At 58.2% G+C, this 278,103-nt stretch overlaps 6 protein-coding genes and 1 long non-coding RNA gene across 8 annotated transcripts in view; 2 read left to right on the top strand and 5 right to left on the bottom strand.

Annotated features, from left to right (window-relative positions):
• The first annotated feature begins 10,262 nt into the window (after window positions 1–10,262).
• Window positions 10,263–12,198, top strand: LOC110478062 (uncharacterized). The gene is made up of 2 exons (XR_002466696.2): window positions 10,263–10,864; window positions 11,916–12,198. It is a non-coding gene; the product is annotated as an uncharacterized LOC110478062 (long non-coding RNA).
• SCRIB (scribble planar cell polarity protein) lies at window positions 12,165–113,908 on the bottom strand. Its single transcript, XM_031504127.2, has 46 exons — window positions 113,679–113,908; window positions 95,407–95,524; window positions 95,109–95,187; window positions 93,657–93,746; window positions 92,935–92,991; window positions 89,450–89,513; window positions 87,842–87,916; window positions 87,617–87,761; window positions 87,182–87,300; window positions 85,646–85,845; window positions 84,290–84,456; window positions 83,620–83,744; window positions 81,091–81,216; window positions 80,269–80,490; window positions 79,507–79,824; window positions 76,898–76,960; window positions 64,565–64,654; window positions 63,965–64,042; window positions 62,366–62,680; window positions 61,592–61,672; window positions 56,646–56,894; window positions 55,983–56,093; window positions 54,353–54,529; window positions 53,412–53,528; window positions 51,646–51,834; window positions 49,893–50,012; window positions 49,591–49,647; window positions 46,277–46,333; window positions 45,487–45,570; window positions 41,122–41,508; window positions 39,623–39,691; window positions 37,476–37,526; window positions 36,361–36,402; window positions 35,428–35,556; window positions 33,212–33,325; window positions 31,615–31,662; window positions 31,147–31,312; window positions 29,183–29,345; window positions 27,745–27,834; window positions 27,211–27,384; window positions 23,309–23,473; window positions 22,455–22,594; window positions 21,953–21,990; window positions 20,980–21,054; window positions 19,318–19,369; window positions 12,165–14,329 (listed from the first exon to the last, which is right to left on the bottom strand). The coding sequence occupies exons 1-46, from the start codon at window positions 113,838–113,840 to the stop codon at window positions 14,172–14,174; spliced, it is 5,916 nt and encodes a 1,971-aa protein (XP_031359987.2). The 5' UTR covers window positions 113,841–113,908; the 3' UTR covers window positions 12,165–14,171.
• Window positions 113,909–116,608: 2,700 nt separating this feature from the next.
• CCDC166 (coiled-coil domain containing 166) lies at window positions 116,609–118,309 on the top strand. Its single transcript, XM_077781461.1, has 2 exons — window positions 116,609–116,674; window positions 117,438–118,309. Exon 2 carries the CDS (start codon window positions 117,458–117,460, stop codon window positions 118,307–118,309), a length of 852 nt encoding a protein of 283 aa, XP_077637587.1. The 5' UTR covers window positions 116,609–116,674; window positions 117,438–117,457.
• Window positions 118,310–120,446: 2,137 nt separating this feature from the next.
• Window positions 120,447–141,519, bottom strand: PUF60 (poly(U) binding splicing factor 60). Of its 2 annotated transcripts, XM_021544429.3 has the most exons (11): window positions 141,127–141,518; window positions 134,836–134,931; window positions 133,470–133,559; window positions 132,486–132,536; window positions 128,408–128,569; window positions 127,235–127,327; window positions 126,023–126,236; window positions 125,458–125,648; window positions 123,325–123,460; window positions 122,323–122,558; window positions 120,447–121,445 (listed from the first exon to the last, which is right to left on the bottom strand). In XM_021544429.3, exons 1-11 carry the CDS (start codon window positions 141,481–141,483, stop codon window positions 121,146–121,148), a joined length of 1,926 nt encoding a protein of 641 aa, XP_021400104.1. In that variant the 5' UTR covers window positions 141,484–141,518; the 3' UTR covers window positions 120,447–121,145. The 2 variants fall into 2 exon arrangements, with proteins under 2 accessions (XP_021400104.1, XP_021400105.3); XM_021544430.3 differs by lacking the exon at window positions 132,486–132,536 and having other exon boundaries at window positions 141,127–141,519.
• A 1,044-nt stretch (window positions 141,520–142,563) lies between these two features.
• NRBP2 (nuclear receptor binding protein 2) lies at window positions 142,564–169,118 on the bottom strand. Its single transcript, XM_021544432.3, has 18 exons — window positions 168,702–169,118; window positions 156,365–156,487; window positions 155,548–155,649; window positions 155,356–155,445; window positions 154,094–154,134; window positions 153,905–153,999; window positions 153,077–153,100; window positions 152,603–152,686; window positions 151,595–151,650; window positions 151,179–151,274; window positions 149,802–149,934; window positions 148,749–148,851; window positions 148,596–148,646; window positions 147,998–148,133; window positions 147,758–147,811; window positions 147,344–147,407; window positions 146,579–146,634; window positions 142,564–145,817 (listed from the first exon to the last, which is right to left on the bottom strand). Exons 1-18 carry the CDS (start codon window positions 168,816–168,818, stop codon window positions 145,749–145,751), a joined length of 1,494 nt encoding a protein of 497 aa, XP_021400107.1. The 5' UTR covers window positions 168,819–169,118; the 3' UTR covers window positions 142,564–145,748.
• Window positions 169,119–197,500: 28,382 nt separating this feature from the next.
• Window positions 197,501–210,178, bottom strand: EPPK1 (epiplakin 1). Its single transcript, XM_077781580.1, has one exon. The coding sequence runs from the start codon at window positions 210,155–210,157 to the stop codon at window positions 197,558–197,560; it is 12,600 nt and encodes a 4,199-aa protein (XP_077637706.1). The 5' UTR covers window positions 210,158–210,178; the 3' UTR covers window positions 197,501–197,557.
• A 10,186-nt stretch (window positions 210,179–220,364) lies between these two features.
• Window positions 220,365–278,103, bottom strand: part of PLEC (plectin) — an 83,846-nt gene continuing 26,107 nt past the window's right edge. Inside the window, exons 6-82 of the mRNA XM_077781463.1 lie at window positions 277,814–277,891; window positions 277,629–277,721; window positions 277,275–277,441; window positions 275,414–275,529; window positions 275,217–275,323; window positions 275,013–275,132; window positions 273,455–273,550; window positions 272,957–273,084; window positions 272,359–272,452; window positions 272,120–272,274; window positions 271,384–271,696; window positions 270,837–270,914; window positions 270,301–270,462; window positions 268,499–268,603; window positions 268,096–268,191; window positions 267,896–268,021; window positions 267,160–267,312; window positions 266,652–266,806; window positions 266,456–266,582; window positions 266,193–266,376; window positions 265,209–265,366; window positions 264,598–264,776; window positions 263,881–264,019; window positions 263,444–263,800; window positions 262,760–262,843; window positions 262,533–262,637; window positions 262,247–262,345; window positions 257,417–260,797; window positions 250,563–256,886; window positions 249,917–250,183; window positions 249,253–249,393; window positions 248,820–249,132; window positions 247,375–247,409; window positions 246,326–246,930; window positions 244,424–244,592; window positions 244,130–244,200; window positions 243,731–243,851; window positions 241,025–241,175; window positions 240,192–240,311; window positions 238,915–239,489; window positions 238,296–238,460; window positions 237,997–238,157; window positions 237,447–237,606; window positions 237,288–237,372; window positions 236,621–236,862; window positions 236,404–236,523; window positions 236,193–236,300; window positions 235,881–236,099; window positions 235,449–235,652; window positions 235,144–235,375; window positions 234,797–235,023; window positions 234,561–234,683; window positions 234,154–234,255; window positions 233,933–234,034; window positions 233,464–233,610; window positions 232,998–233,153; window positions 232,096–232,293; window positions 231,593–232,030; window positions 230,900–231,070; window positions 230,638–230,793; window positions 230,160–230,366; window positions 229,558–229,677; window positions 229,012–229,181; window positions 228,148–228,307; window positions 227,400–227,597; window positions 225,631–225,756; window positions 225,175–225,318; window positions 224,073–224,261; window positions 223,358–223,472; window positions 223,121–223,287; window positions 222,584–222,746; window positions 222,354–222,508; window positions 222,199–222,273; window positions 221,835–221,952; window positions 221,514–221,698; window positions 221,315–221,435; window positions 220,365–221,178 (exon numbers count right to left, since the gene is read on the bottom strand). Of these exons, the coding sequence (XP_077637589.1) occupies window positions 221,132–221,178; window positions 221,315–221,435; window positions 221,514–221,698; window positions 221,835–221,952; window positions 222,199–222,273; window positions 222,354–222,508; window positions 222,584–222,746; window positions 223,121–223,287; window positions 223,358–223,472; window positions 224,073–224,261; window positions 225,175–225,318; window positions 225,631–225,756; window positions 227,400–227,597; window positions 228,148–228,307; window positions 229,012–229,181; window positions 229,558–229,677; window positions 230,160–230,366; window positions 230,638–230,793; window positions 230,900–231,070; window positions 231,593–232,030; window positions 232,096–232,293; window positions 232,998–233,153; window positions 233,464–233,610; window positions 233,933–234,034; window positions 234,154–234,255; window positions 234,561–234,683; window positions 234,797–235,023; window positions 235,144–235,375; window positions 235,449–235,652; window positions 235,881–236,099; window positions 236,193–236,300; window positions 236,404–236,523; window positions 236,621–236,862; window positions 237,288–237,372; window positions 237,447–237,606; window positions 237,997–238,157; window positions 238,296–238,460; window positions 238,915–239,489; window positions 240,192–240,311; window positions 241,025–241,175; window positions 243,731–243,851; window positions 244,130–244,200; window positions 244,424–244,592; window positions 246,326–246,930; window positions 247,375–247,409; window positions 248,820–249,132; window positions 249,253–249,393; window positions 249,917–250,183; window positions 250,563–256,886; window positions 257,417–260,797; window positions 262,247–262,345; window positions 262,533–262,637; window positions 262,760–262,843; window positions 263,444–263,800; window positions 263,881–264,019; window positions 264,598–264,776; window positions 265,209–265,366; window positions 266,193–266,376; window positions 266,456–266,582; window positions 266,652–266,806; window positions 267,160–267,312; window positions 267,896–268,021; window positions 268,096–268,191; window positions 268,499–268,603; window positions 270,301–270,462; window positions 270,837–270,914; window positions 271,384–271,696; window positions 272,120–272,274; window positions 272,359–272,452; window positions 272,957–273,084; window positions 273,455–273,550; window positions 275,013–275,132; window positions 275,217–275,323; window positions 275,414–275,529; window positions 277,275–277,441; window positions 277,629–277,721; window positions 277,814–277,891 (22,023 nt within the window). The 3' untranslated portion in view covers window positions 220,365–221,131. The remainder of the gene's footprint in view (window positions 221,179–221,314; window positions 221,436–221,513; window positions 221,699–221,834; window positions 221,953–222,198; window positions 222,274–222,353; window positions 222,509–222,583; window positions 222,747–223,120; window positions 223,288–223,357; window positions 223,473–224,072; window positions 224,262–225,174; window positions 225,319–225,630; window positions 225,757–227,399; window positions 227,598–228,147; window positions 228,308–229,011; window positions 229,182–229,557; window positions 229,678–230,159; window positions 230,367–230,637; window positions 230,794–230,899; window positions 231,071–231,592; window positions 232,031–232,095; window positions 232,294–232,997; window positions 233,154–233,463; window positions 233,611–233,932; window positions 234,035–234,153; window positions 234,256–234,560; window positions 234,684–234,796; window positions 235,024–235,143; window positions 235,376–235,448; window positions 235,653–235,880; window positions 236,100–236,192; window positions 236,301–236,403; window positions 236,524–236,620; window positions 236,863–237,287; window positions 237,373–237,446; window positions 237,607–237,996; window positions 238,158–238,295; window positions 238,461–238,914; window positions 239,490–240,191; window positions 240,312–241,024; window positions 241,176–243,730; window positions 243,852–244,129; window positions 244,201–244,423; window positions 244,593–246,325; window positions 246,931–247,374; window positions 247,410–248,819; window positions 249,133–249,252; window positions 249,394–249,916; window positions 250,184–250,562; window positions 256,887–257,416; window positions 260,798–262,246; window positions 262,346–262,532; window positions 262,638–262,759; window positions 262,844–263,443; window positions 263,801–263,880; window positions 264,020–264,597; window positions 264,777–265,208; window positions 265,367–266,192; window positions 266,377–266,455; window positions 266,583–266,651; window positions 266,807–267,159; window positions 267,313–267,895; window positions 268,022–268,095; window positions 268,192–268,498; window positions 268,604–270,300; window positions 270,463–270,836; window positions 270,915–271,383; window positions 271,697–272,119; window positions 272,275–272,358; window positions 272,453–272,956; window positions 273,085–273,454; window positions 273,551–275,012; window positions 275,133–275,216; window positions 275,324–275,413; window positions 275,530–277,274; window positions 277,442–277,628; window positions 277,722–277,813; window positions 277,892–278,103) is intronic.

Genomic DNA, 278,103 nt, shown 5'->3' on the forward strand with positions numbered 1-278,103 from the left:
GCTGTGCCTGGTACCAGCCCTGCTGATGCCTCAGCACCTGGGGCTGGCTCCATCTGCCTCCTCGTGCTGACTCCAGTGCTTGTTGTTACGTGTTCTGCCTGCACAGCCAGTTCCCAGGCTGCCTCGCTCAGGTGATCCCTTCCCTGGCTGGACCTGCTCCACTGCTTTGGGACACTCCCAGGAGCTGAGGCTGCCTGAAGCACCCAGGAAGGAACTGCCTGTGAGGAAACAGGGCTGTAACCCAGAGTCTGCAAAGGGCTGGGAAGACCCAATCTGCTCCCCAGACCCCTTATGTGCAAGTACAGACAGAAGTTCCTGGGCTCAACCACCTCATCTTCTCACTGCCCTAGACCTAGCACCAAGAAAAGAAAGACAGCACAGACAGACTGTTCTTCAGCCACACTCTGCACAGCCAGCCACAAACTCCTCTGTGCTATCAACACTCCAAGGACTTCCAAACTATGAGTGAGAAATGAATGAAGGCACTTTTGATCCCTGTGATGGGCCTCACCTGGCCTGTACACCATACTCAGTGGCATCCCTGACATCTAGGGTGGGCTGTGAAAAAAATTAATGTTTCCAAAATGGCTCTTATACATGAAGTTTACAAATCAATTATTTAAAAGAAAATATTTGGCCTCAAAAAAAAAAAAGGAAAGTTCCTATGCAAAGAGACTGCTGATGTTCTGGGAGGGTTGAGTTTAGGAGAGGACAACAATGCCTGAGGGAAAATGACTGGAGCAGACATGGTGACAATGAGACATGGAAAGTGTTAGCTTGCTCTCAAGAAAATGCTGTACTTGGAAAATGATCTGGGAAGGGACTTGCCTCCTTGAATATGGTTTAAGGTGTGGGGTTTTTTAATTCTGCACTGTGTGATGGAAGGACAAACCAGTGCCTTCTGATCTCACTGCAGAGGAAGAACCTGTATGAACAGCAGGACATGCTCGTCCTCACCAGAAGCTGCTTCTGCATGCGCTCATTTTCCATCCCAAGGGTTGGACTTCTCCTGAAAAGGATCCTGCTAGTCTTACAGGGCTGCAGGATCCGTAGTTCTGAAGTGCAGCCCAGAATTTCCTACTTTGGTCAGAACAGGTGGCCATGGAATTGTGCAAGAGCTGGGGCAAAGAGGAAGCTGCCCAGAGAAGATGTGGCTGCCCCATCCCCGGAAGTGTCCAAGGCCACAACGGATGGGGCTTGGAGCACCCTGGGCTAGTAGAAGGTGTCCACAGCAGGGGGTAGGAGAAGATGTCTTGAAGGTCTCTTCCAACCCAAACCATTCTGTTGCTGCATGATAATGGATGCTGGACCCCTTCCCATGAACTGCTCTTCTCACCAAGGAGGGCTCAGGCACATTCCTCACAACAGGACATGGAAATACAGCCAATAACCTGGACTAGGCACTGTTTAGCTACAACTGCCTCTGCCAAGTCCTAATTCTTATTTTTTCTCTTTCCATTCTTCTCTCTGTATTTCCTGCTGAACCTTACCATGTTCTCCTTCTCAACGTCCTCTTCAGGCAACAGGTTCAAAGCCTGGGTTACTGTCAGAATTTCTGGCTGGAATTTGTTATTCCTGTCACAATGCCATATAATGCTCCCAGACCTTCTCCTGTGGTCATCTGAACCCTGATTAACTCCATGTTAATCATCTGAGAGAATGTCACCCCATTCTTCAGTCTGGATGGTCTTACGTGGATCTCAGTCATCATTAAAAAACAGACAGTACCTCTGCCTGCTGCTGGGAGTTTCACTGCAGAAGTTTTGGCCATCGGATGAGAAATTGCTTCAATTAATCCATTTTTCACTGAGCTTCCAGAGATGGCAGCTGCACCGTTTGTGTTCATACATGTGGCCACTGACCCTGATAAATGGCTTCAAGAACTCTTTCTGTGTCTCAGATGAGCAGTGAATGCCCTGAATGCTGCAGGCATGTGGCAGAGTAGAACTGGTACCTGGTCTGCACCTCCAAAACCCACTGGACTCTCACTCATCTTTGCTTACTAGGGCAAGGGATCCCACAGAACATTCTTTACTGGCGAATCAGAAAGTGGCCAGACATTTGGAATATTCAGGGGATCTTTCTGCAGGCCAGAGGAAGGGAAAACTGGCAGAAGAATTATATGTTGTAATTTTCTTTGTGAAGTGGTTACTGAGACACCTGTCAACGTGTCCCACAGTGGCAGCATGTGAACCTGTCAACCTTAACTGTCCCATGCAGCAAGGGTACAGAGTGGACAGGGAAATCTGAGCTGTGGGAAGTCACCAGCACAAAATCTGATGTTTACAGCAGCTGGAAATGAAATGTCATCCTGCACGCAGCAGATTATCTGAATAATCACGGAATCCTTTGGACTGAAAGGCCCCTTGAGACCCTCGAGTCCAACTGCTCTCCCAGCAATGCCAAGGCCACCACCAACCCATGTCTCAGACATCTACGACAGCAATGCTCATGTCACCTTCACTATCCTGCAGCCAATCCCTTCCTGTGCATTTTTATTCAAAAGGTTGCAAGTATAAGGAAGGCTAATATGGACAACTTAAAAAAAAGGACAATCCATGTAAGGTCTAATTTGGAGAAGAACTATGTGCTGCCCTTGAATTTTACTTCCCCCACACACAGATTTTAGAAATGCACTCATCAATCTCCTCTTCCTCATTAAGACTACAAAAATCCAGCAAATGGGGCCTGATAAGCAGTCTAGACGTGTCCCATGTAATTGTAAAATGCAAAGAATTCCAATCCTGCAGGGTTTGGAAGTGAATTTCCATTGTCTGGAAAGTTTTGGTTGCCAGAAAAATTGCCTAGAACATGAGTGAATCTGTCCTGAGCCGCAACCCTGCTCTGACACAAGTATACAGACATTTCCACACTTACAGAATCTCAGAATCAGAGACTGGTTAGAGTTGGAAAGGACCTTCAAACCCATCTTGTTTCTGCCATGGGCAGGAACACCTTCCAACAGACCTTCCAGGTTGCTCCCAGCCCCATCCCAGCCTTAAACCTTCCAGGGATGGGGGAACAACAACTTTTTCCTTTGGCATGCAATTTCCCCATAACCATATGAAGAGCAAGACGTTTTCCCTGCCTCAGAATATTCCTATTGCCAGGTCACAGCAAATCCAACTCTCTTTCTACCTCTCAAATGCAACTGTAAAGTCCCTCGGGTAAATAGGAGTGAGACCAAAATGAAAACAACTTTCTCCCCCTAAAATGCAGCTCCCATGTGTCTATCTAATGGGGATGGGACACACCATGCTCTCCTGCCTCCTGATCCAGGGAGAACATCTGCACAGGGAACTGGAAACCGGCACTTAGCACTGCTGCCACTGTCACTGCTCTGGTTGGGGGTAGTTTGCTGTTACTGACCTATTTTTGGCCTCTCTTACAGCTGAGCATATTGCAGCTTCTACAAATCAAATGCTTTCAGCAGCAGAAGGATGTGATCAGTACTTCTGGTCCTTCACAGGGGCCTCTTCCCTTTCTAACTGTTCTAGATGGAGAACCCAATCATCAGGCCACGCAAGATCCACAATTGACCCCTACTGACCCTAACCAATTTAGAGTAAGCAACACGGAACCATCCCCTTCCTGTCCTCACACACGCCCTGAGGTCTGTCAGGCTCACACCTATGGAAAACTCAGCAAGTGCTAGCCTGTGTGCCTGTGCACACCTGTCCACACGCATCTGTCCTTGCTCCTGCCTGTACGTGCATGGCTGTGCCAGGGCTCGTGGGCCGTGTCAGCACTCAGTGCACACCCAATCCCTGTGTGTGGAATGCAGGGGCCTCGGGAGCTCCTTCCCAGCTCCTTGCCCACCGCAGTCCTTGGCCCTCAAACCCACATCCCCTCTGTCCCAATCTCCTGACCATACATCGTTACAGCATTCCTGGTCCAAAGAGAAGCCTGGCTTGGCCTTTGTTATGGGGAGCTCAATCAGGCTGCAAGACTCTTCCCAAAGAATGAGGCTGAGTTTGGGAATACCCACCCCTGAGGGATTTCTCAAAGGGGAATGGACACAATTGTATGAAGTGTTTGATAAGCAATTTTGATCTGAAGACAGAAGGGTCCCTTCCCTTGCCATCCCCGACACAGCTGGGACATTCCAGGTCCCTTCCCTCACCATCTCCAGTCCCTGCTGCCTGCACTGGAACGTTCTGGGTCTATTCTTACCCCATCCCCAGTCTCTGCTGCCAGCACTAGGACATTCTTTCATCCCCCTTGCCTCTCTCATCTCCTTCTGTCTCTCTCCCTTCTCGCCATCATGGCGTGACTGGGAGCTCCTGCCACTGGAGCCTTCCGGCACAGAAGCAGCAACCTCCTGCCCGTGTATTGCCTATGGAATGCCCTGTCCCAGATGCCGGGTGCTCAGTCCTGTGCAGAGGAGCAGGGCAGGCCCTCCCCAGCCCTTGCCCTCCACCTCAGGCAGCCATACAGGTACCCCAGGAGGTACCTGCCCTTCTCCTACCTTACCAGGGAAGCCGGGCAGGTGGTGGGTAGGTAGTGGGTCACTCTCTGGCTCAGGCGGCCATGCAGGTACCCACGAGGTCTCCACCCTTCTCTACCTTCCCAGGTGAGCTGGGGCAGGTGGTGGGTCACTGTCGGCTCACTTGGACGTGCCTGCAACCTGATTCACCTGGGAGCCGGGCGAGCGAGGCTCCACCCAGGGCAGAGCGGGGGTGAGTAAGAGAGAGAGAAAGGCAAACTCCGGAGAGCTATTCCCTCCCCAGGCGCGCAGGGAGCCAGAGATAAGGGCTGCGCATTCCTGAGCCGCCGGAGGCCTCTCCCTTCCGTCTGCCCCGAGCCTGTCAAACCAGCTCGGGACTGGCAGTGGGGCAGTGCCGTGACACAGACCCCAGCCCAGACCTCGGCCCCCAGCCCCGGCCAGGGCCCCTGCACGCTGGCCCCAGCCCGGCCGTGGCCCTGCGGCTCCCAGGAAGGGGGATTTGGGCTCCTCGGGCACTTTTCGTGCTCTGGGCCTGTGGGGGACACACGAGCAGCAGCTCCTGGGCAGTGGCAGCGTGGAACAGGAGGGATCGGTGGCAGCGCCCTCTCCCCTGCGGCGGCACCGCGCCCCGTGTCCCCAGGGGTGCCGTGGAAGGGGCTCTGGGGAGACAGCCGTAGCCTCCTGTCTGCCCCCATCACCGTCCCGCTCCCGCAGCCGGGGCCCCGCGGGCAGGGAAGGGTTAAGCGAGATTCCCCGCAGCCCCGGGCGTGGCAGCGCCTGTTCCACCTTTCAAGTCCCAGCTCGTCCCGCCTGGCCGCCGCCGCCGCGAGGGCCGGGCCGGGCCGGCAGTGACTCAGGCGGGGTGGGGGAGGCGCGGGGCTGAGGGGTCCCGGCCTGAGGGAGGGAGCGAGGGCCGGGCGCGGCTGGGCTGTCCGCAGGGTGGGGACAGGTTCGGGCTCCGCACGGAAAGGGCACTGAGGGGCTGCAGAAGGAACAGAGCTGGGGGAGGGTCTGGAGCACCGATGTGAGGGAGCTGGAGGGCTCAGCATGGAGAAAAGGGGGTCAGGAGGGACCTTCTCGCTCTCTACAACTCCGTAACAGGAGGGTAGAGCCAGGGTCTGCTCCGAGGTAGAGAATGACAGGATAAGAGGTCACGGCCTTAAGCTGCACCAAAAGAGGCTTAGGTGGGATATTTGGAAGATTCCTCCTGGAAAGGGCTGTCCAGCCCTGGCACAGCTGCCCAGTCCCCATCCCTGAGGAGACTGAACAGTGATGCAAATGTGGCACCTGGGGACATGGGCTAGTGCTGGTCCTGGGAGTGCTGGGGGAGCAGTTGGACTCTGTGATCATTGAATCATGGAACGGTTTGGGTTGAAGGGACCTTGCACCTCATCCAGTTCCACCTCCCTGCCATGGACACCTTCCACTGTCCCAGGTTGCTCCAGGCCCTGTCCAGCCTGGCCTTGGACACTGCCAGGGACGGGGCAGCCACAGCTCCTCTGGGCTCCCTGTGCCAGGGCCTCCCCACCCTCACAGGGAAGGATTTCTTCCCAACATCCCACCTAAACTCACCTCTGGCAGTGGGAAGCCATTCCCCTCTGTCCTGTCACTCCAGGCCCTTGTCTGAAGTCCAGATCTCTTGGAGCCCCTTCAGACACTGGGATCGAGGTAACGATTCATCAACTGACTGACTTCTCTTCTGTGAACAGAACACTTCTTCTCTCTGATGGAATGTAGTGTTGTCTTTGTTTACATCTTTGATATAATCCCTCTTCTGTCATCAGGAAACTGCAAAGGATCTGTTTTGAGGCCCCAGAAATGACGGCATTGCTGGTAGTGTTGTGGTTATGATATGGCTGTTTAAGGCAGGACCTATCAGACTGAACACTGGTGGCTGTATCAGCACCAGCCATCCTGCAGACCTTGGAACGGTGCCACTATGTACGTGGGGGCAATTCAGACCTTCGGCCAAAAAGATGAACTGCAGCTGAACCCCACTGGATACAAGGAAGCTACACTATCTATCTGGTATCTCAGATATAAACTCAGATTGGATAAGCAGTGCCCCTGGTTGGAAGCTGTGATTCATAATGAGCTGAACCAATCCTGACTGTAAGGAAAGCCAGTTTCAATATGAGTTTGGAGCTTTTCCCTGTATGACACTGAAATATGAATTGGTGAAACCCCTCAGAAAGTCAAGTTTAAACTCTTTCATTAGTTTTTCTACAAGGTTTCAGTGTGTGGCTTTACAAACCTTTTATCCTTAAATAATGTTGATTTGTAGTAAGAGTCTGGAATGACCTATAAAGGAACTTAACATCTTTGTGAACTTAGGCTTTTAGATTCTATCAGCCAGCAAGGGACCTAAGTTATTCCAAGATGTTATTACATGAGGAAAATCCCAGTGAAAACACACTGGCCTTCCCCAAGCTTGTGGTCAGATCTACCCTCTGCACCTGCACTTTTGTTTCAGCCTTTATCTCATACCAGTTTAATCTACTTCATTAAGTCTCATAACCAGTATTTGAATAAAGTACTTCTCAGTAATGTAAATACAATTATTACCTTTCAGTCGTCTCACTATTAAGAACAGAAAACATTTAAAACCTCTCCTTTTCTCTTTTTCCCACCACTTAAATGGTATTGGTAGACCTTTTCTGTTCCAGCTTTTCAGAACTAGCTTTCAAATCTGAATATCAAACAGGATGCTTTTACTTTTGGTTTCACTACTGTATACACAAATACATCACCAACATTTTATTGGAGTAGATTTGACTTCTCCTGAGCCAATTTCTTTTGTACTCCAGAGTGAATATTACCTGGAATTGCTGATTTTAAAGCTATTCCTAATGGAATAAAATGGCCTGCATCCTTCCACTTGGGAATTAATAATAAAGTTTTGCTGCTTTTCTATTCTGAATGTTGGTTGTATTTATTTTCTTGTATAATTTCCAATGTACTATTGGTTATTTTAGAAAATCTTCTTTCACTGTAAATGCAATGTACGTAAGTGGTGTTTGGTTTTCATGAATTACAATGTGTTTGCATTGTTACACCGGATTAGTGCAGTAATCCTAACTGGGTAATTACTGTTTGTCACCAGTGTCTCACCAGGCTCCCTCTGCCAATGGCCTTCTAACAAAGGACACTCATGTCCCAGATTGATGATGTCTGGATTAACGACATGGGGTAAAACAAAGCGTGTGGAATGAGGTGAGACCTAATTTCAGACTGCGGTAGCTGCTTCCACCAGGACTGCAGCTCTCAGAGCCAGCAGAGCACGGCAGGGAGCACCCTGAGCAGGAGGGAGAACACCCTGAGCAGCTAAGAAAATGCCCTTAGCAGCTGGGAGAACACCCTGAGCAGCAGAGATAGCACCCTAAGGAGGTGGGAGACACCCTGAGCAGGGGGCAGCAGCTGGGAGAGCTCTGCTGCACTGCTCTCCCCAGGAATCAACACAACCCATGTGTGCCAGACAGGACGTGCTGGGGTAGTGCTCCAGCCCTCAGTCTTGGCAACAGCATGAACAGGAGCACTGCAAGGGGTCTCAGCACTGATTAAGAGAGGATTGCACAGGTTTGTGTCCTCAAGTACCACAGAATTCAGAACGTGTGGGGATATGGCACTCCAGCACATGGTTTAGTGGTGAACATGGTGGTGCTGGGCTGGTGCTTGGTCATAGTGCTCTTACAGGTCTATTGTGACCATAATGATTCTGTGATTCCATGATTTTAAAATTGAAATCATGGAAATTTGACCTTATTGGAGCTTGGCTTCTGGCAAGTTTAGATGGGATACTAGGAGGAAGTTCTGCCCTGTGAGGGTGGGCAGGCCCTGGCACAGGGTGCCCAGAGAAGCTGTGGCTGTCCCTGGATCCCTGGCAGTGCCCAAAGCCAGGCTATGGATAGGGGTGGAGCAGCCTGGGACAGTGGAAGGTGTCCCTGCCATGGCAGGGGGTGGGATGAGATGGGCTTTGAGGTCCCTTCCCACCCAAAACATCCCATGATTCTGTGATTACCACTCAGCCCCTGGCTCCATCCACCAGTGAGACAGTGGCCCGCTGTGATCACTGACAGAATGTGAGGAACAGACACATTACCTGCCCCAAAGGCACCACAAGCACAGACAAGGTAATCTGGAGAGCAGGAACTCATTCCAGAGCCGCTTCTCTAGCAGTGCAGATCCATGGCCTCTTTGATAATGGAGAAGGTGGTGAATCTTCCCCTTGACTCCACATGGGTGACTCATCCCAGCTGCCCCTCTGGGTTTGATCTGCTCAGGCTCTGCATGTGTACATATCAGATTATCTGGGTTAAGTGCAGTTTTGCTTTTGCCCTTTATCTGTCTGCTCTGAAGCTGTTTAACATGATCTGTCTGTTTTTATGCCAGCTCAGTTTCAGCAGTCCCAGGTACTGACTGGCACTGAGCTGGTTTTTTCTGCAGTGACCGCAGGCTTGGTCACTCATCTCACATGTCCCTAATGCAATTCCCACCCCTGCTGTGCTGACAGAATTTGAAAAGTCTCTTCAGTGGTTCCACAAGTCATCCCTCTCTAGTTCTTCACAGTGACTTTTTTGATGTGGAGAAATCCCACATTATTCTAACAAGCAGATCCAACATCTGCATGGAACTCTGGGAGTGAAAACAGGAATGTGGTCTTGCAGTTTCACTGTTAGAAGTTGTTTGCTTTTTTAAAAAAAACTGCCTTCAATTAAAGAAGATGATGGGGAATAATCTGGGAAGAATCAGTGTTGCATTTATACAACAGGAAGTCCCAGGTGTTTGGGTACCAGGGCAGGAAGTTGTTGTGAGGGTTTGCTGTTCTGTTCTTTGCCAGTGCTCAGCTCTGATGCCTGTCCTTTTCTTCTGGGGATCATCCAGGAAGAGTTCTTGACCTAAGGACAGCCCCTGGGATCAGGTCACCTGGCCTTAACCACAACCTGCCTGGAGGGTCCCTCATGCAGACAGGGGGATTCAGAACATCAAGTATGACCTGAGTAAGAGAAAAACCAGACCTACGTGGCTGGATCAGTCCCCACTCCCCCTCAGAAACAAAGATATCCAGAGCCAGAGCTCACCCTCTATCTTCAGTGGTCACAGGAGACACATTTTAATTCCTAGTCCAGACTGGTCGCAGCCTGAACCTTCCGAGGGGACGAGGTGCAGACACCGATCTCTGTGCTCACCAGGGACAGGACCCGAGGGAATGGCTATGTTGGGTCAGGGGAGGGTTAGGTCGGATTCTAGAAAAAGAAGTCACCCAGAGGGTGACTGAGCACTGGGAGGGGCTGCCCAGAGCAGCAGTCACAGCACCCAGAGGTGTTTGGAGAGCACTCCTGGGACATGGTGGGACCCTGGGGATAGCCCTGGGCAGGGCCAGGGGCTGGGCTCGATGGTGCCTTGTGGCTCCCTTCAGCTCAGCCTCCTGTGTCTCCGTCATTGACTCACACTGCTGCCGCAGCGGGCACAAACAGCTCGGCAGTGGGCACCGCGTCTGCTCTGCCCTCCCTGAGGAGAACAACCTCACGGCACAGCGGCTCCTGATCAGATGTTGGTTTAAGGTTTTTAAATAAACGCGGATTCACCACAACTGCGGGTCGATGTTTTCTGCAGGCAGAGAACTGCACCTTTTAACAGGCGGTGAGCAGCACGGGCCCTGAGCTGCTCCCGGAGCCGTTTCACTGCCCCGCTCCAGCATACTCTGCCCGGCTCCGCTCGGCCTGGGCCCGGCAGCGCCGCCGCGGCACAAGCGCGTCAGCGGAGAGCGTCAGCGAGGAGTGTCAGCGCGCAGCGTCACGTGATGGCGTCATCGGGAGCGTCAGAGCGCAGCGTCACGTGACGGCGTCACCGGGCAGCGCCGCCGCCGCTGCTCTGGGTCCCGGTCCGGCCAATCCCCGCCGGTGCCGCCGCTGCTCTGGATCCCGGTCCGGCCAATCCCCGCTAGTGCCGCTGCTCTGTGCCCCTCTGCCGGCCCGGCTCGGCGGCAGATACGCGGCCGCCGTTGTTGGGCACAAGCGCCCCGTGTCGCCGGTCCCTCTGTGCCCTCCGGGGGCTGCGGCTCAGCCACCGGCACGGCGGGCGCACACGGGGGAGGGATGCACCGGGACAGGAGGAGCCGAGCAGGGAGGTGGCCGTGCCCAGGGCCCGGAGGTGGCAGCGGGGGCTGTGACGTGGGAGGTCCCACAGGGCTGCGGCTCTGGGCTCTTCTGGTGCTGCATCGCTGATGGTGACTGAAAGCACAGAACCATCAAGAACTCCGCGCAGCAGGACCGAAGTGGCACTGAAGTGCGACCACAGCCCCATCTCCGGCAGCTGTTGGTCTCCAGAAGCAGCTGGAGGCCAGTGGGCAAGGCTGGAGATCAGCATTTCCCAGGCTCCGGTTATCCCGGGTGTTCACGCGCCAGAGCTGACAAACAGGTGAATTTGTTGGGGTTTGCAGCTTCCAGGACAGCCCCTCCTGTCCGTGGGCAGACAGGAGCAGAATCCCACAGTTATTCCAGACACCTGCTTGCTGTTCTGTATGCAGCGAAATGCAGGGAAGGGCCAACAAAGCCATCCCTTAGCTCACAGACCAACAGCAGACAGCACTGATTCCTGGAACCAAGAGAATTTGCATTGGCAGGATTAGAGGGGTAGGCAGTGCAGGTTCACAGCTGGAGTTGTGTCCAGATGTGACATTTCCTGCCCTCCATTTCCCAGAGCCCAGCTGTGAATTGCTGCTGCTGCTCAAGGCCGTCAGCTGCAAGAGTTTCTTGCAAACCTTGCAGCCCAGCCACCTGTGCTCTGCTTTTTGCCTGTGCCACCTTGAAGATCATTCTCCCTATATATTTAACTGGGTTATTTCTGTTCCTCTTTATATAAAAATAATAGAATCATAGCATGGCTGGGCTTGGAAGGGGTCTTAAAAGACCATATAGTTCCAAACCTATATGAATAATGTCCAAGTAAATATCCCTAAATAAACAATTCCCATTGATGATGTTTCTATGTTTCCTTTCGTCTGAAGGGTTAAACTACTTCCCATTACCTATTCAGGGTTCAGTTGTGGGGGACAAATTAAACACACAAAGAGAGGAACCTGGCAGTAAAACTGGCCCATCAAACAGCACAGGGCCGAGGACAGAGCCTGTGTGATGCTGTTCAGTCCTGAACCCTCCCCGACCAAGGGCCAAGCTGCTCCTCAGGTGCCACGGCCACAGCCAAGGCCCCTGTTCAGCTGTACCTGTCACACAGGTGGAGCAATAAGGCTGAGGTCTGGCCTCAGGAAAAGGAAATCCACCCTCTTCTGAGACTGCTGCTCCTTCCCTGGGGGTGGCACAGCATGGTATCCATCCTCTGAACCAGACTCAGGAAAACCTGACTGAGCTGCAGGAAATAGGGCTGGTTTTTACCAATCAAATTACTTTAAAAAGCTTTAATAATATAAATGAAATAGCGTTGAAGCTTTTTTTTTTTTTTTTAAACACAGCCAAATAAAGAAAGCCAAGAGACTGAAGATCTTGCTGGTATCACTGTGTTTCATATTGGGTTTTTCTTCCCATCCCTGACTACGGATATTCTCAGCTGGCAGTAATTGAGGTGTGCATTAATTCGTGCTCCCAAAAGCAGGAACACCAGGAGCATCTTTGCTGGATCATGCAGTGAATAACAACCACCAGCAAAGCGTTGATACTGAAACTGCAGACTTGACACAGGGCAAACCACTGTGACTAAAGGCTCTAAAACGTAAAGTAAACTTTATTATCCTTGAACCACAAAATAGATTTCTTTGGTTGTACAAATTTCACTAGTTACAGTCTTGATGCGCTAATTTTCCCTCAGAGTCTCTTGGGAGAGAACAGGAGAGAATCCAGAGCCTGGCACCAGGTACCGCACAGGGAAAGGAGAGAAGAATCACAAGTTAGTCACCAAAACCCAGCCAGGATTGTTTCCAAAACTGCTTTTGTTAAAAAGCAAATGCTAAAATCAGATTTAAAAAGGAAAAGCTCAAATTGCTGATGATGGAGGCAGCTGCAGCTGCAGCATGAGATTATCAGAGTTCCCCTTCACAAGTCTGTAAAATTGAAACATAGTCAGTTAAAATGATCCGCTGGATTTTGGCATGAAAGGAGAGGCTCAACTAAGAAACTGCACCCAAAAAACTGCATCCAACTCTTTCCTTCAGCAAATGTACAAGCAGATGTGCCTGTCAGTGCCCAGCCACTGTGAGGCTTAAGGTCCAACCCTGATCTTACTGGGAAGTCAGAGAGCACCAATGAACAGGGAATGGGACTGTGTCGAGCTCGGACCTTCCTCACGGTGAGAGGCAGTGATAAAAAAAACCAAAAAGAAAAGGGTTGTTTCCCCTCACTAGTGGCAGCAGAGGCTGATGGCAGAGTTGGGAGCAGCAGCTGTGACTTCCACATCTGCAGAGCTCACAATTCAGAACCTGCTCACAGCCCTTGTTCCACATGTGGAAACCAAGGCTCACACCCCCACTCGATATTTATCATTTTCCTTTTTCCCTCTTGTGTGGGCAAACATGCATTTTCCCTGTCCTCCACGGGAAGGGGCCTGAAGCCAATGAGCTGGCAAAGTGGAACTGTGTGGTTATTGCAAGGCACAGGCCAGCCCCATCCTGCTCCTGGTGCTCCCTGCCAGCCCACACCACACCAGGCACCCCGTGACATCCCACTCAACCCTACAGCCAGCATGGACACTGTGGACTCCCCACCAGCACCTCCATGTGTAGGATCCTCTAACTCCCAATGTGACCCCATCAACTCCACATTCTACCCATCCCCAGTTCCTGAACTCTACCCACTAAGGTACCTACTGTCACACCTCCCACCTCTGCCACCATGTCCTGCTCCTACTGCTGTCACACACCCCTGACACCCCTGCTCTGGCTGTCAGCTCTGTCCCAGTCCTGCCTCAGCTGACCAGTTCAGCCCCAGTGCCACAGAAGACTCCTCCACTTGTGTGCTCTGGAGTGGCTCCTGCCGTGGTGACAAAGGGGGATGTGCCCATCCAGGGTGGGAGCTGTCCCAGGACAGAACAAAGCCCCAGCAGGAGCAGTGTCCCATCAGGACAAAGGCAGATGGCAGAGACCTGGCTCTGTTTTCCTTGAACACAGAGTACCAGTGGCAGAGGGAGGCACTTTGCTGGAATTCTGGTGGGTTTTTTCCTTTTTTTTTTTTTTTCCCCCTTCTTTTTGCCTCCAAGCTTCCCATTCCCAAACACTCCCAAGGGGAAGTGAGGTGACAGTGCAGGAGGTGGGAGAGGATGCTTTTTGGCAAAAGACTGGAAATTAAATAGGAGTAAAGGCAGGCTGGACCTTCCTCCCGATTCCCAACAGAGGAGAAGCTCCTTTTAACTACAAAACTCAAGTTGAGGCAGTAACAGCTGGAGCCCAGTACACTCTCACACTCCTACATTCTCCCTGTCCTACTCTTCCCCACACACAATATTTACAGGCTAAAAAGCTGCCCACTGTCCTGGCCACCCTTCCTCTCCATCTGCCAGCAGTCAGTCCAGTGTTGTCCCAGTTTTGGGATGTGCCCCAGTGCGCTGTTGAGTGAGGAACGAGGGTGGTTCACAGCCCCAGAGGAGTCAGTTGGCCACAGGGCTCATGGGGAGCTCGGTCCCAGCCAGAGTCTGTAGGCAGGGGGGCAGCCTGCTGCTGTCCCCAGAGCTCCCGAAGGGCTGTGCCAGGCCAGTCCATTGCCCAGGTGTGGCGGGTCACCTATGTGGGGACAGCGGTCTCCAGGCTTCGCCGGCTGTGCCGGAGCTTCCGCTTGCTGCTGTACAGGGCCATGTCCTCCAGGGCTGAGGGAGCTGCTGCTGATGGATCCCCTGTTCCCAGTGTGTCCTCCTCTGGCTGCCCGTCCTGCTCCCGGTGAACTGCAACGACAAGAGGTGCTGGATCTGAAGACAAAGCCCTGGGTTAAGTCAGGGAAGACCCTGAGAAGAAATCCTTCCCTGTGAAGGATGAGGCACAGGCTGCCCAGAGGAGCTGTGGCTTGCAGCAACCCGGCCCGATGGAAGGTGTTCCTGCTCAGGGCATGGGTGGGACTGGGTGGTCTGAAAAGACCCTTCCCAACCCAACCATGCCGTGATTCTGGCAGCATGCAGCTGGCACAGTTAATGCAGACATCAAGGCTATCATAGAATGACAGAATGGTTTGTGTAGGAAAGAACCTTAAAGCTCATCCCATACCACACCCTTCCACAGGCAGGGACAACTTCCACTATCCCAGATTGCTCTAAGCCCTGTCTAACCTGGCCTGGAACACTTTCAAGGAGTGTTCCAGGGTATTCCCAGGTGCTGGATTTGGGACAGCACTGGTCTCAATCACTCACAGTAACCTCCTGCCCAGAACCTCCTGGTGGCCTGCAGCTCATGAAGGGATCAGTGGGTACTGAGAAGGAAGAGCCATGTGTGAGAAGATTCCTGCCTGTAACAGCCATCGTTCACTGAATGGGACTGAAGTGCCAAGCTGTATGGAACAGCAAGTGTCCTGAAATGCTTCTGCTCTCCAGAGCAGGGATCCACCCTGACCCGGGTCTGCAGGGGTCCTTTGGTCACAGAGGGGAAGGAGAGTCTTTGGTCACTGGCCCAGCTGGCCAGGAGGGCTTTGAACTTAGGGGCACCACAGAGACATGGTGGGAGAGCTGCTGTGCCTCAGGTGTTGGAATGGGAGGATCCAGACCCTTAATGAAGGATTGGGGCAAGGAGGTGAGGGTCACCCCTGTGTCAGGCCCAGCTGGATGCAGGGAGCTGCACCTGAGAGCTCTGAGGAGCTGACCAGAGCTCACAGGACTGCAGAGACAGGTGACATTCCTGACCAGGGACAGGTGACATCCTGAGGGGATGAGGTCTCCACAGACAGATGGGAGCAGCCTCACATTCACAAGCCTTGGTCCTTGGGGCTGGTGGGGGGGGGAAATTCAACCACCCCAGTATCTGTAGGAAGGCAGTCCATGAGCTTCAAGTGCAAATGGGTTCCTGGGAAGTCCCTCTGAAACCTTTGGATGCAGAAGAGACCCTCAAGCAGAGAAATCCATGAAGGTCTGTCAGCCGAAAGGCTCAGTCTGCTGAGCTGTGCCAGTGTCCCACCCTCTCCTACACTGCAGGCCTCTGGCAGGGGGAAGCCATTCCTCCTTGTCCTGTCACTCCAGGCCCAGGTGAAAAGTTCCTCCCAGCTCTCCTAGAGCCCCTTTAGGCTCCCCAGAGCTTCTCTTCTGTAGGCTGAACACTCCCAGCCTGGGCAGCCCCTTCAGAGAAGGCTGGGGTTTGGCAGCAGGTGGCTGATCCTCAGACAAGACACCCAGGTAAAAAAGCAACACAAGGGCACATGAAGATAAAAACCCAGCCTGGGTGGGTGGGGGAGATCCCCTGGCTCAGAGAGAAGCCAGTCCTTTTAGACCCTCTAGGCCAAAGAACCCCCAAACATGCAGGTTTAGCGAACCCCATGCAGCACACTAGGCTTTAAAAACTTGGGCTTTAAAAACATTTGGGTTGTGCCCTGGGAAAAGCTCTGCTGAAAACAGGAGGGGCAGGAAGGGGCTGTGTCACCCCATAGGAAAAGGGCAGGAAGGGGCTGTGTTACATGAGAAAAGGGCAGGAAGGAGCTGTGTTACCCAGTAGGAAAAGGGCAGGAAGGGGCTGTGTTACCCTGCAAGACAAGGGCAGGAAGGAGCTGTTACCCAGTAGGAAAAGGGCAGGAAAGAACTGTGTTACCCCACAGGAAAGGACAGGAGGTGCTGCCACAGGACCCAGCAGCCAGGACTTGTACCTGGGTCAGTATCTTGCAAATGAGGAAGAGTGAGGAAGGCTGTATCAGAAGAGGCTTCTGATGCCACCAAGCTGTAGCAGGGAGTCAAATGAAGCTCAATTATAACAAAGTGGCTCATGAGCCATACAGCTGAGGGGCAAAATGACATGGAAGGGCAATTTACTGCAGATAGGAATAGATTCAAGAAAGAAAGAACTCTAAAATCAAAGCCTCTGTCTCAGAAAGTGCAAACCCACTGATTGCTGCAGCCTGGAGTAATTCTGGAAGGAACTACTTTGTGCATTTCTTCTTTTGTGTCCTTTTCTGGCACTCTCAGTGGCTCCCATCACACCCCAGCTCAGCCAGAACCTTGTGCTGATTCACTAAGTTCATTTTTACACTACTGGATGACATTTAAGCTCAATAAAAGGAATAGAATCCTGATTGCATAAAATAAATGCCCCATCCTTGAATGAGATGATGGCTCTGTAAGCACTGGCAGAGATCTCTGTGTGCACTGGCAGCTTCCCAGCAATGCCATTTCAATTCGAGGTTTAGGTACTAAAAAAGGTGGGAGGGAGAACAAAATTCAGAATATTCACAATTCACAAACTGCAGGCAGTCCTGGTCCCCTCCTCCACCTTAGACACTGATGAAATAAAAAAGGTCCAGACAAGTGTGGGAATTATTCCCACTAAGAGAAACCAGGATTTGCCAGCCTGGAAAGAAGGGAAGTGCTACTTCGTTGGCTGATGTGGCTGGCACAAACAGACCAGTGAGACAGAGTCACTCACTGCACCCCAGAAGGCCCAAGGGAGTTATCAAGAAACAATCAGAGCAGATAAAATGACTCATTGTGGAACCTGAGATCACAACACTCCATGGAAGATTAAAAAAATCTGGGCAGTTTTACAGAGGCATATTCCATTGCTGATGCAGACACAACACCTGGTTCAAGACATGCCCACACAATAGGTGAGCCCAGAAAATTGTGAGTATTCATCTATACAGGCTCATTTTCCCTGTTTCTTATGGTCTCACCCTAAGAACCAACTTCCAGCCAGACAAGATCCTGGTGTATCATGAAGCAGTACAGCCTCACTCACATCTCCCATTCTGAGAGAAAACAGAACTACAGGAAGAAAGCACAGGCACTGCCACTGGTGTGAACCCAGAGATTCCAGTGGTGTGAGATGCTGGCATTTTGGTGGGAAAGAATCCATGAAATACAAGTCTGGAGAAGAACAGAATGGATCTTCAGAGCAGAGATGTGGCTGAAGAGGCTGAACAGGGATAAATTAAAGCCACAGGAGGGCAGAAAGAACATGTTTGGCTCCAGAGCTGCAGAGTTCATTACCCAACAGCTCATTACCAACCAGGGGAAGGATGGGGAAGCACCCTTCCTGTGGCAGCTGCTGCCAACAGCAGAGCCCAGGTGAGCAAGGGGCACAGGGAAAAAGCAGCTCCTCACATTCCATAAGCAGGTTTCCAGTAACGGGAGCAGCACACGGTCATCAGGGGAGTTTCTGGAACCTGAGGGTTACAGGACTGGGAAGCAAAGTTTCCAGGTGATCTGGAAGAGTCATGCCACAACAAAGGGAAATTTTCTTAGTTCCACCCTGAAAATGCTGCTCTGCAGTTCAGTAACTCCACAGCCTCATGGAAACTTTGGAATAAAGGTTTTTAAATCCATTTAAGAGATGATGACCATGAAGTCAGATCAGAGAATGGAAGAACTGTTTCTGCATGGGCAAAAGGACAAGGGTGTGCTGGGAGGAGTGAGATGCCAACACTTTCCTGCAGTTGGATTTCCTCTGAGTTCCTGATGTAATGGTTTGCTAGCACAAAGTTTCAGAATTGCTATGAGTCAAAAAGCCATAATTCCATGATCCAGGACAATTCTGATTATGCTGGCTGGAATGCTGCACTGCCTGGGAGAGTGAGATGGGATGGGGGGGCTCTGGAAAAGCCAGGAGAGCTTGGTCCCATGCCAGGAGAGCTGACTGCATCCTCACCTCCATCCTTTCCAGATGATCTGGGACAAGCCTGCTTCTTGTTTGTGTGCCTCACACACACCCCAGGTGATTTAAGCATTGCTTAAGGACTGAGGGCCGGGTCTCTCGATGAGCAGCACTCTTTTCTTTCTGGCTTTCATCCCATTTGAGGGCCCAACAGAGCAGAGACAAGCAACAGTGAGCTCTGGATGCCCTAAGCAGCAGCTGCTATTCCCCAGACCTTCCCTGACCTCTCAGGTCCCTGCATTGCCTGAACAAACAACCTCAAGAGAATAACCCAGAGCTTAGAGGATGACTCTGAGGGATGAAGAACAGATCCTGTTTGCAGGAAAGTAAGTTTGTGTAGAGTCCTGCAGCAGAACCTCCTTCTGGAAACAGCTCAGCCCTGGGTCAGCTGTCTGGGACACAGCCTGGACTCAGAGGAATTTGTCAAGCTAAAAGGAACTGGTTTTTTTTTTTTTTAAGTAAAGGGGTGAAACATGCAAAAAGGGTAGAAGCAAACCAGCACCAACTGTTAGAGGCAGCAGGAGGCCGCACAGCAGGCAGGCTCTGCCCAGCTCTGTGGTGCTGCTGCAGCCCCTGGACCCAGCTGGGTGAGTCTCAGCTGTCTGGGACAGGTGGGGACAGGTAGACAGCCCAGCTGACAGCCCACAGAGCCAGCTGCACACCTTTAACTCTTGCTGACTGAGATGGCCATGAGCCACGAGTGTACCTTGCATGAATTTACCTGAATAATTCCCCGTTCCAGGAAAAGGGGCATGGGGCAGCCCCTGCATGATGGACATTGTGCACCTGCAGCAGGTGACAGAGGTCAACACTTCTTTGCCACATCCTACTGCCACTCTATCAGGACACAAAACTGGAGAAAACCAGGCATGCTCGTAACACAGCACACTGGGAAAATTAGTCATCACTGAAAATGATGCAAATATACAAATATCATACCCAAAATGAACGCAGTGAGTGCGGAGCTGTCATTCTAGAACAGACAAAACATGGCATTGCTTCAGGCAACAGAAGGTGAGGGTCTGAGGGTGGTCCCAAGGCAAGAAGAACCCTCCAGAACAGAGCAGGGAGGGAGCAGTCATCCAGGGCTCACCTGAGTTACTCCGGTCATCGATGTGTCTGAGGTCATCAGCTGCATCAGGGGACTGCAAGAGAAATGTGAATGGTTACACCTGTAACACCTGTGCCCAGGGACTCCAACATGCACCTGCCCACAGACCACAGAGGGACACTGCCACAGAGGGGACACTGTCCAGAGGGACACTGCCTAGAGGGGACATGGCCACAGTGGGGACAGGGCCACAGAGACTCCAGCTGGAATCCCTCGTGCCTGGCCCAAGAACCCACTGCCTGGCCTGTGTGCAGGAAGGAGAGGAAGAAACACAAAAGGCACAAAGTGCAGAGAGTGAAGAAAAAAGCTTTAAGCTGAAAGAGGGGAGATTTGTGTTGGATATGTGAGAGAAGTCTTTCCCTGTGGGTGGGCAGGCCATAGCACAAGTGCCCAGAGCAGCTGTGGCTGCCTCTGGATCCCTGTCAGTGCCCAAGGCCAGACTGGATAGGGCTGGGAGTAGCCTGGGATAGGGGAAGGGGTCCTTGCCCATGCCACAGGGTGGAATGGGATGGGATCTAAGGTCCCTCCAAAACTAAACCATCCCAGGGTTCTGTGAACTATTGCACCCAGAGAGGCTCACAGACAGTGCCTGAGGATTTGGAGGTGCAGCCTTCTCAGCTGTCTGCAGACCCAGTGCTGCACCCAGGGAAATGTGGGGGGTCTGGAGCTGCCACAGGGCTCAAGCAGCCAATCCCCCACCTCACCTGGGACAGAACTGGAGAGGGGCACATCCCAAAGAAAGGCACTCCAGGAAAATGAGGAATGACTTCCAGGAGCAGAGCAATACCACAAGGGACAGGTGCCAGTGGAGAACAGACACCAAATAAAGCAAAACTGCCTGAGAATCCTCACAGCCACACTGTCTGGAGTGGCACACCTTTGTGTCCCCACAGTGAAGCCCAGTGTGGCAGTGCTTGCTGGCTCTCCACACACAGAATCTGTTTCATGGTCTGCATAAAAAACTAAAAAACCTACCTCAAACCGTTCAGGCACAGGGTATCTGCTCAATTCAGCTGTCACAAATGCCATCAGGGACTGAGTGACCTGGGCAGTTACAGCTCCCAGCCCTACCAGATTGGTTCCAGGGGCCCCCAGAACAGGGGCCAGGCTCACCTCCAGAGCTGACAATCCATGACTAAAAGAGCTTAAACCAGCCCATTTGAGGAAGGAGAAGCACCTCACCATGGCTGTCACTCTCAGAACCAGGTGTTGACTCCACAGCTCACTGCCAGCAGAACTACAGCTTGAGAACAGGCTCCCAGCAGCTCCTCAGGCAGGACACCCAGCACAGCCCAGCTGGAAGTTCACATCTGCTCCCATTTGGCATTTGCTAGCCATCATGTCTGTAACTTTTTCTTCCATTTTAGTTCTCATCTTTCACTTAAAAATATTTCAGGAACCATTCTAAAGATGCAGATGTTTTCTATCTGCAAATCTTTTGTCATTCATTTTAAAACCATCTGGGCCAACTTTTTCCCAATTCCTCTTGGCTGAAGCCTCCAACAAGCCCTCAGTTTTCAGCAAGACTGGTATCACTGCCCCGCACAGACCTCTGCAGAGGGCTTCCCCAAATCCCTCAGCCTCAGCGCCTCCACCAGACCAAGCCCTGAGCTATCCAGAGGTGGCTCAGCATGCAGTTTATACCTGGATTTCGTAAACAGGTTTGGAGGAAGGAATAGCAGCAAATTCCCGGTAGTCAAACTTCTTTTCAGACATTGACTAGAAGGGACAGCAGAAGGGAAGAAACAGAGAAGAGAGAGTGAGGGAGAAGAAGGGCTGGAGAGGCAGCAGCAAGCTGAGCAATCCAAGCAGAGATCCCAGCAGAAGCAGAGGGACATCCTCAGGAGAGGCAGGAGTGCCTGGACAGAGCCTGGGACGTGGGGCATCCCTGGACACTGCCTTTGGAGCTATCCTGGTGGCAGGACAGGGGTTTGGAGGCACAGAGGAAACACCACATGCTCCAGTGAAATGCTAGTACACACCAAGTCAGCTAGGAAAGCTGGTTTTGGGGGGGAAGTTCATGGCAAGACTTCTGACAGCCAGAGCAGAGTCAGAATTTCAATCCAGGGCTGTGTTGTGGGGTGACCTGGCAGGACAAGGCTCCTTCTCTGCTGCTGCTCCCCCCTGCTTTCCCTGGTTTGTCTCACCAGTCCTTAGAGTGTTGTGCCACAATGGCCCACAGCATTTACTCTGGGCTAGGAAAAGGAAAATGCTGATTGAAGCTGAAGGGCTGCCTTGAGCTCTTGAGGAGACACAGGGCCAAAGTCCCTGAAGTGAAAGGCTTTTAGAACCAGGAAAAGGCCTCCTGAACCTGGGGAAAGGCTTCCTGAACCTGGTGGAAAACTTTCTGAACAAGGAGGTGAAGAACCATGGAAACGATGACATCATAAAATAGGGAACAGAAAGCAGATGTCCCCTGGGAGCTGCAATAAAGGGGGGTACCTCTGGCCAGGAGTTTGGCCAAGTTCCATCCACTGACCCCTCATATTTCTGTGCACCACACAGCCAGGCTGGCTGCAAGGACTGAGTGGGGACCCACAGCTCCCAGCACAGCTGAGAAACCAGGGAATCCCAGGATTTAGGGAAGGTGACAAAAGCAAGCAGGAGAACATCATACCAGTCTTCCAGGGGAAGTGACGTTCCTGGGGCTGCAATCTGTAGGAGGTGACAGAAGAGCAGAGTTAGTGGCAGGCTGGCTGTGTGACAGTCACCCCCAGCCAGCTTCTTCCTCAGCAGCATGTCAGGGTGGTGACACCATGCCGAGGGCAGGCCCTGCCTTCTGCCCTCCCAACAAACACCTCTTCACTGCTTTTTCAGAAAATCAGGATGTGGCTGTGCTCCCACCCTGTTCCCTGGAACCTCAGCGCTGCCCCAGGTGCTGTCAAATGTCCTGCAGCTGAGGCCCATCCCTGTGCTGTCCCCATGTGTCCCCAAGGACCTTCCATCTGGGTGGAAGGAGGGAATTGCTCTCCAGAGCTGTGCTGTGAGCGGGCTGAGCTGCAGGAGCCCTGCCTGTGTCCCTGCAGGCAGCAGCAGCTGCTCAATACCTTCCAGCTGGGTGGAAGGAGGGAATTGCTCCCCACAGCCCTGCCTGTGTTCCTGCAGCAGCTGCCCTGTACCTTCCAGCGGCGTTGGCGACGGCGTCGGTGCAGGTGAGGGGGACTCTGCCAGCTGCTCCAGCGTGCTGCGCTTCTTCCCCTCCTTGGACTTGGCAATGACCATCTGGGCTTTGAGAGCGTCCTGCTCCAGGGATTTCATCCTGCCTCAGGAATGGGGTGGGGAGGAGACGCCATCAGTGCTGGTGAGGGGACGGGTGCCACCTGTGTGTGGCAGGGCAGGGACGGAGCCCGTGGGCTGAGCACGGGGAGGGTGGAACAAAGCCCTGAGGGTCCCCGAGGCAGGCAGGAGGACAGTTGGGCTGGCTGCCATCCCAAAACACATACGGGACCACATGTGTCAAACACACAGAGCCCAAAGCTATGGATCAACACACTGAGAAGCTGCGGGCAGCCCCAGAGTGCCACACAACAGGACGGTGACCCCAACTGGGGACAAAACTGCAAGGATCACACGAGCAGGATAGGTTCTTTGGGGCTTTATTCTTCTCTGTGCTCCGTGTGCTGCACCTGAACCCTCCTCAGCCATCAGGAGATCATGGAAGGCCAGGCTGGATGGGGCCCTGAACACCCTGGTCTGGTGGAAAGTGTCCCTGCCCATGGCAAGGGGTGGAACTGGGGGATCTTTAAGGTACCTTCCAACCCCACTGGGATTCTGTGGCAGAGCTGTGAAAAAGTGGGTCCAGCCCTCAGAGAGGTCTGTTCCTTTCTTCCATCAGACAGCCCCAGCATCCCCCCCTTGTTCTCATGGCAGTGGACACCAGGGACCACTCCCATGTCCTCCTGCCCCAGGAGGCCCTGGTGGGGCACAGGGACCCAGACAGGAGCATGCAGCCATGGGGAGGGGCAGTGCACACCTGGATTGGCCTCCTGACCCAGGGATTCTCGAGGTGTGGCTCTGCACTGGGCTAGCCATGTGAGCTGGCCTGGCCCCGGGAGCAGAAGCCCACTGCCGGGACTGGTACAGCCTCCTGGCCAGGTCCTGCTCGTACTGTTTAACACTGTCTTCAAGAGCTGAGGATCTGAGGAGTAGCAGCAGGAGAAGGAGGACGAGAAGGAGGAGGAGGGAGAGGAAGAGATGATGGTGATGAACATTGCAGCAGACAAGAACAGGAAAAGAAAGAAACAGATACAGGAACATATCCTGGGGAGGGGAAATATGGGTCTGACACAGAGGCAGCCTGGGTTACTCTGGTCCCAGACCTGATCCCACCCAACCCTGGCCACTGCTGAGGCAGCAGGAACCCCTGGGGGCAGGAACCCCTGGGGGCAGGAACCCCTGGGGGCAGTTCCTGTGCCCAGGAACAGCCTCCATCAGTCCCCATATCCAGGGCTGCCTTCCTGTGTGCTGGGGAGGGACCAGGAACAGCTCCAGCCTCAGGGGAAAGGCTGTGGGTGGTCAGAGAGTGTGTGAGTGTGGGTCAGACTGAGGGTGTGGGCACACGTGGGACAGCCTCTCAGGTACACTGACCACATGTTCCACACACCTCAGCTGGACCATGGGAACACAGTGGCCAAGCACAGGACACACATTTTGTTCTGGGACACTGAAGTGAGTGTGTCCCTAAACCAGGGTGTGTGGGGGAGGAAAACTGCCAAAATGCTCATGGGCCCAGCTGGGCACCTGGCCCAGGGTGTAAACCCAGCCTCTGAACCTCCCTCTTCCCCTGGGACACGGGCCTTGAGGGACAGGCCACAGGGAAAGGCCTCTCACTGCCAGAGGGAGGGTTAGATGGGATATCCAGAAAAAATCCTTCCCTGTGAGGGTGATGAGGCCCTGGCACAGGGTGCCCAGGGAAGCTCTGGCTGCCCCTGGATCCCTGGCAGTGTCCAAGGCCAGGCTGCACAGGGCTTGGAGCCAGCCTGGGATAGGGGAAGGTGTCCCTGCCATGGCAGGAGGTGGAACCAGATGAGCCCTAAGGTCCCTTCCACCCCAAACTGCTCCATGATTCCATGACTGTGTGTAACGTGGCTGTCTGTGTCTGCACAGAGCACAGGGTGCTGGGGGAAGGGGGCATCACACATCCTGACAGGGCACTGATGGTACAGGGAGAACAAGGAAAGCCCAAGAAGTTGCAAACTGAGGGGTCACGAGTGAGCACAGAGCAGAGAACTGGAAAGAAGCAGAAGACAGGAGATTAGAAAGGGAGGAACAAACCCAGTGGCACTTGGAGAGAACATGGGTTGGTGGGGCTGAGCCTCCTGAGTGGGGCAGTGCAGAACTTGCCCTGCAGCACCGAGGCCTCTGGGACAGGACCTGACCACATCACTGTGCCCATCCTAGAGCCGGGAAGAGGGGTTCTGAGAGCACTGGATCCTCCTGGAGATCTGCAGCAGCAGGGAATAGTCCCTGCTTGGCTCACAGAAAGGAGCATTGCAGTGACTGATCCCTGCCCAAAGCACCAGCCAGGCCTTTATCCAGGAGCTGCACAGAAAGCTGGGCCTTGGCTCTGGAAGCAAAGTGGAGCTGAAGCCCTGGTCTGCCAAAATCAGAGGGGCTGGATCTGACAGCTCAGGCAGCTTCTCCTTGACAGTCACTACCTCCTCAGGAAGGCTCTTCTTTTGCTAGCCTCATTTTCCATGGACAAAACCCACTTAAAAGAGTGAAGGTTTGAGAGATCTCTCTTCTGCCCACAGTGGACAAACCCCTGGTGCTCCACACTCACTAATCCTCCTGAAGTGTCATGTGAAACTTTTACTGTGCCCTGAGCAGCTCCAGCCAAGTCCCAGCTGCCCCAAGACCATGGGCAGATAAACAGCAACATTACAGGAGCAAATCACATCATCACAGCACCTAAAAGCATCCTGTCCCCTCCCAGCATTTTCAGGTTTATCTGCTGGCAACACCAAGCTCCTGGAAGAGCAGAGTCCCCAGAATGGAGCTGCACACCTGGGAAAGCAGCACAGACTCTGCATGGGCAACATCCTGTTTGTCCTTCTGACACCCACCTTAAACAAAGCTTCTATCACAGCATTCCGTGTTCACATTCAGGTTGGGCACGAACCAGAGCTGACAGATCTCAGAGCCCTCCCCAGCAAGTGAGAATGATGGGGAAGTGGAGGCAGGAGGGAGGGAGACCTGGCATGTCTCACTGGGAAGGGGTGGCAGATGGGGCAGGGATGCGCAAGGATGTGGATTTCCAGGAGAGGCCTGACAGGAGGCCTGAGGACCAAGGGTAAGTATGTGCAGATGTGTGACACTGTGGTGCTTGCACAGTGCCACACTGATGGCTGCTCTTGGCACAATTTCACTGACAGCTTTTCCTCAGACAGAGATGTGATTCCAGCCCTCTCCAAGCACCTGCAGCACAGGGAGCTTGGTGGTCCTCTCCAGCCTCATAAGGAAGGATATGGCAGAGCAAGGCAGTCCCTAAAGAGGCTCCAAGACAGGTGGAAGGAGACTTTGGACAAAGACCTGGAGTGCCAGGACAAGGGTGAATGGCTTCCCAGTACCAGAGGGCAGGGGAATCTCAGAAAATTCTGCCCTGGGAGGCCCTGGCACAGGGTGCCCAGAGAAGCTGTGGCTGCCCCTGGACCCCTGGATGTGTCAAAGGCCAGGTTGGGCAGGGCTTGGAGCAGCCTGGGATAGTGGAAGGTGTCCCTGCCCGTGGAAGGGGTGGGATGGATGGCCTTGATGGTTTCTCTCCCCTGAACCACCCTGGGATTCTGTGAAAACCAATCTCAGAGAAAATTCTCAAAGCCCCAGAACATCCATCTCTCACTGAGGATCTGCTTTGCAGCTCTCCACTCTCAGAGCTTCCCAAGAGCAACAGCCCTATGATCACCCATGTCAAGCACAAACACTGGAACTGCTCCCACTGATCCCTCCAGTCTTTTCCAAAACCCTGTCCTCTCCAGGCCTCATCCAAACCCCAAAAGAGACAGCTCAGACTGTCCTTTGAATGTCTCCTACAGGAATATCAGGAGAAGAAAAACTATCAATAGGAGCAGCCTAATTTTTGGAAGGAATTCTATGATGAAGTAAACATCTGAACTAGCTTCAAGTCTTAAATTCTGAATTAGGAAGTTCTCTTTCTTCCAGAACAACTTTTAGTCACTCTTCCATGGCTGATAGAACAGCTCATGTGGGTAAGAATGGGAATGGCCAGATCCTGCCAGTGTCTTGGCTGCAGCAGGATTTCCAGCCCAGCAATACTGGAACTGTGAAATTCCATTGTTCCTTTTGGACATGTGACCTTGCAGTTTCAGTTACACCATTTCAGAAGGGTTACAAATAGGGTGGGAATGGGGTGCTGAGGGAAGGACACAGCTACCACAACACTCAGTTGGGCTCCTGTTCATGGTGAGCTCCCCGTGTCCAGGGCTGAGCAGGCACTGGGGGAATGTGGAACCCTGCCCCTGCCCTGTGCTGACAGAGGGGACAGGCTCAGGCAGACCAGTGCTTGGCACTGCTTGGACAGATCCTGCACAGCCTCCCTCAACATCTGCCCTTGAGAGGGTCCCCTATTCCCTGGTTTTACTCCCTTTGGGTTCCAGCCATGCAGGAGCTGCCTGGCTGTGTGACAGGATCCTCCATTCCCTGGTTTTGGGTCCCAGCTGTGCAGGAGCTGCCCTGCTCTGTTACAGGATCCCCGTTCCCTGGTTTTACTCCTTTGCTCTGTGACAGGATCCCTGCTCCCTGGTTTTACTCCTTTGCTGTATGACAGGATCCCTGTTCCCTGGTTTTACTCCCTTTGACTCCCAGCCGAGCAGGACCACCCTGCTCTGTCCCACAAGGGGCAGTGCCGCTCTGGCTCACCGTGCTGCCCTCCACATGGCGCGTTTCTCGGCCTCCAGGGCCCGGCGTTCTGCCGGGGACAGCTCCTTGTCCTGCCCGCCCAGCAGCTCGGGGCTCTGCATCCGCAGCCGCTCCTGGTGCCGCCGCTCGGCCTTGGCTGTGCGCACGGGAGCGCCGGGGTCCGCCGGGCTCAGCCTGCCGAGAGAAGGTGACAGGGAGGCTGTGGGGCCTCCAGAGCTCACCTGCCAGGCAGTGGCAACTCTGCTCCCCTGCCCGGTGCTGCTGGCACAGGCTGCTGTGGACAAGGAAGGACACAGGAAAGCTCCTTGTAGGGAGTTTTTGGCTCAACGGGGCTTGGACTATCCTTGGAGCAACCCCCAAAGTGCAGGGGGTTGAAACCAGAGGGTCCTGAAGGTCCCTCCAACCCAACCCATCTGGGTTCTATGAAGTTGGTTCTGGTGAGTTCCCTTTCCCTCCCCCAAATCCTTCCTTTGCAGCCCCTGGCTGCTGAAAAGGGAGGGACTCTCCAGCCCCTGCCCCAGCTGCCCCACTCACCCCGACATGGAGTTGGTTCTGTGCTCAGGCTTGATCCCCTCCTCCAGGGAATTCCTCTGTGAGCTGTTGTTCTCACTGAGCTCCAAGGGCCTGGAGAAAAACCCCTGTGAGCTGCAGCACCACAGGCTGCACACCCAGCAAAGGGTGGCACAGGTCCACCCTCAGAAGGCAACAACTGCCCCAGGGTCAAGTCACAGCCCACCGTGACCACTACTCTGAACACTCCTGAACATCCACACAAATATCAGCTCATTTCCTGCAGCTGGAGGTCAGCCAGCCACTAACATGCACACACACACAAGTTTTTCCTCAGTTTTTCTAATAAAAATATTTGTTGGGCTTTCTTTTACTCTGCATCTTACCCTTCAGTGCCAGGAACCAGGACCTCGCACTTGGCTTTGTTAGATGTGCCACAAAAGGATTTCAAATAGAGGAGCCCAAGAAAGATTCACTTTGGAAACACTTGTCACCTGATTCTTTAACAGATTAATTTGATTATTAAAAGTTCTTCCACAAGATGGGCTATGGAGCTGCTCTGAAGACTGGAACCTTGCTGGGAGAGCTGGGGCTGTTCAGTTTATAGTGACACTCAGCTCTGATTTTTACTGCTGAAGTTTATTTTAATTAAATTTCAGTTTCTCCTACAGCATGAGAAAGATTATTTCAAGACACACAACTTCAGTCTTTTCCACTGCCTCCCCTGAATTCAAGCATAAATAATAAGCAACTGAAAGTCATCTGATGGATCCAGCCCTCCTGCTCTTCAGCATCCCATGTTTCAGGATGAGAAAAGGAGGGACCTGTGGGACTTCCCAGAGAACCAGGGAGCTGGGTATGACTGCTTTCTTCCTTGGAGCTGCCTCAGCTCTGGAGGGGCAGGGGAAGTCTCAGGGCATTGTTATGAGAGAAGCTCCTCCACTGAGACTGGGCAGAAACAACAGAAAGAAATGAGATTGCATGTGCCAGGGTGTGTTTTGCCACTGCGGCTGAAAAGTGTGGAGAGGAGACTGTCCCAAAGACTTCAAAGGCAGGTAAGGACAGCTTCAGCTTTACTCCAGTGCATTCCAGATTTACCTGGAGCCTTTGAGAACCCTTTTCTCATTCCTCTGTTCTATGCCAAAGAATTAGAAAAAAAACATCATGGTAACCTGGAGGCCAAGTCCCAGAGAACTGGGAAACAAAGGCCTAAAAAACCACTAAACCTGTTTTAGCATCACTTTATCATTCAGCTTATCTGGAAGCATCTGTCTCTAAAAATCAACCTCTCTCTAACACCTGGGGCACAACCAAAGGAGCTGCTCCCTGAAAAGAGTGAGGTGCAGAACTTGGCCTTTTCTCTGCTGGGGAAGAAATCTCGCCCAGCCATCTCCCCTGAGAACTCCTGGGACAGCTCTGGCCTGTGGGTGAACAGGGCTGCCTGCCCAGGGTGCTGTCTTACCGAGCTGCTGGAGACAGGCTGCTCCTTCCATTCAGCCTCTCCACCTTGTACTCCACGCCCTCGATGATGACGCTGGACTGCATGGCCTCAGGCACCTGCCTCTCCTCATCCTCCTCAGCTTCCTCCTCCAGCAGAAGGGCTCGCTGCTGCTGCAGCTTGCGGGCTGCCAGGGAGACAGGAGCCAGCTGAGACTACTGGCTGGATCGCAGGTGGGACCTCTGGGCAGGTCCTGACAGTGAAACCCCCAGGATGGGATCTCTGGGCAGGTCCTGACACTGAACCCCCCAGATGGGACCTCTGGGCAGGTCCTTATGCTTCTCATCCCTGCAAGTCTGGGCTAGTTTCAGTCTAGTCCCTCTCCATGAAAACCCCTGTTCCTCCACACTTCCACCAGTGCTTCAGATAAAACCAACTCTGCATCGTTTCCTCAGTCCCTCCTTCCTCATCCATCAGACTTCCATCCCTGGACACCCAGTGTGCAGATTTCCAGTAGATTTCCCAGTGTCCTCATGCCCAAACTGGAAATTGGGCACAGTCTCTCTTGCCCTTTTCCCAGAGGGAAGAACCCTGAGAGTCTATCTCCCCAGTGGGCTCCTGAAGGAGCCAAGGCCTGGGTGCTGCTGTTGTGCCCCACATGTGGTAGTAGCCCTGGGGACAGTTCTGCTGCTGAACACACAGGGACAGAGGAGACAGGAGCAGGCAGCTCTCTGGGCAGGTATCCTGCAGGTTACCAGTGCCCAGGGGTGTTCCTCAGGCCTCAGGAAAATCTAGGCAAGATTTTTATTAATAATTTTATCTGGCTGCAGGAGCTGAATGCTCCCGAGTAACACTCTGCTGCTGATGCCAAACTGGGAGGTGCTGGTGACTCTCTCAAGGGCCATGAAACCTTACAGGAGGGTCCAGACAGGCTGGAACACTGCAACCATTAATGGCATGAAACTGAACCAGAGCAAATGCCAGGTCTAGGTAGGATTTGGAGAGTGGCTGGAGAGCTCAGTAAAAATGCTTTTTTCCACTTCACATTGTTCCTTATCATCTCCTAAAGCAACTGTGGGTTGGACTCGGTGATCTTTAAGGTCTCTTCCAACCTAGTCATTCTGTGAATTCTGTGAACTCTCAAGCAAGAGCAAATTACCACAAAAAGGAGAGCAGCAATATAGCTCCTAGTGCAACCCTAACACAGCACCGTGAGCTCTGAGAGGTCTGAGCTCTGCTGCCAGTCCTGCGTGAGGGTGCCACTCACCTGGCAGCTGGCACTGACCCACTGTCTGCAGTGGCTTTAGGAGGTCACTCAAGTGTTTGCCAGCTGCAGGCACGGAGCTGCTGGAGGGAGCCCAGAGCAGGGACACCGGGATGCTCTGGGGGCTGAACCCCTCTGCTCTGGAGAGAGAGCTCTGTGAGAGCTGAACTGCTCAGCTTGGAGAAGAGGAGGCTGCAGGAAGAACTCACTGCAGCCCTGCAGCACCCAGAGGGGCTCCAAGAGACCTGGAGAGGGGCTGTGGACACCACCTGGAGTGACCACACAGTGGGGATGGCTTCCCCCTGCCAGAGGGCAGGGATGGGTGGGATTTGGGAAGGAACCCTGCCCAAGGAGGGTGGTGGCACGGGTTGCCCAGAGCAGCTGTGGCTGCCCCATCCTTGGAAGTGTTCCAGGCCAGACTGAATGGGGCTTGGAGCCACTGGTCTAAGGTAAGGTGTCCTTGCCCATGGCAGGGGTGGCACTGAGTGGGTTAAAAGTCCCTCCAACCCAAACCATTCTGTGATTCCATAATACAGGACACTTGAAACTACAGCACTTCCACCAACCCAGAAAGTATCACTGCAGCATCCACAGAATTCTTTAGCATTCACTTACTTCAAATTATCCCCAGGCCTTAAAATAACCACCCATGGGCTTCTGGAAGTGCTGCATTTCTGTGGGAAATGAGTCAACAGGACAAAGCTCTGCACGCGTTCCTACATACCCTCCTCCTCTTTCATTTTCTTCAGGTCATCCTCCCCCACCAAGGACACACGCTTGGGAGGCTTGTCCAGGTGCTGCTGCTTCACCTCAATCTCAAAATACTTCTGCCTTTCACGGAAGGACCTTTGCTCAGGGCTGTGCTGTCCCCCAGGGCTGTGTGCGGCCACCTGCAAGAGCCACACCGCTGCCCATGGGCCACCTAGCCACATCACGGGCCACCTAGTCACACTGCCACCCACACAGCCACACCTAACCACACACAGCCACCCACACTGCTGCCCACGGGCCACCTACACGGGCCACCCAGCCACAGCACTGCCCATGGGCCATGGGCACCCTCCCCATGCCACCCCAACCCGTGCTCTGCCAGCTCTGCCCCATGCCCTCCTCCCCAGCCCTCCCACACCAGAACCCCCTCTCCCCATCCACACCTCCTGACTCCCATCTTTCTTCCAGTCCCAGAACTCACCTCCGAGGCCAGTTTGGTGTTTTCTGTGCTGCTCTGCCCAGACAATTCCTAAGAACAGAGAGAAAAAAGCATATTCTAAAAGGAGAGATTCCAGCCATGTGCCCCAAGGCCAGAGGAGCTGACAGAGGTCCCCAGACTGTCTCAGAATTCACACAGATTTAACAAGGTTTACCAATCGTCAGGAATGAGGGTTAAACAGAACCAGGTGTGACAACTTCAGAAAGGGCAGAAACTGAAAGATGTGGGAAACACGCAGCAACCAGGAGCAGGGGCTGAGCCAGGGCTGGAGGGGGTTCACAGGAGCTGGCAGGAGCCCATTCACACTTTGTTTACAGCAAAGACAAAACCACCCAAAATTTACTCTGAAGAAGCAAAGATGCCATCAGAAAGAATGAAATCTGTATTTACTGCAACGCATAACAGAATATTGGATGAAGAGAACTACAGGGGGAGGAAACTGATCCACAAAAATCTGTCTGTTAACCAGGAACCATAGGGGTAAACTGAGAACTGCAAACCAGTTATGGAAAAGAAGGAAGTTTTACAATAAGATAAACTTGAAATGACCCACAAAGAGAGAGCAAGGAGATGATCTCTGGCTTTATCCAAATACACTCCAAAAACAAACTCAGAATTCAGAACTTAAGTGGATCTGCCTGAGCAACCTCCTACTGCTCTGGAGATGGTTGACCAATGCTCTTAGGTCCATGGTGGGATTCTTGGGTGTGTCCTGAGCTGGACCTGATGATCCTTGTGTGTCCCTTCCAACTCAGGATGTTCCAGGATTCTCAGATTCTAACAGCCAAGGCTGCCCTGTTTTGCAGGGGGAACTGAGGCAATGACCTCCAAGGCTTCAGCTAGCCTGGACTGTTCCAGGATTCATCTAGATGGCAGGGGAAATGAGGAGTCACAATGAAGACCAAAATCTATTCAAAAATATGTCAGCACAGGTTTAGCTGGGCCCTGGAGTCTGGAATTTCAGAGTTCCTTTGCATGGTTGTACATCAGTATCCCAATGTCCAGGGAGAACGACAATGTGTGAGACTCCATGAGCTTCCAGGACCTGACACAGACAGGACCCTGCCAGGATGAACATCTGCACCACCAACACACTCCAACAGGACCTGACACACTCAGGACCCTGCCAGGATGAATACCTGCACCATGAACGCTCTCCAAGAGGACCTGACACAGACAGGACCCTGCAGGATGAACATGTACACCATGAACACACTCCAAGAGGACCTGACACACTCAGGATGCTGCCAGGATGAATATCTGCACCACCAACACACTCCAAGAGGACCTGACACAGACAGGACCCTGCCAGGATGAACATCTGCACCACCAACACACTCCAAGGGGACCTGACACAGACAGGACCCTGCCAGGATGAACATGTACACCATGAACACTCCCACAGGACTCACAGGACCTGACACAGACAGGACCCTGCAGGATGAACATCTGCACCACGAACACTCCCACAGGACTCCCAGGATCCCACCGTGTCCCTCCTGTACAGCAGCTGTCTCTGGAGCACACACATCCCTTCTGGCCTGCTCAGCCCCGTGCTGGTGCCACCAGCAGTGGTTACCTGTGTCCCCAGCAGGGGCTGGGACAGGGGCACTGCTGCAAAGGTCTTGTAGGCCTGCTTGACGTTGATGGGCACCTCGTCAGGGGAGGGTGGTGACGGCGGTGATGGCTTTGGCTGCAGGGACACACAGGAGGCAAAGATGAGCACAGGTGGGGTGGAAAAGCACACACAGCCCAACGCTTGGCCTGCAGAGCCTGGTGAGTGGGATGTGAAAGGAATAGGTCAGGGAGCACGTAAGGAAAGGCTGCTGCTGAGCCCTGGGCAGGACCACCAGGAGCAGAGCACTGCACAGACACTGTACACAGCAGCATGAGGGTCACAGCCCATTCTGTTCCATGGGTGCTGAGGGAATGGCACTTTTGGTGGCACAGATCTTCAGTGACCTGATGGGAACATTGTGACAGACCCTCTGGCCAAGGGCACACTGCTGTCCCAGCCCTTGAGGATTTCCACCCAATTCAACCAGCAAGTGCCAACCTGAATCAGGGTTTTTTGGGCTAGAACAGGACAGCTACACATTGACTTCTATTTACGGCTGAACAAGAGTCCCTCTAGTGGAAGGTGTCCCTGTCTTTAAGGTCCCTCTCAACCCAAAGCACCCTGCGATTCCAGGATCTGAGATGTGGAGATCTGCCTTTGATCTCAAATTATCCTTTTGCAGAATTACACTTACTGGGAAACATCTGCTGGGGTCTGAAGGGACCTTTCTACTGCTGGTCACTGTCTTTGCTGGTCCCTTCCTCACCCACCTTCCCTGTGACCCCTCCTGCAGCACTGGGGTGACCTGCTCAAAGCACCACAGAAATGGAAGGGGTGGGGGGCAATGGCACCACAGCCTTCCTTTTCCTGGAAAGTAAATCCCCTTTAGCTGCTCATGCCTCCAACCCTCCGGCTGCACTAAACCAGTGCCTTCTGGTTTTCCTTGGTCCTGGACTGGGGCTAAACAATGCTGTTTGATGATGCTCTGTTTTATCTATTCGAGCTTGGTCTTAGAGGCTCTCATAGACAAACATTATACCCTTGATAGCTCAGCTACCTCGGGTGGCATAAAAGTAGCAGGATGGCTCTTGTGACAGTTTTGGAAACAAAGAAGTTTTATTAAAAGCCAAAATAAAAAAGCTCTTTACAGAGTAAAACCGAGTTAGGGCAAGAGGTTTTTGCCCCCACTAAAACACTTCACAAAAGCCATTACTTCTTTTGTTCTCTTCTTTTTATAGTAAATTACTTATGCAAAACGTTTTAGCTTCTGTCCAATTAACTATCCTTAAGTTTAAAGTGAAGTCTTAAAAGTCCTATAAAGTGTCTTTTAACCAAATTAAAGAGAAAAACTTCTAAGCTTTTTTCCTTTTTAAAGAAACAAAAAGTAACTTATTTACTCCATAAACAAAAGGAACATTCCTTCAATGCTTCTGCATGGGCTAAAGGACAGCACAGTGAGACCAGAAGAGTCTGTGAAATGTGACCTGTGCACAGGTGCCATGGACTCTGTACAGCTGTTTGCTGCAAATCAGGTCTCTGCTTTGGTATCACACTGTACCAGCTCCAGCAGGGAGAGAAGGGCTGGATTCATGGAACCTGAGCCAGCATGGTTTGTGTGGGAAGGGACTGAAAGCCCATCCAGTCCCTCTCCCCTGTCATGGGCAGGGACATCTTCCACTATTCCTTCCACTTTTAATTTGAAGGGACACAGGTCTTCCATCATGACAAAGACCAAAACACCTGAATTTTTCTCTCCTATCAACAAACAGTCCCAGGAAAACAAACCTTTCAAAACAAATCATTTGCAAACCATAAAACCCATCAGCAGGATGGTATCAGCTTCTGCTCCAAGGTGCCAGACATAAACCCAGGTTCTGTAACATTTATGTCTCCACAGAACTCAACATCTCACAAATATGGCTCTAAACCTGTATCTGCTCTGGGGATTTTGGCCACAAAAGCTTCAGCAGTGCTGCCTCCTGGGACAGGGCCATGGAGAAGTGGGGCAGCTGAGGAGGCCCAGAGAAGTAAGAGGGATGCAGTGACCTGGCCATGCTTGTGAGGAGTATGGATCCCTCTTGGGGAGCCCAGACTGGTGCATGCACAGCAGCAGCCTCAGCCCAGGCACGTGGTCCCCAAACCAGAGTGAGCTCTGGGAGGGCTCCTGCCCCACAACATGGCACTGCAGCCACCTGGGGCAGACACAGGGCTTTGGGGAGGGAAACCTGGCCACTTACAGAGCTGTGGGTCCTGAAGCAGGGCTGGGGCTGCTGGAAGGGGTTGGGGCTGTCCCCCTCCTCGGCCCTGTGTGCCACAGCAGCGCTTGGTCGCACGCGGGAGAGAGGCTGAATGACGCCAGGCTTGGTCTGCTCGTGCCAGTGCCCAGGACAGTGAGGAAGGCAGAGCAGGACAAGGGGCAGGGAGAAAGAGAAGAGAAATGAGCAGTTAGGGCAGTGAGGTGTCTGCCATGCAGCTGAATAAACAAATCCATGCAAATCCGTGCACCCCCACTTCTCTCCTCAGCTGTGCTGCCTGCTCCAGCTGCAGGACTGGCAGGGAGAGCTCTTGGAGCCAACACCAGAAGCGACTCAGCCAAGGAAGGGTTACACAGGACCAGTGGACTGCAGATAAGGCCAGGACTAAAGGAAGCACCTGCCGTATCAGCAGCAGCTACAAGGGTTTGCAGGGTATGGTAGGAGTGACCAAGCTCGGAAAATGTGAGCACCAGGGATGGAAGGAGGGAAACATCAGCCTGGAATGGGAATTGGCAGAAACTGTGGATGGAAGTGAACCAGATTGAGTCTGACAAGAAATGCAGTTACTGCAGCAGAGGCAAGAGGCTAAAACTTCTCCTAGATGTCACCATCACTGCTGGATGTTGTGTGAAAGTGAACAAAGCACCTGCAACTAGAGAGAGTGGCAGCAGGAACTGGGTAAGTCAGCAAAACCTGCAGGAGGGGAAGCTGCGAGGGGAAACAGGAATAAAAGCTGCAAAAACAGGCTGGGTTTTCAGATGGACCATATTTAAGACCTGATGCATTTGTACAAACTTGAGGCATATTGGAGGACTGGAGGAGATAGAATAGGAGCCAACAGGGGGAAGAAACAAGCTCCATGTGCTGGGGATGCACAGGGACACCACAGTCAGGTCTCATGGCAGCTGTACTCACTGATTTACTGTCATCCTGCGATGTAATGAAATTAATGGAAGCCTGCAAACAGAAATACAGGGGTAAATCTGGAGTCTGAAAGCCTTTAGTTTCCCCCCTGCCCCACTTCCCACCCTGTGTGGGGAGCTCCAGGTCCCACAGAACCCCTACCCCCCAGGACCTGCCTCTTCAAGGGAGGAGAGGCCAGAGCCCACCTGCATGAGCCTCTCCCAGCCCCTGTGCTGTGTGAGGAGGCCCTCACAACCCTCTGCCCGTCTCCAAACTCTGACCCCAACTCTGGCACAGTCCTGGCCCGTGGGCACAGCCCCTGCTCCTGGTCCCTGGGCACATCTCCAGGTCCTGGCCCACAGTCACAGTCCCTACTCCTGTCTCCTGCTAACATCCCCAGACCCTGGTCCCTGGGCACATTCCCTGGGCGTATTCCCTGCTCTGGCTCGTGGCACATTCCTTGGGCACCTCCCCACCCTCCACATTTGCCCCAGCCCGAGCAAAGCTGTCCCCTGCAGCTCCTCCCCAAGCACTCATGGGTGTCACCACAGCAACAGCTGGCAGGGAGCAGCCCCTCGTGCCTTGGGTGCCACCGGGGTGCTGCTCCCTCGGGAGAGCCCCAGGGGATGCCAGGCCCCCGAGGGGATGCCAGGCACCTGTGTGGATGCCAAGCTCCCGTGAGGATCCCATGGGGATGCCAAGCTCCCGTGAGGATCCCGTGGGGATGCCAAGCTCCCGTGAGGATCCTGTGGGGATGCCAAGCTCCCGTGAGGATGCTGGGCCCCTGTGGGGATGCCAGGTCCCTCGTGTGGATCCTGTGGGGATGCCAGGTCCCCATGGGGATGCCAGGCCCCCATGGGGATGCCATGGGGATGCCAGGCCACCATGGGGATCCCGTGAGGATGCCAGACCCTCCGTGGGGATCCTGAGCTCCCGTGGGGATGCCAGGTCCCCGTGGGGATGCCACGGGGATGCCAGGCCCCCGTGGGGATGCCAGGCACCCGTGGGGATGCCATGGGGATGCCAGGCCCCCGTGGGGATGCCAGGCACCCGTGGGGCCAGCACAGAGCAGCGGGCAGCAGGAGGAGCAGCGGGCAGAGCGCACACCGCACACCAGCAGCACTTACAAAGCGCGTCTCCCTGCCGGCCAGGTGAGGGGCCCGGGGGGCTGCGGGCACCTGTAGGGACGGGCATCAGCAGGGGAGAGAACGGGAGAGAAAATGGAGAGACTGGGTTTTCCACGGGAGAGGAGCAGAGAGGCTGCAGTGGCCGCAGCTGGTGGGTCCCCAGCACGGGGGAGCCCCCTGCCCTGCCTAGCACACACAGACCCACCACAGGCACCTCCTGCCTCCCCCACCCCTGGGCATGGCTCCAGGCCAGGCACAACCCCCACAACGCCCACTCAGGACAAAGGATTCCATTTCCCTCAAGGAAGTCTCTGAAATAAGCCAATCCGTTCTGCCTGGACTACAAGATGTTGAAACAAAAGAACAAACATTAAAAAATAGATGGAGCCAGAGAGTAAGAGACAAAATTCCTCAGAACTTCTGCTCTGGAGCAACAACCTGAAAGTCAAGACTCCTGAATCCCTAGAACAGGAAAAATGTGGGACTGCTCAGCCTGGAGAAGAGAAACCTGCAGGGAGACCTTAGAGCCCATTTTACTGCCTTAAAGGGCTCCAAGAGAGCTGGGGAGGGACCTTGGACAAGAGCCTGGAGGGACAGGACAGGGGGGAATGGCTTCCCATGGCCAGAGGTAGGGTTAGATGAGATTTTGGGAAGAAGTGTTTTCCTTCAAGAGTGGGGAGGCACTGACACAGGTTGCCCAGAGAAGCTGTGGCTGCCCCATCCCTGCAAGTGTCCAAGGCCAGGCTGGACAGGGCTTGGAGCACCCTGGGACAGTGGAAAGTGCCCCTGCCCATGGCAGGGGGCTGGAATAAAATTGTCTTGAAGGTCCCTTCCCACCCAAACCATCCTGGGATTCTGTGAAAACTGATCTCAAAGAAATAAAGAAAATTGGCACTTGTGCTAAAAGGAAAACTTACAAATAACACAGCTGCTGTTAGAAATGTAAATAGGGAAACACAGCTGGAACCAAGTGCATTGGAATAGCTCAGCAATAGACTGTCTTCTAATTGTGCTAGGTTCCTGATGAGCACTCAATTGTAAATGATCCAAAACTGAGGGAGATGTGGGACAGGCTGAGAAGGAACAGAGGCTGGACTGAAGTGCTGCTCCTACTGCTTCCTGCAGGGCCTGACCCTGCTCTTCAGTCTGTCGCAGCAGCCACCTCACCCCCAGTGATTGTTCACCTCCAGAGCTCCTGTCCAGCTCCAAGAGCTGAAATGGGTCACTGAAGAGCAGGGAAGTGCCAGAGCTGTGGGGAGAGCAGCTGGAGAACAGCTGGACTCCAAAAGGAACCAACAGACCCCAAATGACCAAGGACACAGAACAAAGAACAACTGGCAATTCATTCCAGCCCCCAGTATAAAACCCAGTAATGGGCAATGATTGTAAAGGGAAAATTTAAAAATCTCTTTTAAGTTTATTTAACCTCAAAAGGCTCAACTGAGCTGTGACACCTCCTGCCATGGGATGGACAGGGAGATCAAAGGCTCAGATATTGCAAAGTTCAGAGAGAAATAAGGAATATGAATGTCAAGGGATAAGAGGTAATGTTTATAAAGAAAAAAATAATCAGAAATTACAAAAACAAATACACTTCCCAATGCAGAGGGAAAGCCTCTAGCAAGGATCTGCAGCAAATCACTCTCTGAGGGCAGGGTCACCCAGAACTGGCTGCAGCAGGATCCTTCCACCTCCTGCCCAGCAGCTCTGGGTCACCTCCAGGCTCACAAAAAGAACCAGGCACCCTCTGCAAGCCTGGGCAGCCCTGCTTTAGAGACCCAAATCCTGACTCCTCCATTTCTTACCACATATCAGTTGCCAGAATTAAAGAATCTCTGTACAAGGCACTGGTTCAAAAAGACCATTCCAAAAAAAGTCACAACTATACGTTGCAGCCCCTTCTCATCACCCTGCAATTAAGCTGCCCCTCAGAGCTCATTTTTGACCAGCTAATTACCCTTCTGGCTCTCCAGGACATTCTGAAGGAGGGAGCTGTTTGCTTGTTCTCTGGCTGCCTTCTGTGATGGATCCCCTCCACCCTGACAGGGTCACTCCAGGATGGAAATTGCCCTCAGCTCCCTCTGTCCTTTACCCCTGGAAGTGCCTCCCTGCCTTTCCCATATCACCTGTCCTGGGGGCAGTCTCACCTGCAGATTACTGGGAGAATAGGGGGATTCACGCCTGGAATTTCCTGTCCCAGACTCGCCCACAGGAGCCTGAAAGAGAGAAGACAAAGCTGAAGACAAAGCTCGAGTGTTACTCTACAGCTGGAGGAGGTCTGTACAGCCCAGGGGCTGGGACACCCTGCGCATCCAGGGAGCAAGGCTAGCAGGGCCCAACAGCAGCTGACACATGCCAAAAAGCACCAGAAACAACCAGGGAATGACGTTAGACACTTCGATCACATCCCAGCAGATCACATCTCAGTGCCCTGCGAGGCCAGCTGGATCAGGTTACAGCATCTGCACGTTCCAGGAATGCTCTTCCCTGACTCCCACAGCACTCACAGGCAGGGTCAAGCTCCAGGCAACCTCCTGTGCATAGACACTGAGCAAAGAAAACCATTCCTGGCTACAGGGAGCTCCTGGCTCCCAATGCAATCTCTGGCACTGAGCAAAGAAAGCCATTCCTGGCTGCAGGGAGACAGGGCTCTCTTCTGGCTCCCAGAGCAACCTCTGGCACTGGGGCTCAGCTGCCCCAGCAGCTGAACAGAGAGCAGTGTCCAGGAACCACCTGCACTCCTATTGCAGCACGACGAATGCCGTAAGGCAGAGGCAGGTCATTTGGGATTTAGGGAACTATTTAGGCAATCCTACTGCTCCCAGTCACTAATACCACAGCCACACACATGGTCAGTTGAATCAAGTCAGTATTTTGATGCACCAAGCCTGAAATGACTGAAGTTTATACTGGAGCACAGATTCCAGATACCTTGCTCTGAGCTCACCTGGCTAGACACTTGAGATATTCCTAGCAAGGAAGTAAACCACCTCCAAGATCACTACAGCTGAGGATTGGGTCTGTTGACTGGTCAGTTTATCTGCTGTGTATGGGGCTGTTTATGTGGGGCTGCTTTGATTTTCAGACCACCCAAAAGGCCTAAGAAGGAAAAAGGGGAGAGCAACGCGGTGTTCACCTGGAGGGTGGAATCTTTGGGTCTAGTCCCTGCTCCACCACAGGTTCCCTGTGCAAGAGCAGGAATGCCAAATACAGATTTCCCAGAACAGAAAGCAAAGTTCTTCCCTGAAATTCCCAAGTCTTGATCTACTGAATGGTGCCACCTGGGAGGAGCGGCTCCTGGGCTGTGGATCTGCTGCATTTTCCAGATGCCTGAGAAAGGCTGTGCTCAGGCTCAGGGACAGAAGTGTGGCACCAGCACTGATCTCCAGCAGTCCTGCCAGCTGCTTGCTGCCAGACCCTGAGTGACAGCAGGGAGGTCACAGATGCCATCCTGTCCCTCAGCAATGCAGCATCCCCATCACCAGGGTGTGTTAGTGACTGGAGGATGACACGGTGACCCTGAGGACCGTGGCACAGGATGAGGGCACACGGGGCGGGGAACCGGCCCTCGGGCACCGTGCTGCCCGCTGCCGGGGTTTAGTAGGGTGCAGTGGTCAGTGCATGCCATACACTACAAGCTGCTTGCCTTGGAGTACAGGCTGGTCTTCAGCACGCCCCCCCTGCCATAGCCCAGGGGAGGCCCCCCCAGGCTGGCCGTGCCCGCGGCCTTACCCCTGCGGTTGGCCACCACAAAGGGGTTCTCACTGAAGGGGATGGGCTGCGAGTCGATCAAACACTCTGGCGTCTCTGGCAGCTGCTCCTGGGACAAGGGACACCCCTCGGGGTCCTGCTGGTCTCCCCGGGGCTGCTCTGCCCCGCTCGTGTGCTGCTGGGGGGGCACAGGGAGCTGAGGGGGCCCGGCCGTGCCTGCTGCCGGGTCTGGGGACGCTTCCTGGCCGTGCCACGCTGTGGGTGGGGACAGCATGGCGCAGTCACCCTCCATGCCGGATCTGGGCTTAGAGCACTCAACAGGCTGAGAGGAAACAGAAGGATGGGAGAGAAATAAGGAGAACAGAGTAAAGAAGAGGAGGGAGAAAATACAGAGTAGCTGCTGAAGGACAGGGGAGAGAATTCCAGCGCTAAAGCCCACACAGCATCCCGACCCTCTCTCCTGCTCTGCCACCAGTCTGTGACCCTCAGTGTCACTCCTGGGAGAGGACCTTGCTGTGCACACATACCAGGGAACTGCCAGGCTGCACTCCTCCAACTCACACAGCTTCCTGCAGCTGCTCCTCAGCCAAATCCACTTCTGACACCTGTACAAGCACATGCTCCCCCCGCTCACCTCAGCACAAAGAACCACACTGCTGGGGTTGGAAGGCATCTCTGGAGATACTCCAAGTTCACTGAGCCCCACCACCTATGGCCCAGCCTCTGCTGTCACCCCAGTGCTGCCACAGTCACACCCACCCACCCATGCACTCCCATCACACCTGTGCATGTGAACATACTTTAGGGGCCCCGCTGCTCACAACACATCCCAAACAGCAGAGCTCAGTGAGCACAGACCCTTTGGGTGGCTCTTGCTGATGACAGGACTGAGGCAGCCCCAGCTCTGTCCTGGCTCAATGCACACAGCCCCAGCAAAGCCCTGACCCTTCCCCTTAATGCCACAGAAGAGAGTTTGTTACCCCAGCCAGAGCCTTCCTCAGGGGAGCAGTGACAGCCAGAGAGCAAGGACCAAAGCTTCCATCTGAGTGCCTCCAGGGAGAAGAAAGACCTCTCCTGCTCAGACCAAATTCTTCAGTTCTTGTGTCATGGCAGTGGTCACCAAAATAGCTCTCAGGGGTGGGCCGGTGACTACAATGGCAGCTGGGAGGCTCAGGAATTTCAGAGGCCCTCCCCTAACCCCCAGCCCAACCTCTGTGGTTGGCAGAGCCCTGGCTCATATCGTGTTTCCTCACCAGCAAAGCCTGTGCTACCCTGAGACATTCTGCTGTGTGGTTTTTCAGTGTAAGAACCCTACTTTTTTAACCCCTTTTCCCCAGAGTGCCATCATGCTGATGGTTGATGGGCAGCCCCAGTCCCTGTTTTGTTCTTGGGCCTGACTGAACCTGGGCTGGGTCTGTGTCTCCCTGTAAGCTCCAGCTCCTGCTGTAGCATGTCCTAGTGAGGGATTCTTCGCTCCCCGGCCTCACCGGGGCGATTCCTGTCAGACAAGCCACAATTTCTATCTTGGGGAAGCAAAAATTTGGGCAATGCAGTGAGCTTTCCCAGCTTGCAGACAGAACAGACAGGTGCTACCCTGCATCCTTGCTGGCACTGAAAGAAATCCAATCTTAAATCTGTGAACAAGTGAAAAAAAGGAATCAATGGCAAGAAACTGAAGAGAAATAGATTCAGAACAGAAAGTACAGGTTGCTAATTAACTAATCATGGTGACCTGGTATGGAGATGTGCCAAGTCTTCTCCATTTCTCACAGCCCAGAAAGCAAAACTAGACTTAAATGTTTTGCTGTGATCAGTCCCTCTGGGTCTGGCTCACATTCCTGTTCAATGCAGAAGACAGAGACTGTAGCAGCTCTTTGACTTCAGTAAGGGAAATGTCAGAGTCACAGAATCTCAGGATGGTTTGGGTGGGAAGGAGCCCAAAAGTTCATATTGTTCCACCCCCTGCAATGGCAGGGACACCTTCCACTGGACCAGGCTGCTCCAAGTCCCATCCAACCTGGCCTTAGACACTGCCAGGGATGGGGCAGCCACAGCTTCTCTCCAGAGGCTGCAATGCACTGGGTGCACGGCCAGAGAGCATCCCCATGCTGCTTCCAGTGGGAATTTTCAGTTTGGCCTTTAACAGTGGACAAAGACAATGGGCCTCTCGTCAGCCTTTGTTAAATCCTGCTCACAAAGGGTTCCAGATGCAGCAGCACAGATGGGTTCAAGACAGACAACCACTGCTCCCTTCTCTGGCGGCTGTTCTGGGGGAATCCTCCAACCAACTCCATCCACAGCTACAGTGGTCAGTGGAGAGACCTACACCTCCTGTTCCACAGTGGACAGATAGACCTGCACCTCCTCCTGCTCCACAGCAAGAACAGCTCCCTACAGATCCTTGTGTGGCACAGGGAGGACAGAAACAGCTCCCTGCAGTTCTCTCACAGGGAGTAAAAGACAGTAAGGCAGTACAGGCAGTAATGCAGGAGTGAAAGACACCCAGTCACTGTTTAGAGGAGAATGCCTGTGGTGAGAACTGGCCTGGAGACAGGAAGAAGGAGAAAACCATGATGGGAACAGGGCAAGAGCACCAGGCATCTGAGGAGGCTGTCCAGAGACAGACATCTGTCACTGACCCACCTGCTCCTCCACTGGCTGGACTGACCCTGATTGAGTTCATCCAGTGGCCACCTAACGGGCCAGGGCAGCTCCTGAAGGACCACCTGAACCTCCCTGTCCCCAGATCCAGGCAGAAGTACTTTTCAAACCAGAGCAAAGACAGGGCTGGCGACAGCTGGACCAGCACCAGACCCTTGGAGCCCTCCCTGCAATGGGACATTTATAGAAGCACCCACCACCCCAGTGTGCCCAACCCCACATTCCCGTGCCTGGCGTTCCCAGGCTGACACCCCTGCCAGGCACAGCCCCAAAGCTGCTCTGCTCTGGACAACATTGAGCTGTCCTGCATGGAGCCAGCTGCTGCCTGGGGCTGACTCTCCCCCTCTTCCAGCTCCTGAGTTATTCTCAGAGCTGCTAAAAATAAACCTTTTCCTGATACTGCTTTCTTGGGTGACCAGCAAGAGGGAAAAACCCAAAGCTGGGAAGTGTGGGAACAAAAGGAGGCAGAGCTGGAGCCAAAGCAGAGCTGTTACTGAAGAAAGGCCTGGAGCAGCAGAGGAAAGAGAACAGGAGAGGAGACTTGTCTGCATGGAATGAGATGGAGGCAGAAAGGGTAAAAGGATCCTGAAACACCAGAATGGGAATGCAGAATGGGATGATGACAGCAAAGAGAGTTCTTGCTGCAACAGGAGGAAAGGAGGAAGACTAAGGATGTGTGAAGGAGCAAGCAGAAACCCAGTCAAATGGGATGCAGGAAAGATAAAAGAGAGAAAAGATGGAGAGGTGAGATTTTAAACAACACAGGAGAGAGGTAAGTCTGTAATCTGTGAAGTTTGTGAAATCTGGAATTTCTCTTGGCCACTGCAAGTGAGGGACTGCCAGGCAGGGCACAGGACAGAAATGTCCAGGGCAGGAGTCACAACACATAACAGGATACACAAGCTACAGAGCTCAGCCACAACACACAACCACAGCCATGTCACCTCTGCAGGCTTTAACAGAACCTCAGCACAGCTGGGGGTGGAAGGAACCCTGAGACCAGCCAGTCCCACCCCCTGCCATGGTCAGGGACATTTCCACTAGAGCACCAGGGGTAGACACTCCCATTGCACAGATAGCTCCAAGCACTGTCCAACCTGGCCCTAAACTTCTTCAATTTTTAGTAGAAAATTTCAGTTTCAGCACCCTCATCCCTCCCCTTTCCTAAACACCATCCCACAATGTGTTTACAACCGAGCTGTGCACACAACACTGTCATCCCTGTGTCAGGAAGGATCTTTCTCTCCCTCCTTGGCAGCTCTCTGGAGCCTCTTCCTTCCACAACAAATCCCTGCACTCACCCACCACACATCCCCTTCTCTCCCACCAGGCTGCTCTTTCTTGTTCCCAACTCTGCTTTTTGCAGCTTGTCAAACTTTGCCACTTCCCTTCCCAAAAGGCAAAGCTGCCTGGCTCTTGCTCTCTTCATTCTCTTATTCCCATCTTTATTTTGCAGCTATTGGTTCAGTGCCTGAGCCCCCCACAGTTCTGCTGCCCAGTTTTCCTTTGTCATTTCCCACACCATGGCACAGGTGGAGGGCAGGTCATGGAAGGACCATGGCCTCCCCTGTTGGGAATCACATCTCCACAGCCCCTCACCCCCCTCCACGGCCCCCCAGGACCCCCAGCCCCCACTCACAGCACGGTTGCCTCTCTGCAGGCCACTGCTGGGCAGCGCTGCCAGGGTCCGGTAATCCAGGCGCAGGGGTTCGCTGGGGACATTCTGGAGAGGGTGAAAAAGCCACAAACACCAGGAACAGGTCAGGCCCAAAGTCAACTAAATCAATGAGAAAGGGCAGTGAAAAGGGAACCACCCCAGTAATAACCCAGGTCTTATCTCCAAACTCATCAGAGTTCCCACTGCCTGGAAAAAGAGCTGGAATTGTTCAAAACACAGCCACATGAACTTGTGGCAGGAGCCAGGCTTGAGAAACCCCACAGAGAACATGGCAGCGTGCACCCTTGGCCACCCACCACTGCTCAGACCCCTCCACTCACTCCTCCTGCGCCATGCCCACCTCCTGATGGAGCAGAGAATGTGCCACACCTACCTGTTTGCTCCAACAGCACCTGGAATGACTGGACCTGGACACATGTAAGAACGCAAGTCTGCAACTCCTCTAAATTCCTTTTTCCAACCTTAACTCACTCTCACTGTACAACTTTGTTCCATTTTGTTTCCCACATAGTGCCTTTCTAACCCTAAAGAGAAACCAGGGTTTCTAATCCAGCCCGTTTTCCTCAATTCCTTACATAATTAAATCTTCAGTTCTGATCTCTTCTCTAATCCCCAAAGCCACATCCCCTTCACGGAGGGAGTGGAGAACACAAGCTTTGGGAAACAAACTCTTTTTGGGGACTTCTCCAGCCTTCCAGTCTAGCTGCATACCTTTTCTGGGCTTCTCCAGCCCTTCCCCTGCACTGCTCACCTCTGCTTCCTCCTCAAGCTGCTGCGTGGCTGCCTCCCGCTCCCTACGCATCCGCTCCTTCCGTGGGACAGACAGAGCCAGAGCAGAGAGACAAGAGAGAGGCAGAGAGGTCACACACGCTGGGCAGGTCTGCTGAGGGGACACAGGGGCAGTGCTAGCAGCAGGACAGGGGGAGCAGCAACCCAGCAGCAACACTGGGACTGCAAAAGGAAGAGCTGGGATTGGGCACTGCTACTGCCAGAAGAAAGGACAGGGACAGAACAAGATATGAGTGCCACAGGTGAGAGGGAGAGCAAGTGTCCCCAGGACTCAGCAGGGACAATGCTGGGGAAAGTAAGAGAGATACTGTGCCCTCAAGCATAACCACACCAAGGGAGAGGAGGAGTTTGCTCACTGCTGGAAGAGACACCTTGATGGAGCACAGACAGGACAGGCTGGAAGGGAATGGGAAAACAAATCCACAGAGCACAGGCCTTGTGGCTTATAGCACCACATACATACAAAGGGACAGAAAGCACAAGGTCAGCTCAGCACCAGCTGTCAGCCTGGGGTCACTCAGCACTGCAGGGCCATTAGAGAGTGGCCAGTGACTAATCCCAAAATCCCCAGACTGCCAGAGGAAGGGAACAGTGCAGGACTTGTCCTAAGGACTGATTCTGGGCACTGACATTACTGTGACTTGTCACCTGGCAGCTCTGGGCAGAGCACAACAGCATTCTTCCCTTCTCTTATCTATGGAATCCTCCCAGCTGCTCTCCCCAGGCTGGAGCCAGATGGTCCAGAAGTCCTGACCCTGGGAGGATGGGAGGTGGAAGGCAGCTCAGAGGGATCTGGAAATTCTGCTGAGCACCTGGGCCCTTTTCTTTAACAGGCTCCATGCACTGCAGATTCCTACTGCTCCACATCACCCCGTGAGCTCTACGCAAGGATACACAGCCTGAGAAGTCACCAGTACTCTGGAGGATCACAACTCCCCAAAGGATATCAAGGGATATTTAAGGTAAAGTTTATTCTGAATCAGGTTATGCTTGTTTTCACCGAGAGTCCTCTGTGGGGTGAGGGTTCCAGGTGACACTGATCTGGTGTGTGACTCTTCTCTGAGGTCGTATTTCAAGGAGTGACAGGAGCACCAGTCAGCCCAGATGGAGCTGAGGATCCAAATTCCCACAAATTTGTGGCTCCAAATTCTGCTCCAAATCCATCTCTGACAATAGCTGGATTAAGACTAGAAAAATAACTACAGCCACAGAGGCAGGAGAGAACACCAGGAATCAACCCACAGAGACTCAGAGTTACTGACACTTCTACTAGAAACTGAATTGTCAGAGAACTGGAGGCAAGCAGCGTCAGCAGTGAATGGGTTTGAAAACTTCTACCACTAGTAGAGCAAAGGCATAATTCCTCCCAGTTATTCAGTTCACAGCTTGCTGTGGGCTGGAGGCACATTTGGTCTCTATTGCTCTTGTGCAAGAATGAACATGAAACACTGAAGGACAAGAAAAACGTTCCAAAAATGGTGACAGAAATTACCAGGGATCTGGCACTGGGACAGGAACTTCCTTCAGTATTCCAGTAGCCACCACGGAGTGCTGGCTCCATCACTGGGATAAATTTAATCATCAAAACCAGTTTTAGAGACATAATCCCAGAGTCAAGGTTTAGGAGGCCCAGCAGAAAAACATGTCTTTGCTCAGGGGCCTCAGGATCCCAGGAGGTCCAGGGAGCCTGGAGCATCCACTGCTAACTCCTCCTGCCACACCAAGGGAAGGGGCCACCAAAACATATCAGTGTTTTTTAAAATGAGATATGGCCAAGGCTACTTCACCAATCATAAAGGCTTCTTTGGGTTTTTTTTTGACCCAAGTATTTTTAAGTAATTTCAGTATAAATTTTGGCAAAGTCTTTCTCTACCTGAGCCTGGACAAATGGCACTTGCTCAGCTCCAGCAGCATAATTTGGGGCCACACTTGCTATATTCACAGGTGTTGGGAATGCTGATACTGACCCACAGTACCTGAACTCTCCTGGAATGTATTTCAATCCATATATCCATATTCAAATCCATAGACTGCCCACATTAAAACTGGCAGGAACATCCTTTGCTCAGACAGAAACACAATGAAATCAGGTTTGCTGAAACCACATCAGACCACACTGAGTTCCTTCCCAGGCAAGGAATGAGACATTTTAAAGGAAAAACCTAAATCTGATCTGAACTGCCTTTGCTCTGGGCTGAACCAAGAGAATTACTGAGGCCCCCTCCTTCCCAAATTAGTCAGGATAGTTTGAGTAGGAAGAGACCTTCCAGGGTCATCCTGTCTAGCTCCTGCAATGGGATGTCTTCAATTGGATCAGGCTGATGATCATTCTGTAAGATCATTCCACGTCCATCCAGAACCTCACCCTGCTCTTGTGGGACAGCAAATGTGGACAAGCTCAGGAATTGCATCTGCAGAGAGAACCCAGGGAAACTTCAGGTGTATCTGAGCCCAAAACCTGACAGAACACCTGAAAAATGTACTCACACCTCTGCCAGAAGAGCAGATTCCCCACTGACAACACTGAAGAATTCCATTTTCCCTCTTCTTCCAGTGACTCTGACTGGATAAATTACTGTCGTAAGAGAGATGCCTGGAAACTCTTAAGTCCTCAACAGGCTTGAGTCTGCTGATCTATTTCTGTGAAATTGTGTTTCTGTACAAGGCTGAGCCAGTGAGCAGAGACAAAAACTGTCACAGCAAAGCAGAGAAATGACCATGTGAACTGAGGAGCACAAAGCCATAACTGATCAACAGCATCACTTCTCCACTCAGGGCAGCTTGGAGTTGTGTATTCTCATCTTTACTCACAAAACCTCTGTCAGTCACAGGGTGCTGGACAGAAAAAACTGATTAAATTTGGGACTTCCAAGCTCATTGGCCATTTTTCTTGAAGCTGCAGCTCAGCCAGGAGGTACCAGCAAGTAACAAGGGTGAGCTTTGTGAATACGACAGGAACATCACCAGAGAGGTAAACAGGGAGGTACAGCACAGCCTAAGAGCAGCCAGGGCAACAGAGCAGTAACTACAGAGAGGGAATGCCCAGAGCTCCACCCCATGGCACTGACACCAGGACAGAGATCCAGAGCTCCCCATGGCACTGACAGAAGGACAGAGATCCAGAGCTCCCCATGGCACTGACACCAGGGCAGAGCTCTGGAGCTCCCTGTGGCACTACAGTGGAGCAGAGATAACCTGTGACACCTTCCTTGGGAACTCACAGGCTTGGCACAGCCACTGCCACAAACAGATTCTGCTACACAAATGATCTCTCACCACTTTCTCCATTTCTTCTCTCTCCCACTGAGTGGCTTCTGTCACCATTTCCATCTCCTAGGAGAGAGCAGAGTTAGAGGCACCTCACCCAGTGCTCTCTCCACACCTGCAGCATCTAGAACCTCATGAGGGTGTCACAGTCCCATCCTAGCGTGTTCCTGGTCCACGTGCTGAGCCCTGCTGATCTCATGCCAGGCCCAGTGCACAGCACACTGCAGGCTACATGCACCAAGGGAGACACTAAAGACTTCCAGAAACTGCTTCCACTCTGCAAGGTGCTCCCAGCTCAGTCATACACCCACCTTCTGCAGGATCTCCAGCTCCTCGGGGCTCAAGTCGCGGTCAATGGAGGAGATGCTCTCCAGGCTGTTCTTGCGCCCAATGCCAGCAGCGAACGGGTTTGCAATGATTCCTGGGGACATCTGCAAAGCAAATGACACATCACATCTGAGGGAAGCCCATGGAATTCATTCCAGAAACTCCCTATTCCAGCCTCCCACACACAGAGTACCAGGACAATCCCAAGCAAGTCAGAACCAGAACTTTTCCAACAACTTGAAACCTTATTCCATAGAATCCCAGACTGGTTTGGGCTGGAAGGGACCTGAAGAATGTCCAGCTCCATCCCTGCCATTTAGGCTGACAACTGTACGAGAAACCCAAGGTCTAAGTAAGCTGCATTTAACTGATCCAGGTGCAAGAAGGGGATAAGGAGAGCAGAGACTGGCTTCATGTTCTACTGGAGAACACAAAAAATGTGACTAGCTAAGCCTTGGAAACAGAAATCTGAGAGGGCATAGGATTGCTGCAGGGAAGTTCTACCCTGTGGGGAAAGACGAACACCAATAGAGCTAGACCATTCCTTGTAAAAGAAACACTGGCCAAGAAAAAATGTATATAAACAGGCTAGTGAAAATGAGCTTGAAAACTTATTTTTTTCAGTGCAGTGCTATTGTGGAACAGTTCTAGAACTAGCAGGAAAAGACAATCCTGAGGAACCACTGTTTTTCTGGACTGGAGAACCCCTCCAGTTCAATATCGTAGGTCAGACTTTGAAATCTGGGACCTCAAAAAAACCAGACAGATCTACAGCAGAAGGCTGGGAAAATCAGCATTCTGTGAAGTGTGAAATCCTCTGAATCCTTCCCCCATTGGGGAAATCCCCAGGGCATTGCCTGGAGAGACCTGCCATAGAGTTCTCCCCATCTAGGTGGACAGAAAGGACTCCTCCACAGAGCTTTGCACCCACCCCAATTCCTTTCCGCATATGTCCTAAATTCTGGTGGTTTCTCCTCTCCCTGTTTGCTCACTGGCTGTGGTATCCCTGGTGGCCAGCCCTGTCTTCCCTGTAGGCCAATGCCCTTTGCACTGCCCCTGTACCCACCCCTACTTAAACCTGTGGATGCTGACAGCCTGGGCAGAGAGAAATTCAGATAAACTTTCTCAGGCATTGCTCTGGGAAGCTTTGAGAAAGCTCAGAGAAAGAACTAAAACAATCCTTAATCTTTGCAGCTGGTGTTCTGAACATGTTGTTTACTTGTAAGATGCACACAAGAAGGGTGCTGTTCCTAATTAGCCAATGATGTGAGGGGTGTTGATTGAGGACCAATCAGGTCCAGCTTTGTCAGAACTGTCTATAAAATAATGTGTGGTGTCTAACAAATTTGGCATTTGCCTTCTGAGAACAAAGGAGTCTGTGTTGCTTCATTCACCCGTCCCCAATACAACAGCGACACAAAACTTGTGCAGAGCACACAGTCTTGTCTTTTGTCTCTGATTCCCCTTCTGTGTGCTGAAGTAAGCCTTTGCAGGAACTGACCTTACAAAAGGCCCTTCTGCCTCCCTTTGCTAAGCCAGTGGTGAGTGTGGTGGGTGAACTTGACTGCCTTGCCTCAATGTTTACCCAAGCAACTTTTCCACAGGAGATGCTTTCTGGGGAACAGGCAGCAGCATCCTCCATCTAAACCCCACGCTGCTACAGCTGGTGCCCAAACTCGCTGGGATCCACCTGGGGTGACTCTGGTGACTCCAAGGGCAGCTGGCCTGCAGCCTCACCTCGATGGCAGCGGCGGCCTTGGGGTCGAAGCCATCGCAGACCAGCACGAGCAGCGCGTCGCCCACACCCCGCAGCACCTGCACGGCCTCGGTGTGCGTCATGCCCAGCAGGCTCTGGTGGTTCACCTCCAGGATCCGCATCCCCACCTGCAGGCGGCCATCCCGGGCAGCGGCCCCTGAGGAGCTCACCTGGAACACACCAAAGGGTGATGGAGCAGCTCAGAGACACCAGAGCGTGGGGACACACAGCACACACAGGCAATGGCGACAACAGCCTGCAGCTGCAAGGCAGGGGAACAACCTGCAAGAACTATGGAGTGGGCAGGACAGGAAGAACCTGTACAGGCTGGTGGAAGGAACAGGTGTGGAAGGATCTTTTATGCAAGATAAAAGAATGTGAATTTGAAATTTGTTGTCCCAAGGAAAGAAGCAGGTGAGAAGGAAAAGCTGGCACATCATGATGCAGCTCACAGAGAGAGAAATCAATTTGTGGTGGGAGAGAGACACAATGGAAATGCAAATGAAGACAAACTAAGGAGGAAGGAGGCAGGGATCAGACATGCAAAGAGGAAGAAGAGGAAAAGGACCACTTTGTCTCCTGGTTACCACAAATATCCAGGGAAAATCAGAGGCAGGAAAACCCCTCTAGATAGGACAGATAGGAGAGGCTGAGGGGAATAACATAGCTCAAAGGAGAGCAGGGTAATTAATGATTTTGGTTCTCTGCAGGCTAAAACAACAAGTATTGGGAAAAACAGAGAGGAAAGATGGGGTAAACTAACTCTGTGCCATGGCTAAACTGTAAACCTTCTACCCCCAAATCCTGTAACGCTGCAGGAGAGAAAACCAGACCCAGCTACTCAAAACAACTGACAGTTAGAATAATCACAGGTTTTCTTTTCCTGCTGTTAAAAATGTCCAAGGTGAATGTGCAGCTGCCACTCTGAAAGAGGGAATTTATTCTTTTCACTTTAAAACAGTTACAGCCACATAACAACAAATGCTAAATGTTCCCTTGCTGCCTTAGCAGCAACCAATTATCAGGGCTGACTGCCAATTATGTAGTGTCTTCAGCCACGAGGATAACTCACATCAGTTTCTACCCCAAAAAAAAACATCAGCTAAAGAGGGAATCAATGACAATAAGGTGAACACCCAGAGTCCTCCTTGTCAGCAGTAAGTCCAAAATGACACCACTTATTGTGTGCTCTACTGCCAGGGAAGAAGCAATAAAAACTTTTTGGAAAGGGTTGGGAGGAGCATAAACTGATAAGCATAAGTTGAACAAGAAAATATGTAATTTCTGGAGGAAAACTGATGTGAGATTTTTGTGTGCCACAAGCAGTCACCTAAAGAAGGAAGAAAGTCACACAGACGGTGCATGGCACAGGAGAAAAGGTTAGGAATTCCTGATGCTTTCCATGGGATGAGGAAAGAGCTTGCATGTCTAAGTGGGCAGGAAGGGACAGGCACTGGGGGACCAACAGGAATGTGGGTACAAGAAAAGATGTGTGGGTTTGCATAATAGAAAAAAAAAAACCACAAGAGAAGAAACACAAAGCAAAATAAAGGCAAGCAGGAAATAAAATAAGAAACTGTGAAGATGCTGTAGAGGAGGAAATATGAAAAGACAAGGACTTGTCTCCTTTGCCAGGGGGAGAATCTCCAGAACTGATTCACCAGTGAAAGATGAGAGCACATTCCAACAGCTCCCCCAGGGTTCACCCCTCTCCCTGGCAGTGCCTGCAGAGGTGGTGCTCTGGTACCTTGGAGATGAAGATGCCTTCATCAGTGGGATCGAACGGATTGCCAGCATGGCCCTTGGCTCCACCCCGGATGCTGATGCCCAGCTTCTCTCCTGGAGCTTTTTCAATGCATATTTCCTGGAAACACAGAAGAATCTCCTTGTTTCTGGGCCAAGTTCAGCTGAAGGAACACTCCTCAGAGTGACCACAGCTCTAAATGTCCTGAAAAGGGCCTGAATTAGCCCCATGTCTCATTTGGCAGTTTATTCTTGTTGGTGAGGACCTGCCCTTTTCTGTTCCCTGATGAGAGTCACCACAGCCATAGCAAGAGATTCTCACCACGTTCCAGCTGGAGACACACTTACAAGAGACTCGGTTCTGCCAAAGGAGTGATGCCTCAAGTTTTAGCTTTTATATTTTCCATTCTGTGCTGCTTTAGTGTGTGGATCTGGGCTTCACATGAGGGGATGGTGAGCTCTCTGCACAGAGCAGGGAGACAAAACAATTCCTTCTCTAGCTGGGGAACAAGGGCAAATGATCCAAATCTCAGGCCCAAGAGCACAAACAATATGGGCCGAAGAGAGAAAAACAAGAAGGATGGGACTGCATGGGCTAAAGCTGGAATTGGACAATGAACTCCAATATGCAAGTGGACCAAAACCTATAGAAGTGAGACACCCTGTGACTGGTCATCCATTTTTTGTAAGTATTTTGAGTTCATCTTGCGTGTAGCCCTGGCTGGGCTCTTGTGCTGCCCAAGGCGGATCTGTTGAGGCCTCCTAATAAATCCCTCCTTTATTCTTTAGCTCCATCTAGTCTCTGTTCTAGGTCAGCCTTCACAAGACATCAGGAGAAGGAAATTGCACGAGTCTGGCTGTATCCTAGTCCCAGACCTCCACCTGGTAAGAAACTGCCCCAGAAGGCAGGCTGTGGTTCCCCCCACACCCTGCCTCAGAGCCTACCTGCATGCCAGGTGGAGGGGGGTCTCTGCGGACCAGCATGGAGAGCTCCTGGGTGTTGGAGAGCAGAGCGTTCACGGCCTCCTGGTGGGTGGCGTGGCGCAGGTCAATGCCATTCACCTCCAGAATCCTGTCCCCGACGCGGAGCCCGCTGCGTGACGCCAGCCCTCGCGGGATGACCTGTGGAGAGCCACCAACACAACCAGAGAAGGCGAGTCCACTGTGAAGGAGGTTTTACAGCGATTTCTGCAAGCCAGAGAGGTCTGTAACAGGATCCATGTGTATGCCTGAAAGAATTCCCTACCAAGGTCGTTGACACAGAAACCAATAACGAAAGGATAAATAAGAGAAACCTGCAGCTGCCTATTCCAATGAGCACTTTGTCTTTCCTGGCCAATGAGTAAACTTATGAATTTTGTAAGAACGTATAAAAAGCACGCATGCTATAATAAAAACAGTGTGAAGCCTTCTGAAAATGGAGTGTGCTGCTTTGTATTGTCTCTGTCTCAACTACAGCAGTCCATCTCTCCTTAGAGATGTGATTGTGTCCCTGGGCATCCTCCATCCAACACCCTGCAGGCGCGCTCTGACTCCTCTCTCTGCAAACAGAATTCCCTAAGAGGTGACATATTTGCGAACATGGACAAAGAATGAAGTGGGATGTGCTTTGAAGTGCTATTCCATATTTTATTCTTGTATTCCCAATTTCATCTGAACCAATCCTGTGCCAGTGTTGCCATTATTTTGAGTGTGAGTGTACCCAGAACTGACAGCACCAGTAATGCTCCAGTCCTCACCCAGTGCTCTACAGGGGCTCCTGAGAGCTGAACATATAACCAAACCTATGTTCCTGGTGAAACAAAGGAGTCAGCAAGGAAAGGGTGAAATCTGTGAGCACATGGGAAGCAGGGATGGTGGGAAAGAGTCAGGCTTTGAGAAGAGCAAATCCTGCCTCACTGACCTGCTAATGCACTGCAAGAAAAACCATGAAGGAAGAGGCCTAGCAGGCATCACTCCTAGAATTCCAAACAGACCTTAACAAGGTCTGAACCCACCCACAGGTGTCAGAGGAGTCAGGTTCAGCATCTCCAAGTGTCAAGAGAAGTCAGGAAGCAGAAAGGGCTCCACAGAGATGACCTCTCCAGCATCCCTATTCCCATGAGCATGGACATGCAGGACTGTGAGGGAATGGGCTGCAGCCAGTGGCAGCTATGTGCTGTCCCTGAATGGCATGAGCTGATGTCACCACTGGAATGAGAATGTGGGATCAAAGGACACTAGCCCGAGTGTAGCAGAGCAGCTCTGAGTGCCCCAGTGATCACACACTGTCTCACCAGCACCTTCCCAGTAATGGCTGGCTTTCTGCAATGCCAGCATCCTCCCAGGACTCATTAAAGCCAGTGTGAAGCCAGTAATTTCAAAAGCTAACTGGGATAAAGGTTTGGGGCTTTTACACTCCCTCAGATGGCTCCAGCAGCAGCACATCCAGTACAAACAGCCCTCCACATATCTCTGTCCTATGCCCTTATTTCACAAATCCATCGTATACATCAGGACCCACATCAAAATCCTTCACCTTAATCCCAGTAATCAACAGCTCAGAACACCCAGAGCAGCTCTCCTGGGACTCTACCTTGGAGATGAAGACACCTGGCTCATGAATCCCAAAGGGATGGCTGGAATGGTCACTGCCTCCCACGATGCTGAGGCCCAGGGGACCACCTGCTTTCACCAGGTGAATTTCCTTAAGGGAACAAGAAGCAGTGTCAAAGGCAATGAAGGATATTACATACAGACCACAAACACAGACAAACATGGAGTCAGGGGCGTTTTGCATGGGTAAGCACAAAGTGAACACTCATTGGACAAGGGGATTCCCCATGTGGGACTCTGCAACCTGGAGAAGAGCTGGAAGGGGGCTCCAAGAGAGCTGGAGAGGGATTTTGGACAAAGGCCTGGAGGGACACAAGAGGGAACAGGTTCTCCCTGAGAGTGGGCAGGGTTAGATGGGAGAAATTGGGGAGAAATCCTTCCCTTTGAGGGTGGGAAGGCCCTGGCAGTGGTTGCCCAGAGAAACTGCAGCTGCCCTTCCCTGGAAATTTGCAAGGCCAGGTTGGACAGGGCTTGAAGCAAGCTGGGCTAGTGGGAGGGGGTGGGTCTGGATGGGATTTCAGGTCCCTTCCACCCCAAGCCTTTCTAGGATGACACCTCCAGGCCCCAATAACCCAGCAGGCTGGTCCCCATCACAACACCCATCTTTCAGGATTGCAGCATCCCCCAACAAAGCCAAGCTCACCTCGACAGGGTACTGATCCTCCAGCCCTTTGGACAGGTGGTTCCTGGGCGGCACCGGCGTCTCCTCAGGCGGGCTGTCCCCGGGGCCGGGGGGCGGCGGGGGGGAGTGCATGCGCCCGCGGGGCGAGCCTCCCTCGCCGGGCTGCTCGGCGCCCTCTCTCTCTACCAGCAGCACGATGGTGGGGGAGGCCGTGGTAAGCAGCGCTACGGCCTGATCATGCCTGGCTTCTGTCATGTCTACCCCATTGATCTAGAACAACCCGCAAACTCGGCGTCAGAGCGGCCCTGCGGCACTTGGGGAGCCCTGGGCAGCCCTGCCCTGCTGGCACCTCTCAAACGCCTGTGCCCCAATGCATCTCGTGATCTCCCAGGCACCTGTGCATTCCCAATGATCCCAGCTCTCTTCCCACTCGGCTTTCCTGGCCCTTTCCCCATTCCCTGTACGGCTGGTGCCCCACAGCACCACTGACACGGTGCTGCAGGGGACCACGCCAGCCAGGGGCGACATTCCAACTCCCACAGCCAAATGTCTCCACGTGGGAGAAGCAAAAGGACTGATTTCCAGCAGCAATGCCACAGCATGGGCACGTGCAGAAGCTCCTGCTGCCTTGTCACTGAGCCACCTGCCCTCATCAGTCACCCAAAGCCCCAGCCCAGATGCTATGGGCACGGTTTGATGGCTGACAGGACCTGTTGCTGGTCACTGCGCCACTGGCTGCCCATGCTGACCATAGTCATGGTAGCCAGCTCTAAGGCGTTAGAAGCGACCCCAAGTACAGAGATATTTGAAAGAACAGAGAGCCTTTCCTAAAGAATTAAGATTTAAAACTGCCCCGCCTTGAAATTCAAAGGACCAGAAAGGACATGGCTGTTTTCCATGGATGTACAAGAGGCAGAAACCTGAAGAGAGCCATGGAACACAGCTAGAACAACAAAACTAGACAGGAAAAAGCTGAAGCTGAAAATTAAAAGGTTTCTAGTCATCAGGTTCTGGAAAAGCTTTCCAAGATGAACAAAGAGGACATGAAAAAAGGAGCTGCCAAGATGGGCTTTGATCAGCTCATGAAATAACGACGTGACTGTAACAGTCACAGCAACTGGGCTTTGTAGGCCAACTTCCTGCTGCCTAATTCCCAGAAATATTATTGTTACTCCCCAGCTCCTTCCCAGAGAGCAGTTTCTGGATTAAGCTGACATGCAGGGCTTTGTCCTGACCCCCCATGACCCTCCCAGCACCCACCTCACTGCCCTGTCCCACCCATGGCTTTGGGTACTGCTCTCCTTAGGACAGCGAGGGAGAAGCACAGCCCTGTACTGCCCTGGGAACCCCCCAGTGTCACCTCTGCCGAGAGCACTGTCCCCAAAGGACACCCCTGGCACGAACCAGAAGGATGCCACAGCAGCAGCTGGCACGTGCCCGCAGAAAGAGGAAGGATGAAAGGGACCTAGGCAATGGCTGCTGAGCACAGGACAGGGCACCAAGCAGGAAAGGTGACAACCATACAGGTGCACAATCCCTAACAGAGTGCAGGTAGCACACACACAGCTCAGACACTCCTGGGAGGATCCTCAGAATCACCAAAAGCAATCACACAAAGGAATCACCACATTAGAGAAGCGTGACCAAACCTGGCAACCCATCTGCAGAAGAAATGGAGATTGTCAGGGGCTGTCTCAGCACATCTCTGGTAGGAAAGGGCCAAGTGGCTGCAGGAAGCTTGAAGGAGGTGTTGTGGTAATATGCAGCACTCATTATGGGACGTTTAGCAGAACAGAAAGAGGACTGGAGGTGAGGAACAAGCACAGGGGAATACAGGGGAGAACAAGAGGCTGCTGGTCAGTGCTGGTCTGGCCAAGCCCTGGGTCTGAGTGCACATCTGCTCTGCCTTCTCCCCACATGCTGCATTTACTGGGCCAGTTCACTCTGTTCTGGGTACGTGTGGAGAGCTGCTGGTAAAACTCAAGCTGGACTAGCCAGCAAGTAGGAATCCAAAACATGGGAAGACTCAAGAGGTGGCCCAGGAGCTGGATGAGAGGCTTGGGTCTGACCAAATAGCCTGGAATACCTCGCTGCTGGAGCAGAGGCTGGAGAGCTGCAGGCAGGAGCACTGCCTGGGGTGAGTGAGGGAGGATATGTGCCATCCCCCCAGCAAGCTGGAGCCTGATGAGCCAGAGGGCAGCACCAGGAAGAAGCTGGCTGTGCTCCTGCCCTGTGAGCACTACCTGCGCTAGGTGTGCACCTGCAAGAGTACTCCCCCGCTCCTGCCCCTGTGATCTGGGACCAGCTGTGTCTGCAGCTGGAGTTTGCACCTTCCCCCGCTGATGGCTGCAGCTGGGAGCAGGGAAAGCAGCAGCCATGAGTCCAGGGGACTGAGAAGGGAGGATTCCTCGGCTCCTCTGATGGTTAACAAAGGCAACAGGCAGAAGATACTCAGCTCATTGGTTCCATCACCACATCAAGAGTAAACATGCTCACTGAGAAGGAACAAGATGCTCTTTAAGGTCCTCTGAATCTAGAACACTGCAATGACACTGCACATACAGACCTGCTGCAGCACAGCTCACTCTCGTTTCTCACACCCCCTCTGCTGTCTTCCTGCCCCTGAGAGGAGGAGGGTGGTCAGATGGGGTCAGACCAGGAGGGCACAGCGGTGCCTCCCTGGAGCAGGGACCAGGGCACAGGACTCCCTCCAGGAGTCAGAGCTGTCCCAAATGTAACAGCCCTTGGAGCATTTCACCCAATAACTCTCCACTACCTGGCAATCCTGGTGGCTACCCAGCTTTTGGGGCAGCTAACTTTCCATGGCCTTTATCTAGCTAGAGAGCAAGGCCAGCCATGCAGCATGGCTCTCTGGGTACCATGGGGAAGGGACAGTGTCTGTCCTTTCCCTGCTCCACAAGATTCTTTGTGTGCCCGGGAATGATATTATCCTGAAAAATCTCTAAGGGGTCTCCACATGTCACCCACCACTATCCTACATCTCCCCACAGTCAGCTTTCTTCCCAGTCCCATCCCAAAAAAATCAGCTGCCCTTAGCAACTGCTCCCAGTCCTGCACCCTCCCTGCTGGATTCCCATCCCTCAACTCCAGCTCTCCAGCACCCCCTCAGCAGGTCTGTGTCCACTGTCTTCCCCCCACAAAATGACTCCCAAGAGACACAGGAACACAGGGAAGCTGGGGAATGAGTGACAGTCACTGGGGCATGTTGAGGGGTGTTAACTCAGGGGAGACCTAGCTGGGCTCTTCAATCCATGTGCTCAAAGCTCCCCATGGAAAGTCAAAGGAACGATCCCAGTTCTTCTCCCAAGGAGAAGTCCAGGAGGATCTAGAGCACAGGGGAAGAGCAGGAAGCTGTGCTGTAGTTATTTTCTTAAGAAAACAGAATTCTTTGGCAAAGTGAGAGCTGGGCATGACCAGGAGAGCTTTGGAAATGGGCCCTGTACCCAGCAAGGGTCCTCCCCTTCCCCATGCAGATACAAGCAGCCTGCACCCACATCCTAGAAACCATGGCATTGTGGACGCTTTCCAATAAAAATGGGCAATTGCTGCCTCCAAAGAGTATGGTAAGCAGGCTTGGAAGTCCTGGGAGTGTTCTCCTGAAAGGTGACATGTTCCTGCACTCCTCAGAGGGGAGCATGGGATCTGAGCTTCAGCTGGTGCCCAGCACCAAACCTCTATGGTCACACACACCTCAGCACAGGGAACTGAGGGAACCCTACTGGGGGTATCAGGAATATTGACCAAACCTTTATGGTCACACACACCTCAGCACAGGGAACCCTGCTGTTTCAGGAATAATGACAGCAACGCCTCAGCCACATCAAAATCCAGCAGAGGCCCCAACTCTGTAAGCCCTGAACTCACACATCCCATAAGGAATTCACTGCAAGCTATTACTAGGGAATTAGATCTGCTTTTCCTATGAAGCTGCCCATGGATATAAATAGAGCTGCTGAAGCAGGGTGAAAGCAGGCTTGACTTTTGAATCTGTTCTAAGATTTTGTGTCTCCTTTTTCCACAGGTTGAGCAAACCAACCCCAAATGATGGGCCTCAGTACTACCTCTGTACCATGAAGCATCAAAACATGAGCAAATCCAAAATAATCCAGTCTATCTGGCATTAATCAGGCTCAGGGCTTGATTTTGGGCAGTGGGGAGCACTAGAAGAGAGTGAGTAATGCCATACCAGTTCCAGCTTCCTGCCAAGACATCAGTGTCAGACCTGGGCCCAAGCTCCACTAAAATGTTGTGCCTGAGCAAATACAACACAGCCCCAGCACAGGGATAGAGCAGACAGAAGCCAGCACTGACAAGGCTGTATCAGTGTTTACTCACGCCAGCGCTGTGGTAACGCGTGCTCTTACCACAGCAGCTGGGCCAGAAAGCCACCACCAGCACCAGGACCTGCAGCTTTCCCAGAGGCAGCATGCGGGGAGAGGCTCAGAGAGGCTCCCGCAGGAGGGGAGCGAGGACCGGGAGACAGAGACACAAAGTGTGAGAGCAGTGAGATCCGTGGGGACAGGACGGGAGGCTGAGGCCAGAGCTCCATGTGAAGCAGGGAAGCACTGAGGTACCCCTGCCCTGCTCCACAGCACTCCTGGGCAGCTCCTTCTGCTGCAGCCCACCCCACTGTGCCCCAAGGGCTTCCTCTTCCCCCTGGCTGAGCCCCCCAGGCTCCAGAGGGACACCAGGCTGGGCAGTGCTGCCGTGTCACCTCCCTCCATGCCATGCCTGGGGAAAACACTTGGATAAAGCATTTGGGGAAAGGGGAGGTGTAACTGCACCCACCACCGGACAGGGGAGAACCACCCAAATTAAATGCTCTCCCAGAAGGCTCAGGCACTGAAAAAAGGACTCCCAAAATGCAGCTCCAGTAACAGAGAAGCAGCCCCTGCATGAGGAAGGGCATGGAGCCGAGCCAGCCCCTTCCTTGTACCCACACTCACCGAGATGACTCGGTCTCCGACGCGCAGGATCCCATCCCGGTGGGCTGCTCCGCCCTCTGCGATCCGGGAGATGAAGATCCCCTGTAGCACAGTCAGGAAGGTCAGAGCAGCCTGGGCTGTCCCCCACCTGAGCCTGGCTCTCCAAACCCTTTCCCAGACACCAGGCAGGTCTCAGTCCTCTCCCCTCCACAGACCTTTCCCCTGCCCTGACGCTTCCCGTTCGTTCCCCAACTCCACACAAACCCTCTGCTCACAGAGCCCCTGGCAGCAAAGTCCTCCCATGGCCCAGAGCCTGGAATCTGTGACAAGAGGGCAGCAGTAGGATTAGATGTCACTGTCGGGGATTGGCAGCCCCAGCCACCCTCCTCCTATAAAAAAGAGGGAGAGGGACTTTGGACAAGGGCCTGCAGTAACAGCATAGGGGGAATGGCTTCCCACTGCCAGAGGGCAGGGATGGATGGGATCTTGGGAAGGAATTGTTCCCTCTGGGGGTGGTTTGGCCCTGGCACAGGGTGTCCAGAGAAGCTGTGGCTGCCCCATCCCTGCAAGTGTTGAAGGCCATGGTGGACAGGGCTTGGAGCAACTCGGTACAGTGGAACCTGGCTACAACAAGGTGAGGTTCAAGGTCCCTCCATGCTAGAACTCCATGATTCCCTGACTTAAGAGCACCTGGCTCTCAGAGACCACCTGGCCCACCAGCCCAGGGCCAGGCTGCACAGCTGCATGCCCAGGGATGAATGAGGAGGATGCATGGCCCCGGGGGATCAGACTGACCGTGTCCCCAGCCCGGTAGGGAGTAGAGCCCTTGCCGCCAGCGATGCTGAAGCCGAGGCCCTTCTCGTTGCGCATGAGGCAGGTGGAGAACCTCTCGGTGGCCGGGGCTGCCTCGGGGCCCTCGGGGAAGCGCAGCCCCCCACGCCGCTCCCGGGGACTGTAGTCATCCTCGGGCCGCAGCGGGGTGACAGTGATGGCGTTCTCGGGCTCTACCATCCGCTCCCGCAGCACTGTCATAGACACGGAGCTGCCCGAGCCCCGCAGCGCCTCCACGGCCACGTGGTGCTCGGCACAGTGCAGGGACACTCCGTTCACCTGGGCACGGAGAGCGACAGCCTGCCCTGGTACAGAGCCCAGCAAACACCGAGCCCCGACCCCACACCCAGACCGACCTGCACCGAGCCCCGACCCCACACCCAGACCGACCTGCACCGAGCCCCGACCCCACACCCAGACCGACCTGCACCGAGCCCTGACCCCACACCCAGACCGACCTGCACCGAGCCCCGACCCCACACCCAGACCGACCTGCACCGAGCCCCGACCTCACACCCAGCCCATCATCATACAGTGTCCCTTCACACTCAGCCCAACCTCACACCCAGTGTCCCCTCACACTCAGCCCAACCTCACACCCAGTGTCCCCTCACACTCAGCCCAACCTCACACCCAGTGTCCCTTCACACTCAGCCTCCCCTCACACCCAGTGTCCCTTCACACTCAGCCCAGCCACTACTGCCTGAGAGAACTGGCTCAGCCCCTCACACCCCACCTGGGCCCTGCTCCCACAGGTGTATCCAGACCTCTGGGAGGTTTTCCTGCATTCCCTCAGCACCTGCTACCTGTCTCAGGCCAGGGCAACCAAGGAAAGGCCCTTTCAGAGGAATTCCTTCCCCACAGGGAGTCCTGAATTCCCTACACCTCTATCATCCCCACAGGCAACATCCCAGACAGATACCCTCCCCCCCGCCCGCCCACAGATCCATCTCTAACAACAAAATTCAGCAAAATTCAACACAATTCAGGTCGACCCCTGTTCATCTTCCAGAAGGAACATGCACCTGCTCACACCCTTGGAACACCCAGAGCTGTCAGTGTGACAGTCCCTTGGTGTGGAAATGTCCCAGAGCAGATCATCCCAAGTGTGGCATATAAGGGAGAACCAGGGGATCAGGCCCAGGCAGCCTGGGATAGTAGAAGGTGTTCCTGCCCATGGCAGGGGGTGAAATGAAATGAGTGTTAAGGTTCCTTCCCACCCAAACAATTCCCATGGCTGGCTCCCTGGGTAAGAAGTTATTTTACAGGGTTCACTTTTGCTCTGCCCAGGTGTGTATTCTTGTATTGTATTTCTTCCCACCTACATCAAACAACACTTCAGAGCTGGGCCAGAGTAAATGCAGGAGAGCATGTAAAGCAACGAAAGAGTCACGGTAACATTAAACAACTATCTCTGAATCAAAGGGATTTTGTTTAGCTCTTATATATCTCCCAGTGCTTCATTTGGTCTAAAACATGTGAGATGCAAATCTATTCCAAATCATCTCACACCGCCACTCCAAGCTATCAGAAGCATTTGCTTTGTCAGGAGTCAATCCTTACCTCCAGGAGCTTGTCACCAACACGGACCCCTGCCCGAGCTGCAGGACCCTCCTCAGACACACGGGAAATAAAGATGCCCTGGAAACAAAACCCTCTGTTCTATGGAGAGCCCATTCCTTACCCCTCTGGAGTGCAGAGAGCCGCCTCAGCCCCTCAGCTCTAGTCTCCAGCCAGTCCTGAGCCCAGAATGAGGGGACATGGCAGCTCAGGAGCTGGGAAGAGGGAACAGAAACCCCATTGCAGGGGTACCCCAAGGTGACAAGGGGGACAAAAACCCCACGGCAGGGCTGCCCCTGGTGAGACAGGACCACGGAATGACACCTTAACCCTCTTCCAATGGAATTGAAATCACACGATGTAGCTGATACCACCAGGTGGAAAACAACCTCACACCCTGTGCGCCACAGCTGGGGAGGAAGCCCTACTCCCATGGCTGCTCCAGGTCAGCCCATCCTGGCTCAGGGCAAGAGTCTGCTCCACCCCGCCAGCCTCCCCTCCGGGGGGATTCAGGGCTGCTCCCAAGCAAGGACACCCCACCTCCAGCCGGGGAGAGACAGTCCCCAGAGGAGCTGCCCCAGCAGTGCAGGGCCCAGGCCTTACCTCGTCGTCCCCCTTGTAGGGCGTGGAGCCCTTGCCCCCCGCGATGCTGATGCCCAGCCCCCCCGTCTGCCGCACAATGGTCAGGGTCAGCTGCAACAGAAGGGACAGGGGGCACGGTCAGGGCACTGGGAGCAGGGAACGGCTCCTTCCATGGAAAACGGCAACTCCCAGTCATCTCCTGACACTGGGGAGCTGTAGGTGAGCCATGGCACCCGTGGGACACACTGGGGGGGAGCTGTGGCACCTGTGAGTGAACCATGGCACCAGTGGGTGAACCGTGGCACTCATGCCTCAGAGGCAGCATCACCACAACACATGGAACAACAAATCCCTTCCCACGGCTGAGCCCTGACCCAACAGTCACCCTGCCCACAGTGGACACAGCAGAGGGGATTCCACCACAAGGCAAACTGGGCAGCCGCAGACTGGAACTGGATCACAGAACAGGGACAGCACTCACATCACAGCCTGGCTCTGCCATGGGGCTCCCTTTAAGTGCAATTCCAGCAACCACTGGAGGATCCCAGGTCACCCCAGTGTAGTGTGCAGTGACAAGGATGGCACCTTGTTCAGAAGACTCTGGATGGACACTTGGTTTTGTTGTATTGATGGAAAACAACACACAACTCCAAAATTCCCATCTGCTCTGTCCAGATGCTCTGCTTCCCTCTGCCCCAGCTGCTCAGGATCACAGCTGAGCAAGCCACAAGTCTTCTTCTACCTCCCACCTCCTCATACCCAGTCATGCCCACTGCCAACAGCTGATCTGACTCAAGCTGAAGCTGTTTCATTTAAGGACACCAGCAGGAACCATTCCCAATGCCACAGTCATGAGAAGGAAGACAGGGAGCATGTGGTAGGACACAGGGAAAGGAACAGGACAGACAGGACTCTCTCAGGGCCAAGGACCAAGGAGCTGGTGAGCTAAGTGACAGAAATGAGCACAGACTCCTCTAGAGAACTAAACTTGCTGTCCTCCATGTCACCTCTTTGGAAACAAAGCCCAGGATGGAGAGAGGCTGCTGCAGAGATGTCAAGTGCCACTGTCAGCTCCACATGGCCACAGCATGGGCAGCAAAGGAAGCAGGAGACCACCTTAACACTTCCCTTCACCCTCTTTCGTTTCTGTAATGACAGAACCAACAGCTTGTGGAGCTCCATATTCTGCTAAGGTTAAAGCAAAAACCAAACCTAATCCCCCCCTGAAATGTGAAACAAGCTGAGGTGCTCTGCTTTGCCAGTTCCTTTGATGCCCAGCTAACAGCACAGCAGAATGCTCTGGGATGTTCCCAGGGAAATCCCTAATTCTAGACCTACCATCAGTTCACTGTCTCTGGTGCAAGAGCCAGACAGAAACTGAGTAAAATTCCAAGTTTTGGAATACCCAAGTAAGACAGAAGTGGGGTAGTCACAAGACAGCACCAAGACAGCCCAACTGAAACAATCTCCTGACCAGACAATGCTTCTTACATGACTACATCTATTAGGAACTAACTGCAAAACCCATGTTTTTCCACCCAGACTAACTGCACTCCAGAAATGCTCTGAAGACTCATACCTGTCTTGTTCAAGGAGTGTTCAGACCATGCTCTCAGGCACACAGGAGGATTTTTGGGGTTGTTCTGTGCAGGGCCAGAAGCTGGACTTGATGATCCTGGTGATCAGGAAATTGTGTAATTCTACGTTCAACACAAAAGTTTCTAAGAATGACAGCAAACCAGGGCTTCAGGCAAGGATCACAGACTGATCTAACAGCAGGATCCCAGAGTTTCCCACGTCTGCTCAGTGCCCAAATCCATTGGACAGGATCATGATTTTGGACAATGACTGAGGACTGTCTGATGTCACTGGTCACAGAAAGTCACTTCCAGCTGCATGACAAGCTGATGCTGTAAACTAACAGAAAGATATGCCACCAACCCCCTGGATTTCACAAATTCAGCAAACCAGTCTAAAAATATGGGGAAACCTGCCAGAAAAGCCAACTGGCCTGAGGGGGAAGACCCTTCTATCCATCAACGTACACTGAAAAGCAACACACCAAGGAGAGAACAAGCCAGATTAAAAATACTGAGACAACTGCAGCAAAGGGGCTTGAACTAGATATAAATATATGTAGGCTGAAAAGATTTCAAACTCCCAAGCAAATCAGTTCTCCCACAAATGTTTGTTTGAGGTCTATGCAAAGAATAACGGATGTGAACATGAACCTCAAGAAGGACTGGATCCAGCAGCCTGGAATGCCCTTCACGTTGCAGCTCTGGCTCTTTCCGGCTTTAAACCCTTCAGCTGTTTGTTCCCCCAAGATCCTCTTTCCTAAGGCTGCTCTGGGGCTGCCTGGACTGCCACGATGCTGGACTGGCACTGAAACCACAGGACAGAGCTGCCCTCAGCAGGGAGAGCTCACCTCCCTCCTTGCCATTGTTCCTGCCACAGATTTCACTGGGTATTTTACCCCCAAAGGCAGGGATCTACCCACAGCCAATCTCAGATGATCTGATCTCACCAAAACTCACTGCTTGTCCCTCTGCAGAAAGGACAAACCTTCATGAAGAGCTCATCACACTCCCAGTTCCTCAGCAGGGGTCCAGCCCTGCAGGAAAAGTGCTGCAGTGCCAGGGAGAAAGTGGGGAAATTAGAAAATGCTGCCATCCTTTGCCCTGGCTCCCACCAGGAACCTGCTCACCATCAGTGTCAGCCAACAAGAGCCAGGGAAGCAGTTCCACCTCGTGCCCTCAGTCCTGCCTGTGGCCCTGCCTGTGCCTCTTTGGCGACACACCAAACATGAACGGGGCCAACCCAGTTCTCATATGGCTTTTGGTGTCTTTTAACATGGAATCATGGAATGGCTTGGGTGGAAGGGACCTTAAAGTTCATCCACCCACCCTCCTCTGTTAACAGACTCACCTGCTCCTCCAAAAATTCCCAGCTTTCAGAAGTAACTGCACACCTGGACAGGCACACTTTCAGGTAGCAGCCAGGGACATCTGGGTTCTGCCCAACAGATTTGGGGCAGTCCAGATTTGCTGCTGTGCCATGCAACTCATCTTTGAGGACTCCTGCAGCCTGCCAGGGGCACGGCAGCCAGCAGCCATTGTACCCACAGGACTCAAGGGACAAAGCTCAGACCTGCTGTACTTGAGAGCTGCTGAAAGACCAAGTTCTTCCTGGAGACACACCCACAGCAGCAGGGCTCATGGGCTTCACATCCAGAAGACAGAAATTTATGAATGGCTGTACATGTGGATGCATGCAGCTGGGGTCAGTTCGGGGCCTCTCAGAACCAGAGCATCAGCAAGTGCAGACACAGGAACAGAGATGAGGAAAGGTCTGGAGCAGCAGGAGCAGCTGAGGCAGCTTGAGGGGGCTCAGCCTGGAGAAAATGAGGCTCAGGATGGACCTTCTCCTGACAGGAAGGGGGAACAAGGTGGGGGTCAGGCTTTGCTCCCAGGGAACAAGGGACACGACAAGGGCAAACAGTCTCAAGTTGTGCAGGAGTGGTTTAGATGGGATACTGGGAAAATTCCTTCCTGTAAATGGCTGTCCAGCCCTGACATGGATTGCCAAGGACAGGGGTGGAGTCCTCATATCTGAAAGTGTTCAAAACACCTGTGGATATGGCACCTGAAGACATGGTTTAGTGATGAACACAGTGGTGGTGCTGGGTTGATGGCTAAACTTACTAATCTTCAAGATCTTTTCCAACCTTACTGATTCCCTCAGTATCCAATCCTGGCATTTACATGTCCCAAAAGATTTGAGACTGTCATACTGATACAGGAAATGCACACTGCAACAAATAATTTAGACTTATGTTGGGACACACATGTGATGAGGGACAGGTGCCACGTGAAGGTGAGGGATCCCACTTTAAGAGCAGCTGAAGAATCCATTAAATGTCATCAACAGCCTTTTCAAAAATCAAAAGGGCTAGACAACTTGTGTTCAAGAGTCCCAACATTTGACTGAGATCTCTGAGGTGCTTATAGAGCATTTCCAAAATTCTGGGCTTTTTGTAGCCCGAGACCCCTTACCTTGTGTTGATGGACTGGGAGATTATGCAGAAGGATGCCTGTGACCATCAGCTCCTCACCCAGACACCATCTCAGGAGTAACTGAGGAACACATGTGGCTCTTAGCAGGCACACAAATGGCTCTCATGAGAAACAGCTGAATTCTGTGAAAACCAGGTCTCTCAAAACCCAAACTGTTTCATTCTGAGAAGACTCCAGACTTGGCTGATGAAGGTTCAACTAAGCAAATTTGTGCAAAACACAGAACCTGTGCTCCAAGACCTGGCAGTGGCCACAGTCAAGGCTAGTACAGGTGTGTGGTGTACAAGCCAAGAACCAGGTATGAGCCATCGGGAGAGAAACCAGAATTTGGGTTCCCTCAAGATCTGTCAGGCAGGGTTTTACTCTAAAGCAGACGGAACTGAAATAATTCTATATGAGGGGAGGCTGGGAGCCTTCCAATTCAGGAGGGGGAGACAGACCCTTTTTATCTTTTCATGCCATTAATAACTTTATAGAAGATGATAATTCCCTGTTTGTAATCACAAAAGAATTAGGGATATTCAATGGAACTCAGTAAGATACCAAATGAAATATCAGTGTCAGGCTTAAAAAATACTTTTTGATATAAAGCTCAAGTAAATTAATAATTGATTGCCACTAGATTCTGTGGGAAATGTATAAAAGGAATGGGAGAGGATCAGACAAAACCAAGGATAGCATCTCCACAGTGCCTTATACATGGGCATGAACAGCCCTCAGCTGCTGTCACTTGCCTCTGCCACACGTTCAGTCAGTGTAATACAACACAACACATCAGTTTGTAACTATCACACTAGAGCATCAAGGTTTAGGTTGGACATCAGGAAGAATTTCCTCCCAGAAAGGGTCACCAGGCAGTGGCAGGGGCTGCTCAGGGAGGTGGCAGAGTCACCATCCCTGGAGGTGTTCAAGGAATGACTGGATGTGACACTCAGTGCTCTGGGCTGGTAACGAGGTGTGGATCAGTCAGAGGCTCAACTTGGTGGTCTTGGAGGTCTTTTCTAACCTAAATGACTTTGGGATTTTGGTCACCTTGGGTGCACACAGCTGAGACAGGGAAGAGCAGGAGCTGGAGGCACTGATTCACCAGGAAAGATGAGAAGAGCTAAATCTGTCTGGCTTTGGTCAGTGACAGCTCATGGGGACAAGGAGACAGGCTGAAAATAACAGTGAGCAAAAGGGAGATGGGAGATTGCTGTGTGACTGCTGAGAGCTAAATTAACCCCAGACAGTGGGAAAGGAACACAAGGGAAAAGCAGCCCTGTGGCAGGAGAGCAGCCCCTAGGCACGGGCTGGAGGTTTCCTGGCTCTGGTATTATTCCTTCCTCTGTTCCAATGGGTTTAGTTCTCAAAGGAAAAGGTATCAGGAGGGCAGAGATGGTGGGCAAAGAGCAGACGAGTTTAAGCACTTCACTGACTTCTCACTGAACACCTCCACAAAACCAGTACAAAGCACAGAACCCTAAACAGGACCTTTGACAGAAGCACTGCGAACAGAGACAGGGACCTGCCACAGCCCCACTGGGGACAGGCACAGGGACCTGCCACAGCCCCACTGGGGACAGCAGCACTGAGAACAGGGACAGGGACCTGCCACAGCCCCACTGGGGACAGCAGCACTGGGAACAGGCACAGGGACCTGCCACAGCCCCACTGGGGACAGCAGCACTGGGAACAGGCACAGGGACCTGCCACAGCCCTACTGGGAACAGGGACAGGGACCTGCCACAGCCCTACTGAGAACAGGCACAGGGACCTGCCACAGCGCCACTGGGGACAGCAGCACTGAGAACAGGGACAGGGACCTGCCACAGCCCCACTGAGAACAGGCACAGGGACCTGCCACAGCCCCACTGGGGACAGCAGCACTGAGAACAGGCACAGGGACCTGCCACAGCCCCACTGGGGACAGCAGCACTGAGAATAGGCACAGGGACCTGCCACAGCCCTACTGAGAACAGGCACAGGGACCTGCCACAGCCCCACTGGGGACAGCAGCACTGAGAACAGGGACCTGCCACAGCCCTACTGAGAACAGGCACAGGGACCTGCCACAGCCCCACTGGGGACAGCAGCAATGGGAACAGGGACCTACCACAGCCCTACTGGGAACAGGCACAGGGACCTGCCACAGCCCCACTGAGAACAGAGACGGGGACCTGCCACAGCCCCACTGGGGACAGCAGCACTGGGAACAGGGACAGGGACCTGCCACAGCCCCACTGGGAGCAAATGGGACAGGGATCTGCCATGCTCAGGGTGCTGCTCTGCTCCTGCACATCCCTTCCCCAGGAGACTTGAGGACATTGACCACATTTCCCAAAGGGAGAAGGAAGCAAGGATGCCTTTTTAAAACATGGAATATGGTCACACTTGAAGCATCAATAAACCCAAGGTTCCTCCAGCTACGTGAATATTCACAATCACATGAGACCCCTATCTGACAGCTGTGTGCCAGGGCTATAGATACAGATCCAGATTACAGCGCTGCTGTGTGTCTATATAAAGCTCTGATTTCATCCTGGTGCATGGAAGAGATGTTTGCAGTGACAACAATCCTTCATTGGGACAAACTCCACAGGGAGGTGATGAGTCACATCCCTGGATGTGACAGGCTGGGTGTGAAGAGTTTCACCAAGGCTCCTTCCCCTCAAAACCTTGGGCCTTTCAAAGCCCCTTCAGCCTGGGCTGCTTTATGATTCCAGGATTAGTTATTTCATTAATGAACTACACAAAATGGGGTTCCAGGATTAGTTACCTCATTAATGAACCACACAAAGTGGGACTTAGGAAGCTGGCACTTCCCTCTCATCACAGTTGGAAGCCAACTTTGTCAGGGGCACAGGGATAGAAAAAAAAGGGAATCCTGCAAGGCCTGGCCAAACTATGGAATGCAGCAGGACAGGGTCTCTCTGGAAATGAAAACACTCAAATGCTTAAAGAGAAGCAAAAAACATTGTCCAAAGCTACCAGTCCTCAAACCATTATAGAACCAGAAACAGGATGAAAACCTACACCCAAGTTCAGCTGGAACAGGTAACACTAGAGCACATTGCATTTAATCTCTTCAGCAGCACAGCATTTTTATTCCTGTTCTTACTGATCCTTCTTGTGTGGTGAAACCCTTGGAGCAGCCATTTTTCTTCACTATATTTTCCACTATAAAATTCCACTGGAGAATCTTCTTAGCCCAGCAATTTCAGACTGTTCTAAAGGTCCTTTTACCCATCGTTTAACACACAATTGTAAGACTATAAAGACTGGGGAGTTTACAACTCTCTTAAAACCCACTCCAGTGCTGTGCTGCTAAGGGCAGGCCTCGAGGAGGAGAGCATTTATCCACTGAACAGTGGAATACGTGGAAAACTTTTGTTAAACCTGGCATCACCTGCCTCAGAACAAACAGGCAGAGACATCTCTAAGTGTACCTTGTTTGGAGGCCAAACCTCCCTAAGTCCTGAAGGATACAGGAAGAAAAAGCTAAAGGTATAATAAAGGTATGAACAAAGAGAAATTCCCATCCAGGAACAGGAACTGCCATATCTGAAATGGAAAAAGAAGCATGGGATTTAGTGGACTAAGGTCTGATACACTCACTCATGTTGCCTGTAGTCACCAAACCTGAGCTCAGGTAGATCAGCTGAAAGAAAAGGCAGGGAATAACTGGAAATCCCTCTTACCAGAGAACACCAGAAATATTTGATTTCTCTCATCCAGGAAAAGGAAGGCTGGAAGAAATCAGGACTGGTCTCCATAGAATTACACCAAAGACAAGCAGGCAACGGGTCAGCCAGCAGGGAAAACATTGTACAAAATAGAATGAAAACAATGATCTAACGAATGACAGATTAAAAGTAAGTTTTCTAATCCACAAGCAGAAATATGGAAAAGTTTTGGGGTTCTCCCTGAAGGAGGAATCTGTGTGTGTTACACACTGCACAACAGGATGAAACTAGCTGTATTTAATGAAAAGTTTGACCAACTTACTAAGCAGAGCATAGACCTGAGTTCCCAGTCATGGTAGGAGACTTGACTTCAGCACTTCCTCCAAATCATCTGTTATCTTCCTTGCAAACTCAGCTTTGCTGCTCCTGAGTTGAGCACAGCCCTTTTTCAGTACACTTCCAGAAATGCCAACCTGTCCCAGTCTGGCCTTATTCCAGTGCCCAGGTTGGGGACTGTTTCCCACTGCAGTGTCTTGGAACTGGCTGGGAGATCCTGCACTCCTCCAGTGACAGAACACACTGCAGCAAACAGGCACCAGTTTTAAGGCAAGTAATTGCCTCAGCCCCCATAATTTCTATGGGGGTTATGGTAATGCCTGACTCTTGTACATGACTGTGGTCCCAAGCAGCAAAGCCTCACATCTGTTACACACAGGGCACCTGCCTAGAGCAGGAGGGAGAGCTGGATTTGCTGTAGCACTGGGTTTAAACACGCAATTTTCACTCCACCACTCGCTTTCCTTCTGCTTTCTACTCTCCCTGTAAAGGCCAACAAGATGATTGTGTGGCAGAACAGAACCAGAATGATCCTGCTCCACTCTTGGAGCAGGCAAAGGGAACCATGGGTAGGACTACATTGGTGTGAGAACCATTCCACACTTTGCTCCTTGGTCCCAGAGAACTCTGGGTCAGACAAAACTTGCAGCTGAGACAGGGATCAGCGATGAGGAACAAGCAGGAGTCACATAAATCAATCCTCCATCTCTGACACATGGTGGGTGACTTGTGTCCCAGTCCTGCCTCGACACAGGTCCATGGATGAAGGTGTATGTTGTGGCGCGGTACGCGCTCCTCTCGCCACAGGTGTACATTCACAGGAAGAGATCACAAACCCACCTCAAGGTCACAAACCCACCTCCAAACCAGAGGGTCATGGCTTGGAAAGGTGGCAGAATACTGGCCCCAGTTGCCCAGAGAAGCTGTGGCTGCCCCATCGCTGAAAGTGTTTAAAGCCAGGCTGGACAGGGCTTAGAGCAACCTGGGACAATGAAGGTGTCCCTGCCCATGGCAGGGGGTGGCACTGGGTGACATTTAAAAGGTCCCTTCTAATCCAAGCCATTCTGTGATTTCATAAAAAAAACCACTGAGGACCCTTCAACCCAGTAGGAAAAGGTCATAAAAACATTGTCATGGCAGTAAATGAAAAGCCAGACAAATTAAAGGAGAAAATATAGCACATTTTTTCTTTGCTCAACAGGAACTTGGATCATCTTAAAAACTAAACAAGAGAAATGGGAGTGTTTATCTTTTTTTTAACATAAAAAAGACTCCACTCTGTCATATTCCAGTCAAGCCAGGTGAGCAAACACAGGTGACATCATCTCTCCTGCACTACACAAGAGGTTTATTAAACTTTTTCGGGTTTAAAATTTATGGATCACATTGTGAGAAAATCAAATTTGCTACATAAGAATTCTAATTCTGACAATGCCCTGATGAAGCACACACTCACCCCATAAATGCAAAACCAGAGCAAGGGGAAGAGCTCCACGTGTGCAGCAGCGAGGAGCAGCCCCAGGCAGAGAGGCAGGATGGCTCCCAGCACATCCCAGTGCTCCCCAGTCCCTGTGCTGGCCTTTCCACAGCTGAGTCCCTGAGCTCAGGATGGTTCCCAGCACATCCCAGTGCTTCCCAGTCCCTGTGCTGGCCTTTCCACAGCTGAGTCCCTGAGCTCAGGATGGCCCCCAGCACATCCCAGTGCTCCCCAGTACCTGTGGAGCCTTTCCAAAACTGAACCCTTCAAGCAGGGGATGCTCCAGGACCAGGCTGTGCTGCCACATCTGCTGCTGGCAAATACTAACGGGTGCCAGGCTTGAGGCATTCCAACACAAACGGTGACATTCCCAAGCAGCTTTCACAGGCTGAGGCCCCTTCAAGACTCACTCCTGACTGCAGAGTAACAGGATGTGACACCTGAGCAGCAGCAAAGATGACACCCAGCATGTCTGGAAACTTTCTCCCAGGGAGTGGAATAGCAGCTCCTTCTGTCCCTGGGCAGAGTGAGAGACAAAATCCTGTTCATGTGCCCCAGCAGCAGAAGCTTTGGCAGCACAGAGCCCTCTGCAGCTCCTGGATCTGCAGGGGCTCTGCAGGACACGGGTTAAGGCTGGGCATACCCAAAGATATGGGTGGCACCAGTCTGCTACAGCAGAGCAGCCTGGGCACTGAAACACAATTTGGGACCCTCCTTCCACCGTCCTGCAACCTTGGAACCCTCCTTCCACCGTCCTGCAATCTGCCCAGCAGCTTTCCAGGCTACTCCATTGGAACTCCTGAAAGCAGAGCTCAGGTCTAACCTCGTGCCATCACACAGGTGCTCAACACTGCTGTGCTCCTCTCAGAGCCTCTCTAAACCCCAGCGCATCCACTCTGCAAGGCAGATGGGGAGGGAGACCAATCACTGGGACAGAGCCAGGCTAGAGCCAGATACCCAACACTGGGTATCCCGGACTTTAACAAAGCTGTTTTTCTGCTGCTGCAGCAGAGGGCATCCCAGACTTTAACAAAGCTATTCTTCACTGCAGCAGAGCCCCCTTGGCACCAAGAGCAGCTCTGGGTGTGCCCCACACTGGGGCTGGCACAAGCTGGGCCTACCTCTCCAGTTCTGCTCCAACAAGCTCAGTCTCCAGCTCATAGCTATGGTTTAGGGATAAGGAACACCCAGTCAGGAATCAGCAGTCTTTTTCTCCCAGGGATGTACTAAATTATATAAGGATAATATATATCCTTCCTGTGGCAGCAGTTTAATGAACTTCAAACTGTGCTTCTCAAGGGCACCAGGCTCTCTGCTCTGCCCAGCTCCATCATCCCATGACTATTCTCAAGGAATCATCCCTGAAGCAGCAGGCAAATGCCATTTGGAAGTGTTCAAGGACAGGCTGGGCAGGGCTTGGAGCAAATCTGGTCTCGTGCAAGCTCCCTTGCTGAGCACTCCCCAGAGCTGTAGGACAATCAAGCATTCCAAATCAACTTCCCAAAGCTGGTCTGCTTTTGGGTGACTCCAGCTACCACCACCAATCTGGGAGCTCTCTAGCATGCTGCTCCTCGTGAGCTGCACAGCCACATTTTCCTCAGTGCAGGAACAGAGCTGTGCTGAGGGGACACCAGAGCCAGCCTGGAGCCTCACACCAGCCACACCCAGGAATCACAGAATCACTGAGGCTGGAAAAGACCTCCAGGATGAGAAGATTATGCAGAAGAGCAACGCAAGAAATACTGATGTGGTTTTCAGAGACCTAGAGATGGAGAAAGATGGAGAAATCTTCAGGATACATTAACAGGGGACCACACCTGAGCCAACTCATGCTCTGCCTAGGTGGAAAGGATTCATCACCTCCCTCCTGGAAAGCCTTACTCCAAAACCAAGAAAAATTTCTGTTTCACACCTGAGGGAACAGCAGAGCTGAGTTCTCAGAGACACCCCAGCCAGCACTTCCAGGTAACACATGGCTCTGGTGGCCCTGCAGTGCCTGTCCTAGGGGAGACATCTCTGTGCAAGCTGTCAGCAGGGATGCTGTTCCTGCCTCTTGTCAGTGCCAGGAGCACTCTGCTTCCAGCAGCTCCTGGGAAACCTGCCTGCAGAAAGGTACTGACCCCACAGGCCAGGCACTGAAAACCTGGAGACAAATGCAAGAAGCTGGTCAGACTCAGAGGATGAGCCAGGCAGGCAGACACAAGATTTTAACCCTTAGCACACTCACCATCCCCATGCCAGGGGCTTTGTGTTCCCTCAGACACCATCTGCCCTTTCCTGACACCTCAAGTTGCTGCATGTTAAGCCTTGAAGGGGTTTGGGGAAGGCTTCAGGAGATGCACAAATCACTGGCTCCAGTCCACTTTCCCCAGGCAGTGGCACAGTGCCTTGAGATCCTCCTTCTTTATCAAAGGGTCAGTACACAGCACTCGGCTGATTCTTGAGGTCTCTGCTCCTCCAGAGTTACCCACACATCCAGAAATACCCATTTGTTTAATTCCACTTCTCCATCAACACACAGCAAATAGGAACTGAACTTCCCACCTCAGCCCCTTTGGTTTTTACATCATTTCCATCTCACTCCTACTCTGCAGCAGCCACTCTCACCTCAAGGACGGGAAAGGAGGAAAAGGGAAAAGCATGGAGGAAACAATCATCGTGTTTGTGATCAGCCAGGTCCAGAAGCCACTTGACCCAGAGAGATCAAGAGTTCCCCCTACAACAACGGGTGAGGCTGGGAAGCAAATCAAGCAGGCTGGATGATTTTTGGCAGAGAGAGAACAGTAGGAGTGGTACAGACCTCTTCCTCCTCAATGCGAGCAGGTTCAATCAGCAGATTATTGGCTTGATCAAACGACACCCCCTGTTAGGACAGGAACCAGCAAAGAGGCATGCGGATTAGTGGAGCATCAACCAAACCCGCCACCACGACCACCACCACCACCCAACACACGCACGGCACGCCGGAGCTGGTCCGGCTCCCAAGTCACTGCTGAGCTCTGGAGCTCTGCGGCTGGTCCAGCTCCAGGGTCACTGCTAAGCTCCAGAGCTCCCAGAGTCACCGCTGAGCTCCAGAGCTCCCACAGTCACTGCTGAGCTCCGGAGCTGATCCTGCTCCCAGAGTCACTGCTGAGCTCTGGAGCTCTGGGGCTGATCCAGCTCCTGGGGTCACTGCTGAGCTCTGGAGCTCTGGGGCTGATCCAGCTCCTGGGGTCACTGCTGAGCTCTGGGGCTGATCCAGCTCCTGGGGTCACTGCTGAGCTCTGGAGATCCCAGAGTCACCGAGCTCTAGAGCTCTGAGTCTGATCCAGCTCACACAATCACTGCTTAATTCCAGAGCTCCCAGAGTCACCACTGAACTCCAGAGCTCCCGGAGTCACTGCTGGGCTCCAGAGCTCTGGGGCTGATCCAGCTCCCAGGTCATTGCTGAGCTCCAGAGCTCTGGGGCTGGTCCAGCTCCGGGGTCACCACTGAGCTCCACAGCTCTGGGGCTGATCCAGCTCCCAGAGGCGTCACTGCTGAGCTCCAGAGCTCCCAGAGGAGTCACTGCTGAGCTCTGCAGCCAAGCCTACTCACACCACAGCTCCAGAACTGACCCCTCAGCCCCAGAGCAGCCCCCACTCCTGCTCAGCACCTGCTCATGGCTCTCAGAGTGCCAAGTGCCAGCACACTGCTGCCAAGGAGCACCCCTAAGGCCCGGCTTTGTTCATGCTGGCACCCTGAGGCCCTGACCCTGAGCTGACCACCACTAGCTGACCTCATCCCCTCCACACCAGGTCACCCTGGGAAGAAGGAAGAGTTAAACACACGAAAAAGCACCCAGGAGCCTGTGGTGCCACAAGCTGGTGGCACAGGAATGAGCAGTCCCAAAGACAACTGCAGTTCCAAATGCAAATAAGCAGTCCCAAACACAACTGCACCAATCCCTTTCTCTGGTGAAAAATACATTCTCATAGGCACCTGGGATCCTGCTCTCAAGCGCAGGAAACCTCAGGATTTCTTCTGAAGACCAACTGTCCTTGCAACAAAACCCTCTGGTTCTAGGATTCAGCCTCCTGCACAGCCTGTCCTGCCTCCTCCTCCTGCACAGGGACACTGCTCCCTGCATCCATCCAGCTGTGCTGGCACACAGCTCAGGAGACAGCTCACAAATGTCTTCATGGAGCAGGAATCCAACCCAGCCCCACAGAGAGGAGAACCGAGCCCCAGGCAGAAGGCTTTGCTGACAGCAGGGTAATTCCTGACAGGTACCCCACCCCGAGCAGGCATCACATGCCCTGCAATGGGTCAGTGCCTCCTCAGCTCTGCCTCCTTTTCAGATGAGGGCATTCCTAAGGATGATATCTCTTGGATGAAGGGGACTTGGGACAGCTTCAAACATTCCTTCTGAGGAACTTCACCAGCAGTGGGAAAACTGGCCTCACCCCTAGGGAACACAAGGTGAGCTGCACTGGTTCAACGAGAGCAAGGCAAGCACCCACTGAGGGAAAGAACCTTTCCCTGGGCAACCCGAGCTCCAGCAGGGATGGGTACGATCCCAGCAGCCTGGAGCATGTGCAGTTACAGCAGAAGCAGGTTTTTCTCCAGCACCTTCCACAGACCCATATCTCACCTGTGAGATTTGCTGATGTCAGACTGTGAAGGAGACTCAGCCACATCCTGACCTCTGCCCACCAAAGGCAACTCAAAATCCTCAAATCCTAGGGTGAGGACTGGACTGATCTCACGAGGTATCCCTCATCTGTGCATTCCCACTCCACTGTGAGGAACCTCCTCAGGCAGGAACCTCTGTGTTTCCCTAAGCAAACGTGGTGGTTCAGCTGAAGAGAGCCAAGGGCCCCCTGTCTCTTAAGCCCCAGCATAACCAGTAAGGCCAAAACTTCAGAGCACAAGCTGCCCTAAATCCCAACGCAACCTCCATCAGGCTGCGCCTGGGGGGGAAGCACAGGGAAGGGCGCGCTCCTGGCTGCACTTACATGCACCAGGAAGCACTGTGCCAACAAGTGTCAGTGCCCAAATGTCAGTCTAAGATTGAATCCACACAGGGACAAAGCTCATCCTTCTGTGAGCCAGCAGCAACAACCAGCAATTAGGAGGAGGCTGGAAGGACAGCAGAATCCACCAGGGATCAGACAGCACTGTCCCTGCAGCATGGGGAGCAGCACATGGAGTGGGGCTGGTGCAAGGACCTGGATACAGCGAAGGGGTCAGACACAGCAACACAGCACAGCTCCTGGACAGCCCCATGAGCCCCTGTGACCTTCAGCTCTGCCAGCCTCAGCACATCCCCGAGTGCTGGAGCCTCCTGCCAGTGCCTTCCTCAGCAGCACATCACCCTGGCTGCTGGCTCACAGGAGCAGAGGGCAGGTCTGCACGCCTCTGACCTTCCCCCTCCTCACAAGACCTTACCTTCACAGATGGCTGAGCAGACAAAGCTCCATTCTTTCTGTCATCCTCATCCCACGCTTCCTCCTGATCTTTGGGCTCTGTGTTATTATTGCAGCCTCCCAACTCCTCTTCCTCTTTGGGGACCCCATCACTGTTCAGCCCCTGCAGAAGTGCCACCACTGCCTCTGGCTTGGGCAGTTTAGTGATCTTGAAGTGTTTCTTATAATGGGGCGTGTCCTTGCGGATAAGCCTCTGCTTCTCCACTGGAAATGGCCGCTCTTCATCCTCATCCTCATCCTCGCTGCGTATCAGCGTGTCCTCGGCGAAGTGCACCGTGGGCTGTGACAGCAAAGCCCAGACATGTAGTGAGCCTCAGGGAACAGAGGGGTAGCAGCACAGACCCTGATGTCCCTGTGAGCCCTCTCCCACACAGGCAGAGCCAGTGTCACTGCTGGTGTGCCCAGGACAATGCAGGAACACATTTCCATTTCCTCATCCTCGCCTTTTTCCACAACCATGCCTTCCCCAGACACGCTTTTGTCAGCTCCAGGGATGGAGGGCATTTCAACCTCTCCCAGCCACCCCAACTTTCCCACATTCTGCCAGGCTCCCACATCATCCAGCCCAGGCTGCCTCAGCCTCTGCTTGCACTGCCTTCCATGGCCTGGCTCTGCCTCCAGCGATGCCCAAATCCCACATCTATTCACCTGTACCTCTACTTCCCACTTCCTCTGAAACTCCCAGCTCTTTTCCCTTTTTCTGCTGCAGTTGCCAGGCTCCTACCTCATTGTATTCTACTTCCACATCTTCCTCCTCCTGGTCAGCAGCTTCCTTGTGCTCCTCCTCTGCCCTGGGCTTCCCCTCCCTCTGCAGCTCCCGCAGGTCGGGCAGCTGCCCGTTGGGCCAGCCCCGCTCCCTCTCCTCCAGCCTGCAGTCCACAGAGGCCGTGCTGGTGGACAGGTGCGAGTCCTCACTGCGATTCGACGTGGCACTCAGCCTCTTCTCCTGAGAAAATGGTTGTGGAGTTCAGGATGGATCCCAGAGCAGCCGTGCAAGTGTGACTGCTCTGAGGTGGGAATGCAGCACCAAAAGAAGCAGCTTTTCCTCAGGGTGCCCACAGCTTCCCCTCCTGAGCTCCCTCCATGTGACTGGGTGCACCCTGCTACGCCTCCTGGGTAGGGATTTATTCCCAGCTCGCACCAGGGCAGCAAGGTGTCTCCTGCAAGCATTCCATTCTCACCACTCCTTACTGGGAGTATCAGAGCCTTCTCTTGCTCTCCCCTGTGCTATAAAATCGGTACTGACACACACAATTCCCCTTCCACTGTTCTCTGACTCCTGGTTCTCTCTCCTGCTCTATTTCACAGGCTCCTCATGACATGTCAAGGCAGATTCCCATCCCTCCCAGGCAATCCATTCCCAATCTTTCCCAAAAGTCAGTCCTTTCCACCTCATTTCCTAGATATGCTACGTATTCCTAGCGGAAGATGTCTTTGCCACGGCACAGAGGTGGAACTTGATGGTGGGCAAGATTCCTTCCAACCCAAATCACTCCATGACCCCCTGTTCTCCGTGGTTAACCATTCCCCAGTGACCAGCACTCACCTCTGAGTTGGGAGAGCTGGGGTTGGCATCAGCCTTGGCAGCATTCACCTCACTGCGCCGCACTTCAATCACCTTCTTCATCACCTTCAGCTCACTGGGGTGGGGGGTGGCTCGGCGCTGCAGGCCCTGTCAAGGAGAAACCCTCAGGAAGGGCATTCCAGCCCTGGCAGCGCTGCCAGCTGTCCCGGGTTGTAGGATATGTGTGTATTCTATTTGCCACCTGTTAGAGGTGGGGCAGTTTTCTCTATATCTTCCACAAACCAATCCACCCTCCAGGGAGACATCTGCTGTTCATGGGCCATTAATTATTAATTATCTTCTGTTAACAGGCCACTGAGTGTCCCTGCATGGCTGATAAAATTCCATCACCCACTGGGAGAGGCACCACCCAGGGGGAGGAGCCAAGCATTCCTACCTGGATCCAATCTGACCTGGGAACACCACAGCAGCTTTTGCCCACTGCATTCCCAGAGGAGCAGCTTTCTCCTCTGCTGCATTCCCAGAGAAGCAGCTTTCTCCTCCGCTGCATTCCCAGAGGAGCAGCTTTCTCCTCCGCTGCATTCCCAGAGGAGCCCAGGCCCATCTCCCCCAGCCCTGGAGCTCCAGAGGAAAACTCCCCCCAGAAGCACAGCTGGCACTGCAGGAGGGCTGAGCCACCATGGGATGGGACTGCTGCCACCTCCCTGACCCACAGCATGTCAGGGCCTGCTCTGACTCTGGCAGCAGTTTGGGTTTTTACTATCGCATTTGTATTTTTAGTTTTCCTAGTAAAAACCTGCTATTCCTATTCCCATGTCTTTGCCTGAGAACCTTTTAATTTCAAAATCACAATAATTCAGAGGGAGGGGGTTTACATTTTCCATCTCAGGGGAGGCTCCTGCCTTCCTTAGCAGAAACCTGTCTCATCAAACCTGGACACCAGGCCTTGGGCATGATACCTCTGCAGGTGACTAACACCTTTCTCAGAGCCAGAGCCCCACGGGGATGTGACCAACACCTCCTGCTGCAGGACCTGCTCCAGGCCCTCCACAGCCTCAGCTGGGAAGGGCAAAGAACAGAGGCAGAGAACCCTGGCAGCTGTCTCTGGACATCAGCCTGCTCTCCAGCTGATAGGGGGTTTGGGAAGAACGATGGAGCTGGGAAGTTTAAAGTGATGTTTCAGGCTTAGAAAATGAAAACCTATTGACACAGAAACTCCTCCAGAACACAGGTGAGAAAGCTCGGGATGTTTTCCTAACTCCTCTGGACTTAACAGGTCTGCCAAGTCCAAATGCAGCAGAATTGGTGCTGTTTAGTGAGTTCCATCCCAGGGAGAGAGTCAAGAAAACCACCATTTTAAAACTAGTAACAGCGTTAAAAGCAATTCCAAAATCCCCAAACCTCCCAATGCCAGCAGCACACATACACTGTCAGGACAGCTGCCAACACCACTCATTAGAATGATTCAGCTCTCAAGGATGGCTTTCCATAAACTAAAAAAACAATAAAGTCCTGCAGGAGACTGAAAACCTCAGAGCACTTGCTGAGACCTTCTGTCCTGGCCTTTGCATCTGCCCTGGAAGCACAACCATCTCTTGCAGGTTTTGAGGCTACCTAAAATGTCTAGTACTTTACTAATAGGACACTCCACAGCATGGGCTGTTGGAACCCTGGCTGCTGAGAATTTCAGACTCTGACCCTCAGGAGAACACTGCATTTGACCTGAGGCCTCCAAAATTTAATGGTAGAACTGGGATTGTGAGTATGGAGTTTGAATAGAAGTGTGTGATATCACAGGGTGGAAAACTTAGAGTTTAAGGGTTTAGAATATAGTGAGATATATATATATATATAAAGTAAGATGGAGGTTTTAGGGCAGAGGCCAGTCCTTCTTCTCCATGGGTTTGGGTGGTGTTTTGTAACTGGACAGAAAAGTCCACGTTGCAGGCCACAGGTGGTTGGTTATTGGGTTAAAAATAAAAGTAATTTTGGTGTCATTTCTTAATTTGACAGTTTATACTTAGAAGACCTTGTAGAGAGAGAGACAGGGCTCCATTTTTTAGTTTGAGTGAAGTGCTGCAAACTCAGGGTTTGTGAGACTGTAACAGAGATAAGAGCTAATAAACATTGGAGTATGAACAAGAAATTCTGTCTCACACATTTAATCCCAATCCTGGCAAAAAAATAAGACTCAACAATGGGCTCCACTGCCTCCATGCCGAGAGGGATGGGGATGGCTTTCCCCATGGTGGGGGTGAGCTAAAACCCTATCCTGACAGTGCTCTGCTGGGATCTCTGGACATTTAGCGTGCTCCACTTCCATAGAAGAGCCTCAAAATACGACTCTGCACCACAGCTCCCAGGGAATTAATTCCCTTCCACTCCTCCTGCTTGGTTCCTCAGGGCACTAAAGAGCCTTCAGACTGTAGAAATCTTGCCCATGCCTACTGCAGTGTAAAACATGGACACCACAGTGGCCCCCATCTTTGGAAAGCTCAGCTTGTCCCTGTGCTTCCACAGGGAGCCAACAAGCCTCCAGGAATTCCTCACCCGTCTCTCAGCTCCAGACTCCTCATCATCGTCTCCTTTGGGCTCATCCAGGAACTGGATCACACTGACTCTGTTTAAGTTGGTGTCTGTCCAGCTCTCATCCACGCTGTTCTGCAGGAGGTTTTCTGGGGAGGAAGAGAGCACAGTGGGAGCTCCTTTTGGGAAGAGCAGGGCTGCAGATGTGGATGGAAGTCAGTTCTTATCCCATCAGGGTGCTGCTGTTGTACCTGCCCATGGCATTAGAGGCCTCAAGGACAAAGGCTGTGGCCTCAACATCCTGCCACCTTCTGTGCATCTCCCACCAGACCTACAGCAGCTTCTGCAGAAGTGTCTGATGCTTCAGCTCTAGCACTCCTTACCCAAGAAGTGCAGAAAAAGGCAGAATTCAGGCATGAATAACAAGCTGACAGGACAACGAAAATTAACTGCTTGGTCAGTAGATCCAAGCAGAACGCTCAGAGATGAGGCTGCAGGGCCTTGTCACCTGGCAGAAAGCAATTCCTCTGTTTTAACAATCACTGCCTGGGAAAGGTGCCCCAGCCACCCAAGAGCCTGGGTCTGGCACAGGAATCACAGTAAGGGACAGTCCAACCCAGCAGAGAGGTTCAAGGCCTCAGCCCCCCGAAGAGCACAAGGCTCTGCAGCCAGTGCTGGTGCTGCAGATTCTTACCCAGGCTGGGAGATGGCTGCTGGGGAAGCAGGTAGCAAGTGAGAACCTTTTCTCCTGTCTTCTCATCATCCTCAGTCTGGAATTTCAGCATGGGCTGGGACTGGTTTTCTGCCAGCCACAAGGCTTTCAGATTAAGATTTGTCAAAGCAAAGGGCAAGTTCTGCAGCCTGCAAAAGAGAAGAGCAACTGCTTGTTAAACTTACTTGGTCAGGAAGGAGATTCACCTCAGCTCCAGCCTGCCCTGGCTGAGCAGAGAGGGACAGAACCAAGCTGCTGTGGCTCCCCCTGGTCCTGCTCACTGGAACAGTTGGTTCTGTCCCTGGCTGTGGACTGGGCTCCAGTACCCCATCCTTACCAGCCTTCAGCAGAGGACATCTCCCTCCAACAGTGTGGAGGGATTTAGAAACAGAACAACGCTCTCACAGACCATAGAATGCTCCCTACACAACCTCTGGGCAGCACCTAGCTGCTCCCAAAAACACCAACCCCATGAACAGAGCACAGGACCTTTCAGAACAGCTCCAGGCACCCACACAGCATGGATGGGGCTTTGGCACTGGCCAGCTGAGCACTAATGACACAAACCCACAAAATCTGTAGGGAGGAAAGGAAGCCAGAAACCAGGGATCTCCCCTGGTCTCTGTTTCACACAGGATACAATGCCCTCACGCTTGTGCCTCACCTCTACCCTGTGTTTAGGTGACTCAGAGAAGGGATTTGAGCCCTCAGCAACCAGCCTGGGCTTGTCCACACTGTGGACTCCGAGATAAACACAGGTCCAGCACCTCCCTCTCAGCAGCTGTTAGGCTAAGAGCTTTAAACTTTCTCTGTAACTCCCAAGAGAACACTACATTTGACTTGAGGCCATAGAAAAGACTTCCAAAATGAATTGATTACACCAAGATTAAAAGTATATAGTTGATTAAAAATAGATAATATCATAAAGTAGAAAATTTAGAATTTAAATTTTTAGAATATAGTGATATATATACAAGGCTAAAATAGAAGTTTTAAAACACTAAGTAGTCCTTCACTTTCTTCTTCATGAGTTTAAGCAATATTTTATAATTAAACAAAAAACCCACATTACAAAATTTAAGTAATTAGTAATTAAATTAAAAGTAAAAATAATTTAAATATAATTTCTTAATTAGATAATGTAACCTTAAAAAAACTTAAACAAAAAAATAATTAACCACTTTTTAACTTGTTAGTAAAATACTACAGAACTCACAACTTATAATATAAATAAAAATTAATAACCACAAAATACCATCTCTAACACTTCACACCCAGTTTTAACAAAAATAAAAAAGCCCCAAAATGCAGCAAGCAGCCTGTTAGCCCTCCTCTCACCTGTTGCCAGCCACATCCAGCACGTGGAGTTCGGTGGTATTGGCCAGCTCGGGGGGCAGCAGGGCCAGGCGGTTGTCGCGCAGGGACAGGACGCTGAGGTTGGCACAGCCTCCGATCTCTGCTGGCAGCGCCGTCAGCCGGTTCCGGTCCACGTTCAGGTTCGTCAGCTTGGCCAGCTTGCCCAGGGACTTGGGCAAGGCCTGGGAAGGAGCCAAGTCAGTGGTTGTAAGAGGAAAGGGCAGCACAGAGGTAAAAAGGTAAAAGGCACAGAGCCCTCAGTCTGGGGGACAAGCTGCCCTCTCCCTGTCCCAACAGACACATTTGGGAAAACATTCTTGGGACATATTCAGGACAAGTTTTCCCTCAGGCTCATAGACTGATCCATGTCAACTCTTCCCCTCAACACAACACATTCCAAGCACCACTGGTCAAGACTTCCCTTCTGTTTATCTGCCCATTCCCAATTCTTATGTTTTACCCATCAAATCACAGGCTGTGACATTCCCATTCTCTGGACAGAGAGACATAATTCTGTCTCTCAAGATTTCTTAGAGAAGCACAGAGCAAAGAAAAGAAAACAATCTTTATCTCTGCTCCTCTGCTTTCCCCATGTGGAATGTAATATGGAGCTTGTTTACCTGAAGTGATTGCTTAATTAGATTTTAGTGCAAGTTGTTTGGGTTCAATGACCAATTGAATCCAGCTGCGCCTTGGACTCTAAGCAGAGAGTCACGAGTTTGCTAGATAGGTAAGTACGAAATAAGTACGTAGAATAGTACAGAGTACTCTTTAAATAGTATATTAATGTAATATAGCATAGTTTTAATAACGCTATCCTTCAGCCTTCTGATCTGAAGCCAGACATCATCATTTCTTCCTGGATCCAGGGTTTGCTGCAGTTTGGAGCAGGGCCACCTTCAATCACACCATCCCAAAGCCCTCAGCAACGCAGCCTGGGATGCGCTCTTGCACCTGTCAGCCAGGATGGTCTCTGGGATGGGCAATGCCAGCATCCCTACCATCCCAGAGAATATCTTAGGGGAAGAGAGTCCATGAGTGAAAGCAGCTCCCAAACTTGTATGAATTTGGTGAAACTGTGAAATGTGAGGCAGCTGGAGCACGCTTAGGAATTCAGAGGGCAGAGGATGGGAAGGGACCCCTGCAGCTGGCTGCAGTGAACAGCATGGGAGAGGCTCATCACTCTCTACAGCTCCCTGAAAGGTGGCTATGGCCAGGTGGGGTTGGGCTCTTTCTCCAGGAACTGACAGAACCAGAGCACACAGTCTCAAGCTGCACAAAGGGAAATTTAGGCTGGATATTAGGAAAAAGTTTTTCACAGAAAGGGTGATAAAGTTCTGGCATGACCTGCCCGGGGAGGTGGTGAAGTCGCCATCCTTGGATGTGTTTAAAACAAGCCTGGATGTAGCACTGATGGTTTCGTTGAAGTGTTGGGGCTGGGTTTGACTAGATTCTGAAGGTCTTTTCCAACCCAGGAATTCTGTGAGTTCTGTGAGGCAGGTGCTGCTGTGTACTCACCGTCAGCATGTTCTCAGTCAGGATGAGCTCAGACAGATTCTCACAGTCCCCAATCGACTCTGTCATGTCTGTCAGCCGGTTCTGGTCCACCTTGAGGATGGAGAGCTGCTTCAGCTGACCTGGTCAGGGTGACAAGTTAGGTGTGAGCTGTGCCCGAGAGAAGGTTGCTGTTCTACACTCACCTGGCTGTGATCCCATCAAGGATCACACAACCCAACCACCCAGGCTCTGCTTTTCCTCCCACCAGGCCTGGTCACAGGCCTCACACATGCCTGATGCAGATGAAGCACCTGAACTGTCCTGCAGAGCTCTGCTCACCTGTCCCACCCACTGCTCCTGCTCTCGATGGCTGTGCCCACATCCACAAATCCCTGATTCCCTGCCACAGACACTCTTGCCAAGGAAGTCCTGCAGTCCCCACCCGACCACACTCACCAATCCCATCGGGAATGCACTCCAGCAGGTTCTGTGACAGCAGCAGGTCCGTCAGTGCCACCAGCCCGCTGACCTCGTTGGGCAGCTGCTCCAGCTTGTTCTCAGACACATCCAGACAGACCAGGCGGCGCAGGTTGCCCAGCTCCTGGATCAGAGAGGAGATCCATGGCTCAGGGAGCAGGGCAGGGCAGGCAGGGGGTGGCTGTGTGCTGAGCAGACACTCACCGGCGGCAGGGCCGAGAGCTGGTTCCGGTCCAGCCACAGCTCACGCAGGTTCGGGAGCGCGCCCAGAGTGTCCGGCTGCAGAGACAGGACAGTGAGGACATCAGCCCGTGCAGGGACAGGGACAGGCTGCTCCAGGGTGCTGCAATATACCACTCTGCAAAGCCAGGCACCACTCTGCCTCTCACCCCTCTCAGCAGCACCCATGGATCATTACATGGATCAGTCCCAGCACACTGGGAATGTCTGGGATGGCTGCAGGAGCTCCAGTGGCAAACACAGACAGCAACAGCAGGACTGTGTCAGCAGGCAAGGCAGAGCTGAACCTGCAGCACAGCTCTGATGGACAGCAGCTGAGGAGCTGGGGCATAAGGGGGCTCAGGGGAGATCTTGCTTTCTGCAGCTCCCTGGCAGGAGGATGGAGCCAGCTGGGGGTCAGGCTCTGCTCTCAGGGAACAAGGGACAAAGGCAAATGGTCTCAAATTGTACCACAGAAGGTTTAGGTTGGACACTGGGAAAATTCCTCCTGGAAAGGGCTGTCCAGCCCTTGCACAGGCTGCCCTGGGCAGAGGTGGAGTCCTCACCCCTGGAGGGATTTAACAGCTGTATGGATGTGGCACCTGGGGACACGGGTTAGGGGTGGCCTAGGCAATGCTGGGAGAGTGGTTGAACTCAATGGTCTCAGATGGTTTTTCCAACCTAAATGATTCCATGATTCTAGGAGGTTGGAAATTCTGGCCTTACAGAAGAAATGCAACTTTCTCCTCTCAGACATGAAAATAAACATTTGAGTACCACTGGTCAGCTCAAGATGACCCAGTGGCACCATCAGGCATGACAGACAAATGTTCACATCCCACAAACCTCCAGGCAATCAGCATTTGGGTTTGGAGTCTGCCCCACTGGAGCATGGCTCAAGCGTCACACACCTGTTCTGACAGGTGAACTCAGCCTGTGCACAGCTAAGCTGCTAAGCTGAACCCCTTTGCCTCCCAACTTTGAAGGGTTTCTGCCAAAACCCATTCCAGAGCACAAAGAGTAAGATCCAGTAATAGCTTAATCCACAACTGCAAGTTACAAAATATCACGGGGTCTCCCCAAATGCCCAGATAACCTGAACTCTGTGACTGTGCCCTTGCTCTCCACATGCTGAGCCCTCCATGGAGAGAGCCCCCACACTGGGCTACCCTCACTGCCATGGACAACATGGAATAGCCCAGCACCCTGTGGGGCAGAAATCAGAAAGGCAGGAAGCTGGATGAGAAGAAAAACAGCTGGGGGCAGTGCAGGAAAGAGAAGGGAAGCACCAGAGTCTTGCTGGAAAGGAAAGATCCTTGGCAGCCAGACAGGAAGAATTACCAGTCCAGAGCTCTGGAAAGGTCAGGGCAGGCAGTGTGTGAGGCCAGCAGGACACCAGACACAAGGACTGACACATGAAGAGAAAATTCATCTGGGAATGATGACTGGGCTATGCTGGGCAGGTCAGAATCTCCCCAAATAACCTGAGGGTCTAGCTCTTTGCATTTCAGGTGGAAACCCAGTTGCTTGCACTGAGGTGCAGGATCTGCCCCTGCCAACCACCCAAACCCCTCCCCACCAGCCCTCACCTACCAGTACTTCCAGGTCATTGCCACCGAGATCCAACTGCTCTAACTTGACAAGGAAGGAGAGTGAACTGCAAGGCACAGGGGACAGAGAGATAAAACAAGAAATAAAGAGCGGAAGGTTAGCATCTGGGACACACATTGCACAAACCACACGATCTCCAGTAATTCCTAAAGCAGGTGGGGCAATCCTGACCTTTCTCACGCTCCCTCTGAGCCCAGCACTTTGTAGAGCTGGTCCCTTCCCTAGGCCAGACTGCTCACCCCAGGGAATTGGGTTCAGAGGCTCCAGCAGTCCCACTGGCACCAGTTTGCCTTCTGGCCCTCCCACCATAGCACACCCTTGGATTAAGAGCACAAGGGGTGAGCAGCCACACCTCCCCATGGCTGCCTGCTCCGCAGCTAGGACAGGGACCTGGGCATGGACTGACAGGCAACAGGAGGTGCTCAGTAGAGGACAGGACGTGTAGGGGGCAAGGGGAGCACACAGCTGCAGGGACAGGGAGGAATGACAAATTCCACAGCTTTGGTTTCCCCAAACAGGATGCTCATGCCACTGAAGTGGAGGGGAAGACAACAGTGGCCTGATGTCTTGGGTGAGGTGAGTGCGCACAGACAGAAGCTCACGATGAAGGCACTGCACAGGACCTGTCCATACCCACACCAGCGGCCCTGGGCACTCCACACACCACACCTGGGGGTGGACAAGGCCTGCAGTCCCACAGACCCAAGGCTGGGTTCTCAGGACACCATCCAGGTGCTCATTTGTCCTCTCACCTGAGTCTGACCCATCTACTGCAGCTCCAGCTCCCCAGAGGACTGACTGCTGCCCTCACAGGGTAGGGTGGAGCTGGCAGCCCTGCCCACTCCCCCAGCAGGGAACAGCTTCATTCTCTTCTTAAGGAACCATCCCAATAGGGAAATCCCCGTATTTCTCTGGAAACAGGTCCACCTCTCAAGGCCGCCCAAACCGAAGCTGTTGGGGGCTGCAATAAAAGGGAGCTGTCTTGCCTGGGCCAGGCTGTAAAAAAACATCTGGGTTACTCAGGAAAATTCATTTCCTACTGCATGCAGCAGTGGATTTTGAGATAAACTCCAGAAAAGGTTTATCAACAGTTTCACCCAAAGGATCCTGTTGCACAGCACTCCTTCACCATGAATGTACACCAACTCTAACTCCTCTGAAGGTGATGCAGCCTTGACTATTCCTTTGCACCTTCACAGCTTGAATTCCCAAAACAGGAGCAAGTGAGCTGTGGAATCCACATTGATGACATCTGGCAAAAGGTCTCAGTATAGATCACCCTCCACTATTCCATAAGAATCCATGAGAGCTGCCCTTCCCAAGTCTCTGGCTGCATCCCATCTGCATGGGAGAAATGAGGGGTGATCACCAGCTGTACAAGCTGAACCATTTCAGAACTTAATCACTATCAGAAGACTGACCAATTACATGGAATTTTGGCAAACAAAAGTCACTGCAAGCTGGATCTTTCAAGAAGCTCTACAACAACAAAATACCAAAAGGACCCTGATGCATTCTGTTGCTTCAAACTCTCATCATTGAAGCCCACCTATCCACTGGGCTCAGGAATCCTGGGAACAAAGCAGCAGCCATTTCTTGCTTAAGTCATTCTCCTCTTTGGCAAGGCCACCTGATCTCATTTAGAGCTGTTCTTATGCGCAGTGTGCAGCCAGAGTAAGTCCCAGAGCCTCAGGCAGAGAACCCCACAGCATCACTGAAATGGTTTTGGCCATGGACTGTCATCTTGAACTTGACTGACACCTCTGATCAGAACTACCTTGGCCTTCAAGATCCACATCCTACTTCCAGAAATCATCCCAAAATAGAATCTGAGAAATTGGGGAAAGATTAAAAGAAGCTGAATTTGCATTACAGAATGGGTATCAAGCCTGGATTAACCTTCCAGTGAAAACCGCCAAAACCTCATAGCACGCTACAGGCATCCTGCTGGATGGCACCCAGAACCACCAAAGGGCAACATGGGAGCACTGGGCAAAAGAGAGCTCCACAAAAACCCAAGGAGTGTGGTCACAGCCTGAATTCTCAAGACTCCAGAGACTTGGTGGTTCTGAGATGACCAAAAGCTATTGGGACTATCTTCTCTGCAGTCTGGAAACCCAGCCTTGGATGAAGCTGCTGCTGACATGGTGTGTACCCAGCTGCAGTACCTGCCTGTGTGAGCATCCAGGACAGGAACAGACAGAAGAGCAGCCCAACACCAGGACCCCAACTCCTCCTGCTTGCCAGTTCTCAGTCCCGAATAAGTGTTCAAGGCCAAGCTGGACGAGGCTTGGAGCACCCTGGTCTAGGGGAAGATGTCCTGGCCCAAGGCAATGGGCTGGAACGTGACGAGCCTTAAGATCCCTTCCCACCCAAACCATCCTGGGGTTCCGTGATAAGGAGCTCTAACCCATATTGTCCTCTGTGGTGATACTCCACATGGGACCATCTTATCTGCCCCTCCTGTCACCCTTCTGTGACAGTCACTGCTGTGCACAAGGGATCTGCTGACTGGCACCAGACAAGGCCATCGTGTCATTTTGATCTGTGCTCCCACAGGCTGTAACCAGCAGACAAACTGAGCTCCTGCCAGGAACTCTAAGAGAGCTCTGAGGACAGGTGACAACAGCTATACACATCACACCTTCACTGAGGAGCTCATGTGGCCCCAAAACAACTGCTGTTCAGAAAGGAGTTAGGCAGAATCCTTTCAGTGACATCCAAGCAAGGCTGGGGGAATCATCAGTGGGATGATAAGCAGGCAGGAAACGAGCTGACAGAACTGATGGAGGGCAGAAAACTCAAATTCTGATGGGCCAGAGCAAAGACTAAAGTAGCAACTGGACAGCTCTCCACATCCATCCACCTGAGATCATTAACTCCACCAACCACATTCCCTGCCAGGAACTCATCCCTACCCCTGACTCCAGGACGTGGAACAACACTTACCTCTTCTCCCTTGCTGGCTTATGTTTTGTCTGCTGCAGGGGAGGCAGTTATCCCATCCAGAACAACCAGGAAGGATACCCAACAGAACAGATGGCAGAAGAAAAATGGACCCTTCAGCTGTATCCTGTTGCTCCTCAAATCCTGAACCTCACTGTGCACAGAGCTCCTCCTACACCCTCATCCACAGTTTTCTCTTTCTTTCCAAAAGAATCCATTGCCTGCTCAGCTCTTCAGGAAAAATGGGATTCTCACTATTTCCAGCAGCTTTTTTTGGGGGAACCCTGTCTACTCTAAATCAATCCTTACACAGGCTGAGAACGGGCTTTGAACATCCTTTGCTGCTCTCCAGCCCTGCACCATCCTCTCCCTCCTTGCCCCAATTTATGGAAATCAGATGCAGCCTGTTTGTGCCCAGCCTGAGCCCTCCCAAGCCAAGTGATGGTGCCTGCACTGGTCCCTGAGGAAGCAGCAAGAACAATCAGGCAGGAGACTACTACAGCCCCCAGACAGACACTCACGTGGGGAGAGTCTTTAGCAGGTTCTCACGCAGCTCCAAAGTCACCAGGTTTGCCAAACTGCAAGAGAAAAGGGAGCAAGAAAGCCAGGTTCACTGGACAGGGCTTCAGGGATGCAAGGAGCTGCTCATCTCCCTTCCCTTGGAACCAACCCTCGTGTCCTGTGCAATGCGTGGATGTGCACATGTGGATGGAGACACAGGGGGGAACAGAAACACAATGTCAATGGCTCTGGTGGACATGAGTGCTCGCTGCAGTCACAAGGAACAACACTGTGCCCACACTCAGGACAAGGAACACGCTATCACAACAGGGCTGTCTGCCCAAAAAGGTTAAACCCCTCATATGTGGAAAGCCAAACCCCACGGGAGAGGCACTGCACCCCACGAGGCCATTGGCCAGCAGCATAAATCTGAATCAAACATCATCAGGCAGCCTGCACCTGCTTGGAAAGGGGCAAATGGGCACTCAGAACATAGGGGAAGACTGGATCAGTCCTTGCTGCGTCACAAACCAGAGCAGGAGAAGCAGCTGGGAGTAGGGCAGGAACCTTTGTAGGAAAGTCTTCTAACAAACCAAGGCCCAGAGGTGCTCACACAGCACTGTCAGCACCAGGGCAAAGCTGCACCTGGCTTGTCCCTCCACGTCCTGCCACCATCCTCAAGCCAGCAGTGAGGTGTCCCCATGCCAGCCCCCTCCCCGCTGCCAGAACAGGCCATACTCACTTCCCAATGTCACTGGGGAGGCTCTGCAGGGACACATCGTTCAAGGCCAAGTGGCCCAGGCTTCGGAGCTGGGTGAAGCCCTCAGGCAGCCTGTGAGAACATGAGCAGAAGTCCATTAATCCTGTGTACAAAGCACAGAATCCCCCACAACACTTAAATCCACCAAAGCCAATCTCATCCCAATTGGCATCAGCATGTGGAAAGGAGAAGAACAAGAACCATCACCAACCCTGGCTGCTGATCCAGGATAAATTCTGCCTCCCAGACCACAAAATGCACTTGCACCAGACATTACCTGCCCAGGATAGCAAATTCAGCCCTGCAGTACTTGAGCACAAATCCCAGACTAAACCGTGCCATGGCATCATTTACACTTGAAGAAAGGAGGGCTCCCAAGCATTCCAAGTGCCCAAAACAAAGGATATCTCTGCAGATGACACTGCAGCATTCCCCAGGACAAGGCACCATCACAATAGACCCAAGGTGTGATGGAACAGGGGAAAACCCTGGAAGGAAACTCCTGGAGGAAATTTCTCTGCTTCCACAGGCAGCTCGTAGGGCCCCCTCAGCACCCACCCTCCCAGCTCATCTGAACCCTGAGCAGAAAAAGCTCTGACAAAGAACACCTGGTGCAGAAGGGCTGGTCATTCCTGTGGTACAGGGATTATCACCAACAGGGAAGCTTGTCCCACTCCAGCAGTGCCTGGGACCAGCAGACGGAGCAGAGTTAAACGTGCTTCAAGCTTGGGCAGCACCTGCCCTGAGCACAAAGGGACATGGACACCTGGGGCCAGGCTGGCACCTGCAGGGACCCCTGCAGCAAGACAAAAGTGCCTGGAAACGTAGCTCACCAAGGCAGGGGAGCCACACTGAGTTCCAACTTTATGTATTAAAAACTCCAGAGACAGAGTACTGCAAGACAAATCTGAGATTCCTGCCTGGGCACAGCTTTGGGCACTGAGGTAAGAGGGAAACCAAACATGGGGTACAAAGCATGGCTGTCCTCGGTTCTGAATAACAGAGAGATGGAAAATGGGCTAAGAGGGAACAAAAAGGGCTGAGAGTGGGGCCCAAAAGGGGCTCTGGGGGGCAGAGAATGGCATGCAAGCTTTTTCTCCTCTGCAGCACAAGCCCTTATCCATTCTAATTTGTGACCAGAGCAGAGGGAGCGACAAACTCATTGCAAGAGGACAGAAGTCCTCACTGTTGACACCAGTACAAGAGCAGCTCATCACCCACAGCCCCAGGCCCCGAGGATGGAGCACAGCCCAGCTTCTCCAGTGTTCCACTGCCAGGAGAGCAGACACTGCAGCTTTGGGAGAGGCAGGGCAACCCCAGGCCTTGGCTTCGCAGGGAGACAACTGCAAGGTGAAGATCAGAGAAAGCCAGGCACAATGTGCAATTCCAGTTCTCCTTCTCAGCTGGGCTAAGGGGTTGCATGTGCCTTCCTACCTGGAGAGAGGATTCCCACTGAAGTCTGCGATTTCCAGGGATTTGCAGAATTTGATGCTTTCGGGAATTTCTGGAATGTCTGGAAAAAACAGGTGAAAGAACAAAAGAGGCCTGAGAAAATGGGACAGCAAGTAGTGGTGGTAGCCTGAGACATGGTAACACAAGCTCACTGTCACTGCTGAGGAGTGGCACAGCCTCTCCTGAGCATGAGGGCATGGGAGCACTGTGGGGTTTGGGCATGAGGGCACGGGAGCACCGTGGGGTTTGGGCACCTGCTGCTGCCCAGCTCTGGCCTCACCGTTGCGGGAGATGTCCAGCTCCACCAGCTGCATGAAGTTGGCCACCTCGGGGGGAAGCCTCTGGATCTCATTGTCGCTCAGGCCTAGCTTGCGCAGGTTCAGAAGCCTGAAGAAAGGCTGTGACAGAAGTGACACAACGGGGTCAGCAGCACTTCTGAGGAACACTCATCTCATCTCAGGAGAAGTCTGAGCATCCACCCCAAGATCCCTGCCTGCACCCACCACCCCCATCCCAGCCAGGGGCAGTCACTGTATGGAGCAGAATCCCCAGGAAGGGCTGCGAGGGATGAGGGTATAAGAAAAAAGGCATGAATGAGTTTAGGCTGATCATTCATTTAGCGTCTGGTACCCCACTGCTCTCCTCCCTCCTGCACAGGATACAAACCAGACATTCCCTGTTTCCTACAATAACAGCTTCCCTCGTGCTCTGAAGCCTAGCACCACATGGAAGCAGCTTGCAGCAGATACTTGAGTTTGTGAGGCTGGTCCAGAAGGGCCAGCAAAGGAGAAGCACAAGGAGACCACCAGCTCAAAGAGCTGTCCCTGCTGCTGCACACACCTGCTAATGCAGCACCTTTGGTCAGGACATCAGTGGCAGGGCCCCACACCATCAGGGATAGGCTTGTGCCCCTTGTGCCAGGTGGAAAAGGCACAGGTGAGCTGTCAGCACAGCCCCACCTGAACTAGACAGAACATGAAAATTCCTTTCTAGAAACACCACAGCCATAGGAATGGTGGCAGGAAGGGCCTCACAACATCTGACTTTTTTACACACCCCTTGGGGCTCCCAGAAGTCCATCAGCTGCAAATGGCAAATTCCAGGATCCACCAATCACTCCTCCAAGTCACCACCAGCCCCAGCGAGTTCACTAAAGACAATGGACTGTAATTATCAACTGACCACATACTGCAGCTGATTCTAGCCACTGCCAGAGGTCAGCTCCTGGACAGGATGGGAGCCAGGACTGGGGTGTTTGCTGCATTTCCTGGATTGTTTCAGAGTAGTGGGAATAACAAACAACAGTGTGGGGCCACTGCAGAAAACGCTCAGAAGTGACCGAGAACGACCTCAGGTCTGTGCAGTGACATGCACAGGCCATGCCTAAATTATATCACCCCAGGGAGGGGTCACAGCAGCACAGGAGAGGCAGCCCTGGGGTCATCCAGAGGTCCCAAAGCACAGCCAGAGCTGGGGCTGCTCCTGCAGCCCACACTGAGGGATCAAACCAGAGCAAGCTCTGAGCCTCACTCCTCAGGTGCCTTTCCAGGTACCCACCTGCCCAAGAGCTGCTGGGACAGACCTCCCCAGGAACACCTGCAGGGAACTTCAGGTGTGGGGCACCCTCAGGGTCCCCCAGCACCGCAGAAAATGAGAGCACAGAGCAGATAAAGGAGGAGCAAACATAACCCCAGAAGGTGCACAGAGCACAAGCAAACTGCTCCCCGCTCCTGCAGTGACAAGCACAAGTTCTGCTGGTGTAACTGGAGCAGCTTCTGCACAGATCCGAGGCTCTGCAGCCCCCAGGTCCCAGCCAGGACACACTGCTGGGAACAAGTGTGCGACCCCAGCACAGCCCCTGCTGCCCTGCTTCCAGTCTGTACAGGGAAAGTGAACACGGATGAACAGCACTGATAGGAAATTCTCACCTCTGATGTCCTAAAGGACCATAGCAATTGTGTAATGAGTAGATACATTTAAAAAATAACCCCTCTCACCAGCTCACCACTGGGCCTGTTTAACTCTGTTTATCTAATGCAGACAAGCTCAGTGAAAAGGAAGTGGGTGAAAGTCTAAATGACAACAAAGGTTCAGGGGAGCAGGAGTTTAGAGACTGGATTTGCTATTGTTTCCTAGAGCCTTCTCCTAATTTTAGAATGCAAGGAAATTCCAGACAAGACATGGTGTTGACCTGCCTGAGTCTGCACACTGGAAAATAACCACAGGGACCGAGCAGCCACAGCCAGGCTGCAGCACTGCTGCCTAGGGCACAGGTAGCTCAGAACACATGTCCACCCTTTTAAATGACATCAGATCAAACCTAGAGAATAAACCCAGGCTGTGCGTGGAGCAGCAGCTCCCAGCTCCTCTTTCCTTAGGAAGAAAATGAAAAGGTTTCTCAACCCCGTGGCACTGCCAGAGCTGGGCACAGCCCACATGCAGAACTGCAGGAGCTATGTTCCACTTGGCAGAATCACTTAACACTGGACCTGAATAAAACATTTAGAGGGGACAAAAAGTAAAACCAGCCAACAGCCATCAGTGGTAGCCAGAAAAAACAAACGTGAAAATTACAGTGTTTTCATGCCTGAATGCAGGTTTTATATTTGCCAAAGAAAGATGGCAAGAGGATGTGACCAAGAGCTGCAAACGCTGTCTCTGACACAAATTTCCATGTCATTTCCATCTCAGTATTCAGGGAGCTGAAGACTTCAGCTCAGCCCAACAACTCAAGGCAAAAGCTGCACAGACGATTCACTTGTGACACTTGAAAGTGAGATCAAAATTATTTAAAAATTGTTACTAGAACTAAGAGTGAAACCTTGATTACACATCTCTGGAGACTGGCAATTATCTCTTGTGCTAATCAAAGTCCACCCCAATTCCCAGAGCTGACAAAGCAAACCCCTGGATTTAGCACCACACTTAACATCTCCAATAAAGAGAAACTTCCTCAACTTCAACATTTTCTGATTTATAAAATAAACCACCACCAAATCTACCCAGATTCTTCAATGTCCAAACTGGACTCAGAGTAGTTCAAAAACAGAAGTTTGAAGAAGAAAAAAAGGTAATCCCAATCTGTCCCTGTTTCCTGGCAGCCCAGAAGTCCAAAACCCACAAGGACCAGCACAGAAATATTCCAGCACATGGGAATCCAGAATCAGCACATGGGAATCCAGCAGCTCAGAATGTGATGGAAGGTATCACCAACAAAAAAACCCTAAAGATTAGGAGGTACCAACATAATAGCAGCTGGGTGTGACTGGGGAAAAAAGCCTTTGCAAAGCAGGGTGCATTACAAAGATACTCTCTGTTGAAGCATGGGAGTATTCACAGGGTAGATAAGGCAGAAAACAACCACAAAACTGTCCTACAATTCAAATTCAGGGACATAAGCTCTTACAATGCCCAGAGCGGAGAGGCCACAGTACAGCCAACTGGAAATATATTAAATAGTCATTAATTAGGGACAGGTATAAAGGGTTTGTAAAGAACCAAATGCCAAAAGATAAGTAATACTCTACAAAATGACAACCTTGCAAAAAAAGGCAGAAAACTCTGAAATTCAGACTCTGCAGCAGGTTTTCAGATGTAACACCCTCCCCTCAGCAGCCCCTTGAGACCCAAATGCATGCAAACACATTCAAGTGCTTTCCCTAAGTTCTGAAACTAAATTCTGGTATTTCAATCTTTAAAATAAAGACAAAAAAAGGCAACCTAGACCCATGGATTTTTCCAATCAAAAGGGACCGAGATATAATCTGACACAATATCCTTCCAATCCTTTGCCTATCAGACCTTCATCGTGGATCCATGAAATAATTTGTGTTGGAAGGTACCTGGGAGATCTCCAGTCCAGCCTCCTGCTCAGGACAGGATCAGGATGAGGCCAGAGCAGGCTGCTCAAACCTTCAACCACGGGAGATGGTCCAAAACTCCTCTAGGCCCCTGCATCACCAAATAATCATCCTCCCAGGGGAGCCTCTTGGCTCTCGGAACTCTGTGAAACCAATAAAATCCCTCAAACATGCCTCGCTGCTGCTGCCAGTCCATACTGAGCGTGGCCAATATCACCCATGAGATGGAACCAGCAGAATATGGGGAGCCCCTCATGAGCCAAACCCTGCCCAGTGAGACCCCACAATTACTACACATCCACAAGTCCCACAGCTCCTCTCTACAGATCTGCCTCTTCCTTTTTGCATCCTGTCATTGTCACTGAGTGGCTTTTCCCCCTTCACTGGAGAATGGAGACATCTAGGACTGGGTTTTCAGTGCTGAACTCTGTTGTGACTGGGAAGTTACATGATGGCAGATTTAGGATGCCAAACCATAGGAAGATTTGGGTAGAAAGGGACCTTCAAGACCACCCAATCCCACGCTGCCATGGGCAGGGACACCTTCCACTAGCCCAGGTTGCTCCAAACAACATCCAACCTGGCCTTGGACTCCTCCAGGGAACCAGGGGCAGCCACAGCTGCTCTGGGCACCCTGTGCCAGGGCCAAACCACTCTCCCAGAGAACAATTCCTCCCCAATATCCTATCCATCCCTGCCCTCTGCCAGTGGGAAGCCATTCCCCTTGTGCTGTCACTCCATCCCTTGTGCTAAGTCCCTCTCCAGCTTTCCTGGAGCCCCTGTAGGTACTGAAAGCCTGCACCAAGGTCTCCCAGAGCCCTCTCTTCTCCCAGATGAGCCCACTAATCATCTCTGTGGCCTCCTCTGGGCCCGTTCCAACTGGCTGATCTGTGCAGGAGTGAGAAAGGATGAAAGCCCCACACAATTATTAGCAAGCCTCTGGATGCAGAGCACTGCATTTGGCATCAGTTATGAAAGAGAAATACCCAGTGGTGACAGCAGGATCACACTGTGACCGTCCAAACTGTCCCCAAAACGAGTCCTTCCAGGTAAGAGCCTACAGCAGGCAGCAGAACCAGGCCAGCTCACCTTCAGTGGGGAGGCCAGTCCTGCCCCAGGAACATTCCCACACCCCATGTGGGGCTGGACTGGGGTTACCCACAGGAACAGAACAGGCTCAGCCGGTTTGGGAAACCGGACACCAGCAGCAGCACGCACAGGCACCCTGGCAGAGTCACCTTTGGCTCCTGCTGAGCAGAACACCTGGGCAGCCCCAGGCACCGATGGCTGACCCCAGACATGATACTCCCTGACAACTCAAGGATGCCCAGCACCCACTGGCAGAGCTTTCCAGCCAGCAAGAGGCACAAGCACAGAGGTCCCTGCCCCTGGGGAGCTGGGGAATCATGAGGGGTGCCTGTACTTCAGCCAGGGCAGGGCACGGCACAGTTCCAGGCCCACAGGAAAGCAGAGTGCTCCCAGAGGGAAGGAGATGCCCACTGAGCCAGGAATGAGCTTCTGCCCTCACAACCCCGGCATGGCATGATGCCTCAGCAGCAGCACAGATGGGTGGCACTGGAGGAGGCACTGGCTGACAGCAGGACGAGATGAGCCACTCCTGAGCAGGGACAACAGGACCCCTGAGCCCCTTCCTCACCCCCTGCATGGGAAAACAACCGTCCTGCTCCAAACCTGCACCAGCCACCTCCTGTCCTGACCAACAGACCTGCACCTGTCCTCACAGCCTGAAGCAGCAGCAGGCAGGCGTCCCAGGCCCTGCAGACTCCAGAACAGAGCTGCCAGGCACACCCAGACAGCAGGGGATGTTCTGGAGAACCAACAGCTCCAGAACTGCAAAGGTGCAGGCAGAGGAGGGACAGGCTGTCAGGGACAGCTCGCTCCAGAAGGCAATCTGCAGCACAGAGATCCATGCAGATCCATGCAGGGGGTGGGGCTGGAAGGGATCTGTTGTCCCAGGTAGTCCAAGCTCTGCTCAGAGAAAGGTCAGCTACAGCACCTACCTGGGGCAGCATGTGCACACACAGCAATGTCTTGCAACATACACACACAGCAGTCACACACATGTACTCACACAGCAGAATCTCAAAGGGCCTTCTGAGCCCAGCCTCTGTCTTTAAGGAACCATCTGGAGTAGGTTCCATCCTCTCTGCCATCACCAAGCCTTCAAGTTGTGTTTCTCCAGCTGATGTGATATGTCTGTGAAGCTCCCAGCAACACTGCTGAGGCTGCAGCAGAGCCCCAGGACATGAACAAAGGGTTGCTGGGGCTGTTAGGTGATCTAAGAGAACCACAGCGTCCAGTGATGCTAGGAATTCAGACACCACCCCCACGTCTCCCTCCTGCTGCAGCGTGATGCTTGGCAGAGCCTTGGTCTGCCCCCCACTCACTTATTCGGTCAGACCAAGAGGTGGAAAATGAAAAAAATGAGAAAGGACAATGGATAAAACGCTCAGGACAAACCCTCTGAGCCACCACTCAGCTATGCTGTTTCCCAGAAATCGCAAAATTCCAAGGGCAGCCTGGAAGGGCAGCCACGTGGATTAGGAACAGAGAGGCAGCCTGGCTCCGGGGCTGGCAGTGCTGGGCCAGCACAGCCACCCCTGTGCTAGCACAGGGGCTGCTCCTGCTGCTCAGGGAACAGGCTACAGCCCTGGAACACCCTGGGCAGACTGACGGAGCATGGTAGGGTCAGGAACAGAGCCACCAGAAGCACTGAGCTCCCATGGCAGCCTGCTGGTGTCTGCAGCAACCACAGAGCCCTGTGCCAATACCCTATGTGGCAACAAGAGCCCTGGGTGCTCCCATCCCACCTGCAGGAGATGCATCTGCACTGCCAAGGAAACAGAAAGTGTTTGGCTGCTGAGCCTGGCACCTGGAAAACACCAAATATGTCTGCATGCGGACTGATCCCCCCTCCCAGGTCAGCACCACCACGCTTTTCCAAACCTTTGTTTTCCTGAGGCTACAAAAAAAGTTTCTGGCTAACCAAGGCTAAGCTCCAGCTCTCCCCTTCACCTGGTGCCTAATGTCATAATGCCATTGGGAAGGGAACTAGGACATGGGGGGTGGGGGGGGGGTCTTTGTTCCCCAGCACCACCTTGTGCTCTCCTTGGAGGGCCAGCCCCGTGTTCCCACCTGCACTTGTAGGAGAGCCAACCCCATCTGTCAAGACACAGAGAGGAGGACAGACAGACAGCTGAGCTTCTCTACCGGTTTCCTTGGAGCCATGCTGTCCTCAACACAGAGAGCTCATGGAGCTGCCTCGGGCCCAGGACCCTCCAACCAACAGCAGACAGGAACGGGGGGCTGCCCAGTGCCACCACAGGCTGTGGGAACATCCGCCCCCTAGAAAAGCAGGCTTTAGGCAGGTTTCAGTGCAACACCCCAGAACCTCTCAAGGTAATAAACAGCAGCACTACTGGAGTGGAGCAGGACACGTGTCAGGGGAAGAGGAGTCAAACACCAGCTTAACCCCAGAGCCACAACAACCTCACACTCAGGCCAACAGCTCTGAAAGCAGGTGGTGACAATTTACACAGCTGGAATCGGGAACCTGCTCTACACCACAAACACAGCCTTGGCTCAGGTACAGAGACTCTGCTTCTATAGCCAAAATCACCATGGTGTTCCCAGCTCTGCTGCCCAAACAGCAGGGCTCAGACACCTCCTCTCTTGTAGGTGTTCTCTCATGGGGCAGCATTTATGAGTGTTGGTGCTTGGCACCAAGCAACGGTGGACTCAAACTGACTGGCACCATCAGTTTGTTATCCTACAGTGAAAAAAACTCTCATACCTTCTCTGTAAACTTCCTGGACAGCTTCACACAATATTGACTCTTTCTCTCCTTCCCTCTTCCTTCTGCAGGACCAGCTAACTCCTTCCTGTCCCTTACCCAGCCACCTGACCCTGTCTGTCCCGCACAGCACACCCTGACCCTTCCTCCTCACAGCACAGCCAGCAAACTCTAACATACTCTCAACCAGTTAACCCCCTCTTTTGTAACACCCATCCTCATTGGACACAGCTGTGACCTATTAAGGGCAAGGCTGTTCCCACTCTTTGGTAATTAATTAGTACAGCTGCAATTCATCAGGGTTGAGATTGCCTTCAGCACCACCTCTATTCTTTTACAACCCATCTTCCCACACTCCTGTTCCTCAAAAACAACCTGTGACAAGCCAGGCTGCCCCGAGACACCAGCCCTGAGCCAGCAGTGCTGGCAGCAGGTGCTTTTCTTCAGGGACCAAGCGGCCCAGCAGTGCCTGTTGTGTGACCACCCCTCCAACACAAGCTAAGGGCTCCAAGGCAGAGGTTTTGCCAACCCTTCCAACCCTGGAAGCACCTGTGCTAAGGTGCTCCTCAACCTCCTCACATCTCATTTCTCTTCAGAGAATTTCAAGTCCACCTGTCCAGCCCTGCTAGAGCAGTCCCTGCTTCCAGCAGGACAACACGTATTTAATTAAGGCAGGATCAGACTGTGCAGCAGGAAAATAATTACAATCGTCCTTGTGATTCATGAGCAATAGGGCCTGCCTCCTATGCCACCGTGGGCTGGGCTCCTAGATGAGTTCTGAGTTTGTCTCCAGGCCAGATGAATGCTTGGGACCCTGCACTGCAGGCAGGTGTCTGTCCATCTGTCTGTCTGCAGTGCAACACAGCAGCTCTTCAAATGCTGGCAGCAAAACCAGCTCATGTACTTGAGCCTTGTGTTTCTTCCCATTTTCCTGGTTAAACATGGGCTTGACATCTTCCTCCTGTCCCTGGAGGAAGCAGAGCCTGCTGCGTGCTCCACAGCTGGGCACTGGGACACCCAGCCCCTCTCAGACACCTACAGGCAGGTGAAGTGTGAAGAGACCTGGGCCCCTCCTTCCACAGGTGTGCTGAGAGACTTCACACCTGTGCCGGTGTTGTCTCTGGGCAAATCCAGCCTGGGACAGAGTCAGGAGGAGCTGGAAGCAGCAACTGGAAAGCAGAACAGCCAGGAGCTGATCAGCTACAAGTTAAACCCAGCACTTCCCAGGCACCATGCTCAAAGGCAGCATGGCACAGGTGAGGCCACAGAACCAGCCAGACCTGTGTGCCACGGCTGGGCAGCACGGGCCCAGCTCCAGAGGCTGCACAGCTCCCTCAGCAGAGCAGGACTCACTTCTAGCAGAGCCCAGCACCTCGAGGTAACAGAGCAGAGACACCTCTCCCTACAGACAGAAACCAGGAAGGCAATGGTTATTCCCAGAACAACTCAATTCAAGAAGAATCAGTGAAATCTGATGAGGATAACTGAATTAACATGAGCTGAGGTCAAACAAGCTGCCACACTGCTGAGAAGTGGGAACATCACTTTGGAGCTCCAGCAGAGCAGCCACCACCTAGCCCAGGAGCACCCCTGGTGCCACAGGGAGGGCACCACAGCCACTTGCAGTGCCCAGGGACTTGGGCTGAGCCACCTCAGGCAGTGGACACAGACCAGCTCACCCCCAACACCACATCTTCCCAGCTGCCTCTCACCCCACGAGTGTCTCCTCCCCTCCTCACAGCATTTCTAGCCAGATCCCAAACCAGCTCTGGGCTAGTGAACTCTGGCTGCAGACACACGGTCACCAACACCTGAAAGGTGGCAATTCAAAGAGTCCCCAGGACACATCACTGATGTGCCAGCCACACTCAGCTCTGCAGGCAGAGCCACGGCAGAGGGCAGGAGGAGAGGACAGAGAGGACTCACTCTCCTGGTGTGCCCACAGCAGGAGAGGCACAGAGGGGCCGGTGAAGTGGGGCAGGGGCACTGGGAGCACCCAGAGGAATGGCCCCACATGCTCCTGCCCACACTGGAGGCAGCAGGAAGAGCAGGGCAGCCCCAGCAGGCTGCTCCCTGCCAGCCCACACTGCCTCCCCAGCCCTCCCCTCACAGCCCGGCGGATTTCCGACTATTTAACCCCGTATCGGGCCCTGAGGAATGCGCTGCAAACATATAAAAGTACTCAAGGGTTGGGAATGCATTCCAGCAAAGACAAAGCGAGCTGTCTCGGAGCCAAAGGCTCTGGCAGCTGCTGCTTCTAAGGCACAGCAGCAGGCCTGAGGAATGCTGTTCCCTTCGGAAGGGCCGGGGCAGCAGCTGCCCCAGCACAGCACACGGCCAGGAGCAGTCCCAGGGCACAGCACCCGGCCAGGAGCAGGGAGCAGTCCCAGGGCACAGCACCCGGCCAGGAGCAGGGAGCGATCCCAGGGCACAGCACCCGGCCAGGAGCAGGGAGCGATCCCAGGGCACAGCACAGAGCCAGGAGCAGTCCCAGGGCACAGCACCCGGCCAGGAGCAGGGAGCGATCCCAGGGCACAGCACCCGGCCAGGAGCAGGGAGTGATCCCAGCGCACAGCACCCGGCCAGGAGCAGGGAGCGATCCCAGGGCACAGCACCCGGCCAGGAGCAGGGAGCGATCCCAGGGCACAGCACCCGGCCAGGAGCGATCCCAGGGCACAGCACCCAGCCAGGTGCAGGGAGCGATCCCAGGGCACAGCACAGAGCCAGGAGCAGTCCCAGGGCACAGCACCCGGCCAGGTGCAGGGAGCGATCCCAGGGCACAGCACCCGGCCATGAGCAGGGAGTGATCCCAGGGCACAGCACAGAGCCAGGAAAGATCCCAGGGCACAGCACCCAGCCAGAAGCAGGGAGCAGTCCCAGGGCACAGCACACGGCCAGGAGCGATCCCAGGGCGCAGCACACAGCCAGGAGCAGGGAGCAGTCCCAGGGCACAGCACCCGGCCAGGTGCAGGGAGCGATCCCAGGGCACAGCACCCGGCCATGAGCAGGGAGCAGTCCCAGGGCACAGCACAGAGCCAGGAGCAATCCCAAGGCACAGCACACAGCCAGGAGCAGGGAGCAGTCCCAGGGCACAGCACACGGCCAGGAGCGATCCCAGGGCGCAGCACACAGCCAGGAGAAGCCTGGATCCCAGGGCATAGCACACGGCCAGGAGCAGGGAGCGATCCCAGGGCACAGCACAGAGCCAGGAGCAGGGAGCGATCCCAGGGCACAGCACAGAGCCAGGGGCAGGGAGCGATCCCAGGGCACAGCACACGGCCAGGAGCAGCCTGGATCCCTGCTCCAGGTTAAACAACAAAGCAGCCTCAGCCTCAGAGAGGCACTCCTGAGCCAGAATTAAACCAAGACACCACAATTAGCACCCCATGCTGCGAGGGCCTGGGAAGTGATTGATGCTCCCACGCTGATCTTCCACAAGGCAGCAGCAGATTATGGCTGTGTGAAGAGGGGCCCTGACCATGATCCCAGCACTCACAGCCTCCACCCTGGTCTTTGCAGTGGGACAGAGCAAGAAAGGAAGGACCAGAACTCCCTGTGGCAGGCACAGGGCATTGGGGCACTTTCCATGGAAATATATGAAATGGAATATATGAAATAATCACCGCACTGAGTGCTGTGGCTTAGTTGACAAAATTGTGTTCAGTCAAAGGTAGAACTCGATCTTGAAGGTCTTCTCCAGCCTCAGTGGTTCTGTGACTACTGCAAATCATTAATCTGAAGATCATTTCACAGACAGCACCCTGGGTGTGGGAGAAGCAGCCAAACCCAGTACACCACAGGTACTGCCCAAGCACCTCTACCCCTTTCTGATTTGCCTGAGCACTTAGGTCTTCCCAGCCAGGCCCCTCCCTGGCTCACCTAAGGAATCCCCTGCTCCCATCCAGCCAAGGGACACCATCCACTTCCACACCATCCTCTCAGAAAAGAAGGGTCAGCTTGCAATTACAAAAAGTAATTGACTGATCTCTATGCCACAGCTATTAGCAAAGGGGAAAATGCCAAGAGTTGTATTATACAATAACCTGTTGCAATTGTTTCCAATCAGATTGTGTTTTCCAGAGGCAGAAATCAAAAGTAGGTTTATCCAACAGATACAATTCCAGCACAGTGAGGCACCTTAAAACCACCAAAAAACCCCAACAAACTGGTCTAACCCTGAAACTAGGAATCCAAGACAAGGCAATGAGACCAAACCCAGCAACTGATGCGAAGTGGGGGATTCCATGGCAGCCTGTACCCTTGGGGTGCAGGAAAGCACATCTGGGGGTTTGGAGAAGTCTTGAGGAAGAGTTAAGTGTGCCCAAACACCTCCCCTGAGCAGGAAGAGGACAAGGAAGAAAGTGCTGTAGCAGCTCCCAGGAGAACAGCTCAGATATAGCCCAGAAAATGCCCTAAACAAGGAATGACCTAGGAGCCAGACCCCAGAGAGGTGCTGTGATGCCATATCCCCCTGCCCAGCACACAGCAACACAGCACCCCTTCCATTCACCATGCTCCTGCCAGGGAGATGGCAAAACAGGGCTCCAAAATGCAGGAAACACACAGAACAGGCCAGAGGAGAGCTGAAGAGTTAACCCAGCCCTGCCTCTACCTCCAGCCATCAATGAACTAATCCTTCCTGGCAGATACTCAGCATCAGCCAAAGGAAACTCGAGACACCAGGAAGGAGCAGGCAGGGCCTCTGCAATGCCACATCCAGGCTTCAGAGCAGTGTGGGGAACAGCAGCTGGGGCTGGGCACCTGGCACAGGCAACCACCCCAATAACAGCAGGAACCCCAGAGGGGCACACCCGAACTCAGCTGGCAGCACCACACATGGAGCAGGTGCTAAACCACCCAAGAGAGACTATAGAGAGGTTTGTAACAGCCTGGGAAGGACTGAGCAGGTGCTTCCACTCTAACCTCCCTGCAGGTACCAAACCAATGCCAAGGAAGATCTGCTAACAGGCAGAGCCATTCAAACCATGGCTACCTGAATTTTCATCAGCTTTTTACTCCACTAAAAACCTCTCTACTGCCCAGCTGCTTCTGCACCTCCTGTTCCACACACCTGAACCTCCTTCAAGACCCGAGCTGGTGGGGAGACACAGGCTGGGCAGCACAGCCACACCCATCCCACAGACCTGAACACACCTGGGAGCTCAGAGAACTGAATACTGACAGTCAGTTCCCTCTCACAGACCTCAAGCACAAAATCCATCTGTGCACCTATTTCCTGTTCCCTGTTTGTATATCCATGAATTGCACATCCAAGAGTTTTATCAGTTCTCTTCTCCATGACTGAGCTTTTGTTTGGCTGCTGCCAAACCAGAACAGATCCTACACCTCTGCTGTCACCAGGGGAGGCTGCAGGGGAGATAGCCTGCACTTATTCTAACTTCTGGACAGCAGCAATGCAGAATACACAGCTTTTGGAGACAAACACACATCCAGCTGTTCCAGTAACCCACAGGACTCCTGAGCTCCTGCAAAGCACCGAGAGCCACGCCAGCTCCACACACAAGTCTCACAACCAGCAAGTGAAACCAGTTTGTTGGCTGGTTTTGTTAAACAAATGCAGCTGCAGCTTTGACATGGCCTGGTATGGGAAGAACCCCATCCAGAGCAAGAGGAGGTGCTCACCCCACATCAAGCCTCGGCAGACTCCAAGGTTGGCTCCACACAGGGAGCATTCCTGGCTCCCTGACTTTCTCAGGGAAGGGCTATTAGTGCAGAGAGATTAGAAGGAGAAGCTTTACTCTTCCATGGAAGTAAATAAACCCCAAGATCCTCCTTACAGCCTTCACATGCCAGGAAATTAAAAGCTGCTCTTAATTAGCTTTGCGAGGCCCCTTTTTGCTTTGGGAGAGTGACAGGCATGGCCTCAAGCTTCTCTCGGGCGCAGTGGGATCCTGATTCCCAGTGGAATCCTGGCTCCCAGGTGCAGTGGGATCCTGATTCCTGGTGGGATCCTGGCTCCCAGGTGCAGTGGGATCCTGATTCCCAGCAGGATCCTGGCTCCCGGCTGCAGTGGGATCCTGATTCCCAGCGGGATCCTGGTTCCCAGGTGCAGTGGGATCCTGATTCCCAGCGGGATCCTGGTTCCCAGCGGGATCCTGGCTCTGGACATGCTCTCACCCTAGGCTTTGGCAGCCAAACAGGAGGAACTGCTGAAACCAGGCCAGTTTCAAAGGGCCTTGCCATGATGCAAACGGCAACAAGCCCAAACAGGGCAGGACCTGCCCTGGACAGAAATGGGCTCCTCTCCCCAGTGCCTCCCACAGTTTCCAGGGCAGGGGGGTATCAGCTCACTGGGCACTGAGAAGAGCATTTTCTGCACTGGGTGCTTAAACCCCCAGGACCAGAGCCAGCCCTGGGCTTTCCCCTCTGCACAGCCCACAGCCTCAGACACCTCCAGCCCAGCACTCCCCAGCAGGTGTCCAAGCATCCTGTCCCTGGGCACACTCATGCTGACACACCAGGTCTCCTCCCTCTGCACAGACTTGTTCAGGATTTCAGTTCCTACTCAGCTCCACCCTCCTGTCCTCCTACACCAGGTCCTACCAGCCCTGCTCCACCCAGGCTTCCTCCAACCTCCCTCCCCACACTCCAAACTGGAGCACTCCTCCAAAAGCACACCAAGAGTCTCTGGATCCTTCTGGGTTGTGACCGGCTCCATTTGCCACCTCCCCAAATTCCACGGAATGTATACATTCCTTCCTGGTGAGTGAGACCTGTGCTTCTCAAGTGCTCAGGAGTGCCCTGGATGACTGAGGTCTAATGCAGCTCCAACACAGTGATTTAGCCAGCTGTACTTCCAAAACCCTCACCACCAAAACTGCTCTCCACCCTGCTCCTGCAGAGATCCTGCACTCTCTGCAAGAGAGGCGTACCGGAAGTCAGCACAGAGCCAGTCTTTTCCACCTCTGGAATACAGACACCCTCGTGGGAAGCACAGGCAGCTTATCAAAGGGAATTTCTCATTTTCCATTAAATCATGTGGTATTGCCCCAGCAGCAAATCCCTACAATGGGGCAGCTGATGCTCCCACACAGATTTAATTTATCCCTTCAAATTGCCCAAGCAGTTTGGGGAAATTTAGTTGCAAAGCAGGCAAGTTTCCACAAGGGACAGGTGGCAAAGAAGCAAGAACAGCCAGAAGAGGACATGGCCCTGCAGGATGGAGAGAAACAGGCTGACTCCTGCAGTTGGGAAGGGAGTAGCGAGGAAGGCACAGCAGTGTCGCTCAAAACTCCCAGGAGATGGGCAGAGCATCCCACTGGATCTGGAGCACAGCAGCAGCACAAAGGGCACTGGAAATCCTGCAGAGGAAAACAGTGCCACAGAAAGAGCAAGCGATCCCACATTTCTGAAACAGGTGAAATACTGAGCCCTCAAACTTGCTGCCCAAGGCTGTGCATGCTGTCTCATTCCCACTTTTCTGACAGATCTTCACAGGCACATCCCTGTGTCCTTCAGACCTTCTCCCAGGGAACGGGCACGTGCAGCCCCATCCTGTGAAACAAGCACGCTGTGTTTTCTCCACCTTATGATAAGCACAAACCCCCCTCCCAGGGTCTCTCTCCCAAAAAAGCCTTGTTTCCATGAAGGGCTCCTCACCTGGAAAATCTCCCCCTAACCCAGCCAAAGAGCTTTCCCACCACCATCCAGAGACAGCGTGTGTCTAAACCCAGCCTTCCCACCTTCCCTCTTCCGGATGGAAGGGCAACTTATTTTCCATTTTCATTGCCATATTCACCTCATACTACACAGATTCCTACTCCTGCCTTAGGTATCTGTCCCTGACAACAGAATATCCTCAAAAAAAGCCCTTCCTGTAGTGATCTGTGTGCTTGAGACCAAAGGCAGCTTGGCACAGCTCAGGAAAGCATGGTGAACATGAACCTTCAAGACACACACTGGGTCACACCTAAGGTGGATCAAACCTGCTTCCTTGTTCCACCAACTGGAGATTTCCTCCTCACGTGCCTCTGGACCAGCCATGGCACCAGCCATGGAACCTGGAGGGGCTGGGAAGGGAGGGACAGCATTCTGCTTTCTCTGCCCAGCATGTCTCCAAGGCTCAGTGCCTCTGGCACCCACAAACTCCCTGGCTGTTCTCAGGAGCAGCATTTGGGCTGCTCTGCTTGTCTCCCTTCAGGAGGCATCTGATGTCCACCTGCCTTGTGAGGGCATTGAGGTCTGGCTGGGGATGGGCTGACACCAGCATGGCCAGAGAAAGCCCTCAGCCCTCTCCCACACAATGTGTCTCTGCAGAGCCTCATTTCTGGCTCTTTTCTCCTCTCCTGAGCTCACGTTAACCCACACCACTGTTATGTCACGTGCCAAGTGGTTCCACAGTTCAGTTAAACTACATTTTGCATGAAGAATGACTTCATTTGCTCTGAGCTGAGCCCTTTTTGGTTTCACTCAGTGCTCTCCTGCCAGCAGCAGCTGCTCCCTGTCCACTCCTCTGGGCCATCATCCACACTCCAGGCCTTTGCCATGGGATGGGGAATGGCTCTACGTCCCACCATCTTTCCCAGAGAGATGGAGACACCCTGAAAGTGTTCACCTCCCTTATGCAAAGCTGTTATACACTGGGTTTGGTCACACCCTTTGCTGCTGCCCATTCTCTGTCCCTCTTCTGAGACCACAGGACCAGGATCTCACTGTTCTGTTCAATTTGTTCCTCTAACAAATTGCCAGAACACTCCAAAAGGGGAACTGGCCGGTCAGAGAGGAGCCTGTGAGCCCAGGACAGGTCATGGCAAGAACTCTGATGCTCCAAGCTGAACAGGTACCACAGCTCTGTGACACAGAAGCTCCTTGGGTGGCTCAGGAGGGCACTGAGGTCAGGCACATAGCACCTGCCACCGCAGGTGGGATGGCATCCACATGATCACAGGCCAAGCAAAAACTCTATATAAAATTTGCATTTATAATCCAAAAGATGCTCATCCAAGCTCACAAAGCCCGGTGTGTCCCAGTTCCAGGGGTCCAGTGCAGCACGAGGCCAGGCTCTGACTGCTCAGCAGGGCACACGAAGCTGAGAGCACAGGGACCAACAGGTTCTCCTCCATGGGTGTGCCACAATCACCTCCTCTGCAGACAGACTTACACCCAGTCCCAGCCTGCCCATAACACACATTTTCCAGTGGTTTGGGGAAATCTCCGCGCCTGAAGCACAACAAGATGTTGAACTACCTGAGAGAAGAGCCGAGTCTCACACTGGTGTCTGCACACCTGAACAACCTCACAGCTGAATGCCACAGGCAGCCCAGCCCACTGGGGCTCAGGAAGGGACCAGCAGGAAAGACAAACAGAACCCAAAAATACCAGAGCAGGAGCTGCTGCTTTCACACAAGAGAAGCTACTCAGGTGCAGCTGCACCAACTGTGTGTTTGTATGTTTTAACAAAACTGAACCAAACTGCTCCGGCCTGAATCAAAACTGAGTTTCTGCTTTGTAAGGGTTTATTTTATCTAGATTTGATGGCAAATTCCATAACATGTCAGTGTTCAACAAAAACCTTGAAAGCCAATGACCTCAATTCTCAATTTTTTTAATAAACACAACTCAGTCTACATTCCCTGAAGAGCATCTCTCCAAACACATGGCAGTCAAACACCTTCTCTCTCTTGCACAGGCAGAACTCCAATAACTTTTAAAAATCACTCAGTTTCCAAAGGGGATACACAATAAAACTTCCTCTGGAGTATCTTGCAGCCCAGTTCCTGTCTCAAGGCCTTTTCCTTCCCAAGAGGCAGGCTCAAATTCCCACCTGCAGCATCCTGTGTGCCAGATTACGAGGCAGAACGGGAACCCCACGGCTTGGGTTCCTGCTGGAGGGTACTCCAGGACCCAACCAACGCCCTGCCCTGCAAAAGCAAACCCTGGCGAGTCACGAGATGCTGGGCCAGGCTGGCAGCAGGGCAGATCTTGGTCCTGTGCCTCTGCAGGGATTACGGTGGCATGGAACAGCACACGGAGGGCTTATCCAGGTGCTCCTGCTCTGCGCTGAACAGAATGGCGGCAGAAGCTGCAAGCACAGGCTGGAGCCCCAGGAATGCTCTGGAATGGAAGGGATCTTAAAAACTCACCAAGTCCCACCCCCCTTCCACAGGGGGAAATGCATATGGACTGTGTCCCTGTCCATAGGCAGGGACACCTTCCACTACCCCAGGCTGCTCCAAGCCCTGTCCAGCCTGGCCTTAGACACTTCCAGGGACCCAGGGGCAGCCACAGCTGTTCTGGGCACCCTTTGCCAGGGCCTCACCACCCTTCGGGAATTAATTTTTTCCCAATAACGCCTCCAACCCTGCCCTCTGGCAGGAGGAAGCCATTCCCCCTTGTCCCAAGTCCCTCTCCATCTCTCCTGGAGCCCCTTTAGGCACTGCAAGGAGCTCTAACGTCTCCCCAGACCTTCTCTTCTTGAGGCCAAACACCCCCAGCCTGCCTTCATGACAGAGATGCTCCAGCTCTTGGAGCATCTCTGTAGCCCTATGATCACAACTGCAAAGCACTTCTATCGCTTTTAATTAACTTACTCGGCACTTTCTGCAGCTTACTGATCAGACCAGAGTTTTTTAATTCAGGCTGCGCTTTACTTGGCAGCGGCTGTGCCCGTCGCAGGGTAAACACGGGAGGGGACCCCTTTATCCCGACCCACAGGGGCTCCTCCCCAGCCGGTGCTGACCGCACGGACCCGCGGCCGAAGCGCTCGGTGCCGGCCCCGGAGCACGGGGAGGGCGCCGGGCTCGGCCGGGGCTGAACCGGGCTCGGCCGGGGCAGCGCTCGGGCGGCCCCGCGGGCCGGAGCGGCCCCGGCCGGGCCGGGCGCGCTCGGGAGCCGCGGGGCGGCGGCGGCGGGGCTCACCTTGGGCAGCTCGCGGAGCTGGTTGGCGTCCAGCAGCAGCTCTTCGAGCGAGCGGCTGTAGCGGTAGATCTCCTCGGGCACGGCCTGCAGCGAGCAGTGCCGCCGGTCCAGCGCCTCCACGTGCCGGTTGCAGCGCCAGAGCGGCGGCATGCAGCGCAGCATCGCGCCGGGCCGGGCCGAGCCGGGACGGGACGCGCCGGGCCTGCGGCAGCGCCCGGATGTGCGGGGGCCGGGCCGGGCCGCGCCGCTCCCGCTGCGGCAGCGCCCCCGCTCCGCTCTCCGCCCTGGCCTGCAGCCGCTCCCGGCCGCGCCGCGCTCCGCGGGTGCGCTGGGAAACGGAGTCCTGGGAAAGGGGATCCTGGGAAACGGAGTCCTGGGAAACGGGAAATGGAGTTCTGGGAAAGGGGAAATGGGGTCCTGGGAAAGGGGATCCTGGGAAACGGAGTCCTGGGAAACGGGAAATGGAGTCCTGGGAAAGGGGATCCTGGGAAACAGAGTCCTGGGAAACGGGAAATGGAGTCCTGGGAAAGAGGATCCTGGGAAATGGAGTCCTGGGAAAGGGGATCCTGGGAAACGGAGTCCTGGGAAACGGGAAGTGGGGTCCTGGGAAAGGGGATCCTGGGAAACGGAGTCCTGGGAAACGGGAAATGGGGTTCTGGGAAAGGGGAAATGGAGTCCTGGGAAACGGGAAATGGAGTTCTGGGAAAGGGGAAATGGAGTCCTGGGAAACGGGAAATGGAGTTCTGGGAAAGGGGAAATGGAGTCCTGGGAAACGGAGTCGGCTCCGGCGGCGCGGGCAGGGAGCGGCGCTGGCCGCACCGGCTCTGGCACCGGGAGGCGATGAGCGGGCGCCGCCGCCGCCTCTCCCGGCACCGGGCACAGCGGGCGGACCAGAGCCGTGTGTCCCCGGTGCTGCCCCGCGACAAAAGCCAAAATGCAAAGGCGGTCGTGACAAAAGCCAAAATGCAAAGGCGGTCGTTGCCTCTGGGCTGTCTCAGGACGCTGCAGTCCTCCCTGTCCTTTGCCCACCGCTTTCACCGTTTCCTGGCTGCTTTGTCACTTTATCTTCTGTGAAAAATGCCAGTCACTTTTTAAAAATTTTAAAAGTTTATTTTATTTATTTTATGTAAAAATAGTAATAAAATTAGAATAAGAAAAATTTGGACAATGATGATTAGGACTACGAGGCAATAAAAAGCAAAGAATTACAGACGTCTGTATGTTTTTGGGCAATAAGCTGCCAAAAACGCCTTGTGAACAAAGGAATAACCCTTAAAAGCAACAGCCTATTGCATATTCATATATCTCATACATGATGCATAAATTCCTTGCAAATTAAGAATTTTTCTGCTTTTTGTCAACTTCTTCCCCTTAATCCTGGTGGTTCCATAAAGACAGAGAGAAGCTGGAAGATTGTTTGTCTTTTCCAATAAGGAGGCTGTAACTCTTTATGTGCTCTGTCGCTGTTATCTCTGTGCCAAGAGTTTCTTGATTATTTTATCCCTTTTCTTGAGCTACTAAAAAAAAATCTTACATCACAGAGTTTCTCTTTTAACACTGTGTTATAAACTAAAACTATATTTAACACACTACTTAAGAGAATACAGCATAACTTTCTAACATTACACATATAATATTAATTGTAACATTTGTGAAAAGCCAATCATAAAACGTGCATTTTTCACACCCATGATGCCGTGAGGATGGTTTCAGTGACCCCCCCTGAGCCTCAGCAGATGTGCAGGATCTTTGCAGGGACAAAGACAAGAATTGCAGCTCTGCCAAAGGCCCGAGGGTTTGGCACAAGGCGTGTCTGAGGGAGAGCTTACCCAGCTGCTGTCCATCGTTATCACCATCCTGGCTGCTCAGAGAGCTCTGGAGGATGCCTGAAGGTGCCAACGTGATGCCCACCCACAATCCCGGCCAGGAGGAGGCTGCAGGAGTTCCAGCCTGCCCTTGGTGCCTGGAAAGGGCATGGAACAGATGGTCCGGAGTGTCCTTACACAGCTCATATAATTCCACGGCTCGTGTCCTTACCCAGCTCGTGTCCTTACCCAGCTCATATCATTCCACAGCTCGTGTCCTTACCCAGCTCGTGTCCTTACCCAGAGCATGTCATTCCACAGCTCGTGTCATTCCACAGCTTGTGTCCTTACCCAGCTCATGTCATTCCACAGCTCGTGTCCTTACCCAGCTCATATCATTCCACAGCTCGTGTCCTTACCCAGCTTGTGTCCTTACCCAGCTCATGTCATTCCACAGCTTGTACCATTCCACAGCTCATGTCCTTACACAGCTCGTGCAGGACAATGGGGAGCAGGTCCAGCCAAGCTGGGCTTGGGATGGGCAGGTCCTGCCAGGCTGGGTTTGGGACAGGCAGGCCCAGCCAGGTCCTGCCAGGCCAGGGTTGGGGCAGTCAGGTCCTGCCCGGCCCAGCTGGCCTCCCTCTGTGCCACAGTGACCTCCTCAGTGGCTGAGGACAAGGCTGTGGATGTGTTTGCCCGGACTCCAGAAAAGCTTTGGCAGCGTTTCCCACAGCGTTCTCCTGGAGAACCTGGCTGCCCCTGGCTGGGCCTGGGGAGTGGGGGGGAAGGGGCCACATCCAGCTGGGGCTAGCACCAGGGACTCCCTGGGCTCAGTACTGGGCCAGTGCTGTTTCATGGCTGTTTCACACCGGCCAGGGGTGTGAGGGTCAGCCTGGCCGCGTGCCGCGTCCTGCCCCGGGGTCACAACCCCTGGAAGGCTCCAGGCTTGGGACAGCGGCTGGAAATCTGGGAAGGCTCTGGGGTGCTGCTGACCGAGTTGGCCAGGGGATGGGATCCCCCTGGAGCCTCCCCGGGGATCAGATCCCACAGTGGAACCTGGCTGGGGGTGGGATCCCTCTGCAGCCTTCCCCCTGTGACCTCATCTCCATGGACACAGCTCAAACACACGGGCTCCAGGGCCAGCAGCAAACCGGGAGCACCGGGACCTGGGAAAACCTGGGAGCGAGGAAGGTCAGTGCCTTAAAACACCACATTTTATACAACCCCTACTTTGTCCTTTTCCCATGGGCACGTGGGAATTCTCTGACCCTCACACATCCCCTGCACCCACCCCCTGAAATTCCCCATATCACTGCAGCCAGGGCTGGGATTTTAGTGGATTTATCCTGTTTTTCACCCATGTTCTAGAATTTAGTATTTTTTTTCCTTAGGAATTTACATGAACTGTATTAGGAAGTGAGGATTTGTAATTACAAATATTCACTAAAACCTTCAAACTCCAGCTCTAAATCCTGAATTCCAGCATTCTACATGAATAAATAGTTCAGAAATTCAGCCAATCCTGAAATTAATGCTTAAAAACCATTTACAAACCTGCATCTCATTAAATTAATGCTGACAAGTATTTTTTAAAAAGAGAATCTCCTGAAATTGGGATGTGAGATACTGGCTTTGGACAGGAGATACTGGTTTGGGATGCAGCTGCCTCTTCAAACACTGGAATTTGTGAGGGAGGAATGGGGCAGAATTGTACTTTTCCCTCCAAACTACAGGAATATCCCAACCCTATATGGCAAAAAAAGTGAAATCTTTAAAAATGTGCATTCTTGGTTTTCTCCTGAGGCAATTTGGGATGGGAAATGCAAATCCAGGAATGGCACCAAACAGTTCTGAGTCAAACATTTGAGCTGCTGGAAATACCAGTTGGAAACTTGAGGGCAGGACCGGGGCAAAACCGTTCTCTCTGAGCTGGTGTTTTTTCCCTCTGTTTCAGTTTTACAGTTTGGTTGGGATATGGCATCCAAAACAAAGAGCAAGGATGAGGAGGCACCCCAAGAAACAAGTGACGCGGAGGATCCCATCCGGGAGAGGAAACTGCACCTGCAGGAGGAATGCAAGGTCCTCACACAGCACCTGGACACCTACCTGGGAAGAGCGGAGCAGCTCCTGCAGGGCAGCAAACACCTGGAAAAGGAAGCCCAGGGCACTCGGGAGCAGAGTCAGTCTTACCTGTGCTGCGGGGCCAAGCTCAGCCAGGACCCGCCGGGCATGCTCATCACCCTGAACGACCAGAACTGCCGAGACCTGGCTCAGATCCAGGCGCAGAAGGAGGAGCTGGTGCCACGCTACGCTGGCAAGGAGCAGCAGGTGAGGAGCGCCCTGAAGGACACGGAGGCCGAGGCCTCACACCTGGACATGGAGCTGCAGCAGCTGCAGCCCTACAGGGAGCAGAAGGTGCAGGCAGAGCAGAAGGTGAAGGCGCTGGAGAAGGAGCTGCGGGTCACCAGGATACGCTGCGCTGAGGAAACCCACGCCATCAGGAGCAGGTTCCTGCAGGAAAAGGCTGACTGCGAACAGGAATTCCAGCAGAGGATGCAGCAGCTCACCTGGGGAGCAGAAGAGGTGGCGCTGCAGGCTCTGATCCAGCACGTGGAACAGGTGAAAGCCGAGAACAGGCTCCTGCGCCATGAGCTGCTCGGCCTCCTCCAGCACTGCCAGCTCCTCAAAGACACCAGAATCCAACTGCAAGACCAGCAGGAGCAGCTGCTCCGGGAGAGCCAGTGTGCCCAGCGGGCAGCACTGCCCACAGCGGCACGGCGCCGCAGGGACAGCCTACCCGGCTCACCTGTCAGGGCAGGCCACTGACCCCAAACCACTCGGCCCTGACCTGGAGGAACCAAACAGGGAAACAACCAAATCCTTCTGGCAGTGGAAGCACTGAGGGCTTTGAGCTCTTGTCACAAGGATCCGTAAAATATATTTATGGACCAGATCCATATCGATGTTCTCCTTCTCTCCCAGGGAGGTGGAGGCTGCCCCGTCCCTGGAAGGGCTCTAGGCCAGGGTGGGATGGGGTTTGGAGCAGCCTGGTCTAGTGGAAAGTGTCCCTGACCATGGCAGTGGGGTGAACCCAGTGTTTGCTGCAGTGCAGTCACACCCCAAAAAGTGACCTGAGGAGCTGGCAGCAGGCAGGGGCAGGTGTTGTGTGCACAGGAGGGGCACAGGGGATGCACAGGGGCAGGGTTACAGCTTGAGAAATGTCCCTGGAGCTCAGGAAGGGCTCAGGGCAGGGACAGGGTTACAGAGAGGGTGGACTTCGGCCATTGTCGTTTTCCATCCCAGCTGCAATTCGGGTCAGGAGCTCTCTCTGAAAGTTTGACAGTGAAAATGTTCCACTTGAGTTGTTCTTCAGGCAAGAAAAATGAGTTCCCAAGGCTGGTTGTTAAAGGAGGAGCTCGTTATCCAGCAGGAATTCCTGGGAGCAGATTGTGTTCCTGATAAGCTTGGGAGGAGCTCGGAACAGGTGCTGCTCGTTGGGGTCTGTTGGCATTTCTGAGATTATAGAGCAGCCCGAAGCTCGGGGAGAGAGGCACAACTACCCATTTATTTATGAAAACCCTCGGTGTTTCGCTCAGGAAACTCTTTTTCCTGTCAGATCAGGGATTATCCCGCTTTGCCCGCTCGTCTCCGGGAGCTGCGCTTCGGGCATTGTCCACCGGAGGGCAGCAGCGAGCGCGGGCAAGCCGCGCTCCGGCTGCAGTTCCGGGTGCCGCCAGCAGGCGGCAGCACGAGCTGCCGGCGCTGCCGAGCGCCCGCCCCGCCCCGCCCGGCCCCGGGGGCTCTGCCGGGGTTTGGGATGGAGCGGCCTTAAAGCCCGTCCGGTGCCAGCCCTGTCCTGGGCAGGGACATCTGCCCTGGCCCGGGCTGCTCCAGGCCCCGCCCGGCCTGGAAGGAAGGAAGGATGAAGGTCCCGTGCCTACCCCTGCATTTTTGGGGTGTTTTCCATAAGCACCAGAGCCAAACAGAGCTGCTCAGGGATTTGTGCAGCTACCTCTGAAAGCTCGGGGCTGCCAAAGACAGCACCAAAGCTGCTGTAGACACGGTATCCCAAAATCCCAGTTGCTGTAGATGCAACATCCCAAAATCCCTGCATCCCAAAGTCCCAGCTGCTGTAACACGACATCCCAAAATCCCTGCATTCCAAAACCCCAGTATCCCAAAACCCCAACATGCCAAAATCCCAGCTGCTGTAGGCACAGCATCCCCAAATCCCTGCATCCCAACATCCCAGATGCTGTAGACACAGCATCCCAAAATCCCAGCACCCCAAAGTCCCAGCTGCTGCAGACACAGCATCCCAAATCCCCAAACCTCAGCTGCCACAGCCCCCAGCATCCCAGCGGTGGAACTCAGCCTCCTGGCTCTGCTCCAGGCTGAGTTATTCCAGCCCTAGATGAGTTTCCCAGGCTCTGCTGCAGGACATCCCCAAGCTTGGCAGCAAGCCCCAGAGGGAGGTTGGGCTCGGAATTCCCTGCTGCATTTCCCCTGGAGATCATTCCGCTTAGATTTGCATTTCTTAAGTAAAAGGATCATTTCCTCCAGCCTCCTGCTGGATCCTACTGCTGTGGAATTCCTGAGCGCAGGCTCAGCTCAGCTCTCTGGATCAGGGCTCCCTCCCAGCACCCCCAGTTCCTCCCTCTGCCAGGACCGGGTGATCCCCCATCCCAAATTTCCCCTTGGCTTCATCCCAACCCTCTGGGGCCGGTCCTGGAGGGAAACGGCTGCTCCTGCCCCGCAGGTCCTGACCCGAGTGTAGCTGGAGGGAGCTCGGGGCTGGGCAGGGGCAACCCCAGCCCTCTTCAGCCCATCCCTGCTCCTTGGGGTGCCACCTTGGACTGTGGAGATGCCAGTGCAGTGCCAGCCCCGGGCCAGCCTGAGCCGAGGGGGTGGCAGCCCTGTCACACAAACACACACACACACACACACACAAAATGACACCAGCTTTCTTTGCATTTTTATCTGACACCAGACCCCTGTGCCCGCCCTGGAATGTCCTGGAATGTCCTTTACACACAGCTACAAAAATCCTGGAAGGCAAAGAGGGGCAGGGCTGGTCCCCAGGGCAGAGCTTGGCCAATTCCTTGGAACAGAGCTGGGCTGATTCCCCAGATTGAGTTTGGCCAAGCCCTGGGATCAGAGCTGGACCATTTTCCTGGATCTAAGCTCGGCCAGGCCCTGGGATGGATCAGAGTTGGACCATTTCTCTGGATCCAAGCTTGGCCAGGCCCTGGGATGGATCAGAGTTGGACCATTTCCTTGGATCCAAGCTTGGCCAAGCCTTGGAATGGATCAGAGCTGGACAACTTCCCTGGATCCAAGCTTTGACAAGCCCTGGGACCAGAGCTGGGCTGATTCCCTGGATCAGGGAATCAGGCCCTGGGATCAGAGATAGACCAATTCCCAGAAGCCAAGCTCAGCCAAGCCATGGCATCAGTCAGACCCATTTCCTGGATCCAAGCCCAGCCCAGCCCTGGGAGCAGAGTCAGGGCCATCCCCAGATCCAAGCCCTGGGATCAGAGCTGGGCCCATTCCCCAGATCCAAGCTCTGGGATCAGAGTCAGGCCCCAGATCTAAGCCCAGCCCAGCCCTGGGATCAGAGCTGGGCCCATTCCCAGCTCCAGGCCCAGCCGTGGGGTGCAGTTCATGCTGAGAGGTCGCTGTTGTCAAACCTCTCCTGGTCGTAGACCTCGGCCACCACCTTCCTGCCTGCGAACCAGCGCCCGTTGAGCGCCTGGATGGCCTTGTGAGTCTCTGAGGCCATGGAGAATTCCACAAAGATCTTGACAATGATCTCAGCATCCTCCTCCTCGCCCTGCTTCTCCTGGTAGATGATGACCCTGTTCACAGCCCCGAACTTGCCGCACTCTTCTGTCACTTCTCCCTCCAGGTCATCATCGATGTCCTTGGGATCCACCATGTTCCGCAGCACCATCACCGTGGACTGCAAGGGAAGGCAGGAGGGAATTAAAGCCTGGACACACGCACAGGACACATCCCAGCACCCCAAACCCCACTGTTGGCCACTGCAGAAACACGCCATGGGGCTGCTGGTTCAGGTCCTCAGGGATAATTACTGAGTTTCCAGGTCCGTATGCTGCTGGCGGTGAGGGGCTGGCCCCTGGATCAGAATTCCCCTGGGCTGGGAATGCTGTGTGTCATTTCCTGGGATACACCCTGGAAGCACAATGAGCCTTGGGCACCACTCTCATTTTCCCTGTGCTGCTGCCACCCAGGTATTTTTGGCTTTTCCTCTATTCTGTCACAATTCTCTTTGTGTTCCTTTCTTCCCCTCCCAGTAAAGCAGAAGGAATCCCTAGGTGCTCTGGGTGCCCAACAGGATGCAAAGGTAGGTCCCACACCTGCACCCAGCCCTTCCATGACTGAGCCCCTGGGGATCTCAGATCAGAAGGGACAGCTGAAGTCACCCGGCCTGAGCTCCAGGGCCGTGTCCAGGTGGCCTCTGGGTACCTTCAAGGACAGAAATTCCACCTCCCCTCTGGGCAGGCTGCTCTGTGCACCTGGCCCTTGCACATCCGGGGCATTCCAGGCTCTGCCCCATCCCATTCCAGGCTCCATGTGAACACATTTCTTCTGGCTGTTCCTCACAGCCCAAACCAAGGCCAACTTGTAGGCTCAGAATTCCAAACAGGTTGGGATAGAGCATTTTATTTAAAAATGCTTAAAAGTTTTGTAATTTGGGGGTTTTAAATTTTTTAAACCTTAAATAAGACTATTTAGCTGTGCTCAGCTTTTCCCAAGCCACAGATTGAGTCTCTGGGAAAGGTGCAGGGGTGGCACCTGTCACCTCCTGAACTCACCTCCTGCTTGCGGAGCAGCTTCTGCATGACCATGTGGCGGGCGCTGCTGCCCGAAATGCTCATGTGCTCCTGCTCACTCAGCATCTCTGGCCGCTCCGACTCCTGGAACACCTCCTCCTCCTCCTTCTCCTTCTTCACCTCCACCAGCCCCAGGGCTGGGGGGCTGGCCAGGATGGGATTCACAACCCCCACCTGCGGGATGGTCACCGGGATGGGCGGCCGGGCAGGGGTCACACCTGGGAGAGCACAGGGACAGGAGGGTGGTCAGTGACAGCTGGGTGATGGTCAGTGACACCTGGACAGCGGTCAGTGAAGCTGGAAAAAATTCACTGATACCCAGGCCATGGTCAGTGACACCTAGGCAGTGGTGACACCTGGACAACATTCTGTGGTACCCAGGCCATGATCACCTGGACAACGCTCAGTGATACCCAGTGCCAATTATCCAGCTTTTCCCTCCCATGCCAGGTGTTCCTGCTGGGAACCCACGGTCTGTCCCATCTATTGGACACCAAAATGAATCCATGAAACATCCAAGCTCTGGCCCAGGCAGGGTCAGGAGCACCATTCCAGCTTCCAGTGGACCCCAGGCACAGAGTGCCACTGTGGAAAAGGGACATGGATGACAAGACACACCAGTGACAAGAGCAAGGGGACCCACAGAGCTGACAAGGGAAGAGCACACATGGGTGACAGGAGGAGGGGACAGACATGTGCAGCAACATGGAGGAGACAAGAGGAGAAGCACACAGGTGACAAGAGCACACACACATGACAGAAGGAAGAGGACGCGCAGATGCCAGGAGGAAGGGGGCACGGGCCAGGAAGAAGGGACAGACACAGGTGACAGAAGAGGAGACACGCACAGGTGCCTGCGGACAGGGGACACGTGCCAGGAGGAAGGGACACAGTGCCGGGAGGAGGGCAGACACAAGAGAGAGAAGGGGATGCACAGAAGCGCCAGCAGAAAGGGGACACAGGTACCAGGAGGAGGGGACCCACCTGTGATGACACCGGGGGCCTGTGCAGCCATCACAGCCTGAGGCAGAGCCCCCAGGGGCTGGGCCAAGGTCAGGGCAGGGGACACAAGCCCCGGGGTTGCCAGCGTGCCCAGCACTGCAGCTCCTGCCACGGCTTCCTGCACGACACGCGGAAAACCTCGGGTTAGCCCTGCCCCAGGGATGTCCCTGCAGAGGAGTTGATGTGGCTGACCCAGCCAGACTCAGCTGCCCTACACCTGGGAAATGCCCCACACTCCCACCCTAAGGAGCTCCCAGTGCTGCCAGGGAAGGTAAAGGTGGCACCCAGCCCAGCAGGAAAGCAAAAGCACCTTGGAAGAAAAATCTTCTCCTGGAACTCAAATCCCAGTGGACACTCTGACTCCAGATGCCCAGGACTCCAACCACATCCAGGAGGAACATCCAGCTAAACAATAAGCACTTCCATGGAAGTACTGAAAATAATGTGCCTAAACCACACCCCAGGATCCCAATGTTTTTGGACTGTTGTTGCTTTCCAGGCCATTGTAGTCCTGGTTTAATTGCACACATCCTTCTCTTCTCCTTGTATTCTCAGGGCTCCTGTAATCCCTCATGTGGCAGAGCAGAAGATTCCAAGGTTTTGTCCCTCCATCCCAGATATTAGTGGATCTGTGACTCAAAGCTGCTGGGATATCCCAACTCTCCTCCACATAAATGCCCAAACTCTGGGATCCAACTTATCCCATCAGGGCTCTGCTCCCACTGCCCACAAGACCACTCCTATTTCCACTGGAGATGAAGCTCCTATTGAAGGGGAATGAGAAAGTGCTGGAACAAAACCACTGGAATTTCTGGCTTCACTGGTCACCTGCTGCCCCCACTTCTCATTGGAATGGCTAAAAAACTTCTCCCAATACTTTTGATTCCTCTGCTTCCTGGCAAGTCTGACTTTTCCTACCTCTGGCAGACAAAGGTGACCCTTATTCCGCTCTTTTTAGTGCCACTCTCCTCACAGGAACAGATCCTGCAGTTCCTTGACAAAACAGCAGGATTTACCCATGTCTGTGCCACATCCCTACCATTTCACTTAAGCAGAGTCCATGCTTCCTTCCCAAAGTGATTTTGATCCAAGTAATTCCAGCCATGTCTCAACTTCCTCCCTGCCCTGACTGCAGAGCTCTCCAGACCTGTGGAATCTCTCCTGGGGACCTGAGAGCTCCCTGTGAGGAGGAGCTCCTCCCACTCCTGCCTCCACCTTTGATCCAAGGGAACATTCCCCAAAAAGCCTTTTGGAGCCTCAGCTCTGCTGCAGCAGCACCACGGGCTGCACTGACCAGCAATTCCTGCCCAAGAAAATCCCACAACACAACAGTGCTGAAATTTTCTCGCTCCATGGGCTACAGTGGCATGGGGGACGGATCCTGCTGCCCAAGGCAGGGATGGGGGCACAGCCATTGGAATCTGTGCCCAGTGGTCCCACCCAGGAGCTCCTGGTACTTCAGGAAAATGAAATCAGAGAACTCAAGTTCTGTATCAAGTGCCCACCCCATCACCGCCCTTCCCTGTTTCCCAGCAGCCTAAAGTCATTCCAGGCCTCTTCCACCCTGCTACAGGAGCAACCTTCAACCAGAGTGCAGCCCACACAGCTGCTCCTGCCCCAAATCCCTCGCCCCTTCCATGTCCTTCCCTGCTCTCTTTCAGCCTCTCCTGCAACCATTTTTCCCTCACTGCTGGTTTGATTTCCAGACTAGGAATTCTCTCCACCCTTGCCCACCAGTTCTTGAAATAAAGCTCTCATCAGCTGTGCCAGATCATTTAAAATCTGGTGTCTCCCCAGGTGCCAGGGACACATTTCCATGTGTGAAATCCTGGGACAGAGTATGATCTGGAATGGCTCGTGTTGGAAGGGACCTTAAAGCTCATCCACTCCCACCCCCTGCAATGGGACGCCTTCCACTATCCCAGGTTGTCCAAACCCTGTCCAACCTGGCCTTGGACACTTCCAGGGATGGGGCAGCTTCTCTGGGCACCCTGTGCAGTGCTCTGTGCTGTCCCTGTGTCTCACCTGTGCCTCCCCTGTTCCACCCCCCCGTCTCTCCCCTGTTCAACCCCTGTGCCTCACCTGTCCCTCCCCAGTTCCACCCCCGTGTCTCACCTGTGCCGTGATCTTGGCGGTGGCAGCGGCAGCAGCGACAGCAGCTGCAGGTGGGAGCCCTCCAGGTGTGGCCGGGGTCAGGAGGGGCATCGGGGGCGTCACAGCCTTGCCCACCCGCAGGTACTGCCCGCCCAGGTCAAAGAGGTTCATGGAGGACACGGCATCCTGGGAGGACTGTGCCTTTTCATACTCTGCAGGAGGAGATTCACCAATGAGCCTTTCGTTGTTCCATCATGGAATTATGGAATGGTTTGGGTGGCAAGGGACCTTAAAGACCTTCCAGTCCCACTCCTTGCCCCCTACCATGGGCACCTTCCACTATCCCAGGCTGCTCCAAGCCTGCTTAATGAAGCCTGGACACTGCCAGGGCTGGGGCAGCCACAGCTTCTCCGGGCACCCTGTGTCAGCGCCTCACCCCCTCACAGCCACTACAAATTGTATTTCTAAATCCCGCCCTGAACTGCTCCGAAGTTCCTCCTACCCCTTAAGTAATTCCCTCACCAGGGTGGAAAACCCACCCCCAGGAGCAGAGGACACACCCCTGCCCTGCCCCAGCTGGCTGTACCAATGAAGCCGTAGCCTTTGTGCTTCCCTGTCGTGGGGTCCCTGGCCAAGGTGCAGGATTTGATCTTCCCAAAGGCTTCGAACACGCTCTTGATGTCGTCGTCGGACAGGTCCTGGTGCACAGAGGCCACGTAGATGCGGTTGAAGGCCCGGGCCTCCTCTGCCAGCTGGTCAATGATGGGCTGAGCCTGCCCGATGTTGCTGGGCCTCCCCACCTGCAGGGACAGGGATGGACTGGAGCTGGGAAGGGCCTGGAGTACCAGGAGGGGCTCAGGGAGCTGGGAAAGGGCCTCAGCCTGGAGCAAAGGAGGCTCAGGGGGACCTTGTGGCTCTGCACAACTCCCTGACAGGAGGGGACAGCTAGGGGGGTCGGGCTCTGCTCCCAAAGACCAAGAGACAGGACAAAGGGAAACAGCCTCGAGCTGTGCCAGGGGAGGTTCAGGCTGGACATCAGGAGGAATCTCTTCAAGGAAATAGCGCTCAGGCATTGGAAGGGGCTCCCCAAGGAGATGCTGGAGTCTCCATTCCTGAAGACATCAAAGGAATGTCTGGACATGGCACTCAGTGCTCTGGGCTGGGTGACAAGGCGGGGATTGGTGACAGACTGGACTCCATGAGCTGGGAGGGATTTTCCCATGTGAGCAGCTCCATTATTCTGTGACATGGATGGTCCATGGAGCAGGACACCACTTGGCCCCTCCCTGCCCGTGCAAACACAGCACACCTCAGAGGCAAAAGGTTCAGGAACAGCCTGTACTACCCAGGTCCTGGGCTGTGCTCCCTCCTCCCTGTACCAATTTACCTTCCCTGACCTGCTAAACTTTCAGGGACTGAGAAGCATTCTGCAAGCAATTCACAGCATTCCTACCTCTTTCCTAAACCCCCTGGGCCATGGCACTCTGCACACTCAGGGTGTGTCAGAGACACCATAAAATATATAAAGAATCACCTTGGCTTTGTCTTCAAAAGAATTCCATGTGTGGGTGGGAAAACCTGAAGCCAATCTCAGATGGGACTTGCAGGCTGGGGGTTTCTCCTTGGAGAGGAGGGACCCAGAGCCACTGTGTGCTCCATGCTGGACATCAAGGTTCATCAGGGAACAGTCTTTAGATTCCTTCCCCCATCACAGTGCCGTGGGGAGCATTTCCAGGCATGAAACCATTATTGCCAGGAAAAGAGAAGCAGGAATTTTCAGAGCAGGCATGTTACTCACCTTGATGTTCCTTCCCCCCAGCATGACAGAATTCATCTGCTCCAGGGCCAGCTGGGCAGCCTCAGGAACCTCATATTCCACAAAGGCAAAGCCCTGGGATGGGAGGAGACACCTGTCAATCACACCAGCTGTGCCAGTCTAATGCAGCCGAGCTTTCCCATGGACCAGATGCCTGCAGGTGGAATTGATTCCCACCACACTGATTTCTGCTCGTGGCCCAAGAAGATTCCTTAAAGAAGTATTTTATTATGGCAGAAAATGGCCTGCAGAGGTTCCCCCAAGAACATCTGATTCTGGAGCCCCTCAGACTCTGAGGTCCTGCAGCAAAACCCCACCCAACTAATGGCTGCTGCCTTGTCAGCACTTCCAGAGCTTCTGGCTGGGCATGAGGAGGAGTTTCTTCACTGAAGGGATGGTCAGGCATTGAAAGGGGCTGTCCAAGGATGTGTGGAATCCCCATCCCTGGAGATGTCTGAGGAATGACTGAATGTGGCACTCAGTGCTCTGGGCACTCTTTTCCAACCTCAACGATTCTGATTCCATGCACTTCACCCCACACAGCCCTGGCTCCCACCACAGAATTCTGCCATAAGCAGATCAGGGAGCTGCAAACATTCACCCCCAGCGCTAAAAGGAGCCTGTTCTTCACAGGGATAGAGGCCCTTTACTCTCTTGGCTTCATCTGGAAAGCCTTGAAGAGAGAATGTTCATTGAAGGCTGGGAATCATAGAATCATGGAATGATTTGGATTGTAGAGACCTTCCACTAGACCAGGTTGCTCCAAACCCCATCCTGCTTGACCTTAAGACACTTCCAGGAATGGGGCAGCCACAGATTCTCTGGGCAACCTGTGCCAGGGCCTCACCACCCCCATGGGGAAAAATTCCTTCCCAGTTTCTCATCCAGAATTCTGCAAAGCTGCTTATTTTGTGTTTAGGACACATGGCTGAAAGAAATGTCCTTGCAGAAGACCCCAAAACTGCTGCCGCATCACTGGGGCAGCAGCACCAGCTCTTGCTGCCCCCAAAGAATTCCACCCCTTCCCAAGACAGTTCACCTGCTCTTTGCCAGATCCAGGCTATCCCCCAACAGTTTGGGTGGGACAGGACCTTAGAGCTCACCCAGTTCCACTCTGTGTCACAGGCAGGGAACCTCCCAGCAGCCCCATCCCACCTTGTGCTTCATGGTGACGGAGTCCCAGGACATGTCGATGCTCTTGATGGGCCCGAAGGGGGCGAAGGCCTGGCGGATGGTGTCCTCCCCCAGCTCGTAGTAGATGGAGCCCACGTAGACCCGGCACATGATGGCGAGTGCCCGCTGCCTCTGAGCCGCCATCTGTAGCGAGACAAGGACTGGCTGGTCAGTGCTGGGCTGGCCGTGGCCACCGGGGCCTCCTCCCCTCCTGCTTCCCTCCCGGGAGCCAGCCCTGGCGGCAGCTCTGGCACAGCCTGGATCAGAAGGATTTCCCTGCTCGCTGCACAGGGCGCTGGAGCGGATCCGTCCGGCTCAGTCCCGGATAAAGTCCGGCTCGTCCTGGGGCAGACACAGCTCGGCTGCTCTGACCGGGTCTCCCCCGGCCTGATCTCATCTCCAGCCACACCTGCAGGAGGAGGGAATCCCTTCACTCTAGGGCAGCTTCCCCCTCCAGGCAGCAAAGGGCTCAGCTCTGGGCACTGGGAGAACCCCTCCCACTCCCCCCCCAACAGCAGAGATCCATCGGCACTCCCGCCCCCACCCATCCTCCCCGGCAGCAAAGGGTCTGGAACTGGGAACCCCCCCCCCGCTCCCTCTGGTACCAGAGCTTCCCCCCACCCCTGGCAGTCCGAGATCCAGTACTGGGCACCACTTCCACAGCTCAACAGCAAAGCCAAACACTTCCATGGCCCAGTGGGACTCCTGGGAAGCGTGTGGTGCCAGTACTCATCCCTGCCTGGTGGCACTGGCTGTACTGGTGCAGCCCCAACACGCAGGGGCTGCACACAGGGTTCCTGCTACGGTGTCCTAAGTCTGCCTGGAAGCCTGTTTTCAAGACAAATCCAGCCATTCCTCACAGGAGGGATCCCAAAAGCAAAGCACAGTGTGTCCTTCATGTCTGTCACCCCCAGAGAAGCTCTAGAGCTGCTGAGGGACATGGCCCTGGACATGTGGCCATGCCTCGGGGCTCTGGAGGAGTCACTGCCTGCATGTCAGGGGATGGCTCTGGGGCAGGTGGGACACACCTGGGGCAGGAAGAGGCTGGTGCAGAGCACGTGCAGCAGCAGCAGGTGATGCCTCGGCCCTGCCCAGCACCACAGCAGCGAGTTCCGAGCACCCCCAGGGCAGAGGGGCTGCAACCAGGGCCTTCAGGAGACAATTTCTGGGGTGCCCTAATGAGCAGAGGAGCTCTGCCATACCTGGGGTCTCCTGGGGCAGAGGGAAAGCACTCAGAACCTCCTCAAGGCTGATTTTTGGGGTGCCCTGATGAGTACAGGAGCTCTGCCTGGGGATGCTACAGGCCAAAGGGAGGGAGAGCTCATCTATGACAGGCACAGTAGCATGGACACAGCCTGTACCCAAGGGACTCCTGCACCCTGCTGCACCTGTCCAGGACTGCCACTGGCCACAGGAGGAAACCACCTGCGAGAGTTTAACTCCTGCCATTCTCTACAGGATGCTGCAAACAGGGACAGCTCTCACCCCTGACTGTCCCTGAGGTGACATTAAACCCCAACTGCTGCTCCTGAGGTGACATCGAGCCCCAGCTGCTGCTCCTGAGGTGACATCGAGCCCCAGACTCTGCCCCTGAGGTGACATCAAGCCTCAAATGTTGCTCCTGTGGTGACATCGAGCCCCAACTGTTGCTCCTGAGGTGACATCCAGCCCCAGCCGCTGCTCCTGAGGTGACATCCAGCTTGCCCCCTGCCTGGCTTAGGATTTCCCAGCACGGCTGGGCCATGGCTCTCTTTACTCTGCAGGCTGTGACCAGCAGGACTATGGCACGTACACATGCAGGACAGTGGCTGGGTGCTCTCCCAGGTGCTGCAGCACATTCCCAGCTTTGGTGCAGGAAAGCCCCTCAGTCTGCAGCATATCTGTTTAGGGGGTCAGAGCCACCACCAGTGTCACCCTGGGTGTCCCAGGGAGGTGCCTCTCCCGAGGAGCCTCTGCAGGAGGAAATCCCCACTTTGCCCTGCCACAGGACTCTAAAGGAGAGGTGGGGGAGCACGGAGGACTCAGGATTTTCAGACAGCAGAAGAATTCATTCCTGCAAAGGGTGTTCAGGCATTGGAAGAGGCTGTCCAAGGAGGTTCGGAGTCCCCATCCCTGGAGGTGTCCAGGGAACACCTGGATGTGGCACTCAGTGCTCTGGGCTGGTGACAATGTGGGGATCAGGCACAGCTTGGACTTGATGACCTTGGAGGTCTTTTCCAGCCTTAATGACTCTGGGATTTTGGACTTGCAGAAGGCAGAGGTGAGATGGGCTGTGCTGACTCCAGGTCTCTGTGGGTCACCAACAGGAGCATCCAGATAGGGGATGTGCCCTGGGCACCTGAGCTCAGCACAAGTTGGTGTCAGGGCCTCCTGCCTGGACATCTCACTGCTCTCAGCAGCCCCCAGGCTGATTTCACTGCTCCCTGGGCCTCTTTCTCCTCCTGTAAATTGGAAAAGCACCTGAAGCCTCAGCCAGGCAGCAGCCTCCACATTTAGCTGTGCAATGCTGCTCTAAAGGGATTTGGGAGGTTATTTTAAGCACAGGCCAAAACCCCACCTTGGGGTGCTCTTGTAATCAAAGCAAGTGATGCACAAGCCTCAGCACGAGCATCAGTCATGACACAGTGACACCAGGGGATGGCGAAGGGATGTGGGAATCTTACACTGTGACGCTGAGGATTGAGCCCATAGGAAGCTGTAACTCAGGCCTTGAGACCCAGAGCTCAGGGAGTTCAGGCTGTGCTGCCTCCACAAAGGAACTGGAAAACTCTGGCAACAGGAAAAGTGCCGGACAGGGGGCTGTTTGCACTTTGTGCATTCTGATGCAAAAAGGGGGCTCCGGGATGAAGCATCTGCCAAGAATGGGAAGCATCTGCCAATAAAGGGGGCTTTGGGATGAAGCATCTGCCCATCTGACTGCTCTGAACTGTACCAGGCTCCTGTTCCTGGGCTGTGTCCATGTGTGAGTCCCAAAGGAGGAATGGCTGAGGAAAAGGGGTCATAAGCCATTAAAACTTTCCTGTGCCACCAATTCAGCTGTGCCCAGCTGGGGAGAATGAGCCAGAAACAATTTAGGCCAAATTGCTGGAGTTCCACTGTCAGACAGCAGCTCCAGGGATGGGGGAGTTCCTAGGCATGAGGGCTCCGACACCATCTCTGCCAAATGCACACCAAGATGGCTGCTGTGCTCCACTCCAAACGTCCCCCTGCTCCAGAACATCCATTCTGGCTCCCCACTGATACACCACCCACTGCCAAAGGAGGGAGACTGGGGATTTCACTTCAGTGCCCTTTTTCTTGGAGTTCAAACCTCCACCCATGTGTTACGCCAGGCACAAATCTCATTTTCCAGCAAGATGGAGAGGTATTTACAAATGAATTTACAACTGAACCTTTGGGCACAGAGAGGAGTCACAGGACACTTTGTCCAGCACGTCTTAGAAAAAGGAGAGGATGGATTGTGCCCAGTCATTCAGCTCTTTGTGGCCCCTGATTAGAAAGGGCACAAAGGCTCACCCAAGTGCTCTGATCAGTGCTGCAGTTCTGTCCCTTCCATCCTGCTTTTGCTGCACTCAGAACGTGCCATACTGCCCTGGTCTGGACCGTGCACAGTAAAGAGAGTCTGAGCCTGGGCTACACCATGTTCTACCAACCTCCGGCACCCCGGCCCTCCCCAGCACCGGCCGGCTCTGGGTGCTGGGAGGTCGTTCCACAAGAAATCGCCCCTTGGTGAGTTACCTTGGCCGTTAGTTTTAGGTCAGGACCTCAGAACTGTAGCATCCCTAGAAATGCAGCTCCCACAATTTCACGGGTGTGTTCAGAACTGGTGGAAATCTAAAGCTGTCTTTGCCCCCGAGTGGCAGTGTCCCCGCAGACTGCACAGCCTGGGGTCTTCTCGGGGCAGTGACACCTCGCTCTGCTCCTGGGCGTGTCCAGTACAGGTGGGGATGTGGGAGGGCTGTGCTGGGCGCGGACAAGAGCATTGGCACCACTACGAACGTCCCCACGCTAGGCCCTGACTAAGACAAGTGCCCCAGAAGAAGTGAATATGTCTATTGACCGATTGTAAAGGTGAGAGAGGATCTCCAAAGCCCATTGTCACTGCTGCCATCTGAAAGACAGTAAAGACAGAGTTCAGTCTGTTGGAGCTGAGCATACTACGGCTGTTTGTACAAACTCAAGCAGAGCGGCGGCACAGGGGCACCTGCGGAGAGGCCTCTCCTTCCTCGGCCCTCACTGCCTGGTCCCCAGGACTGCCCGGCGCCAGGACCCTGCTGAGTCCGGTCCCACCAGGCCAGGGTGGGGATGTGCTGCTGCCGCTGCCTCGGGAAGCAGGGTGGGATCCCAGGGGGGACTCAAGGCAATAGTAACCTCTGCAACCACTGTCGTTGATTCACCCCCAGCATTTAAAAGGAGCCCCTCAACTAGAGCAGACCCTCAGAACCAGGCACAGCCCCAAACGGCCTCAGCTGCCGGGCAGGGAGAGCACATCCACGGGGATTCCTCAGGCAAAGCCCTTGTTTTGGGCTTCCTGACTTTGAGTAAAGACACTGAGACATGTTCCAGAAACGTCTGAAGGAGGGGAGGTCAAACCCTAGTTAAGGGTTCTCCCAGTGGGGGCATTCCAGTACAAGCAGGAACAGCCAACAGAACTTCAAAATTGAGAGCACCTGGGTGCAGGGGACAGAAACGGGGCAGCACTAGGACACAAGAACACAGGGACCCTCCCTCAGGCAGAGGAGATGGTGATAGGACACTGTTCCCAGGATCTCTTCTGCCCTCACCACCTTAAACATGGCTCAGAAGCAAAGCCCACGGCAAAGTCTTTGGCTTCTTGTATCTCAAGAAGGGACATCCAACAGGACTGGAACTTTTAACCATTTCCTCTTGGAACAAAAGAGATCTGCGGGCAATTTGTGAGGTTAGTCAGGGTGCCCAGGTGAGCTGCAGGCTCAGGGCTGTGCTCTGGTTCCAAGGGCCTTGAGAACTCCACCGTGTTGGGGGGAGCACGAGGCAGAGGGAGCGGCTCGCAGGGGGGTCTCACCTGGAGGTTGGTGAGCTGCTGCTGCTGGTGGGCGATGGTTTGTTTCACCAGCACGCTCTTGATGCTCTGCTCCATCGCGTACTTCTTGGCCTGGAAGGAAAACAGGGGCTGTAGGGGCAGGACAACACAGCGGGGCAGGGAACGACGCCTGGCTCTGCACCACAGCTCCCAGAACCTTCTGGTCTCCATCCCTAAGCACCAGGCACTGCCCACAGCTCCCCAGCACCTCGAGGCCCTGGGACACAGAGAATGCCGTGTGGGGCAGCGCAGGGAAGCAGCATGCACCGGGAGCTCGGCATTCCCCCTCTTCCGCCCTCACACCCCACCGCAGCCCCTTACCTGCAGGGCCCAGGGCGGGGCACGGCCTCCTCCAGTCCTCTCCTCTCAGAGAGCGTCTGCACAGACGGGTGCTACAGGAGGGAAGGGGCTCCACCTCCCTCCCCATGGCCACCCTGGGCTGGGCTCTGCCCTCTCAGCACACCCGGCCTGCTCTGCGTCTGCTCCCAAACCACACCAGCTCCTCCCTGGCTCTGCTCCCTAAATGCCCCAGTTCACCTCTGGCTCTGCCTGCCCTTGCAAGACTCCCTTGGGGCTGCTCTCAGTCCTCCCCAAATGTGGCAAAGCCAGAGATTCCAGGCTGCCAGCACCAAGGCCCAGTGCCAAGACAAACCTCATCCCCAGACCTGTGCTTTTCCCCAGGACACACACTCAGCCACCCCTTGGCACCTGGTCTCCATGGCTGTGTTTGGGAGCTGCCAAGGAACAGGAGGATCTAACCCAGGGATTTGAGGGGTGTGCTTTGGAAACCTGAAAATAGACAAGGGGGTTTGCATCCACTGGCTCCAGAGAAGCCAGAGGGAATGAGGCTAGGAGCCAGCCACCTCATACAGAGGGACAGCTGTGACAGCCAGGCACAGCCACATGGAGCCTCCCGAGGACAGAGCTCTGTGTCCCTGTCATCCCGAGGACAGGAGTACTCTGGGATGTGTGTAGGTGTGGACAGTGACAGGCCAGCTGGAGCAGATCCCAATTTCAGTGCTCCTGGAGCAGCAGCTGCTCCTCAGTGACCTTGTGGCACCCACACCCTAGCTCAGAATTCCCATCTGACTTAGGACGCCATTTTTCTGAACTGACTTTAATTAAACCCACTCTCACCCACCCCAACAGCAATTCCCCACCATGTTCCTGAAAGTGTCCATGAACCCTAAACCAACCCGAGTAATTCCAAATGTGACTGTGGGACCCTCCAGTATGGCCATGATCCCAGAGATCCAGTGGTGAATTCCCTTTGGCCCCACCAGTGGCAGAGTCTCATTAAAACACACCACCACTCCCCAAACAGCAAATTGACACCAGTTTTACTCACTTTCTGGAGAGCTTCCTGCTGCTCCGGGGTGAGAGGGGGCAGCCCCAGCTTTGCTGCTGTGCTTTGCCCGTTTTCCATCTTAATGGACTCCGTACCCTAAGGAGACAGAAGATACTCAGGGAAAACTGTTCTCACAGGAGTGACCCGTCTTCCTTGCCAGAAAATCAAAGCACTTCATGTCAGAACATGACAGTTGGCTAAAAACCCTTCCCAAACCCAGCTGTATGTCAGGAAAACCAGTTCATATGCCCACTATTCTCTGCGGGAAGAGCCATCCCAGCAACTGTATACTTAGAGAGTTCTCTAGCCACGTTTTCTGTGAACAGACAATCAGATAATCCCCAATCCTTGCTCATGTCATCTCCATCCCCTCAACAAGATCCACTGTCTAATGTCCCCATCAATGTTCTCCTCCTGCTTCTCCCTCCCAGCTCTGTTCACCCAGCTCTCTCAAGTTCTTATTTTAAAACCTTCTCTGAAACTTTCCCAAATCACAGAATCATGGAATGCTTTGGAGAGACCTTAAAGTTCAGGCAGTCCCACCCTCTGCCATGGGCAGGGACACCTTCCATTGTCCCAGGTTGCTCCAAGCCCTGTCCAGCCTGGCCTGGAACACTTCCAGGGACACGGCAGCCACAGCTCCTCTGGGCAACCACTGGCTGGGTCTCACCACCCTCACAGGGAAGGATTTCTCCCCAATATCCCATCTGGCCCTGCCCTCTGGCAGTGGGAAGCCATTCCTTGTGTCCTGTCACTCCCAGCCCTTGTCTGAAGTCTCACTCCAGCCCTCTGAACTATGATTCCAGCACAGCACAGTGATCCCACTGCTGGGACTGGGACTGCAGCATGGTGATCCCACTGCTGGGACCATGGATCCCAGTGCTCAGACCATGGATCCTACTGCTGGAATCAGAATGGGGGTTCTGGCAGCACCATCCATCAAAACAGAGCTGGTTCCTACTCTCAACTCCACATTTCCCATCAATCACCCAAAAACCAGCAGGGACAATCCCCAGCCTGTGGTCCTGGATGTGCTCCTGTGGGATGTCTTTGCTTCAAGTAAAAGGATCCATGGAAAAACCTCCATTCAGAGCAGGAGCCAAGACCTGAAGCTTTACCAAAAGCAAAGCTTTTCCTGGACTGTCACAGAATCATGGAATGGTTTGGGTTGGAGGGACTTCAAAGCTCATCCCATTCCACTCCCTGCCATGGGCAGGGGATACCCTCCACTAGCCCAGTTCCTCCAACCTGGCCTTGGACACTTCCAGGGATGGGGCAGCCACAGCTTCCCTTCCCAGCCCAGCCATTCCAGGATTTTAGGATATATCCTCTGTGGAGTTGCGTTATTTGTATGTTTTATTATCCCTATATTATGTATCAGTTTATTCCTTTGTACCCCCGTGTGCAACTTGGTTTATCCCCAGTTTTCCCGCCTTGTCCTCCCTTCCTGCCTTCCCAGTATCTATCCATCACCCTGAAAGAGGCATTTTACCCCCCCCCGGGTGCCTTGTCTATCACTCGGTGCCCCTTCCCATCCATCCAGAAGCTTCTACTCAGGGCACCGGGTGATTGGGCGAGGACCTGGGACTCCCCCCATATCTTTTCCCCATTGGACTCCACCATATCCCCCCATCCCGGAGCCACCCCCTATCCCTATCCCCATTGGTCGTTGGATACCCCTCCCTTACAGTTTATAAGCCAGTGCAAGCACCTTGTGCTTGTTCCTGTTGGCTGGCACCGTTCTAGGATATTTGGCCCCGTTGGGCTACAATAAACTCAGACTTAGCCCCCAGCAGGATCCGCTCTTCATCTACCACCGCGAGGCTTGCTAGCGCTGCCCGGAACCCACAAAGGCACTCTCCAAACCCCAGCTGGGAGCGGTGGAGGGTGCCTCCATCGCCCGCCCTCGCCCCACAAGAGCTAGCCAGGGCTGAGAGAAAAGGGAACCGGGGCGGGAGCGCGGCAATCCTCAATCATCTGACTCTCATTTTACAGCAAGAATGAGACTCCTGGTTCTGTGCCTCCAGTCCCCTGTGGGTGGTGTGAGCATTTTCCAGGATCAGTGCACATGGAGCAGACAGAAAACAAACCCTCCCAACACAAAATCCTGCTCTGCAGGTGTCCAGACATTATCCAGAGCTGCAGCTGTTCCCCATGTCCCTTCAGAAGTCCATGGCTGCACTGGGACACAAGGAACACAAGGATGATGGGAACAGAGGTGGCTGGAGCTGCACACTGGCAAACTCCAGTGCACAAAGCCACAGCCAAGCTGAAAACAAGACCAGCAAGGGATATGGAATCATGGAATTGCTGGAATTGGAAAAGCCTTCATAGCCCGCCGAGTCCAACTGTCCCCAGCACTGCCAAGGCCAGCAACCATGTCCCCTAATGAAATGCCATCTCCACCTGGCCACAAGCACAATCCAGAAATGCTCATTTGTTTAGAAAAGAAGGCTCCCTCATCTCCAAGATTCATTTTGATTGTGGAACATCCAATAAATTAATTTTTAAAATCCTTCTTGTCCTTTCCCACCTGGCTGAAGCCTGTTTGTCAACAGCTGTCCCTGTCCCCTCCCATGTCTCTGCCGCTGGACACCCAGAACTCTCCCCAGCCAATTTCAAAATCCACAAACCCTTCTCCCACTGCTGCTACCATCTCCTCCAGCTTTAAAAACTCAATTATTCCCATTTAGGAGCTCTGAGATGTGGAAGGAGAAGAACAGAGTGAAGGGCGGCCAAGTGTAACCATTCAAAATAAAAAAGTCAGGAGCCCGTTCTGTTGTGATTGTTCCAAACCCAGCCCATTGCACAGCTGACTTTAATATAATTTACATATCTGGGCTCATTAACAGGCACAGCTTCCAAAAACTGCTCTGGAACATCGCAGCTCCAGCAGAGAGAGCAAAGCTGAGACTGGAAGGACCCAGAGGTACCCAGGCACTGCTGGCTCCAAGCTCTCTGCCCTCACAAATCCCTCTGGGAAGAGCCCATAGATCCAGGAGTGATCCCTGCTGACCATGGGAAAGGCTCCAACAGGAATTCCTGACCATATATCCCTTGCCATGGAGCATTCGCCAAGGAACATCATCACCCTGTCACACTGGGCTCCCTGGAAAGCAGCACATTGTGCAAACCCATCCCAGCCTCCACCCTGAGACTCAGAGAGCCCAGAGTGCTGCCTTCCTCTTTCCAGGCTCCTCGGGATAACCCTGCTCCCAGAAACCAGGAACAAGCCCAGCTCCCTGGGGCCAGACAATAGCACCTGGGGCTTTGTGCTCAGGCTCCTCCCCTGAAACCTTATTACCACATCACATAACAGCCAGAGGAAGGAGGAAAGTGGGAGAAAAACTCGAGCAAAGCCAGTTGAGGAAGCAGGAGAACAGGAGCTTCTTTGGAAAAAAATAAATGGGAACTGGATTCCTGCTGCTATTCCGGCATCTGAGCATGGCTGGGTCCTTATAGGGGGTTTGAACGCCAAAAGCGCAGAAACATTTCTGGAAATCTGTTATAGAGCTGAGAACTTCCATGAAGTATAAACACACAAAAAGGACAGAATCCCGTTTATTTGGGAACCACAAACAGCAGATCACATGGAGATTCAAGGAGACAGAAGTGCAAAAAGGAAGGATGAAGCACATGGCCAGGGCATTGGCTCTACCCCTGCTCCCTGACAGGGTGAACAGGAATTCAGCAGAGTCCTTTCACACTGGCCCCAGCAGGGGCTGGAACACAGCCAGAGCAGCACTGAATGCCAGGATCAGATAGAGCACCGAGTCCAGCCTGGGACTGATCCCCACCTCTCAGCACATCAGAGCTCCGAGTGCCGTGTCCAGCTGCTCCTTGGATACTTCAAACCTCCAGCAGCAGCCCCTTGCAATGGCCCCACCTCTTCCAGAAAGAAATTCCTCAACTACAGCTGAGTGTCCAGGGAAGGCCCTTCCTAGTGGGTACAGCCACACTCCAGTTCAGTCCCTATTTTCCATCTAAGCCCTTGGGGATTCCACTGGCAGCCTGGAAGCCCTTGTGGGCACGGTAACCTTTAGTACTCCTCAGTGGCTTTAGGAACTCGTTTCCCACACCCCGTGGAATGTTCTTTCCCAACTGGGAACAGCAGTGCTGGCAGTCACTGCTGGCATGTGCAGAATCCAGAGCATGGGGCACATCCAAAGCTTCTCCACTACTCCCCAGATGTGTTCCTAGAGATTGGCAGGAACCCAAACCTCCCAAAATGGGCCCTTTCTGCAGCACTTGGTGAGCAAATGGCTCCCACAGCTGCATTCCCTGGGAATCCCACACACATCCCCTGGGCTCTGTCTGTCCCACAGCACACCAAGGGGCTATCCAGGATCCTGCACTCCCTGGGAATCCCACATACATCCCCCTAGGATCTGTCTGTCCCACAGCACACCAAGGGGCTATCCAGGATCCTGCACTCCCTGGGAATCCCACATACATCCCCCTAGGATCTGTCTGTCCCACAGCACACCAAGGGGCTATCCAGGATCCTGCACTCCCTGGGAATCCCACATACATCCCCCTAGGATCTGTCTGTCCCACAGCACACCAAGGGGCTATCCAGGATCCTGGATTCCATGGGAATTCCACATACATCCCCTGGCCCTGATCTGTCCCACAGAGCCATCCAGGATCCAGGATTCCCTGAAAACGTGGAATGAACATTCACAGGTCCCACCCAGCCTCCCGGGCTCCTTCCCCAGGAGCAGCAAAGCTGATTTCTGCATCTGACGGGCAGCCACACAGCTGCCTTCGTGTGACTCCCACTGCTTCTGCCACCATGGAATCACAAGGGGCTGGAAAACACCTCCAGACCGTTAAGCCAAACCTGTGACCTGTCCCCAACCTGTCCCCAGAGTGCCACCTCCAGGAACGGGCACTCCAAACCCCCCTGGGCACCCTTTCCTCAAAGGAATTCCTCCTGGTGTCCAGCCTGAGCCTCCCCTGGCACAGCCTGAGGCCATTTCCTCCTGTCCTCTCACCTGGAAGGGTGTGCACAGGGACTCCCCACACCTGGAGAGCCCTGTGCAGGTGTGGCCACAGGGATTCCCCACACCTGGAGAGCCCTGTGCAGATGTGTCCACAGGGATTGCCCACACCTGGAGAGCCCTGTGCACGTGTGGCCACAGGGATTCCCCACACCTGGAGAGCCCTGTGCAGGTGTGTCCACATGGATCCCCACACTTGGAGACCCCTGTGCAGGCATGCCCACTGGGTAAATGGGAATTCTGAGGCCAGGTTATTTCCTTCCCATCCCCCGCGGAATCACAGGTAACCTCACAAAGCAAGACCTGCCCCCTCCTTCCCAGCACTAACCTGGGAAATGTCACAGTCCAATGGATTAAGGAAAAAATGAGGCAGGAAACAAAGCGAGAGTTGTTTAGATCTCCTCCCAAATGGGAGCACCAACCCCACTGAATTCACAAAAGGAACTCCAGGACACACAATTCCTCCCAGGATCAGCAGCGGCCCCTTAGGGGAAGGCTGAGCTGCCCTGGAACCAGAGCTGCAACTCAGAGAAATCCCGTATTTTCCCTGAAAACAGCGATGGGGAACAGGAGACAAACCCCACAATGAACTCCTGCCGTGCCACACGGCCGGCAGACCCAGGCCGGCACTCCAGGAGCTCTGGGGGTCGGATGGAGCTCCTGCAGGAGCCCGATTCCCGTTTCACAGCAATCCCAGCGAGCCCGGAGCCGGCCCGGCACCCCGGCAGCATTCCGCGGCTGTCAAGGCTCAGCCCCAGGAAAAGGAACACCCGACACCGCTGCGCTCCCACACCGCACCCGGCCGGGGGCTGAAACCTCCCAGAGGCCACAGAGCTCCGCAAAACGCAATCCAGGCGGACTCGGGAACGGGAGCCCCAGAGCAGCACTTAAACAAGCAGATTTAGGAAACCGAGCCCAACTGAGACAGGCGAATTTGGGAACGGGAGCCCAAAGAGAAGCGTTTAAAGCCACGGATTGGGGAACAGCAGGCCCAGCACAGCGGCCTGCAGCGGCACGGCCGAGCCTGGGACAGCCCCTGCCGTGGAGTGGGGAGGGGCGGAGGGGGGGGACGGAGCTCAGCACCGCGCGGGGGAACACCGACACCTTCCCCTCAGGGACGAGGCCACAACGGGAGCCCAGAAGCGGAAGAGAACCGACGGGAAGCGGCGCCATCCCCTCAGAGCCGCCACGCCACCCAGAGAGACCCCGGCCCGGGCGGACCCCCTTGGCGGCCGCCCTGTGTCCTGCCCCCGAGGCGCCGGCCCGGACCGGCCCCGCCGCCCCTCACCAGCGCCATCGCCGTTGTCGCAGCCATCTTGTCCTCCCCGTCTGCAGCACGCGCCTCTCGCGAGAGCTCAGTGGCGCGCGCGCGCGCGGGAAACGGGGGCCGGGCGGCGCTCGCGAAAAGTATCGCGAGACCGCGGGAGGGCATCACGTGACCCCCGGCGGCTGGCAAGATGGCGTGACTCAGGCGTCGTCGCCGTCGGAGGTGTGAGATGTGGTGTGGCGTGATCCCGGGGGAGCGGGGCTTCAGCTCGGCTGCTGCGGCCCTCAGCGCCGCTGCACTGGCAGGACCCGGTGCCTCGGGCAGGGCTGTGACAATCCGAGTCCCGAGCAGAACGGGTTCAAACCAGTTAAAATGCATTAAAGCCGCGTAAACCCAGCTAAAACGGGATAAATCCCACTGGTACCCCATAACCCTTGGTCATAGCTGGGGGGAAGAGCTGCGGAACATCCCCCCCGGTACCGGCCGTGTGCTGGATGTGTCACGGGGTGCGGACAGGGACCTACTCTGGGAAGTGCAGGGAAACGTCTCTGTTCCCAGTCCGGCATCTCTGTCCCTTCTCTTGGCCCCGTTCGAGGGGCCTTAGTCCCTGGTGTCCGAATTTCAGTGCCGAGCCAAGGGCACACCCCGGCACAGGGAATGGAGCTGGGCTGGGAGAGCTGGGAGGAAGAACATTCCAGGGACACCTCAGATCCCCTTCCAGGGCCTAAACAGGCTCCAGGAGAGCTGGAGAGGGACTCCAGACAACACCTTGGAGGGACAGGACACAGGGAATGGCTTCCCACTGCCAGAAGGCAGGGATGGATGGGATATTGGGAAGGAATCATTCCCTGGGAGGGAGGTGAGGCCCTGGCACAGGTGCCCGGAGCAGTTGTGGCTGCCCCTGAATCCCTGGCAGTGCCCAAGGCCAGGCTGGACAGGGCTTGGAGCAGCCTGGGACAGTGGGAGGTATCCCTGGGGATGTCTGGAGGGTTCTTCCCACCCAGCCCTGCCAGGGTTCCCTGTCTGTGCCAGGGGGCGGAAGTGCAGCTCTGGAATAGCCCCCCAGGTGTGGGCCCTGTCCCAAGCACAGGCAGCCTCAGCAGGACAGCACACCTGGCAGAACTGGCACCAGGATCTTGTATTTCCACTCAGGAATATCCCCGTCCCTGAGGAAATCCCCCACGGAGGGCACAGAGCCCCCGGGTTTTATAAAGGAGTTTGAGCCACTGAATTCGCCTAGGGCAGGGAATTCCAGGCTCAGAGCAGCTGTGTTAGACCCTGTTAAATCCATGGATTTAGGCTAGAGCTGTGTGAGGCAGTGCCAGGGAGGAGCTGGGATGTGCTGGAATGTCTGGGGCCAGGCTGGGGCTGCCCTGGAGGCACTGGGAACGGGCAGCTCTGAGGAGTCCCTGGATCCCTCCCCCTCGGCTTTCCTGGAGTCAGGAGTCATGAGCAGGCTTGTGCAGAGCCCTCCAGTGGGACTGGGCTTTATTGATTTGTCAGGTGGGGTAAGATTGATTCCAGATGGGAACATTGGCAGGGCTGGGGATGGAGCAGGGCTGGGGATGCAGCTCTGCTGGGGATGGAGCAAGGCCAGGGATGGAGCAGGACTGGGGATAGGGCAGGGCCAGGGATGGAGCAGGGCTGGGGATGGAGCAAGGCCAGGGATGGAGCAGGACTGGGGATGCAGCTCTGCTGGGGATGGAGCAGGGCTGGGGATGGAGCTCTGCTGGGGATGGAGCAAGGCCAGGGATGGAGCAGGACTGGGGATAGGGCAGGGCCAGGGATGGAGCAGGGCTGGGGATGGAGCAAGGCCGGGGATGGAGCAAGGCCAGGGATGGAGCAGGACTGGGGATAGGGCAGGGCCAAGGGATGGAGCAGGGCTGGGGATGGAGCAGGACTGGGGATGGGGCAGGGCCAGGGATGGAGCAGGGCTGGGGATGGAGCAAGGCCAGGGATGGAGCAGGACTGGGGATGCAGCTCTGCTGGGGATGGAGCAGGGCTGGGGATGGAGCTCTGCTGGGGATGGATCAGGGCTGGGGATGGAGCTCTGCTGGGGATGGAGCAAGGCCAGGGATGGAGCAGGACTGGGGATAGGGCAGGGCCAGGGATGGAGCAGGGCTGGGGATGGAGCAGGACTGGGGATGGGGCAGGGCCAGGGATGGAGCAGGGCTGGGGATGGAGCAAGGCCAGGGATGGAGCAGGGCTGGGGATGCAGCTCTGCTGGGGATGGAGCATGGGACGGGGATGGAGCAGGGCTGGGGATGGAGCAAGGCCAGGGATGGAGCAGGGCTGGGGATGCAGCTCTGCTGGGGATGGAGCAGGGCTGGGGATGGAGCTCTGCTGGGGATGCAGCACTGCTGGAGATGCAGCCTGAGCCAGGGATGCAGCCCAGGCTGGCTGAGCGTGGATTAAATCCCACTGGGATGCAGCTGGAGTGACGCCACAGTGCACAAGCAGCGGGGGCACACGGAGCTCCAGCAGGGACTGGAACCAGCACGGAGCAGGAGGCCAGGGCAGATCCCCCTGCACAGTGGGAGCAGCACAGAGCAGGATTTCAGAGCCAGCTTTCCCTGGAGCAGCAGGACAGCACAGAGCAGGATTTCAGAGCCAGCTTTCCCTGGAGCAGCAGGAACAGCACCAGCACAGGGCACTGGCACAGAACACCAGCGTGGTGCAGATCACCAGGACAGCACCAGAGCTGATTTCTCCAGCACAGAGGGAGCAGCAGGAGCAGCACCAGCACGATACAGAGCAAGGTGCCAGAGCTGCATTTCCACAGCACAGCAGGAACACAGAGCAGAATTTCAGAGCCAGTTTTCCCTGGCACAGCAGGAGCAACACTGCCTCAGCACAGAGCAGGGTGCCAGAGCCAGTTTTCCCTGGCACAGCGGGAGCAGCAGGAGCAGCATCAGCACAGAGCAGGATGCCAAAGGCAGTTTTTCCTGGCACAGAGTGAGTGGCAGGAGCAGCACTGGCACAGCACACAGCAGGGTGCCAGAGGCAGTTTCCCCTGCACAGCAGGAGCAGCACCAGCTCAGAACACCAGCAGGATTTCAGAGCCAGCTTCCCCTGCACAGCAGGAGCAGCACTGGCACAGAGCAGTGGCACAGAACACCAGCGTGGTGCAGATCACCAGGACAGCACCAGAGCTGAATCAGAGTCTGAGCAGGAGGAGCAGCACCAGCACAGAGCAGGGTGCCAGGGGCAGATTTCCCTGGCACAGCGGGAGCAGCAGGAGCAGCACTGGCACAGCACAGAGCAGGATGCCAGAGCTGCATTCCCACAGCACAGCAGGAGCAGCAGGAGCACAGAGCAGGATGCCAGAGGTGTTTTTCACTGGCACAGCAGCACCAGTACAGCACAGGATGCCAGAGCTGGATTCCTCTGGCAGAGCAGCAGCAGCCCAGAATGCTGGCATGGAACACTGGCATGGTGCAGATCACCAGGACAGTGCCAGGATAATCCAGTACAGCAGGAGCAGCACCAGCACAGAGCAGGGTGCCAGAGCCAGTTTCCTATGGCACAGCAAGAGCAGCAGTGGCACAGCACAGAGCAGGATGCCAAAGGCAGTTTTCCCTGGCACAGCAGGAGCAGCACAGAGCAGGATTTCAGAGCCAGTTTTCCCTGGCACAGCAGGAGCAGCAGTGGCACATCACAGAGCAGGATGCCAAAGGCAGTTTTCCCTGGAGCAGCAGGAGCAGCACAGATCAGGCTTTCAGAGCCAGCTTTTCCAGGAGCAGCACTGAGCACGATTTCAGAGCCAGTTTTCCCTGGCACAGCAGGAGCAGCCCCACATGGCTCCTGGACAGAGACAATTCCTGTTTGCACTTTTCTCCACATCAACGTGTCCCTGGCAAAGGGCAGCACTGGGGTGGTGATGGTGGCAATTCCCCAGCTCCAGGCCAGGGACTGACATTCCAATCACCGTTGCAGGAATGGGAGGAACAGGCAGCAGGGCTCTCTCCTGAAGATGCGATTTTGGAAGGCTGTAGGAGAAACTGGGGAATAACAAGGATTCTGTGGAGCATCAATGAAATTCCTGCTGATCCACATGTGTGGATCCAGGTGGTGGGTTCAGGAATTTCTCCTCAAGCCATGTCATGTCCAGCTCACACAGTCCCAGCTCATGGTGAGGGTTCTGAGCACAGGCAGCACAGTGGAGACTTAAACCTCGGGAAGTTTGGGATGGAGAGGGGAATGTGGCAGATGGGAAGTGCCACAAGGGCTTTCCAAACCTGCTCCTCCCCTCCCTCCCTCCAGCAAGGACCATTCCAGATGGCAAAGAGGGAGAAAATAGCTGTGGGACCTGCAGCGAGGAGGCTGATCGTTCCCAGAGGGAAATGGATCCAGCTGGGGCTTCCTGCAGCAGCTCCACAAGCCCCACTGGGAAGGGGCTGCTGGGGGTGCTGCCCACTCCCCCACACCTCCCCTCGGGAGCAGAGACCAGAACACGTCCCAGCGTCCCAGGATTAATTCCTGGTGTTTGCCGAGTCCTCAGTCAGCTGCTGCCTTCCCAGAGCACGGATTGGGCAAATCCCCGTGGGCCCAAGGCCCGGCCAGGTGAGTCCTGCTGCAGCTGGGTGGGTCGGGAGCCCTTTGGGATCCTCCATCCGGCGCCTCGATCCCCTGGGAACGCGGGCTCACAGGGCTTGGGAGCGGTGCTTGTGGAAGGCGCTCTCCAGGAACGCGGCCAGCTTTTCACAGTCGTCCTGGAATCAGAAATGCCCACAGCTCCCTGTGCTGGGCTCTCCCAGCCACCTCCAACCCCCACAGTCCCCATCCCGAGCCCTTCCTGTGCTGGCTCCAGTCCTGGAGCACGTTTGGGGTGCCCAGGTGAGGACATGGACAGGCTGGAGCACATCCAGGGGAGGGAAGAGAGCCCCAGGAGAGGCTGGGGGAGCTGGGAAAGGGGCTCAGCCTGGAGAAAAGGAGGATCAGGGGGGACCTTGTGGCTCTGCACAGCTTGTGCCAGGAGGGGACAGCCAGGGAGGTTAGGTTCTGCTCCCAGGGAACAGGGACAGGAGAGAGAACAACCCCAGGCTGGGGAGGTTTGGGTGGGATATTGTGAAAATTCCTCCTGGAAAGGGCTGTCCAGCCCTGGCACAGCTGCCCAGGGCAGGGCTGGAGTCCCATGCCTGGAAGTGTTCCACTGACATGTGTGGGTGTGGCACTTGGGGATGCCATCAGGGTGACCTCGCCAGTTTGGTCACAGGCTGGACTCAATAATCTTGGAGATCTTCTCCAAAATGAATGGTTCTGTGATTCCTTAAGTAAGGAATCAGCCTCCTTCCCTGTGTGCTCCCCAGGTGCTCCCCTGGTTCTCACACTCAGAATTATTTAAGATCCAGCTAATTAACACGCGCCACAATGGGCAGTTCCCCTTGGAACAGCTCCTGGAGCAGAATCTCCCTGCCTGGGAGGAGCTGGAGGAGCTCTGGGGGCTCCAGATTCGGGGACAGCAGGGACTCACCTCGTGGATGAATCCATAATGCACCAGCTCTGTGGCCAAATCCTTGGAGTTATCAGCTGCAGAGACAAGGAGCAGGAGAACACAAGCATGGATACAGCTCGTGGGGCTCCTGCACCTGGGAGAGCTGGGAAAATGGGGCAGGGAAGGGGAGTAAGGTTCCTGAGCTCCCAAAACATGGCTCTGGACAATGTGTCACTTGAAAAGGCTTTGTGTGGCCCCCCAGGGAACGCCTGGGGCAGGAGCAGCTCCCAGGCACCATTCCCCAGCATTCTGAGGGAATTGTGGCTGTGAGGCAGCCCCGGGGCTCCTGATGTTCAGAGGCTCCTGATGTTCTGGAAGGAGCTGGACCTGCCCCTTTCCCGGGCTCCTCAGAGGAGGGTGCCCCTATCCCTTGGGAAAGTGCTGGGGACGCTGTGCCCATGCTGGGAATGAGAGTGGAGTTCTGGAGTCCACTGGGACTCCAGGAACTGCCCACGGGTGGTCCTGGTGGGAATGCAGCCCTGCAGTGACCACCGGGGCTCTGCCCTCCATGTGCACAGGGTCCAGGTGGGCAAGGGCTGGGACCACACAGGAAAAAAAGAAAGGAAAAGGAGAAAGGGGAAAGGGAAAGGAAAGGAGAGGAATGAGAAAAGGAAGGGGTGGATGAGAGGAAAGGAAGGAAAGGGAAAGGTAGGGAAGCTGGCTGGGAAGCTGGCACACTCCTAACCCCAGCAGGGCCCCAGGCTGCCCCAGCAGCCACTCCCTGCACTCCCTGCAGGAACGTACTGGGCAGCAGGTCATAGCTGAGCTGGCGGTGCAGCTTGTCCTCCAGGATGAGCAGGAGTGTGAGCTGTGGAGACAGGAGAGAGCCCACTCATTCCAGCCCCTGCAGGACACCGGAAGGGCTGGGCAGGATGGGGGGGATCTGGGGGAACTGGGAGCTCTGGGGGGACTGGGGGAACTGGGAGCTCTGGGGGGACTGGGGGGACTGGGAGCTCTGGGCACTGCTGGGAGCTCTGGGGAACTGGGAGCTCCAGACTTCCCAGTACCATTTCCCAGTCCAATATCCCAGGCAGATTTCACTTTCCCATCTTCCTGTCATATTTCCTGGTCTGATTTCTCAGTCCCAGTCCCATTTCCTATTCCCAGTCCCATTCCCAGCAGGACGTGCAGGGAGCAGTGCAGGATCCAGGTACTCACGTGCCACTGGCTCTTGTCCTCATTCAGCTCCATGTTGCACTGCATCTGCACCACCTGGAAAAGCCCAGCTCGGGATCAGCCCCTCTGGCTCTGGGGCACTTTGGAATTCCTATGGAAACCCCAGAACTCCTCTCCTGGCTCTCTCCTGGGACATGGCTAAGGGGAGAAGTGTCCCTGCAGCAGGGATGGGAGTAGCACAGGAGCTGTCCCCACCTGGAGCAGCCCAGGATCTGCCCTCACCTTCCTGGTCTCCACATCGAAGGGCTCTGGCGTGGGGGTCTTGGCTTTCTGAGGGTCCTCCTGGGGCTGGGACAGGGCGCGGGGCAGGGCGTGGGGTCTGGAGACAGCGAAGTTCATCAGGGGGTAAATCCCATTCCTGTGGGATAAGGAGGGAGAACAGGGCTGATCCCATCCCCTGCGGCCCTGGCAGAGCCAGCTCTGGAAGGAGCAGGGACAGGCAGGGATGGAAGGAGTGGGGACAGGGCACTGGGCACAGCTGGGGACAGCTGGGGACAGCAGAGATACTCCCATGTGTCCATCCTGACCCCACATTTCCCTGGGGACAGCAGAGACACTCCCGTGTGCCCATCCCGGCCCCACATTCCATGGGGACAGCAGGGACACTCCCGTGTGCCCATCCCGGCCCCACATTCCATGGGGACAGCAGGGACACTCCCGTGTGCCCATCCCGGCCCCACATTTCCCTGGGGACAGCAGAGACACTCCCGTGTGCCCATCCCAGCCCCACATTCCATGGGGACAGCAGGGACACTCCCGTGTGCCCATCCCAGCCCCACATTCCATGGAAGCCCAGGCGGAGCTGGGAGCTCCAACCCACCTGACGTCCTCCAGGAACTTGTCGAGCTCCAGGAAGGAAACCTCGGAGTACCTGGGCAGGGAACAGGACAGGAGGGTGCAGGGGGTGAGGGCTGCCCTGGCAGTGGGGTCTCCAGGCTGGATGCTGTGGGGTCTCCCCCATCCTCATCCTCACCTCCACTGCGCCCCGGGCCGGCCCTCCCTGCGGATCTCGGCCATCACCATGTTCAGGTCCAGCTCCTTGATCTTCTCCTCCACCACGTTCTCTGGCATCAGATCTGGGGCAGAGAGACAGGGGGGTATGGGTCCCACAGCCCCTACCCCAGGGAGGGGCTGGGAGTCACTGCCCCCTCCCCAGCCTCTGCACATGGCATCATGCGTGTTTTGTTTGGGAGGGACCTAAAATCCCATCCAGTCCCACCCCCTGCCATGGCAGGGATACCTTCCCCTATCCCAGGGTGATCCAAGCCCTGTCCAACCTGGAACACTGCTAGGGATCCAGGGACAGCCACAGCTTCTCTGGGTGCCTTGTGCCAGGGCCTCAACCCCTCCCAGCCAGGAATTCCTTCCCAAAATCCCATCTAACCCTGTCCTCTGGCAGTGGGAAACCATTCCCCTTTTCCTGTCACTCCATCCCTTGTCCAAGTCCCTCACCAGCTCTCCTGGAGCCCCCTCAGGCCCTGCAAGGGGCTCTGGGGTTTCCTTGTACCCTTCACTCCTCCAGGCTGAGCATTCCCAGCTCTCCCAGCATGGCTCTCTGCTCTCTCCAGGCTGAGCATTCCCAGCTCTCCCAGCCTGGCTCTCTGCTCTCTCCAGGCTGAGCATTCCCAGCTCTCCCAGCATGGCTCTCTGCTCCGGGCTGAGCATTCCCAGCTCTCCCAGCATGGCTCTCTGCTCCGGGCTGAGCATTCCCAGCTCTCCCAGCCTGGCTCTCTGCTCCGGGCTGAGCATTCCCAGCTCTCCCAGCCTGGCTCTCTGCTCCGGGCTGAGCATTCCCAGCTCTCCCAGCCTGGCTCTCTGCTCCGGGCTGAGCATTCCCAGCTCTCCCAGCCTGGCTCTCTGCTCCGGGCTGAGCATTCCCAGCTCTCCCAGCCTGGCTCTCTGCTCTCTCCAGGCTGAGCATTCCCAGCTCTCCCAGCCTGGCTCTCTGCTCCAGGCTGAGCATTCCCAGCTCTCCCAGCCGGCTCCCTGGCAGATGAGCTGGGCTCGAGGTGGCCCGGGCACTCACACTGGTGGTTGATGAAGCAGTGGGCTGCCAGCAGCTTCAGGGAGTGCACCTCGAAGAGCACGCGGTGGAAGAGGAGGTTGTGGGCGCTCGGGCGCTTGTCTGGGTTCAGGGTCAGGCAGGACAGGATGAATTCCTGGGGGCAGAGCAGGGCCAGAGCTGGAGCAGAGCAGGACACTGCCCTGCTCCTCTCACACCATCCTGGAGTCCTGGCATCACTGAGGCTGGAACAGAGCTCCCAGCCCATGGAGTGCACCTCGTGCCCCATCCCCACCCTGTCGCCAGCCCAGAGCACCCAAATCTCTCCTTGGACACCTCCAGGGATGGGCACTCCAAACCCCCTGGGCAGTTCCAATGCCTGACCTTTCCCAGCTGCATTTCCTCTCCTGAACATGCTCCAGCCTCTCCATGTCCTCACCTGGGCACCGCAAACCTGCCCCATGACTGGAGGTGCCCCAGCAGTGCCAGCACAGGGGTCACTGCCCTAGGCCTGGGGTCACCCTAGTTTTGGTCCCATTTCCCAGGAAATGGATGCAAAGGGCTTGTCCTGCAGCAGGAGCCCCAGGACAGGGAGCTGCAGCAGAATTCCGGGTGGGCAGAGATGGGAACAAAGTCCCCAGTGGCCCCATCCTGGCTGTGAGCCCAGCACAGGCTGCAGGAGAAGGGGCAGGAGCAGGATCAGCCCCGGGAGCAGGAATGTGGTGGTGGGAGTGGGGACAGGGCAGGATGAGCAGAGAATCCAGGGATCTGCCTGCTCCTGCTCCCTGAGAGCAGGGGAGCCCAGCCTGTCACTGCTCCTCCAGCTCCTGCCCTGCTGCTGCCAGGAGATGGGCCAGGACGTCTGTGAGGAATCCAAAATGATCCCAAGGGTGCCAGGTGGGCACCCCCAGACTGGTCCCCTCAGAGCCACCTGCCCCAGAGACCCTCGGCAAGACTCCAGCCGCTCCCGGGCTCTCCTGGGACGTGGGAACTGTGGGATCACAGGGGATCTCAGGATTTACTGTGGGATGCCTCGGAAACTCTGTGACCAAACAAGAGAATTTGGGAATGCACAAACTCATTATGGGATGTTCTGGAGGCTGCCACAGAAAGAGGGGGATTGGGTGGGTCGGGGTGGGTGGAGGGGGTAAAAGTTCCAGCTGTTCCATGCCTACCTCTGGCTGAGCCCAAACCCCAGCTATCCCCCAAACTGTCCTGTCCCCTTATCAAACCCTGCTCCACTTATCAAACCCTGCTCCCCTCCTGAGGAGGGAGAGATGAGGATGGGATTTACACCCAGGATGACACAGGACAGGGATTTACACCCAGGAGTGACACAGGAGAGGGATTCACCCCCAGGACAGGGATTCAGCCCCAGCAGGCTCCCCCAGGTGCTCTCACCCTCATGTTGGGATCGTCCAGGGAGTGCCGGGCCCGCGCGATCGCCTCCTCCGAGACCCGCGTGTCCCCGTTGGTCTGGATCTCCAGCACGGCCATCTGTGAGGGCAGGGGCACGGCCAGTCCATGGGGGCTTCCCAGGGACAGGGCAGGGACAGGGGACAGCCCTGGGTAAGGACAGGGGACAGCCCTGGACAGGGATAGGGGACAGCCCTGGGTAAGGACAGGGGACAGCCCTGGACAGGGATAGGGGACAGCCCGGGCAGGGGACAGCTCCAGACAGGGCAGGGACAGCCCCAGACAAGGGAGGGGTGGAGACAGCCCCAGAGAGGGACAGGGGACACCCCCGGACAGGGCAAGGGACACCTCTGGACAGGGGCTGGGGTCCCACCGTGCCCAGGGTCCATCCCGCTCCGCACCTCCAGCGCGCACATCCCGAAGGAGAAGATGTCCACGGCTGTCCCGTCTGCCTTCTCTGCAACACGGAGGGAGCGGGACACGTCTGGGCAGAGCCTCAGGGCTGGACCCCACCTGGACAGCCCCACCTGGACAACCCCGGGACACCCCACACCATCCCTGTGGACAACCACTACTGCCCTCACCTGTTCCCACCTGCCCTCACCTGTTCTCATCTGTTTTCACCTTTCCTCCCCTGCCCTCACTTGTTCTCACCTTTTCTCATATCCCCTCACCTGTTCCCACCTGCCCTCCCATGCCCTCCCCTGCTGTGCAGCTCCCCCATTCCCCATGCCTGTTCCCTGTGCCCCGATCCCCATTCCCATGCCCTGATCCCTGTGCCCCGTTCCCAGCCCCATGCCCCATTCCCCGTGCCTGTTGCCAGCCCCGTTCCCCGTGCCTGTTTCCAGCCCTGTTCCCCGTGCCCCATTCCCAGCCCTATGCCCCATTCCCCGTTCCCGTTTCCAGCCCCATTCCCCGTGCCTGTTTCCAGCCCCGTTCCCCGTGCCCGTTTCCAGCCCCGTTCCCTGTGCCCCATTCCTAGCCCCATGCCCCATTCCCCGTGCCCCGTTCCCAGCCCCATGCCCCATTCCCCATGCCTGTTGCCAGCCCCGTTCCCCGTGCCTGTTTCCAGCCCTGTTCCCCGTGCCCCATTCCCAGCCTCATGCCCCATTCCCAGTGCCTGTTTCCAGTCCCATTCCCCGTGCCCGTTTCCAGCCCCATGCCCCATTCCCCGTTTCCAACCCCGTTCCCCATGCCCCGTTCCCAGCCCCATGCCCCATTCCCCGTTTCCAGCCCCGTTCCCCATGCCCCGTTCCCAGCCCCATTCCCCGTGCCTGTTGCCAGCCCCGTTCCCCGTGCCCCGTTCCTAGCCCCATGCCCCATTCCCCGTGCCCCATTCCCAGCCCATGCCCCATTCCCCGTGCCCGTTGCCAGCCCCGTTCCCCGTGCCCGTTGCCAGCCCCACTCACGGCCGTATTCCGGGGGGAAGAAGTGCAGGTTCCGCAGCTCCTCCCGCTCGATCCGGATGGGGCTGCGGAGATCATCCGGGAGCGCTGGGGGAGAGGGGCAGGCGCTCAGGAGGGGCTGGAAGCCCACCCATCAGAGAGCCCACCTGTGAGTGTGCCCACCCATGAGCGTGTCCACCCGTGGGGTCAGTGTGCCCACTTGTGGGGTCTGTGTGTGCCCACCCATGGAGTCAGTGTGTCCACCCTGGGGTCTGTGTGTGCCCACCCGTGGGGTCAGTGTGTGCCCACCCTGGGGTCTGAGGGGATCCGTGCCCCTGCCCACCCCAGGAGCCCCCCCTGCTCCCACCCCACAGCAGCAGTCCCAGAGGGATGAAGGTGCCCCCTCCCCCCGGAAGCCAGCGCCATCCCCCGTGCCCGGTGCCCCCGGGGGGCTCAGGGGGTGTCCCCAGCCCGGGAAGGTGGCCACGGGTCACTCACCATTGGCAAACACGCGGTGCCAAACTGCCGGGCAGCGCCGGGTGGAGCCGGGCATCGCGAGGGCATGAGAAGAAAAGGTAACACTGAGGTTGGCACCCCAAAAAGGGACCCTGCAATTCGCAGGGCTCCTGCCTGGCCAGGACCCCCACACACCCCCATGACCCCCATCCTCTTCCTGCCAGCCCCCTCGAGCCCCTCCGAGCCCATGGGACCCCTCTGACCCCCTCACACCCTCTAGGACCCCTCAGAACCCCCAGGCCCCTCTGGATTCCTTAGACCCCTCTGAACCCCTTGGGGCCATCTTGAACCCCTTGGACCTCCCAAACCCCCTTGAAGCCCCTCTGACCCCCTCAGAGCCCTTTGGATCCCTGAGGCCACTCAGACACCCTGAAACCCCTTTGACCCTCCAGCCTCCCCCAGACCCCTGTGACCCCGAGAGCCCCATGAACCCCCCATGACCTCCCCAGCCCCCCGTGACCCCCAGACCCCCGTGACCCCCAGAGCCCTGTGAACCCCCTGTGACCTCCCCAGACCCCTGTGACCCCGAGAGCCCCATGAACTCCCCAAACCCCTGTGACCTCTGTGACCTCCCCAGACCCCTGTGACCTCCCCAGACCCCCGTGACCCCCAGAGCCCTGTGAACCCCCTGTGACCTCCCCAGCCCCCCGTGACCTCCCCAGACCCCCGTGACCCCCAGAGCCCTGTGAACCCCCTGTGACCTCCCCAGCCCCCCGTGACCTCCCCAGACCCCCGTGACCCCCAGAGCCCTGTGAACCCCCTGTGACCTCCCCAGACCCCCGTGGCCCCGGCGGGGCCGGCGCTGCCCACCGGAGCCGATCTTGATGAGCCCGTTGTGCTGGATGAAGATGGTGTCGCTGGTCAGGTTGCCGTGGATGATGGGGGGCTCGCAGGAGTGCAGGAAGCTGGAGGGGCACAGGGGGGGCACAGGGGTGTCCCAAGCACAGCCCACAGCCTCGGCACCCCGCAGGGCAGGGCAGGGAGCCAGGGGAGCCTCACCTGAGAGCTGAGAGGATTTGGGTGCACCAGCGCTTCCAGGCCTAGGGCAGGGACAGGGCAGGGACAGAGTGGGGACAGAGCTCCATCAGCCAGGACACGCTGGCACCCTGGCCAGGCCAGGGCTTCCCACCCATTCCCAGGGACAGGACATCCCCCTGTGCCCTTCACATCCATTCCCAGTGACAGGGACATTCCCCTGTGCCCTTCCCACCCATTCCCAGGGACAGGGACATCCCCTTGTGCCTTTCCCACCCATTCCTAGGGACATTCCCCTGTGCCCTTCCCATCCATTCGCAGGGACAGGGACATCCCCCTGTGCCTTTCCCACCCATTCCCAGGGACAGGGACATCCCCCTGTGCCTTTCCCACCCATTTCCAGGGACAGGGACATTCCCCTGTGCCTTTCCCACCCATTTCCAGGGACAGGGACATCCCCCTGTGCGTTTCCCACCCATTTCCAGGGACAGGGACATTCCCCTGTGCCTTTCTCACCCATTTCCAGGGACAGGGAGATTCCCCTGTGCCTTTCTCACCCATTCCCAGGGACATCCCCCTGTGCCCTTCCCATCCATTCGCAGGGACAGGGACATCCCCCTGTGCCTTTCTCACCCATTCCCAGGGACATCCCTCTGGCCCTGCCCCGGCTCAGGGGTGTGTCTCACACTGTCCCACAGAAGCTGTCCCTGTCCCCTGCTCCAGTGACTGCAGCAAACAGCTCAAGGCTGCAGGATGTGGAGGGATTGGACAAGGATGGAGTGATGGGACAGGGGTAATGGCTTCCACCGGCACAGGGCAGGGTCAGGTGGGATTTTGGGAGGAAATCCCTCCCTGTGAGAGTGCCCAGAGCAGCTCTGGCTGCCCCTGGGTCCCTGGCAGTGCCCAGGGCCAGGCTGGATGGGGCTTGGAGCAGCCTGGGACAGTGGAAGGTGTCCCTGCCCTGGCAGAGGTGGCTCTGGATCATCCCCCAGCTCCCTCACACCAGCTCGGGGCAGTGGCTGTGCAGGTGCTGCTAGTCCCTTGTCCCCAGCTGCCAGCCTGGGCAGGGGCAGGACACTGGGAGCACATGGGGCAGTGTCATCCACCACAGCCACCGCCACCCTGGGGCCACTGGGATCCAACTTGGGCACTCCTGGGCTCCAGCAGGGTCCCCAAGTGACAGCAGCTCCCCCCTGCTGTGCCCTGTGGGGTCCCAGAGACCCTCCCTGGGACAGGGACACAGAGGCACCCACTCCAGCGGGAGCTGCACTGCTCCAGGAGCTCACCCGGGCATTCATGGCCTTGTGGTTCTTCTTGGTTTTCTTCAGGAACTGCTTGAGGCTCCCCGAGGACACGTACTCCGTGATGAAGATGACCTGGCAGGAGACAGGGGGTCAGCTGCCCCCAGCCTGGCCCCAGAGGGGAAGAGAGGCTGAGGAGCAGAGCTGGGATCCCCTCCTATCCCCCCAGATCCCTACCCGTGCCTTGGAGTCCTTCACATCCAGCCAATACTTGTGGAGCTTCACGATGTTGGGGTGATCCACCAGCACCAGCTGCTCAAACATGGTCTTGATTTTCTCCTGGGGGCACACAGAGCACAGGTGAGCTCCTGGGGTGGGGCAGTATTGTAAATGCAAGTGAACCCAATGGGAAGAAATGATGATGTCTGACTCAATTCAGAAGGCTGAATGATTTCTTTATTATAACTATGCTAAAATACATTAATATACTATCTAAAAAGGAAGATACTAAAACTACATACTACTTTCTCTAACACAACTCGTGACCCTCTCTGAGAGTCCAGCCCCAGGTGGGTTGGATTGGCTATCAGGCAAAAACAGTCCTCACCAGAATCCAATCAAGCACTCACTCCAGGTAAACAATTCTCTAAACACATTCCACATAGGAAAAACAAGGAGTAGAAATAGAAATTGTTTTCTCTTTTGTTTCTCTCTGTGCACCTCTATGAAAAACCCTGAGAGGGAGAGAAATGTGCTTGCCATGGGGCAGGACAGGTGAGGAGGAAGGTGCTGGGGTGGGGCAGGACAGGTGAGGAGGAAGGCCCTGGCACGTAGAAGCTCCTGGGATGGGGCAAGAGAGGTGAGGAGGAAGGTCCTGGTACGTAGAAGCTCCTGGGATGGGGCAGGACACCCCCAAGAGCTGGGGGTGCCCAGGGACACTGGTGTGAGGTCCAGAGGAGCTCCCTTTGAGGGAGCAGCCAGGGAAGGCGCAGTGCCAGAGGGCAGGAGCCTGTCCTGCCAGGCTGTGCCCGCCTAGGAAGGTGTGGGGTCTCACCTCGTGTGCTTTGAAGGCCTTCTTGTCGGTGAAGAGCAGCTCATTCCACACCACCTCCACACCCTCCTCCGTGTCCATGGCCAGGAAGGTGCTCTGGATGCCAGGCATGTTCCCCTGGTTCACCTGGGGACAGGGAAGGCCTCAGGGGAGGCTGGCACCACCTGCTGCATGGGCAGCTCCCAAAAAAATCCATTTTCTTTTCTCTTTGGCTCAGGAATGGCCCATCCTGGCCTGATCAGCCAGACCTCGCTGGTCAGTCTGACTGGTTTATCCACAGACCCACCTCCAAGCATTTCTGGGAATGCAGAGAGTTCCTGACAACAGGGACCCACTGCTTTGGAGGTGCACTGTGACCTCAGCTTATTGCACAATCACCTCCGAGTCACTGGCAGAGCAGCAAGTGCTTCCAGAGTCCCTGACACCGGCGCTTCCCAGAGCAAATGCACAAATAAATCCCTAACAAATAATAAATGAACCAGCCCGAAACCCGATTCCTGCCCAGGAGCAGAGGAGTCTCCACGCTCTTACAACACTCTTACAACACTCCCTGCCACGGCAATACGGTGCTGTGTTAGAAATAAATCCTTTTGGAACGAAGGTCCCTGGAGTGGCCGCGGAAGAGGCTCTGGCTGGGAATGGAGCGTGGAGCGAATCTCCAGCTGGTGCCTGTGCTGTGGGAGCCCTGGGCTGGGAGGCAGCAGGAGAAGCAGCCCCTGGGAGCAGGTCCTGAGCAGCTCCTGAGCTGGCCCTGTGGCTCCTCACTGCTGCTGCGGCTTTCCCTGGCCCTGCTCCTGCGCCCAGCTGGGGCCGTGCCCTGCACCCTGTCCCAGCAGCCGTGGGGAGCCACCCGCACCTGCCCTGTCCAGGGAAAGGTCTGGACAAACCAGAGCCACCACAGCTCCTCTGGACACCCCGAGGAGCTGGGGTGCAGCCCCAGCAGCTGCCCAAGCACTTCCCATCCCCTGAGGCCACAGAGCCCCATCCCAGAACCCCTGCGGGGCAGATCTGCAGGTGTCACTTCCGCAGGTGCCACCTCTACAGCTGTCACCTCCACAGGTGACACCTCCGCAGCTGTCACCTCCGCAGGTGACACATCCGCAGGTGACACCTCTGCAGCTGTCACCTCTGCAGGTGACACCTCTGCAGGTGACACTTCCACAGCTGTCACCTCTGCACGTATCACCTCCAGAGGTATCACCTCCACAGGTGACACCTCCGCAGCTGTCACCTCCTCAGGTGTTACCTCCATGGGCCCTCCTGCTCCCCAGACCAGCCATGACCACCAGGACCCACCTCCAGCCCAGGTAAAACCTCCAAGGCACCTGGCTCAGAGCCCCAGCCCAGGACCAGCTCCTGCCTCCCAGCAGAGGTGCTGCTGCATCCCGACCTCAAAGCATCCCGGCGGGACTGGGACTGCAGCCCCCACTGCTCCTGCCCCTTCCTGGGGGCACTCTAGGGGGGCTGTGCCCCCTCTTAGCCCGGGCAGGGGCACGGTGCCCAGCCCATCTGCCACACCAGGGGAGCCAGAGGTGATTGTTCTGCTGCTCCTGGGGCAGGTACAGGTACATGGTGTGCAGCTGCTGGGGCTTGGGGCTCATCCTGATGCCAGAGCTGATCCCACTGCTGGGGTTTTGTGCTCGGGGTTCATCCCACTGTTGGGGCTCATCCCACTGGCCAGGTTTGGGGTCCACCCCACTGGCCGGTTCGGGGCTGGTCCCTGCGGGGCTCGGGGCAGCCGTGAGCGCTCAGCACCCTTGGCTCATTAGCAGGGCATGCCCAGTTCATGCTGCGGGCACACAAAGCACCTCTGCTCCTCCTTCTGCCCAGCACAGGGTCCGCACAGAGCCCAGCATGGCCGGCGAGGGATGGGCCACAGCCTTCCCAGTGATCCCAGTGCACACAGCCAGAGTGCCAGTCACACAATCTTCTTGGAATCACTGCTTTGGGCTGGAGGGACCTTAAAGCCCACCTCATCCTGGTCCCTCCCAGCTCCAAACCAGCTCTTTCCGAGCCCGAGGGGCATCCCAGCACCCAGGGCTCGGGCAGTGGATCTGCCAGGATCTCAACCCAAGCAGTGGGATGAACTGGGACCTGAGCAGTGGGATGAACCCAGCAGTGGGACCAGTGCCGGGATTTGCTGGGATCTGGAATCTCAACCCCAGCAGTGGGATGAACCCCAAACCTGGCCAGTGGGATGGACCCATCAGTGGGATGAGCCCAGCAGTAGGATCAGAGCCAGGACCTGCCGAGATCCCAGCAGTGGGATGAACCCAGCAGTGGGATGAGCCCCAGCAGGATCTGCCAGGATCAGCCAGGATCCAGGATCCCAACCCCAGCAGTGGGACCAGTGCCGGGATCCGGGAGGCTCCGGAACGTGACCTCCGGACCCTTCCCCGCCCCGTGCGGACACGGCCGTGCTCCGTGTGGGCCGAGTGGGAACGAAGCCGATCCCCACCGGCTGCTCCCGCTCCGAGCTCCGGCCTGGCCTCCATCAATAAATAAACGCAGCACAGCCTGCCGGGGACAAAACGCGGCGGCGCAGGTCTCCGGGGTTCATCCCCCGGCTTCATCCCGCTCCCGTCAGGCAGCTCCGTGCGCTGCTCGGTGCGCACCGGCGCCGTTCCGGGAGCGCCGCCGCTGCCGGGAGCGCTCGCCCGGCGCCCGGAGCGACCGCTGGGGACGGGGCAGGGCAGGTTTACCAAAGATCAGGTTGCAGCTTCCAAGCAATCGCTCCCTTCTGAGCTTTTCTCGTCAGCGAGGGCTGAGCCAGGAACGGGAACGGGCTCAGGGATGCGGCTGGGAGAGCAGCCGGGGGATGGGGCAGCAAATAACGGGGAGAGGAGGTTTTGCTCCCATGGCGGGGGGGGCTGTGAGGTCCCTTCCCGAACCATTCCATGATTCTCCATTCACGGTGTGCAGTAATTACTCCAGTCCTTTGTGCCTCCACCACGTTTGGTGCTGGGCATGGGTGGATTTGGAGGAGCGCGGGGCCGAGCAGTGAACACAAAACCCCTGCGGAGGAAATGCCAGCCCAGCCTGTCCACCCCTCTGTCCTGTGAGCGGGGTGACAGTGTCTGGCTCCTGGTGGGACACGGGGACACACACGGGCAGCAGGGATGGGGCCCTGCTGGCCCTGAGCCAGCCGTGCCCCCCAAACCCGTGTCCCCTGGCTCTGACCGAGGCTGTGCCCCCCAAACCCTGTGTCCCCTGGCCCTGACCGAGGCTGTGCCCCACCGTCCCCGGCTGTGGCCCCAGGAAGGGCAGGGGCGGCTCTTGCAACACAGAAATTGCTTCAGAAAACACAAGAAAGGGAAAAAGTGATCTGAGAGGGCTGAGGCCCCAGTCAGGGACACCTGAGCTGTGTCCTGCAGGTCCTCAAGGGTCAGGGACGGGGAGTGGCAGCACGGGCAGAGCCCGCAGGCCCTGGAGGTGAGGGGTCACCGACCTCCTGTGCCTTGCCGTGCCCGGGTAGGGACTGTCACACCCCCCTGTCCTGAGCTGGGAGCACACTCCCGGCTCCCAGCTGCTGCTCCAGGGCCCCATCCAACAGCAGAAGGGTCACCTGCACCCCTCTGTCCCCAGCGAGGGGACTGGCAGCAGCCCCAGGCCAGGATAGAGGCTGTCCCTGAGCTGGCAGCAGCAACAGACCCGGGCAGGAGCACCCAGGGCTGGGGACAGTCCTGGCCCCACGGCTCTGCCCAGGGATCCACAGTGCCAGACAAACCTGTTCTGTCTGTGCCATCTTGTTACACAACCAGCAGGTGAGAGGAGTGTGCGAGATGGAAAATATTTTGGTTCCAGTGAAGCATTTGATCTTGTCTGTCACAAACCGTGAGCTCAGCACTGACTCAGCCCTGCCTGGCTGAGGAACCCCCGCCGAGGACAGGGAGGCACAGGGCGGGCTCTGCCCCTCACAGGAACTGGTGGCCAGTTCCATCCTGGAGCATGGGGGAAGGAGCAGAGCCGGGGCAGGGAGCAGCAGGGCTGCCCAGTCACCCAGAAGCACCCCAGTGCATGGCTGTGCCCAGGGTCTGAGAGAGCGGGAGGGAAACTGAGTCAGGGACAACCCAGCAGTGCCAGAGCTGCCCCATCCAGGCCAGGAGGGGCACCCATGGCATCCAGCTCTTTTCCAGGAACTCTCCCTGTCACAGAATTGTCAAAGTCCAGGGTGGTGTGGGTGGGAAGGGACCACAAAGCTCACCTCGTTTCACCTCCTGCCGTGGCAGGGACACCTTTCACTAGTCCAGATTGCTCCAAGTACCCTCCAACACGGCCTCAGACATTTCCAGGGATCCAGGGGCAGCCACAGCTTTTCTGGGAATTCCACTGTAATACCCCACCACCCCCACAGGGAGGAATTCCTTCCCAAAATCCCATCCCACCCCAATATCTAGCACTGCTCCCATTGCAACACCTCACCACCCTCACAGGGAGGAAGAATTCCTTCCCAAAATCCCATCCATCCCATATCTAGCACTGCTCTCTGGCAGTGGGAAGCTACTGTCCACTCCCAGGAGATTCCTGCCTGGCAGCCACAGCAGCCCAGGGGTCCCTCTGCCATCCCAGCAGACAGGGACCATGCCTCTCCCCGCAGGATCTCAGGAGCTGCCCCGGCCCACGGTGGGAGGGCTGGAAGCCTCTGCTTCCCTCCGTGCCCACGGCTGCCCTGCCCTGCCCTTCCCTTCCCTGCTGCCCGGCAGCTGCCGAGCGAACACTGCGATCCCTGTTCTCCGGCCCCTGCTGCGGGAAGGGGACAGAGGAGTATTTTTCCACTGCCCCGAGCAGAGCCAGGAGAGATCCTGCACGGGGCAGCACCAGGGTTGTTATTTCCTGGGAGAAGTTCCCTGCCCACACTGCAGCCGCAGCCTGCGGCAATGTTTGCTTTACCCCCAGGCCCTGATGGCCCGGGAGGGGCCACGAGCCTGGGGCCACCCCGGCCCAGCACAGCCTGGGGAGGTGACACAAACCTGGGGTCACCCTGGCCCAGCACAGCCTGGGGAGGTGACACAAACCTGGAGTCACCCTGGCCCAACACAGCCTGGGGAGGTGACACAAACCTGGGGTCACCCTGGCCCAGCACAGCCTGGGGAGGTGACACAAACCTGGAGTCACCCTGGCCCAACACAGCCTGGGGAGGTGACACAAACCTGGGGCCACCCCAGCCCAGCCCCCTGTGCCCACCAGTCCAAGCCAGGCCAAAGGCCCCGGGAGCCTCTGCAGTGCCCGGCCAGGACACAGCAGGACACAGCAGGACACAGCAGACCGTGCTGGAAGGGCATCTCAGCTCCACATTCTCCGTGGGCCAGGCAGGAGCAGGGACCAGCAGGAATCAGCCCGGCTCGGAGGAATTCGGTCTGATTTCCGTGCTCTTGCCCGGCTGAGCAGCTGAGCCCCAGCGAAGCGGCTCCAGGAAAGCCAAGGAAAGCCTCGGTGAGCAGCCTGTCAGCCCTGCGGGAAGCTCAGCCGTGGTTTGCCATGCACTGCTCAGTGCAGGGCTGAGCCACAGCATTCCAGCAGCTTCATCCGGCCCGGGACACGGCCGGGACACCCCCGGCCCGGCAGGGGAGCGCAGAACCCGCCGGGACCGCGAAGGTCTCCGCTTAGAGCCGAGCAAAAGCAGGAAGGAGCCGGGGGCACAGAGGGGGCTGGAGCCGGCTGCGACTCGGGCACTGCAAACAAAACCACCCCCCAGGGAAAGAGAGGGAAAGGGCCAAAAGCAGCCCGGATAAAGGCAGGAAAGGGAAGAAAACATGGCAAATGCCAGGAATTGTAACACTTCGGGCTGGGGGGAGCACCGGGCTGCAGCCTGGAATTCTGTGCAGGACAGGGATGGGATAAAGGAGCTGCAGCCTGGAATTCTGTGCAGGACAGGGATGGGATACAGGAGCTGCAGCCTGGAATTCCTGTGCAGGACAGGGATGGGATAAAGGAGCTGCAGCCTGGAATTCCTGTGCAGGACAGGGATGGGATAAAGGAGCTGCAGCCTGGAATTCCTGTGCAGGACAGGGATGGGATAAAGGAGCTGCAGCCTGGAATTCTGTGCAGGACAGGGATGGGATACAGGAGCTGCAGCCTGGAATTCCTGTGCAGGACAGGGATGGGATAAAGGAGCTGCAGCCTGGAATTCCTGTGCAGGACAGGGATGGGATACAGGAGCTGCAGCCTGGAATTCTGTGCAGGACAGGAATGGGATAAAGGAACTGCAGCCTGGAATTCTGTGCAGGACAGGGATGGGATAAAGGAGCTGCAGCCTGGAATTCCTGTGCAGGACAGGGATGGGATAAAGGAGCTGCAGCCTGGAATTCCCGTGCAGGACAGGGATGGGATACAGGAGCTGCAGCCTGGAATTCCTGTGCAGGACAGGGATGGGATGCAGAAGCTGCAGCCTGGAATCCTGTGCAGGACAGGGATGGGATAAAGGAGCTGCAGCCTGGAATTCTGTGCAGGACAGGGATGGGATAAAGGAACTGCAGCCTGGAATTCTGTGCAGGACAGGGATGGGATAAAGGAGCTGCAGCCTGGAATTCTGTGCAGGACAGGGATGGGATACAGGAGCTGCAGCCAGGCATTCCCATGGAGAACAGGAATGGGGTACAGAAGCTGCAGCCAGGAATTCCCATGGAGTACAGAGATGGGATACAGGAGCTGCAGCAGGAATGGGATACAGGAGCTGCAGCCAGGCATTCCTTGCAGAATATGGATGGGGATAAAGAGCGTGTTCCTGCATGACAAACCACGAGCTCCTGCACTGAAGCCTCACGGCAGGCTGACGTCAGCCCCCTCCCCAGCAGCGAGAACAAGGCACGGGATTGTTGTGGCCGGGTAAGATCCCGGAGGATTAAAGGCTCCGTGAAATGGAGAACGTGGCACGGGGAGAGCAGCCCCGAGGAACCATCCACAAGAGGCCCCGCTCCGCCCACACGAGCCGGAGGGTGATGGGGAGGACTCTAAATCTGGCACAGCCAAGGCTTGTTCCTTGCCAGACCCCCGGAGCACGTGCTGGGGACAGAACTCCACTGTCTGCTTCCAGTAACATTTATCTGCTGCTGAGCTTTCCAACAGAGTTCCCTTTCCTTTTGGTTTGCCCTTTACTAGAAGTCTCTGGGGTGCCCCAAAACCCCTGTTCAGAGCACAGTCAGGGTGAAGCCTTCACCATCCTGAAGTGTTGGGTATTAACCCTAAATTCTTGGCTATTAACCCTAAAGTCTTGGATATTAGCCAAAATTCTTGGATATTAACCCTAAATTCTTGAATGTCATCCTAAATTCTTGGATATCAGCCTGAATTCTTGGATATGAACCCTAAATTCTAGGATATCATCCTGAATTCTTGGCTATTAACACGAAAGTCTTGGAAGTTCACCTGCGAGATCACCTGAGCTCAGCAGGGTCACCCCAAACTCACCCTACAAAGTTCACCCACGGCAAACAAAAGCCAGAAAAGCAGAAAGAGGCAGGAACAAAAGAGATGGCAGGAAAAGAGGGAGCCAAGTCCTGCAGCTGATCCCCCTGTGCTGGAAAAACTCCTCACAGCTCCGCACGCTCCCAGCCCAGATCCCTGGGGATGGCTGGCAACAAAGCAGCTTTTAAAAATAACCCCGTGGCAGATATTGCATAGTTGGAGCCTTCCCAAACCATCCACCATGGAACCGGGGTCCTGCTGCCAAGTGCAAACCTCATTAATGCCTAAAAATGGGAACCCCCTGCACCTCACGGGATTCCAGCGCTTACCCTCTTTTTCCATGTTTTGTTTTCATTCTCTGATCTGTGGGAACCCACAGCAGCACCCCAAACCTCCCCCTACTGCTGACTTTTAACATCACTTTATTTTCTTTAAATGCTGCTTCAGCATTTCTCCCCTGCATTTATGCTGCTGTTTTCCTCTTTCACCCAGCTGGATGAGTTAAAGCTCAGAGTCAGAACTGGAGCATCCAGGATGGTTTGGGTGGGAAGGGATCTTCAAGACCCTCAGTCCAACCCTGTAGCATGGGCAGGGATACCTTCCTCTAGCCTAGGTTGCTCCAAACCCCATCCAGCCTAGCCTGGAAAACCTCCAGGGATCCAGGGGCAGCCACAGCTGCTCTGGGCTCCCCGTGCCAGGGCCAAACCAGGAATTCCTTCCCAATATCCCACCCAGCCCTGCCCTCTGGCAGTGGGAGCCATTCCCTGTGTCCTGTTCCTCCATCCCTTGACTCCAGGCCCTTCAGGCCCTGCAAGGGGCTCTGAGCTCTCCCTGGAGCCTTCTCCTCTCCAGGTGAGCACCCCCAGCTCTCCCTGGAGCCTTCTCCTCTCCAGGTGAGCACCCCCAGCTCTCCCAGCCTGGCTCCAGAAGGGCTCTAGCCCTGGAGCAGCTCCAGGGCCTCCTCTGGGCTCTCTCCAGCAGCTCCACGTCCTCCTGCTGTTGAACCCAGGGCTGGGGCAGCTCTGCAGGTGGGCTCTCACCTGAGCACAGGGGCAGAATCCCCCTCCTTTCCTGCTGGGGGATCAGCCCAGGGCACGGGGGGTTTGGGGACCATGGCATGTCCAGCCTTTCCCAGCACCCCAGGGATCCCCTCCAGGCAGTCCCCCCACCCCGTGTCTGTGCTGGAGCCTGGCCCAGGTGCACGAGGATCACTCGGTCCCACCTCCCCAGCCTGTCCAGGTCCCTCTGGGTGCCTCATCCCTTCCCTCACTCAACTCCAAGGCTGCTCCAAAGCAAATCTCACACTGGAAGCACGGCAGAATCACGAGCAAGGGACAACTCCAGGGTGGCTTAGAGGAATAAATTATAGGAACAACTCCAAAGGTCCATCCACGAGCCACGGCTGAGCTCTGCCACAGCACTCTCATCCCAAGGGAAGTCCTGCAGGAGGCCAGGGCTGGTCCAGGGCATTCCCACCGGGAGCACCATGGGCAGAACTGACAGGTGGGGATGGGTGGGAGAGGTGAAGGTGTGGAAATCACAGCCTGACCCCAGGAAATGGCACAGATGAATGTGGTGGGGCCAGCAGTGGTGAGCAGCAAACACCTGCTGGTCCCAGCCCCCCCTTCCCGGGCAGATCGAGGGTTTGGGAACCCAAACCAGCGGGGATAAACCAGACTGAGCCCAGCACGGGCTGCTGGGGCTCACCACAGCCCTGCTCACACCAGCAGGGGCACAAAACCTTTCAGCAAAGCAGAAAACCAAGTCTCCTCTCCCCTCTGCTCGTACTCCCCAGGGTGGGTGGGAAAAGCAAATGAGGTCATCAAGGCAAAGCTGAAAGAGCCCCGGTGCTCCCACGTGGAAAATTCTGTGCCAGCAGCAGTTCACAAATAACAGGAGAGCTCTGAGAGGGGCAGGGCAGGGCTGGGCTGGGACACCACAAGGGCCATGGAGCTGCTTCTCCTCACACCTTGTCCAAGGGCTCCTGTTCCCTCAACTGCTCGTGCCGCCCTGTGACTCCACATCCCTGAGGAATAAAGGATCACAAATCGGCAAAGGAGGCTGGGAAGGGAAATTCTTCCTGGGGGCAGGGCAGGCCCAGCAGAGTCCCGTGTGTGAAAACAAGGTGCAGTCCTTGTGTCCACACCATTAAGGTACAATAATGTCAATATATCGCTTTCAGTCCGCAGAACCTTGGAACCACTGAATGGTTTGGGCTGGGAAAACCTCTGAGCCACGGAGTCCATCCTGTCCCAGCAGTGCCAAGGCCACCACCAACCCACGTCCCCAGGCACCACACCCACAGGGATGTGGAATCTCCCCTCAGGTGGGCACTCCACCACTGCCCTGGGCAGCCCTTTCCAGGAGGAAGCTCCCCAATATCCCACTTAAACCTCTCCTAGCACAACTTGAGGCTGTTTGCCTGTGTCCTGTTGTTTCCTGAGAGCACAGCCTGACCCTCACCTGGCAGGGAGCTGTGCAGAGCCACAAGGTCCCCCCCGAGCCCCCTTTTCTCCAGGCTGAGCCCCGAGGATCAAGCAGGACACCTGCCTGTGCTCCACCAGCGTTCCAGGTCCCGCTCTGCCCACCAGGACAGTGCCCCCCTGATGGCCCTGCCCTGCAAACCAGAGATCAGGCACAGCTCCGAGGGTCCCACACAGGGCTGGGCTCTGACAAAGTGATCAGGGAAATAAAAAATAGCAATGGATCTTCGGCAGAGCGAGGGAAGCTCCCCGCGGGTACAAAGCCCAGCAGAGCTGAGGGCAGCGAGAGGAGAGTGGATCTCCAGCGCCCGGCTCCTTCCTGCACGTCACGAAGCATCTGTGAATGTGCACAACACAGCTCCTCCACAAAACTTCCTCCACTCGGCAGTCAGGAAGCCTTCCTGCCACTCCAGCTCTCCTGGAACAGCTGTACTGCCCTTGGGAAGGCCAACCCACCCTTCCCACTGCTCCAGCTGGAAAATCCCTGTGGATGGAGAGCACGGCACAGAGACCCAGAGCGCTTGTGCGGAGATGGCACTGGGGGGTTCCACTTCTCCCACGCCTGCACAGGAGGATGAACCCCCCTGGGCCAGGTCTGGGCAGGGCAGCACTGCTCCAGAAAGCTCCTGCACAAGGTCAGCATTGAAATCCTCACCATTAAACATGACTCTTTGGCCAGAACAGATGGAAGAAATTTCACAATATCCCACCCAAACCTCCCCAGCCTGAGGTCGTTCTCTCTCCTCCTGTTCCTGTTCCTTGGGAATAGAGCCCGACCCCCCCCCCGCCCCCGGCTGTCCCCTCCTGGCAGGAGCTGTGCAGAGCCACAAGGTCCCCCCTGAGCCTCCTTTGCTCCAGGCTGAGCCCCTTTCCAGCTCCCTCAGCTGCTCCTGGTGCCCCAGACCTTCCCAGTTCTATTCCTGTCTCTGAACACGCTCCAGCTCCTCAATGTCCTCCATTTCATGAGGGTCAGGGTCAGGCACCCTGGTGTGGGGAAGGTGTTTTCCAGACAGGGGGAGGGAGCAGGAGCGGGGGGAAGGGGTATGTGGGTGTGGAAGCACCTGGCAGCACCGAGGGACAGAAGGGCAGGTGCTGGCAGAGCAGCTTATCAGCCAGGAGCAGGTTATCAAGATCTCAGCAAAGCCCAGGCTGGGAATTCAGGCCGGGAGATGCAGCCGCAGGCTGAGCTGAACGCTGGGGCCTGGGGCCGGGTCCTTAACCGGGGAGAAGGGAGATAAGGGGCAGATAAAGGCTTTGGCCTCGGATGGGCCTCTTCCCCTCCGGCAGTGCCTGTGGCGTGTCTGTCCCCAGCCCGGTCTGGGATCAGGATTCTGCCGGCTCTGCTCCCTGGCAGAGACAGGGTGACTCCAGCCCCAGTTTTGGGGAGGGACTCCTGGCGCTGCACCCCGGTGTAGGAAGATGAGCTGAAGTGAACTAACCCCCTTCTCTGGAGAGGAGGAACCGCACTCTCCTGCGCCCGGGGTGGGCTCTGAGGGCAGCCCCGGCACCCCACCAGTGACCCGGCGAGTGCCCGTTCCTGCAGGAGCTCCGGGCCAGCGCCCCGGGGTCACTATGCTGCGACCTGCGGGGCTGTCACCGGGACCAGCTCCGGACCCAGACCCGCAGAACCCTCCGGGAGCCTCCAGCACCCGCGGGGCAGCTGTCGGCAGCCCAGCCCCGCTGGTCCCACGGGCATCGGAGCTGCGGGACGGACTCGGACTGCCCCAGGGCACAGCCCGCCTCTCCACACCGGGGCACGGCGAGCCCGGCTCCCGGGCCCTCCCAACGGGGCTCGATGAGCCCAGCTTCCAGCACCCGGCACCGGGACACGAAGAGCCCGACTGCTGCTCCAGACACCCCAGAGCAGGGCACGGTGAAACCCCCAGCAGCAGCCGCACCGGGGCACGATGAGATCGGCTCCCTACACCCGGCGTGGCGAGCCCGGAGCCCGCGCACCTGGGCACGGTGAGCCCGGTCTCCGCACCGGCACAGCCCGCAGCAGCACAGCCCGCACCGAGGCAAGGTGAGCTCGGCTTTCCTCACCCGCACAGCCGGCACCGACACAAGGCGAGCTCGGCTTTCCTCGCCGGCACAGCCCGCACCGAGGCAAGGCGGGCTCGGCTTCCCTCGCCAGCACACGAAGCGCTGTGGCATGGCGAGCTCGGCTTTCCCCATCGGCACAGCCCGACCAGGGCATGACCGAGCCCGGCTCCCCGCACCTCCGGCCGCCCCCGGGGACTCGCTCCCCGCGGAGCCGCTCCCCGCATCGCCCTCCGGCTCCGGCCATCGCCGTGCCCGGGCACCTGCGGGCGCTGCCCGTGCCCCGCACAGCCCGGGGCTCCGCAGGGCCCGGCGGCGGCGTCCCCATCCCCATTACCCGGCATCCGCATCCCGTCTCCCGGCGTTCCATGGCCGCCCTCCGGCATTCCCGACCCGCCGCGCCCGGCTCCCACCTGCTCGCGGCGCTTCTGCCAGCGGCCGCAGGGACTCTCCTCCAGCACCTCGCTCTCCTCCTCACTCTCCTCCTCCTTCTCCTGCGCCAGCCGCGCGTCCGGCTCCGGCACCGCCATCCCCGCCGCGAACCGCGCTCTGCGAGCTGTGCCGGGCTGTGCCGAAAGCTGCCGGGCTCTGCCGAGCTCTAGTCCGACCCGATCCGCTTAGATCCGCTCCGATCCGACCCGAGCCGCTCTGAATCACGTCGAGCCGAGCTGATGCGCGCCGAACCGAAGCGAACCCAACGGAACCAAGCCGAGGGGAGCGAAACGGAGCCGAACCGAGCCAAGCGGCACCGCACGGCTCTGCACCGCCTCGAGCCCCTCCGCGCTCTGCCGGTGCCGCGCGGGGCCGACCCGGTCTCGTCCCGCCCCGCTCCGGACGTGCGGCCGTGCACGCCCCGCCCCGCCGGGAGGGGCCCCGGCACCCCCGGCGGCTCCCGCACCCCCGGCGGCTCCCGCACCCCCGGGCAGCTCCCGCACCCCCGGCGGCTCCCGCACCCCCGGGCAGCTCCCGCACCCCCGGCGGCTCCCGCACCCCCGGCGGCTCCCGCACCCCCGGGCAGCTCCCGCACCCCCGGCGGCTCCCGCACCCCCGGGCAGCTCCCGCTCCCCCGGGCAGCTCCCGCACCCCCGGCGGCTCCCGCACCCCCGGGCAGCTCCCGCACCCCCGGCGGCTCCCGCACCCCCGGCGGCTCCCGCACCCCCGGCGGCTCCCGCACTCCCGGTGCCCCGATGCGCCGCCGGGCTCGACCCGCCCCGGGGCCGTCCGGTGCGTGTCCGTGTCCTCCCCCCGGCAGCCGCCGGTTGCCCCCTCCCGGGGCCTCGGGGCTTGTCCCACCCCTCGGAGCCCCTTTCCCGGGCCCGTCCCATGCCGGTGGTGCTGCCTTGCCTAGCCTCCCCCGGCCGCTACCCCCTCCAGCCCAATCTCGGGGGGCTCTGCCCGCTCCCCGCAGTCGTCCCTGGACGTGCCCGGGCCACCGCGGCATCTTCCCGAGTAGCCCCTGCTCCGCGCCACTGCCGGGGCTGGACCTCTGCGGGACCCCCTCGCCGGGCCCTGGGCACCCCGAAAAGTCTGGACCACCCCCACCCGGCGCCCAACAGATGTTTTCATTCCATAAGAAGTCTCTGGCTCGTTAGATGCTTTTATTTTTTTTTTTTTTTTTTCTTTTTCTGGCCGTCTCCAGTTACTTTTAGCCCGACCGTTCGTTGTCCCACCCTTCTTCCGTGCTGTACTGGCGCCTGGCGGGGTTTGGGCTCGTCCTCCCCCTCCGGGCTGCGGCTGCTCTGGGCGCCGCGGTTAACCGAGAGGACCACGGCGAGGGCGGCTCTGGGCGAGGTGACACGGGAAGTGCACACCAGGTATGGCACACAACATCCCGGCCCCGGCACAGGAGAAGGCAACAGGAGCTGTTTCCTGGCGTGGGCCACCACCAGGTCCCGCTGGGCCACCACCTGGGCTGCTCTGACTGCGGCACCAGGGGAGATGGTGCCTCCAGCTGCAGCCCCGTGTCTGAGCCCACCTGAGTGAGTCCCCGCTGCCAGTGTGACCCCGAGCTGGCCCCGGCCAAGGCTCCCCCATCATCACCCCCTGGGCCACGGCCACCTCCCGGCACCCATCCAGCCCCCGTTACACCACTGCGCTCTGTGCTTTGCCAGGTACCACGAGCTCCCATGGTGGGTGACCTTGTTCCATGTGTGCCAGGCAGGGCTGGAAGGGAAGTCAACCCCTGGCTCTTATCACAGTGAAGTCTGGGAATAAGTTCAAGGACAAGGGATAAAAATATTGCAACCAAACACAAACCGCACACCACACCCAGGCACCTTAACCATCTCCACAGCCCCTGCAGCGCTCCGTGACCACGTCCTGGCCTCGGCTGACATCTGCTCCCCACGGCACTCCTGTGACCACCTCCTGGCTGTGGCTGTGTCATGGAAATGCCTTTCATCACCTCCAACACCCCTGAAAAGCGATGAACAATGACTTGGCAGAGCTTGCTGATGCCGCTGAAGTTTCTGGGTGGTTGGGCTACAATGGTGGCACAGGGAGGGGTGGCAGAGGTGTGGACGAGCTTTCATGTGAAACTCAGCTGGGAGAGCACCCGGGCTGGGGACGTGGGGAGGGCACGGGGGGAGGCTCCTCACCATCCCACATCTCCCCTCCCTTCTCCAGCTCCCCCCTCGAGTGCTGGGGAGCACACAGCAGAGCACACCTGCCCTGCCTGCTCTTTCCACACAGGGTGACAGCTGGGAAGCCCAAGGGAGCTGTGGAACACCCGGAGGAGGGAATCTTTGACTGTTCCTCGGGTGAGCGTTTGGTGTGATACGTGGCGGAATTCATTGCCATAGGGTGTTTGCAGCAGCCCAAGTTGATTTTAAAGGGATTTTAAAAAGCCATTAGGCAAATTTGTGGGAGAGAAATTGATTGAGGGCTATTAACCAGAGACGCAGTTGCAGCTTCTGGCTCCAGAGGCTCTGCGCTGGGGGTTGCCAGGAGCTGCAGCTGATGGAACACAGCCTGGCCCCTGCACAAGCCCTTGTGCTGTTCTTCTCGGGATCCACTGATGGAAATGGGGTGCAGGGATGCAGGGACACAGTGAGCTCAGGTCTGAGCTGGGGAGCTGCTTCCGGCTTTCCGGGGGGAAGGTTTGGTCTTCCAAGGCTCTCTGGGGATCTCCCACGCCTTGTCACCCACACGGGGGACACATCCATGGCTGGAGGTTCCCATGTCCATGGCCTGGCCCAGCCCAGCAGTTCCTGCGGGAGTCCTTAAGGTCCTTTGAGGCACATAAATCCCAGCCAGCACCAGGAGCTGGCTGGGCCCTGGATCTCCTTGTCCAAGGTTGGTCACTTGGAGTGCAGCATTCCTGGTGTGGGGATCCTCAGCTTCTTTGGATGGGTGTTCCCCCAGCAGTGACCATCTCCTGTGTTCCCACTGCCCATCACCCCTGTCCAGCATCACCTTCTCATCCTCAGTGTCCCATCCGTGGATTTCTGTTGCTGGGGGACACACAGCAGTACCTGCCCTGCTGTTCCTTTCCAGGCAGGAGTCACACGGTGCATCCTCCTCTGCTTGTCCTGGCCACCAAATCACCAAAGACAGGAGCAATGGCTCCATCCTGGTGGCCTCCACGCTCTTGTGGGGAGTGTGACCTCCTGCAGCACCTGCCTGCCCCTGATTGCTCCCAGGGCTCCAGCTGGGAATTCTGAGAGGGAGCAGGGCCGGGGCAGTGCAGGCAGCATGGGCTGAGCCCTGCCCATGACTGCTGTCCTGAGGCCATGGGACCCACAGAGCTCCACACCCACACCCAGAGCCCCAGGCTCTGCCTGCCCGGAGCTGCCCTGCACCACAACAACCCTGCCAGAGCATCCAGGTGTGCCCAGGTGGGCAACAGCCCCCGGCTTGTTCCAGCCACAGTGTGGCTACAGGCCCAGGGCAACAGCCCCCTGTGCTGGCACCGCTGAGGCACCTCCAGTCCTGGGGCAATTTTGTGCCTCTCCCTCAGGAAAAGAAGGACATTGAAGGGCTGGAGCCTGTCCAGGGACAGGAATGGAACTGGGAAGGGTCTGGAGCACCAGGGGAGGCTGAGGGAGCTGGGGGCACTCACCCTGGGGAAAAGGAGGCTTGGAGGGAGAGAGACCTCATTGCCAAGAAGTCCCTGACAGGAGGGGGCAGCCAGGGGGGTCGGGCTCTGCTCCCAGAGAACAGAGACAAGAGGAGAGGGAATGGCCTCAGGCTGTGCCAGGGGAGGTTTAGGTGGAATATTAGGAAAATTCCTTCTTGGAAAGGGCTGCAGCCCTGGCACGGCTGCTCAGGGAAGGGGGGAGTCCCCATTCCTGGAGGGATTTAACAGCCACGTGCCTGTGGCACTTGGGGACGTGGTCAGTGGTGGCCTTGGCAGTGCTGGGGACAGCGGGGGACAGCTTGGCTTGATGGGCTCAGGGGGCTTTTCCAGCCCAAACCATTTCATGATTCTCATGCCCAGGGGCTGGCTGCATTTCCCTCACCAGCCCCTCCGAGGCCGTTTCCATTGGGACTCCCCAGGTGTGGGGCAGCTGCAGAGACCTTTAGTGCCAGACTCTGCCCTTTCCCTCTGCCAGCCCCTCTCAGGTTGTCCCCCTGCCCGGTCCCACCTTCTCACACCACAGTTTGTAGTCAGGGAGCCCGGGAAGGTCCGGTGCCTCTGGCACCAGGGCTCCAGCAGGGAATGCTGCTGGCAGGGAGCTCACCTGGCTGTGCTGCCACCAGCCCATCCTTCTCCAGCTCCTTCCTGCCCGGAGCCCCTGCCTGAGGAGCTGGGGGATCTCAGCAGTGAGATTATGGGTGTAAAGGTCCAGGTTTTGGTTTCCATCCAGGATTGTGGTGTGTGGGAGGCCGGGCAGGCAGGATTTGCTGCTGGGGGCGAGTTCTGTCTGCACGGTCCCGGGCAGGCAGCACTCGGGGGGTGGAGCTGAGGCTCCTGTCACCCCTGTCACCTCTGTCACCCCTGTCCCCCCGGTCCCCAGGCACCCTGGGCTCCCTCCAGGGCTGGGCTCGGACCAGAACCTCCGGAGCTTGGTGCTGCTGAGCCTGCAGGGCTGGCAGGTGCAGGGGGGCTGAAAGGCCAGACCTGGGGGTGTCCCCCAGGGGTGTGCAGAGGTGACCCCACAGGGGTGTGCAGGGGTGACCCCACAGGGATGTGCAGGGGTGTCCCCCAGGGATGTTCAGGGTGACCCCACAGGGATGTGCAGGGTGATCCCAAAGGGATGTGCAGGGGTGTCCCCCAGGGATGTGCAGCGGTGACCCCACAGGGATGTGCAGGGTGATCCCAAAGGGATGTGCAGGGGTGTCCCCCAGGGATGTGCAGCGGTGACCCCACAGGGATGTGCAGGGGTGACCCTCAGGGATGTGCAGGGGTGACCCCACAGGGGTGTGCATGGGTGACCCCATAGGGATGTGCAGGGGTGACCCTCAGGGGTGTGCAGTGGTGACCCCACAGGGATGTGCAGGGTGATCCCACAGGGGTGTGCAGGGGTGACCCTCAGGGGTGTGCAGGGGTGACCCTCAGGGATGTGCAGCGGTGACCCTCAGGGATGTGCAGGGGTGACCCTCAGGGATGTGCAGGGTGACCCCACAGGGATGTGCAGGGGTGACCCTCAGGGGTGTGCAGGGGTGATCCCACAGGGATGTGTAGGGGTGACCCTCAGGGGTGTGCAGGGGTGACCCTCAGGGGTGTGCAGGGGTGACCCTCAGGGATGTGCAGGGGTGACCCCACAGGGATGTGCAGCCACCCCGCAGCTCCTGGCATCATTTAACCCGAGTCCCAGCTGTGGATGCCCCTGAAGGTGCTCCGATTGAGAGCCGGCAAGACCCGTGGGTGCTCCCGAGCCCCTGTCGGGAGGTCAGTTTGCTTTTATCCCTCTGGCAGCTCTGCAGGGTTGGGGGAACAGCCCGGCACGGTGGGACCGTCACTCCGGGAGGAGCGGAGACCCCAGCGCTGCCCCCCGAGCTGGCTCCGCGGGGCTGGGAGGTGCCGGGGCTGGGGGAGCTCCCTGCTTCCCTTCCCTCTCGCTGCCGGGAGGCCCCTCTCGGCGTGTTCCTATTTTTATCCACGTTTGATGGATGGGGCCGGGGTGTGATGATGTCATGTGTTGTTGCACAGCTCGCTCTGCGTCGAGGTTGAAGGTTTAGGTGCCAAAGCGGCTCCATGGATCTGGCAAACATCTTCCTGCTGCTCCATCTGTCGGAGCACGATTGTGCAGGGGCTCTGAGGGCCTGGATCCGTTTGTGTGGCTGATTCCACCAGGTTTTAACCTGCCCCGCTCCGCAGCTCCTCACCTGCAGCATGGCCTGCGCAGGTGTGGACCCCGCAGGTGTCAGCAGCTAGCTCAGGTGCGCGGGTTAGGGGGGTGCAGGTCAGCAGGAACCCAACAGCAGGGGATCTGAGCGGGCCTGGCAGAGGGGCAGAGCGGTTTTCTGGAAGCGCTTCCACAGCTGGTGCTGCTGAGATCATCCCCCCGGGGGCGCGGGGCGGGAGGGGGGCTGCAGCCTCCGGAACGGCTCCTTCTGTCCGTCCCGACCCTGCCCGCGCTCCCGCTGGGCAGCAAACACGTCTCCAGCTCTTCCAGAAGCGCTCCCAGGAGCGGGAGGGCAGCCAGCTGCGTGCGGAGGTGAGGCTGAGCACGGAGCCCTGGGCACTGCTCGGATCAGGGCATCGGCTGGCAGTGGCCATGGCTGAAAATGGGATAGCCAGGATCGCCCCGGGAAGGGATGGAAGGCTCCTTTGGCACGGTTAAAAATGGGATAGCCAGGATTGCCCCGGGAAGGGATGGAAGGCTCCTTTGGCACGACTAAAAATGGGATAGCCAGGATCGCCCCGGGAAGGGATGGAAGACTCCTTTGGCACGGTTAAAAATGGGATAGCCAGGATCACCCCAGGAAGGGATGGAAGACTCCTTTGGCACGGTTAAAAATAGGATAGCCAGGATAGCTTCGGGAAGGGATGGAAGGCTGCTCTGGCCCCAGAATGGGGGTGCAGGCAGTGGCAGCTGAGGGCAGCATGGGAGGGAGGCTGGGCAGGAGTTGGGGCACGGCAGGAGGGGCACAGCCTCAGACCACAGACAGACCACAGACAGACCACGGACAGACCACGGACAGGCCACCACGGGCTGAGGGACAAACTCCTGGAAAGTGCTGTGGGATAGGCTCCTGGGAAGGGCTGTGCAGCCTTGGCACAGCTGCCCAGGGCAGGGGGGAGTGCCACCCCTAGGGCGGTGACAGCCATGTGGACGTGGCACTTGGGGATGTACCAAGCACACCGATGTGGCACTTGGGGACAGGGTCAGTGGTGGCCTTGGCTGTGCTGTCTGGACTCAGGGGGCTCACAGGGTTGCCAGCCTCAGCAATTCCATGATTCTGTGATCCCAAGGGCAGGGCTAACCAAGGGAGCTGCCTGGCTGTGTTCTGAGCAACAGCTGTAACTGGGAGCAGAGGGATTGGGTTTGGGAGCAGAGGGATTGGATTTTGGAGCAGGCTAGCTGGATGTTGGAGCAGAGGGATTGGATTTTGGAGCAGGCTAGCTGGATATTGGAGCAGAGCGATGGGATTTTGGAGCAGGCTAGATGGATGTTGGAACAGAGGGATTTGATTTTGGAGCAGGCTGGCTGGGTTTTGGACAGAGCTGGTTGGAATTTGGAGCAGACTGGCTGAGTTTTGGGCACAGCTGGTTGGATTTTGGAGCAGGCTGATTGGAATTTGGACAGAGCTGGCTGGAATTTGGAGCAGACTGGCTGGATTTTGGGCACAGCTATCGGACTTTGCCCATCACCTGTGGCTGTCACACACAAGGAGCACCTGGTTTGTGCCAGCCCCTGCTGCCACTGCCAGCCCTCAGCAGCTCCTGGGAGAATTCCCTGCTGCTCCACAAGGCCCTGATCGGGATTTCCTGACTCCTGGCCCCACTCACAGGGGTGGAAGCTGGGCAGGCAGAGCTCTTGGTGGTGCTGGTGCTGTGTGAGGCTGAGACCCCAGTCCCAGAGTGTCCCTGCCCTGGATCCTGCGTTTGGCTGTTCCCTTCTCCCGCAGGCTGGTTTCACTTTGAAATCTCTGCTGGCTCCTTCAGCCCCAGCCCTCTGTGACCCCACTGTGCCCCAGGAGCCCCGTCCCAGGCTCCCCACACTGAGGGGATGCTGGTGGCAGTTCTGGGGAGGTGAGGAGGGGACAATCCGTGTCACCCTTTTGGCAGAACCTCTCCCACGCAGGGAGGATGAGCAGGAAGGACACCATGACCCCCAGCCTGAGGACTCTGGGCTGCAGGACCCTCTCTTGGCTGTCACATCACAGCTGGGGAGCTCCTGTCCCAACAACTTTTAACACTTTCCTGAGCTTTGATTAAGATGAAGATGTGGAACCAGTTCAGTGGAAAACTGGACAAAGGTTCATCATAACTTGGTCTGGTTTGTTCCTTTTTATCTTCCAGGTCAAACCTTTCACGGAGAGAAATGTCTCAGACGGAGCTGGTGTCAGGTGTGACCTCTGGAGCTGGGGAAAAGGTGCTGGAGACCCCAGGGCTCCGTTGCTGAGCTCTCTCTTTGTGCTTTTGGGACAAACCAGGACAATTTGCACTCCCCGGGAGATCCCAGCAGCAGCAGCAGAAGCCAAAAAGGAAACTTCTGTCCCCTGTGACAGCCTGGCTGCTGCATGGGGGGGACAGAGATGTGCCTTGGGGGCTGGGGTGTGCTGGAAGGGGAGCTGTAAGGCAGAACATGGGCTCTCAGAGCCAAATTAATTTAATATTTTTATCAGCAGCTTTGTCAATAAGTAGCAGGTGAGGAGAGCTGAGCTGAGGCAGCGCAGAGGGCTGGGACAGGTGACATTGAGGCTGCAGGAAGTCATGGGACCATCAGGAGCAGCCCCAATGCGCAGTCATGCCCCGCAGTCACTGCACAAACAGCACACGGCGTGGAAGTGATTAACAGGGAAAGGCCTGTGGGGCTCAGCAGCCTCACAGGGATGTGGGCTCTGGGTGCTCCCAGCTGCCTAGGGAGGGTGAACGGTGCCAGCCAGGGCTCCGTGTGCAGCCTGAGCACCAGCCATGCCAAAACCCCGTGGATTCGCTGCAGAGAAGGGGCAGAGACCCAGCTGAGGGAGGAACGCAGAGCAGGAGCAGCTCTGGCAGGACAGATGTGCTGGGAGATAAACTCGCCAGGGCAGCCTTATCAGGGCCAAGCAGGGCCGGGAGCGGGTCTGCTCGGACTGATGGAGGCTTTGCACGTGAGGAAACTGGGCTGGACACCAGAGAACGTTTGTGGCTGCTGGAAAAGGACGGGCAGAGCTGGCCTGGGAGCGCCCTGCCGGCCCCTTGGCTGTGTCCGGGCGGGCTGGGGGTGCCAGGAAGTCGTGGGCCAGGCTGGCACCACATCCCACACTCGCTGCAGGGGTGTGGGTCCCTGGAGAGGCACTTCCCACAAGAGCAGTGACAGGGGACAAGGTGGGACAGCTTTGTGCTGAAGGAAAGCAGATTTAGATGGGATACCAGGGCAGGATTCTTCCCTGTGAGCGTGGGCAGCCCTGGCACAGGGTGCCCAGAGAGGTTGTGGCTGCCCCTGGATCCCTGGCAGTGTCCAAGGCGAGTCAGGACTTGGACAGGACTTGGATCACCCTGGGATAGTGGAAGGTGTCCCTGCCCATGGCAGGGGTGGAACAGGATGAGCTTTAATGCCCCTTCTCACCAAACCGTTCCATGGGTCCACGATTCTGTGATCATTCTGCAGGGAAAGCCGCTGTGGGCACTCCCTCTGCTTTCCCACTCACTCCCGCGGGCACAGCAAGGGATTTGCTGCTTTCCCGCTCCTTTTCCAGCGGGTCAGGTCCCGCCCTGGAGCTTTTTCCGTCACCCCACTCTTCTCCAAAAAGCCGAGGCGTCTCCCGGTGATGCGACACCTGATCCTTCGGGTGATCCGCTGCGGTGCGACATTCCCGCAGGGATGGGGCTCCCTGCCTGACCCTTCCGTGCCCCCGGGAGCGTTCCGAGGCCGCTCCGATCCGTCCCGTTATGCAACGAGCTCTAAACTATGCAAATGTATGCAGCTCTCCCCTCGCGCAACCTCCTGTTTTCTTTCAGCTGCTTTTTTGGAAATCCAGCGCTTCCTGTGGGGGTGCAGCCCGAGTCCCCGGAGCCATCTGGAGCCCTCCCAGCCTCGGGCAGGCTGGAGCTGGCACTGCAGACCCTTCCCCGCCCTGGCTGCGAGCCCTCCCGCAGCCCCGGCTGCTGCCCGGTCCCTGCCGGGAGCGGCGACACGGGGGCTGCGGTGCCACCGTCCGTGCCCCCCTCGGCATCATCCCCACGGAGGGGACACGGCGAGGGACGCGGCGGCACCGCCCCAGGGTCCCCGCGGTGCTGGTGGCTCTGGGAGCCACCCAAAGAGCCAAGCCTCCTCTTGTTCGGTATCCCCGGTGGGTTTCTCTCCATGGTTTACTCCTAATGCTTTGTGGGGCCACTGGAGCTTTCAGCTCCCGGACGTCCTGCACGGGAGATCCTCAGCCCAGCCGCCCCGAGCGGGCAGAGTTCCTTCCTTCCTCCCCTTCCTCCCCTTCCTCACCTTCCTCACCTTCCTTCAGCCTCACCTGGGCTGCCAGTGGCCCATGGGGGTCATTGTCCCTGGGCCTGGGAAGACACGGAGCATGTGCTGCTGTGCCTTCCACACCAGGAGCCCACTCACCCTCCTCTCCTTCCTGGTGCCTCATCGTTCCTGTGCTGCTCTGAGACCTCACGGGATGGGACAGTGGGATGGGATTATGGGATGGGACAAATGGATGGCACCATGGGATGGCACCATGGGATGGGACAATGAGAGGGGACAATAGGATGGGACAATGGAATTGGATGAGATGGGAAAAACGAATGGGATGGGACAGTGAGATTGGATGGAATGGGACAATGGGATGGGACAGTGAGATTGGATGGAATGGGACCCTGGGATGGTGGGATGGGACAGTGAGATTGGATGAGATGGGACAATGGGAGGGGACAGTGGGATGGCATAATGAGATGGGACAAGTGGAAAGGATGGGATAATGGGATGGGACAGTGGAATGGGACAACTGAATGAGATGGGACAATGGAATTGGATGAAATGGGACAATGGGATGGGACAATAAGCACCTCAGGATATCTCATCCTTTTCCCTGCTCCCTTCCTAGAAATTCCTAGTGTCGTTCCTTGTTCCCTCTGGAGCAGCACCCCATGCCCTGTGTGCAGTGTCCTTGTGCCCCATTGAGGCACCGCTGCTCCTGTGGGTGCCCCTGGCCACCTCACTGTCACAGGGGTCACAGCCCTGGCACCAGTGTCCCTCTCCTTCAGTGCTCGTGTGCCACGAGCTCCAGCAGCCCAGGGACCCCTGTGGCCCAGGGACAGTAGCCAGGGGACTCCACCCTGCAGCCCAGGGACCCCTGCAGCCCCATCCTGCAGCCCAGGGACTCTGCAGCCCCATCCTGCAGCCCAGGGATTCTGCAGCCCAGGGACTCTGCAGCCCCATCCTGCAGCCCAGGGACTCTGCAGCCCCATCCTGCAGCCCAGGGATGCTGCAGCCCCATCCTGCAGCCCAGGGACCCCTGCAGCCCCATCCTGCAGCCCAGGGACCCCTGCAGCCCCATCCTGCAGCCCAGGGATTCTGCAGCCCCATCCTGCAGCAGAACTGAGGGCCAGGTCAGGTCTCCTTGTCCCACAGCCCCAGCACAGCAGGGCTGGGCTCCCAGCTGTCCTGAGCAGGAGCTGTCTGTCCCTCTGCGGGTGGTGCTGCCCACAGCCCCTGCCCTGGGGTCTCTGCCTGCCCCCCCTCAGGGCACTCTCTCTCCCCATGTCCCTGTCCTTGGTGGGTGCACGTGCGGTGTAGCCCCAAGGCTGCCGGACACCCCCGGAGCCCCTCTGGGCAAGTTCTGCTGGGCAAAAGAAATCTCAGCACAGCCCGAGTGGAGACAGCAGGAGTTTAACTGAGCCCCACCCCGCCCCACACGCGTTTTTGTCACCGCGGTGACACACGGAGGGGCGCGGGGAGCAAAGTCCCACCCGTGCCCAGGACCCTCCTCTGCCCGGGTCGCTGTCAGTGGTGCCAGGGGTGGCTCTTCTCCAGCCGGGGGCCGGTGGTGATGGTGGTGGTGATGGTGATTCTGTTCACTGTCAGCCCTCCCGAGGGGTAGGTGTCGAGACACGCCTCCCGCTTGTACTCGGAGACCTGCTTGGAGGACAGGAGCTCCCACACGGACACCCTGCGCTCCTGGGACGGGTCAAACGTGATGTAGGAGCCCTCGGAGCGCAGGAGGTCCATGGTGTGTGCAGGAAGGGCCCTGAAGTGCTTCTCCAGGCTGTCGCTGGCGAGGCTGCTGGTGGTGCTGAGCAGCTCCTGGATGGGGAGTGTCCCCCCACGGTACAGCTCCAGCAGCTCCTGCCTTTTCTCCTCGGGGATGTAGTCAGAGAAAAGCAGGTCCCACAGGGAGGTCTGCCTGCCCTGGAACTCCCCCACTGACACCTCGGCTGTGGTGGCCTTCAGGGTCTCCTCCCAGGCCCTATCCTCTTGCAGGGGGGTGGGTTCAGCCTCTGTGGCCACTGGCTCTGCCCTGGGACTGCTCACAGGTGCCGCTGGCTCCGCTCTCTCTGCTGCTGCTGCCCTGGTGACAATGGTGCTGACGATGGTCTTCACCTGCTCCAGGGTCAGCTCACCTGCCTTGTACACCTCCAGCACCTCCTTCCTGCTCTCCTCGGGGATGTAGTGGGAGTGCAGCAGGTCCCACAGCGAGACCTTGTGGCCCCGAAACTCCCCAGCCTCTACCTCGACCATTGTGGTTTTTAATGTTGTTTTCCATGGCTCCTCCTTGGTGGGGGTGTCACCCTCCTCTCCTGCTGCTGTCACAGGGTCCTTGCTGGAACTCTTGACAGTAATGTGCAATTTCCTACCTGTAGATTCTTTTTTCTTAATGAGAGTGGTGACAACAAGAATTAACTGCTCCAAGGCCAATGTCCCCCCACGGTACAGCTCCAGCAGCTCCTGCCTTTTCTCCTCGGGGATGTAGTCAGAGAAAAGCAGGTCCCACAGGGAGGTCTGCCTGCCCTGGAACTCCCCCACTGACACCTCGGCTGTGGTGGCCTTCAGGGTCTCCTCCCAGGCCCTATCCTCATGCAGGGGGGTGGGTTCAGCCTCTGTGGCCGCTGGCTCCGCTCTCTCTGCTGCTGCTGCCCTGGTGACAATGGTGCTGACGATGGTCTTCACCTGCTCCAGGGTCAGCTCACCTGCCTCATACACCTCCAGCACCTCCTTCCTGCTCTCCTCGGGGATGTAGTGGGAGTGCAGCAGGTCCCACAGCGAGACCTTGTGGCCCCAAAACTCCCCAGCCTCTACCTCGACCATTGTGGTTTTTAATGTTGTTTTCCATGGCTCCTCCTTGGTGGGGGTGTCACCCTCCTCTCCTGCTGCTGTCACAGGGTCCTTGCTGGAACTCTTGACAGTAATGTGCAATTTCCTGCCTGTAGATTCTTTTTTCCTAATCAGAGTGCTGACAACAGTTGTCATCTGCTCCAGAGTTAATAGCCTTTCATGGTACAGCTCCAGCAGCTCCTGCCTTTTCTCCTCGGGGATGTAGTCGGAGAAGATCAGGTCCCACAGGGACACCTGCTGTCCCTGCAGCTCCCCAGCTGGCACACAGATGGTGGTGGACCTCAAGGCGTCATCCAGGTGTGCCGAACAATCCTCTCCATCCTCCCCAGCCACTGCCACTGCCCTGTGTGGGCCCCTGGCATTTGCCACCAGCGCGGCGTTTGCAGCTTCCGTTCGGTTCACGATGGTGGTGACCACGGTGGCCACCTGCTCCGTGGTCAGTATCCCTGCCCTGTACAGCTCCAGCAGCTCTTGCCGCTTCCCCTGAGGGACGTATGTGGAGAAGAGCAGGTCCAGCACGGAGACATTTTGCCCCCGGAACTCCCCGGCAGTGACACGGACAGTTGCGGACTTCAGGGACTTCCTCAACTGTTGCTCCTGGGCCTGCGTGTCCTGAGCCCTCTCCTCGTTGTTGGGGTTGGCTGTGGATGAGCCCAGAGCCCCGTTCTCCCTTTCTGCTGCTGAGATGGTGGCCGTGAGGATGTCGATCATCTGCAGGATGGTCACTGTCCCCGCCTTATACTTCCTCAGCAGCTCCTCTCTCTGGTGCTCAGGGACGTAGCGGGAGAAGAGGAGCTCCCAGACGGTGACGCTCTGGCCCTGGAAGAGCCCCACAGGCAGCGTGGTGCGGGCGGCCTGCAGGGCTTTGCGGGCGTCCTCGTTCAGCTGGTAGAGCACGGAGCCCTTGTCCATCAGCTGCAGCATGAGCAGCCCCGTCTCCGGGTCGGGCACGCAGCGGCGCAGCAGCTGCAGGTACGTCAGGTTCTCGTGGGTGTTGGGGTCAAAGCAAGTCCTTGCTTGATTCTCAGGGTCGGAGAGGATCTGGTTCATCTCCTGGTCAAAGTAGCCACGTTTGTAGGCCACCTCCACGGGGACGCGGTGGCTGTGCACGGGGTCGATGATGCCGCCGGTGGCGATCTGGGCCTGCAGCAGGCGGACGGCGTGTTCCCTGACGATCAGCTCCTTCTTCATGGCCTGGAACAGGGAGATCCTGCGTCCTGTGTAGGGCTCCGTGTAGCCGGTCACGGCTCCCTCCGCTGAGAGCAGCTTCTCGTAGAAGTCCCGGCCAATGATCCCCTGAGCCAGCGCCTCCTTCACCGAGAGCCGCTCGTTCCTCGCGGGGTCTGTGAGCAGCCCCGACGCCGCCTGCACCTCCAGCAGCACCAGCGCCGTGCCCGGGGTCAGCAGCCCCCTCATCATGGCCTCGTAGATGCTCAGCCTCTTCTTCTTGGCCTGGAGGAAGACTCCAGCGATAAAGTTGCTCCCGCCCCCACCCATCTCTTTGTGCTCACCTGCAGCCGGGTTACTCCCTGGGCTGCTCGGCTTGTTGTCCCGGGAGCATCCACTCATCTTCCTCATCGTCTCTGGGGGGGGGGGGTTCTGCTGCTGTGGGGCACTGGGCACGTCTGAGGAGGGAGAAACAAACAGAGGCTCTGGTAAGACACAAATCCCTGTGTGGTTTCCACAGTGGGGTCCCCACGGCTGAGAGGGGGTCTTGGGGAATGTGAGGGTCCCTCTGACTTTGCTGGGGATCCCCAAATTTCGTGTGTCCCCCTCCCCAAATTTGAACCCCCAACCATGTTTGGGACCAACAGTGTTGATTGGGGGGGTGCCCATGGGTGAGGAGGGGCTTGGGGGAGATTTTGGGGTTGCCAGGAGGACCAGAGGGACCCTTGGGGGATGCGGGAGTCCCTCTGGCTTTGCTGGGACCCCCAAATTCATGTCACCCCCTCCCCATATTGGAACACGGGAGCACAGCTGGGACCAGCAGCGTTTATTGAGGCCGCTCTGAGGGGGCTGGGATGTGGGGGCAGCCTCTCCCTGAGATGATCACAGGAGCTCAGGGAGAAGCAGGGAGGGGCATCTGGGCCTTTGCTGCTCCCTCCCAGCAATCCTGGGGCCAGCCTGCAGCTGGGGCGGGCAGAGAGCTTTGAGGGCACGGCACGGGTTAGTGACAGACACGCACCACACCAAGAATCATCATCGCAGCAGCACGGACACCCTGGCCCCACTGCAGCCCCCCGAGGACCCCCCGCTCTCTCAGAGCCTGACACTGCCTCAGACCTGTGGCCTCAGCCACTTTCCTCTTCTGTTCCTGGGTGACACAACCACCACTTGCTTTTGGGCTGATGCCACCAGGTGCCAGCATGACACAGGACCATTGCTCCTGATGCCTTAAGTTTCAGCTTTCATATTTTCCAGACTCTGTGGTCCATTAGTTTATAACTCTGGACTTCATATAAAGTGTCAGCAAGTTCTCCTCACAGTTCAGTCAGACAAAACAATCCTTTTCCAGCCCCAGAACCAAGGGCACCATCGCAGCTTCAGGCCCAAAAAGTGCAAACAAAAGTGAATTGAGGAGAGCAATCTGGGAGGAGGATGTGACTTCATAACCATAATTGGACAATTAACCCCAATATGTAATTGAACCAAAACTTATAAAAGTGTGAAAAGTCATGACCCATTGTCCAGCTGGGGTGTAGCCACAGTGGGGCTTTTGTATTGCCCAAGGTGTATCCTTTGAAGACCTTTTAATAAATAGCTGCTTTGTCCTTTAACACCATCTAACCTCTGTTCTAGGTAGCGTCACTCCCTCCCTGCTCCCTGGAGCTGCCCTGGGACAGCCAGATTTCACTGGTGGTCTCTTCCCAAGCTCAGATCATGCCGAGAGGCAGCAGCACTTCCTGACACGATGCCACAGCCCCAGAGAGGTGCTGGCTGGTGCTGCCAGCAATTTTCTGCCCTCTGAGGCAGTGGCCCATGCTGGCCCTGTGCTGGTCACAGGCTACCCATGAGCATGGCGGAACGTGGTGCCAGGCACAGGCCAGATGTCTGTGTGGATCCTCCTGGAGGCTGTGTGATCCCAAACCACCCTGGCAGTCCATAGGATGCGGGAATATTCTTAGGGATGTATGGGTGGCTGTTCAGATCCAGAAGCAGCAGCAGGAGCTGAGGGAGACCTTTCCTCTGGCTGTGCTGCTGCAGCTGGGGTGGCCCTCTGGGTTCTCTGGGTCTCTCCTAGTTCGAAGGCCACTGGGTGGGCAGAGACCCCAGTCCCCATCCTGTCAGCCTCCTGTCCTGCAAAACTGAGCTCTGTATTATTTAATGCAGCAATCACGGATGCATCACGGAATCCCAGAATTATCTGGGTGGGAAGAGACCTTGAAACTCATCTGGTTCCAACCCCTGCCACAGGCAGGGATGCCACCCACTCCCAGATGTCTCATGTTGTCACCTGGTCCTTTTGGGAAGCTCTGTAAACAAACTTTCAGCATCTTCAGCATCGTGCAGTGATGAGGCCACAGTGCTTATAAAAACAGCAGAATGGAAACGCAGAGGATCTCCTCGGGAACACCCATCTCCCGTAAACTCTGCTGACTGACATTAATGACACGTTTAACACGTTATCAGGGTCACAGCTTAAGTCTCCCACTGTTTACTTAACAGTCGGGAAGCCTCTGAGTCACTGCCTTTGATCCATTTAGGTATTGGATTGATGCTGGGGCTGAGATCCATCCCAGCAGTCCCAGCCCAGCCCCTGCTCCCCGGGGACCCTGCCCGTGGCTCTGTCCCACCTCGTGCCTCCAGCCCCTGGCAGCAGCTTCTCTCCATCCCTGCCCGGCTCCGAGGGGCAGCCGGGAGGTGAGGGGGCTGCTTGTGCCGCCTGCTGGGGTGGCACCGGGTCCTGGAGTGCGGTGTCACACCCTGGAGCCGGTGACACCTTTGTAGGACACGGCTGTCGTGTGAACACCCTGCACTGCGAAGCCGTTTCCCAGCTGCAGCCTGTCATTAGCAGCTCTCTAATCAGGCTCCCGATGCCGGGGCTGGGCTGCACACGCAGCTCCCGGGGCAGGGGCCGGCTGGCTCTGCGAGCTGTCGCAGCAGCCCAGCCCAGGAGGCTCCGGTGGAAGCGGTTTTCCAGCCGGAGCGAGCCGGGGTGGCCCCAGAGCGCGGGGGTCCCCAGCCCTGCCCGCGCCCCGGGGAGGGAAATCACAGCAGTCCAGTCCAGTCCTGGCCGACACCAGCCCAGTCCCCCAGCCCAGTCCCCCAGCCCAGTCCAGCACCCGCCCGCCGCTTCCTCGCCGGGCTCCTGGCCAAGCCCCACTGCTCCAGACACTGCTCCGCAGTCCCAGCGAGCCCCACCGTGCCAGGCACAGCCTCCAGCCCCTGCATCCCAGCGATTCCCAACGTGACAACCCCTGGATCCCAGCGATTCCCACCGTGACAGCCCCTGGATCCCAGGGAGTCCCACCGTGACAGCCCCTGGATCCCAGGGAGTCCCACCGTGACAGCCCCTGGATACCAGGGAGCCCCATTGCTCCAGGCCTGGATCCCAGCAAATCCCACTGCTCTGGCCCCTGGATACCAGGGAGCCCCATTGCTCCAGGCCTGGATCCCAGCAAATCCCACTGCTCTGGCCCCTGGATACCAGTGGGCTCCACTGCTCCAGCCTCACCCCTCCAGCCCCAGATCCCAACAAGTCCCACTGCTCCAGACCTGGATCCCAGCGAATCCCACTGCTCTGGCCCCTGGATACCAGTGGGCTCCACTGCTCCAGCCTCACCGCTCCAGCCCCAGATCCCAACAAGTCCCACTGCTCCAGCCCTGGATCCCAGGGAGCTCCACCATGCCAACCACAGCCCCTGAATCCCAACAAGTCCCACTGCTCCAGGCTCTGGCCCTGAATGCCAGCAAGCTCCGGCGGGTCCCACAGCTCTGGCTGTTCCCCTCCCGCATCCCAGCCTGGCTAAAGCATTGGCGACACAAGACATATCACACAGAGCAGCAGCTCCAGCCAGCCCTGGCACTACTTGGTCACTTTGTCCCTTCCCAAAAAGGACCAGGTTCTGCCTGGAGATCTCCTGCTCACCGATCCCGGGAGTTTCAGCAGCCGCCGCCTCCCCACGCTGGAGTTTGGGATAGAGGTGAGGTCCTGCTTCCCGTGCAGGTCCCCTGTGGTGGCCTCGGTGGCTCCCAGGTGGGCTCCGTCCTACCTCCTGGCTGTGTATCCGGAGCGACTGGATGCCGGCAGGCTCCAATCCTCCTCCTCCTCCTCCTCCTCCTCCTCCTCCTACCGACTCCCAGCCAGGTGAGCAGAGGAGGCAGGTGCCCAATTTAAATCCTTCCCTCCCCCGCCTCTGGGGACGGCAGGGAGGCCCTGCCCTGTGCTGGCACACGGGAGCAGACCTGGAACACTGACCTGGACTGAGCTCGGAGCCCCCCCTGCCCAGGACCCCGGGGTGGCAGGGGCTGGGCACCGGGAGAAGTGCCAGGGCAGGACATGGCACATGTCACTCTCCATGGGACTCTGGACTCGCCACCGCTTTTTCTGCCAGCACAGCCGCTTGTGGACAGCCCTGCCCATGGCCCCGGCTGCCACGGGGGTCTCCAGGGGTCTGGGCTCCTTGGATATGCCTGGGGAGCTGCAGCCACCACCCTGCAGCTGTCCCTGCACCCGGCCGGGACAGGGACTGAGCCTGGCCCTGAGCCACTCCTGGGTGACAGAGGAAGGACAGCGCTGGCCACACCTGGGCTGACAGAGGGACAGCGCTGGCCATGCCTGGGCTGACAGGAAGGACAGTGCTGGCTGTGCCTGGGCTGACACAGGAGGGACACTGCTGGCCGTGGGTGTGCAGGGGACATTGTGACAGTGTCCATGCTCCTGTCAACCTGCACAGATGTTTGTGTCTCAATGTGTGTGGCAGCCCCTGTGGGCTCCTGCGGGATTCTACATGTCTGGAACCCTCTGGGGTCCTGTGTGTGACTATGTGACCCTGTGTGTCACCGTGTGACCCTGTGTGTCACTGTGTGTGACCGTGTGACCCTGTGTGTCACTGTGTGACCCTGTGTGGGGCTGTGTGGCTCTGGTGTGACTCTTTGTGAACATCCCTGGTGTGACTCTTTGTGAACATCCCTGGTGTGTCTCTGTGCAGGTCCCTGTTGTGTCTCTGTGCAGGTCCCTGGTGTGGCTCTGTGCAGGTCCCTGGTGTGACTCTGTGCACATCCCTGTTGTGTCTCTGTGCAGGTCCCTGGTGTGACTCTCTCTGCAGGTGACTCCCTGTGAGCCAGTTCTCACAGGGCAATGCATGTGCAGGACGTGGGTGACGTCCCGTGAGTGAGGACACACACGACACGTGGACAGCTGCCCACAGCCGGTGTGTGACCGCATCCCGCGTGGCCGTGCGTGGCTCGGTGCCATCCCCGTGTGCAGGAGGGGCCGCCTGTCCCGGCGCTGCCTTTCCTGGGTGTCCTGCTCCGGGAGAACGTTGCTCTGGCGTGGGCGCTCGCCAGACTGGCTGATCGGCTCACGGAGAGCTCTTCCCTCTGACTCAGCGCGGGGGTTTGGCTGCAGGGAGCACACCTGGCCGGGAGGTCCCCAATCCTCGGGGTGAGGTGGCTCCAGGAGCCGCTCCTGGCGGCTTCGCCTGCTGCTCTGAAGCCCTTCCGTGCCTGACATCGGCTTTCAGGGTGGTAATTGCAGCGTAACTGGAACTTCGCTGATTGCATTTCTCTTGTCCTGGGCAGAGAGCGACAGGACAAGGGGCAGGGCAGTTTTTAACTGCAAAAGGGGGCATTTCTTTAGAGGAGGTATTGGGAAAAAACCTTCACTGTGAGGGTGGGGAGGCCCTGGCAGAGGGTGCCCAAGGCAGCTGCGGCTGCCCCGTCCCTGGAAGTGCCAAGGCCAGCTTGGATGGGGCTTGGAGCAGCTGGTTTGGTGGAAGGTGTCCCCACCCGTGGCAGGGGTGGCACTGGAGGGGCTCTGGGGACACTTCAGCCCAAACCAGTCTGTGATTCCGTGTGCTTTTGTGATTTCCAGAGATTTTGTGAGTACCGGTGGTGCAGGGGTCACCCGGCCCTCTGGGGCAGAAGGATCCCACCTTCTGCTCACTCAGCTCTGCTCCGTCCAGCCCAGGCTCCGTGCACGGGCCGGGCCCAAAGGTGGCATCACCACGTTACTCCGTGTCGGTCCCTCCTCCTTGGGCACGGCCACGGCCACCCGGGACACTCCTCCAGAGTGTTTATTTTTATATACTTAAATAGAAATAAATACAGATTTGTTTTTATATATTTTAAAACATAAATAAATATATAAATATATTTTAAATATATTTAAAACTTATAAAATATTTATTTTAAAATAAAATTTTATGTGAAGGGTGAGAGAATATAGATGCTACAATTTATGCTATTATAATCAGAAGTTAATTATTTTTAAGTTATAATATATTATAAGATATAATAAGATAGATATAATAAGATAGATATAATAAGATATAATATCATAATATAATATAATATCATATCATATCATATCATATCATATCATATCATATCATATCAATCATCATATCATCATATCATATCATATCATATCATATCATATCATATCATATCATATCATATATACTATTATTCTTTTTTGTTTGTTTATTAGTTTATGTTTTGTATTATGTTGCAAATGTTTTAAAGTTAATTATTTAAATTTTTTGGTGTGTTTTATTATAATGCATTTTTTATGGATATATTTTTTGAAAGTATTTAGTTTTATTTGTCAGGTTAAGGGAGGAAGCTGCTCCTCAGGCACCTGCCTCCGCCTGGTGGCACCTCGAGTGACCACGGGAGGCAGGGAGGGGACAGCATCACGCCTGGGGACAGTTCATGTCCCATCAGGAGGGACCTTCTCGCTCCCTGCAAGCTCCTGACAGGAGGGCTCAGCCAGATGGGAGCTGGGCTCTGCTCCCAGGGAGCAAGGGACAGGACAGAAGGAAACAGCCTCGAGTTATTGGGAATTATTAGTCTATATAACACTTTATTTTTAGTTTTAGTTGTATATTTTTATTCTAGTTTTATATTGGTTTATTTTATTTTTATTTTATTTTAATTTAATTTTATTTTTAGTTTTAGTTTTAGTTTTGTTTTATTTTTTAATTTTTAATTTTAATTTTAATTTTGATTTATATTGTTTTGGGATATTGGGGTAATATTGGGAATTTTATTATTATTATTATATTAGGATACTGGGAATATATTTTGGGATATTGGGATAATATTGTGATGATGACGACGACGATGATGATGATGATGATGATGATTATTGTTATTGTTATTGTTATTGTTATTATGGGATACTGGGAATATATTTTGGGATACTGGGATAATATTGGGATGATGATGATGATGATTATTATTATTATTGTTATTGTTATTGTTATTCTGGGATACTGGGAATATATTTTGGGATACTGGGATATTTCTAGTAAAGCCCAGGGCAGTGGTGGGGTCCCCAGCCCTGGATTTAACAGAGGGGTGAATGTGGCACTTGGGGACATTGGCAGCCGTGGCAGTGCTGGGGGAGCAGCTGGGGTGATTCCACAATTCCTGGAGGTGATTCCCCAATTCGTGGGGATAATTCCAAGGTTTGTGGGGGTGATTTCCCAATTCGTGGGGGTGATTCCCCGATTCCTGGAGGTGATTCCCTGATTCGTGGGGGTGATTCCATGATTTGTGATTCCACAATTCATGAGGGTGATTTCCCAATTCCTGGAGGTGATTCCCCGATTTGTGGGGGTGATTCCATGATTCCTGGAGGTGATTCCCGGATTCGTGGGGGTGATTCCACAATTCCTGGAGGTGATTCCCCAATTCATGGGGATGATTCCAAGGTTTGCGGGGGTGATTCCACAATTCATGGGGGTGATTTCCTGGTTAGTGGGGGTGATTCCATGATTTGTGATTCCACGATTCATGGGCGTGATTTCCCAATTCATGGGGGTGATTCCACGATTCGTGGGTGTTATTTTGATTCGTGGGGGTGATTCCCTGATATGTGGGGGTGATTCCCTGATTCGTGGGGGCAATTCCTCAATTCTGTGGCACTGGATTTCCGATGCTGCTGTGGCTGTGCCCGTGTGGCCTCAAAGCTGTCAGGGGTTAAAAAGGGACGGTGTTTTTTACACAAAGCAGCACCAGTGTTGGAGTTCTGTCTGTTGGAATTTTACATTTTCTGTGCTGACAGGCTCTGACCCCCAGCAGAACACTGCATTTGACCTGAGGCCGTGGAAAGGCTTCCAAAATGGAATGACAGCACCGGGATTACGGATGTGTAGTACCACAGGGTGGAAAACTCACGACTCGTAATAGAGATAAGAAATAGTAAACATCTGAGCCTGAATGTGAAATACCATCTGGAGCACTTCAATCCCGACCTTGGCATACCAGGTGAGCACAGGTGAAAAATGCGCATTTTATCATTGGCTCTTTGCAAATATTAAATTGAATATGTATTATGGAGGGTTATTTTGTAATACTGTATTAATCCTTTTTAAGTAGTGTGTTAAATATAGTTTTAGGTTATAAGATAATGTTAAAATAGAAACTCTGTGATGTAAGATGTTTTTTTACTAGCTCAAGAAAAGGGAGAAGATAATCAAGAAACTCTTGGCACAGAGATAACAGCGACAGGACACATAAAGAGTTACAGCCTCCTTATTGGAAAAGACAAACCTTCTTCCACCTTCTCTCTGTCTTTTATGGAATCACCAGGATTAAGGGGAAGAAGCTGACAAAAACCAGAAAAATCCTTTAATTTGCAAGGAATTTATGCATCATGTATGAGATAAATGAATATGCAACACTTAAGTGTGGGCGAGCCCCTGACACATTTGTGCAGCTGCTTCTCCCTGCAGCTCCACAGAGCACAGAGATGGGCACAGAGCCCTGGGATGTCCTTGTGTTCTGGTTTGAAAACAAAACCAGAGAGAGTCCAAGTCACAAATACAATCTATTAGGAAAAGTGAAAAAGGGAAACAAAATATGTGCGATAATACAAAAGAAAAGCCACTGACAGAGTCAGAATACAACCTGACACCCTTTTTGGTCAGGGTGTTGGTAGCATTCCAATTTGGAATGGCTGCAGTCCTCCTGGAAATCCAGTTTGAGTGTCCCAAAAACCCAGATTATATCCAAGTAGGAGTGCCTGGCTCCGCCCTCTGGGCGGAGCCTCTCGCAATGGGCTGCTGTAACTTTTATCAGCCATCCAGTGACATTCAGCAGCCCATTATCAGCAGATGTCTCCCTGGGGGGAGCATTGGCTGTGGAAGAGATAAGGCAAACTGCCCGCTGAAGAGAAGCCAGCTGCAGATGACAAAAGGAATGCATCCTGCTTTTGTCAGTCTGGGGCACCCCGCACTCCCTGACTCACCAGCTGGTCCTGCAGCTTCCCGGGAGCCTGGCACCGACACACCCGGCCTGGGCATCCCGGCCCCGCGGCCTCACCTGCCGGAAGGTGTGGGAGTCGTGGCTGGAGCAGCCCTGAACCACATCAGAGGCCGGGAGAAGCCTTTCCCAAGGATGTTTCAGCTCTGGGGTGTTCGGGGAGGGTTTTCCTTCAGTGACTGATTTGGGAAACCTCCGGTCAAAGCTCAGCTGCTGACAGCGCTCCCGGCTCCCTTCCAGCTGGTGCAGGTGATGCCTCAGGTTTGAGCTTTCCTATTTTTCGGATTCTCTTCTGCTTTAGTGTTCAAGTCTGGGCTTCACATGAGGGGATGGTGAGCTCTCTTCACAGAGTAGAGAGACAAAACAATTCCTTCTCTAGCTGGGGACCAAGGACAAATGATCCAAATCTCAGGCCCAAGAGCACAAACAATGTGGGCTGAAGAGAGAAAAACAAGTATTGGAATTCGTAACCTAAAGCTGTAACTGGACAATGAACTCCAATATGCTAATGGACCAAAATTTATAAACAAGAGACCCCGTGACCTGTTGCCCATTTTTGTGGCCATTTTGGGTTGTACTGCCCAAGGTGGGTTTATTTGAGGCCTCTTAATAAATCCCTACTTTATTCTTTATCTCTGTCTAGTCTCTGTTCTGGGTCAGCCTTCACAGGCATCACTGGGAGCACGGGTCCCTGAGGCCCTGTGGCTGCTGAGGGCGTTTTCCTGTGGAGGGTGATGCACAGAGGCCATGCCTGACTTGGGGATGGCAGCCCCTGCCCTGGGACAGCCCTCAGAAACATCCTGAACAGGCAGAGCACGCAGAGTTCTGATTAACCCACCCCTCGGGGTGTGCCAGAGTGAAATGACACTGAATGACCCCTGTGGACATGGCTGGGGCGGTTCTAAAACAATGAGATTGCTTTAATTCCTTGAAACAAGTAAAATAAATTTAATGTAAGTGGAAAGGAAGGATGTGGCTGGTTTTGTTATTTTCTATAAAATATAGGAGTCTATATTGTTTAAGAAAATATATAAGGAGAAAGAAAGAAAGAAAGAGAGAAAGAGAGAAAGAAAGAGAGAAAGAAAGAGAGAAAGAAAGAGAGAAAGAGAGAAAGAGAGAAAGAGAGAGAGAGAGAAAGAAAGAAAGAGAGAGAGAGAGAAAGAAAGAAAGAGAGAGAGAGAGAGAGAAAGAAAGAAAGAAAGAAAGAAAGAAAGAAAGAAAGAAAGAAAGAAAGAAAGAAAGAAAGAAAGAAAGAAAGAGAGAAAGAAAGAAAGAAAGAAAGAAAGAAAGAAAGAAAGAAAGAAAGAAAACGGAGAGGAAAGGCATCACCCCCTGTTACCCCACAGAACGAGAATCCAGAGGGTGAATTTCCATTCGGGTTCAGGAGGGGTGTCCGGGTTTTCCCTGGGTGGCAATTTTACATTACTGGATGAACTGTGGATCACGGGCCATCCTCTGGAGGAAGCCTCCGAAATGAATCGAGGGCTGCTTCGGGGGTCTCTGGGGGTCTCGGACGGTTCCTGGCCTCTTCCACTGCCGTGCGGCCGTTCGGCCCCGCTCCTCGTGCGGTACAGCCGAGTCAGGGGTGCCTTATCAGGAGCGATCCTTATCGGAGGATCTGCTCCTGACCGGGGGTCTCCCTTGTCCGGCCCGCGATCAGCCGCTTAAAGCCATCGGTCCCGGCGGATCGGGGGCACGAGGGGCGCAGGGCTCAGCCGGTTTGTCCGACAGTTTGGTCCGACACCTGGGAGACGCCGGGAAGCGGAGAAATCCAGCGGCACCCGGTGTGCCCGTGCCCGGCCCGAGCCGCGGTGTGGAGCCCGAGCGCCGGCATTCCCGGGAGCGGGCTGGGGCAGCGGCAGCGACCCGGGAGCGGCCGGGCAGGGCTGGACCCGAGGGGCACCGGGACCCCCGGCAGGGCTGGACCCGGGGGGCACCGGGACCCCGGCAGGGCTGGACCCGGGGGGCACTGGGACCCCCGGCAGGGCTGGACCCGGGGGGCACCGGGACCCCCGGCAAGGCTGGACCCGGGGGGCACCGGGACCCCGGGAGGGCTGGACCCGGGGGGAACGGCCCCTGGGCAAGGCTGGACCCAGGGGGAACGGCCCCTGGGCAAGGCTGGACCCTCGGCAGGGTTTTATCCTCAGCAGGGTTTTATCCTCGGCAATGTGGGACCCTCGGCAGGGTGGGACCCTCGGGGGAACATCCCTTTGGAATTGCGGGACCCTCGGAAGGATTTTATCCTTGGCACTGTGGGACCCTCGGCAGGGTTTTATCCTCAGCAATGTGGGGGATTCTCACCAGGGTGGGAACCCCGGCAGCATGGGACCCTCGGCAGGGTGGGACCCTCGGCAGGGTTGGTGTCTAAACACTGTGGGACCCCCGGCAGGGTTTTATCCTCGGCAGGGTTGGTGTCTTGGAAGTGTGGGACCCTGGACAGGGTGGGACCCTGGGCAGGGTGGGATTCTCGGCAGGATTTTATCCTCGGCATGGTTTTATCCTCGGCAATGTGGGACCCTCGGCAGGGTGGGACCCTAGCAGGATTTTATCCTCAGCAGGATTTTATTCTCGGCACTGTGGGACCCTCGGCAGGGCCGGACCCCCGGCGCCGCTGCTGTCACCTGCTCGGCAGGTACCGCCGGCCGCCGCCCCTGCTCCGCCTCTTCCTCCGCAGCTCCGGCGCCTCCGGAGGAAAGAATAACAAAAATATTCCCAGGAAAGAATAACAAAAATGTTCCCTTTCAAAAACCACACGGAGCCAGCCCATCCCCGCGCCCAGGGGACGGGCACGGGCAGACACGGACACGGACAAAAATGCTCTTTATTCCGGCTGGGAGGGATTGCACAACTCTGATCTCTGTGGGAAAGGGACTATCAAGTATCCTCTGCCCTGCCTCGTTGTTCCTGGGAAAAAGGGATCGGCCAGGCTTTTCCTGGTGTTCAGAGCACCTGGCCTGTGGCAGGGTCCGGGAGGGAAATAATCTGGGGGTGCTGGGGTGGTGCCAGAGCTGCAGGGATGGTGTCAGGGTCACTGGGGTGGTGCCAGGAGTGCGCCACAGTTGCACCCTTCCCAGGGAACTTCTTTACCATTTGGCTTCCTGGCAGCCGAGTTTCCCTTGGCAGCTCTGGAGCACAGCAAGGGGAAGGATCACGCTGAAGATCTGGCCCAGGTTGCCTCCAGCCACACTCCTGTTGTCCCCTGAGGCACATTGGGACACAGGTATGGTCAGAGCTCTGCTCATTCAGTGCCTGCTCCAGGGGTCCCCAAGCCCTGGAGCTTCTCAGAGCCTCAGCTGGGAATGGGGTACATCTCCAGAGCTCTCCTTGGGCACTGGAGGATGTGCAGGCCTAACTGGAGCTGGTTCTGCCCAGCTGGCCGAAGATGGAGCTTCACCGCCCTTCTCTGAGGGTCAGGGTCAGCCATCCATGCCACCCCCGTTCCCAGGACGCAGGTGACAGGTGACAGGTGCTGGCAGAATGTCCTGCTGAGAGCAGACAGGGCAAACCTTGCCCCAGAGATCATCACTTGATAACTGATAACACCCCATGAGGTGGCTGCTCTGCCTGGGCTGGCTGAGCCTGCGCTCCCCCAGCTCAGCCGCCTGCCACCCGCTCCGCCCACGGGGCCACCAACACCTTCAGGAGGACAGTGTCACACACATGGCCACTGTGGTCACAGCAGATGTGGGCAGTGGCCTCTGGAGACTGCAGACCTGTGCCAGCTCATTGTGCTTGGCCGAGCAGTCCCAAAATGTGCCCACGAGGGCTGAACATGGAGCAGAGGCAGATGTGCCTCTGCCAGGAGCTCAGGAGTCATGGAGTCATGGAGTGGCTTGGGAGGGAAGGGAATTTAAAGATCATCCAGTTCCAACCTCCAGTGTCACGGGCAGAAACACCTTCTGCTAGCCCAGGCTGCTCCAAGCCCCATCCAGCCTGGCCTTGGACACTGCCAGGGGTCCAGGGGCAGCCACAGCCACTCTGGGCACCCTGTGCCAGGGCTGCCCACCCTCACAGGGAGGAATCCCTTCCCAATACCCAAGAATCCAGGAGGTGCTCTGGAACATGGGGTTTGCTGTGCTGTGGAGAGCTGGGGCACACGATATTCCAACTGCATCCCCACCAAAAGGGTCCCCAGCAGGTCAGCTTTGGGCTGCAGGCAGGGGGAGAGCTGAGTCCTGTCCTGTGTCTCAGCAGGGCCTTTGGTTCTTGTGTTTCCCACTTTCAGCTTCACCAGCAGCTGATCCTCAAACGCGCCCCTGGGCACAGAGGGGCTGTGGGTTGGGTTGGGTAAGGTGGGGTTATGAAATCCCAGACTCACAGAATCCCAGGATGGGTCAGGCTGGAAGGAGCCATTGTGGGGGTCCTCAGGAAGGGTCATCACAGACCACACGGCACATTAATTTGTTCCATCAATTTCCGAGCCCCTGTAATTCTCTGGGTCCCACAGCAGGTTACGGTGAGGAGTCCCACACCTCCTCTACGCTTGTTCCCAGGTATCAGCTGTACAAGCTAGTGGCCAGAAGTCCATTTTCCAGGACATTACCAGGTTAATTGAGGCAATCACCCCAAGGCAGCACATTTAGGGACGGTAAGTTTCCTTCCATTAAACAGCAGTAGAATTATTCATCCCTGAACTGCATGGAAGAGTGGCTCCAGGGCTGTTCCTCTCCTGTGGCATGTGGCTGAGTCAGCTCAGGACACAGGAGGGCAAAAGGAGCAGGAGGGAACGGAGACTCCCCTGGGGATGGATGGACTGAAAGCACAGCACAGCCACGTCCTCTCCCAGCTCCTGAGAGGATCCGTCCCCACAGAGCCTTCACGGGGGAAGGGAAAGCAAAGAGACAGACCAAACCACTCTGGGATGGGGCTGTTTGTGCTCCAGACACCCCCGGAAAGGCAGGACAGGCTGAGGCACGGAGAGCAAACACAGATTATGTGTTCCATGCCAGTGACACCCAACGCAAACCTGGAATCCTGCCCACACAGAAATCTGCTCTCCACACTGTCCTGACTTGAAAACTTGCAACCCAAATATTGTCCTGCAAATCTTCTGGGGAAAACAGCAGGCATATGCGGAAAAAAAAGGACAGAGAATAAAAATACCACTCACAGCAACACCCATACGGAAAAAAGACCCACAATAAAACCTGCGTGAGAAAAAGGAGGATGACACACTTCACCAAAATGCCCTGAGATAACCCAGGTTGCCTCCTCTATTCCTGAAAGGCGACCAAGGAAAGATGAACAATGCAATGCAAGAACACTGCTCGGGGGAGGCACTTCAAAGCTGCACCTGATCTGGGTGGGTGGTGATAAAGAAAAGAGATCATGAAGGAAATTCCCTCACTGGGATCATAAACGGTAAAAAAATATTTAGGAAAAGAAAGACAAACACCAGCAGCAAAAAAATTATTCACAATAGTAACACTCTTCCCCAAGGATAAAACAAGGAAAAAAATAAAATGGTTTGGCAATTATTTCTGAAAAACTTGGAAGAAATACAGCCCCGTCTCCGGGTCGGGCACGCAGCGGCGCAGCAGCTGCAGGTACGTCAGGTTCTCGTGGGTGTTGGGGTCGAAGAAGCCCTTGGTGTCGTCGCCGGGGTCGGAGAGGATCTGGTTCATCTCCTGGTCAAAGTAGCCACGCTTGTAGGCCACCTCCACGGGGACGCGGTGGCTGTGCACGGGGTCGATGATGCCGCCGGTGGCGATCTGGGCCTCGAGCAGGCGGATGCCGTGATCCCTGACGATCAGCTCCTTCTTCATGGCCTGGAACAGGGAGATCTTGTCGCCCGTGTAGGGGTCGGAGTAGCCCGTCACGGCCCGCTCTGCCGACAGCAGCTTCTCGTGCAGCTCGCTGCCCACCAGCCCAGAGGACACAGCCTCGTCCACAGAGAGCTTCTGGTTCTTGACGGGGTCCACCAGGAAGCCGGTGGCCGCCTGCGCCTCCAGCAGCACCAGCGCCGTGCCCTGCCTCAGGATGCCCTTCCACATGGCCTGGTAGATGCTCATCTTCTCCATCTTGCCCGGGTGGTCCTTGGAGGGCACCAGCACGCCGGCGATGACGCCCGTGCCGTCCAGGTAGCGCTTGACCGAGGCCATTTGCGTCACCTCCTGCACCGTCCTGGCGCCCTGCACCAGGTCGGCCAGCGTGCCCGTGTCGATGATGCCCGAGTCCAGCAGGTCCGAGGCGCTCACCTGCCTCCTGAGGCCCGTGAATTTCACGCTGCTGCTGCGCTGCGCTGCCTCCTCCACCAGGAGGGTGAGCAGCGCGGCCAGCTCGGCCAGCGCCAGGCTCCCGGCCCGCAACCGCCCCAGCAGCTCCTGACGCTTCACCTCTGACACGAGCTTGGAGAACAGGAGCTCCCACAGGGACACCTTCCTGCCGTGGAAGCCGCCTGCCGAGACCTGGACCGTGTGGGACTTGAGGGACCGCTCCAGCTCCAGCTTCTGTTCCTGCTCCTTCTGGGAGTTTGTGGCACTGCCGTTCTGGGTGGGTTCGGGCAGGACCTCCCTTTCTGGGGACTTGGGGGCCCCGTTATCTCCATGGCCCTGGGCCTCAGCCCTGGTGACGATGGCCGTGAGGATGTCGATCATCTCTGCAATGGTGACTGTCCCTGCCTTGTACTGGCGCAGGAGGTCCTGGCGCCGGTGGTCGGGGACGTAGCGGGAGAAGAGGAGCTCCCAGACGGTGACGCTCTGGCCCTGGAAGAGCCCCACAGGCAGCGTGGTGCGGGCGGCCTGCAGGGCTTTGCGGGCGTCCTCGTTCAGCTGGTAGAGCACGGAGCCCTTGTCCATCAGCTGCAGCATGAGCAGCCCCGTCTCCGGGTCGGGCACGCAGCGGCGCAGCAGCTGCAGGTACGTCAGGTTCTCGTGGGTGTTGGGGTCGAAGAAGCCCTTGGTGTCGTCGCCGGGGTCGGAGAGGATCTGGTTCATCTCCTGGTCAAAGTAGCCACGCTTGTAGGCCACCTCCACGGGGACGCGGTGGCTGTGCACGGGGTCGATGATGCCGCCGGTGGCGATCTGGGCCTCGAGCAGGCGGATGCCGTGATCCCTGACGATCAGCTCCTTCTTCATGGCCTGGAACAGGGAGATCTTGTCGCCCGTGTAGGGGTCGGAGTAGCCCGTCACGGCCCGCTCTGCCGACAGCAGCTTCTCGTGCAGCTCGCTGCCCACCAGCCCAGAGGACACAGCCTCGTCCACAGAGAGCTTCTGGTTCTTGACGGGGTCCACCAGGAAGCCGGTGGCCGCCTGCGCCTCCAGCAGCACCAGCGCCGTGCCCTGCCTCAGGATGCCCTTCCACATGGCCTGGTAGATGCTCATCTTCTCCATCTTGCCTGGGTGGTCCTTGGAGGGCACCAGCACGCCGGCGATGACGCCCGTGCCGTCCAGGTAGCGCTTGACCGAGGCCATTTGCGTCACCTCCTGCACCGTCCTGGCGCCCTGCACCAGGTCGGCCAGCGTGCCCGTGTCGATGATGCCCGAGTCCAGCAGGTCCGAGGCGCTCACCTGCCTCCTGAGGCCCGTGAATTTCACGCTGCTGCTGCGCTGCGCTGCCTCCTCCACCAGGAGGGTGAGCAGCGCGGCCAGCTCGGCCAGCGCCAGGCTCCCGGCCCGCAACCGCCCCAGCAGCTCCTGACGCTTCACCTCTGACACGAGCTTGGAGAACAGGAGCTCCCACAGGGACACCTTCCTGCCGTGGAAGCCGCCTGCCGAGACCTGGACCGTGTGGGACTTGAGGGACCGCTCCAGCTCCAGCTTCTGTTCCTGCTCCTTCTGGGAGTTTGTGGCACTGCCGTTCTGGGTGGGTTCGGGCAGGACCTCCCTTTCTGGGGACTTGGGGGCCCCGTTATCTCCATGGCCCTGGGCCTCAGCCCTGGTGACGATGGCCGTGAGGATGTCGATCATCTCTGCAATGGTGACTGTCCCTGCCTTGTACTGGCGCAGGAGGTCCTGGCGCCGGTGGTCGGGGACGTAGCGGGAGAAGAGGAGCTCCCAGACGGTGACGCTCTGGCCCTGGAAGAGCCCCACAGGCAGCGTGGTGCGGGCGGCCTGCAGGGCTTTGCGGGCGTCCTCGTTCAGCTGGTAGAGCACGGAGCCCTTGTCCATCAGCTGCAGCATGAGCAGCCCCGTCTCCGGGTCGGGCACGCAGCGGCGCAGCAGCTGCAGGTACGTCAGGTTCTCGTGGGTGTTGGGGTCGAAGAAGCCCTTGGTGTCGTCGCCGGGGTCGGAGAGGATCTGGTTCATCTCCTGGTCAAAGTAGCCACGCTTGTAGGCCACCTCCACGGGGACGCGGTGGCTGTGCACGGGGTCGATGATGCCACCGGTGGCGATCTGGGCCTCGAGCAGGCGGATGCCGTGATCCCTGACGATCAGCTCCTTCTTCATGGCCTGGAACAGGGAGATCTTGTCGCCCGTGTAGGGGTCGGAGTAGCCCGTCACAGCCCGCTCTGCCGACAGCAGCTTCTCGTGCAGCTCGCTGCCCACCAGCCCAGAGGACACAGCCTCGTCCACAGAGAGCTTCTGGTTCTTGACGGGGTCCACCAGGAAGCCGGTGGCCGCCTGCGCCTCCAGCAGCACCAGCGCCGTGCCCTGCCTCAGGATGCCCTTCCACATGGCCTGGTAGATGCTCATCTTCTCCATCTTGCCTGGGTGGTCCTTGGAGGGCACCAGCACGCCGGCAATGACGCCCGTGCCGTCCAGGTAGCGCTTGACCGAGGCCATTTGCGTCACCTCCTGCACCGTCCTGGCGCCCTGCACCAGGTCGGCCAGCGTGCCCGTGTCGATGATGCCCGAGTCCAGCAGGTCCGAGGCGCTCACCTGCCTCCTGAGGCCCGTGAATTTCACGCTGCTGCTGCGCTGCGCCGCCTCCTCCACCAGGAGGGTGAGCAGCGCGGCCAGCTCGGCCAGCGCCAGGCTCCCGGCCCGCAACCGCCCCAGCAGCTCCTGACGCTTCACCTCTGACACGAGCTTGGAGAACAGGAGCTCCCACAGGGACACCTTCCTGCCGTGGAAGCCTCCAGCCGAGACCTCGACCGTGTGGGACTTGAGGGACCGCTCCAGCTCCTGCTCCTGCTCCAGCTTCTGTTCCTGCTCCTTCTGGGAGTTTGAGGCACTGCCGTTTTGGGTGGGTTCGGGCAGGACCTCACTTTCTGGGGACTTGGGGGTCCCGTTATCTCCATGGCCCTGGGCCTCAGCCCTGGTGACGATGGCCGTGAGGATGTCGATCATCTCTGCAATGGTGACTGTCCCTGCCTTGTACCGGCGCAGGAGGTCCTGGCGCCGGTGGTCGGGGACGTAGCGGGAGAAGAGGAGCTCCCAGACGGTGACGCTCTGGCCCTGGAAGAGCCCCACAGGCAGCGTGGTGCGGGCGGCCTGCAGGGCTTTGCGGGCGTCCTCGTTCAGCTGGTAGAGCACGGAGCCCTTGTCCATCAGCTGCAGCATGAGCAGCCCCGTCTCCGGGTCGGGCACGCAGCGGCGCAGCAGCTGCAGGTACGTCAGGTTCTCGTGGGTGTTGGGGTCGAAGAAGCCCTTGGTGTCGTCGCCGGGGTCGGAGAGGATCTGGTTCATCTCCTGGTCAAAGTAGCCACGCTTGTAGGCCACCTCCACGGGGACGCGGTGGCTGTGCACGGGGTCGATGATGCCGCCGGTGGCGATCTGGGCCTCGAGCAGGCGGATGCCGTGATCCCTGACGATCAGCTCCTTCTTCATGGCCTGGAACAGGGAGATCTTGTCGCCCGTGTAGGGGTCGGAGTAGCCCGTCACGGCCCGCTCTGCCGACAGCAGCTTCTCGTGCAGCTCGCTGCCCACCAGCCCAGAGGACACAGCCTCGTCCACAGAGAGCTTCTGGTTCTTGACGGGGTCCACCAGGAAGCCGGTGGCCGCCTGCGCCTCTAGCAGCACCAGCGCCGTGCCCTGCCTCAGGATGCCCTTCCACATGGCCTGGTAGATGCTCATCTTCTCCATCTTGCCCGGGTGGTCCTTGGAGGGCACCAGCACGCCGGCGATGACGCCCGTGCCGTCCAGGTAGCGCTTGACCGAGGCCATTTGCGTCACCTCCTGCACCGTCCTGGCGCCCTGCACCAGGTCGGCCAGCGTGCCCGTGTCGATGATGCCCGAGTCCAGCAGGTCCGAGGCGCTCACCTGCCTCCTGAGGCCCGTGAATTTCACGCTGCTGCTGCGCTGCGCCGCCTCCTCCACCAGGAGGGTGAGCAGCGCGGCCAGCTCGGCCAGCGCCAGGCTCCCGGCCCGCAACCGCCCCAGCAGCTCCTGACGCTTCACCTCTGACACGAGCTTGGAGAACAGGAGCTCCCACAGGGACACCTTCCTGCCGTGGAAGCCTCCAGCCGAGACCTCGACCGTGTGGGACTTGAGGGACCGCTCCAGCTCCAGTTCCTGCTCCAGCTTCTGTTCCTGCTCCTTCTGGGAGTTTGTGGCACTGCCGTTCTGGGTGGGTTCCGGCAGGACCTCCCTTTCTGGGGACTTGGGGGCCCCGTTATCTCCATGGCCCTGGGCCTCAGCCCTGGTGACGATGGCCGTGAGGATGTCTATCATCTCTGCAATGGTGACTGTCCCTGCCTTGTACCGGCGCAGGAGGTCCTGGCGCCGGTGGTCGGGGACGTAGCGGGAGAAGAGGAGCTCCCAGACGGTGACGCTCTGGCCCTGGAAGAGCCCCACAGGCAGCGTGGTGCGGGCGGCCTGCAGGGCTTTGCGGGCGTCCTCGTTCAGCTGGTAGAGCACGGAGCCCTTGTCCATCAGCTGCAGCATGAGCAGCCCCGTCTCCGGGTCGGGCACGCAGCGGCGCAGCAGCTGCAGGTACGTCAGGTTCTCGTGGGTGTTGGGGTCGAAGAAGCCCTTGGTGTCGTCGCCGGGGTCGGAGAGGATCTGGTTCATCTCCTGGTCAAAGTAGCCACGCTTGTAGGCCACCTCCACGGGGACGCGGTGGCTGTGCACGGGGTCGATGATGCCGCCGGTGGCGATCTGGGCCTCGAGCAGGCGGATGCCGTGATCCCTGACGATCAGCTCCTGCTTCATGGCCTGGAACAAGGACATCTTTTGTCCCGTGTAGGGGTGGGTGTAGCCTGTCACAGCTCTCTCGGCACTTAGAAGTTTGTTTTTCAGTTCACTTCCCACCAGCCCAGAGGACACAGCCTCGTCCACAGAGAGCTTCTGGTTCTTCACCGGGTCAATGATGAAGCCGGTGGCCGCCTGCGCCTCCAGCAGCACCAGCGCCGTGCCCTGCCTCAGGATGCCCTTCCACATGGCCTGGTAGATGCTCATCTTCTCCTTTTTTCCTGGCGGGGCCTTGGAGGGCACCAGCACACCAGCAATGCTTCCAGTTCCCTCCAGGTACCTCCTCACACTGTCCATTTTTGCTATTTCTTGTGCTGTCTCCTTTCCTTCCTGGAGTTTTTCTATTGTTTCCTCTGTAATTATTTGTGCACTGAGCAGTTCTGATGCCGTAATTTGTTGTCGGAGTCCCTGGAACCAGACATCACTTCTGTCCTCTTCTTTTTCCCTAATGATCTTTAGTATTGTCTCAATGATGCCTTGCACAATGTGCTGGGACTCCGCTTTGTATTTTTTCACCAGTTCTTTTCTTTTCTCCTCTGTGATGTACTCGGAGCAGAGAAGCTCCCACAATGATAATACTTGTCCCTTGTATTTTCCCACAGGCACCTGTACCTCTGTGCACAACAGGGCATTTTTCGTTTGCTCATCGATGTAGAAATAGTCACCTTCCTTTTCCAGGACCTGCAGCAGGTACAAGCCGCTCTCCCTGTCTTTGGCACACCTCTGCAGGAGCTGGCTGTAGCTGATCTTCTCGTGAGTGTTTGGATCTTTGAAGCCTTTGCTACCGTGATCTGGATCCGAAAGCAGGAGGAACATGTCCTCGTCCAGGTGCCCACGTTTGTAGGCCACCTCCACGGGCAGGCGGTGGTCATGCCAGGGGTCGATGATGCCACCAGTGGCAAGCTGGGCCTCGAGCAGGCGGATGCCGCGATCCCTGGCTATTACCTTGTGTCTTACAGCCTGGAAGAGAGATATTTTACTTCCTGTTTGAGGATCTGTGTATCCCGTCACGGCTTTCTCTGCTGACAGCAGCTGCTCGCGCAGCTCGCTGCCCACCAGCCCAGAGGACACAGCCTCGTCCACAGAGAGCCTCTGGTTGTTCCGGGGGTCAAGGAGGAAGCCGGTGGCCGCCTGCGCCTCCAGCAGCCCCAGCGCACACTGCTCAGTGAGGAGACCTTCCTTCAGCGCCTGGTAGATGCTCATCACCTCTTTCCTCAACGGGAGGAGAACCCCAGCGATGCACCCAGTGCCGTCCAGGTACCTTTGGATGGTGTCCCTCTTTGTGAGGCTGGCAAGTGTGAGACTCCCATCATGCAGCTGATCCAGAGTTTTCTTGTCAATGATCTCAGAGTTGAACAATTCTGATACCGACACCTCCCCCCGCAGTCCTTTGATCTTGAGGGCTTCTCCTCTTCGCTCTGTGTCCTCAATGATTTTTAAGATGAGGGATATCAGCTCTTCCAGCACTAGGGTTTTGCTTTTGTACTGCATCACTAGCTCTTTCCTTTTCTGCTCTGAGATGTAGTGAGAGCAGAGGACTTCCCAGACGGAAACGGTTTGGTCCTTAAACTTTCCAACTTTCACTTGAAGGGGCTTGGAGCGCAAAGCCTGTTTTGTGGACTCATCGATGTAGAAGTACTTTCCTCCCTCCTTTACAACCTGCAGCATGTACAACCCAGTCTCTGGGTCTTGGACACATCTCTCCAGGAGCTGCATATATGTCAGGTTCTCGTGGGTGTTGGGGTCGAAGAAGCCCTTGGTGTCATCGCCGGGGTCGGAGAGGATCTGGTTCATCTCCTGGTCAAAGTAGCCACGCTTGTAGGCCACCTCCACGGGGACGCGGTGGCTGTGCACGGGGTCGATGATGCCGCCGGTGGCGATCTGGGCCTCGAGCAGGCGGATGCCGTGGCTCTTCACAATCAGCCCTTGGTTCATGGCCTCAAACAGGGACATTGGGGCTTTGGTGTAGGGGTCAGTGTAGCCCGTCACGGCTCTCTCCGCACAGAGCAGCTTTTCAAAAATCTCCCCTCCAATCAGACCCACCTCTAACGCCTCCTCCACTGAAAACTTCTTGTTTTTCTCAGGATCGATGATGTAGCCAGTGGCTGCCTGCGCCTCCAGCAGCACCAGGGCGGTCCCTGGCCTCAGGATGCCCTTCCACATGGCCTGGTAGATGCTCATCTTCTCATTGCTTGGCTGGATAAGGACCCCTGCTATGAAATTGCTGCCCTCCAGGTACCTGCGGACAGACTCCATTTCAGTCACTTCTTTGACTGTTTTCTTCCCCTGGTTGAGATCATCGAGGGTTTTTTTGTCGATCAGCTGGGACTGGAAGAGGTCACTGGCAGACACTCTTTTCCGCAGGCCCTTGAATACAAATTTCTTGCCCCGTGCCTCAGTCTCTTGGATGATTGTGGTGATAATTGTTGTGATTTCCTGCAGCACTTCAGCCTTCTCATCTTTGTACTTTTGCACCAACTCTCTTCTCTTGCTGTCTGAGAAGTATTCGGAGTTGAGGAGGTCCCAGACAGACACGGTCTGTCCTTTGAACCGCCCCACGTTGACACAAACAGTCACAGATTTCAGCACCTTCATGGTCTGCTCATCCACACAGAACATTGCGTTTTCTGACAGAGGGAGGAGCCACAGACCCGACTCGGCCTCACGAATGCACCGGTCCTTCAGCTGCTGGTAGGTCACATTCTCCTTCGTGTTTGGGTCAAAAAAGGTCTTGGTGCAGTCATCCAGCTGCGAGAGGGTTTGGTTCAGGTCCTCGTCGAAGAAGCCATACCTGCAGGCAGCCTGGAGCGGCAGGTGGAGGTGGTGGATGGGATCAACGACCCCTCCCGTGGCCAGCTGGGCCTCCAGCAAGGGCACGGCCTCTGCCAGGGGGATGAGCTCCTTCCTGAGCGCTTGGCACAGGGAGATGGAGCCCCCGGTGTAGGGGTCTGTGTAGCCCGTCACAGCCCTCTCAGCCAGAAGGAGTTTCTCACTAAGCTCCTCTCCAACAACAGCCGCTCTCACGGCGTCCCTCACACTGAGCCTCCGGTTTGTGGCAGGGTCAGTCAGGTATCCTGTGGCTGCCTGAGCCTCGAGCAGCCTCAGAGCAACCCCAGGGAGGAGGAGATTGTTTTTCATGGCATCATAGATGCTCATCTTCTGTTTGGATGCCTCTATGAAGATCCCAGCTATGCTGCCCGTGCCCTTCAAGTACCTCTGTACACTCTCCATTGCAGCCACTTCTTCAGCAGTCCTGACACCCTGAGCCAGTTCTTCAAAAGTCTTCTCAGAAATTATGCCCGTGTCCAGCAGCCAGACCACAGGGACACTGCCCCTCAGGCCTTCCAGGGAGATTTGGGTCCTGGCTTTCATCTCCATCTCCCCCACCAGCCTGAGCACAAGAGCCACCAGCTGCTCCAGCGACAGCTCCTTCGACCGGAACTTCTCCACGAAGTCGCTTCTCTGTTCCTCGGTGAAATACCCCGAGTGCACGAGCTCCCAGAGGGAGACTCCTTTTTCCTTCACCATGGTTTCCTTGAAAATCCGTTGGATTTGCTCATCGGTGTAGGCAGGAGCAGCTGTCTGTGCCAGAGGCAGCAAGTGGAAGCCGGAGACGTCGTCCTTCTGGCAGTGCTGGATGAGCTCGGCATAGGTCACACTCTCTTTGCTGTCTGGGAGGCAGAAGACTCTGTGGTCATCACTGGGCTTGGAAAGGGCCTTGCTTGTATCCTCATCCAGGCAGCCTCGCTGTTGGGCTGACTCAAGGGGGATGTGGTGGCCACACGTTGGGTCAATGATGCCTCCTGTGGCCATCTGCACCTCCATGAGCTGCATGGCCTGCTTATCTGCGATCAGGCCCTTCTTCATCGCCTGGAAAAGGGGGATCTTCTTGCCCGTGAAAGGGTCTTTATAGCCCGTCACAGCCCCTTCCGCCTGCTGCAGCTTCTCGTGGACGTCTGGCCCAATGACTCCCTCCTTGACGGCCTCATCCACACAGAGCTTCTGGTTGTTCACTGGGTCAATAATGAAGCCCGTGGCAGCCTGGGCCTCCAGCAGGGGCAGGGCCACTCCTGGCACCATGATGTTCTGCTTCATGGCCTCATAAATGCTCATCCTCTGGTTGGATGGCTGGAGCACAATGCCCCCAATGCTGCCCGAGCCATAGAGGTACTTCCTGACAGAGTCCATGTGCAGGACTTGTTCTGGGGTGACGGATCCCTCCAGCACCTGCTCCAACAGGGCCCTGTCGATGACACCAGTTTCCATCAGGTGATAAGCGCTGACATTGCCTCTTATGGCCGGGAACTTGATGGGGGCCCATTTCTTCATCTCCTCCTCCAGCATGAGCCGGATTTGCTCCAGGCTGAGCTTCTTCAGCTGGAAGTGGTTGAAAATCTCCCGGCGCCTCCCCTCGCTGAAGTACTCTGAGTTCAGCAGGTCCCACACAGAAACCTTCTCTCCCCGCAAGCGCCCAAACCTGACGGGCAGCCAGGAGCTCCTGAACACCTGCCTGGTGGCCTCATCGATGAACTGCCGCTTCCTGCTGTTCAGAGGGAGGAGGCAGAGCCCGGTGGAGGGCTCGGTGATGCATTTCTCCTTCAGCTGCAGGTACGTCAGGTTCTCGTGGGTGTTGGGGTCGAAGAAGCCCTTGGTGTCGTCACTGGGGTCAGAGAGGATTAAATTCATCTTCTTGTCAAAGTAGCCTCGTTTGTAGGCCACCTCCACTGGGATGCGGTGGCTGTTGACAGGGTCAATGATGCCACCGGTGGCGATCTGGGCCTCGAGCAGGCGGATGCCGTGATCCCTGACAATCAGATCCTTCTGCATGGCCTGGAACAGGGAGATCTTAGCCCCTGAGTAAGGATCTCGGTAGCCAGTGACAGATTTCTCCGCAGCCAGCAGTTTGTCGTAAACGTCCGGGCCAATGACGTTTGCCCGTAAAGCCTCATCCACGGAATACCTCTTGTTGGCAGCTGGGTCAATGACGAACCCTGTGGCAGCCTGTGCCTCCAGGAGAATCAGAGACGTTCCCGGCCTGAGAAGTCCCTTCCGCTTTGCCTGGTAGATGCTGATCTTCTCCTGGGAGTCGGGGAGCAGCAGCCCACCGATGCTTCCTGTGCCCTGCAGGTACTTCCTGACAGTGTCCATGCTGACTACTTCTTTGGCCGAAGTTTCTCCTTCCTTGAGTTTCTTGAACAAGTCTTTGTTGATAATTTCTGAGCTCAGGAGCTGGTCAGCCGTCACCTGGTCTCTCAGACCCTTGAAGGTGACATTAGCAGTGGCAGCCTTTTCCTCAATGGCAGCTCTGATGGCCTCTTCCAGTCCTGGCAGGGAGAGCATTCCTGCCAGGAACTGCTGAGCCAGCACAGCTCTTTGCTCACCCTGGATGTAGTCAGAGAAGAGCAGTTTCCACAGGGACACTGACTTTCCCTTGAATTTCCCCACAGCAACAGGTACCTGTGTGTTTTCCAGCTCTGTCTGGGTCTTGTGGTCAAAGAAGCCCTTGAGTGTCCCCTGGGGCCCTTTGCCTCCATCCCCGGCGAGCGGCAGCAGCAGGAGCCCCGTGCTGGCATCGGTGACGCAGCGCTGCAGCAGCTCTGTGTAGCTCAGCTTCTCCTTGGAGCCGGGGTCGAAGAACCCCTTCACATCGTCAGGGGGGCTGGAGAGGAGCTCTCGGGTGGCCTCGTCCAGGTACCCCCACTCGCAGGCTGTCTCCATGGGGACACGGAGGTGCCTGCCTGGGGCGATGACACCCCCCGTGGCCCCCTGAGCCTCCAGAAGGCAAAGGCCATGATCCCTGGGAACAAAGCCCTTCCTGATGGCTTGGAACAGGGAGAGCATTTCTCCAGTGGACGGGTCCCTGTATCCAGTGACAGCTTTCTCAGCTGAAGACAGCTTCTCGTAAAGCTCTGGGCCAACGAGACCAACCCTGACAGCCTCATCCACTGAGTAGATTTTGTTCTTTAGGGGGTCTGTCAGGCTGCCGGTGGAGGCCTGGACTTGCAGGAGCATGAGAGCAGCACCAGGCACGAGGAGATGCTCCCTCAGTGCCTGGTAAAGGCTCTTCTGCTCCCCGGAAGGCAGAACGACACCAGCCACGCTCCTCATCCCACGCAGGAAGTGCTGAACAATGTCATTCTCTGCCACCTCCTGGGCAGAGATTCTTCCCTCCTCGAGGCCTCTGAACACCTCAGAGCTGATGATGCCAGAGTCCATCAGGTCCCTGCTGCTCACCCTCCTCCCTCCCAGCCCCGGGAATGTGATTTGCAGCGGCAAGAGGAGGAAGCCTGAGGCTGGATCCACAACACACCTCTTCCTCAGCTCCGAGTAAGTGACCTTCTCCATAGTGTTGGGCTCAAGGAACACCTTGCTGTCCTCATTGCCGGGGTCAGAGGCGAGCTGGCTCATCTCTTCATCCAAATATCCCTTCTCACAGGCCACATCTGCCGGGAGCCGGCCGCCGGTGGCCGGGTCGATGACACCTCCGGTTGCCATCTGGGCCTGGAGCAGGCGAATGCCCTGCTCCCTCCCCACCAGCTCCTTCTGGATCGCCTGGTAGAGGGAGATTTTCTCTTCTGTGTAGGGGTCCACAAAGCCAGTAGCAGCTCTGTCAGCTGCGAGCAGCCTCTCCTTCAGCTCCAGCCCCACCAGCCCCGTCCGCACGGCTTCTGCCACGGGGACACGACGGCTCCTCAGCGGGTCGGAGATGGAGCCTGTGGCTGCCTGGGCCTCGAGGAAGCAGAGGGCCGAATCCAGGCTCAGCAGATGCTCTCTGGTGGCCTCATAGAAGCTCATTATCCTCTTTGAAGCCTCTATGTACACGCCTGCAATGCTGCCAGCTGTCTCCGAGGGCTCCCTGGGAGCATCCGGCCCCGCATCCCTGCCAGCTGCTTTTTGCTGTTTGCACGGCATCGCGTCCTGGCACAAGTGGTTTGTCCCTGACACATCTTCCCCGGGAGAGCTGGGAACAGCGTGGCCATTCACTGCTGGCTTGCTCTCCATCCTCCTGCTGCACGCCTCTCACGGCTCTCAGGACTCTGCAGAGAGAGGGAAAGCTCAGTGTGAAACCAACTTCATGGTTTGCATGTCAAATACAGGGAAATCAGAAACATAAATATGCTCAGGCAGGAGGAAGTGACAGCCAGAGGCTGAGCATGTCCAAACCTGGTGTGCCATCCTGAGGGATCTGACCAAACTCAAGGAGTCAGTGGATGAGAAGCCACATGCCCTGGCCACATGCACCGCAACCCCCAAACTCCCTGTGCCCTGGGCTGATCCCCCAGCGCAGGCAGCAGGAAAGGAGGGGGGAATTCTGCCCCTGTGCTCAGGTGAGACCCCACCTGCAGAGCTGCATGAGCTGCTGGAGAGAGCCCAGAGGAGGCCCCGGAGCTGCTCAAGGCCTGGAGCCCCTCTGGAGCCAGGCTGGAAGAGCTGGGGGTGCTCACCTGGAGAGGAAAAGGCTCCAGGGAGAGCTCAGAGGCCCTTGCAGGGCCTGAAGGGGCTCCAGGAGAGCTGGGAAGTACATGGGACAAGGGGCTGGAGTGACAGGCAAGGGTGAATGGCTCCCCACTGCCAGAGGGCAGGGCTGGATGGCATTTTGGGAAGAAATCCTTCTCTGTGAGGGTAGTTTGGCCCTGGCACAGGGTGCCCAGAGAAGCTGTGGCTGCCCCTGGATCCCTGGAAGTTTTTCAGGCCAGGCTGGATGGGGCTTGGAAGGTCCCATGGAAGGTGTCCCTGCTCATGTCACAGGGTGGGACTGGATGGGCTTTGAGGTACATCTGCACCCAAACCATTCCATGATTCTGTGATTCTGGAGGTGCTGGCATGCAGGTCCATGTGCTCCCACACGGCTGCTGCACAATCCCCCCCCCCCCCCCCCCCCCATCCTTCACTGTCCCCCCCTTGTCACCCTGTCCAAGCAATGCGAGGAAGGCAGAGGCTCCATCTCAGTGTGCAGTGGCCACCAGGCCACCTCCAGGGCTACCTCAGGGTGAGATTGCACCTGGTCCAAACCTGCCCTCCTGCTTGCAAAGCTGTGGGATGCACTTATGTCAGTGACTGAAAGAGTTCATGCCTCAAACACTGCTATAAAACTGTGCTCGTGATGCCCACCCCTCCCTAAAAAAATGCTTGACTGGAACTTCGGACTGAAAGTGGAACTGCTGAGATTAGATAAAGGGAAACCCATTCCTGGGGGAGAAGTAAACAAGTAAACAAGGAAAAGAATGTGAGCCAAACCCAGCAGCTGTGCTAGGAATCATCTCTGGCTTGCTGTGGGGCGGGCGAGGCCGCAGCCCACAGACCCCTTTGCTGGGAGCAGGTTTGCATAGATTCCCCCCGGCCAAGGTGGGGCGGGAAGTTTCGGGTGTGTTGTCACCTCTGCTCAGGGGCACTGAACCCTTCCTCCCTTACACAAACTGGCCGTGGAACCCCAGCCCGGGGAAGGCCACATCCCTGGACATTCACAGCAGAGGCAGCTGAGGGGTGCCTTCCTCCATCAAAGACCCTCGAAGTGCCCCCAGAGTCACTCCTGAAGCCTTGCACCACAGGACTGCACACGACAAACCCGGAGTCTGTTGTAGGGGACAATGGCAAACCCCAGGGCAGGTTTCCTACCTGGCCTGAGCGCATTAACCCACCTGTGCTTTCCAGGGGGGCCTTCACCACCAAGACCAGCTGGAGGGGCGATCAACAGAGCATCATTGGAATCCACAGATGGTGATGTTTTCTTTATTCTCTGTCACCCTCTTTTCTAGTTTCTATTTCTTTCCCCCCGCCCCTCTCTCTCGCGTGTTTACTGTCAGATAAAACCCGTACTATTGACTTTGGCATCGTTTGCACCCTAATTCGGGCAGAGGCATTCCTAATAACCTTAATAACTGGATCCTGACCGCTTGGACCTGCCCCCCCCCCGGCAGGCTGGAGGGTGCCCGTGGTGGAGCACGGGCGTGCCGAGCTCTGCGGGCTGCGGTCAGCCACGGCCTCCGGGCTGTGGCCGCGGCACACGGCGGCACCGGAGCCTCCCTGCCCGCAGCCTCCGCAGCGTCGGTGCCAGCACCCTGCGGGAGGACGTCCTGCAGCGGCAGGCGGGGGGCTGGAGCAGGCTGGAGGAGCGGGAGGGCAGGTGGGATGGCTGGTTCCCTCGTGAACGCCATCCCCCAGGGCAGAGCCCCAGCCCCGGTGCCGAGCGGGGGCTCTCCGGGCTGGACTGGCCCCACAGCGGCGGGTGAGGCCACGGGCCAAGCGCCAGGTGCTGTGGGGGACCAAGGAGCCGCGCCTGCCCGAGCTCCTGCAGCCGAGCAGGGCGGTCACGGTGCTGCCCACCGGGACCGCTGGAGCCGGCTGCAAGGACACAGCCGAGGCAGGGCTGCCTCGAGGTACCCACCACACAGAACCCCAGGGTTCTGTGCCACACTGACCCCCCCGCAGAGGTCACCTCAAATGGGGACAGCGTGGAGCAGCTCTCATCGCCTGGAGCTCATCTCCTCCCCGCTCCACCCGTGTAAACAAGTGCGGGCAAAAAAGCGAAAAAGCACCCTGAAGGTGCCGGCGGGGGCTGCGCCCGGGCTCTGCCCATCCCAGGAGCAGCCTCTCCAGCGGGGCTCCGTGCACCCGGCTTCATCCCCACGTGTCCCTCCGCTCACTCCGTGCCCCTCGGCCACGCCAGCGCCTTTTCCTTACGCGTGCTCCTCTGTCCCAGGCGTGCTCTGGGCTCGCTGCCCGGCCCGGGGAAAGGTCTCGACAGGAGCCGGCTCCCTCCGCCCGGTGATGTCAGCGCGGCTCGGATCTGCCCAGGCAATGCTGTTTGTGTTTGCAGGATCAGGATCGCGCCCGGCTCCGGCGCCAAGAGGTGGGGACGGCCGGGAGGCCCCGGGGCTGCGCCGGCCTCGGGAAGGACCGGAGAGGGCAGGAGGACTCGGGGGTCTCTGCCTGCGGGGAAGGGGGGCCCTGCGAGGCGGAGTGAGGGGTCCAGCTGCTGGCTGAGAGCCGGGACGGCTGCTGCGTCCTGCGCTGCGGGCTGGCAGCCAGGGGCTTCCCCACCTCCTCTGTCCCACGGGCTCGCCCCGGCCGCCCACGCCCACTCGGGCATCCCTGTGCCACGCTCATGCCAAACACCTGCGGGGCTGGCAGCACCTCCCCCCGGCTCTGCCCGCCCCGCTCCTGCGGCCGGGAAAGCTGCGGCCGGCCCCGCAGCCCTCCCCTGGCAGAGCGGTGCCGGGCTGGATGGCACCGGCTGTGCTGCTTGGAAGGAGCCGTGACCCACGTCACGGTGGCAGCGCCGGTGCGGCTCCGGTGTCTGGAGAGCCCCCGGCAGGTCCCCGCACGCCCCAGAGCTGAGGCGGCCGCGGACACCGGCACCGGTGCGGCTCCAGCATCCGGACAGCCCCAGGCAGGTCCCCACACGTTCCAGAACCGAACTGGCCACCGGCATCGGAGTGCAGATGGAATCTGGGCCACTGGGATGGGAGTGCCACCCAAACCTGTGGAAGCTGGAGAGCCTGGGGAACCAAAGGGCCGGGGTGCTGCCCCCCGCCCCTCCCCGGGCAGGGGGAGGCGGGGGGCGCGCAGCAGGGGAAGGGCTCCGCTCCCTTTCGTCAAAAGGCGCCAGCCCCATCGGAAACTTTGAGTAACCGACTCTGCCGACGAAGGCAGGGAGATTCCTGGCAGAGGTGTTGGCACCTGCCACCCTCCCTCGGGCCACGGTCTCTCCCCGACGCGGGCAGCGCTCCCTGGCAGCCGCAACCGCTGCTCCGTGGTTTTCGCTCTCGGCTGCGCCAGGGAAAGCGCTGGCACCGGTGTGAGCCGCGGCCCCCGCACCCACGGGAGCCCCCTCACACCCACGGAGCCCCCGCGGGACAATCCGCACGTCTGCACCCGCGGGGAGCACCCGGAGACCGGCACCGGCTGGGGAGGAGGGGCTGCCGGGAGCCCCGGGGAGGGACCGGGAGAAGGGACAGGTTTTACTGGCGGAGTGCGGGACACGGTGTCGGGAGAGGGTGGCGGAGGAGTTGTTTTCTGGGACAGGGACTGCAGAGCGCTGGGAGAGGCTGGGGCTGGGGGTGGGAGCTTGGCGGGGCCGGGGAGCGCCTGCAGGGTGGGGTCTGTGGGGCAGGCTGGGGGAGGGAGAGAAGTAGGGACTTTTCTGGGGCAGTGACGGAAGGTGATGGGAACAGGGAGAGCAGCCGGGGCGCGTTTTGGGGGGCCCTGCTCTGAGCGGGCTGGGGGCAGCTCAGCGCCCGTTCCCGGGCAGTGCTGCCTACCCGGCCGCCCTGGCACAGGGTCCTACCCACAGAGACAACCCCACCTCACCGGGTACCGTGGGAGGGTGCTGCCAGCCCGCCTGCCCTGTCCCACTACCCGCCCTCTCCTCAGCACCCGCCGAGCCTGCCCGTGCCATCGGAGCCTCGAGGCACAACGGGCTTTTTCCTGGAGCCATCACCTCCTGTCCTGCTCCTGGGACGTGCAGGGCTCAGGGACCGCCATCCTCCCACCGTGCCCCAGGGTAGTGCCCAGGGTGCCACAGCCCCGTGCGGCTGCTGCCCTGCGCCCGCGGTCCCACCCCGGCACCGGGAGCGCTGCCGCATTCCTGCCATTCCGGGGATCGCGGGAGCGCCTCCGTGCCCCGCAGCCCCGGCACGGCCCGCAGTGCCCAGCCGGGGCCCTCTCCGCCCGGATCTCCTACCTGTGCACGGCGCTCGCACCACGGGCTCCCCTGGCAGGTGCCTGGCGTTCCACGGCTTTGCCGCTGCTTCCTGCCCGGGACCAGAGCACGTTTAAAACCTGGCCCTTCCCCGCCCCTGGGGATGACACACCGGCCCAGCCCTTGCAGAAACTCGCGGGCCAGCCCTCCCCACGGCTCCCTCTGGGAGCTGGGGTCCCTCCTTGCAGGGGTTCACTGGTCCCAATACGGCTGCGGTGCAGGAGGTGGCCCCGTCCTGGTGGTCCCCATCCTCTGCAGAGGAGGTGAGAGCGAAGGGCAGAGACCTTCCACCCCAGGGTCAGCACTGCCTCCGTGCCCAGCAGCTCCTCATCCTTCTCTCCATCATCCCCTGAACCCTTTCTGCTGCCTGCAGTGCCCCTGTGCCTCGTTGCAGGGCTGGAGCCCAGGCTGCAGGTGCAGGGCTGGTGGAACCCCAGTGTAGGCCAAGCCCTGGCACCACAGCAGATGGGGTAGAGAGGGGGACCCTTCCCTGCTCCCCCCAGTCTTGCCCACGCCCCTGTATGCGCATAAAGCCTGAATTGCCCAAAACATGCCCAAACCATCCTGTTGCTGCTTGAGTCACCCAAACATCCCTGCCCTGCCTCCGTCACCAGCTCCACACCCTCTCTCCAGACCCTGCAGCCAGCCCCACAAGCTGCTCCCGCTGCCCCCTGAGCACCCTGAACCCCCTCCCCAGTGTCACAGGTGCTCGGTTGGCCCTGTAAGAGCAGCGGGTACCTCACAGGGCGATGAGGCCTCTGTGGCCACTGGGGCAGGGGGGCTGTGCCACAGCCTCCTTGGCTACCACCCTGCAGGGCGAGGTGCTGCGGGAAGGATGCGGCACTTGGGCAAGATGTTTACGGTGCGTGGGAGTGTGTTGTCTGGAGAGGTGCCGGTATCCAGGCACGGGCTGGCTGCTGAGCCCACGGGCACGGGCCAGCGGGCACAAAGCCCTGGCGCCCGCCGTGGGTGCGGACAGTCCTGGCACCCCGGTGGAGGGACATTGCCATTGGAATGGCAAACACCTGGGCAGGGTGGCCTTCCTGTGCCTGCTGTTTGGGCAGTCATGCTGGTGGTCCAGAAAGGCAGAGGAACCTGGGCAGGGTCACCTGGAGCATCCAGAACTGCAGATCTCAGACAGGCACTGGCTGGCACAATGCCCTGGACTTGTGGGGCGATGTCTGAACAGGGGCAGTTCCAGTGGGGCCAGTGGGAGGGCCAGGGGCCGCAGCTCCAGTGGGGCCAGTGAGAGGGCCAGGGGCCACATCCTCCCTGGCAGGGGGGTGGCTGCAGTACCCAGAATCACAGAACAATGCCATCCCCGCTCCTGCAGGGATGGCAGCTGTGTCCCAGAAACCGGCACCAGTTTCTGGCAGCTGCCCGGGCGTCGGCGGAGGTGTCGCTCACGGGAGGCACTAAGAGCCTTAATCCATCGGCAAACAGGGATGAGCACTCAATGACACCACAGAGGACTCGGCGCCAGCCCCACAGAACTTCCTGCTGCGTCTCGGCAGCTCCTGTGAACCACACTGGAAGTTCAGAGAGTCTCGGGGCTGCAGTGGCACCAGGCATGGGCATGGTGGCCAGTGACCGGACGGTGGGCATGGCCGATGGGGGCACGGCCGATGTGGGCACGGCCGATGTGGGCACGGCCGATGGGGGCACGGCCGATGGGGGCACGGCCTCCTTGCCAGGCTGCTGGGACAGGTGGGAGGGGAGCTCAGGTCCCTGTCGGGGCAGCACAGCTCTGCACACAGGACCCAGGGCACTGAGCTGGGCCCTACTGGGTTGTTCTGGGCCATGCTGAGCCAGGGCAGGGCAGCTGTTGCTGCCTGCGGGACGCGAAGGGGCTCTGGTGTTAATTAGCCGTAATGAGCAGCTGCGATTTGGGCAGATCCAACCAAAGCACGCGCGGCTTCATCAAAGCTCCTGGGCTGCCAGCGAGGAGCGACCAGCCTGGGCACCTCTCCCCTGCCTGTGGGCAGCTGCGGCTCCCGGAGCCTCGGTGACACCCCTGCCGTGCCGGCCAAGCTGCGGGGCCACAGGGCCACTGGCTGTGGGGAAGGGGAGCCCAGAGGGGCCGGGATATGGTCACTCTGTGCTGGAGGAGTTGTCCTCCAGCAGAAACCCTGCGTGGGTGGCTTGGTGGCCAGCCAAGGTGGGTGTCATGGGTGTGCTGGCACAGTTGCCATGCCCAGCTGCCGGCAGGGGCTGTGGGGAGGGCACTGGGTCCCAGCGGGAGCTTGGGCTGAGCCAGCAGAGCCAGTGAGGGGTCCCAGCAGCAGCCACTCCACCCACCACAAAATGCTGCCACTGGCTGAGCTGCCACACACAAGGACATCCCACCCAGTGTCTCCAGCGCAGCCCCTGGTGCTCAAGCGCAGCACAAGCCCCCTGTGCCGTGTCCATCTGTCCCAGCTGCTGTCAGTCCAGCCTCACGGACAGCCCAAGAGCAAGCAGCAGGGTGCACGGGCCCTGGCCCTGGGGGGTTCCATGAGCTGCCCGTGGCACCGGTGGAGCGGCAGCAGCAGCACACGGAGGCCAGGCAGCTTAGCTGTGAGTAGCCACCCTCGCCATCGCCCCGGATGGGTGCTGGGGAAGGGCCGAGGCAGAGCAGGGGTGCAGCCACCACCAGGGCTGGGGTCAGAGCTGAGCTCAGAGCTGGGAGGTGCCCACTGGGGCTCTGCTGCCCAGGAGCGGTGCCCGCAGCCTCACGCACAGGTGAGCTCAGGCGCTCACGCACATTTGCCCTGTGAATGGCTCCTCACACTCACACGTGTGCTTGGACACGGGCTGGCTCCAGCCCGGGACCAGAGCTGGTGTTGACACCAGCCCACGTGGCACCAAGGCCTCCAGCCCTGCCAGCCCCCATTGCCAACGTGCCATTGCCTCCAGCCCCGCCGATGTCCCAGCCCTGTGCCTGGATGGTGGCTTCCGTGGGGCAGGATGGGGGTCCGGAGGGCTCCAGGCCCTTGTCCCCTCCCCAGCCGCACTATGCCGAGGTGCTGGAAAAGGCTTGACTGGGTGCAAGCGGCCGGCAGGAGAGCCCGGTGCCTGCGGGTGGGAGATGGAGCAGCCTGGGACACAGCTAGGCTGAAGAAAAGCCAGGAGCAGAGTGGCACAAGCTGGGCTGTGCCTCCCAGGGGTGGCAGAGCCACCCTGGCACCGGTTCTCTTCACACCCCAGAAAGAGGAGAGGAGGGGTCTGGGGGGACTTGAGTGCTCCCCTCTTTGCCGATCCTCAGCCCTGAGGCACGGCCTCTCACCTGCACAGTGCAGCCAGGTTTGGCTGGGTGGAAGGAAGTGAGGGGTTCCAGCCAGGTCCGGGGTGGCTGTGTGGGGTGTGTGGAATGGGACATCAGGTGGGCCACGTCGCCCTCCCAGGGTTCCCACAGCCAGGGTGAGTGCTGGGGTGGTTGGGCAACAAGGGCAGCACCCACCTCTAGTTCCCCATGCTGTGGTCAGACAGCTCTGGGACAGCTGCTCTGACCCATGGGCAGGGCTGTGGGATGTGGGGAGGGCTCAGGGGCTCATGGCTGGTGGTGCCACCTGGGGCTGGTGGTACCACCTTGGGCTGGTGGAGCCACCTTGGGCTGGTGGTGCCACCTGGGGCCAAGCCTCCAGCCCCACTCCCCACTGCTGCCACCCGCTCACAGGCTGCCCCGGCGCTGTGATCCCTCAAACTCGGCATGTCCTGTGGACACCAGCCCCAGAGAGCCATGAAGGCTCTCCCAGGACATCCCCGCTCCCCACCTCGTCTCCCTGAGGATGGTGAAGTTCCCATGTGCCCATTCCCGTGCTCCCCATGGGTGTGTCTGTATTGTAGCGCTGCCAGCCTCGCTGGCAACTAACAGCTGCTCGTGTCTCTTGCCCAGGGGCTGCACCGCAGCGAAAACACAAAAGAGTTTGGTGTAGGCCCAGCCACGCCGTGCCTGCTGTCTCTGCTTCCCAAGCCAGCGCCGTTGCCTGGGGCTCGGGATGTGGCTGACACAAGCCGCGGTGCCGGTGATGCCGGTGGTGCCAGGCACGTTGCCCCAGCTGGGAGTGGTGGGTGAGATTTCCATAGGTGCAGGAATGTGCAGCGCAACTCGCGCTGGCGGTTCCAGCCCGGGACGTGTTGGCAGATGTGCCACCAAGGGCCCTGCGCTCAGCCCTGCTCTTGGGGGGCTGCGGCAGGGTCGGGCAAGGGGTCCTGACCTGTGCCAGGGCATTCATGGACCTCCAGGGATGTGCCCAGCACAGGCACAATTCCAGTCCTGGACACTTTGGCTCTGTGCTTATGCAGAGAAGAAATGGTAGAGAGAGAGTTTTAGGGTGAAACAGTGCAAAACCAGAGCTGGAAGCCATGAGGACATGGCAGGTGACCAAGAGGACCGGGACTGGGAGGGGACACCCAGGCAGTGCTGGTGGGGGATCAAAGAGAACAACCACAGCCCTCATGTGCGGGGTCTGGGACTCCCCCAGGGCAGGGAGATGCCAGGCTGGGGTTGTTGTGCTGCAGTGCCTGAGGACAGTCCCCCGTGCTCCCCTCTAGGAGTGGGGACACAACCAGTGGCCCCAGACACCCCACCCCATCCTGACAGGCAGCTGGGCCCATCCCAGCTGGGACAGGACATGCAGGTGGTGGGTGCACAGCTGCCAGGACCGTGCTGGCCAGGGACCACTCGGACATTCCCGGTGCCCTCAGGGCTGCGGCGTGTCCGAAAAGCAGCCAGCACCCAGGGACACGGATCTGGCCTCTCCCCATGCTGCCCACGGTGGGTGCTGGTGCCAGGCACAGCAGGAATGGCAGCAATGCCTTCCTTGGAAAGGAGGGGATGCGGCACGGTGCCCGCTGGCACCGCTGCAGTGCCTGGGGCTCGCCAGCTGCAGCTCTGGAGCCGGGCAGCTCTGCCGGTGGCACCGGCTGGGGCACACCCGGCTGTGCCCGGCCACCGTGTGCCACCGTGCTGCTATGCACCTGCAGTGGTGATGTGAAACCCCCTGCCCTGAGAACAGCGAGGGGATGGACAGGCTGACGGACTGCAGCCCCTTGTCCTGAGCACACAGACAGACTGACAGACTGACGGACTGTGGCCCCTTGTCCTGAGCACACAGACAGACTGACAGACTGTGGCCCCTTGTCCTGAGCACACAGACAGACTGACAGACTGACGGACTGCGGCCCCTTGTCCTGAGCACACAGACAGACTGACAGACTGACGGACTGCGGCCCCTTGTCCTGAGCACACAGACAGACTGACGGACTGCGGCCCCTTGTCCTGAGAACACAGACAGACTGACGGACTGACAACCTGCAGACCCTTGTCCTGAGCAGATGGACAGACTGACAGACTGCAGCTCCCCGTCCTGACAGTGGGGTGAGCACACAAGTCAGACAGAATGCATCGTCCTGCCCTGAGCAGAAAGACAGACAGACCGATGGACCCCTGCTTCGGCAGAGGGGCAAGGAGGCAGACAGGCGGCCTGGAGGCCCTGCCTGAGCAGACAGACGGACGGACAGACGGGGTGCTCATAGAAAAAGGAACCTCACTACAGTTTATTGTGGCGGCGGGTGGGCCCGGCCGGGGTTACATTCAGCGCTACTGCTGTCCGGTTAGCGGGGTGGCACGGTGGCACGAGCATGCGTCAGCAGGGCGGGGGTCCCGCTGCCCGCCGATGCCCCGGCAGGACAGGACTGCAGCGCCAGGGACCCCCGCCCGTGGCGGCCCCGGCCCCGCCGGGACAGGGGGCGGCCAGAGCCGGGGGCCCGGCGCACGCACCGCGGGCCGAGGGGTGAGGGTTAGCACCAGAAACGGGGCTCGGCATCCGGCCAGGCGTCCCGGTGCCCGGGTACCGAGCCCGGCCACCTCCCGCCGGGGCGTGGGAGGCACGATGGGGACCCCGGTCAGCAGCGCCGAGTGCCGGGGGTACCGCAGCCCCCCCGAGCTGGCGGCACGGGAGAAGGGCAGGGCCCGGCGCGGGGGTGCCCGGCTGGTCCCACAGCCCCGGGCACTCGGAGCGGGGCACCGGGGCTCAGACCTGCCCGCTGGAGCCGCGGGGCGGGAGACCAGAGCCCGGGGGCTTGGTGAGCGTCGGGAGATAGTTGCATATCCTCTGGAACGGGCCCCGGCGGGATCGGTGGCGGGCGTACAGCTCGGCCCCGCTCGGGGGGCCGCAGCGCCGGGCCGGAGAGCCGCGGGGGGCGCGGCCGCGGCTTCGGCGTCCTCCAGCCCCGTGGAGGAGGGTCCTGAGTGGGGCCGGCCGAGGGTGCTGGGCGCAGGGCGGGCGCGGGGGTCAGCGGCAGGGGCTGCAGCGCTCCGGAGGGGACCCTTCGGGCGGCTCTGCGAGGGCACGGAGGAGCTGGAGCACGGAGCTCTGCGCCCGGCCGGGGGGACAGCCCCGCTGCCCTACGCCACAGCACACACCGCGCCCGGCTCCGCTGTGCCCCCCAGCCCCACGGGGCGGCACGGAGCTCACCTGGGGGTGCCACCGCCAGGCTCTCCTCAGCCGCGCTGAACTGCAGCTCGGCTCCGTCGGGCAGTCCCGAGCCCCGGGAGCGCGGACACCGGTCCCCGGAGCGCGTCCGCCGCAGCACCGACTGCGGGGGGTGAGGGTCAGTGCCCGCGGCGGGTGGGTTGGGGCGGTCGGGACTTCACGGGGGCTCCGCGGCCCTTACCTTCCTGGCCAGGGGGCTGCTGGGGGCCGAGGCGCTGCTGTACAGGCTGAGGCTGGAGTTGGAGCGGCTCGGGGACAGCACTTTGGAGGAGGCGGCCGACTGGTTCCCGGCACACCTGGCGGCGGCTCCGAAGACGTCTGAGGACAGGTACTTCTCGTTGATCTTCAGGTTGGTCCTTCCCTTCACTAGGGACAACGGAGGGGGCGAGTGAGGGGGTCCCAGCAGTGCCAGACCCTGGGGAGTGCGTTAAGCTGTGCCCCCCGTGGCCCCTGCAGGACCCGTGCCAGGCACGAGTGGCCGGTGTGGGACGCCCACACCCACCTCTGCAGGGGTCGTTCTTCACCAGGAACTCGTCCAGGGCGATCCAGCCCCCACCCACCCTCACCATGAGGGTGCTGCGCAGGATCCGCACCATCCGCAGCTGCTGGGACTCCCCGAACTGCAGCGAGAGGGACGTTGGGGCAGGGTGGGGGCTTTGCCAGGGCTAGGCGTTGGCAAGGGGTGCCAGAGCAGGTGGCAGCACCCAGACCTGCCCCTCCGGCCCCACTGGCACTGCCCTCCCGCAGGGGCCAGGGCTCCTCGGGGCAGGGGGATGTGCCCCCTCCCTGCCCCGGCACACGGGCACTGCAGGACCCCTGCACGGGACGGGTGTCAGAGCAAGCCGGACCCCCGGCCCGGCACTTACCCGGTACCTGTTGGCGCTGATCTGCTCCACCTGGAAGCGCTTGGCACAGTTGCACTGGGCCACTTGCCTGTTCACCTGCAGGGGCACGCTCAGCTCAGCCCAGGAGGGGCCCCCACCCTTCCAGCTGCCCCCCACGCCGCTGCTCGGCCCCACACCTCGTCCTGGATCTGATCGGCATCGGCGGAGCGGCGCAGCGGGTCCCGGTTGGGGTGCAGAGCACTGACGAACTCGTAGTAGTCGATGAAGCCGTCGCCGTTCATGTCGAAGATGGTGGCCACGGCATTCATCTCCAGGATATTGGTGGGGAACTCTGGGGGGGGACCGGGACCATCAGCCCCCCCCAGTGCCAGCCCCCTCAGCCTCCTCCAGCCCCCCCAACACCCACTGGAGGCAAGGACGCTCTCGATGAATTCCCGCTGGCTGATGCGCCCGTCCTGGTCCCTGTCAATGCCGCGGAAAACGTCCAGGATGCGGGACTTCATCTGGCTGATCCACTGCATGTAGCGCTTCCTCCAGACCCCAAAGTCAAAGTGCGCGAACTCCTCCAGCTTGGAGGGGCACACACACGGGGGTGAACACGGCAGCAGGACCCCCTCGTGCCCCCCGTGCCAGCCCGGTTCACCACGCTGTGCCCACGTTCAGCCTCGGTTGTGCAGCCTGGCTGCTCCCAGCCCTGGCTCTGCCAAGGCTGCAAGGGGGCAGTTTCTGCCCAGGACCCCCGACTCTGTGGTGCACGGGGGCCCCTGGGCTCCAGCAGCCACTCTGGGATGTCAAGGTGCACCCATGGGGCGTGCTGGGACCCCCAGCAGCAAGGGCTGCTGACCCCATCTGTATCTGACCTGGCCAGGGGGGCCATGGGCAGAAGATGAGAGGAATTACTCAGGACCCCAGGGCAGCGAGACCCCCGGGGTGCCACCCGTACCTCCCGCAGGCGCTGCAGCGCCGTCTCCAGCCGGTACTGCCGGTCCAGGGCCAGCAGCCAGAGCTGCTGCCAGCGGTGCAGGAGCTGGGCCATGAGGGGCGTCTGGGGCTCCAGCCCCCCGAGCGGCACCGCCGCCATGCCCTGCGCCTTCCCGCTGCTGCGGCGACCTGCGGAGAGGGGGGTGAGGGGGCGGCCGGGGGTCCGGGGCGTGTCGGGGGTGATGATGGGGCTCCTTACGTGTGGCCAGCCGGCGGGTGGCCGGAGGGACCAGATCCACCGCCAGCTTCCGCTTGCAGCTCTTGGTCACCTTCTCCACATCAGGCTGCTTGCGGTTCAGCTCCTCCATGAACACCTGCAGCGGAGCGCTGGCGCTGAGCGTGGGCCGGTGCAGCCCCCCGTGCTCCACAGCCCCCCGTGCTCCACAGCCCCCCGTGCTCCACAGCCCCCCCGTGCTCCACAGCCCCCCCGTGCTCCACAGCCCCCCCGTGCTCCACAGCCCCTCCATTCTCCACAGCCCCCCGTGCTCCACATCCCCTCTGTGCTCCACATCCCCCCCGTGCTCCACATCCCCTCGGTGCTCCACAGCCTTCCCGTGTTCCACATCCCCTCCGTGCTCCCCAGCCCCTCCATTCTCCACAGCCCTCTGCTCCACTGCCCCGCCATGCTCCATATCCCCTTCGTTCACACCCCCTCTGTGCTCCACATCCACTCCGTTCTCCACACACCCCTGCTCCCCAGCCCCGGGGACTGCAGACCCGCTGTCCCCTCCCGAACCAGCAGCGTGTGCTGTGGACACGGTGGGCTCGCACAGCGCAATTCGAAAGCGAGCACCACCCACGAGCCCAGCGCTCCCCAGAGCCCCCCGGTCAGGCCAGGTGCTGGCCCAGGGCTGCGCGGGGTGTGCCGGGGGCACGACGCGGTTCCCAGGGAGAGCCGGGCTGGGGTCCCTCACCGCGTGCTGGGCACTGAGCTCCTCCAGCGGCTCGGCCTCCTCTGGCAGCGGCTCCTGGTCCCGCAGCCCCAGCGCCTCCTCGGCCGCCGTGATCCAGTCCAGCAGCTGCGCCGTCTCCTCCCGCTCGGCCGCCAGCGCGGCCGCCTGCGCCCGCAGCCGCTCGCCCTGCTGCTGCGCCCAGCTCAGCACCTGCAGGGCAGCACGGGGGCACCGGGATGTCACCCCGCTGCGGACCCCAATGCCACAGGGCCATTGCTTTGGGGGAAACAAGTCAGCACTGGGAGCTACAGCCAGCCTGGCCGTGGGACAGGCTCAGAGACTCCCAGCAACACCCCAGTGACAATGGGGCAGGGACTGGGGAGTCCACAGCCCACCACGACTGTGGGGCAGGCACATGGACCCCTGGCCAGCAGCTGTAATAAATGTAGGGCAGGGGCACGGGACAGGGACACGGGGCAGTACCAGGCTCCTGCTGGGCAGCTGGGGCAGGGCCGGGGGTGCTGCCTCATGTGCCAAGGGTCCCCAGGTCTGTGCTGTGTGGACACGATGGTTGCTGTCCCATTTTGGGGTGAGTGGGGTGAGGGGAGGCAGCCCCAGGGCAGATCCTAAGCAGATCCTGCAGGTCTCTGCTCAATGAAGGCTTTGTGTGGGATCGGCTGAACTTGCCAGACCAGTCCCAGGAGTGCCAGGAGCCTCTTACCTGCGAATCCTGAGCAACCCAGGGAGGCTCTGGGCCACTGTGGGAGCATGGTCTGGGGTGAGAGTCCCTAGGACACTGCTCCCAGGTTTCCCTGCCTTGGTTGTGTGGTGGCTTCCATTGCACAGGAATGAGCCACCACCATCCAAGGAGGCTGCGGAGGCCCCAGGTGACCCCGGGAGGCCACAGGATGGGGGAGCAGGGGGTGACACTGGAAAGGCCAAGACCCTCTGGGGCCGAACACCCCCAGATTCTGCAATGCTCTGGCTGGGGGGAGTTGCACCTGGAAGTCGTGGTGGTAGGAGAGGCGTGGGGCTGTGCGACAGGTATGGGGCCGTGCTTTCCCCACGTTCAGGTGCCACTCTGCTCCCCTGGGCAGGGATGGGAACGGGGCACCTGTCTCACCTCCTGGAAGCGGCTCTTGGCGACTGTGACCCAGGATTTGATGGTGATGATGGAGTCGGGGTGGCAGGTGGTGAGGATCTCCTCCCCCAGTGAGGTGATGCACTCCAGCTCCAGCTGCTGGCACTGCAAGGACTGCATCAGCTCCTGGGGGGACAAGGACCATGGCACTGTCAGGTCTTAGCCCTCCAGACACCATCGCACCCCCCTGCAGCACAGGGACTGCTGTATTGGGGTGGGGGTGCCTAAATCTCCCCACGTCAGGGCACTGGGGGCCCCAAACCCCATGTTCTTGGTGTGGTGGCACTCAGCATCCCGAACCTCTCAGTGGTGGCACCCAACATCCCACGTCTGCCCACCAGACAGGGGCTGGCTGACCCCAGTGATGGAGGTCCTGGGGCAAAGCTGGAGCCAACCTGCGGTGGAGGCTGGCGGGGGCTGGCGGGGGCTGGCACCCACCTGCAGCTGGGCCTGGCACTCCTGCACGGCCGCCTCCTCCTCGGGGAACACTCCGTACTTGAGGGTCTTCTCCGACTCGGCCAGGCGCCCCAGGAAGGAGTGCACCAGGGTGTGGAACTCCTCCGCCTGCCACGACAATGGGGACCTGCTCAGCAGCCACCCTGCAGCCCCAGCTCCCAGCCCCTGAGCCCCCAGCCCCTGAACGTCCCGGGCAGACCCTGCACTGCTGGGTGGACAAGGCCTGGCACAGGCACTGGCTGCACGCTGTGCCGAGGGAGAGCTGCTGCCAGCCCCACTCCAACCCCACAGTGGGATCGAGGGGAGACCCCTCTCCCAGCTCTACTGAGACAGAGTGAAAATCCAACGAGGTAGAAATCCGTTTGGATTTAGGTGAAATGTGCCGCTTTGCGCTTGCTAGCATAAGTAAAATATGCTGTTTAGTCTGGTAACTTTGCAACACCGGTAAAACTGCCCCAGCTGAGGAGAAAGAATGCAAATGTCCAAGCTGAAGAGAGAAAAGATAAGAAAGACTCCTCGAATCTTGAAACAGAAAAGGCAAAGTGACCCAGATGTTCTTTCTATTCTTTCTGACAAAAAACTGAGTACAAGTGTAACTAGCTGTAAGTGTAACACAAAATCAGCAGAATGAATATGCATAAGCTATTGTGAAATTCTATGCCTATGTAAATTAGTAAGGAGTAATAAAAAATATCAGGAATCCTCAGGGGCACGCACGTCTTTTGAAGGGGAATGATGTGTCACATGCTGTGATAAACATATCCTCTCTACAAATCTTTATAAGAATTGTGGGGTTTTGGTTTTTCGCCCACGTTTCACTAAACCAGGACACAATTTCCTCTGACCCTCCAGTACCTCCCTGTGCCACCCAGCCACCTGCCCCGGGCGCTCTGCACACACTCACACCTGTAACAGGCACCCAGCCTGGCACCTGGCCACGGCGCCTTGCGACAGAACCCCAGAGCCCCACGCAGCACCACACCCCGAGCCCAGGCACCCCACAGAGAGCCCCAAAGGCACAGCCCCCACACTGCCCAGCTGGCCCCGAAGACCTCCCCGAAAGCACGGCCACCCATGGAGCCCCTGGAAGTGTGCACAGACACCCACCTGCTGAGCACCCCACACAGCATCCCCCAAAGCACAGCCACCCACCTGCTGAGCACCCCACACAGCATCCCCAAAGCACAGACACCCACCTGCTGAGCACCCCACACAGCATCCCCCAAAGCACAGCCACCCACCTGCTGAGCACCCCACACAGCATCCCCCAAAGCACAGCCACCCACCTGCTGAGCACCCCACACAGCATCCCCAAAGCACAGACACCCACCTGCTGAGCACCCCACACAGCATCCCCAAAGCACAGACACCCACCTGCTGAGCACCCCACACAGCATCCCCAAAGCACAGCCACCCACCTGCTGAGCACCCCACACAGCATCCCCCAAAGCACAGCATCCCCCAAAGCACAGCCACCCACCTGCTGAGCACCCCACACAGTGTCCCCCAAAGCACAGCCACCCACCAGCTGAGCATCCTACACAGCACTCCCCAAAACACAGCCACCCACCACCCCACAGAGACCCCCCAAAACACAGACACCCCCCAGCTGAGCACCCCACACCCCCACGTGCATCTCAGCTTCCCGACATGGGTACTCCAGCTGCAGACCCTGACCCGGGGGCTCCCCTGCTGCCCCCCCAGCCCAGCCCAGCCCAGCCCAGCCCAGCCCAGCCCAGCCCAGCCCTCACCTGCCGCAGCGCAGCCTCCAGCCGGGCCTGCTTGGACAGGGAGAGTTTGCAGACCAGGTCCCAGCGGGTGCTGAGCTCCTCCACCTGCCGCTGCAGCCACTGCGAGTCCACGCTGCTGCTGCCGCGCGTCAGGTCCCGCACCGAGCGCTTCAGAGTCTTGATGCAGCTGGCACGCTTGCCCAGCTCCTTCTGGAACACCTGGCAGGGAGGGCAGGAGGGTGGGACAGGGACCCCACGACTGTGCGGGGCTCCCCTGCACCCCAAACCCTTGCAGAAATGGGCACAGGGTTCTCCTGCACCCCAAACCCTCACAGCAGTGAGCACAGGGTTCTCCTGCACCCCAAACCCTCACAGCAGTGGGCACAGGCCTCCCCTGCACCCCAAACCCTCACAGCAGTGGGCACAAGGTTTCTGTGCACCCCAAACCCTCACAGCAGTGGGCACAGGGTTCCAGTGCACCCCAAACCCTCACAGCAGTGGGCACAGGGTTCCAGTGCACCCCAAACCCTCACAGCAGTGGGCACAGGGTTTCTGTGCACCCCAAACCCTCACAGAAGGGGGCACAGGGTTGCCCTGCACCCCAAACCCTTCCCAGCTCTGGGGCAGGTGGGACCCCCAGTATCAGGTGAGGGGCACAAGCTGTGGTCAAGCAGGGGTCACCCTGGTGGGCAACTGCCTGTCCTGTCCCAGAGGGAGGGAGGGCACTGCCCGCGGCTTCCTGGGGCCCGGCAGGCCCCGCGCCACTCACCTTGTGCTTGTCCATGAGGTCCCCGACCAGGTCGCGGTCCCCTCCGACGGGCACGTCCTCGCTGAGCTGCGGCTCGGCGCGGTACAGCCAGTCCATGAGGGCCTGCAGCGCGTCCGTGAACTTGCCCGAGAAGAGCAGGCTCTCCTCCAGCTTGTGCTGCCTGCCAGGGCACGGGAGATGCTGCAGCAGCTGGCCGTGGGTCACCCATGGGGCCACCCAACGGGGCCACCCAATGGGGCCACCCCATGGAGCTGGCAATGCCATTATGGACATGGACAGGTCCTGGAGGTGCCATAATGGACAGGGACAGGTCATGGCAGTGCCATTATGGACAGGAACAGGTCCTGGCAGCACCATAACGGACAGGGATGGGGCCCAGCTGCACCCCAAGGGCAGAGCCCAGCAATGCTGGGAATGGAATCCCAGGGCACAATGCTCAGGGAGGAAGAGCAATTCCATGGGCCTGCCTGGGACCTGCACAGTGAGCAGAGAACAGATCATGCCACAGCTGGAAGTGGATTTTTGACAGGGGCCATGACAGCACTCGTCACTCTGAAGCTGTCATGGAAAACTAACAATCCCGTCTGGGTGAGTCAGTGGCCCCTGGAGAAGAAGAAACTGAGTTCCCTCAAACAACTGGTCAAAAAACAATTACAGAAAGGCCACATCAAAGAAACCAACAGTCCCTCACAGTGGGCACAGGGTTCCTGTGCACCCCAAACCCTCACAGAAGTACTGTGGCACTATTTCCATCCCATCCCACCTGTATCCCAAGCCCTTCCCTATCCCATCCCCATCCCAACTCATCCCATCCCACCCACATCTCATTCCCATGCCATCCCAGTCCCTCCCGGGCCTCCCCACCTCTCTGCGGCGTGGCTGCACAGCGCATCCCAGCGCTCCTTCAGCTCCCCCAGCAGCTCCTCCAGCGGCTGCAGGTCCTGGGGCAGCCGCGCCCCCTCCCGCAGCGCCCGCCCGCTCCGCAGCGTCGCCTCGTACACCGGCCGCTTCGCCCGCAGCACCTTCTGGAATGCCTGCGGGGCCCCCAGCACCCCACAGCTGGGTGCTGGGTCCCCCAGCTGTGGGGGGAGACTCCCTCCTCCCCTAAGGGCAGTTGGGATGCCCTACACGCCCAATATCCCTTGGCCCAGCACTCGCCGCCCAGGTCTCCCAACTCTGCAGGATGGCCCTGGGGAGTTCTCTAACCGTCCTGGCATGGGGTGTTCCCACTGGGAGCTGGAGATCCCCCTCTGCAGCCCCCAGAACCTCCTGGGAGTTGGGGATCCCCCCTTTACAGCCCCCCGAACCCCCCTGGGAGATGAGGATGCCCCCTGGGAGCTGGGGATCCCCCCTGCAGTCCCCAGCACCCCAGTTCTGCACCTCCCATGCCAAGGAGCGGGGCAGCCCCACCTTGTGCTCAGCCAGCTGGCACTTGATCTCCTCCTGGCTGGTGGCAGCGTCCTGCGGCACCTCCAGGCTCTGCTCCACCTCGTCCATCCAGTCCAGAAGCAGCCGCCGGGACTCGCTGAACTGCAGGGGAGGGCAGGGCTGTGGGGGCTGCAGGGAGCTGAGGGGGCAAAGCGCATCTGGGGCGACCCAAACAGGAGCCACGGAGCCACACGGGGGAGTGGCAGGGCCTGGGCACCACCATGGGCACCACCAGAGCCGCGTGGTCCCTTCCTGGCAGAGCTCCCAGCAAGACCCACGGCATGGAATCAAGAGTCCCGGCACGGTTTGGGTGGGAAGGACCTTCAAGCGCACACAGTTCCACCCCCCTGCCACGGGCAGGGACACCTTCCACTAGCCCAGCTTGCTCCAACCTGGCCTTGGACACATCCGAGGATGGGGCAACCACAGCTCCTCCGGGAAACCCCCTTCACAGGGAAGGATTTCTTCCCAGGATCCCATCTAACCCTGCCCTCTGGCAGTGGGAAGCCATGTCCCTCCAGGCCCGTGTCCAAAGCAAAGCAAGGGGCAGAGCCCCTCGCCAGCCCGGGGCTGTGTCCCGGTACCTGCTTGCTGCGTTTTCGGGCCTCCTCCAGCACCGCCCCGCGCTCGGCCGCCCGCTGCAGGACCTTGCCCAGCCGCTCCCGGGCCGCCAGCACCAGGTTCTGGATGACGGCCCCGTCCTGCTTCCGACTGAAGTCCTTCAGGCGCGCCGCCACGGCCTCCAGCCCGCCCAGCTTCTCCCCGTGGGCGTTCGCCTCCTTCACCAGGGCCTGCGGGGCAGGGGCAGCTGAGTGCGGCTGGTCCTGGGCCGGGTGCGGAGCCCCCGGACGAGACCCGTGCCAGGACGGGACGTGGAGCAGCAGGCACGGGCTGGGATGGGGCAGAGAGCGCTCGCTCCGCTGCCGTGGGGACACACCCGCCGCTTGCCCCGGGCGCCCCGCTCGCCCCAGCACCCTGCAGGTGCCACGCAGGACCCCTCGGGCGAACCCCAGCTCCACGAACCGACCCCGGGGGCGCCGCGCCGGCCCCGCCAGCGCTTGCCTTGTGCTCCTGGATCTGGGCGGTGACGGTGTCCAGCACGAAGCTGGGGGGCGCGGGGGACCCCAGCAGCTCCTCGGCGTGGGCCACCCAGCGCAGCAGCTCCTGCGCGGAGCCGTGGAACTCGGTGGTGACCGTCAGCCCCTCGGCCAGGCGCTCCTGCGGGCAGCGGCGGGCAGCGGTGGAGACGGGCTCCCGCCGCTCCTGAGCCGGTCCGGGCAGGGGGAGCCCCCCGGGGGTCACAGCGCCCCAGCACCCCGCACACCTTCCGCTCCTGGGCCTCGGCCTGGACGCTCTCCCACTTCTGCTCCAGGAGCCGCAGGCTGTGCTCGGTGCTGCAGGGCCGGCCGGCGCGGCACGAGTCCAGCAGCCGCTGCAGCCGCTCCCGCAGCCCCCGGTAGGACACGGCCCGCGCCTCCAGCTCCCGGCACAGCTCCTGCCGGGACACCGGGACAGCGCCCGCCACGGCACCCGCGTCAGCACCGGGACGGCGCGCAGGATGAGGAGGGGGACAGGGAGTGGAATGGGGATAGGGGTGAGGATGTGGATGGGGCAGGCAGGGTGACAGGTACAGGGATAGGAACAGGGATGGGAATGGGGATGGGAACGGGGATGGCAGGGTGACAGGTACAGGGATGGGGATGGGAACAGGGATGGGGATGTGGATGGGACAGGAAGGGTGACAGGTACAGGGATGGGAACAGGGGTGGGAATGGGGATGGGAACGGGGATGGCAGGGTGACAGGTACAGGGATAGGGTTGGGAACAGGGATGGGAACAGAGATGGGGATGTGGAGGGAGCAGGTAAAGCAGATGGGGACAGGGATTGGAATGGAGATAGGGGTGAGAATGTGGATGGGGCAGGCAGGGTGACAGGTACAGGGATGGGGATGGGAATGAGGATGGGAACAGGGAGGGAGATGGGAAGAGGGATGGAGATGTGGAGGGGTCAGGTAAAGCAGACAGGGAATAGGGATGGGGACAGGGAAAGGGGACAAGGGAGACAGCCACAGTGAACAGGGAGAGGGGATGAAGACAGGGATGTGGATGGGGACAGGAACAGTTTCAGGGCAAGGGACAGGACAAGGATGTCTCCTGCTCTGTCTAACGGAGCCGGAGCAGCTGAGGGAGGGGTACCAGGCTCTGACAGGGGAGAGCAGGCAGCAGAGAAGGATCCTGGCAGATCTGGGGCACACATCCCCCCAAGAGACCAGCAGACCCCAGGGGCCGGCCCTGCAGCAGGACCCAGGCTGGCGCTGGTTCTCACCAGGTGTGCATTGAGCTTCTCTTTGGTGGCATCCGGGTGGCCCCAGGCCGGCTTGGAGCAGAAGAGCTGCAGCTCCACCTGCTCCAGCCACTGCAGCAGCTCCGTGATCTCCAGCGTGATGTCCTGCACCTGGGGGCGAGGCGGGGCTCAGCGCCGGCCCCGCGGGCGGCAGCGCCGCGGTGCCGCGGCCCTACCTGGCTGAGGTTGTTCTCCAGCTCCAGCTGCCGGCTCTCGGTCTCGCTGCGCACCAGGTCCCAGTGCTGCTCCAGCTGCTGCAGGCTGCGCTGCAGCCCCTCCACGCTCTCGCCCAGGCTGGAGAGCAGCAGCCCCTGCCCCGCCTCGGTCACCGACTGCACCGTGCGGGCGTGGGACATCACGTCCGTGCGCAGCACCTGGGGATGGAGCGGCGGCGTCACGGCTGGCACCGGGGCACCCACACCCCGCAGAGCCCCTTGCCCCGAGACACCTCTGCTGCCCGCAGCACCGCTGGGGACTGCAGGTGTCACACAGGGCAAGGACAGCACCCATGGGTGCCTCTAAGCTGGTGCCAGTGCTTTCGATCTCAGCAGGGTGCGGGGCAGGGCCGAGGCACAGGATTTGCCGATTTGTGGCAGCGGGGTGGCCGGGACAGGCGCAGAGGGGACAGGCGCAGAGGGGACAGGTACCCCTTGCACGGCCCCCCCTGGCACGGGGACAGCCCGGCCCTCGCAGCCTCGCCGGCGTCAGGCACGCCAGGAGCGTGCCCGGGCAAGGGGCTGTGGCACGGGGCCGGCACTGAGACAGCTCATTCCTCCCGTGGTGTCACCGCGGGAGGGGACGCGTCCCCGTGCTGCAGCCTGCCCGGCCCTGCTGCCGCAGCACCTGAGGAGGGGCCAGGCAGAGCCCTGTGGCCAGGACACGCACCCTCGTGTGCCACCACAGCCAGGACCCCCACCCTGACGTGCCACCATGGCTGGGACACCCACCCTGGGGTGCCACCACGGCCAGGACACCCACCCTGGGGTGCCACCAGGGCCAGGACCCCCAGGACACACACCCTGGCAGTGCCACTATGGCTGTGGCCGCGTGTCCCTCAGGCCACTTTGCGCAGCCTCACCTTGTGCTTGGCCAGCTCGATCTCGCAGCTCTGCAGGTCAGGCCGCAAGGGTGCAGGGCCGCGCAGCTGCTCCCCGGTGCGGCTCAGCCACTGCAGCAGCTCGGCCAGCTGGTGCTGGAACTGCCCCAGCCCCAGCAGCGCTGCCTCCAGCTGGTGCTGCCAGGAGGGAGCCGTGACATCAGGGGAGCGAGGGCAGCCCCGGCCCTGGGCACCCACAGAGAACTTGGCACCCACCCAGTGCCCACCCAGTGCCCATGCGGCCCTGAACACCCACCCAGCACCCACTCAGTGTCCACCCGGCCCTGTCCCCCCACCCAGTGCCCACCAGTCCTTTGCACCCACACCCAGCACCCACTTGTAACCCCCCACACTGACCCAGAACCGCAGGACGTGCCCAGCCAGCACATTCATGGCACCCCACCTGTCCTGCCGGCCCTGCCCTGCGCCCCCCGTGCCCCCTCCCCACCTGCCGGCTGACGATCTCCTCCTCCAGGTGGTCCCAGCGCTGGCGGAAGTCGCTGAGCGTGGCCGGGGGGTCCCCCTGCCCCGTGCCCCCCTGGTGCCGCAGGCTCTCCACATCCACCTTGCACTGGTACAGCTCCCGCTTGAACTCCTGGGAGGCGGCACCGGTTGGTGACAGGGTCTGCCTGGTCCCACAGCACCACACGGCACAGCACAGGCACCTGGGCCCTGAGCTGCTCCCGTGGGGGTGCCCAACCTCCTCAGGGACTCGTGGGGGACAGGATTTGGCCACCCCAGGCAGGACTTGGCTACCCAGCGCACTGGGGCCCTGGCACTGTCTGACCTGCCATCCCAATCTATCCCTGCTCTGCCCGGAGCACCCACTGCCCTCCCTGCCCCTGCCGGTGCGGCACGGCATGGTTTGGTGCGGCACGGTTTGGCATGGCACAGCACGGCACAGCACGGCACGTCACCTTGAGCTCGGCCAGCTGCTGCTGCACCATGTCCAGGTCCCCGCCCACCAGGAACTCCTCGGCGATGCGCAGCTCGGCTGCATCCAGCCACTCCAGCAGCCGCTGGGGACAGGGAACACGCGGGGTTGGGGGTCCCATGGTGGCCCCATGGTCCCTCACACCCCTGAGTGGGGACAGGAGGGTGACACGGCCCCCTCGGCCTGAGGGCACCCCGCACCCACCTGCATGGTGTCCTGGTAGCTGAGGGCGGCCTGGAGCTGCTCCTCGAGGCGCCCGTTCCGCTCCGTCCACGCCCGGCTCAGGCTGTGCCAGGAGGAGTAGAGCTGCGGCCGGGCACGGGGGTCAGTGGTGCCACAGCGGGGCCGGGGACAGAGGGGACAGGGCACAGGGGTCAGCAGTGCCCCACGGGGACAGGGTGTGGGGGTCCCTAGTGCCAGGGAGGTGGCAGGGGAATGGGGGTGGCACCACACGGACATCCAGGCCTGGAGACGCCATGGGAGTGCCTGGGCACAGGACCAGTGGCACTGAGTGGGGCTCAGTGGCACTGCTGGGGACTGGGGGCATGCCACCTCCACAAGCAGCATCCGCACAGCCCACCCACCCTGAGCCCAGCCCCAAGGACACTCACATCGTCCAGGCTCTTGGTGACATCGGGCTTGTCAGGGTCCCCGCAGGACGCCATCAGCTCCACGCCCAGGCTGCCCAGCGTGTCCAGCTCGCCCTGCAGTGCGTCGATCTCCTCCCGCAGGGCCTGTGCAGGGCACGGGGGGCTCAGGGCTGCCCACGCCGGGGGCTGCCCAGGGCACTGCCCACGCCGGGGGCTGCCCGTGCCACGGCACTGCCCAAGCCCCCGCCCGGCCGTACCTGCATGGTGCGCAGCTGCGTGCGGATGGCCTCGGGCTCGCCACCGGCCTCCTCCAGCCCCAGCACCAGCTGCTGGGTGTCACTGAGCGCCACGGCCAGCTCAGACAGGCCGTGCCAGAAGCGCTCGGCCAGTGCCAGCAGCTCCCGAAGCCAGCGCTCCTGCTCCTGGCAGCGGCCGCGCAGGCAGCCCCACTGGGACAGCAGCTGTGCCGTGCGCTCCTGGATCCCTGCGGGGCGCAGCGGCTCGGGGATCAGGGTGCTGCGAGGGCCCCGGCACCCACACACGGCCCTGACAGGGACACGGATCGCCAGCCAGCCAGGCCGTGCCCACCCCTCCGTGCCGATACCTCTGGCCGCAGCGTCGGAGCTGGCCGCCTGCATGGTGGCCAGCAGCTCCTCGCCCTGTGCACGGATGCCCTCCAGGGCCACCCCGAGCTTCTCCAGCTCGCCCAGGGCCAGGCTGTTCTCCCGGATCTGCTCCCTCAAGTGGGCCGCGTCGCCGCGGACGGGGGGCTGGCTCTGCAGCCGGCTCTGCAGCCGCTCCAGGCACTCCAGCAGCAGGTCCATGCGCTCCGACAGCTGCGGAGCGGCCCGGTGACTCGACGGCACGGCCCTGGGGACGCGCCCCACCAGGGCAGTGCCAGCCCCATACCTGGCTGTATCGCGGCAGGGCATCCTCCAGCAGAGCCGCTGCCTGGCGCACCCGCTCGCGGATGTGGCCGTACTGCTCCTCCACCTCCTGCCAGCGCTGCTGGAACGGGGCTCCCTGCTCTGGGCTCAGCTCCAGCAGCTGCGCTGACACGCGCTGCAGCTTCCCCACCAGTGGCCGGTGCTCGGCAATCGCCTCCCGCAGGCTCTGGCAGCGAGGAAGAGCCGTGGGGGTGCATTGGGGTGGGATGCGCCCCATGGGATTCGCCCCACAGGGATGTGCTGGTGCACCCAGGGCTGCTCCCAGAGAACTCCTGTTCGCCGGGTGTCCCAGCCCGACAGTCCCCATGGCAGTGCCACCCCCAGTCTGTCACCTCTCCACTCCCAGCCTGCGGGGTGGCCGAGCCAGTCCCTTTTGCCCCTGCCCTGCCCACACCTGCAGCAGCGCCTGCTGCTCCTTGAAGGCCTCATAGCTGATGGCGTTGGGGGAGAGCTGCACCCCCAGGGCCTGCGTCTCCTCCAGCCAGGGCAGCAGCTCCTCGAGGGCCTCGGAGAACTGAGTGAGCAGGGACTGGGCGTGCTCCAGCTGCACAGCACAGGCGCTGCTGCGCAGGGACAGCTGCTCCGTGCGCTCCCGCAGCGCCTGCACCGACAGCTGCGGAGACAGGGAGTCACCACGTGCCCGGGGACACAGGGCACAGCTATCCCTGGGTGCTGGCAGTGTCCCCCCGGCACCCTCCCGGCTCACCTGCAGGTGCTGCCGCAGGGGCTCGGGGCAGCAGCGCAGCAGCGGCTCCGAGAACCCCAGCAGACGCTCAACCAGGCCCCGGCAATGCAGGATCTCAGCAGAGAGCAGCTGGAATGGAGCCACAGGTGGGTGCCAGGTCCTGGCAGTAGCCAGTGGGATGGGGATGCCAAGACAGTGCCCCCGAGACCCCTGGGCACTGCTGCAGACCCACCTTCTGCTCGGAGATCTGCGAGCGGAGAGCCTCAGCATCCAGCTGCACACGGCCGATCTCCTCCAGCCGCTCCCCCAGCCCAGCCACACGGCTGAGCTGGGACTCCAGGACCTGCTCAAACTGCAGCAGAGGGACAGACGTCAGCCAGGGAGGGTGTGAATGCACCGGGACTGATGCTGGGAATGGTGAGGGGCTCAGGGAGCTCAGTGCCCCACACCTTCTCCCTGTCACTGGCAGTGACCGAGGGCTCCTGGCCATCCTGCTGGCTCTCCTGCTCGCCCAGCTCCTTCTCCATGCGGCTCAGCCACAGCGCCAGGTCCTCAGGGGCCGTGCCCAGGCGGGACGAGGCCTCCAGGGTCTGCCCCAGCCGGTGAGCAGTGTCAGCGCTGCTCTGGCCCACGATGAGGTACCGCATCCTCAGCGACTCCATCTTCTCCTGAGTCAGCTGGGCCTCCTCCCCTGTGGCAGCGTGACACTGCCATCAGTGCCACCGCACTGGCATCCCTGGACATGGAACTGGCCACACCAACAGCTTCCAGCCACCTGACAATCACTGTCCTGGCCTTTCCCCTCCCTTACCCCTGCTCCTCCTGCTCCCAAGACCCAGCTCTGGCCTCTCATCCCTCTGCCAGCAAGACCCACCTCCCCAGTGCACCTCGTCACTGCTGAACCCTGTCCCACCACAGCTCTGACCCACAGGCTCTGCCCTGGCCCCTCTGCACCCCATGGGGTGCTGTCTGCCCCCCCTCACACCACACCACAGCTCCCAGTGGGGAGCAGCACGCCCCAAGGACCCCCAGTGCCCAGGAGCCTGGGCTGCTGCTGTCTGTGCTCACCCCATCCCAAGTCCCACGGTGCCACCACTCCCAGCCATTGCCACTCACCTGTCACCAGCTCCAGGACCCGCTGCCCGCTCTCCAGGGCGCCATCCAGCTCTCCCAGCCGCCCGCGGATCTCCTCACAGAGGGCCTGTAGCAGTGACCAGCGATGACACGGGTGCCCGTGTCCACCCTGTGCCCACCCCAGACCCAACCTGTGCCCACCTGGGTCTGCTGGTGGGCATCCTGCATGTGGCCCACACAGCCGTCAGCACACCAGAGCTGGGCCAGCTGCCGCTCCGTGGCACCGAGCCACTCCTGGAAGGCGTCTACGGCCTCCTGGAAGCCCTGGGCTGCCGGCAGGATCCGCTCCAGGCAGCCGTACCTGCGCCGGGAGGGTTGGTGAGCCGGGCAGTGACAGTCCCTGAGACCGAGGTCCCAGCCTGCAAAGGCTCCTCTCCCCCACACCAGAGTGCCCACGCCCCGTGCTGCCCTGCAGCGAGGGACACAGCAAGGGCAGTGTGCCCACAGAGGGGCCAGGGTCCCCACAGAGGGGCCAGTGGGAAGGGCTGTGTGACAGACTCTCTGTACAGCCCCGGATCTGCTGCTCCTGTGCAGCCCCAGCCGTGCAACAGGGACAGTCCCTCCATTGTGGTGGCCCCAGCGCCAGTGGGGCTGAGCACAGGGACATCAGGGTGTCACGGAGACTCCATGCGGGGGACACCAGCGGGATGGGGATGCCAGCCCAGGGATGAGCGCCTGGCCCCTGACCCACCTGGCTTCAGCCTCCTGCATCAGCTTGTCCCACCTCTCCCCGAGGCTGAAGATGCCAGCACTGCCCTCGGGCGCCGCCGTGCCCGAGCCCTGTGCCGTCAGTCTGTCCTGCAGGACGAGCTCCACACACGGCCTCCGTTCCTCCAGCAGGCGCTTCAGGAGCTGCAGGGATGGGGGACACCGTGCTGTGCTGGGGACCCCTGTGCATCCCCCCCACCTCGGCACAGCCCGCTTGAGCCCCGGCCCCCTAATCCCCGGATGGGGCACGCGTGGGCGGGCACGCCGGCTGGCCCTGCTGACCTTCTGCTCCTCCAGCTGCGCCTTCACCACCTTCGCCTCCGCCGATGGCGGCTTCTGGTTGCTCACCAACTCCTCCATGTCGGCCACCCAGGCCTGCAGCCGCTCCAGCGTCTCCTGGCCCCGGTCCGCTGCCTCCTCTGGGACAGGGACAGCCCGTGAGGACACCTGTGGGGAGAGGTGGCTGAGCTGCCCATGTGGGCAGGTGGAGGGCAGGTATGGGGCTGGGCAGCAGCCCTCACACCATGCCCTGTCCCCAAGGTGACACCAGCGACAGTGGGACCCTGTCCAGCCCGTGGGGTCCTCCCTGGCATCCTTCACAGCGCTCCCCAAAGCAGGGGCTGCGCACCTGGTGCCGTTTGGATCCCGCCGGACCCATGGCCCCCCCAGCCAAAGCTGAGGGAAGGGAGCTCCCTGTCCTACAGCACCAGGCTGGGTGCCCAGCACGAGCCGTGCCGCCAGCCCAGCCCATGCCAGGGCACAGACAACAACTCCACACGAGCCCTGGCCAAGGGACACGAAGGTCAAGACTCGCTGTGGAGAAAACCACACTGGAGGGCAGCCCTGTGGCACAGAGCTTGGCACAGTGTCCTCCCAGCAAGGCTCTCCGTCAGTCAGTCACCTCGGTGGCATCTGTGTGTCCGGCGCAGCCAGCAGCAGTGAGCTCCCCCACGCACTCCGTCAGCACGGTGACCGTCCGGGTGACCACGGGCTCGCCACCCTTCTCACCCGCCGGGTACTCGGTCACCTCCACGATCTCCGTCACGATGGTCTCGGTCACCTCCGTCACCTCCGTCACCTCCCGGGTGGTGACGGGCTTCCAGGACCAGGTGCTGCGGGGAACGCTGGCCCGGGGGGGGGTCCAGGCTGCGCCCCCCACCTGCCCCCTCACGGGAACTCCAGCTGCGCCCCCGTTCTGCACCGCCACCTCGGACTGGCTGCGCCTCAGCACCGGGCTGCCCGGCCGGCTCCGGAGGGCGCCGGGCGCCGGGCTCCAGCCGTTCTCCACCGGCACCGGCGCCTTCTCCAGCAGCCCCGGCCCGGCCTCCGTGGCGCCTCCGGCGGACGGCTGCCCCGCGTCCAGCCCCGGCTCCCGCAGGAGCTCCTCCGGCCGCCGGCTCTTCTCGCCCAGGCAGCTGGGCCGGCTCACCGAGTTCCCCATGGCGCGGGCGCCGGGCCCCCGCCTCAAATCCCGGCCTGCAATGAGCCAGGGGATGCGCGTTACCGGGGCCACCGCGGGGCCCCCCAATGCCGCTGGCCTGCGCTCGGGTCACCCTCCTCACTCCACCGTGCTGCCAGACCTCACTCTCCAGTCTTTGGGGTCCTGCCCCCCACAAAGGGTGCCAAGAGCCAGAGTGCTGAGACAGGGAGATGGGACACTGGCTGTCACCGGGGCCTGGCGGAGGGAGGGGACCTCGAGGGACCCTCGGTAGAGCCCAGGGTGCCTGTCCTACACGTCTCGGCAGAGGACGCGGCAGTGGCAGCAGCGCCAAGCACTGGGGAGAGGCAGATGCTCCCGCCCGGCATCGCCCTGTGCCGCTGGATTAACGAGAAGCCGCGAGAGAGGAGCATCTGCCGGGGGGACGGGGGGCTGGGGCGGTGGGAGCAGCAGCCGGGGGACAGGCAGGGGACAGGCAGGTGGCCTCTCCAGCCTGCAAGCCCTGCCGCAGCCATAAATCCCCGGCGTGACCCGGTAAGACCCTCCCTCGGCAGCCCCCCCGCCGCAGCCGCAGTGCTGCTACCCCCGGCCTCACACCCGGCCCTGGGCACACGCCCCTGTGCACGTGTGTACACACAAACACACGTGTGCAAACACACGCACACACGCCGCACACGTGTGCAAACACACGCACACACACCGCACACGTGTGCAAACACACACCACACACACACACTCACTCCCACCCGTGTGCACACACTCCCCGACAAGCAGACCCCACGCTCGCACCCCTGCTGGGGGCAGGGGGGGGGTCAGCGACAGGACCCCCACGCCTGCATCAGCCGTGACACGACACACACCTGTAGCAGCCCCGCACACGCGTGGGGACCGCACGTGCACCCACACGCACCCACCGTGGCCGTGCCCCTGGTGGGTACCGGGGTACCGTGGGTGCCTTGAGCCCCCACGCTCGGCCCAACACGCCGTGGAGCACGCCACGGGCACGACCCCCGCGGGACACACACCCACGGCAGAGTCCCGATGTGCCGCCCCGGTGGGTGCAGCCCCGCGGGGCATCGCACTCCCACCCCACCGCACCCCACCCCGCGCGTCTGGGGACTGCGCGGGTGGGTGGGCCACGGCGCGGGGTGACCTGGGGAGACCCCGACCCGCGCCACCCGCCCCGCGGGGCTGCGGGACACGGACCCCGCCCGGCCCCGCGCCCGCCGCAGTCCCGGACCCGCGCGGAGCCCCCGCCCCGCACTCACCCCTCGGCGACTTCGGGCGTCCATGGGGCCGGGCCGGGGGCGCCGCCGCCGCCGTTACCGCTCCGGGGGGGCCCGGCCCGTGCGGGGGAGCGGGGCGGAGGCGGCGGGGGGAGACTCGGTCCCCGTTACCGCCGCCCCGGCCCCGCCGCCTTTGTGCGCCGCGCCCGCGGCGCGGGGGGAGCGCGGGGCGGGGGGCACCGGGCGGAGACCCTCGCACCGGCAGCGGCCCGGCTCGGCGGAGCTGGTCTGACCCCGGACACACCGCCGCCCCCGTTAACCCTCCGGGAGCCGATCGCCGCCGTTACCGGGGAAACCCCCGGGGCCCCGCAGCCATCCCGCGGGGGAGGGGCGGTGCCGGCCCACCGCCCGCCCCGCGCCGTCCGGGGGGGCGACTGCCCGCACCTCGCACTGGCACCGGCACCTGTGCGACACCAGCACCAGCACCGACACCAGCACCTGCACCAACACCGGCACCTGCACCATAATCTCACCGGCACCTGCTGCTGCCCTGCACCTGCCACAGCACCTGCACCGGCACCGACACCAGCACCTGCACCGGTATCAGCCCAGGCTGTGCTGCCTCACAGTGAGCCCCAGGACAGCACAGCCCCCCGGTGTCACAGCCCCCCGGTGTCACAGCCCCACGGCCCCCCCAGTGCTGGGGTTGCAGCCCCCACCCTGGCTCTGGCCCCCCGGCAGTGGATGCTGTGGTCACTGAGGGGCTTGGCCCCGCTCCCTGGGGCTCTTTGGGTGCAGGGACTCCTCAGCCAAGGTCCCGGGGGGCTCAGTGGATCAGGGCTGGGCTGGGCTGGGGGGGCCAGGCCTGGCTGCTAAGATGCTAAACTGAAGCCCACCCTGAGAGCCAGGGTGCTGCAGGCCTGCATCTCCAGAAACCCCTCGCTGCCATCCTGGGTGCTGGAGGGACCGGGGGCAGCTGGAGGTGCCCAGCCAGGGGCTGATCCTGCCCATGGTGTGATCCCCATCCCCATCCTGCCCTGGCTCAGCTCCAGTGCTGCGGCCTCCCGTGCACTGAGAGCCCCCCAGGACTGGATCCTGCCCCACAGAGCCCCATGGGTGCCCCTTGCTGGGCCCCGGGAGCCGGGGGGCCGCTGCAGGCGCGTCGGCCACGCTGATGGATGGGGCTCCCTGGGGTCTCCTGGGAGCGGCGGGCGGCGGGGCCGGGGGCTTTGTCTGCTGCCAGAGACGCTGCCGGGAATTAGCATCTGCCAGGGCCGCGGTGGCTCCGCACCGTCCTGCGGCAGCCCTGCATCATCCTCCCCACACGGCTCTGGAGCCTTCCGCTGCTGGCACCGAGGTGCTCGGCACCCGGCACGGGTCTGAGCCCCACGGGACTCCAGTCACCCCACAGCCCCCTCAGAGCCCAGCCCGGACCTGCCAGGCAGAAGCTGGGCAGGGGGTGAGGATCCAGCTCTTTCCTCAGAGCCACTCGCCACCTCCGTCCCACGCGCCCGCCGGCAGCTCGCCCGGCACGCTCCGCAGCCCCAGGTACCGGGCTCGGGGTGGCACGGGCGCCCCGGGCAGGGGAGCCCGGCGCGGGGCACCGGGCGGGAGCGGTCGGCTGGAATCCACAGCCTCAGATCCCGGGAACCGGGTGGGTTTCTGTGCGGCCTCGGCTTTGTCTGCGCCGGGGCCGGGATGAATGGCCCATTCAGTTTGTGCCGTCATGTGTGCCGAGGGAGCCCGTGTGCCGGCCAGGCCTCGAACAAAAGGAGCCGGCGAGGGGCTGCGCGCGGGGCGGCGAGGAGGGGGCTGCCGGCAGCCCCCACTGCACCGCCCCCGCTGCGGCTCCACGCCTGGGCAGGGGGCACAGCAGCACACGGCTGCACAGCCAGTGCGTGGGCACACATCCGAGCTGCCCTGGCAAGGGCACACTCCCTGTGCCCGGCTGTACACCCCATGCACAGCCACACACGCCCTGTGCCCGGCTGTACACCCCTCACACAGCCACACACTCCCTGTGCCCGGCTGTACACCCCATGCACAGCCACACACGCCCTGTGCCCGGCTGTACACCCCTCGTACAGCCAGATATCCCCTGTGCCTGGCTGTACACCCCATGCACAGCCACACACGCCCTGTGCCCCCTGTACACCCCTCACACAGCCACACACTCCCTGTGCCTGGCTGTACACCCCTCACACAGCCACACACCCCCTGTGCCTGGCTGTACACCCCATGCACAGCCTCACACCCCCTGTGCCTGGCTGTACACCCATGCACAGTCACACACCCCCTGTGCCCACTGTACACCCCTCACACAGCCTCACACCCCCTGTGCCTGGCTGTACACCCATGCACAGTCACACACCCCCTGTGCCCACTGTACACCCCTCACACAGCCTCACACCCCCTGTGCCTGGCTGTACACCCCGTGCACAGCTTCACACCCCCTGTGCCCGGCTGTACACCCCGTGCACAGCCTCACACCCCCTGTGCCCGGCTGTACACCCCTCGTGCAGCCAGATATCCCCTGTGCCCACTGTACACTCCTTGTGCCTGGCTGTACACCCCATGCACAGCCTCACACCCCCTGTGCCTGGCTGTACACCCCATGCACAGCCTCACAGCCCCTGTGCCTGGCTGTACACCCCATGCACAGCCTCACACCCCCTGTGCCCGGCTGTACACCCCTCACACAGCCTCACACCCTTGGTGTTTGGCCACTCTCCTCATGCTCAGGCAACAGTGCCATGAGCTGTGGCTGAACCCGGTGCAGGTGGTGGCCCCGTGGTCAGCAGGGCTCTAAGGCAGTGGCACCCCGAGTGCCACCAGGGCCAAGGGGCTCCAAGCCAGCAGCACTGTTGGGTTGGGGAGAGGGAGCCGGACAGGGGAGACCTGACTCCGGACAGCTGCAGGGCTCTGCTGAGGGGTCTCCCAGCCAGCTCGGCCAGACGCCTTCCTCCTTGCAAGGACCAAGACCTCACCTCTGCACCGAGGCTGGTCCCGCCGGGCTCTGCACGGCCCAGTCACACCCCAGGGCCAGACGTTACCTGCAGGGCCGTGCCGGGCTCTGGCAGCGCCAGCAGCCGCTTCTCTACGGCGTCCAGCCAGTGCCGCAGGGCGAGAAGCTGCTCCTGCACCTCCAGTCTCTGCTCTGAGCGCAGACAGGCTCTGGGGAGAGAGCAGAGACACACCAGGCTGTGGGGGACACGGCCCCCGTCCCCGCACCCCGCACCGCCCCAAACCCCAGGCTTGCTGCCCGCCTGCGCCAAGTGCGCCACGGCCACACCTGCGCTCCCACCCTGCTCGCCCCAGCACCACTGGGCCCACCCCGGCGCCGGCCCAGACTCCGGTGCAGGGTTCACCAGCTCCCCATAAGGGTGCAGACACCCGGGCACACCTGCAGCTCCCCACACGGCCCATCTGGCAGCGCCCAGCGGTGTCCGTACCTCTCCATCTCCTCCCTGTCCCATGGCGACCCCTCTGCACCATCTCCGGTGTTTCCTGCAGCACGGCACACCTGCAAGGAGAGCAGAGGGGCGGTGGGCACAGGGTCCTGGCAGAGGGGAGGGGACAAGGCTGCACAGCCTTGCCCCTGGCACACAGCCTTGGCCCTGGCACACCAGCGTGGAGGTCTGGAGCGTTGTTGTGCCTCCCCAGGGAGAGCCCATCCCCACCAGCTGGAACAGAGCTCCCCTGGCCAGGATCCCCCGTCTGTCCTGTGCTCCAGCCATCACCAGTACCTGTGGGTTTTGGCTTGGCTCCACCTCCTCTGTGTTCCTGCGGTGCCTCAATTTCCCAACCTCTTTCAGCTGGGATCTCTCCCAGATCTCATCCTGCTGCCTCTCGGAGTACATCTGGAAACCCCGGGGTCCCTTCACCTGCTCTTCAGAGCCTTGGTCCAGCCCCTGGCTGAGCCCAAACCAAGCCATGGCAAACGGACCCGCAGCAAACTGACCCCCAGCAAAAAATTACCAAGTGACCCATGGAAAAGCCCCTGCACTGGCACGGAGCAGTGGTGGCTCAGACCAGAGCTCCTCAGGTGCTGCAAGTGCAGCCACTTCGCCACAACACATGGGAGAAGATGCCAGGCAAACACCAAGATCTACAAACCAGCAGTGCCCTGGCATGGACACAGGGCATGAACAGGCAGCAGTTACTTTGTGCCCCAGGGGAGAGCAGGGCTGGCAGGAGGGATCACACCAAGCCTGCACCCAAAGGCTGAGGGGGTTGCTGCTCCCACAGCCTGGGAGTACTGTAATTAACTGGTTGCTGGTGATTAATAAAATCAGGTCACCTGGCTGAGCACAAGGAGGGGGAGACACCACGGTGCATCCTGTGAGGGAAATGGGGCACAGCCACAGTGATGCCATGAAGGTGGTGATGGGCCCAAACCTAAGCAAGGACATGACCACATCTCACACAGGATATTGTACCAGGAGAACAGCCGGGGACTGTGGACTGGATAAATGGGAGAGAAAACCCCGTGGTGCAGGAGGGACATGGTGAGGCTGCCATGGATGGACCCAGGGAATGTGACATAAGGCAGCTGAGCAGGAACTGCAGCACAAGGGGGCTGGGAGGGCCTAGGATATGTCTGCTGCAGAAGGAACCTCAGCCAGGGTCTGGTCGGAAACCCCACCAGCAGCAGCTGTGAATTCCCTGGATGAGGGGAAGAGGCATCAGGCAGGTGTTCGGTGCTAGTGCTGCAGCAGTTCCTCATGGTCAGAGTGCCAGCAGGGCTCAGTCCTGTTGGGAACACTCTGGGGACACTGCAGTCACTCCATGCCATCAGTGGGGCCCCAGCCAACCCACGCACCCACAGTGTGGCCACCAGCCCCAGCACTGGCAGCAGTGCCACCCACCAGCTGGATAAGCCACCAGCAGTGCCTTGCTTCCCCCTGCCCAGGCAGTGTCCAGGGAGGGAGCAGGATGGCACAGTGTGGGCCATCGAGGCTCGTGGGTTGTGGCAGCTCCAGTGCAGCCACAGGTGGTCCCACAGCCCTCCTGCCCCACGCTGGTGGTCCCTGGTCCTGTGTGCCCCACGCTGAGCCCTCATCCCAGGGCAGGACAGCAGTGTTACAATGCCAGTCCTGCTGCCAGAGGTCAGGGAACCTCCTCGGGTGCAGAGAACCTGGCAGCTGGAGGATGCTACCACAGGTGGGCGGACAGTAACAGCACTGGGAAACGCTCTCCCAGCTCGATCTCAGCCTGGGCTGCTGGGGTTGCGGCTGGGGCTGGAGCTCCAGTGCTCACTGCCAGCCTGCCCCAGACGGTGCCAGCACGGCTGTACCGGCTGCTCCAGCCGGGACGTGCCAAGAGACGCGAGACCGCGAGGAGCAGCGAACCCCCAGCGGGTGCTGGGACGTTCTGGGTGCCCTCATGCCCGGGAGGGTCCCACAGCCGCCGCCTGCCCCGGCACGCTGCGGGGACACGGTTCAGAGCGCGACAGCGGAACAAACAGCTCTGGAGCTGCCTGAGAGCAGCTCCCGCTGCCGCTGAGGGCGGCAGGTCCCGCACCGCGCTGCCCGCACCGCACCGCCGCGGTCCGCGGCTCTGGGGGCCGCCTGGTGCCCGGCAGGACGTGGCGGCTGCAGCCCTGGGGCAGCACCGGCCCCGCTCGCCCCGTGGCCGGGGGGATTCACCGGCCCAGCCAAGAGCGGCCCCGGCACAGGCCGGCGGGGCACGGAGGCGGCCGCGCTTCACACGGGGCACAGCCGCCCTTGGCCGGCGCGCCCGGGCTCCGAGCCGCAGGCACGGCCGGGGGGGTCTCGGGGTCCCTGGCCGTGAGGAGGTTCAGCGCCCCAGCGAGGGGGGGGCGTGGGAGAGGCCGGTCCGTCTTTGTGGAGAAGCTGTACAGAACGTTCCCGGCGCGGCGGGGGCCGAGCCAGCAGCGCCCGGGGCGGTGGGCACAGGGAGCTGGCAGCTGCTCTGTGCCAGCAGGGCCGGGGACGGCGGCCACGGGTCCCACGCGACGGACCGCAGCCAGCACGGGGCGGTGCTGCCGCTCACGCCCCGAAGGGTGGTGGGCAAACGCTGGCGGGGGCGAGGGACCCCTCCAGGGCCGGTGCCCCCCGTGCCACCGCAATGCTGAGGGATGGTTTAACTCGGGGGGGTGGGGAGGGTTAGCTCCAGCCTTCGCAGCAGCAGGGCAGGATGACATGTAGGGCATTAAAATGGGGAATATCATGGAGTTCTCCATGGTGACCGAGTTTGGCTCGGTCACTCCCAGCACACGGTGCTGAGGGGGCTGTGGGCGGGACAGGGGTATCAGTGGGGCAGGGGGCTGACATGGAGCAGCACAAGATGATGAAGAGTGTCCGTGGACAGGGGACACTGTGCTGTGTGGGGAAGAGGCCGGCTCACCCCAGGAGCAGTCAGCCTGGATCTCAGGGTATCCACCCTGCTCACCCTCCTGAGCCCCTTTGCCAGCCACTGCCGGGGGACCCCACTGCCTCAGGCACGCCAGGGATCATCCCCATGCCAGGGGCACAGGGTCGAAGGGGTGTGGGGAACAGGGACCCCCTTGGCACATGGATGTGGGGAGCAGGGGTGTTTCTCACCAGGAAACAGAGTTGGACCCCACCAGTATCGGGTAGTAGGGGGATGAGGGGCTTCCAGGCCATGCCACGGGACTGGGCCATAGGTAAGAGGGCTCTTGGTGGTCTCATGAGCTTTAGCAAAGGTTACTCACCCTGGGGGAGGAGTTGGGAGGTAAGCAAGGAATACCTGGGGGAGTAGGGAAGATCTGGGGGATACAAGGAAATATCTGGTGGGGCAGGGCCCCAAGCAGTTTGTGTCACCTGGGCGAATGTCTTGCTGTTCTGGGACCTCCCCTGAGCCTCCCCAATGGCCGCAGCAGCCTGGAGCCCCCCTGAGTCCCCCTGGCCCAGCTGCACCTAACGGCCACATCCCACTCCCCGTGGGGACAGACGGACGCTGCGGTTAATTGCGATGGACAATGCAATTAACGTCCTACCCAGCCACCGCCATCTGTCCCAGCCAGCCCCACTCGGGCTGCTGACATGCTTGGCTGGTCCTGGCACAGTTGAGACCCCACCACCCTTTGGACATTGCAGGGGTCCGGCAAGGTCCTGACAGCTCTGGCGCTCCTGGCACAGTGCCTGGGGCTCCCGGCACTGCTGCGGGATGAGCCTCATGCTCGGGGAGTCCCAGCCTGGGCTGTGCAGTGGCACCTGCACCACTGGGCTGGACAGACCCCTCGAGCCACCCATGCCAATGGCTGCACTGATGTCCCCGGGTTTGCCAGGCTTTCCCTTCTGAACGCTGCTGCCCTACCAGTGGCTGCCAGGCCATCACATCCTGAACCCCTCGAAGCCCCTCAGCCTCACAGCTGACCGCTGCCATCCACCCACAGCAGCCCCCACTGCCCACAGAGTGCCCACAGCACAGCCCACACCAGGCAGAGGCCACAGCACCAGCAGTGGGAGCAGCACGTGTGGGAACAGTACCATGGAGGACAGCGTCCCTGCCCAGTCCAGAGCCCCACTGATGAAGGGACAGGTCTGTCCTCCTACAAGCAATGCTCAGAAGCCCCCACAGCACCAGCAGCACCCCCTCCCCAAAAGGAGGGATCCAGTGCTGCACCCACATTGACCTCCCAGCAGTGCCAGCTGTGCCGCCAGCATGGGGCAGCTCTGGGGATGACCCTGTGGCCCTGCTCTGTGTCTGGAAGCACCATGGCTACACCCAGGAGCTGGTCAGATCCCTGGCAGCCCGACCTGTGGCAGCCCATGGAGCCTGTGGCATGAAGCTGCAGGAGGCAATGGGAGCCCACGGCCACGGTGGCAAGGCCAAGGGGCGAACAGATCACGCAGAGCTGCCGGATGGTTTCAGAGGATTCTCCTTTACTGCCCTTGCAGGGGAGCCCTGGATCCGCACTGCTCCTTTTACAGACACTCCGTGGTATGTACAAGTTTAGTGTTTTGCCCCCAAAAAGAGATGTGTTTGGGTAATCCATGGACCCCCACCGTCCCGATGAGTGATGGTCGGGGTGTGGGGGGCCCTGGGAGTGGGGACTGTCCTGGAGCCGCGTGCAGTGGCACCTCATGCAAAGCCAAACGGGGTCATGAGAGCAATAATGACACCAGAGGCAGAGGGTAACATGACAGGATTTACAGGTGGCAGATGAGAGCAGGTGGGAAGGAGGAGATGTTTTGGAGATCCGCAGTGAGCCCAACACCACACCAGGAGGCCATCCCCAGGGAGGAGGGAGTGTGTGGGGCGAGTGGGAGCCAGGTGACCCTGTGGGTGCTTCTTGGGCCACTGGCTGCTCGGGCACTGTGGCCCCAGTCTCTGGCAGGGGACTCTGGCAAGTGCAAAGGGTGAGGGAGAATGTCCCTGTGTCCTCAGGTGCAGTCCCACTGGCCTCAGGGCGGGGGACGGGCTCCATGGCGGCGATGAGGGGAAGTGGTATGGACATCCAGCCACACTACAACAAAGCGAACAGAAAAGATGGGATGAGACAGGGAGAACAATCCATGAAATGAAGCTACCAAGCCCGGCTGTCAGTGCAGAGCACCTGCTGTGGGACCGGGGAGGTCGGCGTTACCTGCGCAGGTGAGCACGGCCGAGCAGCTGCTGCCTCCGGGGCTCCCCTCGAGCCCATCCATGACCTGCTGATGTCGGAGACCCAGCTCAGGAGCTCGCCCAGCGGCACTGGGAGGTCTTTGTTGGGACTGGAAAAAGACGTCTGCCAGAGAGAGAGCGCATTAGCGCCGGCATGGGGACGAACCAGGGGGATGGAATTACCGCGAAGAAGGAAAAGGAGGCTGTGTTACAGAAATCTGCTTATTTCTAATAAGAGTGTGTGCCAGGCTGCTGCAGCATCCTACGGCCCACCCTGTGCTGCAGGGGTCCCATGGCCCTCATACGCTTTGTGAGGGTCAGGAAAACCCCCACGGCTCTTGGGAGTCCTGGGGGCAGGAGCTGCTCAGACCCAGGCTGGGGCGCGGGCTCTGGCAGACACCTGCCAATGGGTCGTGGAGCCACACGAGTGTGAGGAAATCAACCTCGAGCAGAAGCACTTCCCAGATACACGGAGAGACTGACAGACAGACCGGCCGACCGCGGCAGGCGCGTCCCGGAGGACGGGTGAGCGGGTGGGCTGGCGGAGGCAGGCACGCAGCGAAGCCCCTCGGCGGGCGAAGTGGCGAGCGGAGGCAGGTCCCCCCGCGCGGCGCGGAAGCACCGGGCAGCGCCAGCGCGGCACTTACGGTCAGGGCACCGGCTCGGCGGCGTGGTGGTGGGGATGTGCCAGGAGGCCAAGGCAGGGAGATGGGGCAGCTCGGGGGGCTGGGGTGCAGAGCCCCCTCCTTGCTGCACTGAGGGCGCGTGGAAGGGTTCCAGGCAGCAGCTTCAGGGCTGGTGTGGTGTGTCTGGCTGTCCAGTGCCGAGGAGCTGGAGATGTCCTCCTCTGGCACATTGTTTGCAGTGGGGTGCACCACAGGGCCAAGGCGGTCTCCTCCTTTGGGGTGCAGGGTCTGAAGCCAGTAGGTTAATTACAAAAGAGTGCTAAGTGGTTAGATCCAAACAGGGAACTGTTTTCTTGGTGTCCGGCTCGGCCGCGCCGTGTGGGAGTAGCGGCGGGATTGGCACGGCCAGGAGCAGGAATGGTGTCCGGCTCCTGGGGCACGGGTGGGGAGGGTAGTGTGTATTCTCTCTTGTCTCTTAATATACAAACACTGTCAGCACATTCGCATATATTAATTTATTAGTCTTGTCTTTTTGGTTAAACTTGAGGCACTGCTTTGGGAGAAGAGTGGAGGTTCAAAATTAAAAAAAATACTAGTGATTAGCCAGCAGCGTTGCCACATGCGGAGCGGGTGAGGCGGTGCCTCGGGGGGCTGGCAGGTCTCAGGCCACGTGGAGCAGGGGCCCAGACACCCCGGGGCACTCCCTGCTCGCCTCCCACCCGCAGCTTCTGGATGCGGCCAGGGCAAGGGCAAGGGCAGCCTCCTCCATGGTGCCCTGGGTACTCCCCGTGTATCTGCGCCCGAAACTCGAGGAGGAGTAGGAGGAGGAGGAGAAGGTCATGGAGAAGCCGGAGCCAGTGGCGTCAAAACTGCCACGCCGGGAGCCTGAGCGGGAGCCGGTGCGAGAGCCCGAGCGTGATCCGGAGGTGGAGCCGGCGCTGCTGATGTTGTAGGGACTGTAGTAGCCCTTGCTGGACTGGGAGGAGGCCTCCAGCAGCCGCAGGCCAGTCCCATCCTCGATCATGCTCCGGTCCATGGCGTCCTTGTAGGAGATCTTGAGCTTGGTCTTGGGGCAGGTGAGGTACTTGGAATAGGTGTTGACATCCCGCAGTTTCTGGGCAGTTCGCGCGTCAATGGTGCCCTTCTGCAGTGCCTCATCCAGGGAGACACGGCCTGGGGCATCGGGCTCGATCAGGCCCCCTGTCAAGTACTGCACCTCCAGGAACCGCTGCCCGGCCTCGTAGTACAGCCAGCCCTTCTTCAGGGCCTGCGCCGCTGACATCTTTGTCTTGGTCCGCGGGTCCTCGAAGCCGTAGAAGGCCTTCTGCGCCAGGTTGATGCGGTCCACCATGATCTTGTCAACCAGGCCCTTGTTGACCGCGTCAGCAACGGTGCATTTGTCACCGGTGTTGGGGTCGATGATGCCCCCGGTGCAGGCCTGGGCTTCCAGCAGCCGCTGCCCTGTGATGTTGTCCACCAAGTTGCGGCGCATCGCCTCCGTGATGGACACCTTCTCCAGAGTGTCCGTGTCCAGGATGCCTGCCACTGGCCCAGTCTCTTCGGTTGGGTCAGTCCACATGGAGATCTGGGTCCGTGACAGGGCTGGACTGACAGTGTAGGAGGAGGAGGACCCAACTGAGGACGACCGTGATCGGAAGCCACCCATGTTGCCAGAGAGCATGTCAGCAAACTCAGTGATGGAGAGGGTGCCGGAGCGGTACTGGTCCAGGGCTGACTGGTCAATCAGACCCTTGCCAATGGCATCATCGATGTCATACTGGCGCCCCGAGCGCCTGTCGATGATCATGGACTTCACCACGCCATCGGAGGAGGAGGTGGTGATCTCCTCCCACTCACACTCCTGCTCTGACAGCTCCAGGTAAGTCTGGTGGTCAATGAGGCCCTTGCGATAGGCTTCGTACACAGACATCTCCTTGCCCGTCTCTGGGTCAACGATCACCACCCGGCGCTTGCGGACGGAGGACTTGGAGGAGGTCTTCCTCTCCCGCTTTTTCTCCTTCAGAGGCAGGAGGCAGAGGCCGGTCTCTGGGTCCGTGATGCATCGCTCCATGAGCTGCAGGTAGGTGAGGTTCTCCTCCGTGTTGGGGTCGAAGAAGCCCTTGGTGTCATCACTAGGGTCCAGCAGGATCTCGTTCATCTCCTCGTCAAAGAGGCCCCTCTTGTAGGCCACCTCCACAGGCAAGCGGTGGCTCTCCTCGGGGTCAATGATGCCTCCCGTGGCGATCTGTGCCTCCAGCAAGCGGATCCCGTGGTCCTTCAGGATCAGACCCTTCTTCATAGCCTGGAAGAGGGAGATGAGCTTTCCGGTGTAGGGGTCGCGGTAGCCAGTGACGGCCCTCTCGGCAGAGAGCAGCTTGTCCTTGAACTCGGGGCCCACAATGCCCATGCGCACAGCTTCCTCCACTGTCAGCTTGAGGCCCTTGATGGGGTCAATCACGTAGCCCGTGGCCGCCTGCGCCTCCAGGAGCTCGAAGGCAGTGCCAGGCCGGATGATCCCCTTCTTCATGGCCTGGTAGATGGACAGACGCTCCTTTGTGGAGTCCACAAAGACGCCAGCGATGCAGCTGGTGCCCTCCAGGAACTTCTTCAGGTTCTTAGAGACCTCCTCGATAGAGGTGAGACCCTCCTGAAGGCGCTGGGCTGTGGCTTCATCCATCACCTGCGAAAGGACCAGCTCCTCCACAGTGATCTGCTTCCGCAGCCCCCGGAAGGTGAGCTTCCGTGTGTCGCAGAGTGGGAGCAGGAGGAGCCTGGAGCTCTCGTCCTTCCGGCACCGCTTCAGCAGCTGCGTGTAGCTGAGCTTCTCATCTGTAGAGGGGTCCACGTAGCTGCGCACCTCGCTGGGCTCCGACAGCATGTCATACGTCTCCTTGTTGATGAAGCCCCGCTGGAGGGCCACCTCCAGGGGCAGGTGGAAGCCCAGGTGCGGGTCAATTATGCCACCGGTGGCAATCTGGGCATCTAGGAGCTTGAGGGCCTCTTCGCTGGGAATGAGATCCTTCTTCATGGCCTGGAAGAGGGAAATCTTCTGTTCACTGTATGGGTCCCTGTAGCCAGTCACAGCCCTCTCCGCGGACAGCAGCCGGTCGTGGATCTCTGGCCCCACCACGCCCTTCCTGACTGCCTCATCAACAGTCAGCATTTCATTCTTCGTGGGGTCGATCATGAAGCCAGTGGCTGCCTGGGCTTCCAGGAGGGAGCGGGCCACTTCGGAATTGATCAGCCCCTTCTTCAGCGCCTGGTAGACACTGAGAGTCTGCTTGGAGGAGGGGATGTAGATGCCAGCCACGCAGCCTGACCCATAAAGGTACTTCCAGACTGTCTCCACGTCCAGGAGCTCCCGGAAGGTTTTAGAGCCCTGTTTCAGCAGGTTGTAGATGTCCTGTGAGATAATCCTGGCCTCGTAGAGGTCCTCGGCTGTGATGCGGCGCCGGACGTAGTCATAGGATGTGAGATTCTGCTGCCGGATGATCTCAGTCTTCTCAATGATCTCGATGATAATGATGATCATGCGCTCCTTGGACACGCGGCCTGACTGGAACTCCTCCATGAGATGTTTACGCTGCTCCTCGGGCAGCAGATCTGAGTGCATGATATCCCACAGTGACATGGAGGAGCCTGCCCGGCTGCCCACAGGGATGTCCACCTGCGTCTCCTCAAACACCTTCCGTGTCTCTGCTTCTGTGTACATCTGAGTGGTTTCCACCACTTTTGGCTTCTCGGGCTCCCGCAGAGGCAGCAGGTATAGGCCCGTCTCGGGATCCTCGATGCATCTCTCCTTCAGCTGCATATAGGTGAGGTTCTCCTGAGTGTTGGGGTCAAAGAAGCCCTTGGTGTCATCAGTGGGGTCGGAGAGGGTCCGGTTCATCTCCTCATCGAAGTAGCCACGTCTGTAGGCCACCTCCACCGGCAGGCGGTGGCTGTGCACGGGGTCGATGATGCCGCCGGTGGCGATCTGGGCCTCGAGCAGGCGGATGCCGTGCTCCTTGACAATGAGCCCCTTCTTCATGGCCTGGAACAGGGAGATGGTATCGCCCGAGTAGGGATCCTTGTACCCTGTGACAGCCTTCTCAGCTGACAGCAGCTTCTCATGCAGCTCAGGCCCAACAATGCCAGCCTTCACCGCTTCGTTGACGTACAGTTTACGGTTCTTCACAGGGTCAATCAAGAACCCAGTGGCTGCTTGGGCCTCCAGGAGGACCACGGCAGTGCTGGGTCTCAGCAGGTTCCTCCTCATGGCCTCATAGATGTTCAGCTTCTCCTTGGTGGCCTCCACATAGACACCGGCAATGCAGTCACCGCCATGCAGGAATCTCCTCACCGAATCCGTCTCCGAGAGGTCCTTCACTGATTTCTTGCCTTCCTTCAGCTGCTCGTACTGGGTTTTGCTGATGATGCAGGACTCCAGCAGCTCACTGGCTGGCACCGGAGCCCGCAGACCACTGAATGTCAGTTTCTCCTGCTTTTTGGTCTCTGCCTCCTCGATGATGGTGATCACAATCTTGATGATCTTCTCGATTGTCACTTTGCCGGTCTTGTACTGCCGGAGCAGCTCCCGCCTGTGCTCCTCTGTGAAGTATTCAGAGTGGATCAGCTCCCAGATGGTCATTGTCTGGCCCTTCATGCTGCCCACCGGGACCTCTATGGTTGCTTTGTCGAAGCACTCCTTGGCCTGGCTGTCGGTGTAGACCTCCTCCTGCTGTGACTGGATTGCCTTGTCGGACAGGGGCAGCAGGCACAGGCCAGTCTGCTTGTCGCGGTGGCAACTCTTCTGCAGCTGGGCATAGGTGAGGTGTTCCTGAGTGTTGGGACAGTAGAAAGCCTTGGCATCATCTTGGAACTCAGTCAGAGCCTTGTTTATCTCTGGGTCAAAGTAGCCGCGCTTGTAGGCGACCTCAAGCGGGAGCCTGTGGCTGTTGACGGGGTCGATGATGCCACCAGTGGCAAGCTGGACATCCAGCAGCCGGAGCCCAGTGTCGCTGGGGATGAGGCCCTTCTGGAGTGCTTGGTAGAGGGAAACCGTCTGACCAGTGTAGGGATCCTTGTAGCCAGTCACCGCCTTCTCTGCTGACAGCAGCTTCTCGTGGAACTCTGGCCCCACAACCTCGGCCTTCACCGCCTCATCCACGGAGAAGAGCTTGTTACCCACGGGGTCAATGATGTAGCCGGTGGCAGCTTGTGCCTCCAGCAGGGGCAGGGCAACCTCTGGCTTCAGCAGGTTTCTCTTCAGGGCCTCGTAGAAGGTGAGCTTCTGGCCTGTAGACTCCACCAGGACACCAGCGATGGCATCTGTGCCCTTCAGGTACTGCCGTACAGATTCCATCTCTGCCACATCCTTTACAGACTTCTTGCCCTGGTGCAGCTGGTTGTAGAGGTCCTTGTTGATGATCTTGCTCTCCAGCAGCTCGGCAGCGGGCACAGGTCCCCGCAGGCCCTCAAAGCACATCTGGCTCTTTTTCTCACTTTCTTCCACAACCGTGATGACGATCTTGATGATCTTCTCCACTGTGATCTTGCCAGTCCTGTACTGCTGGATCAGGTCCCGCCTTTGGTCCTCAGTGAAGTATTCAGAGTTGATGAGCTCCCAGATGGTCATTGTCTTCCCTTGGAACTTGCCAAACGGTGCTGTCACTGTGGCCTTCTTGAAGACATCCTTGGCTTCCTTGTCAGTGTAGACCAGCTCTCTAGCTTTGGCTGCTTGGTCAGTGAGTGGCAGGAGGCACAGCCCTGTGTCTGGGTCAGTCACGCACCGCTCCATGAGCTGCAAGTAGGTGAGGTTCTCCTGAGTGTTGGGATCGAAGAAGCCCTTGGTGTCATCAGTGGGGTCAGACAGGACCTGATTCATCTCCTCATCAAAGTAGCCACGCTTGTAGGCGGCTTCCACAGGCAGACGGTGGCTGTTGACAGGATCGATGATGCCGCCGGTGGCGATCTGGGCCTCGAGCAGGCGGATGCCGTGATCCCTGACGATCAGATCCTTCTGCATGGCCTGGAACAGGGAGATCTTGTCACCTGTGTATGGATCCTTATAGCCGGTGACAGCCCGCTCGGCCGACAGCATCTTGTTGTGCAGCTCTGGCCCGATCACTCCCTCTCGCACTGCCTCGTTCACCGAGAGCCTTGCATTCCGCACAGGGTCAATGATGAAGCCAGAAGCAGCCTGTGCCTCCAGGAGCACCAGTGCTGTGCCTGGGCTGAGCAGCTTCTTCTTCATGGCTTCGTAGATGCTCATCTTCTGGTTGGAAGGTTTGATCAGCAAACCGGCAATGCTGCTCTTGCCCTGCAGGTACTTCTTGACATCCTCCCTCTGAGAGAGCTCGCCCACACTCACGACACCCTTTGCCAACTTGTCTAAGCTCTCCCTGCTCAGAATGCCGGCATCAACCAGCTTCTCTGCTGACACCTTCTGCCGGATGCCGTCAAAGGCGAACTCCGGCTCCCCATTCTGGGCTAAGCCATCCATTGCATCCCGGCCATTGGGCACAGCTTTGATGTCCAGCAGCTGCGTTGTCGTAACCGCCTCCTCAGGCAGGTCATCTGTCTGGATCATGATCTCCCGTCTCTGGGCCAGGGCAGCCTTGTACTCCTCCTGCATCTGCTCAAGCCTCTCTCTCAGCTTCTTGTTCTCTTCTTCCAGAAGTTTCTCCTGCTGCTGTCGCTGTCTCTCCAGCTCCTGTAGCTCTTCCTGCTTGTGCCGGACGTTTTCCTCAGCTTCCTTCTGGTGCTTCTTGGCTTCCTCTAACATAGCTTTCAACTGCTGCTTCTCCCGCTCCATCTCCTGCTGCTGCCGCTCCTGCTCTGCCTTCAGGTTCTGGGCTTTGTTCACCTCATCCTTAAAGAGCTTCTCCAGCTTTGATTTCTCCTCCTCAATGAACTTCTCCTTCTGCAGCAGGGCATCTTTCTCCGTCAGGAAGCTCTGCTGCAGGAGCTGCGTCTCCTGACGGAGCTGAGCCTGCTGGGCCACCTGCATCTGGGGTGGGAGAGAGAACAGTGTGGTCAGACACCCAGGAGGGCAGTGGGGGACTGGGGGTGGGCTGACGCAGGGGGACGGGCAGCAGGGGTTGCACGGAGGCACAGAGTCACCCACACACTCCCTCCATCAGGTAAGAGTTAAGGAGCAGAGCCGGGGTTAAGGAGCCACACACAACATGGGGCAGGATGAGCAGGGGAAGGACACAAGGGAAGCCCCAGCACTGAGGCTGGGAGCTGGGCACAGAGAGGAACACGGCAGGACGTGCCACAGGGTGGAAGAGCCAGCCCAGTCGGTGTGGATCCCACCTCCATGGCTCCAGGGGTTCTGGGTCCTGCTCCGACGCTGCCTGAAGGGTTTGCTCCACCACCTCCAACTTTATGTACATCCCTGACCTGCACAGGGGGTCCAGCCCCACCATCCCCAGTGATGGTCCTTGAGGACTGGCCCAGGGATGGTGTGGGCTGGCTGGGAAAAGGGACAGCCTCCCTGTGTACCACCACCACTAAGGGGGACCCACAGCCCAGTACCTCCTCTGCCTTTTGCTGCAGCAGTGCTGCCTCCTGTTTCAGCTTCTCCTTCTCCTTCTCCAGGTCAGCGATGGCCTTCCTAAGCTTTTCTGCATCCTCATCGCTCTGGTGCCGTTGGATCTCCAGGGTGTGCACCATCGTCATCTTCTCCTGTGTGGCCAGCTCAGTCTCATGCAGCCTCTCACTGATCTCCTCCGCCTGCTTCTTGAACCGCTTGGCTTCCTCCTCAGCCTTGGCCTGGGCCATGCTCATCTCCGCCACTTGCAGCTTGAGGCGCTCAGCCTCAGCCGTGATGTCCAGCTGCCGCCGGCGCTCAGCCTCCAGCGTCTTCTGGAAGCCCTCGGTCTCCTCAGCCAGGCGCTGCTGCATCTGCTCCTTGTCCTCCTGCAGCTTCTTGGCATGTTCCTGTGCCAAATCCTTCTGCTTCTGCAGCATTTCAGCCTCAGCCCGCAGCCGCGTGGCCTCCTGCACCGCCTGCATCTTCTCCTTCAGCATCTTCTCTGCCAGCGCCCGCTGCTGCGCCAGGTCGTCCTCAGCCAGCTGCCGCATGCGGGCGGCCTCCTGAGCCTCCACGCTCAACCGGGCCACCTCCTCTGCCACCTGCTTCATCTTCTCTGCCTCCTCTGCCAGGAACTTCTGCGTGTTGTCCTTGTCCTTGAGGATCAGCGCCTTGTTCTCCTCCTCGATGCGGCTCTTCAGCTTGGCCAGCTCCTCCATCTGCACCCGGACCTTGAAGAGTTCCTCCTCCACTTGGGCCTTCTGCCGGACGGCGTCTGTCACCTCCTCCTTCAGCCGCTGCAGCTCCTCATCCAGGATGCCCTTCTGGTGGTCGGTCTCATCCAGCTGCAACTTCACCTTGGTCAGCTCCTGCTCCACCTGCGCCTTCTGCCGCAGTGTCTGCTCGGCAAACTTCTTGTGCTTCTCCATCTCGGCATCGGCCAGCTGCTTCTGCCGCAGGGCCGCCTGCTCTGCCTGCGCCCGTTTTGCTGCCTCCAGCTCGGCCTCCTTCCGCAGTTTCTCTGCGTCCGCCTGTGCCTGTGCCTTGGCCTGCGCCTCCTCCTCTGCCCGCTGCTTCAGCCGCTCAGCCTCCTCCACGCGCTGCCGGGACAAGCTGGCGTCCTGCTCAGCCTTGCCACGGGCAAACTCAGCTTCCTCCGCCGCCCGCCGGGCCCGCTCCGCCTCCTCGCGCAGCCGGTCCAGGAGGCTCTGCTCCTGCTGGCGTGTCTGCAGCAGCTCCTGCTCCTTCTGCTGCACGGCAGCCAGGTGCGCCTTCTCCTCCGCTGCAATCCGCTTCTGCGCCGCCTCCCGTGCCAGCTGGATCTGCCGCTCTGACTCCTTCTCCGCCAGTTCCTTCTGCCGCCGCGCTTCCTCCACCATGGCCCGCAGCCGCTCCACCTCCTCCAGGGCCAGGCGCCGCTGCCGCCCGGCCTCCTCCTCGGCCGCCAGGATGGCCTGCACCTTCTCTTCGGCCTCGCGCCGGCGGCCCTCCTCCTCCAGTGCCAGCGCCCGCTGCCGCTCAGCCTCCCGCTCCGCCTGCTCCCGGCTGCGCTGCACCTCCTCTGCCTCCCCACGGATGCGGTTCAGCTCCCGCTCCAGCTCGCTCTTGCCAGCTGAGGCCCTCTCAAAGCTGGCCTTGAGGGCGCGGATCTCCTCCTCCACCTGTCGCCGCTGCCGCAGCGTATCCTCCACAAGCCCCTTCTGCCTCTCCAGCTCGCTCTCTGAGGAGCGTTTCAGCAGGGCAATCTTCTCCTCAATGTCCTGCTTGTGTTGGGCCGCCTGCTCCTCCAGCAGCTTGCGCTGGTAGGCCTCATCCTCCGCCAGCCGCCGCAGCCGCTCATTCTCCGCCTCTTTCTCCTTCAGCGCGATCTCTGCCTCCGCCTTTAGCCGTGAGGCCTCGTTGATGGCTGCCAGCTTCTCCTTCAGGATGCGCTCAGCCTCGGCCCGTTGCCGGCTGGCCTCCTCCTCCGCCAGCTGCCGCTGCCGCTTGGCCTCCTCGGAGAGGGCGCGCAGGCGGGCGGCCTCCTCGGCCAGCTCCCGCAGCTTGTTGGCCTCCGCCTCCAGCCGCTGCTTGGACTTCTCGCTGCTGGAGCGTGACTCCTCCTCTGTCTTGGCCTTGCTCTCCAGCAGGACCTCCATCTCTGCCCGCAGCTTGGCCAGCTCCTCCTCCAGCTCTTTCCTCCTCTGGATGGCCTCGTTTACCTCGCCCTTCAGCCGCGAGAGCTCTTCCTCCAGGAGCAAGCGCTGCTGCTCCCCATTCTCCATCTCCGCCTTCAGCCGGATCAGCTCCTGCTCTGCCGCCAGCTTCTGCTGGGCTGTGCCCTCTGCCAGCTCCCGCTGCTTTTCCAGCTCCTCCTCCGCCAGCTCCTTCTGCCGTACGGCCACCTCCTCTGCCTTGGCGCGCTTGCGGGCCTCGCGCTCTGCATCCTCTTTCTGCTTCTCGGCCTCCTCCTGTGCCAGTGACTTCTTGTGGGCCACTTCTTCGGCCTGCAACCGCAGGCGCAGCGCCTCGTTGGCCTTCTGCCGCCAGCGCTCCAGCTCCTTCTCAGCCTCCTCCCGCGAGCGCTCGGCCTCCAGCTGCTGCCTCTTCAGCCGCTCAGCCTCCTCCTGCAGCTGGGCCACCACATCGTGCTCCTGCTGCAGTGACAGCTCCAGCTGCGCTGTCTTCTCGGCGAAAGAGAGCCTCTTGCTCTGCAGCTCGGCCTCAGCGCTGCGCTGGGCCACCTCCTGGGCCACCTGGATCTGCCGGTCCTTCTCAGCCTCTGCCTGCCGCATGCGTCGCTCAGCCTCCTCCGCCTGCAGCCGCAGCTGCTCCAGGTCTGCCACCGCCTTCTGCTTCTCCCGTGCTGCTTCGCGCTCAGCCTGCACCTTGCGCTTCAGCTCCTCCTCCGCCTCCCGCTTCTTCTGGCTCTCCTCCTTCACCTGCCGGCGCAGACGCTCGGCCTCCTCCTGTGCCTGCCGCTTTTGCCGCTCGGCATCTTCGGCACGTGCCCGCAGCTCCTGCAGCTCTGTCTCTGCGCTCTCCCGCTGCTTCTCGGTGCTCTCCAGCTGCAGGCGGATGAGGCGGATCTCCTCCTCCACTTTCTTGCGGTTGTATTCAGCCTCCTCGATCAGCTTCACCTTGGACTTGATCTGGTGGTCCGAGTTCTGCCGCAGCTGCATCAGCTCCTGCTGGATGTTCTGCTTCTGCTGCTCGGCATCCACGGCCACCACCTCCCGCCGGGTGACCTCCTCCTGCATGCGGAGCTGCAGCTCCCGCGCCTCCGCCTCCGCCTGCGCCTTGGCTTTGGCGTGGGCCTCGGCCAGCTGCCGCTGCTTCTCCAGCTGCGCCTCCACCTCCGCCAGCCGCTTCCTCTCCTCCTCTTTCAGCTTCTCGGCGGCTTTCTGGAGGGGAAAGAGGGTGCAGGGGACAGAAAGGGGAGAGAGAGACAAATCACAAGGGATGCGATCGCGCCGTGGAATCGATGCTGGCCCAGCCGCACACTGCCGAGACAGCCGAGGGTGGCAGATGCGCGTGGAATGGCTTCGGCCCCTGGGCCACCGCACGAGCCAGTGACGCCAGCTTCCAGAAGATGTGTGGCACGACAGGGGACACATGACAGCACAGGCAGACAGGCAACAGGAGCCAGACAGCAGCGCAGGAAGCCACGTTCCAGAGAGAAGGGACAGAGAGCGAGCGGAGCCCAAGCGATGAAGACGATGCGAGCAGCGTGCACATCACCACCCTGGCTCCCCCTGCGAGGGGCCCGGCATAGACAGCCCCTGCCGTGGGGAAAGGAGAGAGACGGCCGGAGCACTGGGAGCAGAAGAGAGGGGAGCAGTGCAAGGGCGGCGCCAGCAGAGCCTTCCCTGCAGGGAAAGCCTCAACAGGAGAGAGCAGTTCAGCTGGTTCAAACCCCTCCCAGCCCTCTCCAGGCACCTGGGAGCAGGGTCTGCCAAAGGGCCAACGCAACTGGCGCCCGGCTTGCGGCCGTGCCGCGGCACGCGCAACACATGCACTGTGAGCGAGGCGGCCGCACGCTCCGCAGGGCCCGGACACAGGCAGCGCATGCAGGGGAGCCAGATCCCACACCAGAGCCCGGTCCTGGAGGAGCACAGACGTAGAGGAGGGCCAGGAGGAAAGGGTGAGCCGTGGGGGAGGCGGAGGGTGCCGCGGGGAGAAGGCATGCGCAGAGTGAGTACCTGGTGCACGGCTGCCAGAGTCATCCTGGTTTTTTACCCTCCATTAGATCCCCACCAACACAAATATTCCCCAAGAAAAAGCACTGGCAAAGCAGCTCCAAGGGCAGAAATCAAGAGTTAGAGAGGTTACCCCGCGCCAGACCCCGCGGGCCAGCGCCCAGCACAGCAGCATGCACAGGCAGGTGCTGACTGCACTACGTGTATCTGGGAAGTGCCTCCTACCACCAGTCACACCAGAGCCCCCGGTGCCCAGAGCCAGCTTGGCTCGGAGACCTGCTGGACACAGAGCCAGCAGCCTTGCTCCCAGGAGCCCAGCAGGGAGCAGGAGCTAGAGGCTGTGGGCCAGTATTAGTTATAGGTCTGGAGCCACAGCCATGGGCCAGTATTAGTTATGGGTCTGGAACCACAGCCATGGGCCACTGTTAGTGATGGGGCCGGGACTGGAGTCACAGCCATGGGCCAGGGTTAGTGATGGGGCTGGAGTCACAGCCTGGCGTTAGTGGTGGGGCCAGAGTCATGGACGTGAGCTACCATCAGTGATAGGGCTGGAGTCATGGCTGTGGGCTGGTGTTAGTGATGGGGCCAGAGACCCCGTGAACTGCGTTCCTTTTGGTTATACAGCTGGCCATGCCGCCCTGCACCGCTCCCTACCTCCTCGTCCTCCAGCCGCCGCAGGGTCTCGGTGATGAACTTGATGTACTGGGTGGTGAGCGTGGTCAGCTCACTGTACTGCGTCCGCAGGTCCACGTACTGTGGAGACAGTGGGTCAGCACGAGAGAGGGGAGCTTGCCCATGGCCCACCGGGTACCCCAGCAGTCATGGGGCTGCATGGAGGCACAACCACGTGCCACACCCCCAAACCCACCCCTTCAGTGAGCAGCTACGCCCCAGGAGCTGCAGGACACCCAGGGCAGCGGCAGTGAGACCCCTCCCTCACCTCCTGGATGATGCTGTCAGACGCCGACTGCACTTTGGGCTTCTTGGCTGGGGACGCCACCGGCTCCACCTGTGCCTTGAAGCTCACCAGCTGCAGCTCGTAGTCCTGATGAGGAGAGGGTGATCAAAGCTCTGCTACATGGGACGAGCCCCCTGGCCACAGGGCTGTGAGCCCACACCCTGCAGGACACTGCGCTGCCTCCCCAGCCTCCCGGGCAGTGGGCCCACCTTGATGGCATCGATGTACTGCTTGGCATAGCGCTGGCACTCCTCCACCTTCTCCTTGTGCTGCTCACACTCCTCCAGCAGTTTCTGCAGAGACATGTGGGGGTGAGCCTGTGCACCCCATGGCCACCCCAAGAGCACACCTCACCCCACCTTGGCCAGGGTTGGCCCAGAGCACCCCTTGCCCTGCCATGGCTGGGAATGGCTGGGAGCACCCCTCAACCTGCTGCAGCCAAAAATGGTCAGGAGCACCCCCATCCCACTGGGGATGGCTAAGAGCACCCACCACATGACATGGCCAGGGATGGTCCCCCTCCTGCTGCAGCCATCCAAGAGCAACACTCAACGTGCCATGGCTGGACACGGCCAGGCACTCCCCTCACTCTGCCACAGAGAGAGATGGGCAGATCTGCACTCTGCTGGGGATGGCCAGCTGAATCCCTTGCCATGCCACAGCCAGGGATAGCTGAGGGCACTCCTCATCCTGCTGGGGAATGCCCAGGAGCATCCCTCAGCCTGCTGGGGATGGCCAGGAGCACCCCTCACCCCATTGGGGATGGCCAGGAGCACCCCTCACCCTGCTGGGGATGGCCAGGAGCACCCCTCACCCCATTAGGGATGGCCAGGAGCACCCCTCACCCTGCTGGGGATGGCCAGGAGCACCCCTTGCCCCACGGCCAGCCCTACCTTCTCCTGCAGCAGCTGCTCACGCACAGCCCTGCTGTCGGTGATGGGCACGGCCTGGATGGCCTCCTGGCGCTGCCGGGCATCGCGGATCCACTGGCGCAGCGCGTCGCAGCTCTGCCGGTAGTAGCCCAGCTGGCGGCCCAGCTGGTCCAGCTCGCGCTGGCGCAGGTCAGCCTGGCCCAGCACGGCCTGCCAGCGCTCCAGCAGCTGCTGCACCCGCTCCCGGTACCGCTCCAGGTCCACGTCCCGCTCGCTGTGGCCGCGGACCATCCGCTCGTTGACGTCCTTGGCCTTGCCGAGGTCCGTCTCCAGCGTGCTGAAGAAGGGCTGGTGCCCCTCGGCCTCTGCCCGCAGCCGCTGTGGCAGATGGGCACCGGTCAGGGCCGGTGTCCCCGGCCACCCCCGGCTCCCCTTGGCACCCCCAGAGCCCCTGGCACCTTAAGCTCAGCCTTGCTGGCCTCCAGCTCAGCCAGGTCGGCCGGCACCGCCTGCACGTCCTTCAGCTGCTCCTCGTACTTGCGGAGCAGCTCCTCAGCCCCCTGCGTGCTCCGGATCACCAGCCCGATGGTCTTCAGCCTGCGGCAGAGGGACGGGAGCGGGACGGGTTAGCCAGGGTCAGGATGGGAGCGGGCAGCTCAGCAAGAGCAGCACTGCCGACCCAGGAGGGAAAGAAAGGGGAAAAAAGGGGAGAAGGAAAAAAAGAGAAAAAGGAAAAAAAAGAGAAAAAGGAAAAAAAAAAGGGAAAAAGAAAAAGGAAATAAAGGAGGAAAGGAAAAAAAGGGGAAAAGGAAAATAAGGGGGGAAAGGAAAAAAGAGAAAAAGGTAAAAAGGGGAAAACAGGAAGAACAGGGGGAAAGGGAAAAAAGGGGATAAGGGAAAAAAGGGAAAAAGGAAAAAAGGGAAAAGGAAAAAAAGGGGGAAAGGAAAAAAAGGGGAAATAAAGGGGAAAAGGGAAAAAAAAGTGAAAAGGAAAAAAAGGGAAAAGGAAAAAAAAAAAGGATAAAGGAAAAAAAAGGGGAAATAAAGGGGAAAGGAAAAGAGAAGAGGGAAGGAAAAGAAAGGGAAAGGCATGCTGCCTCTCCCCAGGGCCTCCCAACTGGCCAGGCTCGTTTCCAGCCCACGGGCCGTTGAGTGAGGTGCCAGGGCTCACTCACTTCTCCAGGTAGATGCTGGAGAGGCTGTAGACCTGCTCCATCTTCCGCAGGGTGACCTCCAGCTCGGAGCGCAGGACGGGGGCTGAGCCCGCCTGCTCCGGCTGCGCCAGCACCTGCTCCGTCTTCTCGCTGACTTTGGCCAGGTTCTTCTGGATGCCCTCCAGCTCCAGGTGTGTTTGCTGCAGGGAAGGAGTCCCTCAGTCCTTCTGCCTGCAGGTCAGGGCCAGCCCCCCACCAAATGTTCTCCCTGTTGTGGACCCCAGGAGAGGAACAGGGAGAGGCTCTGCAGCCCATCGGTGCAAGTGGACCGGGAAGGTTTAGGAGGGATATTGGGAAAACTCCTCCTGGAAAGGGCTGTCCAGCCCTGGCACAGCTGCCCAGGGCAGGGCTGGAGTGCCACTCCCGGGGAGATTTCACAGCCTGTGGCTCACTTGGGGACATGTCGGGGTGGCCTTGGCAGTGCCAGGAGACCGGGTGGACTCAATGGGCTCTGAGGGCTTTTGCAACCCAAACCATTCCCCCAGGCCCATCCTGGGGCACTGAGCTCCCCATCTGTGCACGCTACACGTGTCACAGGCGTGTCACAGGCGTGTCACGGGCGTGTCACACACCTGCTGCTCAGCCTGGCGCTGGGCGCACTCGCGCAGGGGGTCGGCCTTGAGGGGCAGGCGCAGGCGATGCACGGTGCGGCTCTCGCAGCTCTCCAGCTGCAGCCGGATGTCCTTCAGCTGCGAGATGTAGCTCCTGCACAGAGACTCGTCCTGCTCTCCTGCAGGGACAGGGACAGGGGGCGGCTCAGGGCCCTGGGACACCACGGGGACACCGCGGGGACCCGCGGTGACACCAGGATGGCTCTGCAGCATGGGGACACACAGCAGGGAGAGGGGACACGGGGATGGCTCAGCAGCATGGGGACACCCTGGGTACCCACAGAAGGGAGAGGGGACACGGGAATGGCTCAGCAGCATGGGGACCCACAGCAGGGAGAGGGGACACGGGGATGGCTCAGCACCATGGGGACCCACAGCAGGGAGAGGGGACACGGGGATGGCTCAGCAGCATGGGGACCCAGAGCAGGGAGAGGGGACACAGGGATGTCCTGGGGACACCCTGGGTACCCACAGAAAGGAGAGGGGACACGGGGATGGCTCAGCAGCATGGGGACCCACAGCAGGGACAGGGGACATGGGGATGGCTCAGCACCATGGGGACACCCTGGGAACCCACAGCAGGGAGAGGGGACACAGGGATGGCTCAGCACCATGGGGACACCCTGGGGACCCACAGGAGGGAGAGGGGACACAGGGATGGCTCAGCAGCATGGGGACACCCTGGGGACCCACAGGAGGGAGAGGGGACATGGGGATGAGTCAGACGGTGGGGACAACACGGGGACCCATGGTGGGAAAGGAAGGATGCAGGGATGGCTCAGCACCCTGGGGACACCCCGGGAGCCAGGGTGAGGAAGGGGGAGACTGGGACAGCTCAGCAGCATGGCAATACCCAGGGACACCACGGGGACCTGCGGGTGCTCAGCACCTGGGGAAACCCTGGGGCCCCCCACCCTTCGAAGGAGGCAGGGAGGGAACACCCACCTTTCTCCTGGCTACGCAGCAGCAGCTCGTATTTGTGAGTGCAGGCATTGTAGTCGCGCTCCACCTGCAGCCGGTCATCGGGCTGGAAGCTCTGGGAGTCCTGGCTGTCCCGCAGGAACTCCTGGTAGTGGCTCTCCAGGCTGGACAGGACCTGGCGCACCTCCTCGGCTGACAGCGTGCGGAACTGGGGGGGACAGGGCCACGTCAGCCCCTGCTGGGACCCCCGGGACCCCCCTGCCGCTGTGGGACCCCCAGGAACTCACCGTGATGTGCGTCCAGGACTGGATCTGCTGGATGTCCCGGATCAGGTACTGCCAGGCGCGGAGGCTGCGCAGGTCCTGGTGCAGCTGCTGCCACAGCCCCAGCAGCTGCTGGTGGGTGCTCTCCAGCCTGTGGGGACGTGGAGTTAGAGGGGGGACGCAGGGGAGCCCGGGTGGGGTGCAGGGTCACTGTGCCCACCTGTGCACGGCGTCCAGAGCCTCCTTGTTGGGGGGTGGCAGGAGGAAGCAGACCGAGGGCACGACGGCCTCGCTGCCGGCGGCGCTCAGCACCCGCCACTGCTGCGGCTGCGCGTGGTTCACCAGGGCACAGGTGTCGTTCTTGTGCACCGTCACCTGCGGGGCAGGGGGTCAGGGTGGGGTGCGAGCCCTTGTGTCCGTCTGTGCCTCTCCCCTATTCCCCAGTGTCCCCCCATATTCCCGTGTGGGACTGCTGTGGTCTCAGTCTGGGTGGGGAACCCCTTGAGTCCCCTCACGGGGCTGGGGCAGCGTGAGAGAAGGGTGGGAGGTCCCCCATGTGTCCCCTTGTCCCCCAGGGTGGTGTCAGACCAGAGGGGGGTTCCTCCTGTGTCCCCTCATGGGGCTGGGGCAGCATCAGAGTGGGCTGCTGGACCCACCATGTGTCCCCACATTGCCCCACATCCCCCCCAGGGGGACCAACCCTAGTCCAGCCCTCGCGTCCCCCACACCTCCATTTGCTTGTAGTCGCAGACGGCCTGGATGGGGGGACGGCCCTGCAGGGGGGTCGAGGGGCTGCGCGGCTTCAGCTGCACGATGGTCCTGGCACGGCGGGAGAGACCCCCCAGCTGCGCCCCCAGCTCCGCCAGCTGCTCCTTCTGCTCCTGTGGGGGCAGGGTTGGGGCACCTCAGGATTTGGGGTGTCCCATGGTGTTGAGTGGCATCAGAACTTTAGGGAGATACCAGGTTTTTTTGAGAGCTCAGTACTATCAGGATGTCCCAAAGGTTTTGGGAGCTCTTGGGATTTTGGGGGGGGTCCCAGGAGTTCAGGGAGGAGTCAGGAATATGAGGCAGAGGGGGTCACCCCGGTCTGTTCCAGCAATGGACGTGTTGAGGTCACTGGCGTGGCTGCAGTGGGGGTGACACCCCAGCACTCTGCAGCTGGACACCCCAAGGGCTGCTGGGGGACTCTGATTTTGGGGATCATCCTGGGGTTGTGAGCCCCGCTGCGGGGGGCTGTCACCTCAGATTGCCAGGGAATGGGGTCACCCTGCACGTGGGGTCAGCCTGGGGTTGCCATGGGGCTGGGGATGCCCTGAGGATCTTGGGGGGGATCCGCTTGGGCTGCCCCCCTGGGCTCCCACTTGCCCTCGCTACAAGGTCATGCAGCAGGGTCACCCTGGGGGTCACTCTGGAGGTCTCCCGGGGGTCTGGGGGTCTCCCTGGGGGTCTCAGGAGTGCCCTCACCGCCAGATCCTGCAGCAGGTCCTCAAGGCGTGTGGCCGTGGTGCCGCGGTCGCAGCTGAACTTGCGCCGCATCGTCTCCTCCGTCTTTCGCAGCAGCTCCTCGGCCTCCCGCACCTCGGCGAAGAACTGGGGGGCCGGGGCTCAGCACCGGGGTCACGCCCTCCCTCCCACCCCCTGCCCCTCCCCGGCACCCCCCGTACCTGGAAGTAGTTGCTGTTCTCCTTCAGGTGGGTCTCGATGCAGCAGCAGAGCTGCAGCATCCAGCTCCACTGGGTCTGCAGCGCTGCCAGGAACGCCTGGGGGCAGCGGGGGGGACAGCGGGGCTGGCACCGAGAGCACTGGCACAGGCACGGGTGCGCACGCCCGCACGTGACCTGCACCCACACCTGCACCCACATGTGACCTGCACCTGCACCCACACCTGCACCTGCACCCACACCTGCACTGCTACAGGCTGCCATGCCAATGACCCCAAGTGCTCACTGCACCCCAAACCAGCAACCACCAGTGCCCGCTGCACCCACACCAGTGACCCCCAGTGCTCACTGCACCCACACCAGTGACCCCCAGTGCCCCACCATGTGCCCCCAGCCCCACGCCCACCTCCAGTGTCTGCGCCCCGGGGTGCTCCTCACGCAGCAGCCGCTCCCCCGAGCTCCGCAGCTCCTGGATCCGCCGCTCCCGCAGCTCCAGCTCCCGCATCAGCGCCTGGGCCGGGGGTTCACACGTGTGTAAGCCCAGGGTGGGGTTCAGGGCTCACACACGCGTGTAGGACCCGGGGTTTCAGGGCTCACACACATGTGTAGGATATGGGGGGGTTCAGGGCTCACACACATGTGTAGGACCTGGGGGTTCAGGGCTCACACACGTGTGTAAGCCCAGGGTGGGGTTCAGGGCTCACACACATGTGTAGGACCCGGGGTTTCAGGGCTCACACACATGTGTAGGACCTGGGGGTTCAGGGCTCACACACATGTGCACAGCTCTGTGTGTAGGGTTACATCTGGGGCTGTGTGTGCAAGGGGGGGTCTGGGGGTGCTCAGAGGGTTATGGGGGTTCTGGGTCTGGGGGGAACACGGGTGCTCAGTGCTGCAGAGCAGAGAGGGGACCACGTGACACAGCCATGTCCGTGTGTGGGGATGGCACACGTGTGTGTGGTCATGGGTGTGTCCACGTGCAGCAGCTGTGTCCTCCTTGCGTGTCTGCCCACGTGCATGTCCATGTCCATGTCCACACCCATCCCTGCACCCATGTCCATGTGCACATGTTTGCGTCTGTGCCCATCCCTGTGTCCGTATCGTGTACATGCCCATCCCTGTGTCCACGTTACGTGCATGCCCATCCCCATGTCTGTCCCTGTGTCCATGCCCATCCCTATGTCCATATGCTGTTCATGCCCATCCCCAGGTCCATGTCCATGTCCACACCCATCCCTGTGCCCATGTCACATTCATGCCCATCTCTGTGTCCATGCCCACCCCTGTGTCTATATCATGTCCATGCCCATCACCATGTCCTGTCCATGCCCATCCCTGTGCCCATATCATGTCCATGCCCATCCCCATGTCTGTGCCTGGGTTTGTGCCCCCGTGTCCATGTTGTGTCCATGCCCATCCCTGTGTCCATGTTGTGTCTGTGCCCATCTCCATGTCTGTGCCTGGGTCTGTGCCCATCCCCATGCCCATCCCTGTGTCCATGTTGTGTCTGTGCCCATCTCCATGTCTGTGCCTGGGTCTGTGCCCATCCCCATGCCCATCCCTGTGTCCTTGTTTTGTCCATGCCCATCCCCGTGTCCATGTTGTGTCCATGCCCATCCCCATGTCTGTGCCCATCCCCATGCCCATCCCTGTGTCCATGTTGTGTCTGTGCCCACCCCTGTGTCCATGTTGTGTCCGTGCCCATCCCTGTGTCCATGTTGTGTCTGTGCCCATCCCCGTGTCTCTGCCTGGGTCTGTGCCCATCCCCATGCCCATCCCTGTGTCCATGTTGTGTCTGTGCCCATCTCCATGTCTGTGCCTGGGTCTGTGCCCATCCCCATGCCCATCCCCGTGTCCTTGTTTTGTCCGTGCCCATCCCCGTGTCCATGTTGTGTCCGTGCCCATCCCCGTGTCCATGTTGTGTCTGTGCCCATCCCTGTGTCCATGTTGTGTCCGTGCCCATCCCCGTGTCTGTGCCTGGGTCTGTGCCCATCCCCATGCCCATCCCTGTGTCCATGTTGTGTCTGTGCCCATCCCCATGTCCATGTTGTGTCCATGCCCATCCCTGTGCCCATATTGTGTCTGTGCCCATCCCCGTGTCTGTGCCTGGGTCTGTGCCCATCCCCATGCCCATCCCTGTGTCCATGTTGTGTCCGTGCCCATCCCCGTGTCCATGCCCATGCCCATCGCCACCCGCCATGCCCGTACCGAGTAACTCTCCTTCTTGGCAGCCATGGCGGGGTTGTTGTGGCTCCAGTCGAAGGCCACCTCCTCCTCCTCGCGCTCGCTCAGCCACAGCAGCTCTTTGGTGGCGGCGCTGACGAAGCCATGGAGACTCTCCAGGTGCCGCAGCCGCGACTTGGAGGAGTTCTGAGGAGGCACAGGGGGTGGGGTTTGCAGCTCCTCGCCCTGCACGGCCTCATCCCTGCAGGGCTGCCCCCTGCACACCCTCTGTCCCCCCTTATCCTCCTCCCCACGTCCCCCCCAAGTCCTGCATCCTCCTGCCCCACATCTCCCCATCCTCCTCCCCACAGCCCCCCCAACACTCACCCCCGGCACAACCCCCCCCACCATTGTCCCCATTTCTGTCATACCCTCCTCCAGCAGCTCTCTCCCATGTCACCCACCCCGCCAGGTCCCCCCATCTCACACCCCACCATCAAGGCCCCCTCATGGCACACACCCGCTCCCCAGCAGGTCCCACCATGTCTGTCCCCCATTCCCGCCCACCCCTCCGGCCTCACCAGCAGCTTGGCGTACTGCAGCTCCAGCTTGCCCAGGCACTCCCGGTACGCGCTGCTGGGGCCGGGGGACAGCTGGGCCTGCAGGAGACACCGTCAGCCCCAGGACCCCCACCCCGGCTGCCCCACAAGGGGAGCGACAGCGGGGACTCCTGGGGAGGGCAGTGGAGGGGCCACACCAGGGCTGCAGGGGCTGTGGGGGATGCCCTCGGGGCACAGTGCCCCCCACCCTCCCAGGGCACCTCAGCCCCCAGAACAAGAGCACAGAGGCTGTGGGGGCTGGGATGGGCTGCAATCCCCAAACCACCCCCCCACCAGGCTGTGCACAGCCCCAGGAGCAGAGGTGGGTGAGCCCTGGGGGCCTTGGGGAGCAGAAAGAGGGGTGGCCATGGTGCTTCAGGGACCCCGAGGCACAGAGCACAGGCAGCCCCACAGGAAACGCTCAGGAGCAGGGGAGGGGACAGCACTTGGGGGGACCCCTTGAAGCAGAGTGGAAACAGCCCCAGAGGATCCCCAGGACTCAGGGGTCGCCAGCGCCCAGGGGTCTCACCTCATCAGCCCGTGCCCGCTCCACCTTGGCACGGAACTCCTCGATGGCGCGGTGCAGCCCACGGTGGGCGCCCAGGTGGGTCTCCACGGTGGGCAGGTCCGCGCCCCACTCGGCCGTGGCCACTCGCCGCTGGTTCTCCTCCACCCAGGCCAGCAGCTCCTGCAGGTACCGCAGCGGAGCCTCGTCCGGCTCGGGCCGCCGCTGCGCCGGTGTCACCGACACGGCTGTCACCGCCGTCACCGGCGCCCCCGACTTGAGCCGCAGGTTGTACTCGGTGCAGATGGACACCAGGCGCTCGTGCAGGCGGTACACGCTGCGGGGAGGGAGGTGTCAGTCGGGCACAAGGGCCGTGGGGACTTCGGGGGCAGGAGGAGCTTTGGGGTGCACAGGGGTTGCAAGGGGGTACAGCAAACATGGGGACTTTGGGGACACGAGAGGCTTTGGGGGCATGAGGAGCTTTGGGGTGTACAGGGGTCACAGGGGGCTTTTGGGGAGAGTATGGGGGGCTTTGAGGGGTACAGGGGACATGGGGGGCAGGGGTGTCAGAGGAGGCTTTGGAGGGTTTTGGGGGACATAGAGGTGGCTGGGGTGCAGGGAGCATGGGGGACATGGGGGACATGAAGGGCTTCGAGGGGCAGGAATAACAAGGAGGACATGGGGGGCAGGAAGGACAAGGAGAGCTCTGGGGGGACAGGGCCACGGGGACAAGCCGTGGGGACCCCTGCAGCGCCCGTACCGACGGTACATCTGCTCGCCCTGGGGGTGCCGCCCATCCTTGAGGGTCTGGACATCGTTGAAGAGCAGCCGGATCATGGCATCCGCCTTGTCCAGGTCCCTCTCCACCTCTGCCGCCTTCTGCGGCGCCTTCCCAGCCGCCAGCAGCCGCACGTCCTGCGGGGGCAGGGACGGTAAGGGCAGGGCCATGGCCGGGGCTGGTGCCACCAGTCCCCCCGCCCCGGTGCCACCGGCACTCACTGCCTGGAGCAGAGCATCCGCCTGGTTCAGCTGCTCCTCACACAGCCCTGACTCCATCTGCAGCTTGGTGACCACGCGCTGCAGCCGCTCCAGCCTGCGGGGACACGGGGAGGACACAGAGGGACACGGTCAGCAGAGATCAGCTCCCGATCAGCTGTGCTGGCCATGCACAGCATGGGTCCTGTGCCACGCTGCACCCTGCTCCCACATCCTGCTCCCAGTCCCCATCTTCCTTTTCCCATCCCCATCCCACTTCCAACCTCAATCCCAATCCCCTACACCCCATTCCACTTCAATCCCCATCCTGCCCCCCCATCCCATTCCCAAAAGCCCCCACCCCCATCCCACCCCCCATCCCCCCCATCCCCAGTCCCTGATCCTGCCCCCATCCCTCTCGTGCCGTGCCGTGCCGTGCCGTGCCGGGCCGTGCCGGGCCGGGCCGTGGAGGTTTCCCAGCAGGAGCGGTGACTCACAGCCCTGTGGTTCCCCCTCGGGGGGGCCGGCACACCCCACCCCGGCCCAGCCCCGCGGTTTGGCAGCGGGAGGGGGGTGTGGGTGCCAGCGCGGCCCTGCCCGCCCCCCGGCCCCCCCTACTCGCCTCTCAAACTCTGCCCGCAGCAGCTTCTCCCGCTCCAGCACAGCGACGTGCAGCCGCCCCCACTCCTTCTCCACGTCCAGTGGGTGGTACCCGGGGGGCACCTTCAGCTGTCCCGACTGCACCGCGCCCTGCACGCCCCAGAATGTCACACACTGCCCCAAGGGGCGTGCCGGGCACTGCCGCAGCGCCCTGGCACCATCATCCCCCTGGGACCCACCCCACACCCCCAGGACCCCTGACACCCCGGGACCCACAGCCCCTGGCACCATCATCCCCCTGGGACCCACCCAGAGCCCCTCAAGGCCCCCAGGACCATCATCCCCTTGGGATACATCCCCAGCTTCTCGAGACCCCTGACCACTGGGACCCCCACACCTCAAGACCTGAAGTCCCCAGGGTCTTCCCCTCAGGCCCCCCCACACCTTGGGATCCCAAGCTCCCAGAACCGTAACCCCACAGGACCCCACCTCCAAGCCCCACCCCAGCCTTGGCCGGTACCTCCAGCGCCTGGAAGATGGCTTTGGAGCGGTTCTTGTCGGCCTCCCGAGCCGGCAGCTCCGTCTCCTTGAACTTGAGGAACTGGCGCCAGAGGATCTGCCGGGGAGGGGGGCACAGCTGAGCGGGGACCCCCAGCTGCTGCTGCCCCCTCCCCAAGCATCCGCCCTCCCCGCCCTGCAATTTTCCATCTGTGCAGAGCCGGCGGGAAGGAAGTGGCCGCGCTGGGCTTTGCCAGCGGTGACTCACAGCAGAGCCAGGAGGGTGAGTCAGAGGGGCCCCCCCTTGGGGCACCCGGCTCTGTCACAGCTCCGAGCCCCCAAACCCTGCAGACCCCCAGACTGGCACCGGAGAGGGCTCCGTGCCACAGCCGCACCCGGTCTCAGGGTGACACAGCTCAGCTGGCCGTGTGCTGCCACGGGGGCTGCCACACTGGGTGGGAGCCACCCACGGCGGGGCTGCCGGCTGGCTGGCACCCCTCACTGGGCACGAGCCACCCACAGGGGGGCCACAGGCCAGCTAGGATTCTGCCACACACTGCCTCGGCTACCAGTGGCTCCCGGGGCTGGTCATCCCTGTGGCAGCACCATGATCCCCGTGCCCATGGCAGGCCAGCAGCATTGTCCCTGTCCCTGTGCCCATCTCTGTGCCCATGGCAGGCCAGCAGCACTGTCCCTGTCTCTGTGCCCATCTCTGTGCCCATGGCAGGCTATCAGCACTGTCCCTGTCCCTGTGCCCATCCCTGTGCCCATGGCAGGCCAGCATCACTGTCCCTGTCTCTGTGCCCATCCCTGTGCCCATGGCAGGCCAGCATCACTGTCCCTGTCTCTGTGCCCATCTCTGTGCCCATGGCAGGCTATCAGCACTGTCCCTGTCTCTGTGCCCATCCCTGTGCCCATGGCAGGCCATCAGCATTGTCCCTGTCCCTTGTGCCAATACCTATGCCCATTCCAGGGCAGCAGCACTGTCCCTGTCCCTGTGCCTATCTCTGTGCCCATGCCAGGCCATCAGCACTGTCCCTGTCTTTCTGCATCCCTGTGCCCTGGCAGGGCAGCAGCACTGTCCCTGTCCCTGTGCCCATCCCATGCCCATGGCAGGCCAGCAGCACTGTCCCTGTCCCTGTGCCCATCCCATGCCCATGGCAGGCCAGCAGCACTGTCCCTGTCCCTGTGCCCATCCCATGCCCATGGCAGGCCAGCAGCACTGTCCCTGTCCCTGTGCCCATGCCAGGCCATCAGCACTGTCCCTGTCCCTTGTGCCCATCCCATGCCCATGCCAGGCCAGCACCGTCCCTGTCCCTGTCCCTGTGCCCATCGCTGTGCCCATGCCAGGCCATCAGCACTGTCCCTGTCCCTGTGCCCATCCCCATGCCCATGGCAGACTATCACCACTGTCCCTGTCTCTTGTGCCCATGCCATGCCCATTCCAGGCCAGCAGCACTGTCCCTGTCCCTGTGCCCATGCCAGGCCATCAGCACTGTCCCTGTCTTTGTGCATCCCTGTGCCCATGCCAGGCCAGCACCGTCCCTGTCCCCGCTGCCAGCCCGTGCCGGTGGCCTCACCTCGATCTCCTCGTAGCTGGCAGGGAGGCGACGCTCCTCGAAGAGCGCCGAGTGCTGCTGGCTCCACTGCAGCAGCCCCGTCACCACCTCGTAGTACTCCTGCCAGCGCAGCTGCAGCTCCTGGGGAGGGGGACACGTGTGGGGCTGGGAGTGATGCAGGGGGTGGCAGCAGCCCCCCAGCAGCCCCCCAGCCCCCCGACTCACGTTGGCCTTGACGCCGTCCTGCACCTCGGGCACGCGCGGCATGGCATCGTACAGCGAGGACACGTAGGTGATGATGGACTTCTCATCTGGCTGCGCCACGTCCACGTCTGGGGGAGGGAGGGGGTCAGCTGGGGCACCCCGTGCTGGGGAGGGACGGGGCTCGGCAGAGGGACCCCCCAGTTCACCCCAGCCCGTACCTTCGGGGTCCAGCAGCCGCGTCACCCCCAGGTCCCGCTCAGCCACGGTGAAGGCCTGGTCCAGGTTCTCCAGGTTGCTCTGGCGGTACACCCGGCTCATGTCGATCAGCATCGGCCTGCGGGTGGGGGTCAGCAGGGCTCAGTGGGGCTGTGGGACCCCAAAATCCCGAGGAGGGCAGGTCCCCCCTTTTCTGGGGCCTCCCTCCCCTGCCCATACTCCTGCCACGCCGTCCCACACTGGGGACACCGGTGGCAGGGGAGACCCCACAGCCAGCACAGGGACAGGACGGGCTGGGGACACACGCCGTCCCCAGTGGGAACCCCAACACAGTCAGAGCCCCCACGTGCTCTGAACTGGGCTGTTGTTGTTGAGGTGGTTGTGATATAACGTAGTTTTAGATGGTAACTCTTTATTATTGAAGATGGTTGACTTTTTATACACTTTTTAATTTTTTTTTCTTTAATTCTTCTCTTACCTTGGTTTCTTTGGTTATAGTTTTGGAGAAATTTTTTATTAGATTTTTTTGTTTGTTTCTTAGTTTCCTTCTGTTCTTTTAGCTAACAGGCTGTTAGCCCTGTCCACAGGGCACCCCAACCCTGCATGGGGCTGATACCGCAGTGCCCTGTGGGGCTGACACCCCAGTGTCCCGTGGGGCTGATACCCCAGTGCCCCATGGGGCTGACACCCTGGGCCCCTGTGGGGCTGACACCCCAATCCCCTGTGGGGCTGACACCCCAGTGTCCTGTGGGGCTGACACCCCAATCCCCTGTGGGGCTGACACCCCAGTGCCCTGTGGGGCTGACACCCCAATCCCCTGTGGGGCTGACACCCCAGTGTCCTGTGGGGCTGACACCCCAATCCCCTGTGGGGCTGACACCCCAGTGCCCTGTGGGGCTGACACCCCAATGCCCTGTGGGGCTGATACCCCAGTGCCCTATGGGGCTGATACCCCAGTGCCCTATGAGGCTGATACCCCAGGGCCCTGTGGGGCTGACACCCCAGGGCCCTGTGGGGCTGACACCCCAATCCCCTGTGGGGCTGACACCCCAGTGTCCTGTGAGGCTGACACCCCAATCCCCTGTGGGGCTGACACCCCAGTGTCCTGTGAGGCTGACACCCCAATCCCCTGTGGGGCTGACACCCCAGTGTCCTGTGGGGCTGACACTTCAGGCCCCTGTGGGGCTGACACCCCAATGCCCTATGGGGCTGACACCCCAGTGCCCTATGGGGCTGATACCCCAGTGCCCTATGAGGCTGATACCCCAGGGCCCTGTGGGGCTGACACCCCAGGGCCCTGTGGGGCTGACACCCTGGGCCCCATGGTGGGGCCAAGCTCAGTGCAGCAGTGCCGTGGTGCAGAGCACAGCACAGCTGGGACACGGCACGGTGCAGGTGACTCCCCCCACCTGGCACAGGCCTGCACATATTTTCTCTCCCCAAAAGCACGCAGCGGTCCCAGCAGGACCCGTGGGGACCTGCCTGCCCCCGCCCTGGCACGCCAGCGGTGGGCACGGCGCTGGAGCACAGGCTGATGGGCTGGGACTCGTCAGGAGCACGTGCTCACGTCGCCCCGAGGAGGATTGGCACAGCCACCCCGGAGAACACAAGGTCAGCACGACTGCCCCACGAGCACGGGATCAGCACGGCTGCCCCACGAGCACAGGATCAGCACAGCTGCCCCACGAGCACGGGATTAGCACGACTGACCCACGAGCACGGGATCAGCACGGCTGCCCCACGAGCACAGGTATGGCTGCCCCATAAGCACAGGTATGGCTGCCCCATGAGCACAGGATCAGCACGGCCGCCCCACGAGCACACGCCTGCCCGTGGATCACACGGCACCACCACAGTACCCACCTGTGCCGGTGGATGATGGCGTTGAAGAGGCGCCCGTCCCGCCAGCTGGTGGTGAAGTTGTCACAGCGGAGGCCCTGGTAATCCTCCACCATCCGCTGTGACCACAGCAGCAGCTTCTCCTTGGCTGTCATGTCCTCCGACTGCCCGGTCACCTGGATGTCTGAGATCTGCCAGGACACAGATGTTACTCCGGAAACCGGCACGGGCACCAGCACAGCGGCACTCGCTGCATGGCACCGCCAGTGACACCACTCCTGCCCCACTGGGGACCAGACCAGCCCGGGGAGGCCCCCAGCACCATGAAATCCTGACCCCTCAGTACCACTGTCCCCGTCCCCACCCCGCCGGGCTCACCTGGAAGTGGAGGATGATGGTCCAGATGAGCCCCAGTGTCAGTTTGGGGTTGCCGTCGGCGATGTCATCGTTCCGGATGTTCACCAGCTTCACCTGCAGCGCAGGACACACGCGGCTCAGGGCTGGGGGAGCCCGGCACAGCCCCGGGGGTTATGGGCATCCCAGGGGTCCCTCCCCCTTCTCACCTGCCGATGCTTCAGGTAGTTGAGGGCAATCTGGACATTCTGCAGCTTGTGGAAGCGCATCCGGCCCTTCTCCCGCGGCTGGGGAAGAGGAGGGTGGTGAAGCGCGGCCACGCTGGACACAGCCCTGCTGCGTCCTGCCGCCGCAGCCCCTCGGTGACGCCACACGCCCCCGGCCCTGCCGCGATGCCACCGCACTGTCCTGCCGCCCCGGCGCCGTCCGGCCGCTCCCGGCGCCGCACATGCCGATGGCACCCGCCCTCGCACTTTGCCCTGCAGGGGTGGGGACGCTC

This window comes from Lonchura striata, chromosome 1 (genome assembly GCF_046129695.1).
Source record: "Lonchura striata isolate bLonStr1 chromosome 1, bLonStr1.mat, whole genome shotgun sequence".
Classification (NCBI taxonomy): Eukaryota; Metazoa; Chordata; class Aves; order Passeriformes; family Estrildidae; genus Lonchura; species Lonchura striata.

What these genes read in the sequence shown, in the direction of transcription:
- SCRIB (XM_031504127.2), bottom strand. Translation starts at nt 113,840, where the DNA reads ATGCTGCGCTGCATGCCGCCGCTCTGGCGCTGCAACCGGCACGTGGAG. An exon ending in AGTGGGAATCCTCTCTCCAG is followed by an intron (nt 93,747 to 95,108) that starts GTAGGAAGGCAC and finishes ATGTTCTCACAG; the next exon opens with GCTGCCTGAGGGCTTCACCC. An exon ending in GTCGCCAACGCCGCTGGAAG is followed by an intron (nt 21,991 to 22,454) that starts GTACAGGGCAGC and finishes CACCTCCTACAG; the next exon opens with ATTGCAGCCCCAGGAACGTC.
- CCDC166 (XM_077781461.1), top strand. Translation starts at nt 117,458, where the DNA reads ATGGCATCCAAAACAAAGAGCAAGGATGAGGAGGCACCCCAAGAAACA.
- PUF60 (XM_021544429.3), bottom strand. Translation starts at nt 141,483, where the DNA reads ATGCATTTTAACTGGTTTGAACCCGTTCTGCTCGGGACTCGGATTGTC. An exon ending in AGCAGGAAGCTCTCCAGAAA is followed by an intron (nt 133,560 to 134,835) that starts GTGAGTAAAACT and finishes TTTTCCTTCCAG; the next exon opens with GCCAAGAAGTACGCGATGGA. An exon ending in AGCAGCTCACCAACCTCCAG is followed by an intron (nt 132,537 to 133,469) that starts GTGAGACCCCCC and finishes ACTGTCTTTCAG; the next exon opens with ATGGCAGCAGTGACAATGGG.
- NRBP2 (XM_021544432.3), bottom strand. Translation starts at nt 168,818, where the DNA reads ATGGCGGTGCCGGAGCCGGACGCGCGGCTGGCGCAGGAGAAGGAGGAG. An exon ending in GCTCATCAAGATCGGCTCCG is followed by an intron (nt 153,101 to 153,904) that starts GTGGGCAGCGCC and finishes GCTGCCCGGCAG; the next exon opens with TTTGGCACCGCGTGTTTGCC. An exon ending in TGGACGATCCCAACATGAGG is followed by an intron (nt 149,935 to 151,178) that starts GTGAGAGCACCT and finishes CTCTGCCCCCAG; the next exon opens with GAATTCATCCTGTCCTGCCT.
- EPPK1 (XM_077781580.1), bottom strand. Translation starts at nt 210,157, where the DNA reads ATGGAGAGCAAGCCAGCAGTGAATGGCCACGCTGTTCCCAGCTCTCCC.